Here is a 288,358-nt window from a genome sequence, read left to right as displayed (position 1 = left end):
TTTTATTGTACTTTTACTATGAACCATCTAAAATTCTGTTAAGATTAACAATGCGTAAAACTGAATAAATATGATTAGTATTTTTTTTCAGTACTTAGGGATTGAACACAGGGGCTTTCATGTTATAAGCATTCATTCTATCTCTCCAGTACATCCCCAAACCCTGAATGATGTTTACTTAATTGACTGAAAAATCGCATGTTAGTTCCTTGAATGTTAAATATAAAATTACCAGATGGTCCAGAAATTCCTCTCCTAGCTACATACCCAAGAGAATTGAACACATGATCAAACGAATAAACAAAAAACTACATATAAGTGCCCATAGCTGCATAATTCATAATAGCCCCAAAGTGAGGACAACTTTATGACTATTAGGTCCTGAGCAAATAAACAAAATGTGGCATACATATTCAAAGGAATATTATTCAGCCATAAAAAGAATAAAGTACAATATACAACATGGATAATCTTGGAAGATATCCATGATAGATAGATAGAGGATAGATACAAGAGATTTCCATGTTTATGAAATATCCAGAATAGGCAAGTTCATAGACATGAAGTAGGTTACTGATTTCCCGGGCCTGGGAGAAGAACAACTGGACTGTTAATAGGCTTGGAATTTATTTGTGGAGTGATGGAAATGTTCTGGAATTAGATGTGGTTATGGTACAATATAGAGGACAAAAAAACTACTGAATTGCACATTTTAAATTGGTTTTCTTATCATGAATACAATAAAGATATAATTAATACCAATAAAAATTACATGCTAACTTAAAAAATAAAGCTAAAACCCCACATGTATAGGCATATCAAATAAGCACAAGATCCAATCAAACCAAAGAGCTATCAAGGGCCAAAGGTGGAATAATTCCAGGGGGAAAGCATTTACTTCAATTATACTAGTTGTATATTTGTTTGTAAGCCAAATATAAAATAAATACCCAAAGCTCACATGATATAAATAAATGATTTAATTAATAAATAAATTAGAAGAATAAATCAGTCTCCTATATAGAACGATTCCAAATAACTTATGTAGCAATTCCACCCTCAAGAGGGGAGAATGATTTCTGACTCCTTCAATCTGAGCTGTGCATAGGAATTTCCTTCCAAGGAGTACAGTGTGGAGAGGGGGAGAACAACTTCATACTGGGAAAATATGACACATTTTACCCCAGCTAGAGGGTCAGGGTCAGCATCAGCAGCCATGTCATGTTATAGCACGTGTCACTGATTTGATCTGATGAAAGTGGCACTTCACCTGTCATCTTCATCCCTAAAGCTGAGAATCCCAGTCTCACCATGACAAAAATATCAGGCCAATTTCACCAGAGGGACATAGCTCAGGAAACCTGACCAGTGCTCATTAGAGATATCAAGGTCATCAAATACAAAGAAAGTGTGAGAAACCGTCTCAGCCAAGAGGACTCTAAGGAGACATGAAACTCAATACAATGAGGTATTCTGGAGGGATCCTAGAATGTAAAAAACTAAAAAGGTTAAAAACTGAGTAAATATGAACAAACTACGGACTTTAGTTAATAATAATGTGTTAATATTGGTTCATTAATTGCTACAATATACACCAGCTAGCACAAGGTAAGAGAGAATAGGTTACAGGGTTATCTCTTTGTGCTATCTCCTCAATAGATTGTACCAATTTGAAACAGTCCTACAAAACAAAATCTATTTTAAAATGTTTCATGGAACATTTAGAAAATATATTAGTTTTATTTAAATATAGTGATATATAATTGTAGAACAATCAATATAAGATTATATGGATGGAACTGTAAATAATGATTTATTATTTTTAGAAATAGAAAAAAATATCCATTCAGTTCTGAATTTCTTTCAGCCTGACCCCCAGGACTTTAGCTATAGTTTCTTAGAGTTAGAAACACAGGTATTTTTCGCTTTCAGTATCGTGGGGAGATGTATCTATAGGACTGATCTATGCAGCCCAGAGCAATGGTCACAGTTCATTTAAAACCTCCAACATTCTTACATTGGGAACAGCCATACACCGAGCCACACATACTTCTAAACCAGGCTGTTAGCCTGACTAATATAGGAGGCATGTTTGTTTTGTCCAGTGATGTAGTTCTTCTGTGTCCTTCAGGGCTAGCTGCATATGATGCCTGGCACTGTCAGTTAAATGAATTCATGAACTAAACAATAGAGGAGAAAGCACATCTATGACTCATGATTCATTATAGCTTTTGAAAGCTACAAAGCCAACTTATGTAAACCATCACCTTGTTCTCCATCAAGGGAAAACAGGAAAAAAAAACAAAACAGTAGAACAGAGGAAATAAACATGGATGTCTCTCTCTTCCATCAGTGAATAGATCCCCTTGTATTCCTGGTAAACTGCAGATCTTCTTTGAAGGAGGCCATGTTAATTTTAAATTGGGTAAGCAAGGACCTTGGCAAGCAAGACTTAGCTTGTTTCTGTGGCCCACTGTGGAGCAGCTGGTGAGAGACCTATCGATTCATTCATATCCCAGACAGGTACTTAATATGTTAAAGAGGAAATCACAGTGAAAGATGAAGATAAGATTTTTAAAAATAGTAAAATATTTATCTTGCTGACTGCAATATGATCTTTAAATATTGAAACTGAACCTTGTTTGTTTTTTCTATTTCTGGAATGTTTTTCTTGAACACTCCATTGTGTTTAATTCCCACTTAGTTTGGTATTTCGAAGGAAAATGATTGTCCTTGTTACTTTCAGTATGCACATTTTCTTAACTCACTTAAATGCATGAAACTTGTCTTTTCCATTCCTAAGTGTTAATTTTTAAGGTCTTATTTAAAATGTCCCAAATAATATGCTTAAAATTCCTCTTATATCAATTTTAAATACTATTTATTCCCTGAAATGAAAGATAAAGATTTAAATTCCTGTAGTATTTGGATTTAAGTTATAGGTAAGCATAACACTTAAAGGATATAACTGGACATAAAATCTCTCTGATGGCTTTATTGCTGTTTGGCTGGTTATAGAAGTCACATACCTTTTAGTGTGTGACTTCTAGATCCCTTTGATGCCTAGATCTCTTCGATTCTGCTATTGCGCCTCTCCTCCAAATGCTGTAAGTGTTGGTTGCTAGTGGCTCATAGCCTGCTCAGGAGGTTACTCCCACCTTCATACCCTAGGTGGCTTCCAAGCAAGGACTGACATAGCTTCAGACCAAGTACCAACTGTATGGAAAAATCAATGTGGCAATGGATGCATCATTACCATGATCTCACTAGTTCTACTGCATCAACACACAATCCAGTTATTGCTGCATCACAGAAGAATGGAAAAGACTCTTTAAGTAGCAACTGAGCTGCCAGTTTGGAGATAATGCCACACTTCTGGTATATATCTTGAAGTCATGTCTATGACATGGTTTTGATAAGTAGTAGACACGGGAGCAGAACTGAGAGGCAGGCAAGAGTGATCTCATTCACTATCATTTCCAATGTTCATTAAAGCAATCTATGTTTCTGTCTTAGCAACTTTAGGCTCTGGATTTCACAAATCAGGCAATTCTGCCAGTGGAACAGCCCTCTAAACTTAAAGTTATGACTGCCAAAGTCACTCAAGGATTTTTATGCCAGCAGGACAGTAGTCAAATAATGGAGTCACCATAAAGGACAGACTACTGACCCTGATTGTTTTGAAGAAGTACATAATAAGGAGTAAGCAGGAATACATTTGACTCTCAGGTGAACCCCTAAGACATCAGCAAGTGCTCTGATGGTCCTCTCGACTGTGAAGAAGGGAACTGACTTTGACCTAATAAGTATGCAAACCAGGGGATCTCACTCTGTGGAAACATGTCAGGTTATAGGCAGGACACCACCTACAACAGCACTATCAGAGGAAGAAGAAGATCTACTATGAATGACGGATGAGGGAGGTTATGGGTAGCTGTTAGGATCTTGGAATCAACTGCAGGAGTGGGACATGTAGTTCCAACTAATGTGTTTTTGTGACCACTCAGGATTTTGGAGAAACTCTGCTGGAGAGAATTTAAGATGAGAGACGAGTGGTCCTAATAGCACAAAGTATAAATGGTAGAAGATATTGCTGGTGTCCCACCCAGATCTCCTTCTCAGGCTGGTGCACTTATCCTCCATCTCTCAGGAGTGTCAGCTCCCAGTAGTTCATAGACATAAATGTCTTCTCTAGAGAAATGCCCTCAGCCATAGGAGGCACCTTGCCTGGAAGTTGCTCACAGCCAACAACTGACTTCCTGGGTCTATAAACCATAGTCCCCTCACATCAAGGTAAGTCTTCCTCAGTTGCTTTTCATGATCTAAATCTCCCCATTGAAGGAGGCTAAAGCTAAGCATTTCTATTTGGCTTCTTCCTCTTTCCTAAACTGCTTCCCTCTTTCCAGTTCTTTCTAAGACCTCACCCTCTCTGAAGTATTTGCACAAGAATCCCATGTTAGACTCTGCTTCTAGTAAATTCGAAACAAAACACTCTATAAAGTATTAAATAATGCATAAAATATTCATAAATTATCTATAATCCTACTGTATAATGTCTACCACAGATGATAGTACATGGTCTAACAGATGTTCCTTTGTTTGGTGAAACATTTATATAAAATAGAATCACATATATGTATCTGTACAGATGTGTACACATAGGTATGTAGTGTGTTTGTGTGTACATGTATAGACATACTATATGGAACATATATTTTCATCCAATAATGTGAACTATATCTATCTATCTATCTATCTATCTAAAGTCTCCGTATAAATACACAATTATTTAGCAAATTCCCTGTAGTTCTAATAACTATATTAGTGCTATGATAAAATTATTTACATACACATCTTTATACAATTATTTTTCTAAAATAAATTTTTAGAAGTTTAACTATTTGGTAAAGTGCACATAACTTATAGCTTTTATTTCCTTCTAGAAAGTTGCCTTTGTTTTATACACACACACACATACACACATGTTATATGTGTATAATATATATATATGTATACATACATACACATACACAGAAATGTATATATATATGTATATATAAACATTTATATGAATATGTAATTACATATAAATTATACATATGTATGTATCTCTCATATATTTTTACTTCTCAGTGATAAATTGTCTTTAAAAGAAAAGCCAGTCTCCCCATAGCTTTGCTTACTCCTAGTCAGTGACTGTCAATCTAAAAATATTATAACTGACTCAAAGCAAATGTTCTTAAATGGCCAACTGTACTGAATACTTAGATTACTAATTTAATATTTTAATTAGACTCAAAATGTGAAGAGAAAAATCAACAAAATGACTCTATGTGCCTACATAATCAATAGGCTTAACGACTTCATTGAATTTTTAAAAACTTAAGAGGTGAATTTAGTTATTACCCATTGCAACAATGAACAAACCATCAGTAAGAAAGACTAACATGCTCGAATCTATTTACATAGCTAGTCAGACAACTGGTTTTTCTGATTCCTAAGGCTTGACTTCTCTACAGACCCCACAATCTCCAGGTTATCTTAGACTTCAGATTATTACAGTATAAAAATTGTGTCAATGCAGGAAAGGAGTTGGTGAATGCTGATGTACGAGGTGTTAGTGGAAAATATCCCTCTGTCTTCCACACAGGACCTTCTAAACATTTCCCCATTTTACCTGTAACTCCTTTCTCTAAAGGTGACCAGGGCTATGGTAGATGATCAGTGTTAAGGGGAAAAAAAGCCAGATCTAAGTAGATCAGGCCAAAGAATATCACTCCTATTGTAATACTAGACAAGCATGGAAGGGCAAAGAGATTTTCTCTCCATTCCTTCCTTCACTCCTGCCCTCTCTCCCTCTTTCCTTCCTTCTCCTCCACCTCCATGGAGACTTAAAGGGGTTTCAGGCTGAAGGAAAACAGGAGAGGTGGAGTTGGCTGGGCTGCTGTCTCACTGGGGTGAGCAGCAGGAGAGTATTGCACAGTGCCTTGGTGTTTCCAGAAAGAAAACTGAAAGTCCAAACCTATGGCCTGCACAGAGCATGAAAGAAATCCAGATGAGGGAGTTGAACATAGGTAACTAGATTGTGTGTTAGGACTTGTCTGATACCCAACTTTTAAATAAATATCTAATGCAATGGAAATATCTTGATACTAATTTTAGTCAAAGTGAAGCAATCTTATCTGATTTTGTCAAGTATATTGATGCAAGTGACATAAGGAGCAATGGAAGACTTAAGTTTTGTTTATGCCTTAACTTGGCAAAAATATGAATTTTCTTGAAAATTGAGTTTATGACTCAAATGCTCACTTACAGATTTTCTTTTTGCAACAGTTTCATCAGTGTGACAATTACTGTACTGTAATAGATGCTATTAGGAAAAATCAAGGACCCCAAATCTCGTAACAGTGATTGGGATAGAAATGTATTGAACAAGCACCAGTTAAAGGTATAACTGTATCCACAATGCAATCTTCAAAGAAAACTAGGAAAATTCATAATCTTTCACTCCACTGCACATATAAAATTTGATTCTGTTTATAGATGAGGCAGAACTAGAGAGGAAGATGTGCTATTTATGAAATCCTAACAAGGAGAAGAATAATGCCTAAACGTTTTGTTCTAAGAAGTTTATGGATAAGTGTTATCATGTGATATTCTTAGATTGTCATGAGAACAAAATGACAAGTTGTTTATCCAATTCATCTAATAATTTATGAGGAAGGGTATTTATTTCCAAGTGCTTTTACAGGTGTGAATTCACTGTAGCATTTGTATGTGAGAAATGTACATTTTTTCTTAAATGGAATTCAATTTAAGTCAAAATTCCTACTGATTAGGACAAAATATACCATTTCTCATCATCTTGGAGGAGAACGGAAACAGTTGAGGTGAGTGGGAGATAGTTTCTACCTTTGAGTGCTAAAATAATCCAAGGGAAAGACTACCTGCTCTGGAAATACGGAAAAGTCTTGGTCCTCAATTCACTGTGCCTGGTATGAGGCATTAGTTACAGTTATTGTCACCTCTTTCATATGGGGCAAAATGAAGCAAACAAATTGCTGTTGGTATTTAAAGGATTGAATATCCAGATGCGGAAAATAAGATTCATAAACATAAGAATATATATGTAAGCATGAGAGTAATTAAATCAGATAATCCAAAATATAAAAGGATGAAGGAATATAATAGTCAGCAACCATCTAAGTGAGAAGGTGAGATAGAGTTGGGCCAGTCAGGCCTGTGGCATGGATCAAATGCCAAAGTAAGTTTTGAAACAGAATAATATGCCATGTTATTTGTTCCCCTAAGGTAAATAAGAGGTATATGATTCCAATAAAGCAGAGGCTTTTCCTATTCAAATGGACTCCTGGCTTCCTTCCTTCAGGAGTTTTGATCTTGAGCCTCAAGCCAGAAAGCAGAATTTTCCAGGAGTCCGGAAGCAAATGACTTCTTGTTCCCAGTCTAATCTCCTTGCAGGATGCAGATGCTCACTGGAGTGAGGAGAAGCTGATAGTAAGGGTTCAGTTTGTCTATTTCTCTCATGCTCCTTATATCAGAGAAAACATTCTGCATTTGGTTTTTGGGATTGGCTAACTTCACTTAGCATTATCTTTTCTAACTCTATCCATTTACCTGCAATTGCCATGATTTCTGTCTCTTTTATTTCTGAGTAATATTTCATTGTGTATATGTGCCATATTTTTTTAATCCATTTATCTATTTCAGGGCATCTAGGTTGGTTCCACAGTTTAGCTATTGTGAATTATGCTGCTATAAACATTGATGTGGCTGTGTCCCTGTAGTATGCTGTTTTTAAGTCTTGAGTACAAACTGAGGAGAGGGATAGCTGGGTCAAAGGGTGGTTTTATTCCCAGTTTTCCAAGAAATTTCCATACTACTTTCCATATTGGCTACACCAATTTGTAGTCCCACCAGAAGACAAACTCTAGATAGGGCAGAGGGGTGGGAGGGAAATGGAGGGGGCATGGGGTTATAAATGATGGTGGAATGTGATGGACATTATTATCTAAAGTACATGTATGAAGACATGAATTGGTGTGAATATACTTTGTATATAACCAGAGATATGAAAAATTGTTCTCTATATGTGTAATAAGAATTGTAATGCATTCGCTGTCATATATAAATAAAAAATTAATTAAAAAAAGAGTTGAGAAGGCCCAGGAACAGATGCAGTGAATTTCTGAAGACCCCAAAGATGTTGGGGTTTTGAATTATTCTTCAGAGAGTGAAGACCTGTGCTTTGCTTTCCCACTGAGTGCTGGATGTGACTGTGCAGCAGTAGGGTGATATGAGGTAGCTGTGTGCCCCTGGGAGGTATCTGTGAGGACTGGTGAAGACAGCTGGTGCAGAAGATGCCTCTCATCTTGTCCTTCTTTCCACTGCCAGTTTCCGACTTAGTGGGTATGAGAAACCTGTATGTCCTCTCTCTCTTGCCTGGCAGCCTCTACTATGGGGCAGAGAACATCATTGCTGACAAAGTAGCAAAGATAAGACCTGTCCACGTCCCATTTCATCATAATTTTACATCTTTTTTCCCAGTAATTTCTGTCCCTTTCAGAGAAACCAAGAAGTGTGAAACTCAGAGTAGAGTCCTGTACCTTCAACAGTTCAATTGTCATAGCCAAACCAGATAGAATATGTATATGTGTGTTTGGGGGGGATGAGTGTGTGCATGTGTGTATACATATCTTAAAGGGGGTTATTTATAAAACTTCTCAGAACTATCAAATGAAAGTCCACTTTAAATGGCACCTTTGGTATTATTCATAAAAGATTTCTGAAATCCAGAAAATTTTAGACACCATTGGAGATAGTGCACTAGACGGTCTTCTTTCCGTTTTCTTCAACCACTGCCTCTATTTGTAAGTGGGAAATTGTAAAGAGGCAGAAGTCAGGCAATAACCAGTTTATCCACGATTTTAAGACTCAAAGGGGAATCACTAAAACTTAAGCTATCTTTTCATTCAGGCAGCAAAATTTCAGAATAAAATAGAAAATCGAAACTCTATTTGAAGAAATTAGCTTTGAGGATTGAAAGTAAAAGTGGAGTAGCTATTTCTTGGAGTCAAAGGTATATCTTATGATTAGTACACTGTGACTGTGGCCAGGGTACCATGAGGACTTGATCTAATGTCCACAGCCCTAGGGGTGATGTCTTAGTTGGCTTCTCATCACTGTGACCAAAATATCTGTTGAGAACAACTTAGAGGAGGCTCACGGTTTCAGAGGCTCAGTCCATGGCTGACTGGCTCCGTTGTTTTGGGCCTATGGTAAGGCAGCACATCATGGTGGGAAGGTATGGTGGAGAAAAGATACTCCTTTTATGGTGGCCCAGAAGCAGAAAGAGAAGGAAAGGGGGTCAAGAGGAAGGTGAACCCTTCCTGGGTATGTCCTCAGTGACCACTACCTCCAGCCATGAAGCCCTGCCTACAGTTACCACCCAGTAAGTACACTCAAATTAGGATAGACTTATGAGGTTATAACTCTCATAAGCCACTCATTTTCACCTCTGAATATTTCTGCATTAACACCAGAGCTTTTGTGTGTGTGTGTTGGGGGAGTGTTTCATTCCAAACCACAATAGGTAAGAATGGTTTGGTACTTCAACTTCTGTGGTGTATTTTATTTGTTGTTTTGAGATATACATGACAGTAGAGTGTATTTTGGTATATCAGACATAAATGGAGTACAATCCATTCCAATTGGGATCTCATTCTTGTGGCTATACATAATGTGGCCTTACACTGGTAGTGTGGTAGTGTATTTATATATGAGCAAAGGTAAGTTATGTCTGATTCATTCTACTGTTTTTCCTATTCCCATTCAACTTCTGCTTTTTACATGTTAACCTCGTCAGCCTTCAGCTGACAGGAGAAAACCCAGACTGGATGAAATAAGCAGAGTGAACTTTGACCTTTAGCTTTTTTCTAATCTTCTTTAATCTGGTTGGATATGGTTCTATCTCCTTAGTACTGTATATTAGCAGATCTAGAATTACCAGGATGACCTTGAGAAGCCATTGCTGGCACAGAGACCCAGGTCGTTCAAATGTGAGGCCACAATTGAGTTCAAATAGTAGCTCATCCCTTCATTGAATTCTAAAATTCAAACTCAGAGTGACAAATAACTTCTCAAGTGAAAATTTTATCAGGTATCAATATTTATTTTTAAATAATAAGAAATAAAAAGATATGGTATATTATTGGGAGAGGATAGGCAGGAACACTGTGCTATGAAACTAAAGCTATCCTAAAAAATAAAATATATGAAATAACTTTTTAAATCTTTAAAACAAAGAAAGCTATGAAATAGATGTAGGAGGTTTGCTAATGCTAATCTTGCCAGAGGGTGTGCCAGCTGTGTGGCTCAAGGGAAGCCAGGTTTGTGCTTATGAACCCAGTCCAGCGGCTTATCTCTGTCCTCGTCATTTGCCAATTTTGCCAACCAGCTCAGATTAGTTCTATGTGCTGCTGAGATTTAGCTTCTCTGGAAATCAACTGATGATAGCCTGCCTGTGCCTTCTAACTTCTAGAAACAGGGCTATTTGAAGAAATTAGCTTTGAGGATTGAAAGTAAAAGTGGACTAGCTATTTCTTGGAGTCAAAGATATATCTTATGATTAGTATGCTGTGACTGTGGCCAGGGTACCTCGGAGGACTTGATCTAATGTCCACAGCCCTAGGGATGATGTCTTAGTTGACTTTTCATCACTGTGACCAAAATATCTGACAAGAACAACTTAGAGGAGGAAAAGTTTCTTTGGGCTTTTCTTTGGGCTTTGTTTACCATCTAAAATTCTATTAATGGGCCACTAGTTAAATTCCCTTTCCCTGTCTGAATCAGCTCCCTCTCTTTTGCTGAACTCAGATGACTTGCTTACTCTCAAGTCAAGGGGTCATATGACCTCACCTGGACCAAGTTAATAGCTGTACTCACTACTAAGTTCTTAGGTACTCCAAAAGAGATTATTTCTGTCACCAACGATCATGGGTATGAGATGGGACAATTAACACTACTATTGAAGTAAGAAGTTCTGCCTGTGTTTAGGAAATCTCTGTTAGTCACTTTTGGTATATACTTTGTATATTCAAGTCTGTGGCTACACCTGAATGTCAGGATATTTTAAGATGGAAATCTGACTTATGTGTTTTGTTTCGCTTTTTCCTTTGCCATATTAGATGGATGGAAAAACTGTTCCTCTTTACCTTAAGCTTAAGCTAAAACTTTAAGCTCTTCTCCCTTTTAGGGAACTCAGGTATTTTCGGTTGCTGGAGGATAGACTTTCAAGATGTTTTATTCATATGGCTGTTGTTGGTTGGAAGACTTTTCGGAGCAGCCCTGTTTAACTACTGTTTTCTGCTTGATAGAACAAGATGATTAGTTAATCCTACCACTACAATAGTTGTTTTATTTGTGAAGAGTGAACCTTTCAAGCAATAGAGTCTTTGTAATTTTTGAACATTGGAAAGATTCTTGTATTTCACTGAGTTTAGAAAGACTGATTTTATATCTGATTTGGCTCCTTTTTTGGGTGCATATTAGTTATATAGAATGGTGGGTTTCAGTGTGGCAAATCGTACAGGCATGCAACATGGTTTGATCAGATTCACTCCCCATTTCCTCCCCTTCATCCCTTTTATCTACACTAATGGTCTCTGTTGTTTTGGATCTTGATGCTTCTTGTTTTGAAACCATGATTCTCAATAAAGTAAGACTCGGAAGTGGGGCTTTTTTGGCAGTTATTAGGGTTCTGACCTCATCAGATTCATTTGCTGGATTAATCTATTAAAATATTAATGTATTGTTGGGTGGTAATGATAGGCAGGTGGGCATGGTTGTAGGAATAAGATTACTTGGGTATGGCCTTGGGGACTGCCTGTCCCTGGCTCTTTCCTTGTCTCTATCAGTGCTTGTTATGGTTTGGATGTGAGGTGTCCCCAAGAGTTCATATGTGACACAAAGCAGGAAGGTTCAGAGGAGATATGACTGGGGCGTGGCTATGGGGTATATATTTTGTATCTGGAGAGTAGAGTCTCTCGATGCTTCCTGTTCACCATGATGTGAGCTGCTTCCCTCCACTACACTCTCCCACCATGTTGTTCGGCCTCACCTCGAGCTCTGAGGAATGGAGCTGCCCTTCTGTGGACTCAGAACTCTGAAACGTGAGTCCTCAAATAAAATCTTCCTCTTCTGCAATTGTTCTGGATGGGTTCTTTGGTCATAGCTTTGAAAAAGCTGATTAAAACAGTGATCTTTGGCTGCTATGAGCAGAGCAGCTTTCCTCCCCCATCATGTTCTGCCTCACATCAGGCCCAGTGCAATGGAGTCAGCCAACCATGAACTGAAATCTCCGAAACCATGAGCCCAGAATACATGTTTTCTCCTCTAAGTTGTTCTCATCAGATATTTTGGCTTCAGTGATAAAATATTGACCAACATGTTCTCTCTCTTACATTCATAATGTCTCTTTTAATCCCCTTCCTCTGGCTCCCAAATATGAGAGAAAACAACCATCACCCGTCTTTTTCAGTCTGGCTTAACATTTCACTTAACATGTTTTCCAGTTCCATCAGTTTCTCCTGAAAATGACATAATTTCAATCTTTTTTATAGGTGAATAAAACTCCATTGTGTACACACATCACATTGTCTTAATCCATTCATCTGTTGACAGACACCTAGGCTAATTCCATAGCTTGACTATTGTGAGTTGTGCTATAATACACATGGGTATACATGTATTCCTAAAGTATAATAACTTTGTTCTGAATCTACACCAGGGATTGGAATAGTTGGATTGTATGGTTGTGCTAATTTTAGTGTTTTGAGGAAACTCCGTATTGATGTTCATAGTGGCTGTGCTAATTTACATTCCTTAGAGTTGCTGTTTTTATGCATTTTCACCAACATTTATTGTTTTGTGTGTGTGAGTGTGTTTGTGCCAATTGCCATTGTTACTGGACTGAAACAGAAACTCAGTGAAGTTTTGATGTGCATTTCCCTGATGACTAAATACATTGAACATTTTTTCACAGTATTGGCCATTTGTACTTATTCTTTTGAGGAGTATCTGTTCATTTCATTTTACTGTCTACTGTTTGGGTCATTTGTTTTATTGATATTTTTTCAGTTCTTTTTATATTCTGGACATTAATACTCTGTGAAAAGAATAGATGGCAAAGATCTTCTCCCATTCTGTAGGCTGGCTCTTCAAATTGTTAATTCTTTCCTTTGTTACGCAGAAGCATTTTAATTTGATGTCATCCCATTTGTTGGTTGTTTTTATTTCCTAATCTATAGGAATTGTCAAGAATCAAATGACTGTATCTGAGTCGGTTTGTTTGTCTTCTATTTCGTTTTTCTGTGTCTGGTTGTATGTCAGCACCCTGCTGTTTTCCTTACTGCTTTTCTGTAGTATGATTTGAAGTTGATATTGTGATGCCTCCAGCAGTGCTCTTTTGCTCAGGACTGATTTGGATATTCTGGGTCTTTGGTTCTTCCACATGAATTTTTGGCTCTTTTTCGTAGTTCTATAATGAATATCATTGGTATTTTGTTGGGGATTGCAATGAATTTGCAGATTGCTTCTTGGTAATATGGCCATTTTAATAACACTAGTTCTGTCTACCTGTGAACACGGGAGGTCTTTTCATCTTCTAGTGTCTTCTTCCATTTCTTTTATCAGTGCTCTATAATTTGTTGTATAGTGGTTCCTCACATTCTTAATTAGAGTTACTCCCATATTTATTTTTTAAAGCTCTTATGAATAGAATTGTTTTCAGGATTTTTTTGGCAGATTAATTATTGGTGTTTAAAACAATGTTGATAGTTTTATATTCATTTTTTTCCCTGCTACATTGTTAAATTTGTTTATCACTTCTAGAAATCTTCTGGCCCCAAACTTTTAGGGGCTTCAAAATATAGGATCATAGCATCTTCAAATAAGAAAAACTTGACTTCTTCTTTTCAAATTTATTTTCATTTTATTCTTTTCCCTTGATTAATTGTTCTAAAATCTCAAGTACTATATTGAATAAGAGTGATGAGAATGGACATTCTTGCCTTGTTCCCGATTTTAGAGGAAATGTTCCCATTTTTCCCTATTCGCTATCAGGCTGCCTTTGGGTTTATTATACATAGTCTTTATAATGTTAAAGTAATTTCCTTCTATTCTTAGTTTCTTCAGGATTTCATCATGAAGTGGTGTTGATTCTTGTCAAAGGCTTTATCTGCCTCAATTAAAATGATCATGTGATTTTTTGTCCTTGTGTTTATTTATGTGGTATAATATATTTATTGATTTGTATATGTTGGGCAGTCCTTGCATTTTTGGAATGAAACCAACTTAATCATGGTGCATAATCTTTTTGATGATATATTGTTAATTTGGTTTGCAAGAATTTTGTCAAGAAATTTTGCTTCTATGTTCATCAAGAATATTGGTCCATAACTTTTTTTTCCCTTAATGTGTCCTTATATTACTTTGGTGTCAGGATGATACTGGCTTTGTAGAATGCATTTGATAGCATTCTGTCCATTTATGTTTCATGGAATAATTTGAGAAGGTTTAGGGTTAGTTCTTTAAGGATCTGGTAAAATTCAGCTATGAATCTATCTGAATTTTCTTTGTAAAAAGTATTTTTTTAAAAAAACTATTTATTTAATATGTTATACATGACAGCAGAATGCATTCTACAAAGCCAGTATCATCCTGACACCAAAGTAATAGAACACAATTATTCATGTCTCTGGATGTACAAAATGTAGTCACACCATTTGTGTCTTCATTCATGTACCTAGAGTAATGATGTCCATCTCATTCCACTTTCCTCCCCTTTGCCCTAACTAAAGTTCCTTCATTCCTCCCATGAACACCTTCCTCCATTATGGATCAGCATCCACATATCAGAGAAAACATTCCACCTTTGGATTTTGGGGATTGGCTTACTTACTTAGCATGATATTCTCCAACTCCATCTATTTACCTGCAAATGCCATGATTTTATTCCTTTTTAAAGCTAGTAATATTCCATTGTGTATCTATACAAGAGTTTCTTTATCCATTTATCTGTTGAAGGACATATAGGTTGGTTTCACAATGTAGCTAATGTGAATTGTTCTGCTATTAACATTGATATGGCTGCATCACTGTAGTATGCTCTTTTTAAGACCTTTGGGTATAAACTGAGGAGTGGGATTGCTGGATCAAATGGTGGTTCCATTTCAAGTTTTCCAAGGAATCTCCATACTGCTTTTCATATTGGTTGTACCAATTTGCAGTCCCACTAGCAATGTATGAGTGTGCATTTTCTCCCACACTTAATGTTGTTGGTATTCTTAATAGCTGCCATTCTGACTGGAGTGAGATGAAATCTTAAAGTAGTTTAGATTTGCATTTCTCTAATTGCTAGAGATGTTGAAAATTTTTTTCATATATTTGTTGATTGATTGTATATCATCTTCTGAGAAGTGTCTGTTCAGTTCCTTGGCTCATTTATTGGTTGGGGTATTTGATTTTTGGTGTTAAGATTTTTGAATTCTTTATATATCCTAGAGAATAGTGCTCTATCTGATGTGTGTTGGTAAAAATTTGCTCTGTAGGCTCTCTATTCACTTCACTGATTGTTTCTTTTGCTGAGAAGAACCTTTCCAGGTTGAATCCATCCCATTTGTCTTGTTAAGGAAGTTGGGGCCTAATTTGACATGATGAAGACTTGGACCTACTTTTTTTCTATTAGGTGCAGATTCTCTGGTCTACTTCCTAGGTCCTTTATCCACTTTGAGTAGAGTTTTGTGTGTGATGAGAAATAGGATCTTAATTTCATTTTGCTGCATATGGACTTCCATTGTTCCCAGCACCATTTATTGAAAAGGCTATCTTTTCTCCAATATATGTTTTTGGTGCTTTTGTTTAGTATGAAATAACTGTATTATGTGAGTTTGTCTCTGTGTCCTCTATTCTATACCATTGATCTACAAGTTTATTTTGATGCCAATACCATGCTATTTTTGTTACTATTGCCCTGTAGTATAGTTTAAGATCTGGTATAATGATGCCATCTGCTTCATTCTTCTTGCTAAGGATTGATTTTACCCCTTTCATGTTCAAAACACCAGAAAAACTGGGGATAATAGAAAAATATCTCAACATTATAAAAGCTATCTATGCTAGGCTCAAGGCCAACACCATTCTAAATGGCAAAAAATTGAAAGCATTCCCTTTAAAAACTGGAACAAGACAGGGATGCCCTCTTTCACCACTTCTATTTAACATAGTTCTTGAAACTCTAGCCAGAACAATTAGATAAATGAAATTAAAGAGATACAGGTAGGAAAAGAAGAACTCAAAATTACTGTTTGCCAATGACATGATTCTATACCTAGAGGTTCCAAAGATTCAACCAAAAAACTTCTAGAACTAATAGATTAATTCAGTGAAATATCAGGATTATTGTGACAAATCTTCTAAAAGGAAAACTACCCCATTTACAGTAGCCTCAAAAAAAAAAAAACCACTTGGGGTTCAACTTAATTAAAGAGGTGAAAGACCTCTACAATAAAAACTACAGAACACTAAAGAAAGAAATCAAAGAAGACCTTAGAATATGAAAAGATCTCCCTTGTTGTTGGATAGGCAGAATTAATATTGTCAAAATGACCATACTACCAAAAGCACTATATAGATTTAATGCAATTCCAATCAAAATCTCAATGACATTCCTCATAGAAATAGAAAAAGCAATCATGAAATTTATCTGGAAAAATAAGATATCTTTTAGTATTGCTTCAATGTCATTGCTTGATATTGATCTGGTTAGGTTTTTAATATCCTCTTCATTCAATTTTGTTAGTTTCTATGTGTCTAAAATTGTGTCCATCACTTCTAGATTTTCCAGTTTATTATGTTTCCAAAATAGTCCCTAATGATTCTTTGTATTTCAGTGGTGTCTGCTGTCATATTCCCATTTTCATTTCTAATTTTATTAATATTTGCCTTTTCTCTCTCTTTTGTTTAGTTTGGCTAAGGATTTATCAATTTTGTTTATCTTTTAAAGAAACCTCTCTGTTTCATTGATCCTGTGTATTGTTTCTTAGTCTATTTTATTAAATTCAGTTTTGATATTTATGATTTCTTTTCTTCTATTAGTTTTAGAATAGGTTTGTTTTTGTTTTTCTAGAAACTTGAGATGCAATTTAGGTTATTTATTTGAAATTGTTCTGATTTTTTTCATGTACACACTCATGCTTGTTTCCCTCTTGGAATTGTCTTCACTGTATCCCACAGATTCTGGTATTTTGTGTTTCTATTTTTGTTAGACGCCAATAATTTTTTAATTCCCCCTGATTTATTCAATGAAGCACTAATTCAAAAGCGTATTGTCCATTTTCCATATACTTGTATGACTTTTTTTGGTACTTCTTGCTTTTGAATTTTAATATTACATTATGATCTGAAAATATGCAAGGGATTATTTCATTTTTATTTGCCAAGACTTGGTTTATGGTCAAATATAAGATCAGTTACAAGTAACTGAAAAGAAAATGTATTTAGCTATTGTTGGATGAAATATTCTGTAGGTGTCTTTTTAAGTTAATTTTATCTAAAATATAGTTTACATCTATTGTGTCTTTGGTGATTTTCTGTCTGGATGACCTGTTGATGACAATGATATTTTAAAGTCCCCCACTATTATTGTGTTATGGCCTATCTGTCCATTTTTTGTCAAATAATGTTTGTTTTATGAAATTGGGTACACTGATGTTCAGGGCATATATATCTATGATTATTATATCTTCTTATTGGATTGCTTCTAATAGATTGTATTTAATGACAGTTTTTGTCTCTTTTGACTAATTTTGGCTTGAAATCTTTTCTGTTGGATATGAGGATAGCTATTTCTGCTTGCTTTAGGATACCATCTGTGGAATATCATTTTCCAATCTGAAACTTTCGTCTGTGAATGACTTTACTTGTGAGGTGTGTTTCCTGGAGAAAACATATAGTTGGGTCTTGCCTTTTAATCTAATATTTCAATCTATGTCTTTTAATTAGAGAATGAAAACCTTTGAAATTTGGAGTCTCTACAAGTGTTAGATATTCAAATACTGCATGTGAGTGAATTCTTCTGTCATTCACTTTCATGAACAGTTGTTCTCACACTGTTTAAATTTCAAACTTTAGAGGCTCTTGGATGTGCTGCCTACTTCTGCTGCACCATCTGGATTCTCTGATTTAGGGTTTTTGTTTTTGTTTTTTTGTTTTTTTTTTTTTGATACTGGGGATTGAACTCAGGGCCACTTGACCACTGAGCCACATCCCCAGCACTATTTTGAATTTTATTTATTCAGGGTCTCACTGAATTGCTTAGCACCTCATTTTTGCTGAGGCTGGCTTTGAACTCGTTATCCTTCTGCCTCAGCCTCCCAAGCCACTGGGATTACAGGCATGTGCCACCATGTCTGGCCCTGATTTAGTTCCTGATTGCTAATAAATGGTTGTGTGATTATTTTCATTTAAATGAAGTAGATGCTTTGTTTTAATTCACCTCTAATAGTTAGAAATTACTATAGTTAATTAAAAACCAGATAATTATAAATTATAAAAAAACAGCTTAGTGCATGTAAAATAATTATTTATCCTCAAATGCCCCCAAATGATTACAACTATTTTCTAAATGGTCAAATGTTTAAACCTTTTAAGTTAAAATAAAATTCAGGAAAAAAATTTTGTTAAAGAGGATATAAAAATATTTATTTTTTATGATAACAAAATAGTGTGATGATAAAATAAATAAACTTATAGAATATCAATAAGTATTAATAGGAAAATTTGATAAGGTAGCTGAATATAAGATAAATATATAAAAAGTAGTAGATGTTCTCGGAAATAATTCTATCTGGAAATAAAATATGAAAATATTCCAAATGGTTAGAAAACTGGTAAGGTACTAAGGAATGAATTAGAAACTAGCATCAGAAATTCATGGGAAATTTAATAAGAAGCTTATTGAAAACAACAAGTTCTTATTGAAAGACATAAATGGACACTCAAGCAATTAGAATGTTATAACAAATTATTAGATAATTATATTCCATAAAGAAAATTATAAATTTTTCCTAAATAATATGAATTCCAACAAAATATAGAAAAGATTTTGGATATTTCATACATAATCTCATGAAAGAAAAAACCCACATAAAGAGTAATAAAATGAAAATAAATGTATTAAAGATATTGCCTTACTAGACCAATTATTACAGAAGTATAAGGGTATCTCATTTAAATAGATAAAATGATTATTGGAACAAAATAGGAAAAGTAAATTTTATGTATATCTATAAATTTTGAATAATAGCAAAGTTGGCATTTTTCTTTATTGGAAAAAAAGATAGTTTATTTAATAATGGTTATATAACCTCTAAATAAAAGGTTAAATAACCTTCCAGATATTTAATATCTGGAAGAAAATGAAGTGGGAGCCCTATCATGTACCATATGCAAAAATAAATTTTATCTGAACTAAAAACTTAAATATTTAAAAGTTTTGAAATAAATAAATAATAATCTTAGAAGAAAACATAGGAAGTTCAACTAGATATGGGAGAGAATTTTTAAATAGAATTCCAAGTTTTTCATCAGTTTAATACAGAAACTATAGTAGATAGAAATACTCAAATCTATATGAATTTATTACTGTATGGAAAAATACGAAAAATCATAGAAAGATGAATGATTATGTGTTTGCATCTGAGATATATAACCATTTATAAAAAATACCCAAAACATATAAGATTCAAAATTACAAAGAAGCAATACAATTATGAACAAGGATGTAAACAGAAAATTTCTAGAAATGTATAAACATCTGGTAAAATCCTTACCTGACAATAGAATGCATTTAAAAATAGGAAGATGGAGGGTGTGTAGGAAAATTTAAAAAACAATGTTAAGAGAAAATACTAAACAAAAATTTTTCTCAAAATGTTTGATGTAAACTTGTGTGCATAAAAATTTTAAGGTATGTAATTTATGTATAAATCCAAAGGGAAATAAGATTGAGTTGGATCTTTACATACTTTTTAATGATGATGGTGTTTAGTATGTCCTCCCCCTAAATGTGGTATATTGTGATTTGAGCAAATAGCAAAAGCAGAAAGGTCCCTATCAACTTTCCCTACCATTCTGGCCTGAAATAGTTCATAAAACTGAGGAAAGATTTTCTGACCTTTCCCTGAAGCAAGTCCTAAGACACTCATGTGGGAGGCACCCTCCCTATACCAGTCTTTCTGTCAAATTTATACATTCATATACACACATAGAGTAGCAGAGGAATCCCTTGCCTCTGAAAATGAAGAGACACAGAAAAGATTTTGAACAAACAGATCTTGTAAGTTCTCCCCTGTTTACCACTATTAGATCATACCTGTTCTCTTCCTATCAAGTTTTTTCTTCACTCTCCACTTTTGATCAAACCTGCTATGACATACCCTCAGGTTCATTTCTTTGGGTCTCCATTTCCTTATGAAATCTCCTGTGTCACATAACATCTGTTAAATAAATTTGCATGCTTTTCTCATTTTTTTTGTTATTATAGGGAACTCAGTGATGAACCTAGAATGGGTAAGGAAGATATTTTTATTCCCTTAAGATATCTGAATACATATGTATATTCAAATACATATGAATGAAAGAAAATCAGTACATAGAAATGTGTATATTATAATTCAATTTTATTAAAACTTCTGTGACCATTTATATGTGAATATATAAATGTGATGGGAGAATGATTTGAAAGGACACACAGGCTAGTCTGTGTGTGTGTGTATGTGTGTGTGTGTGTGTGTGTGTGTGTTGAGAATTGTGGCAGTCAGAATCTCTACTTATCTCTTCTTTTATGGTGTTGTTTTTATGTGTTATGTGAATGTATTATTCTGGATATTTGAACACAATGAATACTGAAAATAGTATGTTTATTTTCCACTTTTGTGTGTTCTGTCAAAACAGTAAATATATATTAAGAAATTGAATTATAAATCAGTGCTTAACATTAAGGTTGGTCATAGTTACAATTACCTCAAAAATCCCTGTATCAGTCATAATCTGTATAACACATGATTTTTGACACACAAACTTTAGGATTATATTAAAGCGTTCAAAGGATAACTAAGGAGGAGAAAAAGAAAAATCTCTTTCCAGGTATCTGAGTGTGTCACCATTCTGCTCTAACATAACTATCAAAACCCTGGGGGTGAAGAGGGATGAAGGCAGAATTCTGAAGGGTTCCTTCTTGCCTGTGGAGTTTATTCCATTCACGTTTAATATTAAGTTTTCAAACGATAATGCAGTAAATTATTATGAGATAAAATAGTAAAGTTTGCATTTTTAGTATAATTTACTCTCTCAAGTTACCTCCAAATTCTGTGATCTTAATGACTTTAATTATCTTTATTTAGCGAGAGCTTCAATCTAGCTGACAATCAAATTCAATCTGCTTACATATTGTGGAATGAACATCCCTGATTTGCACAAAGAACACCATTTCAGAGGCTTTAAGTAATTCAAGGACATGTGATAATAAAGAGGACGGGAGAATTTGAATTTTTACCTTCTCAGGTAAAAAAAAAATGTCTTTTTACCTAAGCCAAGGCTGTTTAGCTCTCTACCTGAACCAACCTGCAATAGAAAGTCCAAAGAAACACAGCAGAGCAACCCACAGTTCCCCTCACCAAGAGCAGAAGAGGCAGAGAATGTGGAGGGCTTACCTTTGTGTTTCTGGGTGAGTGGACTGGGGGCAGGGTGTTCTTGTCGGATAAGTCTATGGCAGAGATGACAGGAAATGGACTTGGCTTAGGGAAATCTAATTGGCTTGGAGGTGAGAACTGTGGGTGACTTAAAAATTGCTGTGGCCTCCAACTAGTAATTTGTATCTCGTCCCACCTTTAGTTCTTGTCCACAGGGTGAAAAAAGGACCTGGAGCACAGGAGAAGGAGGAAGAAGAAAGGAAGAGCTGGTGGGAGTTCAGACAAGCTTGGTTTCCTTTCTGTCCTCACCCACCTTCTCCCACTCTTCCTGTCTGTGTTCAGCCACTGCCCAGGTGGAGGCTGCCAAGGAGAGCTGGGTTTCAAGGAGGCTTTGTACTAGAGGCTCTGGATGAAGCACAAGCTCCGGGTACCTCTTGGAGACTCTGGGACTTGAGTGTCCTGGGATGCAGTTGTTCCCTCCTTCAGTTATGGGGACTGAATTGTGGAAGTGGTTCCTTACAGGTTAAGTGAAAGGAGGGATAACCGAATGACCACGATCTTCTTTGTTTTTGTGTGTCACAGGATATGGATATTTGTGACTACAATTCCTTGATTTTCAAAACACCAACTGGGTGCCCAGCAATTCAATTCCATTCCAACACGGACTTCCCAGAGCCAGACTCAGATACTCATTCCCATGAGAATGACATTATTTCAAATGCCATCTCAAGTAACAAATCCCCAGGTTACCTGCATTTCTGCTGACTTGGCTACAAATTTCAGGGTTCCCACAGCCTTAGGTTTGAAATTCACTAGAACAATTTTCAAAACTCAGCTTTTCTTGCTGTTACTATTTTTTTTTCCATAAAGGATGTGACTCAGGAGCAGCCAAAGGGAAGAGACGTGCAGGACAAGTGATGGGGAGACAGGGAATGTCTAGGTCCTCTCGTTGTGCCACCCTTTTCTTAGCACCTCGATGTTGTCACCAACCAGGAAGCTCTCTGAATGCCACCCTTCAGTGTTTTTTTTTTTTTTTAATGGAGGTTTCATTACATAGTTTTAATGGATTAAGCCAATGGCTATTGGTGATTGAACTCAGCCTCTAGGCCCTTTCCCCTCCTGGGAGGTCAGGGGATAGGGCAAAAGTCAAGACACTGAGCGGTGGCTATCTAATTGCGTGATATAATGACAGTCACAGAATACTTCTAGAATATTGTTGTGGTTTTCCCAGGTGTGCTTTCCTATGATATATGGTGGGAGCACTAGCAAAAAGAGAACTGGGACTTCTTTGTGCTTACAGAAACAGTTTTATGAAATCATTTGTACTTGCATAAAGATAGGTGTTTGTTGTTAACTGTGTGTGTGGCAAAAATCTGATCTTCCTCTAGATAGCTAAGGGGTGGTGGAGTGGCAAATCTCCATCCAAGCTTAAGAGTTTGCAAGATCAACTTGATTTAGGTCAGTTCACAGTCGGGGTACTTTAATTCCAATTCCTTTAATTCTATTTTGGGCCAATGACTATTTTACCTTTGGTGAGCCCCTGGAGCTCCTGACCATATCTCTTCTTGTTAAGAGGTAGCCCTCTCCAAGTGAGTGCTAATGGAAAAGGGAAAGCAAGGCAGCCATACTACTTTTCATTGCCCCTCCCCACCCTATCAAAGGCTCTATGAGTATACCAGATCATATTAATGAATTGAGGTTAACTAAAAACAGTTACAACGTTAAACAGAAAAAAAAATACATATTACATGACTGTGGACACTCTAAGAAAAAAAACTCCATAAACAATGTCTTTCACTATGGGGTTCTTGCATGGACACATCAAAATATGTTGATATCCTGCTCTATCCCCTGTCACTCAACCTGACAGCTTGCATAGTTTCAGACTACCCTGCCACACCCCTTTTATTCATGAACATTGATTAGGTCCTATTGTTTTTCATCAATCCTAACCACATTTCCAGAATAAATTGAAACCGTAATCCTTAGCTTTGTGTTTTCCAGTATGGAATATAGGCTCATTCTATTTAAATAAAATAAATCCATTTAGGAAACATCATCTATTTCTATCCAATGCTCAGGCCATTTGACAGGTTAATCAAATCACAATCTCTGAGGGTGGGATCCTGATATTACAAAATGTTTTTTTGACTGACGCATAATATTTGTGATATTCATGAGGTACAATGTGATGTTTTGATTCATGTGTACATTGAGTAGTGGTCAACTCAGGGTAAACTCAGTATATCCATCTTCTTAAACTTTTATCATTTCTTTATGGTGAGTACTTTCAAATTCCTGTCTTCTAACTATTTTGGGATACATAATGCATTATTGTTAATTATATTCACACTCACAGAAGTTAAGGGTAGAATAATGATTACCATTTCATGTTTTGAATGCAGGTATTCTACATCAGAATAGAAAAACTGGAATACAATTAAGAAACTCTGGCTGATAGAGGAGAGAAATAGTCCATTCCAAAATTATTGGGAATCTATTTTTTAGAGCACCTGATTTTAGAAGTGCCCAAGGTGACTCTAAAACTCAGCCAGAATTAATAACCACTGCTGTAGAAAAGCCATCTGAAAAATGGCAGCAGGGGCTGGCTTGCTCTCTATAAGAACAAGGCCCATATAACAGTGCAAACTAAATGCATACTATGAAAAGGAAATATTTTCCTAATTGTGAAATAATTTGAACAATTGTCTCTGCCCATTATGGATGGAATATCATACCTATTTGTGAAGAGAGATTCTGGTTTGTGTTTGTTAATTGGATTTATGATTTTAGACTCTTCCTTGGTAGATTTTGGAACATAAGGAAAAAGCCAAGTTCAGAATTACCTGCCCTGAATCTATTCCCAGCTACACATGAAGCTTGTTGTTGTTTAAAAAAAAAAAAAAAGGTTTTCAGTGCTTTTTGGAGGCTGTTTAATATCTGCCTTTGAATTAAGTTTTACATTCACATACTTTACAGGGTTAAATTGTTTTTAAAATAATTATTTATTAAGAAATCAGCACTTTTTTACCTATCTGATTTCATTTCCTCACAATAAAACATCTTTATAGTTTCTGCTTCATGCCCTGGATGCTGCTATGTACATTTCAGCTGCTTTTGTTCTCTTTCCATTTCACCCCTGAGCCCTGGGGACTTCACATTTCTGTCATGTGTGTATGGTGATGGATTCATTGAATTGAGTGATTTGGTGTCGATTTTTTTTTTATCATGGTTTTTATTTGTTATGGTGCATTTGTTTTCTTGCAAGTATTCTTATGCAAACATTTGCTCTTCCTTTTATTTTCCCCTAGTTCCTTTGCTTAGAACTTGTGCTGTTTCCTTTAAAAATTTATTAAGGTAAAATTCACAGAACATAAAATTAACCACTTTAACGTTCACAATTCAATGGCATTTAGTACATTCATGATGCTGTGGGACCATTACTTTTATCTCATTCCTAAACATCTTTATTACCCCAGGAGGAAACCCTTTTCTCACTAGGCAAACTCATTACTTTTGGGTAGGACTGCATACTGATGGTGATAGCTATCCGTTGCTGTGTAACAAATGACTTGGAAACATAGTCGCTTAAACTAATAGTCATTTCTTATCCCAGTTTCCAAGGGCCAGCCATCTAGACGCAGCTGGGACTTCAGCTGAGTTTCTCACAAGGCTGTGGGGGGGTCCATTTTCTTGTGGGCTGTTGGACTGAAGGCCTCACTTCCTTGCTGGTTTGGGCCAGAACTTGGCCTCTGTTCCTTGCCACATGGACCTTTACACAGGTCTTCTAGTCAGCTTTTGTTGCCACTTTGACTAAAAGACCTGACAGTAGCAGCAATTTTAGAGGAGGAAAAGTTTATGTTGGGGGCTCATGATTTCAGAGGTTTCATCCATAGACAGGTGGCTTCTTTCTTCAAGGGTCCAGGTGAGGCTGAACATCATGGTGGAAGGATATGGTGGAGATAAGTGGCTTACACGATGATCAGAAAACAGAGACAGACTCCATTTGTGAGATACAAATGATATAACTCAAAGATACTCACCCAGAGATCCACCTCCTCCAGCCACACCCTACCCACCTTCAATTACCAGTTAATCCCCATCAGGGGATTAATTCACTGATGGGGTTAAAGCTATCATGACTCAATCAGTGCACCTCTAAGGTTTCTTGCATTGTCTTACACAATGCAAGGGGGGCACCTCACATTCCAGACCATAACAACAGGGAAGCTAACTCCATCAGAGCAAGCCAATGAAAAAAATAGTAGAGAGTGGAGGCAATGGGGGAGAAAGAGAGAGAGAGAAAGAGAGAGAGAACGAGAGAGCAAGAAAACAAATTCAGTCTTTTTGTAACCAGTCTTTGAAGTGATATCCTACCCTCCCCCTTTTTTTCCTATTTGTTAGAAACAACTACTAGGTCCAGCCCACACACAAGCAAGAAGATTACCCAAGGGCACAAGTTACCAATGTGCCAAGAGGCGGGGTCCATTTTAGACGATGCCCATCGTGCCTCTGCATGGCCAGCACTCATTATTTTATGTTTGGATAGGGTGACATTTTCAGAATCTGCTATCCAAATTTCAAGTAACCACTGACAACTAGAAGGTTTCTTTCTTTCTTTCTTTTTTTTTTTTTGCTTTTCCCATTACATATTTCAAGGAATTTATAATAATTTAGGAGATAGAAAGACTTACACAAGCAAACCTCATGAAGACTAAAGCAGAACAAAATAAAGCTTTGAATATATGTGCTTATTTAGAAAGAAAGTCAGGTGGAATTGAATAATTATTATAATCCTATGCCCAAATGTATGTCTCCATAAATCCATATTCTGCTTGCTAGATATGAAACAAAATAATATTGATTAGTAAAAGGGGGAAAGATCAATATTGGCTGCAGCTATTAAGGAAGAAGCAAACCTTAAAAAGATCTTACTTACGGGAGAATTAACACTGGTGAAATTTAAAACCATGTTGTTTGAACAATAGAAATCTGGTGATATTTAACACAAAGAAGAGAATATCTTGTGCACCTGTTTCAAGAAAAAGGACTCTCATGTTATTATGTTTACCTGGAGGCAGATGTGGACTCTCAGGTGGAAAGAGTTCCTAGAAACTAGCTTTTGTATCCAGAATCCCACCATTGTCCCCTATTTCCTCCCAACTAACAGTGCAGCATTGAATAATTTACTTACCATCTTTGAGTCTCAATTTTCTGGTCTATAAATTGGATAATCATATGTATATATGCAGGCAGATAGATAGAATAATAAGCTCATAGTAGAATTTCAAAGATAGATTATATTTGCTTGTATTTAACTAGTGCTAAGGGATGGAAACATTGTAGTGTATTATAGGTTTGACTTAACACGGAAAAATTATCACAATTCTGAGCAGGAATTAGAAAACTATGACTGGGAGAATTTCCCCCATTGCTTATTTTTATAGGGACAATGAGAAAAACATAGTTTTTTATAACCCTGAATAGTCACTAAGGCAGCAAGAGCAACAGAAGTATAAATGGACATTGTATATAGCATACCAAGTTGGAAGTGTTTGCTCTCTGGCCTTTTACCAAAAACAAACAAACAAACAAACAAAAACATTTGTGACCTTTGGAAATATTTCTCAAAATGGGATGTCCTCCTTGGAGAATGAGTAGGTTTCCTATAAAGAGGGTTTAAGAAGAGAGTAGAATGGTAGTAATGAGAAATAAATGATAATGCTGTAGAAGGAGCTTGTTATCATTTGGATATGAGGTGTGGCCCCAAGTCTCCCTGATGTAGGAATGTTGATGCAGGAATGTTCATCAGTAAAATGTTTAGATTATGAGAGCTGTAACCTAATTGGTCCATTCTAGTTTGAATGTAATAACTGAGTGATAACTTAGGCAGGTGGGATGTGACTGGAAGAGGTGGGTCACTGGGAGCAAGTCCTGAACAGGTTCATCTTCCTGGTCCCTTCCCCTCTTTGTTTACTTCCTGGCAGCCATAAAGTCAGCACCTTTATTCTGATACACCTTCCACCATGATGTTCTTTCTCACCTTGGGTTCAGAGCCACAAAGTTGGCCTACCAAGGTCTAAATCTCTGAAATTGTGAGCCAAAATACATTTCTTCTCTGCTAACTTGTTCTGTTGGTGTATTGTTTGTCACAGTGATGAAAAACTGACTAACATGGAAATCCAACTCTAGAGGACAACTGAAGAAATAACTTCCAAAGTCTTGGGGATTAATATCCAGAATACAATGAGAAGTCAAAAAACAAAACACCAAAAATCCAAGTCAATAATTAGGCAAAAGAACTAAACTGACATTTTTTTTTAAAAAAAGAAGAAATACAAATGACCAACAAACATACAAAATAACATTCATATCCCTAGTAATCAGGGAAATGAGAATCAAAACTACACTGAGATTTCATCTCACTCCAATCAGAATAGCAATCATTCTTCAAGAATATAAATAATAATATGTACTGGTTAGGATGTGGGGAAAAATATATGCTCATACATTGGTGGAACTGCAAATTAGTATAACCACTCTGGAAAGCAGTATGAAAATTTCCTCAAAAGATTGGGAATGGAACCACCATGTGACCCAATATCCCACTGCTCAGTATTTATCCAGAAGAACTAAAATCAGCATACTACAATGATATATACACATCAATATTTATAGCAGCACAATTCACAATAGCCAAGTTATGAAACCAGTTCAAGTGCCCATCAACAGATGAATAAATAAAGAAAATGTGATATATATACACAATGGAGTTTTACTCAGCCATAAAGAGGAATGGAATTATGGCATTTGCTGATAAGTGAAATAAGCCAGACTTAACTTTCTAAAAGTCATATGTTTTCTTTCATATGAAGAAGGTAAAGCAAAATAAGGAAAAAAGGAGGAAAGGGGAATCCCATGAAAACAGAAGTAAGATTAGAGGAATGGAGGAAGGGGATTGAAGGGCAGGAAGGAGGGACAGAAAAAAGGGAAGAATTGGGGAATAAAGATGACAAAATAATTATGCTATGTACATATATGAATTTACCACAGTGGACTCTATCTTTGTATATTTTATAAAGCACCCAATTAAAAAAACTGTAAATAAATATGAGAAAAACCAGTCAGGTAGAAGAAGGGGAACAGGGGGAGGGGATGGGGGAGGGAAGGAGGAAATACTGGGAACTGAAATGGAGCAAATCATATTCCATGCATATATTATTATGTCAAAATGAACCCCAATAGTGTGTATAACTATGATGTACTCACAAAACCATTTAAAAACTGATCGGAAAAAATATGTGAAGTTTATTATAAAATTATCCACATACAGAATCTTATAATTCAACATAAAATATATTAAAATAATTTATGACTAATATGAATACCAGCGGTCCAAACTTCTTCCTCCTTCCTCCAAATAACAAAATAAAACCCAGATGTCTCATCTTACATGTTCTTTCTGCCTAAAACTATTAGAAGGAACAGGATCTCTTCCCCATTATCTTTTCTGAGTGCCTAAAACATAATAGGTATTTTTAATGTTTGTTTTTGTTCTCTAACTCTATGTACACAGGGAAATGAATTGGAATGAAATCCAACATTCTTCCTCTGCTTTTTCTGGCCAAAGAGCAAGGAATGGTTTTCAGGTCTCTAGTATATTTAATATTTTTTAAAGAAAATATTTTCCTGGAGCAACCTGAGTCTATTATGTGTGGTAAGATTCCACACTCCTTCCATCTTTTTCTACTTCTCCAATAATTTGACTCTTTCAATTTCTTTGTTACTTAGACAAAATCTGTGTCTTTCTGCCTTTACTTAAGTCATCAAGATGTAGCATAGTTGGGGACAATTGTTAATTCTTTTTTAAAAAGATGGCTTTTCCAGCATCATCATGTGTACTATAGTGAAAATGGCCACAAAACAAAATGTGTACATAGCAGTGGTATTTCCTTTTTCATTTTCTACATTGACAAGATGTGGATTTGGCTAAAGAGTAGAGAAAATCTTGGTTAGGATTAGGTCATGAAGTGAGGTTGCGATGGAGCTGAGTTTTTTTGTTTGTTTGTTTGTTTTGGAAGGGTTGGTAGAGGAGGTACGGAAAGTAGAAGGCTGATGCCTTAGGAGGAGCAGGTCTCTAGTAGTGGATTCAAACTTGGATGTCCTTCAGGATCTCCATAGTCTAGGAGGTTACATGTGATCCTAAATCAATTAAACTCACTTTCCCAAAAACTTGAGTCTTTTTTTTTTCTTATTGATGTATACTAACTATACTGAATAGTGGGTGTCATTTTGGCATATTTTATATGTATATAACATAATGGGATTAATTTCTCTCCATAATATCTCCTCTAGCTTCTCCTACTCCCCCTAAAAGAGCCTGAATCTTGAGACCACAGAGATGCTGATTCCAAAAAGAGCCTTGGGAGAGTCTACCCTTTAGCACCAGGTATGGTTCTGAGTGGCAAAGACAACTAAGCATGGGGAAAGCCTTGATCCACAGAGCAAGTAAATGCAGAAAATGAAGGACATGGAAGCAGGTTGAGCTTACCAAAGCAAGAAGGGATGCTGTATAGGTAAATCCTGAAATAAGTGTTGGCCACAATTGCTCAATTTTGTTATTAATTCCCATTTCAGCCTAAGTCTAGGCTAGGACATATCTTATTATTCATTTATTCCAAATAACAATATTTTACCTTGCAATCTTCCTAGGGTGTGTGTGTGTGTGTGTGTGTGTGTGTGTGTGTGTGTGTTGCCTCTAAGGGACAGCGATGCTCCCTTGTGATTAAGTACAGTGTCTTCTATGTGTCTCTGCTTGGAAGAAGATAATATTTTCACTTCAAAAATAAAATGTAAATAAAGAAATTATGAGTCAGTATATCCTAAGATATTAAAATGTGTGTGAATTAATTGTGACTGAAGATTTATGAGAGGTAGGATCTGAGATAAGATAAAGGTGGGTCCCAACAATTGTGGGAATGAGATGGAGGTTTGGAACTGTGAATCCTTCCCATTTCACTAGCCTTACTTCCAATCCTGCATGTTATATAGTCTTCCAGTTCAGTTGGTGGATCTGCCATTTTGTATCAACTATCCCAAGAGGTCTTTTTCAATATACTCTATCTCACATGGACTTCCTTTCTTGTTGCCAAGACCACCTTGATCCATTAATACAAAAACCTGGTATTACCTCTAGTGATCCATCTCAGGCTGCTCAGTTTGAGATAATTGCATTTTTTTCATAATTCCCACCTTGTATAAATATTTATTATTGCACTTACTATGTGGTATTATAATTTCTTATTTACATGCTTACCTCTTTTCACTCTTCTGTGGCTTATTCTTATTCATACAGAGGGGGGGAAATGGTTATAAACAATCAGAGGCTAACAAAAGTCCCTATTCTGAACAAAACTAGTTTCAGGTAAACTAGTATATGACTACATAGCTGACTCAAGTCATCTACAAAGCCAGACACAATAGGCCACGTGTGTGATTGCATCAGTAAGAAATATCCAGAATAAGTGAACACATAGAAACACAAAAGAGATTCCATTGCCAAGAGCTGAAGAAGAGGGAAATAGTGAGTGAGTGATTACCTAATAAGTGAGGAGTTTCCATTTGGGGAGAACAAAGGTTCTGGAACTAGAAATAGGTGATGACTACACAACGTTGTAATGGACCTTAGTGTCACTGAATCCTACACTTGGAAGAAGTTACTTAGTACATTTTGGGTTGCATATTTTTTACTACAGTTAAAAAGCATTTAAAGATTACTATTGACCACTATCACAGCAAAGCAGTAAGGTCTGTTCCCATATGCTCTTGTGTGTTCTTGAAACTTCTCACTAGAGTATCCGGACTTCCCCTGCTCACTTGAATTCTGAGTCCTTCGCCCTCTAGGATGCTCTAGAGTGATTTTATATCCTATAGACTAACCAGTATAATTTTCTACTCTATGAAAATTCCCATCAAGGGGGAAAAGATGATTTGTTTTTCAGAAAAAGTAAGACTAAATACTATCATAATAGGTAACTTATTAAGCACCCCTGGAGATTTTTATAACTATTTTAATTTATAAAGTAATAATAATGTGCAAAAAATAGACATATGAATAAATGTAAAAACTAAAATTTAAAAAAAAAACTAAAAGTTTTATTGTGACTGAAGATTTATGAGAGGTAGGATCTGAGATAAGATAAAGGTGGGTACCAACAATTGTGGGAATGAGATGGAGGTTTGGAACTGTGAATCCTTCCCATTTCACTAGCCTTACTTCCATTAACTTCCATAAAACTCCATTAACCAAACCAGGGTTTTGTTACTCCTTTCCTGTGGGCACACACAGCATTCCCTGGCTTCTTGCAGTTAGTGAAGCAACTGAGAAATCTTCTAACCAACAGGATATTCGTGGAAGTCATGTAACCCACGTCTAAGACCAGCTGCAAGATCTCTGTGTGGTCATCTTACCCCTTTCCCTTCTGCAATGATTTGAAGGCAATGTGTTTAGATGGGACATCTATCATTTGTTATGTCCATAATTCTTTCTATACTTGTATTTCTGGGTCACAGGATATAAGCATTTATAATACACAGCCTTTCTTTGAATGCTAAACTTGCCCGTCTAGATATTATCAATGGTTTTAATTTTACCAGTTTGATAGGTAAACGTCTCCTGGTTTCACTCTGTTTTTCTTTTGCTATTAACAGAGTCAAGCACCTTTTCATATGATTAGTGACTACACAGATTTTATAAGTTGCTTGCTCAGATTTTTGACAAATTTTTCTATTGATTTTTGAATTCTCTTATTGGTTGAGAGCAGTTTTTGACTGTTAACCCTTGCACTGCAAATGTTTTCTTCCAGTCTGTTGTTTGGTTTTGACTTTGCTTTCAACATATGTTCCCACACAGGGATTTCACATTTTATCTCTTCACTTTCATCTCTCTTAAATTGAATGCTTTCCAATTTTTATATCTTAAAATTTGAAGTGTTCTTCTTCTCAGCAGTATTTTCAAGGTCCAAGACACTTTTAAGGTGCAAAAATCACTTAAATTCGAAATCATTGAGGTGACTGATTGATTGCAGTGTAGAGGAGGGAACCCAGGGTGCTCTACCACTGAGCCCCGTCCTCAGCCCTTTTTATTTGTCTGAGATGATAGTTAGAGGGCTGGGGTGAACAGATAGACACTTGTTAACATATTGTGAGTTACTGCTTTTTGGTGAGAAAGTTGAACGAAAGGGGGTGTGTTTTGTTGAATGCCTACTATGTGCTAGGCGTTGTACTAAGGCTTTGCCTGGTTTTTCTTGTTTTAAAGTTTTTAATCCTCCTGACAATTCTGTAAATTTGTTTTTATTGTAACTATTTCAAGAAGAGCCAAGTTAATATCTTGCCTGTGGTCACATAGCCAATAGAGTGCATCTGTGTTGAGTTCATGTCTCCTTTGCTTCTCAGCGTTGCTTTAAGTACTGTACTAAGGTTCTGTACAGCCTCTGAAAGATGCCGATATGGATAAGTACATAGAACAAATAAAACTTGTACTTTGCCCTTTCACACTTCTCTTTTATCTTGCGGTGTGTGTGAGGGGGAACCTATATGACTCAAGCATTATTCCCTTTCCATTATACTATGATGTGTTCTTTTGAGCTTTAAGAAAAAAAAAAGTAGAACATTAAAAAATTTTAGCTGTTTATAATAAGCAATTTTCTTTTACAAAACTGAATTAATCATCAATATTATCAGGAAAACTGCTCCTGATGTTCATGGGCTGGATTCAGGCACCTTTGGAGATATTGATCCATTGGGTAATGGCTCTGCCCCATTTATCTCCAGGGCTTATTTGCTAGGGACTTACCTTGTTGAATCCCTCCCTGTTTGAACAGTCACTTCCTCTGTCTCGGCTGGCTGGCTTTGATGTCTAGTACTGTCTGGTATTATTTTTAAGATGAGAGTGTGGGAAGGAAAGAGGAAATGAGCTGTGTTTTGCACCAACTTCTGATCCAGGAGAACGTTTCTACTTCTGAATTTTCAGATCTGCTCTACCAGAAGTTTAAATTTCTTTGCATTCTAATCCCAGTTTGAGCCTTGTCTGATAACCTTTTCTTGGGCAAATATTCATAATAGCCAAAATAAAAAAAAATTTTTAATCAAAGACTAAAAAAATAGGATCTGGAAAAACCCTAACCAAAGAAACTTGACGGCAGCGACTTTTTAATTTTTATTTTTTAATTTAGTAAATCAGGTGGAGAGTTGGGAATCTAGATTTCTGACTTTTATTCCTGCTGAATGGACTTGAGCAAGTCATTTAAATGCACGGGACAATGATTTCTCTACACACAAAGTAGAGGAATTCAAGCAGACTTTACCGAGACCCCTTCTAGTTGTTTGCTCTAATTCTGGAACACAGAGCAATCCTAAATGGAATGGGCCATTGCCAGAGTTGGTCTCATCTGCCCTTCCTTTCATTTTCCTTTCTGTGCTCTAAAAATTCCACAAGCAGCTACATATTCTTCTCTGCCAATGAACATTTTATTCTCTGATTCTGTGGGTATTTTTTTTCACAGTTTTCCCAAATATTATTTCTTGCTCTGAAACCTTTCATTGTTACGGACTCCTAAAACTTTTCTCTGTGGTATGAGAATAATGTTATACATTATTAAATAATATTAATATGGTATAATCCATGCTAATCAGTTAATGGACTACTTCTTGCATGCTAACAAGGAACATATTTATCCCACAGAAGTGACACAAACAGATAAAATTATGGGCATTTAGTTGGGGCCACTGAGAAAGTTCTAGGTGGGTCAGGTCTTCTTCATAATCTCTAAAAAAAAAAAACCCAGCCATTTGGTCTGTTTTGTTGAACAGAACACAAATGTTTTAAATATCATATTCTAATTCCCTTGAGGAGACTAAATGACCTTGGCATTCTTTTCCTGCTTTTAAAACCTGACAAATAGACATAGACTTCATATGAGGACTGTGTTGACTATTAATTCAGAGATGCCTAAAAGCCAGTCAATGTTAAGCTGATTCCTAGACCCCTTGAGGGAGTTGGACCTAAGGGACATGACAAAAATCACTGAGATCCTTCTCTTAAATTTAAGGATCTATTGTGGACATACTTTCTGTACAGAGATACGAAAAATTGTGCTCTACATGTGTAATAAGGGTTGTAATGCATTCCACTGTTGTCGTGGACTTAAAAAAATAATAAAATCAATAAAAAAAATTTAAGGACCTAGCACTCTACTTGTCACTTTTGGAGACACGTTCTGTTCCTAAACAAAATTCTGAGTGCTGTGTAGTCAAAGCTTGGGTGTTTTATTTGTGTGTGTGTTCCATGGTGCCTAGCCTAGGCTGCAGATGTGAAATTTTTAAATGAATATTGTTGACCTGTCATGTTCTATGGAAATGTGATCTTCTAACTTTGTTACCTCCTGTTTCTGGCATACAACAACCTTTGAAAATATTGTAGAACCCTTAATTTTGCAGAAAGACTAAAACAAAGACACCTAAGGAGCTTATCTTCCATCACAAGTAGAGTGCGTGGCAGAGCTTGATTAGAACCAACTTCTGACAAGTGGCTAAAACAGAGCACGAGCAGGCTGATCCCTTCTGTGATGACTCTGCTAGCTCTTGGGCTCCCAATGGCAAGTTTTGAGTAAAGGGAGAGAGAAGAATGCCTGAGAATGGCAGTAGTTTTGTAGAAGACTTGGAACCCAACAAATGCTAATTATCCTGAAAGCTAGTGCAGTTGAAGAGAAAAATAGAAGTGTGTGCTTAGATATGCCACCCAGTGCCTTTGTCTGCTTAGCCAGGGGATCCTCATAATGTGTCATCATCTTGGATTTTGAATTTGAAGATTAAAATTGTGTCCCAGAACTGCCACTTACTAGCTGAGTGTTCTTTGGCAAGGATTGCAGTAAAGGTTCCAAAGCTTTTCAAGTTACCTACCAGGCCCTGCATTATGAAGCTCTGGGCTACTTCTGCCTTGGCCTGGTGGGCCACATTTCGGTTTCCTCACTGAACCAAGCATGCTCTACTTCAGGGCCTTTGTACCAGCTCCTTCAGAGCTGCTTTGGTAATTCCTAGCTTTCCTTAGGTCTGTGCCTCCTCATCCGAGAAGCTTTTCCTGGTAGCTGAATAGTTCTTCATCTGATTGCAGATTCTAGTTCTGAAAAATTATATTACAATGCAAGAACTTAATGGAACATAATATGGAACATAAAATGAATAGATTGTCAATGTTCTTAGCACAAAAAAATTGAATAAATAAGTTGGTACAGGGATAGATATATTCATTAGCTTGATTTAATTTTTCTAAAATATATACATAGATCAAAACATTCAATTGTTCCCCCATAGGTAATTAAATTATTATTTGTCAATTAATATATATATATAACCATATATATATATATATATATATATATATATATATATATATATATATAGGGTTAAAAAGGTATATAAGGAATAGACTTCTGGATTATTTACTGTTTTAATCCTAGAATAGAAAAATATGTTAAATGAGAAAATAAACTCACTTAATTTCCTTATTTCTGTCTTATTTTATATAAAGCAAAGTAATAATTCTACTGCCTTTTTAAGAGTTAATATATGTGAAAGGACTTAAAAAATTTTGGTGCTTTTAATAACTTCAAGTGACCTACGAGAAATATAAGAAAGGCTTTACATTTATGTATTAGTTAACTCTTTTTCTAAATTGGATTGACCTTTTGCAAAATTATTCACTGATTTATTTCTTCACATTTTAGAGAATATGGTCATGATCTATAGTATAACCAGTAATGATGATCAGATTATCTACTTATGGAAATATGAAATATATATATATATATATATATATATATATATATATATATAAACATTTATATGTAGAGATAAATAGATAGAATTAGATAAATCTGTCTGGAGAAGGACAATGCCCTGTTCATTGATTCTATTTTGCAATTTCCTTAGTTTTTAATAGGATTAAGTCAGATTAATAAATCTGGTTATCTTTGAGAACATGGAAAATTTTCCAGATTCACAGTAATTAGTGAGTCAGGAGGAAGAAAGCCCATTGGATAGAGTATAAACTTGACTTCAGGACCAACAACTGTGATTTGTTGATGTAGCTTCCACATGAACATCTCTAGTGGCTGTTGAATATCAGCAACTGGCAGGGCAGAAAGAAGTTAGTAAAGGGTAGGCATTTGGGTTTCTTCTGATGAAGGCTATAGGGTTAAATGTGGAAGCTGGTCATTCCCCAGGGCAAGATCAATATGAAAACAGCAACTTCAAGTGACAAAGCAGTGTTGAGTGCTTAGTATATGTTGGACTTCATACTTTGTGTTTTTCATGCAATATTTCATGTAATTCTCATGAAGCTGATATTCTTCCTATATTCAGTTGAGGGGATCAAGGTTTAATGAGATGAATTCATTTTCAAAAGCTCACAGAGCTTTAGTGAGGATAGGAGCAATTATTCATACCCAGGTCTGTCTAACTTGGAAGCCAAAGCTTTTAGTCACTCTATGAAATTACATAGTGTATAATTTATGAAATAAAAATATAAACCCATATTTTAGTAAGGAAGGCTGTGCCCTTATAATGTATCACATGAGAAGCCCATGAGGCCCTGACAGAACTCCAGCTTTTCAGTTACTTGTTTGTTTCAGAATAGAGTCCAATATGAGACCCCAGGGTTTCATGCTTTCTGTTTATATGTCCACCGTCATAACATGACTTTAGGGAAATACTGCCCAACTTTTTTAAAGTGCTGGTACAATTGCAGCTGACACAGGCCTTTGTGTGGAGTTCACTTTTAACTCTGAAAGTATTGGAATATGTGTCATGCGAATTTTTGTATTAAGTATAATGTGCATATTACAACTAAACTGAAATAATTTGTGGCATGAAAGCAAAGAATGATAAAACTGGTTGTGACTTATCTATAATTGTGCTCCTTTCTGTCTGCCTTGTGTCCTTTCTTTTATTTCATTCCAAGCAGATCTAACACAGAACAAACAGCCATGCTAAACCATACTAAATAATTCAATACAGCACTTGGCGGATGTTTGTGAGATATGTATATTAAAGATGATGGTAATCTTAGTAGGGAGGAGAAAGACCAAAGGAATATTCAGGAAATGGGTTTAGACATACACTTATTTTCTTTGCTTTTTTTCTTTTAAAGGCTTAGTTTCTTTCAAGCTTTTATAAGTGTATTATGGGGGAGCTGGCAGATGATCCTTCTTTATTCATTTTCTCTATCAAATAACCGGGGAATAGATAGCACACCAATGGGTTTAGCAGTAGAGGAACTGGTGTGAGTAGACAGTGATACTAGGGTTCAAAATAAACACACACACAGGTGGACACACACACACACACACACACACACACGTGCACACACGTAGTGGATTTAAGAATGATTCTAGAAATCCAGACAGGTCATCAGCAACAGACAAGCCCTTGCACCTGGTAAGGATTTACTGTCATCTCCAGGTCTTGGCAGCAGGGACTGGCAAGTTAAAGCAATTGTGAGTCACTAGGTAGATCATCATTATGGCAATGGAGACCCAGAAAGAAGCAATAAGAACTGTGGCTTTCAGAACCAGGGTAAAAGGGCGGAGTGAAGCCAAGCTGGTGCTAAATTCCCAGAGAAATTCAAGTATCTCCTTTCCTCTACCAGGGCTAGTGCAAGAGATTAGGAATGAGACCACTCCTGTAGGCAGGGTCAAATAGATCAGGCACAAAGCATAGACTTTTACTCTGTGGTTTGCATTTTGCTGTATCTTCAGTGACCACAACATACACATGATGTTGAATTAGATGAAGAATGTGATTCATTAATCACAAAGCTATTGATTAACAGGTGACAGAGCAATTCGGTGAGCACCTGAAAGATGTTTTTTTAACTAACTCATAAATGCCTTTATCAATGAAGTTCCCAATATGAGATGGATGATATATTCAATTGGGAATAATTCAAAAGAGTTTCATAAAGTTATATATACAGGTGTAGGCAGGGCTGAGGAAAACCAGCCACAGATGGTGAAGTACCCTGTGGCTACTGACAGAGGGGACCTAGTGCCATCCCCAGGCTACATGGATGGGAACTGAGAACACAAAGCCATCCACATGGTCTATATACCTGACTTTGCTATTTTAGACAGCTCTTTACTATGAAGATGCAATTTCAAATAATTTTATTGTTTGTTTTAAATGCTATCTAAAACAAAACCATAGTAAGTAACTTGCCACCATTTGACTATATCATCATCTCACAACACTGGATGGCTCAACCAAGCTTATCAAGCAATTGTTTATTCTTAAACTTGGAAACCCCTATCTTTGTGTGTTCTACAATCCTAAACTATTTTATCAAAAGCTTTGCCCACTTCTAAGAAAGCTCAGACATTGAAAATTCCGTCTTGAAATACAACCTTCCAACATCACATACACCCTGACTTTGTTCTCCTGATGCAAGATGCTGCTAAGACTCAGTAATGTAGTGATCAGCCCACCTGCGATAAGCAAGACATCCAGCTTTGCCTCATTAACACATCATTATTATTCTGGTAATATTTTCCAGAGCCAGCATTTGACAGAACAGTTACTAGAAACTGGGACAAATGCTATAGGTAGAAAATGGCCACCCAACAGGAACTGTGCTCTTCACAGAGGAATGAAGCACTTATTGGCCAGGTAAGGAGTAGGCCCAGAAATAAACTACCCCATAACGCAGCTCCTATCCTCTGGGTATCTTCCTGGGGTCTCCTCTTATCCACATCCACCTGGAAACCAAAGGGTGTAGAGTTCTGGATGTAGCCACTAGAGACAAGAAAAGGGAAAATATCTAGCACGTCGTGACAGAAGGAAAGATCAATACACCCAAAATGGTCCAGACTGTGTCCTTAAAAATTTAGATCTCCAAAAATTGATCTAGACAAACTGGACTTTCTAGAAATATATTGAAGTAGCACTTTAGAAACTGGCTTTAAGATTGAAGATTAAGTTGAAAATCACATGTAGTAAAAATTACACTGGAAAATCCCTAAATTGCCCATAAATATAGAGTACAAGGTACTTGGTAAATATCCCTGTACACTAATATGTATGTATAACTGGATAATATACAGAACATGCAATTCCATAGAAGGACCATAATCAGCAAGCAAATAATTTGAGGGTTTTTGCAACACTTTCACCATTTTGTGGAAATTCCAAATTGCTGGCTCTGGCATTATCGTCATTTTCTACATTAGATTTTAGCAATTTTCCCAATTTTGGTCAGTGTTTCTCAAAGGCCTTCCAGTAATTCTTATATTAAAAGAATTTTGACCATGAAATGAGTTCCAACTGAAAGAAAAGTTTTCATGAAAGGACAAAGAACAACTGCACCTCTTTTGTACAGTTTCATTAACTGAATGTTTTGCTGCATTTGTTTTTTTATTCTCTCAATGTGCATACACACCCACACCACACATACATAAACACATAGAGTTTTGCTGGACCATTTGGGAATAGATGTATATAGTTCATTATTTTGTATTCCTTAATATTTCAGTGTATGTTTCCCAAGGGTATTTGCATATAAAACCCACAAATTCAGGAAATATCAGATTCAGGAAATTTAATATTGCTTCACCAATCTTACATAATGTATAGTGCATATTTCTGTTTCATCAACTATCCCAATGATATCTTTCACAATAATTTTTCTGTGATACAGAATCTAGCCCAGGATCACATTTTGTACTTAGTTACCCTGTTGCATCATTCTCACTTAATTTGGAGTATTTCCTTAGATTTTTTTTTTGTCTTTCCTGACCTTGAGATTTTTAAAGATTATAGGTGACATGTTATTGACTGTGCTTTAATCTAGTTCGCCTGTTTCGTTGTCATTTGATTCAGATGCAGGATTTACTGGCTGGATTTCTAAATAGGTGATTTTGTGTCCCTCTTAGGCTACCATCCCTGAAGGCACATTACGTGTGCAAACCCTTTGTTCACAATGTTAACTTTGATCATTTGGTTAAAGCATCATTTGATTTTTTTCATTACACAGTAAATTATAATTATCCTTATGAATTATAACTTATAAAATTATAAGTTATGAGAACATATTTTCAGATTGTGTTAATAATCTGCTTTTCATCAACACCCCCTCCCATTAATTCCTGAAGTTCCTCCTGGAGGAATTGCTGCCCAATTTTCACCTTACTCTGTATAAAACCTTTCAATGTTTGATAATCCCTGGAGTGTGGGTTTGGGAATTCATTGAAAGTCTTAGATTTATTTTAATTTTGGGCCAAGCTGATTGAATTCATGTAAATTAAATGTGGGTGTGCTGAAACTCTATTACAATAACCATAAAAGAAAAGTCCTGTGAGTGGAAACTATAATCAGTCACATTCAATATAGACAAAATGACTTAACCAATAAATCTGGCATTCAGTGCATGGTTTACAGAAAAATGATTCTGATGAATACAATTTCAATAAAGTAAACATAAAAAGTAAGCATTTAACTGTACTGAATAGAAAATTCAATAATAAATTAAAAGGGCCTAATGATATTTGCTCTGCAATGTGCTTGCTTGGCAAAAATGTTTTTACTGGTGTTATGATTCAGGATAAAATCTTTGCATTCACAAAGATGGAATCCAGATGTCCAGGCATAAAAAAACAGGGTAAAAGTTTCAGGGTGTAGCAGCATAGCTGGGTGCTTTGGCACATGGATGTTGGAACCTGGACTCCAGGGTTTAAACTTCACATCTTCCCCTTAATAGATGGACCCACAGGCAAGTTATTTGATATTTTCCTCAGTTTCTCTATCTGTAAAACGAGTGACTGATAACGTGTGACCTTACGTGATTGTTATGGGGACGGAGGGATTTAAGCCATGTAAAATGTTAAGCACAGTGCTGGTTAATTTCAGAAGGAGTTGCCTTCTTCATCATCTTCCCTTCATTCTGTGTTTTTCTGAGATAGGGAGAGGGTTTTTTCAACATTGGGAAACTCATCTAACCTGAGACTAATAGAGAACATAAGAAAATAACCCAGGGTGCTGCTTATCATTCTTTGATAGTTTAATAGTGTTGGGTCAATTTGTAAACTGAGTAAAGTGGCACTATGAATTTTTCTTTGTGAAGGTCACCAACAGAGTCATTTTTAAAATGCCTGGAATATACCTCTCAGTTGAAGTTTCATTCTGGAAATCCTCATTTCCACATCATGGCTACAGTTAGAGCTGTCAGGTTGTCAGCTGTCATGCCTATGGCATGCTGTAAGTTTAAACAAAGTTATCTCAATGAATTCCAGCACCAATATATGAGGGAGATATGATTATTAGCCTCATTTTAAAAGAAATAAGGCTTTGAGATACTACAAGATTTGGTTAAGCTCATAGATCTAAGAAGGGAAAGAACCAGAATTTGAACCCTGATATCAAGAGCCATGTGTGGATCCACTACACCGTACTGCTGTCTGGAAATCCATCCCCTGGAGTGAGGGATTGTGGCCATTGCGGTTTGCATTCGCTTTCCTGAGACGCGAGGCTCCTTGGATTCTGTAGAACAGTAAATGGAATCTCTTTACAGCTTTATTAGTCAGAGTCCTGGAAAGAAAGGAAGAATACATATACGAATTATTTAAGTAAATATAATAAAGAGTCTCTTTACCAAGACATGCATGGAGCTAAGGGTTTCATAGAGCTTAGTAAAGCCTTCCGAGACTAGCAATGGCTGGAAACTTCTCCTACCACGGGGCCAACCCAGACAAGAGGAGGAGCTGCTTCTGGAATCTAAATGTCCGGGCATCAAAAAGCTGGAGAGAGTTGTAGCTTTGTGACAGGGGCTGCCTGATATGTCCACTACATCTAGCCCCTGCTAATGTGCCACTCAGCTGGGAGAGAATATAGGTAATAGTACCCCCACCTCTTTCTCTTCTGGTTATATGATTTCCTATCAGTACCTCTTCCTAGTCAGTAGGTGAGGGGACTGAGGTGACAATGTTGGTGGATGTCATTCTCCCTGGGGACAGGTTAAGGTTATGTGGGCAGAAAATAAATGAAGCTGTGAGCAGGGAATGGAGACTTTCCGTCACAGAAAGCATACCTGAGACATTATTTTAAATCATGATCACTAAGTACAATATCAGTGGAGAAAATCGAGAGTTCAGAAGAAAAAAAAAAAAACAAGACACAAATACACATAAATGACAAATGGAGTACTTTTCTGAGTCTAAAAGGGAAAAAATGACTTTACAATAAAAAAGGAAGGACATCTTCAAGCAGTGCTATTGTGTAGGCAGAAGGAACATAGAATGTTCAAATGTGATCAGCACTCTTCTCCAAGTTGCTGATAAATTAAATCTGTCTTTTGAAGGGTGACTAAGTTGCAATTTAGAGTCTGGAAAATCTTGTAAGTTTGTCACTTTGCTTTCAAATTGGCTTAGCATCGTGGTGCCAGTGGAGTGGTTTGAGCTTAACTCTGGTTTCTGAATGTTCCCAGTCTCTGGGCCCTTGCAATGTGTCTTTGAGTACCCTGCTTATTGTATCTCTAGGGTGGGTTCCCCACTGGGAAAGCACATCTTTATCTGCTCCTGTCCTGTCCTGTCCTATCTCCTCTTAATTGTAAGGAACTTTGCTCCATGAGCACTCAGCAGGATTTGGTTCTGTAAAGAAAATTGGAAATAAATTTTAACAGATCTTTAAAAATCTTACTCTTTGGAAGATCATTCCTATTCCTTCATTTTGGTGTGGTGTCTTCTACCCTTTATTTCAGCTTCAGATTTTCAGACTTCCAAAGTCTACTGCTGTTTGAGACTTTTTACACTCTTGTCAATTGATACATAGTGAATGCAGGCGCCTTGGTGCCCTGACAGATCACTGGGCTAGGAGGCCTTGCTCAGAGAAACCTCACAACGAATAGTAATCAGCTGAAACTAAAATCTGTTTGTTATTTGCAAAACTTGGTCTTTGCCCATCTCCAACTGGGTGGTGTGATTGAGGCAGTATATGAATCCTTTCCAGCAATTCTTTCAACTAATATCACATTGCCACCTGGGAAGGAATCCTCAGTGCCAATCTAGAACAATGCAAATTTGTGAGTTTAAATATTAAAGTTTAAAAAAAAAGCAACAAAAGACTCAGCTAAGCAGAGTTGAAGGAGGAAAAAGGAAGTCCTGGGATTTTCTTTCTATTTTGATGCTAAAATTCCCCCATTTTCAATTCCTCTTATTTTAATTTTTCCAATGATTGAAGCACTTTATTTAGGGCACAGAAATATAAATCGATATTGAATTACTTAACTAGGAAATGCAAATCAATAGTAACTTCCTTATGCAGGAACTTTTGGTCTGAACTCTTTTCAATATGCTATTTGTTCTAAAAATATGGCTTGAATAAGTGATAGCTTATAGTGACCCTATTTACATATCAAAGCACTGTACAATAATCTTATCTTAGGGCACAACAAACTAGCACTTTTGTGCATTTTATATCTATGATAAAGGAACAATGAAAAAATAAATCAAAATAGCTGTTCAAAGGGCGATTTCTAGTATAATGTAATATATAATACATGCTTAATCCATATGTTCTATATTTTCTATTAACAAATTGAGAATTCATGCACACATTAATCACTTAGAAGAATTTTAAGTGGACTTCGAATGAAAAAAAAAGTTAAAATCATTTTGTGCTTCATCTTGTTTGCATTTTGGGATTCTGATAATTTTCTGTGACACTAAAACAAAAATGCTGAACCAGGAAAATGAAATTGTTGAGTATCTGCTGTTACTTTTAGAGGAAACACTTTATACTGGAACACGAACCTTTGTTTTTTGACGCTGAGTCTCCCACTCATTACATGGAATAAATCACTTATGGCATGGTTGTTTTGTCTTTCCAAATTCATCTTGGCAAAGATCCTCTCCTGCACTGTGTGCCAGGGTTGCTCCCATATTTTTATAAGGCTCTCCTCTTCTAACAAGACTTGACTTGGACCAACTAAGGTCCTTCCCTAGAATTTGGGTTGTCCCAGAGGGAGCTTCTCTGTGTTGGTTAAAGTATCATGATGTGTGACTCATGGAGCTTTAGTGGCTAGTTCCCTGATCTGAAGAACACTTCTGAGGAAAGCCAACATGCAGAGAAAAAGACAGAAGCCATCCTGGTGAGGTTCATGTCTCTGGTTCCAGTTGTTACCGATGCTTCTCTGCTTCCCTGCTCTTCCCACAACCGGGTCATTCAACAAATGCTTGGCTTTCCTTTATTGAAGTTAGGATTTATCTCACTCAGTTTTGATTGGACCACCAACCCCTCAGTTTCACAGTCATAATCCCGTATGTGATTTTATGTTACATTTTTAAAAGATGATTCTCAAAATGGTGTAAGGTTAGTGCCCCTGTAAAACCAAGACCCACTTTGGATCCTAATTATTGCAAACTAACTTCTCTGGTTTCCAGTTGAAATGTTGATAAAATATAGGAAACCAATTCTGAAGGTCACTAAAATTCTATGACTCTTCCTGTAAAAAGTATGAGTCCCCTTTCATATTTCATTCCTTTCAACAACCCATTGAGAAATGGATCCTTTTGTTCCAACTTACACTGGGGCCATAATGAGGTGCCTCTGATTACTAACAGGAAGAATTTCGAGGAGGAAGTGACTAGGAGAACTGGAAACTTGAGGGGATTTTAGGTGAAATTCTACCTGTCATTATCCGTCTGGAGCAGACAAAGGGTCTTAATATTGAAGGGGCAATTACAGAAATGAAAATTCTAGGTGTTATACGTGGGGGACTTTTTTCATTAAAATATCATACCTCCTCCCTGGTGCTTAGATGATTCTTGGAAGTTTTGTGGTCTGGTGTTTGATGCTTTCTTTAGCATTCCCCTCCCCCCATTTTATTCATCTTGACACATTAAAAATGCTCCACATTACAGGTGCATGAAATACACTATAATCGTTTATTATTAGGAAAGCACTTCTTGTCAAGAAACAAACATTTTCACCACTGTTTTTTGCTGCTGCCATCCAGCTGTCAGAAGCCTTATCATATGGTTCTGGTTCCTTCTTTTTTTCTTAGTTCTCTTACTATATAATGCACCTCTGCATTTTTGTTTGTAAAGTCTTTTACCATTTTTCCATTAAGCTGATTATGGCTTCATACATTTTTAAAGACGAGCTTAGAGTCACAGGGTGGTAGCTAGCCAAAGGTTTTCTTTAACTGCAAGGAATTAATAATATAGTTGATATATAGGATTTTAAAAAGTAGTTTTAATTAGATATGATTTTTTTCTTTGTTTTCATTACCCATGTTCACTAATAAAATTATAAGACCAGAATTATATTCAGAAATACAGTTAAGTAGGGCCACTCTATAATATTATGTATACATGTATGCATATATATATATATCCATGTACATATATATTATATATACATATAGATAATATGGAAAATATTGCATATATATGGATATAATATTGGATAATTGGATAGTTGGATATTGGATAATATTAAGAGGCAGTGGAGAAAAATATCTGCATAACCCTTGAAATCATAACTTAAACTTATAAGGGCTGGAGTAGAGACAATGGATAATGTTTGGTATTATGGAGCCAAAAAGATCCACAAGGACAGCATAGTCAGTCATGGAGACCCAACTAGTAACCTACATGGTGTTTTGTGGGGGAAGAAAGGGCATGACCCAAATATCTGGCAGTGATGATGATAAAATAGAGAACTTAGGCAGTATATTCAAGTAGACATTTGATATAGGGTGCAATTGATGGAGCATCAGGAATAAGATCTTTGATTTCCAGGAAGGGTATAGTTAGGAAGGGTGGTGTGCTAGTAATCTCAACTAGCTCAGGATTGAATGAACATAAACCACTCCAGGTCAATTTTAATCCTCCTTCCAAATTATTTCTTATCCAGATGTCAGACCTATACATTTAATTATAGTATTTCTCTGTGCAAACATTTTTAATAAGTCCCATTTTCCTCAGGATAAAAGTCCAAATTCTATATCATGATCCACCAGCCCCACTGCCCAGGCTCCCATCTTATTCTCTATATTCCAACTAAAGCTGTTATAATTCCAAATAAATTAACTCTATTTTATGCCACTATCATTTTGCACATGCTATTACTTCTGGCTATAATATTTTCACCTTGGAAAAAATCTTCCTTGTCCTTCAAACCCTAACTCAAGTAGAACTTTTATGAAACCTACCGTATTCTCTCTCCCAGTAGAGTTGGTCCTTCCTGTCCTTGTACATTCTCATTTTATAGTAGTGCTGTTTCTTGTTAAAATTTCATTTTACATGACTGTCTCTTGTATTTGTACTAGAAATATCATCTCATTGTGGACACATTCCATGCATTATTCATTAACTCTTATGTTTCCCATTATGTCTGGCCAACATTGTGCCCTCAATGCTTATAGAATGAATAGCATGACAGATTTTTGGTTCATCTTGGGCATAGGGTGAAGGTTTGATCTAAAATAAATCAAAGTAGGCCTGGTTATATAAAATAGAGGAGAAAATAATACTATACCAACATCAACAAGGATCTCTGCTGAGCTCTGAAGTATGGGCCTTCATACTCAAGAGCTCCATACTCTGTCTAGCTTTCTTCAAGATAGAAGATTTCTTTTTCAGTACAGAGGTGACGTAAACCTATTCATGTATCTGGAATTAAATAGTAGCAAAGTCAGAGGATTGAAAGTTGAAGACAGAGGATGGAAGGTTGAAGACTGGCCAACCTTCAGAAATGTGAGCTTCCCTTTCCTTGAAGAAGGAATAGAGCGCTTGGGCTTTGAGTCATAGGGATCTTGGTTCACAGGCATTTATTCAGTGTCAGGTGTTGAATTTCAGTTTTCTGAGTCTACATTTCCTCCAGTTTTAGAATAGGTATCATACTAATCAGCGAGAGTTTGTGAGAATTCACCAAAATCATATAATGCAAATGCAAAAACATGGGCTCCAGAAATGCTCTCTCTGTTCTTTCCTTATGTGCCAGACCCCAACCACTTGCTCTTTTCTGAACTCTTGGAATTGTTTGAGAAGAAAAATCAGGCCATAATGAAAATGTGCACCAAAAGTTGTCACAAAGCAAAATCTTAAGTGGTAGAGCATCAGTACTAAAAAAATTATATCATTTAGACAAAGTCTAATGTTGAATGTATTTGAAATGTTGTCCATAAATATCCAGTGGTCTCTTTGCTGTTGTGTTTTATTTAAAAGCGTGTGACTAATAACTTCAATAATATAGACAAAGTTATATAGAGATAATGAAAATCTAGAAATAATTCATCAGCAAATTGTTTTATCTTCTACCTGGAGTTCTTAAATATGGCAGAATGGACTTTTAATCAAGCAGTCTGGAGAAAATTGCAGCAACAGGAGCTGAAAATCATTGTCCTTCTATGAAATTAAAGATGTTTTATTCAAAAGTCTTCCTATTTTTTTCTTTGCTATTCTTGTAACTTCACCCTGTGTTTCAGACAGGGTTTAAAATGTACATTAATATCTAAATAAGCTGTGGATGTGGTTCAAAGATATGGTGAGGCATTTTTGTCAGGTTTGGTGGTGGAGACAGAAGTTTGCATGGCAGGAGTAGAGTAGGAGAATGGATGTGAAGTGATAGAAGCCAGGAAACTGACGGGTGCCTATGACGATAGACTAAAGTCCATGAGGGTTCCTTAGTGTCTTTATGCATCAATGGCAGAGGTATTCTGCGGAGAATCCAGTGCCTTCATTAAAGAACTAAAGCACAAGAGCCCTCAAAGATGAATGAAGATCTGACAGGAATCAGTAGTAGGATACTGTAAGGCAAATGCTCCCCCAGGGTGGTGAGCCAGCAGCAACCAACCATCTGCAGGATGCTTTATTGCCTGCTTTGGTCTGATGCAAAAAGAATGGATGATAATTCAAGTTACCAAGAACTATGCAGGGAAGGAATTTTGAGAAGTGTAGTTAACAGTTGAGATAAACTGACATACTCTGAATCCACCATGTTCAAAAATGATTGTATAAAAGTTCTACTCTGTACTTTCTTAGCCTGACTTTCTCTCACTTTTTTTCTTGGGATAACCTCAGATATCCCAGCTCTCATTATTAAAATTGAGTTCTATTTGCTACTCAATGGACAAATGAATCGAATTCAATGCATCCATTTTCCAGGGCAATGTTTAACTTTATCTGTTTCTTAATGGATTCCCAGAATAAATAATCACTCTCAACCCACACTGTCCAGCAGCACCTTGTTTAAAATGAATTCTGGTTTAATGGGTTTTCCATATTTCTCTGAAATGAGACCCTTGCTTTCCCCTCATTTTTCTTTTAGCTAAATCTTTCATTTTGCAGATGTAGGCAGATCTGTATTATACTAAAAACCGGAAATGGATTAGTGATGTATCCTGGATAACAGAAAGTGAAATTATTGCTTAAAATGAGAGCAATTTTTTCCTGGTTCAGCTTTAATGAAGAATATGAAAAGCCATGCCATTAGCAATAATTTATTCATCTGTATATTTTATAGATTTAATAAGTTTTGCTTTAAACGTTGGCTTCTACCTGGAGCTTATGAGAAACTCTGTCAACTTTTCAAATAAGGGCTGAAAGCTTAAACATACCACACTGTTTTTTCCCCTTCTCCCTTCTTGTACATGATAGAAGCAGGAATTGAACACATAGAATTGAAGCACTTGAACAGCTGTGATCATGAAGAGTTGAGACGAGGGACTAAGGAAAAGGTAGACCCCAAGCCTGTAAATCAGCATGATGCAACATCAGCAGGTCAGGTTATTACCTGTGAACTCTCGACACTGCTGCTTCCTAAAGAAGTTTAGAGCTTTCTACAAAGCAGATCACCAAAACTTATGGGTATTGGCAGCCATTGCTGGCAGGATGAGACAGTTCTCTGTAGCCTTAGTAGAGACGGCTTACGAGGAGGGGGTAAGACAAGGAGTACCAAGAAGCTCTGGGTAAGGAGTTAGAGGAACAGTTCAGAGGAAGCACCTGTGAGACTCTGGCTCTTGGAGATAGAAAGTAAGGGTGAGCCAGTCACTTGTAGAAGACAGAGTAGCAGCAGCTGTGGCTATCATGGTCCCTGAAAGACTCCAGGTTCATCTATGCACAATATCTCATAGCTCTCCTGATCACTTCACCATCACCACAACATTCTGGGTAGGTGGCCTGAACTTGGTTTATACTAGTAGTCTCCAAGTTCATCTCTTTACCTTTACTCTCCCTTTGGTAGTCATTTTATCCAGACCAACTTCATAAAGACTATCTAGGTGGCATTATGGGCTCAACACCTCATAGTGACATAGAGATGATATGGGTGAGATGTCAGCAATTTCACTGTAATATTGTTAGTGGGACTTATTTACAAAATGTTATCGTGGATACTCCCACTTATAAAATTAATAATAGAATTTCTTCTGAGGTTTATCTACCCACACATATTTGTGGAGCACATACTAGTTGCCAAATACTAAGGAAAGACAAGGAAGAGAAACTCCTTGATTTCATGGAGTTTATATTCTAGTAATCCTGTCATCTGTCAGTCCTTTCTCTCATTCCCCAAGACAGTGAATCCCAATCCTTTTAATTTTTACAACTCTTTTTGAGTCTCCCCATCTTTGTCTTATATCCTAGCCACAGCAGGGTCTTAGATGACTTTGTACCACACTGAACAAAGAAAATAGAGCACATAGCTCAATATCTTCCCACTTTTGTAGAGAGTACAATGCAGCCTCAATTTCTTTTTTCCTGACTCTGAGGGCCAGGCAGTCATTTTGGAACTTCCCCAAGGTTTGGAAGGTCATGGAGCTATGAACATGCCTAAGTCAGCTTTGGGCGTTTGGCAGCAAATTTAAAAGTATCCAGTATTTTGCTTTATCCCAACATTTAATTTGCTGATATACTCCAAATATTAAGTATGCCCTGAAAGTATCCACTACATTTTGCTAACTCATTTCACTAACTTTTTAAAAGACTGCATTTATGCTTGGGGTGCAGGATTCACTTCTAAACAAGTCTTTTAGTAGTTATTAGGTTGTCAGGTAATAATAGCTAGAAAGTCCTGGGGATTATGATAATGGTTTAATTTAAAAAGAGAATGTATTAGTCCATTTTTTGCTCCTACAACAGAATATCTGAGACCAGGTAGTTTAGAAAGAACAGAGAATTATTTGGCTCATAGCTCTGGAGGCTGGGAATTTTAAGAGAATGGCACCAGTATGTGGTCTTCAAATACTGAGGGCCTTCACACTGTGTCATCCCATGCCAGGAGGTGGAAGGGCAAGAGGGGCCAAGAGTAAGATTTAAGCAAAAGCCAGAACAGGAGGAAGGGTCCCAGACTCATCCTTTTCTTAGGAGATCCATTCCTGTGATAGCACACTGCTAATTCATTCCTTAGAGAAGAGCCCTTAGGAATTTCTTAAACATCCCGCCTCTCAACACTCTCGCACTGGGGAACACAAAACAACACATGCATTTTGGGGAATGCATTTAAATCATAGCAGGCAGACGTCTGCAAAAACTTCCCTATAAGTTTCCGAGTCCCAGAGGTAAGGAGCTCATTAGAAAACAGACCCCTTAGTTAATAGCTATCCTGGTATAGTTATGGAGTAAAAGCATGATAATAGATAGCAGTTGGTGTGAATTCCAGCTCTTATATTTAGCAGCCATATATTTTTAAAATTTATTTGGTGTCTGTAAAATCAAGTTTCGTCACCTATAAAATGAAGATAAAAATATATTCCTCTCAAGGTTATCATAAGGAGTAATGAAATAAATGTTCATGTCTCACCAACATTATGTTTAAGCCCCAACCTCAATGTTATAGTATTTAGAGATGGAGTCTTTGGGAGGTATTTAGGTCATGAGAGTGGAACTCTCATGAATGTGGTTAGAGATTTTACAAGAAGAGACACCAGAAAGTTGCACTTTCTCTTGGCCATGTGAGGACACAGCAAAAAGAAAGTTGTCTCTTAATATATATTGGACCTTCTGGAACTTTCTTCATGGACTCTAGATTCATGACATATAAATATTTGTTGTTTAATAAGATATCCAGTCTATGGCACTTTGTTATAGCAGCCTGAACTTATGAATACAAGTAGTTGAGATTACTAAACGTACCCAGCACCTTCTGCCAAGTGGCAACTGATTCAAGATTAAACACCAGTTTCCTAAAGATGATTTCTTGTCCTCTCACACCCTCACCTCCCTACCACACTAGTTTTGTTTATAACTGTTTATAACAGTCGATGCCTGAAAGTTCCCAGAGGAGCCAACCAATGACAGATGTTCCCAAACAGCTAATCCTCTTAGAGACAGTGGTTGAGTTATGTTGTGATTTTGTTGAGGGGTGGATCTTGCCTACTCGACAAAAGTTTGAGTAATAGAAACCTAATGAGCATTTCTCATCAAAAGGCCATCTCTACCCTAAAACAAAATGTGTTTGTGAAAAGTCAATTATCTTTATGCTTTCCTGGCCAAATTTTGGGGATGATCAGTTAATAGCAGGAATAATAATTAGAATACCGAGAGCAATGTTCCATTTGTTTATCATAGAAATCCCACAACTGAATTCATGAAATATAGCAGAAGCAGAAACACTGAGGAGAAACTTGTGCCTTCATATTAATTTAGATATATCACATGCTTTTGATTAATGTAGGAGTCCTTGTTCTTCTAGAAGAATTTGTTAATTCAAATGGTGGGATCTGATCTATCTTCCTTAGTGAAGAGAGATAGGGTCATTTGCAATAGATACAGTAGAAACCTGCACCCCACATTTGTTTTAATCTCTGGTGATATAATGTGCTACAATAGAAAAAAGACCCTGACTTGATTTGCTAGAATTGGCTTGATATTTACCAAGCTAATGCTGATTTAGTACAGAGTAGGATGGATGTAAAAAATGGAAAATATTCTCTGGGAAAGTTAAAAAAGAGCAAAAAAGAAAACTGAGTTTGGGTAGATGGCCCTTAACTACTATTAATGACTCTCTCAATCGAGATACCATTGATAATTATCTGCACTGTGTAAGTATAGGAGATGGGAGAGGTCCTCTTTCTTATCCCTGTTTCAGACTTTACTACATCAAGCAAGAATTCATGTTCTTTTGGTCTTAGAGAGGTTTGGTATTAAATGATAATGACAACAATAATCTTTAAATTCATTTTTTTTCTTTTTCTGGGGTTTATCTATTCAGTGACAAGATGAGAATAAAGAATGAAGTAGCTGGAGTTGCACAATCATTCAGATTTAGAAATACATTATGAGTGATTTCTATTTGCCAGGCAAGAGATAGGATGATATGAAGAGAAACATTAGTCTTCCTTTTGTTCTTTGGATTCTCATAGTTTGATAGGAGAAAACAGAATATTTCTCATAAAAAATCAGTGGACTTACGCTTTCTTAGGTTGTCTGAAAGCCCCGTCTGAGGTAGGAGTCTTGTACAGGTAGTTTACTGATGAAGCATTTTGGGGAGAAGTCTGCAAGATAGTGAGGGAAGGAGAGTAGAGCAGGAGAAGAAGCTAAGCAGAGTCATGGGTTCAGCTAACAGTGAGGGCTCATCTCCTAGGGACCTGCAGAGTGTGGACGCCACCACAGACCTCTCTCCTGGAGTCAAGAGGCTGGGCCCTGGACTCACCTAGTCACTTAGACAGGGCTCCCCTCTCAAGCATCCCCGGACTCCTATTGGCTAAAGGAAGATCAAGCTCACAACAGCTAGGAGACAAGTTCACTGGCTCAGTAAAGGGGACCAGGCTGAGGCAGCAGCTATTACCAGATAGAAAAATGATGACATTTTACATCCAGGTTTCAGAGTCTCATTGGGTGGACTGATATTAAATAAGCAACTACAATACAACACAACAAGCATAGCAGTAATTGTTTTTGCAGGTGGAATGGGGAGAGAGTGATTGCCCAGTTATACCTTCATTGGCTCTTTATCTCATTGCACAAAATCCTAAAGTTTTTAAAACTAGCTTTGATGGTAAGGAGTATGAACATGTAAATTGTTTCAGAGAAGTGTTTAGTGAGGTAGATTTACAAGGCCAGGCTCTGTGAATGAGACACTGGTGAACAGGAAGTTACTGAGTGTACTGTTTATTCCATGACACACACACAGACACTCTCTCTCATTTATATATGTAATATATGCCATGTATTTATGTCTTTACCTCCCTATCTACTCTATATTTGCCTCCATATCTTTATGTAAGTGAGGCTTTAAGAAAAGAGTAAGATCAGCGTAGTGGCACACACCTGTAATCCCAGTGTCTCTGGAGGCTGAGGCAGGAGGATTGTGAGTTCAAAACTAGTCTCAGCAAAAAGCAAGGCGCTAAGCAACTCAGTGAGACACTGTCTCTAAATAAAATACAAAATAGGGCTGGGGATATGACTCAGTGTTCAAGTGCCCCTGAGTTCAATCCCTGGTACCAAAAAAAAAAAAAAAAATAGAGAGAGAGAGAAAGAGAGAGAGAGAGCAATTATATTTTAGGGAAATAGTCCACTGGTAAACAAATAAACAATTCTTTCTGGGATAACACTCATGGTGATAGTTTCTTCTTTGGAACTAGGAAGGAACTATAAACATGACTCAAGTGCTACAAGTATGAGTCAAGATTTTTTGAGAGAGAGATATATTTTTCAATGAGGGAGTTGGTCTGTCAAGTTCAATGATTGAGGTGTGTTTTCATAAAGCACTTTTCAAAAGGTATTCCTTAACATCAAATGATATTTTCATTGAATGCTACATTGTTTGATTTGACATATCTTGGAAGTAATGTTGGCTGTTGACTCAGAGACACTCCAGAGAAAACAGGAATAACCCCAAACTGGGAACCTGTCTAATTGGCACCAGGTTTCCATTTCTTGTCATGTCCAGAGTTTAATTCTGTTGGTAATAAATTAAAGTCATGTTTTAAGGCACTTATCTGATTCATTTCCCATTCAGATATCCACGTTTTAAGAATCCAATAAAATTAAGCAAGATTTTCTTCTATGTGTAGCACAGTATCAGTTTCTATGGTTTCCTTATTAATTTTAAATCCCAGAATTAGCACTTGGCTGAAAGGCTGAGAAAATGACTGACCATATATCTAATTCTATTCATTATTTATTACTTGAGATTTTCATATTTCATGTCTTTTTTAATGGTCTTCTCCATGTCTTTTCATAATGTTCTTTTAATTTATAATCTGAAAAATGTATGTTTCTTTTAAAAACAAGAGATAGGAAACTTTTGGTAACCTCCATAATTACTTTCCACGTTTTCTTATTCTTTCTTTTCCTATGAACATTTATAAAAACTTGTCTGTATATGTGACAATCCATTTAAACACAATTACATTGTCGTGAGTTTTGTATTCATTCCTCCATTTTTTTATGACTTGGGTGATAGATAAACCACAGAGAGAGGAAAATTCCTTATGAAGAGAAATATAAGAGAGAAAAAAGAAAAGCACACGCATGCATACACTCTCTCTTACTCTCTCGTGGTAAATGATTCTATGACAAAACAGCCTTGTTTAAACAATATCTGGAGCTCACCATCAATGGGACTTTGTTCCACATTTACAGAGGCTTATGGAGCAAAGCTGAATTATAAAGTATTGGGCAATTTGTGTCTTTTTGTTGTTGTTGTTATTTTTACACATTCTTTCCCATGACAAGAGAATGCACGAGGTCCTATTCAAATATGGAAATGACAGACAGGCTCAGGAAAATACATTTTTATTTGTATAACTTGTTCTTTTATTTGCATAACCTGTCCTTTTTATTTGCTTGTTTCCCCTGGGAGTAAGTAAATAGTTTAAATTTGGGAAGATATGCCTTTCAAAGCTGTTCATATGTAGGAAAAGTAGAAAGCTTGAAGTAAGCCTTTGGATAATTTATGAGGGAGGCTAGAAAGACTCTCTGATAAAGCAAGTCTCAGTCAAATTATCTAATAAAGGAAAACCTGATCGACCTCCTTTGGTATCTGCTTCTTTCTCTTTCACAACAGTGATCCAAGCTCGTGGCCTTGAGAGCACAAATTCTCCCTTTGCTGTTCCAATTAAAGGAAGTCAGAATAGGCCTCAAATGCTCCCTTTTCTCCTTTTGATCTCCACATTCTGGTTTGGAAGAAGAGAAAGCAAGCACCAGGTGCTTTCATTTCTCTTGGTTAGCAGTAGCACCCTCCACTGGTTTTCCAGTGTGGGTTGAGTCTTTTAGGGATTCACAGCAGCTTTTAAAACTCTTTCTGGTAGCAGCACTCTGGGTTTCCTTTAGCACATTCTTCTCTTTCATTGTCACTCCTTGTGGTTTGGGTGAGGCTGACCACTACCCTCCCCAGGTCCCCACCCACCCAGCCCCTTGAGGGGGGGTCACGTGACCCAGGCTGACAACCCAAACATCAGGATGGGCACAGGATCTAAAGTCAGGCCAAACTGTGAATGTGCCTATCTGCTTAACCAGACCACTCAATTCATACTTTCTTAGGGGGATAAAAAGTGTTTTTCTTTTCTCCTGGTTTTAATCCATAAGTAGTTGTAAGCTGAAGAACAAATGAAAAAAAAAATATTCACTCTCATTCTAGCCTATGAAACCCAGCATGTTAGGACCTATGCTCACTGCATTTGGTATATCATTCAACTATTATCCCTACTATAACTCAGACACAGGTACCTCTGCTGTGGCTATTTTACACAAGAGAAGCTGAGACACAGACATACCAAGCACCTTTGTGAAGATCGAAAGCTAATAAGTAAATAGTGTGCTGACTTGTCTAATTAGTTTTCTAATCTGAAACTTCTGCTCTTAACCATTTCATAGTGCCTGCAGGTGTTCTCCCAAGGAGAGGGAAAGCCCACATTTGACAATTTTGCAAAGATTAAAGTAAAATGTGTGTTTAGAAGGGAGGAATGAAGGAAAAGTGGGGGGAAATAGGCAATAGAGAATCACAAGACAGAGCAGCCCTCTGCAAATGGAGACCAGTGTGTGAACATATTTAACAGCAGTGGGACAGAGATGGGTAAGGCTCAACTGTGTTGAATCCTAACTAAGTACCTGCCATGCTAAATCCACAACTCGAGGCTGTCTGGAGGTATCTCATCACCGTCAGTGTGAGGGTCATGTTAGGGTGTATCCTGAAGTTTGCTAAAACTAAAGTAATGAGCCTGGCTTAGTAACCTGTTGTTAAACGAGTTCATTCATTCACTCATCTCTGGTTTTTATGATGCAACAATAAACTTTAAATGATTTTAGTTTAAAAATAAATAAATAAATTTGAGTAGAGTAGATATGGTGATTGGGTCTACATTGTAACTTACAGTTGAGCCAAGCAAAGTACCTCTAACATTTAGTCCTATTAATTTTATTTATTTACTTACAGGCAAGTTTAATTCTAGAGTCGTTTTAGATGTCTTTCCTAGCTGGGTAACATAACAGTTTTATAAATAGCAGTTTTCCCCTCTTGTGATGGCAGGAAGCCATCTGAATTTGCAGTGTCTCTGCTACAGGCTACATTTAAAGAATTTTATGCTGAGCACCATGATATCACTGGGGAAGATAAAAGGAACCAGATGTACATGGGTTCCAATTCAACTTACCTTCTTACTAGGTATATGATCTTGTGCTAATTATTTAGTATCTGTAAGTTTTTTAAAAGTATAACATGGGGTGGATATTTGTAAAGTTTAAATGGATTTGTAAATATGAAGTGCACCATGTTAGCACTTACTTGCTCAACAAATGTGCTTTCTTCCCTTTTGTAGATTTTCTGTTTTATTTTTCTCATTTGTCAAATTGAGATAATAGTAGTTACTTGCAAAACTGATCATTCGGTGAAAGATGTGTTAAAAATGGCTGGTATATCGTTAGATGTCCAATAGATGTTTAAGTCTGCTGCCTTTCCACTTAGATTCTTAGAACTATCAATGACTTCATATTTTCACCAGAAAAAGTGTTTAATAATCTAAGAAAAACATTCTACATATTTGAATAATTACATTTTTGACTCAGGGTCAATTGTATCTCCCTACTCACCTGGGAGACACAATAGAAACTTGAAGACTAAATAGGAGGTAGAACACAAAGACATGTAATGTGTAAAGAAATTAATCAAAACTTTAAGATAATCCATACATATACATTCAATGGTTTGATAACTATTATCCTAATACTTAAAAAAGTAAAAGGAATACTTAGGAATCATAGACAATACAAAGAAAAACTCAGTTACCTTATTTGTACTGTGGGAGAAAGTGATTTGGTAATAATATTTTACCCATTTTTCACATTTTTTGTAATATTTGGTCCAAGCTTTGTGGTTGACAGTTTAGTCAGACATAGGCCCTCTTTCTGCTGAAAAGTAGTTTTCTATTCTAAGTTCATTCTATTTTCATTTACACTGCACTGCTGAATAATATAGAGTGCGCTTGAATTTTTTCTAAAATTTAATACTAGCAAAGGAACGTCTCTTTTGAATAATACCCAATTAAAATTCACTGTGGCAGATGCAAGTTGTGGACCTGGTCAAAAGGCAAAAACTCCCAACCCACCCAATGATTGTTTTAGCAGAGAATTTCCAGGCGTTACTTCAAATGATCTCAGCCACGCGTTGCAGGCACTCGGGAGGCTCAGTTCTGTGCCCACGCCTCATCTCCTTGACTGCTGCCGAATGTGGCTTTATTTTCCATTTGTTGGGCTGGAACATCCCCTCAGATTAGAGAAAAGGCAGTCCTTTGCAGTTTGTAAGCACAGTTCTGTTAGGAATGAGTAATAATGGCATAGATTCTGATTTTTTACAGTCAATTTCGTTTCAACTTCAAAGAACCAATTCTTCATTACATTTTTAAGCACAGGCAGAATGGTTCTTGGTAAAAGTTGGAACATGAGCAAGTATTAGCAAGGATAATTGAAATCTACACATTTAAATCTAATTCTATTTGACTTATTTCCAAATGGGTGTGAAAGCCCCTACCATATGCAAAAATAGTATGCTCAATGCCTCTGTTGAATTAAGTGTGTCAATATCTATTATTTAGATTGGTCCACCTACATTTACTATAATCTCAATTTTATGCAGCTATGCAATTCAATCAATCAGTCATGGATAAGTTGGGTTTCCTTTTTGTCTTTTTATTGTTACCCATGAAGTTTTAGAGTCATCTTACATTCTTGAAATACATTTGTCAAATAAAAGCTACTTCATTGAAGGAAATCTCCTGTAAAGATTCCAAGACAACATTTTAAAAAGTGTAAAAGAATGTTTCCAGTTTATCCAGACTCTTTCTTTTTTTTTTTTTATCAGGATAACTAAGATTGACCCAAGTGGTGCCCAGCTGCTAATATTTCTTTTAATTGTCTCCGTCCTCTGGTATTCACATCCTCATATATTCTTCTCATTGAGTGTAGGATTGCCTAGTGACTTGCTTTTAAAACCCTGGAATGGGGAAAGGGGATAGGATTCTTGTCCTGTGACCAGATTGCATAAAACTATGACTGCCATCTTGCTCACGGGTCTTCTCAGTTTGAATGCCGTTGAAGCCAGCTGCCATGTTTACAGACAGCTGGGAAAATAAGCCCTCAGTCCAGTCACACTTAGACTGGATTTCACAAACATGTCTATGGGATCAGAAGCAGAGTTGTCCCAGTCAAGCTTTCAGATGCGATCACAGCCTATTCAACATAGACATTTTAGTCTCTGAAAGATCCTCAAGCAAACAACCCAGCTAAACTGTGTCTGAATTTATAGCCTAAAGAAACCATAATATAGTAAATGTGTGCTGTTTTAAGCTTATCAGTTTGTTGTAATTTGCAGCAATAAATAAATAGCACTATTAGATAATTCCTAAAACTTTGAGTTTTCATCCGGATTCACTACTAATAAACTATTTTTACTGTCTCTTTATTTGCTCTTTTGGGAACATCAATAAATAGTAAAATGGTCACAAGACTAAAGAAGCATAAGGTTGTTCCTGGAGTCTCTGATGTCTTTTGTCTCAGGCCAACCATTGGAGAAGTTTGGTTATCTAATGATACACGATAGATGGCACAGTGGGAAAGATTATGCTGCCTATTTTATATTTAACTCTTTTCACCCTTAGTTCATATATATATATATATATATATATATATATATATATATATATATATATATATAATACTAAGAGTAAAAAGAGCTAACCTCTGCTGAGATCTGTGTTGTATTGTGTATTTTATGTCATCCTGACCTTTAATGATCAGAATAAATCTTAATTTATGTTCCCAGAATCTCTGACACAAAGATTTAAGGAAGAATTTTTGGATAAAGGGAATATTTTGAAAGTTATAATAAAGAGTATGTAATCAATAAATAGTATATTATCAAAGTGATATTAGCAAGAGTAAGAAATCCTGGATTCACCTTTTCCCCATAGACACATGGACAAGTCAATAAAATGTGGACAAATTCCCCTTGGGAGAGATCCAGAAAGTAATTGAGACGGTCTCATATCCCAATAAGCATGAAATCAGCCACATGAAGGAAAAAATATTTCAAACTATATATCTGATGACAGGCTAATTTCTGTAATACATAAGGAACTTCTACACCTTTCTAGCAAAAATTAAACTAAAACTGAAAAAAAATCCCTAATAATCCAATTAAAGTTGGACTTAAAAACTTAAATAGACATTTCTCCAAAGATGAGATATGAATGGCCAACAGGTATAAGAAAGATGCTCATAAATTAAAATCAAAACCACAATGAGAGATATCACCTCACAGGTGTTAGGTTGACTTGTATCAACAAAACAAAATAAGACAACTGGTGTTGGGAAGAATATGGAGAAATTGATCCCTGTGCACTGTTGATGGAAATGCAAAATTGTGCAGCCTCTATGGAAAACAGTATGGATGCTTCTCAAAATATTAAAATAGAACTACCATATGATCCAGTAATTCTACTTTTGAGATTTATCCAAGAGAAAATAAATCAAAATCTTGAAGAAATGTTAACACTCTGATGTTCATTGCAGTTCTATTCATAGAAGCCAAGATGCACATACAACCTAAATGTCCATCAACAGATAAATGGATAAAACAATATGGTTTATACATACACTGTAATATTATTCCACCTTTATAAAAGGAAATTTTGCAACATGCAACAACTTGGATGAACCTGGGAGACATATGCTAAGAGAGTCACAGGAGGACAAATACATGATTCTACTATGTGAGGTATTAAAATAGCCAAATTCAGAAGCAAAGAGTAGAGTTGTTGCCAGGGAGCTGGAGGTGAGAAGGGGAGAATGGAAAGTTAATCTACAAATGAAATAAGGTTTAATTTATTTAAAAAAATGAATAAATTCTAGAGCTCTGATTTTCAACATGGTGCCTAGAGTTAAGCAAATGTATTACACACTTAAAATTTGTAAAAAAGGAAGAGATCATACTAAATTCCCTTAATACAAATTTTTTTAAAATAGTATACTATCACTGTGTGTGGTATTTGTTTGTCTGTTTCTGTGTATATCATTTGACATAATGTCATCCTAAAGACATGTTGAAAAAAAAATAGTATACTATCAAGTGAATTACTCCTAATAGTAAATGGAACTTAATGTTGCTGGGTTGAGTGGGAGACTTTTCAGAATATACACATCACTTCTCTTGCCCCAGAGACTAGGTGGTTCAGTGATGATCTATGCATTCCTAAGGTGAGCATTGAGTAAGGGTGTTGGTGGAAAGTAAAGGGTATTCATTATCACTAAACTTCCAGAGGTGAACATAGGGGGTTCCCTGGCCAGATGAAATCTTCAGGGAACCAAAAGTGCTGGCAATTGGAAGTTGGAGGAAGCTTGTGCTGATGTGGTCAAGTGCTGAACAGTTATAGGCAGAATATCAATGGTATCACCAGATCTGCTACATCTTACTTCCTACTGTTATTCCATTTTGCAAGACAGGAAAGTAGGGAAAAAGGGGTTGAACCCTTGTCTCTGAATTTGTCTGGAGCAGAGCTTAGACAAACTTAAAATTCAGTGAGATTGTGAAATAATACATACCCTATACGATGGTTATAGGAATTAACTATACATTAAATGTACCTAGAGAGAGTAGTGGGCTCTCAATCAATGTCAAGTATTTTGTTTTTGTCTTGCTCTAGTATTCCCAGAGTTTTCCAACAGGAGATCAAAAAAGGTGGTACATAAAAGGTCCAGGCTTGGGGACCTTGTAATCTTAACAATGATAGGAGGTACTGAAATAAGTCTACCCATTTCTTTGTGCTGTGTTAAAAGGAAAAATGTAGAAAAAATATTCTTCTTTCTCTTTAAATATTTTAATGATATAAGAAAATAGAAATCTTACTGAAAAAATTCTCAAGATTATGGAAAAATAAAATGACAAATTCTCTTACATTACTTTTACCACTTTTGCAAATTCCCTTCTAATCGCTTTCACATGCACATATTTTTATCTGATTGTCCCCGAATTCTATATACATTACTGTATGCAACATTTTAATGTTAAGCTTGAATAATGTCAGAAAGAGACTGTTTCTATAGATGGGCAGAAAATCCACTGTTACCAAATTTTAATTTTTTTTTCTGACAGATGAAAATGGAACCTCGCTGTAATTACTCTTGCTACAGTAGAAAGATTGAATACTTTCACATTCTTTTAAGGGCCATTTGTATATTCTGTCTTTAATAATATGTGTTTTTCTTTGAAGTAGACAGAATTCTAAGATGAGAACTCAGTCCAACTGACAATTTGATTTCAGCCTTTGAAACTCTGGGCAGAGAACCCAGCAGAGACTCCTGATCTACAGAACTATGAGAAAATAAATATGTTTTAAACTACTGAGTTGTGGCAATTTGTTATGCAGCAATAGAAAATAGTGCATCCCTGTTTCCTACCTGACTTTCACATTTATTCTAAACATTGTCATAGATTGTACCAGCACTTGCATCTGTTCTAATCAACCATTTCCTTACAGTTGGACACTCAGTATTATACATGCTGCAGTGATCAACATATTCAGGCATATAGTGTTACCTATTGTATTTAGCCTTTATTATTTTGTTTTCATTTTTAAAAGGTGATATATTTCATATTCCAAACTCCAAATGTACAAAATTAGAAAGAAAAATGATAAAGAGTGGGTGGTTTTCTTTCACTTTTAAACCATGACTACACAATTTTCTACCCCCCAAACAATCCCAGATTTAAATTATTTTGAATCCTTCTAGAGACTTTTTATGCCTAAATAATGGTATATCATGCCCACTGTTCTGCTCATTCTTATGTTAAGCAGTTTTTAGATTGCTCTTTATTTATATCTGAGGGATGTCGCTTCTATGACTAAACAATGTTCCATCCTATAAATGAACTATAATTATTTAACCATTGCTATTTAACTATACTGCTATTAAACTATAAATATACCACAAATTATTCTTTCCATAAAGGTACTATAATTTATTGATTGTTAAGCATTTAGGATATTTTAGAATTTTGTTCCTTGTCATGATGGACTAGATAATATGGACAAAATTCCCATAAGCCAACCAAAATTACTGGATAGATAAATTATAAAAAAGATGCCTGCATTTCTTTTTTGAGAAGTGTCTATTCAGCTCATTCCCCATTTTTTTTTAACTGGATTGCTTATTCTTTTTGTTGTTGAGTGTTTTGAGTGCCTTCTGTAAAATGAACATTAATCAATATCCTTAGCCTTCATGCAAATGCAAATAAAAACTACAAGACATTCTCTCATTCCAGTTCAAATGGCTATTATCTCAAAAGCAAAAATTAACAAATGCTGATGAGGATGTGGAGAAAAAGAAACTCTTGGTGGGAATGTAAATTAATACAGTCACTACGGAGTACAGTCTGGAAGTTCTTCAAAAGCCTAAAAATAGATTTACCATCTGATACAATTATCCCACTTCTGGGTGTAAACACAGGGGACAAAACCAGTATACCAAAGAGATACCTGTATACCCATGTTTATTGCAACACTATTCATAATACCTAAAATATGGGATCACCATAGCTGCCCGTGAATGGATAAAGAAAATGTCGTGTGTATACACAATGGGATATGATTTAGACATAAAGAAAAATTAAATCTTATCATTTGCAGCAAAATTTCATTTTTTAAGTGAAATAAACCAGACACAGAAAGAAAACTTGCATGCTCTCTCTTACATGTGGAAATTAAATATATATATCTGAAAGTAGAATAGTGATTAATAGAGGTTGGAAATTTGGATAATGGAGACTTTGTGCCTCTATTGAAGTGTCACACTGAACCCCACTGGCATGTACAATTAATGTACACTAAAAAATAAAATAAAATAAAAAATAGGATGCCTGCCTAAAGATGTCATGAGGCCAAAAACAGTGAGAATTTACCTGTTCAGGAGATTTATCTGGATGGAAATCCAGAACTCAAAGTCCAGCATTTGAGGCTGCTTGGATCTGGACAATGAGATGATTAGAGGACTAGGTAAGAGCAGTCATGGACTCTTCCAAGCAGGAATGCTGGTGATGCCCCATGCTGACTTTGGGCTGGTGTTTCACTGAATCCTAAGGGTGACAGTAAATCCTAGCCACACATCCTTTTAATTCCTGTACTTGAATTGAGATGACCCAAGATTGCCAGTGTCTGCTCTTGGAGGCAAATGCAAATCTTCTCTGGGGCAGAAAACAGCAAACTAGACTTCACGTTATTTTTAGAAACAATTTTGCAAATACCAAGTCCCAACCACAAAAACCAACCAAGCAAAACAACAGGTAAATGAAGACACATGACAACCAGGAAAAAAAAAAATTAATGGAAACAATAGAAAACAGACACAAATCCACAGGGGTCCCCAAATGCAGAAACCAAGTTAAAAATAAGCATTTTTACAGTGCCCAAGGCAGTAATAAGGAGAGAATAAAATTTCAGTCAATCGGAAACTACGTTATTTTCCATCTTTTGCTCTTAGGAACAGGGCAGCTCTGAGTATACTTACGCAAATGTATTTGTAGAAGGGATATGGTGATGTGGAAATTCTGTCAAAAATATCTGCAACTGTAATTTTGGTAGGTACCAAAAAATAAATTGTTCTCTCTGGAGGTGTTACTGCCTTACATTCTCACCAGCAATGTAGGAAAGTGCATATTTCTCCACCCCTTGACAACTCATGTGCCAACAAATTTTGAGTTTTTCTTATATTGCCTTTGAGTATTCTGATTTTGGTTATTGTGGGCTCTGCCATGCCCAATTTTTGAGATTCAATTTTTCACACTTATTTTTTCCTCACTTATGTTTTTTATATCATGTCTAGGAAGAACTTTGCCACTCTGACATTATGGATGAAAAATCGTTACTATGGTTACTTGTACTTTTATGAATTTGTTTTTTAAATTATGTCATTGAACCAACTATACTTTTCTTTCAGTTGGCCATCTAGTTATTCTGATACCATTTATAAAATTAGCCTTCTTTTTTTCACTGACTCCAAAATACCACCTTCATCATATGTTTAATTTCCAAGTACATTTAGGACTATTCACATTATTTTTCTCTGCCATTGACTTGTCTATTTTTGTATCTGTAATGAATCCTGTAAATTACATTTATACAGTATTCTAACATCTGCTAAGTCTTGTCCCATCTCAATATTCTTCTCTCTTGGAGATGCCCTGAATATATTTATTTATTCTTTTGCATTGACTTTAAAATCAGCTATTTTTAAAAAATAAATCTGTGAGTATCTTTAGAGGAATTAAACTTAGCATAGATTGATTTGCGGATTGGGGTTGTGTGGCTCAGCGGGAGAGCACTCGCCTAGCACCTTCGAGGCCCTGGGTTTGATCCTCAGCAGCATGTAACAATAAACAAATAAAACAAAAAGGTATTGTGTCCAACTACAACTAAAAAATAAATATATATATAAAAAAAACCCAGATTGATTTGGAAAGACATGGCATGTTTATGATGTTGTTTCTTCCCATCCACGCTCTTGTCCAAGTCATCTCTCAGGCACATTTTACGTTTTTCTTTATCTGGATAGTTAATACAAGTTTTTTTATTTTAAAAATACATTTTTCTTAAATATGCTTTTTTTCAAATACGAATGGGGTTTTGTTCCCTTATGCCTATAAACTAGGTTTTTTGGGGGGTTGGCGGGGGCAGAGTGGGTACCAGGGATTGAACTCAAGGGCACTTGATTACTGAGCCACATCCTCAGCCCTATTTTGTATTTTATTTAGAGACAGAGCCTCACTGAGTTGCTAAGCACCTCACTAAATTGCTGAGGCTGGCTTTGCATTTCTGATCCTCCTGCCTTTGCCTCCTGAGCTACTGGGATTACAGGTGAGTGCCAGTGTGCCCGGCCTATAAACAGACTAGTTTTTGTTTCTACCTTTGAAGGCTATGAATTTGTGGATATTAAATGTGTACCCAGAGTTCGTGCTAAATTTGCTTATTTTTGTAACAATCTATTCTCTTTAACTTTAAAATACACAGTAAAACTCTAAATATTTCTTCTAAGTTTTATACTTTTAAATTTCTTTGTTTGCTTAATTACAATGTATTATGCCTCCAAAATTAAAATAAGATAGCAGGGCTGGTTGTTACTTATTTATCTTGAATCAATGAAAAAAATAGGACTAACAGTGAAAGTAAAACATATCTTATTATTTTGGTAAGAGGAAAGGTACTCCTTGTATTAATTTACATTGACTTGATGACTAGCAAGTTGGAAATTCTGCTTCATTTTTTCTTTTGGATGTCCAATATCAGGTTTTGAGTTGATCACAGTGCTCGGCTCATGGAACATTACAATCTACAGGTTATGAGAGTCTTTTCTTTTATTCAAAGCAAAAAGCCTTTAACAAATATATATATATATATATATATATATATATATATATATATATATATATTTTCTTTTTAAGCAAAAGCCTTTTCCACTATATATATTCCCCTTTACCACTCTACTCCATGTCTTTCTCTCCTCTTCCCATTATAAGTTACCATCACCATGTATTAATGTGGTTGCTTTGTTTTGGTTATATATGCTATTGCAAAATTTGTTTTCTGTGCAGGTATTGTTAATTTACATAAGTGGTTTGAGGCCTTTTTTTGCTAAGCATTATGTTTCTATAACCTTTTATATTTTTATATGAAGATTGGATTTGTAACTTCAAGTGTCATAATACATTTCCTGAGATATATACATTATATTTTATCAGTTCGTGATCTCACTAATGGATACCCAAGTTGCCTCTGACTCTCTGCCAAATTATTTTACTTGCTACTACTTAGATTGTGTGAAAAATTGGGGGATTATTCATTAAAGATCTTGGGTTTTATACATACATGGCCAGATGACTCTTTAAAATGGTACTTACTGTCAGTATGCATGTCTATCAACAAAACATGAAAACTTTAAAATTCCCATAATCCCTACCATTACTTACATAAAAGCCTTCCTATGAGCTGATTGATTTAATTTTAATATCTTCTGTGTAAAGCTTATTTATCATTTTTTTAAGTCTTCATTTTTAAATTACATATATTTTTTAAAAATATTTTATTTAGTTGTAGATGGACACAATACCATTATTTTACTTATTTATATTTATGTGGGGATGACTATGGAACCCAGTGACTCACACATGTTAGGCAAGTGCTCTACCACTGAGCCTTAGCCCCAGCCCCTACATACATTCTTTATAAAAAGAATATCACACCAGTTTTGTGTTATTGCCAAGAAGGTTTCTCAATATTCTATTTACATTTGAAAGATAAGTGAGGTTCCTTCAAGCATTACAATTTGATGATTTAAAATGTTTTTGAAGATTATATCAGAAGTCTCTGACTTTTTTGTAATAGGGATTTACTTTTACTTTTCCCGCAAACTTCCTGTCTGAATATGAGAGAGGAGTAGCTAAGAATTCTACGAATTAAAAAAGCATACATCTAGGTGTTATGGACTGAAACTTTATGTTCCCTTGAAATTCATAGATTGGGATCCTAACTCCCCATAATGGTATTATGGATTGGGCCTTTAGTAGGTAGTTCAGACATGCGGGTGGAGCCCTTGTGAATGTGATTAGTGCCCTCATAAAAGAGACCCCAGAGAGATCCCTTGCCTCTGAGCCAAGTTAGTAGTCTGCAACCTGAAGAGGGTCCTCCCCAAACCCAACCATGCTAGCTCCCCGATTTGGATTTCCAGCCTCCAGATTGTGAGAAGTAAGTTCCTGTTCTTTATAAGCCACCCTGTTTGTGTGCTTTGTTATAGTTGCCTGAAGAGACTGAGCCACCTGGGTAGAGATGAAGAGGAGGTAGAAAGTCAACACAGGCACTGCAAACATTTCAAAAACATTTGCTTACACATTCACTAGGAAGGTATTATGTGCTGGGTACCATAATAAACGTTGGTGATACAGAGATGAGTAAGACCAAGACACCTCTCTTGAAAACACATGGCTAGTGGGGGACAGTCATGTAAAAACAAATGACTGGCAAGAGTTCCTACAAAAACGTTAGCAAAACACAGGGATAGAGGCTTCTTCCATGTTATGCTTCAGACTTTCCAGTGTCCAATTCATGTGTTTGTTATATTGATGGCATATTTTCAGAGTCATATTAGGAGAGAAAGAAAAATTGAAATTAAGCCATTGACTGTTGGGTTCAGTCAACAAAGTATTTACTGAATGACTCATTTTGTCACGGTGCCAGAAGTTAGAGATTTAAAAAAAAAAAAAAAGTGAGCAAGTGTTAAACATTGGACTAACAGCTCACTCCGATCATATCACACAGTGATCCAGAAGATTCAGCATGTTCCTAAATAATCTAAGGTTGGTCACAATGCATATGAGTATACAGCAGTCATCATTTAGGTTGTGTTGTGGTGTTTGCATCATGCTAATTTCATCTATTTTGTCTGAGAAAGAACAGAGATGCACTAAAAAGAGGAAACATTGCATATAAGGCAGGTGGTTCTGCTTGCATAGACAGTGACCTGGATCTCTTCAGGCACTCCCCAGGAAGAGATGCAATGAAGAAGGTCACATATGCTCAGTAATCTTCCACTACTCTCCCAGGCAGAGGGACTCTTCCATGCAGATGAGGCTATATATTCAGATTTAATGGTGTGTTACAGCAAAACAGAGGTTGGTTATGAAAAATCTCCGAAGAATCTTAAAAGATAAGAGGTGATAAAGATTTTTAAATTAGATAGAGTCATTTTATTCTGTAGGTATTGATGGGGTTCTTGGAAAGCCAGTGATTCTAGGGAAGAGCAATTTTGTACTATTTTGTCTTTACATATACATCAGAAAATATATTAGATGTTGAGGTTTCCTCCCATCATCCATTCTACTCTCCCATCATTATGCATCAGTCAAAGTTTTAGGTGGGACTGACTGTCCCTAAATCAGTTGGAATAATCTCATCCACTTTACCATAGTGATTAGTTCATTGGCAGCCAGAGAAGGCTGCATGGAGAAGGACAGTTGAACTTGACTTTGAAGAGTAAGTTTTGGTAAGTGGGGAGCAAATCACAAGAAAAACTGAAGAGAAAAAGAACATACAAGATTTGTTCAGGAACTGTGAGCAAATCCTTTAACTAGGGCAAAATGTTATACTGTTTTTATCTCCCAGAGCTGTCCAGGCGATTAAACTCAATTCTTACATTCAGCAAACAATTATTGAACAGTGCATAGTACTGTACTAAGTAGCAGACAGACTTCAAAGGAAGTTGCTTTCAGGTTGAAAAACCCCACTGCAAAAATAAACCCATTGATTTTAGAACTAAAGGAGCCTACAAAATAATCTTTTAACACAATCCATTCATTTCCAAGTACAGAAACTGAGGCCCAGATAGCTTAAGTGAATGAAAGCAACAGTGCATGCAGGAAAGAACATGAGTTGTAAGAGTCATTTAAACTCATACATTATAACCCAACTCCTGCAAAGTGGCAGTAATAGCACAGGAAGATGTAGCTGGGATTCAGAGAGATGGCATAAGCAAAGAATTGGGCACATAATATGTACTCAGTAAGTTCCCCTTTCATGTTACTTTATTTATTAATAGTGACAGTAATTTTGTGGCAAAGTTAGAAATAAGAATGTACTGTTTTGACCACCCCTCCCAAGAGAGCTTTCTCCTGCACAGTACAGAGGCCCATTATTGGAAATCTCACAAAAACTAACATCAAGGCATCCAACTTTCTCCAAAAAGGAGCAGGTACCATTGCAAACTCTTATCTTGTTGTCTTGTACTATGCTCCTCTGTTCTTTAGATCTGTAGATACCCCCCCCCAACCCCAAACTCCACTCCTGCAGACTTTTTTTCTTTTGCCCTTCTTTCCTTCTATACAAATCCTCTTATTCATTCAGCCATTTAAACAGTGAGTCTGAAAGGGTTAGTCAGTCTTCAAACATGTGTTGAGCACTGCTCTGTAGCAGACACTTGACAAGGGTTTATGATCACAGCTCTGAAGAGTCCAGCCACCAAGGAATGCAGCTCAGACACAGTCAAGTTGGAGAACAGACAAGCTCATTCACTAAATGCAAGAGATAATGTGGAGGTGTGGGCATGGTGTCTTAGGAACAGGGAATGAGGGAAGATTGGGGTCCCCCTGAAGGCAGGTCTATCATATTCTACTCCAGCTACTCATCTATCATTCAGTCTTCTACCTCTGCTATGTATAGAGATGTCCTGCACTTAGATCCCTTAAATGGATATGTTGATTATTATCTTCATAAAGATACCAGGATGAAAGTAGAACTAAGATGTATCCAATTAGGGAAACCAGGGCAATGTAACCAAGCAGAATTATCCAGGAGGTACCTCAGGATTATCTAAAAAAAAGCAATGGCTCATGCCCGGGAGCAAAGGATAAGTAATTCCTTCACCAACAAATTTCACTAAAGCCCTACCACAGTGTTTCTAGATCTTGCTTGCACATCGGAATTATCCAAAGAATATTTGAAAAATACAGATTCTAAGGCCACATATTCAATCTCCTGAAGCAAGGTCTTTTGGCATGCATTGCAGGCATATCAGTTGGTTCTGATGATTAACTAGTAAGTCTTGGGAAATATCGGCTTACGTTGTGCCAAAATTTATAGGACCCTGAGAACACAGAAATGGAATGTAATAGAGCCAATCCTCTGCTTGTTTGCTTGCCTTACACAAGACTTCTCTGTCCAGTTGGGGGGCGGGGGAGTGATAGGCAAGAAGAGATACACAACAGATAAGGTCTTAGAGAGAGGTATAAAGTGTAATTGCAACACAGAGATGGGAAGAAATGACTCACTCTCTGGAAAGATCAACTCACTCTGGGGCAGGGAAAACTTCTTAGAGGACTCTTCTTTCAAAATGAGCCAAAAAGGACTGGGGGGAGTCTCCCAAATGAAGGAAGTGAGCAAGAACATTCCAAGCACAGGGCTCAGCCTTCAGCTCCCACTGGACTCAAGTCTAAGAGATGCCAGAGTGAAAAGAATTAGGGCATTCTCACTTTGGAAGCGTTCTTGGGTGTGTGAAATGGAGACTGTCTGATGTTGATCAATCTTGTCACTGATTTATACCTGCTTCATTTACCATTTTTATTTCACTTAACCAGACATTTACTGGGCTTCTTTGTACCTAGGAGACACTCCCAAACAGACTTTGCAACTGAAATAACACAAGAGGAACAATAATTTCTTGGAATTTGAAGCTCAATAAAAGCTTCCTGAGAAAGGAGATAGTGAAGTTAATTTGAAGAATCTGAAAGTGTTTTTGGAAAAGGAGGAACAGCAGAGAAGAGTTGTGTCACTTTGCAAGTGTAAGGCATGGAGGTCACAACAAATTCCTCATATTCAGTTTGGTGAGAGCACAGGATTAGAGGAGAGATGTGACCATGGATCAAGCTGGTGATAAAGATATGTCTAAGCTGTTGAAAGAATTCTTATAATCTGCCGCAGTGTATACTTCATCTTCTAACTGACACTGAGGAAACTTGGTTATTTTATGCGGTGCATTAATAGTTTCTGATTTATTTTTCTAAACCCTCATTTGGAGTATACACATATTTTTTTTTCCTCCGATAATAAGCATCCTCTCAACAGGGATCCTATCTTGACTCTTCATCTAGTTTTCACCCGCAGTGTGTAGCAGAGTTAAGGGACACATATTTGAGAAGACAATAGTTAATGGATTTATTAACTGATTGAGAGGTACAAACCTTCACTTGGGTTAATGTTGTAATATGATGTCTTAATTCATTTCCTGTGGCTAATAAAGCAAGAGCACACACTGGTTAAGTTATATAGAAGTGTATTTTGGCTCACAGATCTGGTCTGAGTTGGAGGGGCTGCATCTGGAGATGGCTTTCTTGTTGCGAGTCCTTTGATAGTGAAGAACTCACATGGCAAACGATGGGAGTATAAGAGAGGCCTGGCCCAACTGGCTTTTACAGAACAGATCGACTTTCAAGATGATTTACTAATTTATTAATCAAATAAAAAATCCAACTGTGAGGGCAGAACCTTAATCACCTCTTATAGGTCCCATGTCTTAATATACTATAATGGGGATTAAATTTCAATCTGAGTTTTGGGAGAGAAAGATGGTATTCAAGTTACAACATATGGATATATGGTGACTGATAATTAGACATCTCAAACAATCCTAAACCATGCTTCTCAATATTAACACATACCCAATTCAACTGGGGAACTTGTTAAAATGGAGATTTTAAATTTTTTTAGAGTAAGGCCCGAGAATCTCCATTTCTAACAAGCTGTCGGATGCTGCTGGTCTTGCAAGTGGTGTGGATTTCAAATTTTAAGAGGTAGGAATTTTAAAACTGGGTAACCTTATTTGGGCAAGTTCTGACACTGGGCTTGTTTATGAACTGTGAAACTTCCTACAGGGATTTTAGGAATGGAGTGGCTTCACTACGTGAGACTCCTCCCTAAGATTTCACAGACTCTTTTGGGACTAGTTTTGAAGGCAATAGTTTGTCTTTGATGCTCTGTGGGTAGACATTAATATTATTTGTCTTTTAGGGAATTTCTGAGGTTGCTGCCAGTTTCTTCCTTGAGCTGCCAAGTATTGAGTTCCACCGGAAAATCTATTAGTAACAGTGGAGTAGATAATGGAACAGTAAATTGAGTCAGAGGACTCTAAAAACAGCACTCTATCAGCGTGTAATTTGTTCAAGCCTATGTACAATGATGTCTTTTCTCGGGAATTTTCAAGTTTGAAATTTGATTGTGGGACAGTTTATCATTTTTATTGGTTTGCTTTAATATGTCATCATCCTATAATGGAAATTTAGATGTTCCCTGGGTCTCAGGAGCCCATAGGAGGAAAGACAGTTCTATGGGTTAGGCTGAAGTCCATGGCCTGATGCTCTCATTACTTTCAACAGGAGCTGGGTCTTCATTTCGAGATTCTGTGGCTCTCAGAGAAGCTTTAGATCACATTTTCTATCATCCTCCATGTGAATGTAGGTTGTTGTTTACACTTCTTCCATCATTCAGCAAAGGGCTCACAGTGGATTCTCCATCCTTATACAACTCCCCACAATATGGCTGCTCTCCTTGGTGTTCACTGCATGTATGAGTGAGGCCATCCACCTCTTGGACTGAAACTGCCACCTTTTTTTTTTTTTGGTACTAGTGATTGAACTCAGGGGCACTTGGCCATTGAGCCACATCCCTAGCCCTATTTCTTACTTTATTTAAAGACAGGGTCTCAATGATTTGCATAGTGCCTTGCCATTGCTGAGGCTGGCTTTGAACTCACAATCCTCCTGTCTCCGCCTCCTGAGCCACAAGGAGAAATTGCCACCATTTAGGGAGCCTCAACCAGGAGACAGTCTAGTGCAACAGAAAAGGGAACAGTCTCAGGAGGCAGAGTATCTTAGCTATGTGATTTTTGTCAACTCATTAGCCACTCTATACCTAGTATTTCTTACCTCTAAAATGAGAATCACCAGAGTTCTATAATTTCAAAATTGCTGAAAGAATAAGGTAATCCATGTAAGCCCCTAAGGCTTCATCTGGCACACAGAAAGTGCTCAATAAAGGTTCACCATGACTCAGTGCTTTTCTGTTTATCACCATGGGCATTTCATCTGTGTTTCACCACAGCACAGCTGAGGTCAGTAAATACAGATTAACGTGATATGGCTGATGCTCCAAGATAAGAAGGGTGGATCAAATTCAGGGGGAAGTACAACTGCTATTTAATAAGGTACTCTCAGTCACAAGAGCCTTGTGTGTGTGTGTGTGTGTGTGTCCTTGGGTCCCCATTGGGGGCCTCTTACCTCCCTAGAGGCCTTTCTATGTCAGAAGGCTCAGAGATGAGGACGGCCAACCTGGGTTCATCTCCAGGTATGGGATCAGTTCCTCCTCAGGGTGATTGACACAGGAATCTCCACTCCCTTCAAAGAAGAGCTACTCTGCCTTGCCCTGGAACGAAGGCTATGGTCCTTTCTCTTTTCCAATCTTGCTGCACAGGACAAACTCTTCATCCGTTCATACACAATCTCTTTTCAGGTCCATGTAAGAGATAAACTCTCAAAATCATAAAAAGTTTTCTGATGTTTTTCTCTTGCCCCAGGACTTCTGCAATGAAATTTCTAGAACACGTTTCTTATTTCACTTCTTGCTGAAGCTACTCGTTGCCCTCTGGCACTTGGGAGTCCAAATTCACAGTAGCCCAAGAGGCTCTTCAGGAGTCCATCCCCTTCTCCTTGAGATGGACTCTCCTTCCTGGTTTCCTGGGAAAATGCCCACTCTAACTCTGTGACCCACCTCCAATTGGATTTCCTCCAATTGGATTTTTCTCTGAAACCTGACTGGCACCAAGGGAGCCAAGCTCCCTCCTCCAGGCCCCATAGCACTGCACATTACTCCAGCAGCCCCGTAGCTTGTCATGACTGGCTTCCAGTTCTGCCTCCTCCATGAAAAGGAATCTGTGAGAAAAAGATGTTTTATCTTATTACCTATCGTGCCCAGTTTCTTAAAAGTGTCTGGTGATAGGAGTGGCCAGTGAATGAACTAATATTTATTTTGCATGGTATGGAGTATGTATTCAGTGACTCTGACCCTTACAATAGATTTGTGAGATAAGTACTATATGTATTACTGGAGTCTCTATATAGGAGAACAGGAAGTTCAGAGAGTCGGGTAAACTCATCCATAGTCACTTTGTCAGCTAAGGGAGGGAAGGGAACTAAATTCAGACTTAGTTCTTTGGAATTTAATGCCAACACCCGCTATTCTTACTTTTTCTTGCTTCCTTTGGACAGAAACTAAAGGGTAAGGACTCAAGGAAGACAAGACATGGGGTTAAGGAAGACAAAGGGAAGATAAATCCCAGGTAAAGCTGTTTGGGTATGATATGCCCCAAACATGTTGCTGACAGATTTCTAGACTTCAGGGAAGGTGTTCTTTGATTACAACAATGAAGTTGGGGATGAAGGTGGGAAGGGAGAAACTCCATGATAAATTGTCATGCTTAGCCCGATGACATTAAAACTCTAGCCCCGGTGCGAGGTTCGGCAGTGGGAGCTCCATTTCTCCGCACGGAGGATCGCATAGCCTGATTGCTCCGCGGCGGGTTGTCTGCGGCACGCGCTGGGGATCGGCAGGGAGCCGGAGCGGGAGAACAGCGAGGAGAGGGAGAACAGCGATACGGATTCGGGGGGCCCCTGCCAGTGATACATCGGCAGCGCTTGGTGCGGAGTTCCGGCTTGAGACAGAGGAGAGAAGCGGCGGTTCCAGTCACCGGTCTGACCACGGAGGACGGCGGCCGCCATCTTGGAGAGATGATGTAATCATCCCATTGTTCTGCTGATCTCAGCTCATTCAGCTACGGAACAGGTGAATTCAGGCTGGTATTTGCCTTCGTCTAGCAGACAGATTTCTTGCTCAGGATCGGGACTAGGGATCCTGTGGAGAATACTCTTGAAGGCTCGTGCCTGGCAAGGCGTGCGCCGGGCACTGAGCAGCGGGACTTGGGTTCCCGGGACTTGGGTTCCCGGGGCTAACCGGGCCCAGGTCTGAGGAATCTGCGGAGACTGCCTGTGAAGGCGAGCTCCGAGTGGAGCGTGCGCTGAGCTTGGGGCGACTGGGTTCTGACTCCCGAGACAGTTTTGGCCTGGGGCTGGGGAACCCCGGGGGTCGCTCGCTGGGGCCAGCTCCCAGCGGAGAGAGTGTATCCGGATCGGAAAGGCGGGGTTCTTGCTACCTAAGCTGCTTTGGCCCAAGGCTAGGGAACCGGCGGTGACTGCTTCTCGGCCAGGGTCCTGCTGGGTGCTGTGGGGGCAGAGTGGAGCTTCCACCTGCGCCCAGAGCAGGCCAAGTGACCCGCCGGCGTGGTACCATGAAACCCCAAATGCAGCTGGTGCTGAAGAGAGAAGCCGCCCACGCTTAGAATAGGACCAGCGACCCACTGGCAAGACAGGCCAGGTAGCTTGCCAACGTGGTGGACACGTAACACTGAGGCAGTCGCGTCACACTGGTTGGAGTGGGGGTGGAGCAGGGTCGCCGCTCGGGTCCGGAGGGGGCTCAGCGACCCGTTGGAGAGGTAGTCAGGTACCCCCATTGGGAGTGGGGGCTGTGCAGAACTGCGACCCACCGGCCTAGAGGTCTGCCAGCGTGGTAGACACGTCACACCAATTGGAGTGGGGGCACAGCAGAGCCGCCACCCACATCCAGATCAGGACCAACGACCCCAGGGTGTGGTAGTGACGTTACCACAATTGGAGTGGGGTCAGAGCAGAACAGCCACCAGTGCCTGCAGTGGGGGCAGACCTGCGACCAATTAGCGTGGTAGACAGACCACCCTAATTAGGGGAGGAGCACAGCCACTACCCGCCCTGCAAGGGAGACTTCCCAACTATACAAGAGCAATATAAATAAATAGGAGGTAAATTTCAAAAACACAACAGTTGCACCAAGCAGGAAGAAACGTGAGCAGTATGAAAAGACAAGGAAAGAAAGGTCCACAAGCAATGCAGGTCAACTCAACTTTAGAAGAGGTAATAGCTGCAACAGACGGAATGTCAGATAAAGAGTACAGGATATATATGCTTCAGATGATCTGGAGTCTCAAGGAAGACATGAGACAGCAAAATCAGACAATGAAAGATCACATTGACAAACAAATCCAGGAAGTAAAAGATCAATTTCACAGGAAGATAGAGGTAATAAAAAACAAACAAATTGAAATCCTGGAAATGCAGGAATCATTAAACCAACTTAAAAACTCAATTGAGAATACTAACAGCAGATTAGATCACTTAGAAGAGAGAACATCAGACAATGAAGACAAAGTATTTCAACTGGAAAAGAACATAGACAGCTCAGAAAGTCTGCTAAGAAACCATGAGCAGAACATCCAAGAATTATGGGACAATATCAAAAGACCAAATTTAAGAGTCATTGGGATACAGGAAGGCACAGAGCTCCAAACTAAAGGAATAAACAGACTATTCAGTGAGATTATACAAGAAAACTTCCCAGACTTGAAGAATGAGACAGAATCACAAATCCTAGAAGCCTACAGGACGCCGAATGTGCAAAATCATAAGAGATCCACACCTAGACACATTATAATGAAGATGTCCAACATACAGAATAAGGAGAGAATTTTAAAAGCTGCAAGAGAAAGAAAGCAGATTACATTTAGGGGCAAACCAATCAGGATAACAGCTGATCTCTCAACACAGACCCTGAAAGCTAGAAGATCCTGGAATAACATATTTCAAACACTGAAAGAAAATGGATTCCAACCAAGAATCGTGTATCCGGCGAAATTAAGCTTCAGGATAGAAGATGAAATTAAAACCTTCCATGATAAACAAAAGTTAAAAGAATTCGCAGCTAGAAAACCATCTCTTCAAAAAATCCTTGGCAAAACATTACAGGAAGAGGAAATGGAAAATAACACTGAAAACCAACAATGGGAGATAGGACAGTAAAGGGGGAAAAATAGTCAAAGAGGATAACAAATCAGGTTTAGAAACATCAATAAACAAATATGGCTAGAAGAACAAATCATATCTCAATAATAACCCTAAATGTTAATGGCTTAAATTCACCAATTAAGAGACACAGGCTAGTAGAATGGATCACAAAAGAAGACCCAACAATATGCTGCCTACAGGAGACGCATCTGATAGAAAAAGATATTCATAGACTGAAGGTGAAAGGTTGGGAAAAATCATACCACTCATATGGAATGCGGAAACAAGCAGGAGTGTCCATACTCATATCTAATAAAATAGATTTCAAACCAAAGTTAATCAAAAGGGATAAAGAAGGACACTTCATACTGCTCAAGGGAACCATACACCAACAAGACATAACAATCATAAATATATATGCCCCAAATAATGGTGCGGCTGTGTTTATCAAGCAAACTCTCCTCAAGTTCAAGAGTCTAATAGACCACCATACAATAATCATGGGAGACTTCAACACACCTCTCTCACCACTGGACAGATCTTACAAACAAAAGTTAAATAAAGAAACTATAGAACTCAATAACACAATTAACAACCTAGACTTAATTGACATATATAGACTATACCACCCCAAATCAAGTAGTTACACTTTTTTCTCAGCAGCACATGGAACCTTCTCAAAAATAGACCATATATTATGTCACAGGGCAACTCTTAGACAATATAAAGGGGTAGAGATAATACCATGCATCTTATCTGATCATAATGGAATAAAACTGAAAATCAACGATAAAAGAATGAAGGAAAAATCAAGCATCACTTGGAGAATGAACAATAGGTTGCTGAATGATCAATGGGTTTTAGAAGACATCAAGGAGGAAATTAAAAAATTCCTAGAGTTAAATGAAAACACAGACACAACATATCGGAATCTATGGGACACATTGAAAGCAGTTCTAAGAGGAAAATTCATTGCTTGGAGTTCATTCCTCAAAAAAAGAAAAAAACAACAAATAAATGATCTCATACTTCATCTCAAAATCCTAGAAAAAGAAGAGCAAAACAACAGCAAAAGAAGTAGAAGGCAAGAAATAATTAAAATCAGAGCTGAAATAAATGAAATTGAAACAAAAGAAACAATTGAAAAAATTGACAGGACTAAAAGTTGGTTCTTTGAAAAAATAAATAAAATTGACAGACCCTTAGCCATGCTAACGAAGAGAAGAAGAGAGAGAACTCAAATTACTAACATACGGGATGAAAAAGGTAATATCACAACAGACACTTTAGAAATACAGAAGATAATCAGAAATTATTTTGAATCCTTATACTCCAATAAAATAGAAGATAGTGAAGGCATAGATAAATTCCTTAAGTCTTATGACCTGCCCAGATTGAGTCAGGAGGATATAGACAACCTAAACAGACCAATAACAATAGAGGAAATAGAAGAAACCATCAAAAGATTACCAACTAAGAAAAGCCCAGGACCGGATGGGTATACAGCAGAGTTTTACAAAACCTTTAAAGAGGAACTAACACCAATACTTTTCAAGCTATTTCAGGAAATAGAAAAAGAGGGAGAACTTCCAAATTCATTCTACGAGGCCAACATCACCCTGATTCCGAAACCAGACAAAGACACTTCAAAGAAAGAAAACTACAGACCAATATCTCTAATGAACCTTGACGCAAAAATCCTCAATAAAATTCTGGCGAATCGGATTCAAATACATATCAAAAAAATTATACATCATGATCAAGTAGGATTCATCCCTGGGATGCAAGGCTGGTTCAATATACGGAAATCAATAAATGTTATTCACCACATCAATAGACTTAAAAATAAGAACCATATGATCATCTCGATAGATGCAGAAAAAGCATTCGACAAAGTACAGCATCCCTTTATGTTCAAAACTCTAGAAAAATTAGGGATAACTGGAACATACCTCAACATTGTAAAAGCAATCTACGATAAGCCACAGGCCAGCATCATTCTGAATGGAGAAAAATTGAAGGCATTCCCTCTAAGATCTGGTACAAGACAGGGATGCCCTCTCTCACCACTTCTGTTCAACATAGTCCTCGAAACACTGGCCAGAGCAATTAGACAGACAAAAGAAATTAAAGGCATAAAAATAGGAAAAGAAGAACTTAAATTATCACTATTTGCAGATGATATGATCCTATACCTAGCAGACCCAAAAGGGTCTACAAAGAAGCTATTAGAGCTAATAAATGAATTCAGCAAAGTGGCAGGATATAAGATCAACACGCATAAATCAAAGGCATTCCTGTATATCAGCGACAAATCCTCTGAAACGGAAATGAGGACAACTACTCCATTCACAATATCCCCCCAAAAAATAAAATACTTGGGAATCAACCTAACAAGAGAGGTGAAAGATTTATATAATGAAAATTATAGAACCCTAAAGAAAGATATAGAAGAAGACCTTAGAAGATGGAAAAATATACCCTGCTCATGGATAGGTAGAACTAACATCATCAAAATGGCGATATTACCAAAAGTTCTCTATAAGTTCAATGCAATGCCAATCAAAATCCCAATGGAATTTCTTGTAGAAATAGATAAAAGAATCATGAAATTCATATGGAATAATAAAAGACCCAGAATAGCAAAAACAATGCTAAGCAGGAAGAGTGAATCAGGCGGTATAGTGATACCAGACTTCAAACTATACTACAGAGCAATAGTAACAAAAACAGCATGGTACTGGTACCAAAACAGGCGGGTGGACCAATGGTACAGAATAGAGGACACAGAAACCAATCCACAAAACTACAACTATCTTATATTTGATAAAGGGGCTAAAAGCATGCAATGGAGGAAGGATAGCATCTTCAACAAATGGTGCTGGGAAAACTGGAAATCCATTTGCATCAAAATGAATCTGAACCCCTATCTCTCGCCATGCACAAAAGTTAACTCAAAATGGATTAAGGAGCTTGATATTAAATCAGAAACATGGCATCTGATAGAAGAAAAAGTTGGTTATGATCTACATACTGTGGGATCGGGCCCCAAATTCCTCAATAGGACACCCATAGCGCAAGAGTTAACAACTAGAATCAACAAATGGGACTTACTCAAACTAAAAAGTTTTTTCTCAGCAAAAGAAACAATAAGAGAGATAAACAGGGAGCCTACATCCTGGGAACAAATCTTTAATCCACACACTTCAGATAGAGCCCTAATAACCAGAATATACAAAGAACTCAAAAAATTAGACAATAAGATAACAAATAACCCAATCAATAAATGGGCCAACGACCTGAACAGACAGTTCTCAGAGGAGGACATACAATCAATCAATAAGTACATGAAAAATGCTCACCATCACTAGCAGTTAGAGAAATGCAAATCAAAACTACCCTAAGATACCACCTCACTCCAGTAAGATTGGCAGCCATTAGGAAGTCAAACAACAATAAGTGCTGGAGAGGATGCGGGGAAAAGGGCACTCTTGTTCATTGCTGGTGGGACTGCAAATTGGTGCAGCCAATTTGGAAAGCAGTATGGAGATTTCTTGGAAAGCTGGGAATGGAACCACCATTTGACCCAGCTATTCCCCTTCTCGGTCTATTCCCTAAAGACCTAATAAGAGCATGTTACAGAGACACTGCTACAACGATGTTCATAGCAGCACAATTCACTATAGCAAGATTATGGAATCAGCCTAGATGCCCTTCAATAGATGAATGGATAAAAAAAATGTGGCATTTATACACAATGGAGTATTACTCTGCATTAAGGAACGACAAAATCATAGAATTTGGAGGGAAATGGATGGCATTAGAGCAGATTATGCTAAGTGAAGCTAGTCAATCGTTAAAAAACAAATACCAAATGACCCCTTTGATATAAGGGGAGTAAACAAGGACAGGGTAAGGATGAAGAGCTTGAGAAGAAGATTTACATTAAACAGGGATGAGAAAAGGGGAGGGGAGGGGAGGGGGGATAGTAGAGAATAGGACAGACAGCAGAATACATCAGACACTAGAAAGGCAATATGTCAATCAATGGAAGGGTAACTGATGTGAAACAGCAATCTGTATACGGGGTAAAGTTGGGAGTTCATAACCCACTTGAATCAAACAGTGAAAGATGATGTATTAAGAACTGTGTAATGTTTTGAACGACCAACAATAAAAAAAAAATTAAAAAAAAAAAAAAAGACAAATAAAACTCTAGCCCCAAGTAGACTTCTGAGAGCACCCTTCTTTTTCAGGCGCCCTCTGGGTTGCTCCAAGTGATGGTGAATACATTTATAAAAGTCCTAAACTGTTGTTAAGAGTCGCTTTTTAAAGCTGAAAACAAAAAAAACAAACAAACATGAATTCCTAACAGAGCCGAGAATAAGCCCTGGAGAGAGTGAGGGCAGTGGAAATAGTCACTGGAATGGAGGAGAAGATCACAATGTACCTTGTTTTAAGCCCCATGAGTGCTGTCACCTCACCCACTTGCAAGTCCTGTGGGCAGTCTGAGCTCGGCTGGGGGGAGACAGGGGAGACGACCTCAGAGCTATTTCAGACTGCAGGCCAATATCCACGGAGACCTTGAGTTATGTCATCGAAACTGTCTGGATTTTGGTCCCTTCATGCCAAATGCGGTTTCCAGAAAAAGGATCCGCTGCGTATTTGGAAGCCCATCAACTGCAAGTCGTCTCGTCACTTTACTGCATGATATCTTTTCATTTGTGAAGGGCATATTATTTTGCTTAATTATGGGCTTTGAGGAGATGGCATAGAACAGTGGAAAGAGCATTGTGCTGGAGTCAGAGAGTCCTGAGTCTGAATCATGGCTCTGCCATCCAACAGCTCTGGGGCACTGGTCTGGTGGCCTCTGTGTCCTTGTCCATGAACTTAGAATAACCTTATAATCATTAACTATGTTGTAGGGAAGTTGTTAGGATTAGGTGGTCAATGCATGTCAAGAATTTCGTATTATTTTATGACTTAGATATTTAATGATTAGTAGCCATTACTAACAAACTATCTTTTAACAGTAACATTCGGCAAGTAAGATCTCACTTGTACTCTGAGTGTGTGTCCTAGCAGGTATAGTTTCCTTTTGATTTCAAGATATTGATTACACTAAATTTTCATTTTCCTTAGCGGTTTAGATATATGAATGCTAACTCAGGCTGATTTTTCAGCACCATAATAATTTATTATTTTTAAATACTTATTGTTCATTTTGGAATCATCTATGCCACAATGAACTTTACTTTTCTTAAGGAAGAATGCATCCAGAAAAAAGAAAACCAGAAGCTTTTACCTCTATCATTTGGTCACCAACTACCTAAGTATTACCTTCCTCATCTGGGGTATGGGGGAAAATATTTGATCTATATATTTTACAAGGTCTTTGTTTCATTCTCCCTGAAACAAAAATCAGGTAAGAGTTTTGTAAATTAAAAAGGAGTTTTTAAATTAAAAAAAGAAATGTAAATATAAGATCTGATGACTTGTCCCAGCCACTCTGTGGTAGACAGGAAATCCTTTGTGCTGTGTCCACCTGCCTGATGCTATTAACTGGCTGGTGTCATCTGCCTAGGAGTCACCTTGAGGTGACTTACAGCCTCTTTCCACCACCGGATGGAAGGAGATTGGGCAACTTTATTGAGCAATTAGCTCTTCTGACTCATATTTCTGCAGTACCCATTTTGACCCATGTGCTACTCAGGATGAGCAAGGAATTTCCTCTCTGGGGATGTTTAAGGAATGTTTTATCTTTTTAAAATCTTCTAGTACTGTCTATATTAGTATTCACAGAACAAGTATTGACTGCTACTAGTTTCAGATCTGCTGAGATATACTCTGGGAAGGGTTCAGAATCCACTTCTTTAATGAGATTCTATTCATGGATTCCCATCCCTCCCTACAGACCTAGTTGGGATGGAGAAGTCCAGTTAACACACAATGTGAGTGGCCACAAGTGGCCAAGAGATAGATACCTTTTAGCTGTGTGTCAGCATCTTTTTTTCCTTTGCTTTCTGTCTCTGGTTTCTCCTTCAGCTTCCCTTTTTCCCCCTTTCTTTCCTTTTACTGCTTTTTCTCAGAACATGAACAGTTGTGGCCATTTAGTCCAAGTCTGATATTCTCACCCCTTTCTGTGCATTACAATTACCTGGGGAGCTTAATAGATACATGGTGGGAGAGACCCTAGGGTGGCCTGATGGAGTCATTATCTTCAAGGTTGGAGGGAGTGGACCAGATGTTTTAAAAAAGCTTCAGAATGATTCTAATATGCATCCAGGTTGAAGATACTCAGAAAACAAAAAGAACAAAACTACCCTAAAAATAAAATAAGGTTTCTGGCTCAAAGAGTTGCAATCCTGTGGTTTTGCTCTACTTGCTTATTTCCTATCCATCAAATAACAAGTGTTTTTTGAGAACCACAGAAAGAAAAAAAGTTGTTCATACCCATACACATCATCTTGGTGTGTCTCAAAGATAAGGCAAATGACCATGAAACACTCTGAGGTCATACTGGTTGAGAGCCTTCTCTGAGCCATGTGCTGTGTCAAACACTGACCCCACATTATCTCATTTAATCCTCTTAGCAACTCTCAACAAATGGAGAAACAGAGGCACCAAATGATTGCTCAGCCATGGTGTATGACCCGCCCACTATAAGAAGTAAAGCTGAGAGATTTGAATAGTGGAAATTAGATTGCTTTATTTATTATATATATTTATTATATATAATATATATATTATTAATTATATAATATATAATAAATAAATATATATTTATTATATATTATATATATACATTACACATATTATATATATATATATATATTTGTATATTAGAGATTGAACCCATGATACTCTATAATGGAGCTACATCCCCATCCCTTTTTATTTTTTATCTTGAAATAGGCTCTTGCTAACTGACCTCCAACTTGTGATCCTCCTGCCTCCTGCTCTTGCAAGTTGCTGAGATGGCAGGCATGTGCCACTGTGCCCTTGATCATATCCATTTTAATCATTATACTATAGACTTTCTACAGTATCAGATAACACAAAATAACAAACAGTTACCAAAACAGTGTTTTTCAATCTTGGCTGTGTGATAGAATCATTGAGAGAGACTTTAAAAAACTTCTTTGCTCAGCATATAGCCTGGAACATTTTCATTCTGTGCCTCAAGAATGAGACCCAGGCATTTGAAAATGCCCTGGTAACTCTAATATACAGTGAAGTACTGGATTAGGAGGAATGAAGACAATACAGATGAGAGCCATTAGGAAATCTTAAGAGGCAAAAGCTTACCTGAACTTGGCCTGTTTAAGCAGAATAAAGCCCTCCCCAGTGGAACTCTGATAACCTTACACGATAAAGGGGAACTAGCCCTGACGATGGAATGAAGTTATTAATTGGGTAAACTTAAAATGGAGAATTTGTTTGGATTTCCCAGGCAAGACCCAATAGAATCACAATGGTCTTCAAGAGTGGAAGAAGGTGAGAGAATCAGATGGCAGCCTGAGGGGCACTTGGTCCAATATTTCAGGCTCTGAAGATGATGAATGGTCTCAAGGAATGCAGTCAGCCAAGGAGAAGATTGAGACACACACTCTCTCCCCAGCATCCGGAATGAGCCTAGCCTTGCCAACATCTTGATTGTACCCAGTGAGACCCATTTAGGGCTTCTTATCTCCAGAACTGTAAGAAAATTAATTTGCATTGTTAAAGCCACTGCTCAGGATAATTGGACTTGACAGAAAATTAATACAGTATCTTAAGAAAAATATAGAATTTCCAGAAATATATGGTAAGAATAGAAAATACCAGTTAGCTACAGATTCAATTTTCTGTTGGAGCATAACATATAATAATTTGGAGAAGTACACGAGGACCTGGCTGGCTAAGCCAAAAAATATGGTTATAATAAATAATAGAGGCAAATATGCTAAAGTTTAAGAAAAATAAGCCAAAGTGTATTGTGATTATCTATATGGCACACATTTTCCATATCTGCTACACACAAGGTCTGTACAGGTAGACAAATTGTATTTGTAGTTGTTCCAGGATTCAAACTTGAGCCTTCCGGACTCCAGAACCAGTGACCCATCACAGTTTCCATACTGTGTTTTATCTCTTTGCTAAGATCCTTTGAAAGTTTAGTGGTTTTTCTGAGATTTCTTGAGTGCAAGGCAAGAAAGTGTGATGTCTTTGAGGACCTTAAGATGTAGAGAAAAAAGGATTCTCCAAAAGCCTCTTAGAGAAATAAGTTGCTGCTAATTCCTGGAATGTTTAAAGATTGATCTGATCTTTGTGTGTGAGAAGGGCTAAAGCAGGTAAAGCTGGAAGCAGGCAGATCAGTCAGGAAGTTAGAGGAACAAGTTCCTGGGGCAGAGCCTAACAGAGGCTCTGCCTGACAGTCACCATGGGAATGCAGAGGAGAAAATAAATCCAGGAAACCTTCAGAAGAAAGTCAACCCAAAGAAATTACTTGACTTAAGAATGACAAAGGAAGGCAGAGTCGGGAGGACTGGAGATTTTCAAGTCTGGCAGGATCAAAGTGGGATTGATGGTGCTCCAGACAGAATCTGAGATGCCACAAAAGATATCAAGTTGGAAGGGTGGGATGGGGTAGGATGATGTGGTATACTAAAGAATTTGACAGTGGGCAAAACAGAGTTGTGCAAGACCTCGACCCTAGGGTAGGAAGAAAATGCAGAGAACATTAATATAACTTTTCAACATCCACTTTTGGTTCTTGATTGACCTCTCTGGATTCCCCAGTGACTTTGGGCCAGTGTCATGGAATCAAATATCAGGGCTTTTAAAGACAGAACTGAGTTCAAATTCTGTCTCTATTTCGTACTTGCTATGGAATGCTGGGCATGTAACGTATTCTTTAAGGGTGGTAGCCCTTTATCTTAAAATGGGAATATTGATGCCTTATTTGTAAAGCTACTAAGAAGACGAACATACAAAAGGTAAGATCTTGGCAGAGGAGAGACGCTCCATGAACACAATTTTCTGCTGTCCTTTAAGATTAGTTGCAGTTGAAATGGTTCTTTCTGAGAGAGTTTTTCCTTTTATCCAGATTTATCAAAAGGAAGTCAAAGTGATTGATGTGGCTTCGCTGAGCATTCAAGGAACCGTCTGACGTTGGGGGATATGCTGACTCATTTTCCCAAATGCCAGTGGCTGTTCCAGTTTGGTCTCAAGGAAAGTTTGTCACAATTGAAAAATTCACCGTCTCTTCTCTGTGTGGGGAAGGGAGACATCTAGACAGTACTGCTCTCTGAGTACAGGAGCACTGAGGGGCTCTGAGCAGCACCCTGCAATAGGCACACTGTAAGCTTATGTGACTTTTCCAGGGAAACCAAGCAAGTCTGGAGGCCAGAGTAAAAGCCAGGCCGATGGACACCTCCTTAGATCTTGAACCGTCCTCTTCTGATTCGCCTCTCTTCCATTTTGTGGTGATATGGTTTCAGCTCTGAACCATATAACTGGCATAAGTAACAAGAAGAATGCCCCGATAATCATTTGTCCTAAAAATGATTTGCATAAGATGTCTAGACACTACACCCGGGTGAATTCACCCCTTGGGAAGGAATACGTGTAAACATTTGTTTACTATGTAAAATACTAAGATAGAAATGGATAGGGACCTCCATTGGTACCATAGCTTGGCTATTGTGAATTGAGCTGCTACAAACATTGATGTGGCTGTGTCATTGTAATATAAGTTCTTTGGGTAGAAGCCGAGGAGTGGGATAATTGGTTCAAATGGTGATTCCATTCCAAGTTTTCTAAGGAAACTCCATATTGCTTCCATAGCACTTATACCAATTTGCAGTCCACCAGCAATGTGTGAGTGAACATTTTTCCCCACATCCTCATCAACATTCATTGTTATTTGTATTCTTTTTTTAAAATTTTTTTTAGTTATAGGTGGACACAATATTTTTATTTTATTTTCATGTGGTACTGAGGATTGAACCCTGTGCCTCATGCATGCAAGGCAAGCTCTTCACCTCTGAGCCACCATCCCAGGCCCTGTTATTTGTATTCTTGATTGCCATTCTGACTGGAGTGAGATGGAATCTCAGTGAAGTTTTAATCTGCATTTCTCTAATTGCTACAAATGTGAAACATTTTTTCATAAATTTTTTGACCATTCATATTTCTTTTCCTGTTAAATGCCTGTATAATTTCTTTGCCCATTTATTGATTATTGGGTTATTTGGTTTTGTTGTGTTAAGTTTTTTTTTTTTTAGTTATTTGTATATTCCGGAGCTTAATGTTCTGTTTGAGGTGCAGTAGGTAAGATTTCTCCCATTCTATAAGCTCTCTGTCACATTCTTGATTGTTTACTTTGCTGTGAAGTAGCATCTTAGTTTGATGCCATCCTATTTATTGATTCACAATTTTACTTCTTTTGCTTAGAAGTCTTCTTTTAATGAGGAAGTCCTTTCCTGAGCCAACATGAAGGAGAGATGTGGTATATAAACACGATGGAATCTTACTCAGCCTTAAAGAAGAATGAAATTATGGCATTCACCAGTAAATAGATGGAACTGGAGAATATCATTTTGAGTGAAATAAGTCAGTCCCAAAAAAACAAAGACTAAATGTTCTCTCTGATATGTGGATGCTAACCCACAACAAGGGAGGGGAAATATAGAAGTTCATTGGGGAATGAAGGGAAGGGAGAGGAGAAGGAAATAAGAAAGGAAGTAGAATGAACTGGACATAACTTTCCTTTTCTCATGTATGAATACATGACCAGTGTAACTCCACATCATGTACAACCACAAGAAAATGGTATGCAAATGGGAATGGGTTGCACTCCATGTATGTCAAAATGCACCATACACTCATGTATATCTAAAACCAGTAAATTTTTTAAAATAGCATTTAAATGGTTTAACCAGAGAATCATCTCAGATTTTCCACTTAGGCATTCCTTTTATTATATGAAAGACTTGTTACATCAAAAATAAATCTTTTAATTTTAGAAATGATTATTAAAATTAATATTTAGCAATGTGTGTTTCAAATAAAGATAAAACGATTGTTATGAAAAAAATAAATGGATAGGGAATGAAGTTTCTGGGATCATATTCCATTCATTATGAACAGAGAGAGGCAGAGCCCTTAAATGACCACGTGACGCACTCAAAGTTACACTATCTAGAAGAGCCAAGATTTCAAACCTGCTATGTCAAATTCCAAAGTCATTTTCCCTTTGCCCAGTTTCTATTAGCCAATAAACACAGGGCTGCTTTTAAGAAAGACTTGCTTATTTCTAGATCGAACCTGCTCTTATTTTTCTTTCTTTTTATTCTCAGACTTTACCAGACTTTATTTTTTCTAGAAAATTTATGACATTCCTTATTCTCTACATGTGGCTTGGTCAACAGTTTATTTACAAATTATTGGGAAATAATATAACGTCAACTATGCCCAAGTGCAAGTCTGCTTCTTTTATATTTTGTTTTATAACCAGTCTCAACTTCAGGGTTTGGGTTTTACAGAGATTTATTCTGGAGGCTTTAGCAAAGTTTGCTTCTTTTGCCATCTCCTCTTTGGTAAACAAATCCTTTCCTTGCCAAGAGTGCTTCATGGCAGAGTACATCTTGTCACCATCCCAGGTGACATATTCTCCTGACTGGAGAGGAAAATCTGATCCAGAACCCACAAAGAGCAGACGAAGTTTTCCATGAAAAACCATGACCATCGCTGGCTAGCGAATTTCTCATTTCCCAGAAATGTGACTTTTTCTTTCTGATTCTTGATGCCATTCAGGGGGTGATGTTTGACTTCTCAAGCTTAAATCTAAAGGTAGAATCAGAATTTCTCCTTGGTTAGATGTGACATACTTGGTATAGTTGGGGCTATGAGATAAAGCACAGTTTGTTCCTAGTCTGGGCAGTAGGTAGGAGTAGAGATCCCAACAGAAAGATGGTTCACATCAGGGGAAGTAGCTGCTAAAGCTGTTAAGATTTAATAAAGTGATGATGATAAAATAAATGAGTATCGGAGGTCAGGGGGAGTGAGATAATTGGATCATTGGGATTTAATGAGACGATACCTGTAATGGTCTTAAGTACAGGGCTGTGCTCTTTGCAATTTCTCAACAAATGGCTTTTGCTGTAAGCAGCAAGGTCACGGTAGAAGCAGCAGCAAATCAGAGCAAGATGAATTGGGGATCTCCTGGGTTTTGGCTTTGTGAAACTTTGCTTTCTAGGAACATGAATAGATCCACTGTCTGGAAAGAGGAAGTTCTTTAATAAATAATAGTGATTATCATTATTATCGTTAGAATTAAAGAGGACAGGGAAACCGACTATTACAAAGTCAGATGACAAAGTGCATCAATAGTTGCATCCATCCCAATAAAAGAATTGTTCTCATCTGCACTAAAAGAAACACAAAGTTAAACAAGAGTCTTAGTAAGACCAACGAGTACTGAGCTCTACCAGAAGCTGAGTAATTTAATTTCTCACATCCTTGTTTAGACGCTTAAAGAGAAGGGAAGATTATATTTCCTTAGACGTCCCAATAAGAATTCCAGTGCCTTACCCTCTGATTAGCATGGAAGTGTGCTAGAAAGTACTAGGAAAACTCATTTTGAACAAGTAATCTTAGGATCAGGTAAATTTGAAGTACACTGGGCTACAACCATCCATAAAGCCCCCTTACCATCTGCTCTAAAATTTCGAGAAAGTAGGTGGTACTAATAGTTAGGAAACAATTTTTTCCCACTCCCAGTTACAGAATGAGAGTATTAAAATTCTGGAATTGTGTTCCACTGGTTCTGTGTCAGTGTGTATATGTGTGTGCGGAGGGGAGATCATTATAGTGATAAGATATTTTCAAAGTGGTTGATTCCCAAGTCACCGCTCTCCAGGATGGCTAAGGTATAGTTGGACCAGAGCAGGAGCTATGACCAGGTGACCTTGTATTGTCTCTTAGAAACCTATGATTCCTTGAGAATGACGCTTATTTTGTACATCATCTGCTGTTTATCTCCACTTGTCTGAAGTCGGTGAGTCATGAAAAGCCAAAATTGCAATAGAAATGTCAAATTGGAAGATGGCTTTGTTTTAGTTAGAAGAATTTTTGTGGAACTATGACTTAAGCTTTTGTGTCTCAAAAGATGAGGTGGATTTCCCTCGGAAAAGACTCAAGAAACCCCAAGGAAATGAAAGATTTTTTTTGTACTCAATACTTGGAAAAAGACAGAAGTCTCAATCCATTAGTCATAACCAAATATCCTTGATAATGTTCCACTTTTTTTTTATGACTCTTCTGGAAAGACTAATGGTTCTTTAATCTGACCCATCCTTTCCACATGAGACTCCCTCCACCCCCATCCAAGCTGAGTTGTCTACTTATCTCAAGATGGTTCTGGTATTCAACCAACTGCTTTAATTGTCTCTAGCCCAATTTCGCTCCAATTCATTCAATACTTTTGTGCCAAAATAGTTCTTCCAGTATCCTCTTGGAAAATAATAATACCATTCTTAAAATTCCAATGACTGCCATTGTGCTAATAGAAAATATAAAATTAGGGCTGGGGTTGTGGCTCCATGGTAGAGCACTTGCCTAGCATGTGTGATGCACTGGGTTTGATTCTCAGCACCTCACATAAATATATGAATGAAACAAAGGCCCATCAACATCTAAAAAATTTTAAAAAAGAAAATATAAATTAAAGATTCTGAATCTCAAGTGGACAGTCAGCTCCTGAAACCCAAATATCTTCATTTGGCATTCAAGGCCCTCTTACTTACTTCACATATTAGTCAGGATTCATGTTTATGAATCATAGAAACTGACATAGGAAATTCAGTGATTCACAAAACTAAATAACAAGAAGAAAACAAGAGAATAGAATCAGGGGCTCGAACATCAAAATTCTTTGTTCATCTCTTCTCCTAGTTCTTCTATTGGTTCTCTTTCCCTGGGGCCTCTGGAGGCTTTAGGTTTACACCTATATGGCTTTAATCAAAGAGAAAAATAGTCCTTTTTAAGTAATTCCAAATGTTCAGATCCTAAGAAAGATCTTTGACTGAATGCCTTCTTGTGTGGATGAGGAGAGTTTGGGGGGTTATCAGACCCAATTGTAACCACATGGTGGAGTTGGGGTAGGGTGTGTGAAGCAGCTCCTTAAAAGAAAGAGGTATTGTAGATAAAAATGAAGGGTTCTGAGTAGATAAAGCAATTACAGTGTCTTAGTAATCAACTTCTATTAGTGTACTTTATGCTATTCACAATTTATATACAAACCACAGGGGTCTCACCAATGTTTCCTCAACGTTTATATATATCCATTTTAATCTTTGAGGATTTTACAATACAATTCCCTGTGTCTAAAATTTGCCACCTATTTCTCTCTGCCTATAGTCTCCTATAAGACCGATCTGAAGTTTCTGCTTCTTGATCTGTCCTGGGGTTCAGAGATATCATTTCATCAAGGTACCATGTTTATTGGACTCAACTGATACTAGGCACATACTATATAATATCAGCAATTACTCTTTCATGTTTGTACTTTGTTTTCCCAAAGAGAGTAAATCATCTTCAGGAAGATATACATGAAATTTAGTTATAGTCATAATTGCTGCTGGCAAAGCATTGTGGGTAAATTCCTCTTTTATAACTTATTAGATGTAGGAAGAGAAATTTGGAAAACTACAGTAAGAAAGCCATAAAGAATTAGATCATAACTAGATTTGACACTACCAATCATAATTACCCTGATTCAATGGATAGTAGCCACTGAAAATTCTGATCAAGAGAACAGAGTTCATCCCTCAGATTGTATTTAGGCAGGTTTCAGGAAGCAGCTTCAATAGGACTAAGTATGTTAGAAAGGACCTAATCTAGGGCCAGAGGACCCACTGGAAAGAAAGGGCTTACAGTTCTCTTTTCTTTGTGTTTTTCCTTTTTCTCACACTCATCTCTATACCAAAGCACAAACACCTTGTGCTTGTCAAGGATGGCTTCACAAATAGCAAAGAAAAACAACCAAATACTTGATGCTCTTGAGGGCAATGCTGGTTTACAACTGTGTCCCTTGCTTAAAAATGGTCATTAAGTGCATGGTTTTGAGTCCTCTAAATTTGTTACTTGAAATATTTTTTTTTCAAATAGTAAAATCAATTAAGATTTTTAACATATAAATAAAAATTGAAGCTAATGTGTTGAATAAGACATTTAAAATATATAGAACAGAAAACAGTGATTATATAAACAAAGGCTTCATGGAATGTTTTTGCTGACACATTTAGGAAAAGTCTTTTTCCAAATTAGCTCTTTTTTAATGTGTTTATGAGTTCACTATAGTTATGCGTCACGGTAGGGTTTGTTTTGATATATTCACACCTGCATGGAGTGTAATTTGCTCCATTTCAATCCCCAGTATTTCCACTTCCCTCCCTTGCTTCCTCTCCCTGTCCCCTTTCTTCTATTTGACTGGGCTTCCTTCTATTTATTTATTTTTAATTGGTGCTTTATAGATATACAAAAATGTGGAATTCACTGTGATATAGTCAGATGTGCACATGGTATAATTTAATCAATTTAATTTCACAGTTACTCTCTTTCCCCATCCCTCGTCTCCCCTTCAGTGTCATTCCTCTGCTCCACCAATCTCCCTTCTATTTTCATGGAATTTCCACAGTTTAAAAATTATTTTATTCTGACTTCCGCACATGAGAGAAAATACTCAACCTTTGACTTTTTGAGTCTGGCTTATTTTACTTAGTGTGATGTTCTCCAGTTCTATATGATTTCCAGCAAAAGACATCATTTGATTCTTTTTTATGGTTGAGTCAAACTCCATTGTGTATATATCCATTTCCTTTGTCCATTTGTTGACAAGCACCTGAGTTCCTTCCATACCTTGGCTATTGTGATGTGCCTGTATCGCTACAGTATGCTGCTTTTTTAGTTCTTTTGGATAAATACTGAGGAGAGGGATAGCTGCATCATATGGTGATTCTGTTCCTAGTCTTTTGAGGAATCTCCTTACTGCTTTCTAGGGTGGTTGTACTAATTTGCAGTCCCACCAACAATGTATAAGCATGCTTCCCCATCCACATCTTTGGCAGCATTTATTATTATTTGCATTCTTGATGGTTGTTAACTGGAGTAAGATAAAACCTCAGTGTAGTTTTGATTTGCTTTTTCCTGATTCCTAAGGATGTTGAATTATGTTGAATATTTTGCATTTATTTTTTGGCCATTTGTATTTCTTCTTTTGTGAAGTGTCTGTTTAGTTCTTTTGCCCATTTATTGATTTGGTTGTTGGGGTTTTGGTGTGAAACTTGTGAGTTCATTATATATTCTGAATATTAATCTGTTGAAGAAGCAGCTGGCAAATATAGCCTACTATTCTGTAGGCTTCCTCCTTATGTTTTTTAATTGTTTCCTTTGCTTTGAAGAAGCTTTTTAATTTTATGTCATCATGATTATTGATTCTTGGTTTTATTTTTGTGCTTTAGGAATCTTGATAAGGAAATTGGTGCCTGTACCAACATGTTGGTTGACTGTATGTTTTCAACTAGCAGTTGCAAAGTTTATGATCTAATTCTTAGATCTTTGATCTACTTTGAGTTGAAAGTAGTGCAGGGTTAGAAGTAGAGATCGAGTTTCCCTCTTCTACATACAGATATTCAGTTTTTCCAGCAGCATTTGTTAACAAGACTATCTTTTCTCCAACATGTTTCTGGAACCTTTGTTGAGTAACCGTTGACTATATGTATGTGGGTTTGTCTGTGTGTCTTATAGCCAATTCAATTTGTCTTCATATCTGTTTTGATGGAATTCTGTACTGTTTGTTATTATAGCTCTGTAGTATAATTTGATATCAGGTACTGTGATGCCCCCAGTGTCACTTTTCTTCCTCAGTATTGCTTTGGCTATACTGGATCTTTTATTCTTCCACAGGAATTTAGGATTCCTTTCTCTAGTTCTGTGAAGAATGTCCACTCTCACCACTCCTATTCAATATAGTTCCTGAAACTCTAGCAATGAGGCAAGGTAAGGAAATTAAAGAAACACAGATAGGAAAAGAAGAAGTCAAACTATTTTTGTTTGCTGGTGACATAATCCTCCATGTAGAAAATTCCCCTCTCCATCACAAAACAAAGCAAAACAAAACTTCCACCAGAAGACTTGTAGAGCTAATAAACAAATTCAGCAAAGTAGCAGCCTATGAGATCAATATGAAAAATTGATAGATTTCCTGTATGACAATAATGAATCTGCTGAAAAAGAAATCAGGAAAACTATTCCATTCACAATAACCTGAAAGTAAAATAACTTTAGAATAAATCTAACCAATAAGGTGAAAAATTCTATAATGAAAATTATAAAACACTGAAGAAAGAAATTGAAGATGACCTTAAAAGATGGAAAGACCTCTCATGTTCTTGGATACGCAGAATTAACAAGATCCAAATGTCCAAAAGTGATGTACAGATTCAATGCAATCCTCATTAAAATTATATCTTAACATTTTAGTCCATAATACTAACCCATCGAAATTACAACTTCTAAATGCTTCTGGATGGACACAAAATGACAGCGAATACAGACTCATGGTGACAGTTTTAACTCCAATTTAATTTAATCTTTTACATCACTTTTTAATGCAAGATTAACTGAAAACTTTGGCTTTCACTTTGGTATGCACAGAACTGGAGGAAGCTGAATTAAGTTCAAATTCATGACCTTTAAAAACCTGAGATCACAAAACAAATAATTGGCCCCAAATCTAAGAAGAGACAGTGACTCCAAGGAAAGAAAACACACAAGTGCATGCTCACCTGGACTACTGGCATCTGGAACACTAGGAAGAATTCAGCTGGATGATCAGTCAGTGGAGGATCAGCGTAGGCTAGTGGCAGAGTGAAGATCTCTGGAGGTTATGGAAATTGAGGGAGCCTACCCCTTTATGGAGGTTCTTTCTCCATGAACTCCACTGAGTGGCCAACAGAATAGTGCTCAGAAAGAACCATAGAACATTAAAGACAGAAGAGCAATGGCCCTGTTGACAGGTCAAGAAACCTCACTGGAGAAACAGAAGGGGGCTAATCTATTAGGGAAAGGCCAACCTGCTGGCTTTAGGACATCTGTGACACTCCTTGCAGTTTAGGGAAGGAAGCAGGAGGGAGTAAAAGCCTAGTCTTGGGAAGGGAGGCAGAATTCAGTGCTGAGCCCATAACTGCTGTCAGAAGGAGAATTAAAAAGGCCAGGTATGTACCTAAGACAGCCTTCATCAGAACACCAGCGCTAGACCTCCACCCCCCCTGTGAGGCTAAGAAGCTTCAGGTAGCATCTGCAGCAAAATAGTGCAGAGAGGGATGGTGAACATCAACTATGTGGAAAGAGAAACTCTAGGAGGCACAGCTGAAAGACCTAGGCTCAGATAGACATTGCTGTAGTAACCATCCATGACCCTCAACACCGCTATCTGTAGGAGTTTGAAATCAGTGCTGCACTGAGAGTAACTATCACAACCACAACAAAAATCAAAAAATAGTCCAACTACTAATTGGATTAATACAAAGTTTCTATTAAGGTTCTTATAGAAGGAAAGAGAGGCATGTTCATTGGTTGATCTAAAAAACTTTACTTATTTTTACTAAACTTAACAACCTATGTGGATTTTAACAAATCAAATTATGAAGTACAATAAGAAGTAAGAAAAAATATTATTTCCCCAAGGGACAGAAAAATTTTCAGAAACAATCTCAAGACCGATTGTAAAGTGACAGTAATTAATAGTGGAAGGCATTGGTGAAAGAATAGACTTTAAAAATTAATGGAATAGAATAGAAGGCCCAGAAATGTGGCACACAGATATTATCAGCTAATTCTTGATAAAGAGAAGGCAATTCAATGGAGAAATGCTAGTCTCTTATTAGTCTTCACAAATTATGCTGGAACAATTGGACATCCATATGCAAAACAAAAACAAAAACAAAAAAAACTTCAACATATCACACACTGTACAAAAATTAAAGTAGTTCAGGAAACTAAATTTGTAATATAAACCTGTGAAAAAAGACAATCTGTGTGGCTTTGGATCTGGTGATGAATATTTATATATGACACTGAGAGCACAATTCTTTTTTAAAAATGCTAAACTATATTAACACCTAAAACTTTTGCTTTGTGAAACACACAGTATGCCATAGATTGAGCAACTGTTTGTAAAGCACATACTGATAAAGGGCTTGCACCCAGAATAGGTAAAGTACTCTTAAAATTCAATAGTTAGAAAGTATGCAATATGATTTTTTAAAATGGACAGAAACTTCCCCAAAGAAGATAGACATGCCAATAAATAAGTGAAAAGATGCTCAACATCATTAGAGTTATGGACTCACTTGTATCCTCCCTGATTCATATGCTAATCACTACCCGACACCCCTTGTGTGCACAACCCCTTCTCTGTCCCAGGTATTTGGAGACAAGGCCAATAGGAAGATAATTAGGGCTAAGTGGAGTCCTAAGGTGGTCTCCTTATCTGGAGAGGAAGAGACACTGGAGCACTCTCTGCATCTGCACAGAGGAAGAACCTGGAGGACACAAGGATGAGACAGTCATCTATCTATACATGAGCAAGAGAGGTCACACCAGAAACCAACCCTGACAACACCTTGATCTTGGACTTCTGGCCACCACAACTGTGAGAAATAAATTTCTGTTGTTTAAGCCATCCCAGCCTGTGACATTTTGATATGACAACCTTAGCAGACTAATATAATTAGTCATAAATCATTAGTCAAATGCAAATTAAAACACAGTGAGATACCGCCATACAATACAGAAATGGATGATATATGAAAAATTAAAATTGACAATATGAGGCACTAGTCAAGATGTAAAACTGTAAGAACTCTCCCTCAGGGTTGACGTGGTGGTGCACACCTATAATCCCAGCAACTCTAGAGGTTGAGGCAGGAGAATCACAAATGCAAGGCCAACCTCAACAACTTAGGGAGACCCTATCTCAACATACATGCATACATACATACATAAATAAACAAATAAATAAGAAAGGAAGGAAGAATGAACAAAACTAAAAGGTCTGGGAATGTATCACAATGGCAAAGCATGCCTGGGTTCAGGTCCCAGTACCAACAAACAAACAAACAAACATATAAGCAAACAAAAAACATCTCTTGGAGGGAATGCAAAGTGGTACAGCTATCATGGAAGCATTTGGTAGTTTCTTACAAAGTTATACAAACACTACTAAGACCTAACAGTCCTACTCCTTGGTATTTGCCTAAGTTAATTGAATATACAAACATTTATAGCAACTTTATACATTATTATCCCCAAACAAGACAACTACAGTGTACTTCAAGAGGTGAATGAATAACCAAGAGTTTGGAATATCTTTTTGATGAAGTGCTACTGAGAATTATAAAGCAGCAAACTATTGATTCACACAGGATTATGAATAGATTCTTAAATGCATTTTGTTAAGTTTAAAAAGTCACAAAAAGCAATATATTATGTGAATTGGTTCTCATGAACTTTTGGTAAAGGCAAAATTATAGGGATGGGGAAGAGTTCAGTGGTTAACAAGAGTTGGTAGAAGCAGGGAGGACTGATGATGAAGGAGGCACACAACACTGTCAGATGATAGAACTGGTAGGTATGACACTAGCTGTGGATGCCAGGTACTGTGTTCTTGTCAAATGCTTTAGTTTGCCACCAAAAAAAAAAAAAAAGTTTAAATGTATGTAAATTCAAAACATCCAAGATGTAAGGGAAATCCCAGGATGGAATTTAGTGGTAACAAATAAGTGTAACTGTATTTCATATAATGTCATATAAGTGGATGAGGACAAGAAGACCTAGCCTAAGTAACTTTGGAAACCAGTGTTTTGAGTGGATACTATAGAATTAGAGACAAAGGATCTGTATAATAATACTGCATTCTAATGGGTAAATTTGTTTCTCGTATGGGTAAATCTCAGCAATTCTGAAGATATTTGATATGCATCTATGGTGAAACAAACAAATGTTATATATCATGTCAGGAATGTTTCTCACTCTGAGACAGAAATTCAAATAATCAGGGAGAAGGAGGATAAAAGCTAGAGTGAACTTAGTGAGGTATGTATGTGTGGTTTATACTAAACACACACATATATACAAACACATATCCATGTATGTGTATACATATATAGACACACATGCATATACACATGTAAATTACACAAATATGCACACACTGATGCACACCTATTTGCACACAGACTCACATATGCATATGTATGCATACAAATACACTCATACATGCATGCACACATATACTCACATGTGCATAAACACAGTGTTGCACACATGCTGTTATGGTTTAGATGTGGTGTCCCCCCAAAGCTCACAGTTAATACAAAAAAGTTGAGAGGAGAAATGATTGTATTATAGTCTTAGCCTAATCAGTGAATTAATCCCAGATGGGATTAACTCTACTGGAAGAGTGTGGCTGGAGGAGATGGGAATTTGGGCGTGGCTATGGGGTATACATTTTGTATCTGAAGAGTGAAATCTCTCTCTCTGCTTTCTGATCAACATGTGATCTATTTCCCTTTGCCACACTCTTCCGATATGATGTTCTGCCTTACCTGGAGCCCCGAGGAATGGAGCTGGCCTTCTATGGACTAAGACCTCAAATAAGCTCTTCCTGCCCTAAAATTATTCTGGTCAGATCTTTTAGTCGAAACATCAAAAAAGCTGACTAAAAACACTGCATATTCACACATGTGCACATAGAAATGCATGCATACACACACAGTCATGCATGCAAGTGTATATATGCATGCACATGTGTATTAACATGTATGCACATACACACATACACGTGTATGTACAAACATGTATACACACATGCATATGTATCCATATGTGTGTGTGCTTATATGTAACCTGTATTCACACAGAGATATTTGCGCACATACATCATATTTACACACTTATACATATATGTGTTCATACATATGCATCTGTGAATTAATATAGATGCATATTTTCATAGCTTTTTTCACTAAGAAGGCCTAGAAGGAATGATACTTCAGTAGCAAAGATCTTGGTTTTAAAATACTATTTTCTTTTTTTTTTTTTACTTTCTTTTTTTTTTCCATTTTTTTTATTGATTGTTCAAAACATTACAGAGCTCATGATATATCATCTTTCATACATTTGACTCAATTGGGTTTTGAACTCCCCAAATACATAATGCAGACTCACTTCTGTTACATACTCACATTTTTACATAATGGCATATTAGTGACTGTTGTATTCTGCTACCTTTCCTATCCCCTACCATTTTCTAATGAAGTGAAAAATATCTCATTAGGGGGCTGTAAGAAGAAAAATTATTTCATATTAAAAGTTTTAAAAAGTGAGACATGTCTTTTATGTATTTTATCTCCCTTGAAGAGAAGCTTGAGATCCCAAATGAGTCTATAGTGAGGCCAAATAAGTAAGATTGTGAGTAATTTAGCCTTGTTGCTATGAACTTTCACACATTTCTTAAATCTTGCTAACAGGTATAGTCATTGCAGTTTCTGGAAAGGGAAACTTTAGTGGCCGAACTGGGGCTTCTGCAGGGAACCTGTGAGGAAGCTCCTGGCCTCCTGCTTAAACCTTCGGCATTTAATGGACACACCTTCTCCCCATCAAGGACGGTGACCCTGGAATGCTGGTTCCCAGGTTTGAGCCTCTTGACTACACCTTTGCTTTTTATTTCCCCAGCATGATGCCCTTCTATGAAGGTGGCCATAACTGATCTGATTTCATAAACAGAGTTGATCTGCATCACACCTATATCCTAAGGTCATGGTAAAGTGAGAGGAGACAGAGCAGGAAAGGGCAAGATGTAGTGGACTCTGATCACAGGGGAATCTCCTTCTTGGGAATTGAAACTTAAAGACAGACTCTCACTGTCCTTGTCTTTACAACAAACCCAACCTAAAATAATCCAAGTCTGTCTCCTAGGAATTTGAAACTTCAAAGTGAAGGATATAGAGATATGAAATTAGGAGAAAGAGTGGGAAATTTGGCCTCCAAGGGACCCAGGGTTGTCTTTCATCTGCGCCTTCTAAAGCTTGGATGCCACCTACATTGGTTTCCTGTGGCTGTTGTAGAAATTTCCCATGAACTGGATGGCTTGAAGCATAGTAATTTATGCTCACAGTTGGAGGCCAGAAACCCCCAAATCAAGGGGTCAGCAGGGCTCTGCTCCCTATAGAGGTGCTGAGGGTCAACCCACCTCTGACCCCTTGACTGTGGAAGTCACTTCCAATTCTGTCTCCATCTACATCATCTCTTCCTCTTCTGTCTGTCCACTCTGTTTGTCTCTTATAAAGACAACTGTCATTGGATTCACGGCCCACTTGGATAAAAGAGGATGATCTCTTCATCTCAAAAATGCATATATTAATTCACCTACAAAATCTTTTTTTTTTTTTTTTTGATAAAGTGACATTCACAGGTTCTTGTGATGACATAAATTTAGGGGACCATTATTCAACCCAAACAACAAACCATCCTTCCAATTAATTTCTTCTTTTTCTCAAATTAAGTAGTGCCAGTTTCTATTATTTTCAACTGGAAGAACTTACTAGTTTGGCCCCTCAAAGTTTGTAGTAACAATTATAAGTAGCTTGTACCACCTGTTTACTAAGCCTGACTTCTGAAATTATCCAATTGTAGTGTTAAAAAAAAATTTACTTTGGAGCTTCTTAAAAACACAGGCTTCTGCCCTCATCCCCTGAAATTTTCAGCAGATTGACCTGGGAATCTCCATTTTTAACAACTCCCAAATATTCCTGTGATGAAAGAGAAATAGAGAAATCAAGAGTTCAGGCCCCATTATAAGGTCCCATTCAAATACAAACAAGAGGAAAAGCAGTAAAAAATACTTGGAAAACTTTAATGATGTTTATATAGTAAAACCATAAAATCTCTTAAATAAGGTACATTCAATTTCTCAGAGCTTCTAATATTCAGATCATTTATAATTCACACACTTCCCAACATTAAACAATTGACTAAGTAATACATTTTCGATAAAATGATATTACAGCTTATACAGATAAAATTATATCACAAAAACACTCCACACAGGAAAAAATGGCAACACCTATTAGAAAACCCTACAAACTTTCCATTAAAAATATATATTTTATCTCTTTCATCTTTCATAATAATAAACAGAATATAGTTTTTATTTCTAAATTAAGTCTTATACCATTTCTTTCTAGGACGATAATATGTACAAATCTTATATCTGAATGAATATAAATAGCAATACTGAAATAGTGTTACAGATATATTAGTAACTTTTGCAAATGAAACAAAATAAAACAACAACAATGTGGCTTTCTAATAAAAGCCCATAGCACAGCTGAAATCTCAAAGCTACTTAAGTTAGACATTCCCATATTTAGAAAGGCACAGTGGAGTCTAGTTTTTATTATTATTTCCAGTTAAATTACTGTAAGCAGTAACATGGGAACATACAGTCAGTGGACACTGGGCCAGTCCTAACAGTTGGATCAATTATTTGGGGTTTATTGGGGAAGTTTTCAGGAGACTTTAGTTCTTTCTTTACATCATAGTTGCTTTTAGTGCCCTGTGGCAAAATTAGCCATTAGTGATGAGAAAGAAATCACTGTACCCCTTCAATGCCTGAGAAACAGTCTACTTATCCATCAGATCTGGCCCATTGTGAGTCCGGTTATAAGCAGCTTATTTTTCCTGATTGGACCTGGTTGCCTATCATTTCTAAAAATAGCTTCTGGTATAATCTGTACATGGTGAAGCTGTGAAGGAACCGGATGGACTTCTTCAGGCTGTGTGTGACAGTTTTGGGGAAGTGGTATGTTTTCAAGAGCTTGAGCGCATGCATGAGGCCCTTCATGGTGTCCTGGTCGCCATTTTTTATTCGCCATAAGCTGAGCAGCTTCAGGAGTTGCTCACTTGATTTGCATGTCTTTCTTGTTCTTTCGATGTCTTCTATTCCAACTTTCTTCCCCGGTAAGCTTTCCATCAAGCTGCGAAGCTGCTCAAAGGTGAGGTTTGCGTGCCCAATGTGCCGCTGCACACCATTTTCACAGAGGTCAATATCTGCATAAAGCAAAAGCCCAAAGAGATCTTCACATCATTTATATTCATATAATGCCATTAAAAAAAAAAAACAGACTGAGGCAAAAGGTTCTCGCAGAATTTCATAATTTTTAAACTTTCCTCCCACCCCCTTTTTTTTCAGGTGACTTAAGTGACACTAGTTATTTCTGAGAACTAAGATAAATATTATTTCATGCTATAATAAGATGCTATATATTTTAGGCACCCAATACAACTTTGTGAGAGCCCCTAATTTTGAAATTTAATAGAGAATTAAAGATACATTGCTCTCAGTTTTCTATGATCAGTTTGAGATCATAACAGTTCAGAAAATAAAGAAGGTCAGGTTAGCTGTGTTGTAACATAAATTTCTCTGGTCGATCACTGACATGGGCACTCTTTGAAGAGTGTGAGTCCAAAGAACTGGAGGATATACACATCCAGAGGATATTTCAGCAGAGAGTTGAGCATAAACATGAGGCAGTAACTAATATTCCTATTAATGACATTTGTCATTTATTATCTGTGAGCCTGAAGGCAAGAAAACTCAGTTCATCTTTTGGGAGTTAAAATATACTCATTTATAAAATAGGGTATTTGGTCCCTTCCAATTCTAACAGTTTCTAATTCTCTATTTCCTGTTCTTTCCGCTTCAGGGCTAATTATATGTTCAAAGAACACTTTTGTTTTGCCAAAAACAGAAGAAAAGTTAGCTCTTTGCATAAGCAAAAGCATTCCATTCTCAAATGTGTTAGTCTCCTAAAATCCACTGCTCTGGTTCCAGATGTTTGAGGTTTTCAGGATGGTGTAGGAAAGCTCAGTCATTTGACTATGAGTGAAGAGAGAATGAATTTCTTATTGGCATTGTCTGCTTTAGGAAAACCACCCTCATTTTTCTGACATGTCCTCCCAATGATAGTTGAAGATGAAACTCTTTCCATTGTATATCCTAAGGCTTACAGTTCACACAAGGTTATAGTCCACAGAGATTTCCTCTCTTTGCATTTTCTATCAGATTCTTTGTGTTTTCCATCACATAACAGGTTCTTTCTCTCTCTCTCCTCCTTTATCTCAATTTCTCTCTCTCTCTCTCTCTCTCTCTCTCTCTCTCTCTCTCTCTCTCTCTCTCTCTCTAACACAGCATTCATTTCTAAAGGAGATTCTTTGGAAACCTCTAAAATAACATTAGAGTATGTGGTCTTAACCATTTTTTTTCCCAAGATGCTCAAACACTTTTCACACTATCTTATGAATCCTCTCTATACATGCCATTTAAATGGCGATTTTAATACAGGCCACGTGGTGAGAATGAATGGGAGGGTCCACAGAAGACAGTAGCATCTCTCTGGAGAGAACTGCCAAATACGCAGAGCATAGCTTCTTGGTGGAAATGTGAGATAAGATCCAAAGTGGCTAAAGACCTTCTCCTAGGCATGCAGGGAAGCTAATAGCTAAAGGATCTGCAAGCAGATTCCCTAAGGTCTAGTCCTTTTGGCATATCCAATGCACTTTAAAGAGAAATTGGGAGCAGGGGCAAGAACAAAACCTTACACAACTGCTGTAGGAACAGCATCTACATTGTCACTTGAAAACCTGTTCAGTCCAACTCTGATTCTTTAAAGGAAACATCATGCACAACTATGCAGGCATGTGATCTTGCTCCTGTTTTATGACAACTCAGTATCTTTGATTTCTGACTGAGCTCCCATCTCAGGTGTACACACCTTGGATGATCTTCTTGACCATATCTTGGTCTTTGTTTTGATGCTTCCATAACTTCAGCAGCTGGAAAGTTTGTTCTTGTGAGCTGTGCCGCCGCTTTATCCTCTCAACGCTTTCTGCATTTACTTTGGTTCCTGGCAAATTGTCTACCAGGATGCTGAGCCAATTAGGGGTAAATTTCGTAGGAACAGCAAACCTGAAGAATGCCTCTTCACACAGGGTGACATCTAAAGAAGGTAAGGAAATCAAAAATATTTACTCAAAGATTGGGTTTCTGGAAGTATTTTGAATAAAAACAAACAAACAAAAAGCAGCAAATGGTGTTTTCCAAGATACAATATGCTAGAATGCAAAGTTTGATGCTCTTAGAGATAGAGTCTTACTGAACTTACGTGCTTTCTAATTTTTTTTATGGGCATTTGGGGTGTGGAGAGGTTTAATAAATGTTAAATAAGAATGTAAATAGCTACAAATAAATTGCATATTTTGACAAAATTCTATAATTTAATATAAATATTAACATTCAAAGATTTATTTCCTTCAAGATCAGTGTCAAAACCAATATGATCACTGACTGTAAGAAGCATGAATATATACATATATAAACATGCAGTTTACCTGTGGAAACAAGGCTGGAGATAGATTTCTAAGTATGCATTAAGGGATATGGGTGTGGCTCAGTGGTAAAGCACTTGCCTAGTATGTTCAGGACCCTGAGCTCAATCCCCAGTCTGACACATATAAAATAGCATGCATTAACTGAAAAAAAATAATCAAACCTAAAAAAAGAATGTCATTTAGTAAAGGGTTGTGATGGCCTAAGTATTTGGTTAGGGTCAATATATTACAGGAATTGGGAATTTGTTTTTAGATTCATCAGACCTACATCTGAACCTGACTCTGATATTCACACCTATCATTCACTAAGTTTCTGTAAATCTTAAAGCCTATATAGCAAAGTACTTAGCAAATAGTAAGTGCTCCATTAATGACAAAAATAAAATTAAAATGAACTAAATAAATTAAAGAGATTGCTTAAGTTAGGAGTCACTCTTTTTATTATCTCTTGCCTTATTTCAATTATTAGATGAGAAAGCAGAGAGGTTCGAGAACTTGTCTAAGAAATCAACAACATAGTGAAGAAATGTGGAAACTTGGTTGGAATGGTAAATGCATCAACCCACATTCCTATGCTTCAAATACTTCTATGCATTTCAGAAAGACATTTGGGGAGAGTCAAGCTGGTTCATGCTATTGTTTGATTAATGCACAAAGACAGATCACCCTTGGTTTGACATATCCTCCAGGGAAGGTCTGATTGTAGTCTAGGGTTTGGGTGACAGGGTGAGAGCATACTCCAGTCCGATTAATGTCATCAACAACATGAGGCAGGCTCAAAGAGTTTAGAACCACCAGAGGAATTTGGAACTTCATGCACTAAACTGTCTAAATCCATTGGTGACAAAGCCAAGTATACGTTCTAATTTGTCATCAGCTTATGTCATCTTGCTTCTTGGTTGCCAATTATAATTTGGCTAATAAAACAGTCATTCTAGAACGTGATAAAATGGCCATAAATTCTACAATTTGAACTCTGCTAATTTGACCTCAAGTAACAAACTTGACACCCCCCATGAATAACACTGAATTTGAATGTGAAAAGAAGTGGAGAAAGTCAGGGTTTGGGGTGTTATCTGTGAGAAGATGAGGACTTTTTCAGAGATTTTTGAGTTGTGGCTTTAGCAGATGTTAAGCTGGTTAAGAATCAAGACAGGGAAAATGTGACTAAGAACTTGGCCAGAGTCTGTTGTGTTCCATCCAGAGAGAGATGACATCGAAAATGAGACAAAGGCAGAGTTTGGAATGTCATTACCTATTCCACATTTTTGAGTCGATTCGTTGTTTGCAGAACATACATTGTCATGCGTCGCGTTTCCTTTCTGAGTTAGCAAGAGACCAAATATGCTGCAGTTTGTGTGTTTTCTACAGGGAGCTTTAGAGGACGTCTCATTGGAGAAGAACCCATCTGGACATCTTTTGCAAACCGTATTTCGCTCCGGGGTTCCTAGAAAAAAAAAACACCAAGCGATTTAGCACCTTCTTCTCAAATACTTTCACAGCAGATACTCTCTTAAAACAGTTCTGGAAAGACTTCTCACTTGGTTTTTACTGCTACTGTTATGTATTATGTTGCATAAAACTTTAGGCTTTTTCATTTTTCACTTCATTAGACAGAGAGAACAAAACTTCTACAGTCAGCCCCTTAGGCAGGCTCCCCTTCTCCTAATACAAATGCAAGTTTGTTTTGCTGTTACCTACAAAATGATCCTGAAATGTGAGAGGAAAGGAGAGGAGGGGAGGGTGTTCATTAGTCCTGCCTCTGCTGGATGGCAGGAAGGCGGCTTGTCAACTGCATTCTTCACACAATTATTCCTGGAATATCATCAAGGTAACTGCCATGTGTCTGCTGTAACACCATCCTTCGAAATCAGCACCCACTGAAGGTTGCCTCATTAAATTCCAATCAGTTCCTACTGAAGTTCTTTCTTTCCTGAATCCTAATTGCAAAGCAACTCGTAAGCGTACTAACCTTGAGAAGTAAAAATTTACAACGTTACAATAAACTTCTGAAAGTGGCAGTAAAGTTGGCCGCTGACTCAAAAACGTAAGCCTGCAGCGAATCACAAGAGTAAATGGAAAGTGATATACCATTTGCTTGAACTGTTGAGCGAAGGAGCACATCATTAAGACTTCAGGAAAGGTAACTGCAAGGACATCTGACTTTATTGTGGTGAGGTATTTGATAAATTTGGAGACATGGCTAATCAGAGTATATGAACCAGTCAGCAACCAAAGTAGCTGTGAAAGCTAAGTAACTTCAAACCCTTGACTCTATTATGCATGGATAGATCTGACATTATAGTGTATTTGCATATGAAAATATCTCCATCTAGTGTAAGCTAGTTGAACAATTTAGACGTGGGTATTCAAATGTAGATTTTACAGGCAATTCTGGCTTATGGGAGATAACAAATGCAAAAGAGACAAATGAAAGCTACAGAAAGTTATTAAACTTCATTTATTAAAAATTTCAACCTCTTACTTCATTATATTTTGTTTACCAAATGAAAGAAAAAAAAAAAGAGGAGCCAAATGGATTGGTTCTAGTTTTATCTCTTGTCCCTTTCTAAAAGATTGATGATTCATTGACCTATAAAAATGACCAAGGACTAGCAGAAACGAGAGAGAGAGAGAGAGAGAGAGAGAGAGAGAGAGAGAGAGAGAGAGAGGAGGAAACCACAACAGCCTGAAACCTTCACATATTAAATGCTATTTTCAGCATTGTAGTGACATTATCATTATCTTAAGAACCAACTTACAAAACAAGGAGGTTTTTATTTTTATTTTTTTAATGTACTTTCTTACTATATTTTTTTCTTAAATGGAATCCAATTCTACCCCAAATTCTACAATATCATAAGCAGAGATATTTGAGCAAGAATTTCAGGACATTCATTCATTGCTAATTCACTAGGAATAACTGAATTTGGTATATGGACCCAAGTATCCTTTTGCCAACTCCCACAGGTTCTACACAAAGAAGAATCTTGCTATTCTTTGGATACATATTTAGGTCTTTTGTGCATCTTAATGAGAAGATCATGTGTATGAGATAGTATTTTAGGTAAGTTAGTCTTTTAAGTTCTTTAACCAAAGGACTGAAGAATGGTAGAACTAATGCTTTATGTGTAGAGGGATCTCTAATGATCTTTCTAGACAGGACTTCCCTCTTTATAACTGGTAGAACTTTTTATATATAAAAAGATTTACTCATCTAGTAATGATTCTGCCTTATTAATATATTGGAAATATGAGAATTACAACCTGTAAGGCAAAATATGAAATATTATATGATGAAAAGAGTATGGTTTTACAGTTAATAATTCACCATGCTAACCATAGGTAATCTCATAGGAAATCAGAAGGCCAACTAGAAGATAGAAAGGTGTAAATAAAATGGGAGAAAAGAAAATCTGACTTAAAAGCAGCAGCAACAACAAATGGATGGTTATTAAATACTTTAAAACGTAACAGCACATAATGCTTCTTTGTCCTTGGGCTGGAAACCTTTTATTTTTCATGTGGATTGTTAGGTGGAAGAGATAAGTAAACCCCACTGTGGTGCCACAGAATAAAACATGTACTTTTGTCCTAAGTCTCCTGGTTGCCTATGTATTTCATTCTACATTCAGACTTTCATGCATATGAAGCCTCTTTTGCCATTTCCATTATTTTTCAGAATTTTTCAGTTTCTAAGCTGCATAGACCATGCTTAATTATTTTGCATAAACTACTTACTGCACTGAATGCAATGTATTTGGTTTAGTGGGGTGGGCTTCCCTCACTTCACAATTTGGTTTAGCATTTGAGTCCCAAATATCACTCAGTAAAAAGTAGAAAATGTTACTAGTTCCTCACTCAGATACTCATACTGGAGGCATTTTAGGGTTCTTGATGCAATTTGATTATTTTTTTTAAGTTTCTCTTTTTTTTTTTAAGTTTCACTACTTAGACTGACTAGATTTCAATTTGGGGATATTCCTTTTGAATGCATTTAGACCTAAAGTATTTGTCATCTAACAATTGACTTTATGTATTATTACTCTGTGTGTGGGTGTAGGTGTGTGTGTGTGTGTGTGTGTGTGTGTGTGTGTGTGTGTGTGAGCAAGCGTGTGCAGGGATTGAACCAAGGGGTGCATTATTACTGACTTACACTCCTCAGTTCTTTTTTATTTTTTATTTTGAGACAAGGTTTCACTATGTTTCTGAGGCTCTTGCTAAATTGCTGAGGCTGATCTTGAACTCATGATTCTCCTGCCTCCCAGGTTGCTTGGATTTCACTTTTAAAAATTAAAATGGTTACATATAATTAGCATCCACTAGTCCAGTGGTTCTTGATCAGGGGTGTTTTGCTAATCAGAGGACTTGTGACAATGTCTAGAGACATTTTTGGTTGCCCCCATGGTGGCAAGACTGCTATTGACACCCTGTGGTAGAGGCCAGGGTTGCTACTGAATACCCTACAGTACACAGGACCGCTGCCCACAAGGAAGAATCCCCCAGCCCCAATGTCAATAGTGCTGAAGTTGAGAAACACTATTTCAGTAATCTATGCAGATTACTCCTTCTTCCAGCTGAGTAAGTGAATACTCTTGATTTTTCCAAACCATGAGGAAGTTCTTATCTACATGGAAGATTTGCGCATGAATAGAAAAAAGAATTTGAGGCTGCAGATTTAACAGAGTTTGCTCACACTGGCCCTAACCTATGCTGCAGGAAATGCAGAAAGGGAAAGCATTTTGTTCATGGTTAAGGCTTCCACTGGGCTTGACATCTGTTTTGTCTAACATAAAGAATAAGCTGTTTAAGGAGGCTGCTAGAGTGTTTATCCTTCCAGATACTCCACTAGGGTGCTAGAGAAAGAACTAGCTTCATTTTTAATAATGAAATGCATTTCCCCTAACCATTTCATTTTTTACATAATTAATTATAACTGCTCATTGTTAGCACTCCAGAGCCTCATTAATATCAGCATAATTACTCTCTTGGTATCAATTAACATTTCTGATGTTTGTCAAAAAGCACTTCAATCTTAAGATGTCCATGCTGAAGTGAAGGTATATAGCCACTATCATTGGTGCGACTTAGAGCATGTTCCTTTAAAAAAGGGCAATCCATCATGCATCTCATTAGGGAGCAATTTGCTGCATTTGAGATCCCTCACTAAATTACCCTGCAGAGGCAAAGTATTCCTCAGAGAAAGGGCCTTGGAAGCAATCCAGATACATAGTATATACCCAGCATGTTCCATTACCTTTGCAATTTGCCATCCTGTAGCTATCATCAGGACTAAGGTGTCCCTTAAATATTTCACTACTATCTAGCTTGGCACAATCCTGTTTTTCTGCATGTTGGAAGCAGATACGTACCAGCTTGCACCACTCCAAATCCAGGGGGACAGCTCCTGTGCTTCAAGCAGAACTCTACCTCGAGGTAGCGCCCTTCCTCACACTCGCACACACGGTTGTGGGTGCGATTGCACTCCTGTTTGACATACTGCAGCTCCTTGCACACTGAGCTGCAGTACAGACATTCGTCACTGGTGTGCCAGCTGTCTGTGTAGTAGTGGTCAGGGCAAGGGGTGCACACAGTCTTCCGCCTCGCAGTACAGTGTTGCTTTAGGTAGGTGCCAGGAGGACATTTGTCACACATGAGCTGGCGAGAGGTTTCTGGATCATAATGAAGGTACTTTGGAGGAAAAGTTTCCTGGGTGGTCCATTTAATAGAGATGTCCAGGAACTAGAAGGAGAAAGAGACATAGTGGCAATTTAGCATGGAAATAAGGTTGTTCTATGCAAAGGCAGCATTAGACTCAAAAAGTCCCTTAGTACTTAAGCTTAAGGCCCTTCTTGTCTCTTGAGATGGCCACAAAGTAAGTTTAGAAGCCATAATTTTTGCTTTCAGTGGCTGAAACTCAAAGACCATGAATGTGGATAGCAATAAATATAGTAAGTAAATCCAGGCTCATAGATGACTGAAACAGAAAGTTTATCAGAATACAACTTACACTTTGATAACTTGCTATATAACCATGTGACTTGAAAAAACCTGGGATTCAGGATTTTCTCTAGATTAGTGAGTGGATGAACTGGTGGCTCCCAGAATAGCTGAAATCAAATCACCTAGACTCCTTACTAAAAATGTAGGCTCCTGGGATTCATAGCCTTAAGCCCTTAGCCTTCATCAGTGTGGAGCTGGGCCAGGGGAGCAAAAAAAGAAAGAAAAGAAAAACTCCCCACAACTCCTAGAGTGATTCTAATGCACAGAGAACATATTAATAATTATTCTTTAATTTATTGACTGGACAATTAGTTATTGAGTCCTCAATATGTTCCAAACTCTGTTTCTGACTACCTAGAATACAATCCTGACTAAAATAGGCAAGAAGTTCTACCCTTGAGACATTTACTATCCAATTGGAGTATTAAGAAAATACACTGTAGATAAATAATTTATTAATAGAAGTATTGTAACAAAAAGAAAAAATCAGGTAAACTGGGAGGATAAGGTGAGAAGATCTTAATTTCTAAGTGGGGTGGTCACAATAGTCATATTTAAGACTAGATGATATCTCTTTGTTTTCCTATTATAAGACTTTATGATGAGCAACAAAGTCAAGAGTCAGTGTTGTGTGAAGATACACGATCACACCCACAGTCCTCATTCATTCCATGATGATCCATTAGGAGTCAAGCACCAGGAATATGCTGGTGAGTCCGACATGACTACTGTCTCCATAAGCTCACCATCCACTGGAATTTTGAGGTTGACATTTTCTCCAAAGGTCATTTGGGTCAACACTTGTGACTCTCATGGGTGAGTGATATCTACAAAATAAAATCACTCCCTCTCCTTATTTGGGGAAACTTCCAAGGAGCAGGCAAGGTTTCAGAAGTTGCCACACACATAATGGCAGGAAGGAGTCTTCATCAGGAAAAAGCGTTTCACCAGCTTCGCGTGGGCATCTATCTTTGTTATTCTACATCTTCAATGCTTCAAGGGAACACTGGAGAAATTCTTCACACTAATTTCAGGAAACACACACTGAGAAGAAGCAGTATTGTTTGTGGGGGGGGGAGTGGCTTGTTTGGTTTCTCTTGTTTGTTTTTGGTGCAGGAATCAACACTGACTATTTTCAGACTCTTGGGAGGTGGCAAACCAAACACAATAATTTTTTCCAAACTCACTTCTTTGCAGAGCTCAGGAAATGTCACAGAAACCCCCCCCCCGCCTGAACTGGAAAAAGCATGCCAAGCTAAAGAAACAGCAATCAGTTTTGAATTAGAGGTAGTACAGGTAAAGAGTGTCTTTTTTCATAAACATTTAGGTATATTTTAATGTAAGTAATTTCATTCATTTCATACTGGAACATGGCAGGTGTCTGGGCTGCTTGGACCTAGTATGAGCTGACAAACCAGAAGAAAAGAACAAAACATCTCACTCAGGGCCACAGATCTTCTAGCAAGGAGCAATTTTCAAAGAGTGATTTGATGTAAGGGAGTCCCAGCTAACAACAACAACAACGAAGCAGAATATATATAGTGAGAACACCGGGCTGCTTCAGCAGTCTTTGCAAGACAGCCTCTTGACCTGGGAGTTTCTGGGGACAGCTTGTTCTTGAATTTCCCTGGGGGCTTTTTATTATCTTGAAGGAAAAAAAAAAGCAAGATTAAATGACAGACTTTCTTGTTGGTCATTTGAATATGTTACAGGCATCTTTTAAGGCCCTATGCGTGGATTTAGTTCAAATAGTTCTAAAATACTCAATGCAATCAAATGAGGTTTTCCTTACACAACTTGTAAATACATATGAAAGCAGTAAGAAAAAAAAAATTCTCTTGCTGTTTACTTTAAATTTCCTGGAAAGCCACTTTTGGAGTTCTGTCTGCTTTCATGAGGCGTGACTCAGAGATCCAGAGAGACCCTTTATCTCAAGGGCTGCAGTTAAGTGAGCCACATCCTGGTGTATTGCAACCCCGAGATTTTCCCCAGCCTGACTTCTCATTGTTGCGCTGTTCCCATTACAACATGGCCTGTGTTTCCATCTGATCATCAGTATTGACTCTCCCTTACTTAAAAGTGATGGGGATGGGATGAGAAATCCCAAACAATGATGCTTATGTTCCCAATCTGGAAGTCCAAAATCTGAAATGCTCCAAAATTCCAATCTTTCTAAGCATCATATTGGTGCTCAAAAAAACTTCAGATTTGAAATTTTAAATTAGGTGTTCTCATTGGGTAAAGTCTATGCAAATATTCCCCCCCCCCAAAAAAAAAAAAAACTAAAATCTAAAACTTGTTTCTAGCTTCTCAGATTAGGGTAACTCAACCTTTGTGACTAAGAATGCTAATAAAATGTATATTTTTCTAAGTAATTGGACATGACATTGTTGGTTTCCTGAAACCATGCTTTGGAAATTAGTAGCCATTTTTTTCGCATACAGGGAAGTTGGGATGAGAGAAATGCTCAGAGAAGAATAAATAAAGAAGCTTGACTTAAGGATTAGAGAGTAAGCAGCAAAGGCATTTCTCCAAGGCAACCATATGGACACATCATCTACATTTTTAAAAATCAGAAAGTCTTGAGGAATTACAGGCTTGTTTTCAGGGAGTTCAATAGGATCTCTGTGTTTTATTTGAAAAATTTCCACTTTGGTAAAAAGACAGAACTCTATGTGGCCAGAATTGGATATTTAGGTCTCAATCTTCGGTTAGCCCCAATTCCCACACAGAATTTCTGGAACTGGTTACTGGACAGAGAGGATGGGCAAGATTAATAGAGCTCTTTGTCTCAGTCCTTTCTGTCACTTTCTTCTGAGTTTTCTGAAAACTCAAGGAAAATGAAGATATAGAACAGACCACCATATCACTGGCTAGAGCTCCTTTTGCCAGCTGATATTTAAAACCTAAAAAGAGTTTTAAAATGAATTTTTATGCAATGCAGTCTCCAAATAACCACTGATGAACAACCACAACAGCATATACAAGGGTGTCTACAAAAGCATAAAGTGCTCTCTGTAGAAGAGCCCCTTCTTTCTTGTGTTTTACCCTTGATTTATAAAGAATAAGGTAGAAATTTTCTGTTGTTGTTGTTTTTTTTTTAATCCTCCTCTCTTACCCTGTCTATTCATTCTTTAGTGGAAACCATTCATTCTTGAAGAAAATCTGAAAGTCCTCTGATCTTCTACTTTATATATATATCAATGGACCTTTATTTTATGTATCTATCTATCCATATAATTATTTATTTATGTGGTGCTGAGACTAGTCCCAGGACTTCTTCCCCAAGCTTCCACATCTCTTCTTAAAGACAGTTTTGGCTGCCTCTCTGATAGCCTCATGCTCCCCCGTCGTCTTCCATTTTTAATGTTGGGAACTGAAGAACTTTCTATTTCAAGCCTATCTGTCTTCCCTCATCCATCAAATGTTAGCAGATGACTGTAGAGAGTGAAGATTGTGGCTGGGCTGAATCAGTTGTTCTCTAAAATCTTTGCTCGTTCTATCATGTTCTTTTCTTTGGTTTGGCAATTTAATTAGCCAATGAACTTGGGAGCAAATGCCTTAGTCTCATCCCCTTCATTCTTCTTCCTCCACTCTATTTACAAAACTCCTCTGTACAGCTGAAGTAGTTTTGCCACTATTCACTTTTCAGATTCACTCCTGCCTTCCCTGGTAAAACCACCTGATGTCCCAGCAGGCTGATCGGTATGCCTGCTCTCTAGCATGCATCTTGTGCTTGATCTTCCTGGAGGAGTCTCATGCTTAATAAAAGCCACTTGTACATTTGTTGCTGATCTAGTGGGTGCTAGTTATAACTGTAATAAAGTAATTCAATTAAATATGTAAAGTATCAAACATTGATGAAAAAATAATTATATTTCTATGAAAAGTAAATTGAATGTTTTGGGATGAGTTGAATACTACTGCCCCCTCTCACAAACAATCAAACAAAAACCCTGCAAAAATAATAATAAAACCAACCCACCATAGAATTTAAAGTAAACAACATAATTCTAGAAAAAAACAATAAGGAAAGCATCAACAAGTATTATATGCAATCAATTAGTTTTATGAGTATCTTCAAGTTTAAAAACTGAATAGATGGGCCATACTCACAGAGAAGGGTTTTGTAGGTAATACAGCATAAGACTCTAGTTAGCAAACAGAGACTCCAATAAAAGAGTTGGTCATATCTCAAAATACAGATGAATATTTATTTAAATGTTTTAAATCAAAATAAAATATTTCAGATATATGTGTATAATCTTTATTATTAAATGCTCTGACCTTACAATTGATTGTCCAACTATTGGTCCCAAATGCATATAAATTTATGACAATAGTAATATTTAGTAAGCAGAGCAGTATAGTAATGGTATGTATAAGCAGAAAAAAACTAAGTAAATAGTTTATTCATTAATTCATTAATATGAAGGTGAAATTCCATTTTGTGTATTCCATTCAAATATACATGTATTAAATCTTCTCTGTTCAAGGCAATGGGCTAATAAGCAGCACATATAATTTTTTGGTTAGAACTCACTTTAGAATTCTTTTTACCATTATTATCACTAAGTCTCCACCAGCTACAAACACAAGTCTTAGGAAGGTTAATTAACATGTCCTAGGTCATAGTAATCACTGTCAGCCAAATTCAAACCTACAGTATATGCCTCATAAAACTATTTTGGTGGAGAGTCAAATTCCAACATTTAACTAATGCTCTTTCGCTTATACTGTTGCCTTTACACATAGTGCAGTAGTAAACCTCCAAGTGCTTAGTGCTCATTCAAACTCAAGGGCAGAGACTTAGGAGACCACTAGCATTAGAAGAACAACCAAAGCCTTTCTAAAGTCCAATTGAATGGATAATGACATTTCTCTCTTTGTACTAAAACTAGGTCTTGTTCAAAGCTTCTGAGCTGGAAATTTCGCAGATGAAAAGTGATTTGATTAGAGCACTAAACTGCTTTATGCATCTGAATGACAAAAGGATACACTTCCTCTAGCAAGCTTATTTTTGCATTACGAAATGCAGCCCATCCCATAGCCAGGGCTTGCTCTCTGGTATGCAGAACCATGAATGACCCAGTGGGTTTCCATTTATGGAAGATTCATTAAAAGGAGCCCACACAAAGCCTGAAATAACCATTTGGTTTGGGAGTTCCTTTTGTGATCCCTCGTCATGATCTTTGCCGCAGAGAACTATTTGAGGACTATCCAGAGTTAGCTAAACTTTTGGTCAGTTTGGAAACCATGCCATTTTCTAGTTCATCTTAGCAATGAAAGAAAACATCCAGAATATATATCATGCTGAATTTCCTAAATATTTCTTGTAATATAAATTATAGTGATTATTAGAAACAAACTATTTTCCTATAAGGATCAGTTTATTTAATTTTTAAAAATAGTTGTACAGTGCAGGTTCTCTTCTCTGCCCTCCCTCCATTCCTTAAGTAAATAGTTTATTCATTAATTCAGCAAATATTTATTGAAACAATGGCTGTGCCCTGGAAATACAGTTAAGAAGAACATTTATATAAAAGCCCAGGCTGGTGTAAAATATTCGTAAACTTCTCACTGGCAAAGCAACTAGAGGCAAAAGAGAGGAGAATAAAGACTAAGAAAAGACTCAGCAGAGAAAGAAGTCAGGAATTACGAGTGAAGAGCACTGTAATGGAGAAGGAGAGGAAGGGATAGATCTGGTAAGTCAGCTGATTACTTTAAAAGGGGGTGGTGCTAGAATAAGCAGTTGAAGAACAGGCCTTTGAATTCCAAGAATTAGGCATTAGATGTTGCCATTGATTACTATCAGCAGGAGAAGCAGAAAGTTATGGAGATAATGGATTTAGTTGGGAACAATTTCCATCTTTGAGACTCAAGTGATAATACTTAGCAAATGAATGGATGTATGCAATGAGAATTTGGGGGCAGAACTACAATGGAAGACACATCTTTTAGGATTAAAAGCACATAAATCTCTTTAGGAGCAGAAAAAGTGGATAGCACCACCCAAGGAAATAGCATACAAGCAAAAAGGACAAAATCATTAACCTTTGGGACTTAGCAAACATTTGAGAGATTGGATGAAAAAGAGCAGGTAAAAATGTAGGAACATCATGGAGAATTTCAAGAAGGACACTAAATGAGTAATGAATAATGGCTTTTGAAAAGTGTGAATTAGTAAAAGCATTTTCAGCTGGGAAACTGGCATTTGCAATTCTACCACTAGTTTAGTAATCCCAGGTCACTCACTAGCTCACTGATGAGAATGATCCTTGTGTTACTCAGCCCCAGACAATTGGCATATTTCAAACCAGTAAGGAGACAAATGAAATTGATGATAAGGAAGGAAGTTCCAAACAAGCAGGAGACATTATTACATTTGCTAATTACCCAGGAGGTGGGAAATGGGAGAGACTTCTGGAAAGACACGGAGCCATCTCTGGAGACATTTTGAGATTTCTTGATCAGTAGGAAGTTACACACCTAAAATGTGTTGTAAATTGATTATCCTGTTCTTAATTATCTCCGGAAAAAGCACAGCTGACTTGGTAGAATTACTTTCAGTGTCTTCCCAATTGGTGTCATTTTCTTAGTCCTAGTCAAATGATTCTGGGCAGTTCCATGGCTTCGCTTAGAGGATAGGATGGGATAGGATAGGACAGGATGGGATGGGATGGGATGGGATGGGATGGGATGGGATGGGATGGGATAGGATAGGATAGGATAGGATAGGATAGGATAGGATAGGATGGGATGGGATAGGATAGGATAGGATAGCATTTGTCTCCCTATTCCTTAAATGCTTAGCATGAGGTTGCATACATAGAAAGTATTCAGTATAAACAGATTAAATTTATTTAACTCAACAGCTATATTAAAAACCTACTATGTGTAATTAGGATCATTGGGGATCATACAGATGCAGATAAATATCTGAGATGTAAAGGACAAATTTGCAAGGGCAAGAGCAAAGTCTGCAATTTCCTCATGTAAAATGATACGCATGACAGAATTAGCCTAAAGGAAGCTATTTTTTAAAGCATCTTTCATTTTTCATGGCATTTTGCATGGACTGTTCCATTTCTATGTGGCTGCAATATTAAAGGTGGTTGTGGAAGAAAGGCAGTTCATTTGAGAGGTTTATCTAGCGCTGCCAGCTCCCCACCTGAAGGTCTACTACTGCTTAATAACATTCACAATAGCCAGCTGTTTGGCTGAGGATTGTGTCTCTAGGTAAAAAAAAAAAGTAAGAGCAAGTGAATTAAATCTGTTCATCTCTACAGGACTTATTTGCTGCCAACAGCTTTCCTAGGCAAACGGGGAAAAGAAACACAAATAATTATGATTTATTAGTTGAATCACTGGGCCCTATTCTACACTGTTTTGCTTCCCATGGGGATGGAGAACTGTCTCCAGGTAAAATTCAACTTTGAGTGTAATTTCTGTTCCCCTCAGAAGTTTCCTGCAGTTGTCTGCAGGCTTTAAAATTAATTAGCAGTAACTTGTTTGGGGTGGGAATCAATCAGAATTGTCAGAATGGATTTGCTTATGACGCTTTTGCTGCTTCAGAGGATTTTTATAGACAATTAACATTTGATAGATTAACAAAGGCAAAAAAAAAAAAAACCCTCAGAAGAAAGAACTTGTAATACAGGTAAACATGATGTAAATAAACAGAAATCTCACATAATTTGATTCCCTGGATCTTAACATTTCTTTTCTTTGGCTTCTGTTTATTACTAGATTTGAGACATGACATCAGAACTGGACACCATGGTGTCCTGTGCCTTGATCTCCTTCAGGTCCTTTCACAAGCACAAGGCAGCAACACTTCCTCAAGATTCCCCATCCAGTTTCTATCCCTTGGGGCTCACCACTGGCAATACATTTTAGTATGCTGGTACCTCTGAATGTGTTTTGAAATTCCATTTTATTTCTTTAGTGCTTCTCTCTTTTAAAAAAAAATATTTATTTTATTTTATTTTATTTTTTTAGTACTAGATAGACACAATGCCTCTATTTCGTTATGTGGTGCTGAGATTGAACCCAGTGCCTTACACGTGCAACCCAGGCGCTCTACCACTGAGCCACAACGCCAGCCCCAAGTGAATCTCTTTAAAGATAACTTTAGTCCACCACACCTTTTGATTGCTAATGAAACCTGTTAAAGTCCAATCAACATATGGCTAAGGGTGGGAGAGAGTAAGGAAAGCCATGGTGGCAATGACATGGAATAGAAACCAGGAGTAAAAATGGAATCAAGCCACTTATGAATTAAACATGTGACTATTTCCTGCGTGTCTGCCATGTGGGAAATATCCAATTGTCGTCCTGGATAATTTGGTGAACGACAGTGAGTCTACTATGATCTTGTTAGACAGCAGACTCTGGACTAAGCCCAGTCTTCACATCCTGTTATCTTCCATCCCTCCACCTATCTCTACGAGGAGGATGTGGCTAGCCCCACTTCATAGAGGAAGAAACTGAGTCTCAGAGAAGTTAGGTGAGTCAAAGGTCACAGAAGTAGCACATAGTCAAGCTGGGATTCAAATCAACTGACTTTTCTCTGTGGGGATCTTCAGTCTTATGAAAGAGACAGACAGGTACATGATCCACTGTAACACAGTATATAATTCAGAGTGATCTATCATTTATCTGTCTTCTTTTATCCTGTCTTTATCAATCTGTCTATCCGTCCATCCTTCCTGTTGAACAATAATTCTTTCTTCTCCTGTTCTGTAGAGCAGTAGTTCACTCATCCCGTCTGCAGGTGGTCCTGTGGGGCTGGGCAAGCAGCTCTCAGTAGTGTGCTCCCATGAGTTGGCTCTTCCTCCTTTTCTACCTTACATATCATATGCTCACTCTTGCTTCTCCAGGGTTGCACTTTCTCATAAGCTACTAAAGCTTTTTGCCTCATGCCATGTTACCTAGGGAGTCTGGGTGAAGACTCATATCCTGTAAGGAAACCAAGACATTTAGCTGCCAAAGAAAAAAAAAGTATGATGGCTCCCTAGAGCTGAAGGAATTGAAAAAGAGATGAAAACATACTGGAATCACGTTGTCTGAGGAGTTGGCCCTCATGAACTCCATGCAGAGAACTACAAGTTGAAGGTACCCAGAGACATGGCTCTGATTTATGAGTAATTTGCACTGGTCTTAGCTACTAGAATTAGCATACTCTATGACGAAGTAGGAAAGAACATGTCATCTCAGTAACCTTAGGGGAAAATTGCCTAACTTCTCTATTTCCTTATCTGCAAAACAGAGATACTAATCTCTGCACCAAGGATTTTTATAAAAAATAAGTGAAAAATTACCTGTGATATCCAAATCCGATGTCTATTATCAACATGGTTGGTATCTTTCTATTTTGTGGTCTCCTTCTTATGGCTGGCCTTACATGGTAGAAGTTGTAGATGAAGATGAGTCAACTTTTACAAAGAAATGCTCAGAAACCATGAAGAAATAAAAATATGATTTCTGTTTGGTCACCCTCACATAATAGGTATTTGATTTGGTCTCCTACTAAGTACCTGTTGGGCTTCCTCATTTGCAGCCCAGATTAGGCTGTGTGTAATTTCAGTTGCCTAAAATTTTGAAATTTTAGCAATAGAAGAAAGAAGAGTTTCTTTTTCACGAATTTTCTAGTACTGGTTTTGATGAGGAAGGAATTTTTAACTGGTAGTTTAGAATTATGGATTTAGGTCATTTGTGATTTTTAAGTTGTCTTTGTAATGAATGCCCCTCAATGAGCAGACAGAGCTGGGGTTTTGCTTGAATCAGTCATATCTGGTTGGGTTTTATGTTGTGCTAATAAACAACATTGAAGTATCTGTGGCTTAAAAACAACAACAAAGGTTTATTTCTCACTCATGATACTGTCTCTGCTGATGGCGCTAAGCAAAGTCCCCTGTCCAGGACCTAGGGCAACCAATATCTGAAAAATTGCCAGTTTGCTTTGGAAAAAGAAAAGGACAACAAAACAAAACAACAAAACAAAAAACCCAACCCTTGGAGGGCATAGATGGGCAATTAAGTGTTCTAATTTGGAAATGACATAGCTTTTTAAGTTGCAAGTCATTGGCCAGAACTATTCATATCCTCCCTCACTGCATCTTCACAGGGAGAAGACTGGGAATTACAATCCTGCCAAGTTTCTGGAAGGAAGAAGAATTGAGAACAATTGGCAGAAAATAATATCACACCATCCCCTCCAAAACATCACTCAATACTTTCTAGTTCACATTTATTCAGCCCAGCCTACTTGATTTTTTTTCTTTCTTTTTACTGGACAGTAAAAGAGGAGGCAAGGAACAGAGTGTGGGTAGCAGAGGTCCTCTGTCTATCAGTCTGGTGTATTATTCAAATGTAGTTTTTAATGGTCTTGCCAAGCTACCTATTATCATGCTTATTATGCCTGAAGGTTTGACATTTATTCCAAAGAGCAGTGTGCAATTGTCAAGTACTTCTTTGTGAATACAAATTCAAAGAAAATTCTGCTCAATGAGTCTAAGGAGACTGCTAGTGACCATAATTATACCTCTTCAGTAAGTCCTGAAGGAATGTCTTGGACCTGACTTTTCACTAAATGAAATATGAAAAAAAAAATACCCATATTAACAAATTCTATGCACACCTGCTAAAGACAGGAAGAGCTTGTTTCACAATGAGAAAATAGTTTTTTTGGCTTAAAAGAACAATTTGTGATCCTAAAATATGTAAGTCATGCTACCTAAAAGTAGGTAATATTTCAAAAGCTGATTCCTCTTGTGATCTCATTGACCTCCACAGAATTTCCTATACATGAACTAATGGGGCAGAAGAAATTTTGACAAAGTAGATTATTTTTAAAACATTTCTATAGAGTAATGTTTTTACACAAAAAATGGTATTTATTTGCATGATTGTGGCAGGAAATAGTAATAAGCAATCTTTTATTTTTCAATTCAGATGTAAAATATTTAAATCTAAAGTATACCTTTCATATATGACCTGTTACATCACCTCTATGTTGGAAGACGCAGAGAAGTGGAGTCACTGATTGCCCCTCAAAGTCTAAGACAGGACTAAGAAATTCAAGTCTTTGTCTCTCCTCTGCTCTTGCTGTTGCAGAGTATTGTCACAATGCTTACAACTGAACTCCTAAGTTACACTTTGTTGTTTCTGGTGGTGGTGATGCAAAGTGATGGTGAGAGGAATCATAATGAATAGGGTCCTGAATGCATATTTTTAAGGAAAAAAAGTACAGTTTTTTAAATAAGAAAGTAATAAAAAGTTTTTGCTTCTCATCAATAAAACACATGGCCAAGAGCAAGACCAAGCACATGAATAAGACCAAGAACAAGGCCAAGGCCAAGGTCAAGAATAAAACCAGGATAAGATAAGTCCAAAACATTTCTGGGCAGATGGATGCATTAATTAAATGGTAGTAATCACTTTACAATGTTTAGCAAACCCTTTATATTATATACCTTAAATATATACAGTTTTTATAAAAATACAAATTTAAAACAAGATGATTCAAGGGGATTAAGAGTATTTTTAATGGTAAGGCTATAAAATTCTAAGGAATTGCATTTTTTGAAAAACTTATAAGAAAGTGATAAATCAAGGCCATGAATAACTCATCACTATTTTAGAAGGACTTCATTTGTCTAGCATCTTATATCCATTTATGATATGGCTAGTTCAGGTGCTTCCGAGAAATTGGAGTTAAAAACCTACCCAAGCACCTGGGAAATTATGTCACCTTGTAGCTGGAAGAAACCATTTTGGTATGTCTGTAAAGTGTTCTGGCTGTGAAACATTAATTTAGAGAGGCCAGGTAAGTGTGAGAGTGGGTACCACACTGCTTCTCACCTATCATGTTGCAACACTATTCTTATCCCTTACAACTGTCTAAAAAAAATTCTTTTTTTAGACTTTCTATGCTAGTTACCCCAAAATATTCTGTGGTACTGAGTTCCAAAAACTAATTACATGTCACATAAAAATACTGTCCTTGTATCTATTTCAAGTTGGCCATACCTCACTCATTCTTCTTGCATAGATAGTTTACAGATGTTGCTAGGATTTCCGATTCACTAGTTCCTGCTATTGTGGGTTGCTAAGTTTTATTTTGATTTTTGTTTTCTTTTCTAAACATGGCTGCTAGTGCTGTTCTTATTGGCATTTTGTTTACCAGACTATCGATATCAGAAATGTGGTCTGGGAACAGCTCTACCCTCTCCTTTTTTTTTTGCCATGAAAAGTCATTTTTCTCTATGACTCTCTAGGACAGTGACCCAATTTTTTTTTTTATTTCCAGTTCAAATTTCTCCTATGGCCTAAAATTTCTTGATTCTAAATACTTAGTTGGAAGCTCTATTGTATTATTTTACAAACATAGAACATTTCTCAAATCCAAAATGGATACTTAATGGCCAACATTAATACCATGAACCCCATAAACACCAAAGATGGCACACAATCCAACCAGATGGGAAAGTAAGAAAGCTAGTCCAGTTGAGCTTATGTTGCACTTTTGAGGATCAATATATGAATGTGGCTTATTTTTGTTGCTTGCTTAAGTACGAGCTTTCACATAGCATTGACATGCACCTTTTCTTTTTTTTTCTTTCTTTTTTAGTAGTGCTGAAGATCAAATCCAGTGCCTCATGCATGCTATCTAAAAGCTCTACCACTGAGTTGCATCCAAGCTCCTGATATAAATCTTCATAATAGAAATGCACAAAAGAATATTTAAAGGACTGGGGTTGTGGCTCAGCAGTAGAGCACTTGCCTCGCACGTGTGAGGCACTGGGTTTCATCCTCAGCAACACGAAAAAATAAATAAACAAAATGAAGGTATTTTGAAAGAAAAATATTTGAAATATTGGTCAGTGAGAAAGAGTTTTTTATTAGTATGAGATCAAAGCCAATATTAGATTGTTGTTTACTGGGAATAAGCTAAATTCTGTTGGAACATTCATGGAAACTGACAGTGGATTAACCAATACTTTAGAAAATCTCACCATAGCTCCTTTGTGTCAGGCACTATGGAGACCATGGGGCTGTGATGAGTAAGATAAAAATCTTTGCATGTAAAGCGCTCATATTTGGTTGACCTCAGAGAAGTTCTGGGAATATGAACATGAAGGGCGTCCCTAAGGGCACTATGCATGCTGCTGGTGTCCTGAACAATCCCATGTCCCACATGCATACAAATGTCCTATTGACAACTGACATACATGATCTAAGTGAAAAACCTACTTGTCATTATCTGAGCCTAGATCGGAGCTCTCCATTTTATCTATACACAGAGTAGTTTTTACATAATTATTCTACGTATGGTACTTTCCAGGAATTTGTCTACACAAAATTTGAGAGATGATGGAACTTTGTGATGTTTAAAACTCTAACAAGATTTGTCCACCATTTTAGAAAAAAATCGCAGCACCAAAGCCAACCCTGGTCACACTGTTGAGCCACAGTATGACACACAAGCCCAGCCTCCGCTTCATTGCATTGTGTCTGGTGGCAATTCCACATAAAGATGACAGCAGATCATGACTTCTTTAAGCCTTCTAGAGAAGCTTATTTTATTATAAATTACTTTTCTTTCATTACTCTTTTATAGTATAGTTATGCCAGGATATTGATTTTATAACAATTATATGTGGAAGCCAAATATATGTAGTCTGAATTTCATTTCAGGAGACAGGGAGGTTGTTACAAAAGATTTATTATACAAGCGCAGGGAAGGAGTCTGATATAATTGAGAACTACTGCCCTGCAGGGTAAAGCAGACAAACACACTGATAATTTTGTCATCTTTGCTCCATCACAGTGACCTCTGGGGCAGCCAGGCGTCATCAGGCAAGACCTTGAAAAATGCATACATCAATTTTTGTAAGATTACTCTTTCTCCTCAGTCTACTCCTCAGTTCTTTTTAATTTTGCTAGTTATTCATTTGTGATTACTAAAAGAGAGAGTGCAGGCTAAAGAGAATGCGATTGGTTAATAAGATGCTCAAGAAAAGAATGCTTTTCACAGAAAACTCTCCTGCAAAGGGAGCACAGTCAGGGAGCTGAGGGTTCTTGAGAGAAAAACCCAGGAGGTGAGTTAGTGGATAGAAGAGCAAGAACCTTAGAGTGTGTTCACTGTCCTTTTGGTGAACGTTGCCAGAGTTCTCCCTCTAGAACAAACTGGATAAAACATTTGATACAGAATGTTTTCTTTCTCCACCAATGATATCTGACAGCTGAGATTTTAGCCTAAAAAGTCAAATGAACGACCAGATTGAAATTAGGAACTGCCTTGAAGGTTGCTAGGTGACCCAGGCCAGGAAGGTTGCAGTAGAGGGGGATCAGCACTGTTTGGAGTGGAGTATGTCAGATTCTCCTAGAAACTGCATAGTATTCATTTTCTTATTAAAAAAAAAAAAAGTGGCTAGGCAAATACACATACTCAGCCACTGGAGGAAGGGAAGAGAAACCAAAATAAACACAAACAGAAAGTCAAAAGCCCCAAAGGGCTTTATTCTAAAGGAAGATGGTCAGACCATCTTTATCCTTTAGGATAAAGGAAGATGGCCTGAAGAAGAATCATCTCTACACCTCCCACCCCTTCATCCCAACTTCTAGTGTCCTTGGATTAATTCTGAGCTTAGCTTTAAATGCAGTGGGTGGTTCTGGCAGTACATGGTAGGAAGTTCCAGCCACCAGTTAAAACACAGGCCTAGACCAGTGTGTTCCTAGGACACCAAGTAATTCATGGGCAACCATAAAAGAAATACCATCGTGTTATTACTATCCCATCCTACAGAGCAAGTCTCTCCTAACTACACTCAAGCATTCAAGGAAAGCCCAGGATGATGCCCCTCCTTCCTTTCACTGCTTGCCAAATGAAATGTCCTCTGCTCTCACGAAAAGAATCTAGAATTCTGCTTTGACATACAATTTTGCCTCTTTTACATGCTGGGTTCAGGATGCCCTGACTTCATCTCCAACAATGAAAATGTCCTACCCCTCCTTCCAGGTGATTCTCCCTCCTCTGAGTACCACCTGCATTATTTTCCTTTTTGTTCTACATATTCACTTGGTTCTAGATCATCTTATAGTTAGCTGTGAACATAAAGTTAGAAGTTACTGTTAATATGGAGCAGGAACTCTGTGTGTTTTTTTGAATGCATGCATATCATTGTAACCCCTTTACATCTGCCTTCTCCACTAGGTGCTGAGCTGTAGGGGGGCAGCAGGGTGTCCATCCTGTTTTTCAATCTGTCCTGACCTCCTGGTGGCATGTTGCTACAAGACCAAGTAGCTGTATTGCTTCTGATTCCTAGAATTGCCTCTCGGTGTTTACTTACAAAAGGGGATTCAGACTCTGTATGTGTAAATACAGAGTGTCCATTTCTAATTATTTATAAATTAAGTCAATCTCAGACACTAAAGAAAGGTAAAGTGAAATCCTTCCTATTTGAAGTATTTGCTGTGTTCAAAACACAAATTTTGTCTTCAGATAATGTTGTAACACCTAAAATTGTGTTTTACCTGCTTACATCTCTATCTTCCTATATAGACTAATACAAATATTTCTGCTTGCTATTAAGAACATGTAGTACCGGGGCTGGGGATGTGGCTCAAGCGGTAGCGCGCTCGCCTGGCATGCGTGCGGCCCGGGTTGGATCCTCAGCACCACATACCAACAAAGATGTTGTGTCCGCCGAGAACTAAAAAAATAAATATTAAAAATTCTCTCTCTCTCCCCTCTCTCCTCTCTCACTCTCTCTTTAAAAAAAAAAACAAAACATGTAGTACCATTTAGAAGAAATTTCCAAAAGTTATTAACAATCTGTTTATTGTTAATAAATTCTATGACAGAATAAAAAGGGTTAGAGATAATAAAAATGCTCCCTCATTTACAGAAGGGTTATATATTCTATCCAGAACCTGGAGTGATTAGTTGTGTATCCATACAATGGAACACTATACAGTGATGAAAATGGACAAACTACTGTACTTCCAACACTTATGATGAACTTCACTACAGAACTTTGAGTGAAAGGAGCCAAATGCAAAAATCACACAAAGTTTTTTTAAATATAAAGTTCAATAATAAGCACAATATATATATGTTGTTCAAATCAGAATATTGATTCTTGTGGCCACAAACATAGCAGTAACAGGGATGGGGACAGAAAACTTTTCAGGTAGTATTGGTAATGTAGTTCTAGATCTGTGTCACAACTGCTCAATTTGAAAATTTCATTAGCACTTAACAACTTGTGCAATTTTTTGTTACATATTTATAAAGGTTCATTTTTTACAAAGTTCTCCAGGATATTTGTATTAGCATACATATATAATTTATATACATATATATTATATATAGTATATATTATATGTATAGATGATGTATATAATTGACATACATTAATTCCTGTCCCACTTTTCTTGAATGACTTTGTTATATGTACTTATTTGGGCCTGTCTAGCACAGGAACTAAGTGGAATACTACCTAGACTTCCATTCACACTTTGTGGGTAGGAGGCTGAAGTTTAAACATTTACTCTAACACATCCAAAACACAAATGTGCCTTATACATGAATTTTCCTACCCTTGCATGAATGTCTGATTAGTAAATTAATATATTCAGCACTCTTACTGACATAAAGGAAATAGCTGTTTGGTCATAAAATAACCTACATACAGATCTTAACAATGATCCATCAAAAACCCAAACTAAAATAAATTACAGAGAATCCTTTATTTTCCAAACAGCATTTAACATCGTTCTTAACCTTATGTGGCAGTGCTGAATCTCAATTACTTAAATGTATTCTTGCATACACTTAACATTTCACCAATATTTTCCACATTATATTAAAGTTAAGAACTAGAATAATCTTTTTTTTAACAATAAAGGTATTAAAATATTAAATGTCACAGTGAATGGTGTGTGTGTGTGTGTGTGTGTGTGTGTGTGTGGAGAGAGAGAGAGAGAGAGAGAGAGAGAGAGAGAGAGAGAGAGAGAGAGAGAAAAGTGAGCCTAATGCTGTATTGTGTTATATTCATGGCATCCAAATTGTGTTCTATATAAAAGTTTTTAAAACTGTTGGTAGAGCGCTTGCCTCACATGTACAAGGTCCTGGGTTCAATCCCCAGCACTACAACAAACAAACAAACAAAAAATACTCTCAGGGGCCACAGCATTGCTAAATGATAAAAAGACCAAGACACTTAAGCAAAAATATAATGAACAACATGAGAGCAGAGATGAAGAAAGTAAATCAAATGGATCTCTAGTCTCCTTTCCCCATTAAGGAACTTTGCAGGGTGAAGAGGAGCCCCAGGGGAAGCAGGAGAAAGAGTTCCAACCTGACCCAGATCCCTCCTGGGAGAGAAAGTTAAGCTGGGTCCCCATCCGTGGGCTGGGAGGTCCGCAGACCAGGTGGCAGGTAGCCGCCCCAGGCGTCCAGGCCGGCGCCCGCTCCCCCTGGCCCAGGCACTCACCACGAGCGCGCAGCACAGCCACTTGTTCATTGTGGTCCCCGGGAAACCTCAGGCGCTGGGAGGCGGCGGCGGCGGCGGCTGGGCCAGCAGCGCTAGGTGCTTCTCCGCAGCCACTGCGTTGGTGACGTTTTATATAACGTTCCAGCAACAGGAAGTATCTCTGGCTTTGATCAGTCATTTCTTTGTCCTGGACCAAACTTTGCACCTTCCCTTTTTAGGAACCTTGGGCGGGAGCGGGCGGTGGGGAGTGGGGGGGTGGGGTGCGGGGCCGCGGAAAGCTCCAGGGTTAACGCTTTCAGAGCCGGGAGGCAAAGAATCCCCTGAGAGGTGGGGCAGGGGTGGGGGAGGGCGGGGATGTCTGGTCTCTGCAAAGAGGGGAAGGGGGGCGGGGGAGAAAAGCCACCGGGCTGCGGAACAAGGCGGCAGCTGTCTCCGCGGCTGGCCCTGAGGTTTCCCAGCCTCTTCCCGCCAGCGGCCGGCCTCCTGGCAGCCGGGACCAGCGGTGGGAGGGTTGGGCACACGCTGGGTAGCCGCTGTGCCGGTGGCTCCTCCACCCAGAGCGTCCAACTAAGCCAAGATCCGGACACAGCTGGAGTGTCCCAGACTTTGTCCCCTCTGGGAGAGCTGTGAGTTTCCCCTTTGCCCGGTTGTCTGACCCCTTTTCTGCCAGGTTCAGAGAGCTGGGATCACAAGGCCTCTCATATTTATGCGTTCCTGGGAGCACTGTTTGGGAAGTTTGCAACAATTAATCTTCAAGGTTGCATAGAACCTAAGAAGAAGGAACTTCCCTAAGTGATGTCCAAGTCTAAAGCCCGTGCTTTCCACCGTCCATTTCTTGTTGTCTGGGCTATTCAGAGCCAGAAAGAATCAGAAGAATGAATTTTACTGCCTAATGCAGGGACAACCTTGCAACCTACTATTTGCATCATCCTTAAAGTGCTATTGGTACCTTAGTATACCATACATTGAACCTCCAGATCAATTCTTCGGGGTCATTCCACTGCCCCAGACTTTAAATAGAAGTTTGGTGCTTTGCATAAAGGGATCTTGTCTTCCTCATCAATCTCACCAGCTGCTTGCCTAGAACCAATCACTTCTTTTGTCTGGAAGTTAGACTTGATCACCACCACCACCACCACCACTACTACTACTACTACTAGTAATAGTAATAATAATAATTCTACCTCCTCTTCCTCTTCTTCTCTTCCTCTCCCTCACCTTCCTCCTTCTCCTTCTCCTCCTCCTTTTTCATTTTTTATGGTACTGGGGATGAAACCCAGGGGTGCTTTACCACTGAGCTACATATCCAGCACCCCCACACACACACCTCTTTTGAGACAGGGTCTCACTAAATTATCCAGGCTGGCCTTAAACTGGTGATCCTCCTACCTCAGCCTCCCTAATAACTAGGATTTACAGGTGTACACTAGCACACACACAGCCTGACTTGATCATTTTCCAACTGAATTTCCATGCCAGGATCCTGTGTGCAGTTTAGGGATCACAGCTTTCAGGTTGTGACACAAACTCTGTTTATTCATGACTGGAAAAGTTCCTGCAGAACTGACTTCCCCATTAGGGCCAAGGGTTTGGTGATATGTCACTTGAGAAAGGCACATTCTACTTTTCACCCGAGTTTAGGGAAAGGAAGGTGAGAAATCAGGAAAGAGGTCTGCTGGAGGGCAAGTTTGTCAACCAGGATCAGAAGGCCCACCCCTTCAAATGGACACCATTCCACCACCAGCTCATCCACAGACTAAGCAGAAAATTCTTAGAAAAAAAATTAATTTCACAAAAAAATGAATTTCCACTCTGATTTCTGGGAGAGAGGGAGTCACATTCAACTTTGTCTCTGTGAAGGTGGCACATACCATCATGCTAGTTTGTTAAGTGAATTATTGATAATGTAGGTCAATGAATTATTAAGTGGAGGACTCCCTAGGAGCCCCTTATATTTTGAACTTCCGTTTTGACAGTTACAACCTAACATACTACACTTAGACTTACATGAAACTCAGGTGCTAATCATAAAGGCCTACATCAATGGCAGTGCTATGGTTTCTGCTTGAGCAATATTTGTCTAGGATATTATTTGAAGTCACTTCTTTTTCTCGAAGCAATAACAGGATACCAATATGTGAGATTTAGGCCTTGGAGAAAACTGATCAAAGATTAAGTCTTTTTCTTAAACCTGGAAAACGTTCATGCCTCTCTAAGCCTCGGTTTCCTTCTTCATAGAGTTAAAAAATCAAAACCCATTCCCAAACAAAACAAACAAACAAACAAACAAAAAACTGGTATTTCAGAAGAAGCAAATAGAAACATTTTCAAAAGTATTACAAGATCATAATCACTGTCATGAGCATTAAGTAAAACAATGCATTGAAACTAACTTAGCACAGTGCCCGTAGGAAATATTTACTGAATTCTAGCTGTGATTATTCTAGGGAAATAACTAATACTGGTCTTTAGATTCAGAAACATAGTTTTGAGCTCTAGCCCCATGTCTTCCTCAGCAATTGCCTAACTTAGTTGTTTCCTTTTGATTGCTCTATCTGGGTAAAGACAGTAATAATCACATCTACCCCTATTATTAAGGGATTTATGAGGATTACATTAGATAAAACATGTAAAACACTAAAAATAGTGTCTAGCACCTAGTGTTAGTTATTATTTTTAGCATTTTTATCATATGAGGTTCTTGAGATACTTACAAGAGCACAAGATGAATCAAAGCCCCTGAGAACAGCAACCCTGTATTTTCCTATGGTATTCACTGAGGATTTTAGCTCAGCTTTAGCTCTTTTCAACTTCAATAAATAATGGAGTGATGTTGGTGGCTTGTAGGGGCCCTGGGAGGACTGATAATTAGCTGAAATCTTGAGACAGATTGGTATACCATTTATCTAGAATCACAAAATAGACTGAGTATTGACTAAGTATCTCAGAACCTGACTATAGGCTGTTCATTAATCACTCCCTGGAAGGAAACTGACAGAGACCATGAGTTATTGGTGATTTAATTTATTATACTCCTGGACCAATCTGGCCAATCCCCCGGGATATTCCCAAGTGATCCACTATTGTGGGTAGCAGGCTCCCAACACTGAAGCTAGAGTTCATCTCAAGATGTAATTGGAAAGACCCTGTGATTCCTGACTGCACCCAATGAGGGGTATTTGAATAGTAACTTGGCAGACTACATTCTTCTTCCTGTGACAGAGAGATCCCTTGTAGGCATAGGCCTTCATGACATTAAGCAGGGTCCCATAAATTTAACTTTTTTTTTTTTATGGGCACCAAGAATGTGTGGGACTAGCTTTCTAGAAGATACCCCTTATCTTCTCTTCCCTAAACTTCTCTGAATCAAGTTCTTCACTTAAAACATTCTCATTGCAGGTATTTCTGATTGTCCTTGACCACACACTGTCATCTCCCCCAGTCCCCTACTCCACCCACTCCCAGCTCTAAGATAAATGGTACCTGAATACTGGGAGCTCCCATGGGGAATGCAGTCCATCTCTTCTGCACAGCAGTTCAGCACCTAGTACAGAAGGTCATTCCTTATCATCAGCATCATGGGAAGGGCTGTAGCTCAGACAGCAATTGATTTAGATGATTTGGGAGACAAGGCTTGCTCTGAGGTGACAAGGACTCTGAGGTTGACTGATCAAGTGTCTAAAACATCTTGTGCTTCTGCTTCTTCACCTGAAAAAAAGAAAAAGAAAAGAAATACTCATTCTGAGGTTATGCATACAAAAGGATATCAACTTGAAGAGCAAAACTAAATTCCTTGTTATTTCACTGTTATCAAAAGAAGCTTTATTCTGATCCCCTAGAAGGAACAGAGGGAAAGAAAGTATTGTGCAAATAAGTCCATGATCTGATTTTATTAATGTTTGCCAGTTTCTTCATTGACAAATTTAACTGAATTAACCCTCTAAACATTAATATTCTGACTGTAATGGTATTGTAGACTATGTTCAGGGTTGCATGTGCACTTGTTTTATAAAAATCATAACTAAAAAGGCAAGGCTGTCCAGCAAAGGCATTTTTTCTGGTGAAGGGAGTCACCAGTTGCTTAAGGATCTGATTGAAAATGTGGAGCCACTGTCAGCAGGCACTAGTTAGGGCTCCCTACCTTCTCAAAGGTAAATACTATGTGACGCATTCAGTAAAGTGACACTTTCTTTCAAAATTAGCCTTTATCAGACAATCCCATAATTTTATGGTTTAGATGTAAGGTGTCCCCCAAAAGCTCATTTGTGAAATGAATTGGGTTATGAGAGGTTTAACCCAATCAGTGAATTATTCCCCCATGGGCTTAATTGAGTGGTAACTGAAGGTGGAGAGGGTGTGGCTGGAGGAGGTGGGTCATTGGGAGTCTCTCTCTGCTTTCTGATCATCCTCATGTAGGCCACTGCCCTCCATTTCCGCCATAATGTTCTGCCTCACCTCCACCCCAGGGAATGGAGCCGACCTTCTATGGACTGAGACCTCTGAAACCATGAGCCCTCCAAATAAACCTTTCTTCCTCTAAAGTTGTTCTTGTCAGGTCTTTTAGTCACAGTAGCAAAAAAGCTAACTAAAACACATGGAAAGAAAAGAAGTTGCCAAAGGAAACCCTGACCCTGTGGATTGAACATCTAACCTCTGAAAAATGAGTGTGTTAATCATTAGTGAGATGCAGAGAAGGAATGGAGCAGCTAGATCTTTTGGTTAGTAGGCCCCAAGATGGGAGGAAGCAAGCTATGATTTTAAAGAATTAGAAGAGGGCTGGTGTGTCTGGTGCATGGAGAGCAAGGGGCTGAATGGGATGGGAAAGGCTGGGGAGCTGAGTGTTCAGGATGCGAAGTGTAATGGAATCCAGTCTTTCTCCAAAAAACCATATAAAGCCCTAGAGTCTCCTTGTTCTTTATTAGTTTAATTTATTTTTGTTATTTAGGGTGAAAAACTTGGTAACGTTAGACATTGAAACTCTTCTGGTCAAATCATACCTGTGAGTGCAAAATGATCAGTAATTCTGGTATATTTTATTCATTTATTTTTAAGCATGGGAGGGTATCTTAGTCAGTTTGGGTTGCTATAACAAAACACCTCAAACTAGGTGGCTTAATAACAACAGAAATGTATTTCTCAGGTTCTAGAAGCTGGAAGTCAGAGACAGGCAGCAACCCTGGTTGGAGTCTGATGAAAGCCTCATTCTGGGATGTACAATTCTGATGTCTATTTGTGTGCTCACATGACAGAAAGAGGGTTATTCAGCTCTCTGTGTCTCTTTTGTGAGGGCACTAATTCCATTGATGAGGGCTCCATCCTCATAACCTAGTAACCTCCAAAGACCCCTCTTCCTAATGCCATCATATTGAGGTTTAGGAATTTAACATGAATTTTTGTGAGGATATAACATTCAATCCATTGCAATGTGATGTGACCATTATAACTGATGTGGGGTGTAATTTTCTGAACCTCACCCTGCTGACCTCTGAAGGTCATAGATCCAAACATACAGGAGGAAGCCAAGTTTATGATACCTCTGGACATAGAAGTTGGAAATAAGGAATAAAAATTTCAGTAAACCATTACAGAGGGTCTGTTTCCATCAGCTAGAGGAAGAGGCATAATCCCTTGATGATAAAAATCACTACAGTCACTTCAACTGGAGTTTCTTGAAATTCAGATAACCATCTGGTACCTAGACAGTCCCAAGAAGTTGGTGCTTTAATTAAATAAAGGTGCATATCCCAAATAAGCAATTGCCCAAAGGCCTCTGAACAAACAAATGTTTATATCCACAGAATGATAAGAACACTGGAGGCTTACTCAGGTTCTTCCTCAAAAATTCCAGATGGAATTTAGTCATCTCTAGTATTAATTCAAAAATATCCCCCAATATTCATACAATTAACCAGCACCTAACATGGTGAAGATATTATGGATGGGAATTCCTAGAAGTATTCTCTTAATAGTCAGTCAGTGCTTCTATTTGGCAAAGTTCCCCCCATTAACTAAAACAAAGCTTTAGAAACAGAGATTTTGTAGCCTTCAGAGAAATGAGCCTACAAGAAGGAATCACCTTCTAAACAAAGATATTGACTGCAAAAGTTGAGCCTAAAGGAATTTAGATGAAAATATTCTAAAGGAATATCTTTATGCTAAAGAGAGGAGCAAAACCATTTAATGCACCGTGAAGGGAAACTTCACTTCAGATGAAGGAGTGAAAATAATCACGTAAGCCTAGAAGTGAACTCTAGGTTCAGTCTAGGTAGCACTCTTGGGCAAGGTCAGTGAGGTGAGGTCCAACACAGAAGTCAGTGTGGTGTGAGTGGCTGAAAAGGGCTACTTCAGCTGGCTTCTTAGGAACTAGCTCCCTTAATAAGGAAGCATTTTTTAATTGGTTCTTCTTAGATACATATGATAGTAAAGTGTATTTTGATGTATTATACATACATGGATTGTAACTTATTTTAATTAGGATCCCAGTCTTGTGGTTGTACACGATGGGTAGTTACACTGGTTGTGTATTCCTAAATGAACATAGGAATGTCATGTCCGACTCCTTCTACTGTCATCCCTCTTCCTATCGCTCCTCCCCTCCCTTCCTTTCCTTTTGACCAGACGGTGGAGATGAGGGGAGAGCAGGTGAGATTGCCTACGTGAGAAATGTCAGGAGGCAACGGGAGAAAGAGGGAGAGTTGAACCATAGTGTTCAGAGAGCTGGTCAGGGCCAGTCTGTGGAGAGTCTTCAGGGCCGGGGCAAGAATTTGTCACCACAGTCTACAGAGTCTGAAGCCATTGGGATGCCTTGAATGTGAATAATGTGATTTGACTCATGTACCAAAGGATACTTCTGGGAGATGAAAACGTGGCCAGAGTGAAGCAGGAGACCACTGAGTTATCGCCAGGACAATCTTCATTGCACCTTCAGGTTCTGAGAGGCCAAAGAGGAGTCAGCTCCAGCACAGTTTGGTTAAGTCACTCTGTGCCTCTGAGAGTCTCTAGCTTCAGAGTTTTCTAGCTACAAAATGGACATTCTAGTTACCTAATGTGGCTATGCATGCCTCCTAAGGATTTCAGGAGAATCAGATAAAGTATGTGAAGGACTTCATAAGTTATGAAGAGCTTTGTAAATTGCCATCACTACTCTCGTTAAAGATATGTTAGCATTCAACATGAACAGAAAGGTACAAGACAATTGAATAGTAGAAAAGGCAGGCAATGTGCTATGTATTTCAGGTGAAAACACTAGAAATATTTTAATACAACAAAATCTATCTAAGGAGACAGACAAATCTTACCCTAATTTGACTATTATGCAACGTATGCATGTATTGAAACATTACATGGTACCCCACAAATAGGTACAATTTTTGTATGTCAAATTTAAAAAATACCACATAAAACAATAAGTAGAGATACAATAAGAAACATTTCTTCTAAGTGCAAATATAAACTTTTATATTTTTTGAAGTTTCTATATATTTTTTTCTAAATATTTGGTATTTAATGTTGTATAAATAATGATAACAGTTTTGAGTGATTACAGTTTATAAAATCCTACACTCATTAGTTTGCATTCCTTCTTTACTAAAAAGAGGACTCATGTTTAGAGAGGTTAAGTAACATGCATAATGTCCACAGTTAGTGGAACGATTTGAACCTAGGTGGTCTAATTTCAGCATTTATCTCTTCACTAGCTCTTCTGCTGGTCTAAATTTGAGAGTTTTTAAAAGCTAGATGTCAGTCTGATCACACAGAGCTACAGGTATTTGGTGTATCTTCAGAGCAGTGGGGAATTACAAGAAGATAAAGGTTAGCTTCTCTTCTTAGACCAAAATCTGCCACAGATGCACATACCTATCAGTAAGCAGTCCCCAAGTAGTGACACAGTGTGAACTACAATCTTGATAAAGTCTCAGCTTTCCTTGGTTCTGGGTGTTCTGGACTTAATTTGCATAAAAAGTCAGGCTGAATCAAGGGTAAAACTGACCAGTGGCAGAATGAACTCCAGTGCTCCCATCAAACAAATATCTCTAGAACTAGAGGTAGAGTACAGACAGTTGAAGAATCAAACCTAGGACATCAAGCCTGAAAACAAAGGGTGAAGACCCGGCATTTCTACAAGTCATAGAGGTTGTTACAATGATTTAAACTAATGTTTCTCCACTTCTTTGGTACTGCTATTATTTTTCTACAAGATAAATTTTTAATTTAATTTAATGAGATAAATGCAAAGGAATGCATTTTTATCAGGTTAGGATTAGCAGGCCACCAAACCCTAGTAGAAGGTCAGACATTTCCCCCCCCCCCCCCCCCCCCCGTAGTGGGCACTCAACCCCTGAACCACATCCCCAGCCCTATTTTGTATTTTATTTAGAGACAAAGCTTAGTGCTTTGCTTTGACTGAGGCTGTCTTTGAACTCACAATCCTCCTCTCTCAGCCTCTGGAGCCACTGGGATTACAGGTGTGCACCATTTTAGGCCTGGCTCAGACTTTTTAAAAATACCTTTCCAACCTCTAAGAACCAATTTTTGCCCATTTGTAGACAACATTGCCCTCAGTCATTGAGAATGCATGTTTTAAGCCAACCCAGCACCTTGAATACCCATAATTTCACCAATGAGAGCAAAATTACCACCATTATGCTAAGTAACAAAGCTTTAGTTGTTACAGGGTTGAAACACTGGCATGTAGACCTTATGATAAAATGACTTTGGGAATCCTGGTTAAGTCAACTGTCTACTTTTAGGGAAGAGCTCAACCTAACTAAGGTGTCCACAAGATCACAGTGCCCATGTTAAAGTATGAGTTATAGTATGTTTAAAATGAGTTATAGACATAATAATAGGAATCATGAGCAAGTGAGTAGGTTGAGATTTGTGTGTAGGGAATAGCCCAGACTCGATTCTGGGAAGGAGAGACAGAATGGGGCTTGGCTCTGCAGGAGTATAAACAATATATCAAGACAAGCAGCCCAACTTCTGTAGCTACTGCTCCTCCTTGGGCACATGAAATGGCCTTTGAAGGTTCATTTTGCTGTAAGCAAAATGAACGGTTGAGAGTTAGGAATATGAAATCAGTAGACCTTGAAAAGAGTCAAGGTCACCTTTGGCTTCTGGTGGGAAGGACACTATCTATGCTTTGGTTTCTTCTCTGAAAAGACATGCCAGTTCTGCTAGAAGGAGTTCCAGTAAAGGCAAAGTTACACTTGAACTTCTAAACCAGACCAGGTGGGAGTGTTTTGCACTGTGGAACCGAAGACCAGGTCTACAGAGGATGTCTTAGCAGTCCGTATGTGGCAGGAATGTTTTTTTTTTTTTTTTTTTTTTTTGGCAGGAGAAAACCTCATGGCTGGAACTTTGGGTCTTTTGCCCAGAAAAATGGTACATAGGCTCCCACAGATGTCTCATTCAATTTCAGAAGGTTCATGGCCTATGGCTTCAGTGGGGGAAATGATTTGGGATATGATGAAACATTTGCTGCTCATTTTTAAAAAGTGATGTTTGTACCTTGGTTAATAATAATATTGTTGTATCATCACTTGTCATATTTCAATATTTATCCTCTGGAGTTCTTGTCCAGGATACTGATCCTGAATTCTCAATGTTACATAAAGGAAGGTTGTTTTCTTCTCTCCAGTGCATCCTTGTACCGAGCACTTCTATAAATGGGCTCGCCCTTTGAAATTGTGTACTCTCAGGACAGCTCAGATCTTTGGCGGCTGAGTCTGCTTGGCAGGTGTGGGACGTGTAATTGAGTCATTCCAGAATCTCAAAGAGATATTTGTTAGAGGGAGCAGCAAACAGTGACTGATTCAGGAGCTCCCTGGGTTCCAAACAACCTGGTACTTACCACAGTTTACATTTGAAGGAAGCTCTACCCCTTCTTTAGTGGCTGTTAGATATAAGGGAGATGAAAGGGAGAGAAAAGCAGAAGTGCCAACAGCAGGCACAGTGGGAAGTGCAAAGAGGGGACTTTTGGTGGCCTTTTCTTTTCTTTTTCTTTTTTTTAACCGACAGAAGATAAGGCTTGGATAGCAGAGGAAGAAGATCTGGCAGTTTATTAGCAAGTATGGTCAAGTTATTTGAGGTCTTTATAGACTAAAAACAATAGGATGGGGTGGTTAAGAGCTCAAGTTCAAGCTAAATTGCTTGCGTTTGGATTCTTGCTCTCTTGCACATTAGTTGTGTCCTTTCATTTCTCTGTGCCTCAGTTTCACCATCCAGACACTGGAGATGCTAGCAACAGTCTAATAATAATATCCATGTTTAATTGTTTTTTTTTTTTTTCTGTGCAGTACTGGAAATTGAATCCAGGGCCTGGTACATACATTGCTAGCAGTGAACTATATCTCCAGCTCTTTTTATTTTTTTTTGAAACAGGGTCTCACTAACTTGCTAGGATTGGCCTTGAGCTTGCCATCCTCCTGCCACAGCCTGTAATCCCAAGCAGCTGGGATCACAGGCATGTACCACCATGCCTGGTTTAGGATTTTTCTGAGTATTTGATGAGAAAATATATGCAAGCTTCTTAAAACAATGTCTGGCAAGCCGTAGCTCTCCACAAACATTAGCCCCTATCTGCAATCAAATTCATTGCTAAATTACTTTAGAGTGATTGAACTTTGTGCTGTGTCAACGTGGCCGTCAAGGTCACTGCACAGGAAGATTTTATAATTTTACAGAATGTTCATGCTACAGTTAGTACTTATTTGATAGTATGAGGTAGATGTCCAAAGCACAAAATCTCCCAATGACCCTGGCAGTCAAGTGAGCTAGAACATAAGTATCTCAAGTACCAGAGATATTCCATGCCAGACACTGTGGGACATACTGATATTGATGTGCATAAGCACATGGATGTGTCTTCCTTCTCGCCTATCTGATCTCTTAATCTGAGCTTGTCCTATCCTGTTACATGCTTTTCAAAAAGTTTGAGAAATGTAGTGGTGAAGAGGGTTAGAAGGCATAATGATAGAAATTTTGTTTAAAGTTTTAGGAGTTTAGGGGTCAGGATGGAATGCATTGAAGTTGGATGAAGATTGTATCTGCAAATTCTTCTTGAAAAAGGAGTTTTGAGAAACTAGAAGGGCTTTGACAAACAGATATGAGAAGGAGAAACAAGGTTTCTTCCAGACAGGAGAAGCAAGGATACTGAAGGCCCTGTAGTAGACAGAAGAGGTGGGTATTGTTAGTGGTGATAGAAGAACAAAATGCTGCAGATTCTGTGGTTCCAACAGAGAGAAGATGTGCAAAGCTGAGACAGGACCTAGTCACTAGAGCTAAAGCTGCAGAGAGAGAAGGGGTTAAGGGAACATGTGGGTAAATCTGAATGCTAAATACTGAATTGTTCTCTGGGAGGCAGAGGCTCAAAATGTTTTCAAGCACAGTCAGACCTAAGCTTAAAGCACCATTTATAAATGACTATTCTTTTTAAAGTATTTTTTTCATACTTCATTTTGTCCTGCTAGCAATGCTGTATATTGCATAGGGAGCCGGAATGTGCCTCATTTACCTACTTATGCCCATTGCTCTTAAAGCAAGAAGAGGAAGAAAGTGTCCTGTTCATGTCCTAGAAAGAATGAGGATGAAGGAGAACAGACCATATGGATGGCTTGTGGAGAAGAGCTTATTCCATCCTGCTGTGCCATTTGTTTGGAAACAAACTTTGCTTGTCTTTGAGACTGTGTCAAAAGTTTAAATAAGAAGCAATGTCCTTATTCATAAACTATATCTATGTTGACATCATATATTTAAATATATACTATCAATTTATAATTTAAGCCACAAGGCAAAATCTAACATTTGCACAGTCCTTTCAAATTTACACAAAATTATTTGGTCATTTAATCATTTGATCTTCCCAGTAAACTGACAGGTAGGTTAAAAACAAGATTAATATTTCTGGTATAGAAATGAGAAAATAAAGATTGATGGAGGATCAGTCCCAAGTGATATGTTTAAAAAGAAAGGGAACCAAGAATAAAGCAAAGCTTGGACTCCAGATTCTTTCAAAACTTCCATGGTCCATCATACTTTGATAGCTGGTTCTGTTTAAATCCATTGCAACTATTATCCATCATGTGCAAGTAAGCTATCAATGATTTATAGGCTAAAGGGTATTTTGATTGTGATTAGGATCTTTATTTGCTTGTGACTGATGGATTTGAAGCCCGTGGATGGGTGCCAAGATGGAAAACTACAAGTTGTTTGATTCAGGAGCTAGCCCTCTGCATGGTACAGAAAGTGGTGAGCACGGAGGGACTCTGCCATGCTACTTGGCTGTGAGACCTGTTGCACTTTGTTGATTTCCTGGCTGCCTCCTGCATTTCCTGGCTGCCTCCTGCTCCTCTCCTCTTCTTTTTTTTCACTCCCAGGACAGAGGCACAGGGGAAGTCTGACCCTGGAGCCCTATCTTTTCTGATGGGTTACCCATCTGCGTCAAAGTGGTGTTGGCTTTGGCACCCGGGTAGCTGGACCTGAAACCATCCTTGAGCAGTCATTATTTCTTTCTAATAGTTTTTGGACCTTTGAAGCCAGGAGGTTTTTATTGCTTAGAGAGACCTCAAGATTTCAATGGGAATTTTGTTTGGGATATTTTTTAATACTCTACTCAGTTCCTAAGAAATGAAAAGTCACTTTTGGAGAAGTGCTTTGCAAGTTGGCACGTCAGCTAGTGGTCCTACAGTAGACTCTCCAAGGATTATTAGTCTAAATAAGGCCAGGAAACCTGTCATCGCCCACGTTTTGCATTACCTAAAAGCCCACATGGTCTCTGGCACAGCAGTGGTGAATATCAATTCTGACACCCATACAAAAATGCAGAAGATCATTTGCAATGTCTTTAGAACCTTGTAAGGTAACATTTGACTGTGGTCTGCTAGGGAGCATACCAAAGTCCCACTGAGAGGAGTCACTATCTGTGGTGATGTGACAAGGAAGCCCAGGATGAGTGCTGACTTTAGCATTCCATCAGAGGTTCGTGGGTATTCCAGGGAACAAATTAACTTCTCCTCTGAAGCTCTGGCCAATCAATGCTCAAATGAAGTTTTGGTGAGTGAACAGATGGAAGCCTCATACTTTGGTCACAAAGGCTATAATGAAAATATCCCTTTTACCTGCAAGATCTTTTATCCAATAAATTAGATTTCAAACATTTTTATTGAGGCATAATTGGTACACAAAGAATTGCAAATATCTGATGTGCAGTTTGAGGAGTTTGGCCATATACACACCTGTGATACTGTCCCTTGGTAAAAGGTAATAGATATACAACATCTCCCAAGGGACCTGTGTCTCTTTAATATTGTTCTTGTAGTATGAATAATGGATATGTGATTTACCCTCTTAACAAATTCTGTTTTTAATTTTAAGTACTATGCTGTATAGATCTCTAGAACTTATTCATCTAGTCTGAAACTTTATACCAGTTGAACAGCTCCATACTTCCCTACCTTTCAGTCCTCAGAAAGCACTCCTGTATTCTCTGCTTAGGTGAGTTTGACTATTATAGATGCCTCATATAAGTGAAATAAGCAGTATTTATTCTTCTGTAACTAGCTCACCCAAATTCATTCTTTCACCCAGTCAACAAATATTACAAGAACCTTCTAACTGCCAAGTATTGGCTATAAATATGTCAGGGTTCATATGCTCACGGGATTAATTATCTAGTGAGGAGATGGATTAGTTACAAGTGGAAACAGAAGGTACAAAAGAGAACACAGAGTGCTATTGGGATTCATGAAGGGGGAGGAAGCCCAGGCCTGACAGCACAGAGCCCAGGGTCCAAAAAACAAGCTGGAAAGTCACTGCCGTTCAGTGAGGAGTCACTGAATAAAATGATGAAGTTAATTAAAACAACCATCTATAGCATGTTATTAAGTTCAGGGTCTTTTGTACACATTGCCTATTTTCTAATTAGGAAACAAAGATTCAAACACTTGTTCAAGTCCCCAGAACAAAGGACAGCCAGAGCTGGAGTCAGGATATATCTGCCACTAAAGCTACTTCATACCCTGTGAATACAAGTTGGTTCTTGATCAATATGTCTATTCTTTATGACTACCCACTTCTACCCACACCTAATTCCAAATGAACTTATTCATCGGCTCCAGGAATTATCTCTTGACACATCTGGTCTACCTTTATATTTCACTTTACCACTTGTCATCATTTAACATCCGATATACTGTATTTCCACAACTTTAAGGGTACTTTTATTCACATTTTTACATCTCTTAGAGTTAGGATGCATGAAAACAACAGCAGCATGGCAGAATTCATTATGCCCTCTCCATCCTTTGTACACAAAAATAGCAATGCATCTTTGGAACACTGGCTTTTGTGATTCCTGAAATACATACCATTTTACTTATACTCTATTGTTTATTTTCTCTCTTTCCCTAGTAGAATGTAAGTTCTGAGAGGGCATGGATTTTTTTCTGCCCTTTTCATTTTTGTATCCACCATCACTTGGAAAGTTGTTGACCAAATGAAGGACAAATAGATACTGAGCACCTATTATGTGTTGCAAGCTGAATGAATTGCTGGATATAGAGTGAGGAATATCACAGACATGGTTCCTGCCCTCCTGGAGGGGATGCAAATAAAACAGACCTGCAAATAAATTAATGCATGAACAAATACAAGATTTTGTGGGCAGCTGGGAGGACTGAAAATATTGAAAGTGCTATGGAGCAAATAAATGGGGCTGGAGTGTTTTCCAAATTTAGATTGGCAAGTCAGGGAGGACCTCTCTAAGGAAATGCGTCCCAAGCTGATACTAGAAGGGAGAAGGCAGTGAATCCTAGAATCTGACTACCAACCCCCTTTGCACATATAATAGCCAAAAATCATTATCCTAGTCCAAACCACACTCTTTGCAGCTGTATACAGCACTTGTATCTGCATGGACTGATCCTTTCTGGTAGAACAGTAGGCCTGATGGTCATTCTGACTTTTCCCTATTTTACAGGGGGAGGAAGTTACTCCAGTCCTCAGTATCATTAGAGAATCTCTAAGGCATCATTGAGCTTTAACATTTAAATGCAATAATAAGGCTGGACATGGTGGCACATGACTATAATCTCAGTGGCTTGGGAGGCTGAGGAAGGGGAATCATGATTTCAAAGGCAGCCTCAGCAACAGTGAGGCACTAAGCCTCTCAGTGAGACCCTGTTACTAAATAAAATATAAAATAGGACTTGGGATGTAGCTCAGTAGTTGAGGGCACATGAGTTCAATCTCCAGTACCTAAATAAATAAATGCAATAATAATTAGTCCATTTTAACAGTTATTGAAGAGCTACAATGTGCTAAACTGCTAAATTTTCTTCAGGGCACAGAAGAAATTAAGATGAAAGAAAAGTAGGATACAATCCATTTATTTGAATGTTTATGATATTGAGAAGAACACTGATAATTTGATGACTTCAATATAATGCAGCCTAGAATCCTCCTTGCCTCTAAATCTTCAAACACAATCAGTGTCTCTCTTAGTGTGAACAGGGTGAGTCCCATCACCCTCTCCCTCTTAGTAAAGACACTCAAATATACCTGGCATCAATAGGTAGAACAAAGGGTGACATCAGCTAGATGGAATTGCATTAGATTTTAGAGCAAATGGATGAGATACTAGTCTGAAAACTTATTTGCAGGAAAATAATTATTTATAATGCAGAGTACCATGTGAATTGAAAGTGGGGGTTATATTGTTCTATCTGGGTAGGTGTCAGAGGCAGGGAGTAGTGTGGAGTAGATAAAATAGTTTATTGAAAGAGACTTTATAGGGCATTGATATCTTGAATACATTTTGAAAAAAGGGACGGATTAGGTAGGAATAATATATGGGATACTTTCCACTACAAATGTCAAACCACCCAACTAAAAGTGGATCCAATAAGTGAAATTGTAATTCCACCTAATATGAAGGAGAGAAGCATGGGAATTTCATGCTCAAATGGCATTTCAGTGGCTCACAATGTCATTGAGGACAGGCTCATTCTTTCGGCTGTCACGCTTAGAATGTTAGGTTCTGTTCTTAAGCTTTTCCCTTGTGGTGGCATGATGACTACCAAATGTTTTGACATAGTGCTTTTATACAACTCTATTAAAATAAAGTCCAAGAAGAGGCAACTTTTCCCAAAATTCTCTTTACCAAAGTGAAAAACAATACTCTTGCCCCATTTCCCCCATATCTCATCCCAGTCTCAGCTGATTTTTCTTGAGGTTCCAGTGGTGGTGGCTGGGCCACATGCCCAGGCTCTACATGCAGGGAAGGCTGGGAATGTACACTTGGCATTTCTGTCTCTGCATTAGATGGAAGACTCTGTTTACTTTATTTTATTTTTTATTGATTTTTTTTTAAAAAAAATGACAGCAGAATGCATTACAATTCTTATTATACTTATACAGCATATTTTTCATATCGCTGGTTGTATATAAAGTATGTTGACACCAATTCCTGTCTTCATATATGTACTTTGGATAATGATGTCTATCACATTCCCACCATCCTTGCTAATCCGCTGCCTCCTCCTTTTCCCTCCCACCCCTCTGCCATATCTAGAATTCATCTATTTCTCCCATGCTCCCCCTCACTACCCCACTATGAGTCAGCCTCCTTATATCAGAGAAAACATTCGGCAATTGTTTTTTGGGGATTGGCTAACTTCACTTAGCATTATCTTCTCCAATTCCATCCATTTACCTGAAAATGCTATGATTTTATTCTCTTTTATTGCTGAGTAAAATTCCATTGTATATATATATATGTCACATTTTTTTTTTATCCATTCATCCACTGAAGGGCACCTAGGTTGGCTCCATAGTTTAGCTATTGTGAATTGTACTGCTATAAACATTGATGTGGCTGTGTCCCTGTAGTATGCGGGTTTTAAATCTTTTGGCTCTAGACTCAGGACAGGGATAGCTGGGTCAAATGGTGGTTCCATTCCCAGTTTTCCAAGAAATCTCCATACTGCTTTCCATATTGGCTGCACCAATTTGTGGTTCCACCAGAAATGTATGAGTGTACATTTTCCCCCACATCCTCACCAACACTTATTGTTTGTCTTCATAATAGCTGCTCTTGGATAGGCATGATTAATATTATCAAAATGACCATACTACCAAAAGCACTATATGGATTTAATGCAATTCCGATCAAAATCCCAATGGCATTCCTCATAGAAAAAGAAAAAAACAATCATGAAATTTGTCTGGAAAAATAAGAGACCCAGAATAGCTAAATCAATCCTTAGCAGGAAGAGTGAAGCACTATACCAGACCTTTTTGTTACTATACTATAGAGCAATAGTAACAAAAACAGGATGTATTGGCACCCAAACAGACTGGTGGACCAATGGTACAGAGACATAGAGATTAACCCACAAAATTACAATTATCTTATATTAGACAAAGGTGCCCAAAACATGCATTGGAGAAAAGATAGCATCTTCAACAAATGGTGCTGGGAAAACTGGAAATCCATATGCAACAAAATTAGATTAAACCTCTTCTCTCACCATGCACAAAACTCAACTCAAAGTGGATCAAGGACCTAGGAATTAAACCAGAGACTCTGCATCTACTAGAAGAAAAAGCAGGCCTTAATCTTCATCATGTGAGATTAGGCCCCAATTTCCTTAATAAGACTCCTATAGTGCAAGAATTAAAACCAAGAATCAATAAATGGGATGGAATCAAACTAAAAAGTTTCTTCTCAGCAAAAGAAACTATCTGTGAGGTGAACAGAGAGCCCACATCCTGGGAGCAAATTTTTACTCCTCACACATCAGATAGAGCACTAATCCCCAGGGTATATGAAGAACTCAAAAAGCTAAGTGCCCAAAATCAAATAACCCAATCAACAAATGGGCCAAGGACCTGAACAGACACTTCTCAGAAGAGAATATACAATCAATCAACAAATATATGAAAAAATGCTCATCATTTCTAGCAATTAGAGAAATGCAAATCAAAACTACTCTAAGAATCTGTTTACTAGAAAGAAGTGTTACAGTGAAAGGGAAGAAGGGGGAGATGGAGTGACTGCTGTGTAGGCCTCTGACTTACTCTTTCAATACAGGAAAAGAAGGGAGTGAGAGTTTCTCCTGGGTCTCATGCTCAAAGTCTGGCATGGTTTTACTCTCTGCACAGTAAGCATTCAATTGATATTTGTTGATTGTTAAATCATTATCATAAGACAGAAAATCAACAGCAGGTCAGGCAAGTAGGTGGTCAAATCAGCTATTCTTTTCAGCCCCATGACCAGATGAAAAAGAATTTTAATTTTGTCACTTGAATGAGTGGGCTATTGATATTTCTAGTGGGTGGTTCAATTGAAATACTAATTCAACATCAGAGGGCTAGTGGTGGTATCATTTTAAAATTGTGTCTAATCTGGCAATAGTCATATAATCTAAAAGCAAATTGAGAAAAAAACAGAGTTAAATGGAAAAAGATCAGATCTTAGGAAATGAAAGTTTACTGAAGAGACCGTGCGTGGGATTTTATTGAAAACAACAGAATGTAAGATGATCCCTGGGATGTGGAAAAAAATTGGTGGGTCCTAATAAAGTACTTACTGTTTGTTGATTACACGTGGAAATGTACAGCAGGAAGGCTGAAGAGGACACCAAATTAGTCCATTTAAAAAAATCAACCATGTACACAAGCGGACATTAACATTTTTCTAAGAGAAAAACTTCTTTTTGCCTTTTCCACAACTACAAACAAAATAAAAAGCTCAATAGTTGTTTTCAGACTATAACAACAACAACAAAAAGAAAATCACCCAGACTAAACAAAGAAATGGGTCATTTCATTGAAGGGGTGAATTATTTTACATAATTTGTATGAAGTAACGAAGGGAGATTTCAAAATTAGTAGGAACTTGTCACAGCATACTGATCCTTTGAAATGATTTTCTCCATGTCTTTCTGAGCCTTGTCACATCCTTTGGCAGAATTGGGGGAGCTTTCCTGGAGAATGGGAATTATTATGAGCATGGGGTTATTTATTTCCTGCTATTCTCTTTTGAATGAGATTGCTCTTTATTTTATCTTATTTCATTTATAACTAACACTTATTTAACTTCCAGTATTTTCAGTGGTTTCTTCATCTGGAGTTTTATTTTTCGTCTCCACTCCATTCTGGCTTTCTTCTCCTGAATGCAAAGGCAAATCATAACACAGGACAAGGAACCACAAAGGGCCAGAGGAGGTTGATTCATCTCTAAGTGTCTCCAAATCATAGTGTCTGTTATGATGTGTCAAGCCAGGTGCCATGTTTCTACTGTAAATTTTTTTCCATCTAAACTAAATTCATATTTTTGGAGACTTTCTCTGCCTTTATTGATCAACTTTCTAATGCTACATGTAGTCCCTAGATTCCTTCAAGTTTTTGAGGGTAGTGATGTACTTTCAATATCCAATAAGATCTCATAAAGCAGTTCTTCCCCAGGCGTTCATTCTGGAGTTCCAGAGGGTCTACTGGGGTTGGCATGCCAAATCAGAATCTCCCAGATGGGGAGAGGGATAGCTTGGGTCAAATGGTGGTTCCATTCCCAGTTTTCCAAGAAATCTCCCAAACACTAGAAGTACTTATTGGAAGTATTTTGATGATGAACCAGTCTGGTTCAGAACAATTGGTCTACTTGCCATCAAAAGAGAAGAAAGAAAAAAGAAATGGAAGAAAACTAATGTTTCTTGCATCTGACTAACATGATAAGTTGCCAGTGTGGTAATGTTGAAAATTGCCATAGTGTATTAGTTAAGAGATCAGCTCCCTGGATTCAAATTTCTGCTCTGTTGTAGCTTCTCCAGGCCTCAGTTTACTCACCTATACAATGAGTATAATAATAAAACCTGCAGTAGTTTTGGGATTAAATTATGTATTACATATAAGATTAAATTATTATAAAATACTTGATGATAAACAAGCACACACACAAAATGGCTCAAATAATGTCAGTTGTTGTTATCCCTGACTCTGGAGAGGTTCAGAATGTATGTTAAATAGTGTATTTGATTAAAAGCACATAAAATCACGAATGATTATAAACAAAGACATTTGGTTTTGTAGATAGAAAGCTTAAAAACCTAAGATCTATGTGGAATTTTGTTTTAGGTGCTTCTTATTACACATGTTGGGCCCATATTTTAATTTAAGTAATTATGTTAGCATCAAAAATGCCACAATCCCGGGTCTGGGAATGTGGATCAAGTGGTAGTGTACTCTCCTAGCATGCTTGAGGCACTGGGTTCTATCCTCAGCACCACATAAAAAAATAAAAAATAAATAAAAATATATTTTCTCCACCTAAAACTAAAAAATAAATATTAAAAAAAGCCACAGCCCCCTTTAATGGCATTAGCAAGATATCATCAGATGACATCTAGAAGTTCCTGGTTTGGGTAATTAAGGATGGTGTTATTTCTTATAGGCTAGAAATATCAGGGGCTGGATTATCCAATAATAATTAAGAATCTATTTATTGCAATAAGAAGATATAAAAAATGACAGGTTTTAAGCTGAAAATGAAATTATTAAATGTAGGCATTTCCAAACAAAACATTTAATTAGTCATGGAAAAGTTACATATTTGTTTTAGCTCTGTATGTTTATTTTGTGCTTTAGAGTAGCTTTTACTTTTAATTCTTAATTATAAGTGAGAGAGGGACACAATAATATTTTCAGGGCTTGGTGCTCCCTGATGGTTTTCGGTCTGGTCTTGAGTCTGACTCAGTTTTAGGGATTGTGAACTCAATGTGAGTGAGAAATTTAGACCATGTCCCTTGCAGTGATGCCATTTTGGAGGTGGAGTTAATAATAATAATAATACAAAAAAAACCCCACTATAACCAAACTTGTTCTTATTCCAAAATTTTGGCATAGAGATATTTCTAGTAGGTGGTTCAACTGAAATACTAATTCAACATCAGAGGGCTAGTGGTGGTATCGTTTTAAAATTGTATCTAATTTGGCATTAGTTAAATAATCTAAAAGCAAATTGGAAAGAAAACTGAGTTAAATGGGGAAAGATCAGATCTTAGGAAATGAAAGTTTACTGAGGAGACCATGCGTGGGGTTTTAATGAAAACAACAGAATGTAAGATGATCCCTGGGATGTGGGAAAAAATTGGTGGGTCCTAATAAAGTACTTACTGTTTGTTGATTACACATGGAAATGTACAGCAGGAAGGCAGAAGTGGACACCAAATTAGTCCATTTAAAAAAAATCAACCATGTACACAAGCGGACATTAACATTTTTCTAAAAGAAAAACCTTATTTTGTGCTTTAGAGTAATTTTTACTTTTAATTCTTAATTATAAGTGAGAGAGGGACACAATAATATTTTCAGGGGCATTAACATTACAAACTATGTACACAAGCGGACACTAACATTTACTAAAAGAAAATGTTAAAAATATAAATACAAATATAAAATATAAATACAAATATATATATATGTGCAAAATATAAATACTCTTCCAGAAATTCTAATTTACTCTAGAATGGCTTTGTTACCTTGGATGTGATAGACTGTGAATTCCACAGGCTACCCGACTAGGTGTCTCCATAGTCTCTGTCTTCAGCATCAATACTGTGAGTTTTCCAGAGCTTCAGAATTACAGGGCTTTTGTGAGAGGCTGAATAGTGCCTCCCCCCAAGGATTTTCATATTCTACTTCCCAAAACTTATGCATATATCAACGTACAGGATTAAAGGAACTTTGCAAGTCTGATTAGAGTGAGGCTCTTGAGATGGAGCAATTATCTGGGCTTTGCCCATAGGCTAAATCTAATCATACCCAAATTTATAAGAAGGAGGCAAGAAGGCCAATCAGTATAAGGAATGAAGGCAATGGAAGCAGAGACTGGAGTGATGCAGCCATAAGCCAAGGAATGCCTACATTCTCCAAAAGTTGGGAAAAGCAAGGGGTGGATTCTCCACTGGAGAATCTGAAAGATGCTTTGATTATTTTGCTGCTAGTATCTGCCAAGTGCTGATTGCATTAAGCGTATGACCCATGCTATACCTTTCTGAATGTTTCTATCAGAACCCTGGGTATTAAAATCTGGAATAGAGAGATACCCAGGAGAAAGAATATTGGAACTGATGATTCTGATGGAGGTATACCCAATCCCTAGAGCTTCACTGTCTCCATTCCTTTCAGAGTGGAGATGCTTTTAAATTTTTTAACTACCCAGGAGCCTTGTAATAAGTTCCTTCATTTATGCAAGCTGGCTAGACTGGGTTTCTGTGACTATTATATTTACTTCAGTGCATTGCCTAAGTGTTAGTTGATAGTGTCCTCTGATCACTTCAAAGACTCGTGACAGTGTGAGAGCGCTTTAGATCAACACCTTCTTTTTAGAAAGGGCACATTGCTCCACAGAACTAGTCCATTGGTTATTAACCAATGGAAATTGTCATTCCCAACGAGTCCACATCCTCATCTCAGTACTTGGAACGTATTTTTCTCTATGTGGGAAGAAGAATGTGAGGTAGAGTCTGAATTGGTAATCCTCTGATGGCTGAGCTGCTAAAATTTGTCATGGAAAGGATAGTTTTTCTATGAATATGAATTTTATAATAATTTTAATGAATATTATCTATCATTAGCATGGATAATTATCAGCGATAGTTATGAAGGGGTGCTGGCAGATATGTAGTACCTTAGGTAAGTAGCCACCACCCTGATCAAAGAGTAGCACTACTTCCAATGAAGAAAAAGGCTATATTAAAGATCTGAGGCACTGCCTACATATACACAGGACTGTGGGGCTTAATCCACCAATTCCAAACACAGGGCCTCAACAACGCTAGGCCTGAACACCCTTAAAGCGTCTCTCTGTCTCCTTCTTACAGAATATGATAGTAGGAAGATTCAGTAGGCTGATAGAATGACTGAAGTTAAATCTGCTCTCCACTATTTAACATCCTTGATGAACACAGTTGACTTCCCTAAGGTTCAGGATCCTTATCTTAAAAATAGGATCAATAGTGAGGGTGACATGGCGCTGAACTAAAACCCTGGTGTATGTTGTGAGGCCACAATATATTCTAAGCTCACCCAGAAAGGCATGTGAAGTGCTTTCCATAGAAACCTGTTGAGTAGGTTGAGAGGTGAGGTCAGGGGCTTAAGTATTTACTCACTTATTGAAAGTTCACTGAATACCATCTGAGTGCCATGCACAGCAAGAATGGTGGAGAGTGTGGCAGACAGGGCTCCTGACTTCATGGAGTTGATCAACAGTTCTGAGGACGCTCTCATTCCAAAACTGAACAAAGCACTCAGAAAAGTTTCACATTCCTGCAGGAGAATGAAGCTAGTCTGACCAAAACTGTTTAGATAAGGACAGGAGGGGAAAAAAGAGTCATTGTTGATCAAGAACACAAGACCTGCTGGGTTACCATGGACATAACGTGGTTGATGTTGGTCATACCTAAATGTGTGATTCCTGCCTGGTCAGAGCAACATTACTGATCCTTCTGTCTGGGTTCCCTGGCACCATGTGTCCCTGATGTACCCAACACAGGGGCCCTCCTTTTAGGGAACACATGCCAAGTTCATCCATGTGAACTCACACCCTGCCTGCTCCTTTCTATGGAATTGCTCCAAAATAAAACCATACATTTACCATCTTGATCTTCCATCCATCCTATTCTGAGCACTCAGGTATAGTAGATCCATCTGAGCCACAGCCTTAGGATGGCTTTCAGAAGAAGCTGAGAAGGAACAAACCCAAGAGCTGTTCACTTCACTCTCTTTCTGGAAATGAATGGTGTTTGGTGAAGCTTAGTGACAGTCCTCATTAGGTCTCTAGCAAAGGGCCTGAGCTCTGTGGTGTGAGGCCTTATCCCACTGGGGTGGGAAGGCAGAAGCCCCTCCTGCAGTCCTGCCTTCTCCCACATGAGAAGGAGTGTTGGTGGAGCTGTGCTTTGAAGATCAGTGAGATGCCCTTTCATATTAAATCTAGCAGCCAACAGTATAGACCAGCAAAGGTGCCCTAGCCCTGAATGTCACCTAGCAACATGTTCTGGGGCTTCCACATTTTCTTTTGGCACTTTAGAGAAAGAAAGAGAAGAGTCTAAGTTAGTTGATGACCTTCCCCTCCTTCTCTATGCCCAGGAAAACTCTGAAACACACATTTAGTTTCGCTGTGTTCTTGGTGTGACTTTAAACAGGATTGTTGCTTAAGAGTCACCCTGATTTGGTGTGAATCCTGAACTTGCAGTTTATAAAAATATGTGCTCTTGAAGTTTTCTAATCCTCGATATTCTTACCTATAAATGGTAATATTAATATCTTTGTAGGTGGCATTCACAGAGTTAAATGGGATAATGTATGTCAAGCATTTAGCAGGGTCTGGAGTATAGCAGTCCTTCAATATATGTCCGTGACTTTTTATTTTTGCTTCAAAAGTAGGTGACAAAGCACCTGCTTCTACTTCTGTATCTCTGGGAGATCATTAGAACGAATTATAACTCTTTGCACAGTACGATGCCCTTTCACACACATCCTACTTTTTCTGTTCTCATAATTTCTAAGTGCTATCATTATGTCCTTTTTATAGATAAGGAAACTGAGACTTAAAGGGAAGATTCAATTTGATCAATGAGAACAAAGACAATACTTGCCACAGGTGAGACTTAACCCTCATGTCATTGAATTCAGACCATATTCTCTTTATAGTCTGTGATTTTTCTTTGAGATTTACAAGGATCCTGACTTGGTAGTAGCCAAAGATCAAGCCACATTAGCACTCTCTCTATCTGCTAGTCTTCCTGATTTTACTGCTATTAAAACATTAATCCTAGGCATATTGTGACTTCACTGGGGAAGAGGGAGCTGGTTTAGTATTAGGTTTGATGTGGACTCTTTGTTCTGTAGAACTGGGGAAATAATCTTTAATCTTGCTAAGGTCTCAAACATGTGATCCAAAGGAGAAAGAAAAGTGTGCCTGCTATTTTTTTCACCCCAAAGCACACCGCTAACCTTTGGATAGTGATCCACATGAACTATGTCCCTCTATGCAAGGTCACCATGGCATGTCTGGGTTTCTCCACTGAAGGTCGTAGCTTACTTCAAGGCATGACTCTTCTTCTGGGATCTGTTAACCATGCCATATCCTCATATGGGGTGGGGACCTAGGAGTGGTTACAGTCTGAGGGTACTAACCACTATTGTAAGCGATGCCTTATGAAATCTTTCTCAACTTAGCCTACTTTCCTCATGAGATCATGATTGACAAAACTGTTAAATGAAGCTCTAGTAAGACCTATCCTAGGTAGACCATGGATGTTAATATCAGTTTCTTTCTCCATCTCCAAACTAAAATCTTTAGTTGCATAGTGTCCTTTCATGATTGTTTTCTCTTTCAAGGGTACTCTGTGCGGTCATTTTAATTTTGTTTTCCCTATATAAAAAAATCAGTGTGGTCTGGTTATGTCAACATTGTAATTTTTAATAAACCCAATCTCAAGAAACACCCTAGCTGAACTTCAGAGGTAGCAGAATATAATGGAACAATGCCGTCAGACCACCCAGCTTAAAAATCTCAGTTCTGCCACTTACTATTTGATTCCAATTTGTTTAACCTCTTTGTACTCTAATTTCATCTATTACAAATAGAGTTTGCCTAGTGGGTTATTGTAATAATTAAATGAGTTAATATATGCCCATATAACATTTCTGCAAATGGATATTTCTGTGTGCAGTAACTCAGGAACCCACATGCAAATAAACAGAACTTTGAAACACTCAGTTTTTGAAAGATACACAGTTTTAAAATGACATGAACACTTGAGAAACTGTTAATATGGTGAAGGTTGTGTAAATTGCTTCACAGAACAGGGGACACATTCAACAAGCTTCTCTGAAATGTTTTCATATGCATTTGTCCTCATCTCATCTCCTGGTGAATTCTACTGGAGAAATCTAACACTCTAGGGAAGCTCTCAGTCCTGTTTTCAGTAGGTAAACACCAGAGTGTTATCTCCAGATTAAAATAAAAATTCTTTGAAGGACAGCATCAGGAGCTCTTGACAACTCTGTCCATGGTATCACCTTAAACAGACTTCCAATGTTTATCATGTTAGACTCAATTCCTACTTCACAGCCTCCCACCCCCATTCCCAGCTCACCCCATTATTAGTTCAAGTACTGGTCAAATAATGTGTCTGTTTACTGCTAATACCATTTATGTGTCTCCCTCCTATCTTTCCCCATCTTGTAAAGTAGTGCCTGGTGTGATTTCAGACTTTCAATGTATTTATTGGTAGTCATATTTTTCTTAATATTCATTATTTTAGTTGTAGTTGGACACAATACCTTTATTTTATTTATTTTTACTTGGTGCTGAGGTTTGAATCCAGGGCCTTGCACGTGCTAGGCAAGCATTCTATTGATGAGCCACAACCCCATCCTTCATATTTTTCTTGAGTAGAAAAAGTTACACTGGATTTATAACCAAATTTCTGATTCTGAAATCATTTATTTGTTTATCTTCGTTTCTACCAGCCTAGGTCACTGGAAAAAAACAGAGACTTCTAGTAATGGACTTTGAGGGCATCTCTGTAACTTCTTTTGATTTTACTTCACCTGTAACTTTGAGAGATTCAAATGAAGAGCTGCTTCCATGTTTTACTTTTTCCTTTGCCCTCTGGGGTTGAGAGTATCTGCTTTTACTATTCCATAAGGAGAATGTGAGAATAAGCCATGTGATTTCCAAATTTTTATAGCTAATCTGGGCCTTCCCCCATATTCTAGATATAATATCTACTTGAAAATGTCTAACAGATATCACAAACTTGGCATATCCAAGGTAGAATTCTTATTTTCTCTGTGTACCTTCATTTCCTAATAATGCTTTTAAAAAGACAGAAAACAAAATAAACCCAGGTTCTCTTCTTGTCTGTGTTCTGTTTTTGTTCACTGACCTAAGGGTCAGTGAAGAGTAACTTGAGCTGCTCTCACTAAAATATATGGCACTGTCCTTGACTTTTCTCTTTCCCCACAGTCTACAGTCAATGCATCAGCAAAACTGTGAGCCCTGCGTTCATAATTCATCTACTTTCCAGAATCATCATTATTGTTCCCCAACTTCAGACCACTGATGCCTTTCTCCTTCGATACAGCTTGAGTTTCCTAACTGTTCTTCCGCTTCTGCTCTGTTATCTGTATTAATTATGTATTGGTGCAAAACAAATCCCCACAGTACTGATAGTGCAAAACTACACACATTTGTCTCTTAATGGCTTGAGAGTCTGAACACAGTTTATCTGGGTCCTCTGCATCAGGGTTTTCCCAGAAGATTGAAGTCCATGTGTGACCCACAGCTAAGGTCCCATTGGAAAGGATGACTACAGGAAGATTCACTTTCTAAGCTTACACAACTGTAGACAAGATTTAGATCCCCAAGACAGCTGGACTGAGGGCTTCCTTCCTTATTGGCAGCTGGCCAGAGGCTACCCTCACTTCTTTGCCACATGGACTTCTCTAAGAAGGTTCTTGTTTCATCCAAGTGTGTGGGTCAAGAAGGCAAAAGGGTGAGTCAGCTAGCAAGACAGAAGTTACCAGCTCATACATAACCTCACCACGGAAGCAACGTGCATCACCTTCGTGGCATTTCACTGGTCAAAAGCAAGTCGTGGACCTTGCTGCCAGTCAGGTGGAGAGGATCCCAGGAGAGTGTGAGCCTGCAGGCCAGGAGGCAGGAATCACAGGACGCCATGTGAAAAAGTGCTGGCTTGTCTTCCAGCGGCTTTTTGTTTGATTGGTTGCTTGTTTTTGTTGTTGTTGTTTGTCTTGCAGAGATTGGAGAGATCCTCTAAAGCAAGAGGCAGGCCATGCCATTTTTCTGTTTCAAATCTTCCATCTGTTTCTTCTTTAACTCGTAACAGACTCCACTTTCCTTACTATTCCCATCTCACCTTACACAGTTCTCCCTGTACTCACTCTAGACCAGATGTCCTGAGGCCTGTCTGTCATTCATTTCAGGCTTTATTTCAACGTCACTTTCAGAGTGGATCCTGCTATCTAAAACAACTTCTCTCATTGCTCTGTCCCTCCTTACCCTTCTCTATTTTTTTAATTTAATTTAATTTTATTTTTTGTGGTGCTGGGGATTGAATCCAGGGCCTTGTGCATGTGAGGCAAACACTCCACCAACGGAGCTATATCCCCAGCCCACAACCCTTCTCTATTTTTATACTTAGTACTTTAAAAAAAAAAAGTTTAAGTTGTAGATGGACATAATATTTTTTATTTATTTATATTCATGTGGGCTGAGGCTTGAACCCAATGCCTCTTATGTACTAGGCAAGTGCTCTACTACTGAACTACTGCCCCAGCCCCTTAGTACTATTTTTAAACACACAAAATATCGTTTACCTTATTTGATTGTCTACTCCTCACTACAAGGAGGAAATCTCCTTGAAGCAAAGGCTATTTTGTTCAGGTAATGTTCAGTGTTCTAAATAAAGGGGAAGTTTTTTTTTTTTTTTTTTTTTTTTACAACAAATGCAAGCACGAAGCCAATAAAAAAAGAGGAGAGTGCAGATCTTTTTCTAATAACTCTCCCGCAATCATCCAAAGTACTGTTCTGACCATTAGGGAGAGTGTATCATCCTTTAATTGAGAAGAGAATTTGTTCAAGGACTTTTAGTTCCTTTCACCGCTGTCCTATCAAGTAACTTTCTAGTCATAACTCAATTTTGTGATTGCAGTTTTAGGGACAACTGTGAATTAAGGTTTAGTGAGCATGAAGGTTTTGATCACTATTCTCAGAGTATTTTCCTTCAAAATTAATGAAGTGGCATTTTGTCATTAAGATAGACTCAGAACCTGCTTAACTTTGTGTAAACTTATAGAAATAAAATTATAGAATAAAAAGCCAAGGACTTTTGAGTCTGCACTGTGATCTTTCCTCCAAGAGAGAGCAGCTATGATGAAACACATTTAGCAAAGTTATCTGACTTTATCCACCACTATTATCTGGTATTCCAAAGAGGCATATACATTTTAAGAACGATTAGATTCAAGCTCTTAGTTTTTTAGATGCAGTAATTGCAGGTCTTCAAAATTAACCTAAATGAGCTTAAGGCTTATTTATGGTTTGTTGCTGAAAGACAAGGGAGACATTTCTGTGGCATTGACCAAAGTTTACTTTTAATGGACAGATTTTCATTTGGTGAGTTGCAGAAATTTTTTTTTAGCTACCTAATAAAGCCTAAACTGGCCAACTTCCATGCCCTTCAGGGTTCCAGAAATACAAACAGGAAGTTAACATTTCCATAGCAATAATGATTCTGTAATAAAAGCTGAGGAGAAACAATAAAACAGAAGGTCAGGATAAAAGCAATTTACTTTTTATGAACATCTTAACATCACATCAGAATAGATTTTAAAGATTAAAATGGAGTCAGAGTACAATTAGAAAAGTACTTGTAATCAAATGACTTTTATTTTTCATTTTTAGATAAGCCTTTGCTCTGGTCTTATAGTAAGGTGCAAACTTCTGTAGCATTTCTAAACTCCTCAACTTGAAAATTCTGCTGTGTCATGCATATTTTTTTTCTGAGTTAATTTGTCTATTTCTGGTCAAAATGTTCTTCCCAAAGAAAATACATGTGGTTTGTTGGGTTAGTCCTTCCATTATTGTGAGACACCAGGTACGTAGTGAATGTTGACAATTCAGTGATTTGAAGCAAGTGAAATGAATTCTTCAGAAACTGCAGTAAAACATGAGCTGATAGAAGGTTCTTTAGGTAAGAATTTGACTCATGGTTAATAAAGTCTCCTGGATTTCTCAGTGGCTTAGACTGTTCTTTTGTCTGATTATGGACAATGGAGGCAATTTCCTAAGAGAGTAGTAAGATAGTTTGACATTGCAAGAAGAAGGAAGACCTGAACGCCAAGTAGATAGAAAAGGGATATTCCAACCCCCAGGGGAAGGAAGAATGACCAGAAGATGGAGAACGAGTACCAAGGATAGAAAGGGAAAATGTTTCATTTAGTAAACTGTAAATTTCTTACTGTAACCTCAGACTGACCAAGCTCCCAGGTCCTTCTGTCTTTATCAGGTGGTGGGTTTATAGCTAACAACTGGGACGTGATTGAACAAAATTGGACTCTCTCATTGTTAGAGAACCCATCTTTTTTTGTTTTTTTGGTGCTCAGGATTGAACTCAGAATCTTGTGCATGTGAGACAAGCACTCTACCAACTGAGTTATATCAAGAACCCATCTTTTAGCAATTATTTTTTGTTGTTTCAAGAGCATGTACCCAAAGATGAGGTACTGGAGAAAGAAATTGACCAAATTATATTATGTGCACATACAAATAAGTAACAATGAAGCCCACTATTATATATAATTATAATGCACCAATAAAAAAGAGAATTCATATCCAGCTTCTTTAAAGGATTTTAAATGTCTTTATAACAATTTCTAAGACTTTGCTCCTTAAAAACTGTGTTGCTTATCACATAGAATCCAAGAAATTTCTTGTTTAATGTAATTTTTTAATCCTTTTTTATTTTCTCACTTCAGCTACTGTTATTGAAATACAATTTTGATATGGAAAATAACAGTAAATAAATAACATTTAGTTGCAACTGTGTACTTTGCAGTTTATAGATGACACATAAGAAGGACCGTTTTCTAGATCTATATCTTAACCCATACCTGAAAGAACCCTCACTTGGTCAGGTTGGCAAAGTGTGTTCTGATGTGTCATAGTACCGAGTGGGTTGAACCACAGTCTCTTCCTTTATGTGAATGCAAGTCTGACAGCCAGAGAAGTAGTGAAGTAACTTTCCATTGACTACAATTAGGATAAATTTATATATTCACATTTAAAATAGACAAATTACTTTTCCTAACATAGCCCTCAGGTTGTTAACACTAGAAAATGCTATGCCAATCTGAAAGTCCTATAGTTTTAGTTACTAAAAACCTTCAGGAAACTGTGTGAGAAATCCTGCAAATGGAATGCTGCCCTCTTATGGTTTTACAACTCCTTCTAGGGACAAACAAAGTCTTTCAGTCTTTAGTTATGTCATTAATGGGGAAGATTTAAGAACTGAAGACACCTAATAAAATTTAATCCACAACTTGGTTTTACAAATTATAAAATACAGTTGCAAAAAGGTGAGTTCATATAAGTAGATAGCACATTGCTAAAGGTAGAGGGAAATCCCTGGCTTCTCATTCTATACTTGAATACGATCTCAGCTTCTGCCTTCGGGATTCACATAGTTCAAGGGAAATCATAGAACACCTTTTTTATCCACAAGAGATGAAATAAGATAACTACATCAATATAGTATCAAGCCCCTCAAATGTTGGAGGGTATCTTCATTATCTCAAGTCCCAGAGGGTCTCAGATAACAAACTCAAATTTGAAATATTTCAAATTTCAAACTCAATAGAACTCCAATTTGTATTATTGTCTCCTAAATATTTTTACTTATAAGAAGATATAAGTTTAATGAATATAAATATCATCTAAATATATTGTCTTCAGTTTATGTTATTCTTACAAAGTTAAGCTTGATTCAAGAATTCATTTTAGGGCAAATTATATTCACAATCTAAAGCCCTGTATATTGATCTGGCCATGGATTCTACTTTAGAGGAAAAACCATAATCACAATTCAAAAAAGCCTGTTCCTCTGTAAAGAAATATTCTATACCTGCTACATTTTATCATCTCAATCATCAGGATAAAACAATCACAATTTGAATTTTAAAAATAGATTTTGAAGCTGTGACTCACAAACACAAATGCCTACAGAGTCTTGTCAGATGGAGTAAAAATATAAATTTAGTACCTTATGAGACCATAGGGAGTGGTGAGGCCTGGCTAAACTTTTGTATGTATTTCATCTAAAAGTCACAAATTTAATTAAAACGAGCAATGAATCAAACACTGACAAAAAAAAATCTACATTGGTGATTTAAACAAATAAGGAAATAAACATGATTAAAAATTATCTGCAGAATTAATGAGCCCCAAACTGTGGCTGTGGAATCTCTTGTATTATTGCAATTTGAATTTCAGTTATTTTGCTATCCTATTTCTGTGTAATTTCTCGATTTTTATTTCTTTAAAAAGTTATTCAATTATTACAGTTTATTCAATTATTCTGTTTGTAATCCTGTTAGGAAAAAATTTCCATTTTTTTCACCAATGGTTATCCTTAATTAAAGAAAATAAATATTTCAACTCAGATTTTCAATAAAGCATATGGTTTATTTTCCAAACTCAAGTAAAAATGAAATGCTGTATAAAATTATATTTTTTCCTTAGTCATTCCATTTCTTTGGGGAATATTTGCCTGAACTCTTTTAATTGGTTTCCATATTGAAATAAAGTCACTTTATATATCCAAAGATTAGTGTTTTGTTTAACCTGATAAGGGTAGGGAAAACAAATTTTGTTTAGGAATTGACTCTGAAATGATAAGAGCTGTTTGCTTTCTCCTAGGTGGTGGGACAGACAATTAAGGTTTGCTGCCACCACTTCATGTCAATACTTTATATTGAGTTGGGAGGGGACTACCTAGGATTATGTTATTCTACAAAGTTAAATCAGATTCAAGGATTCATTTTAATGACTTCCTGGATGTCCTACTAATGAGTAAAAGGGGACATGTCTGCTGAAGAAAGATATTTCTTCCTGGTCACATCTGTTCTCCATGAGACCTCACCATAGCATCACCTGTTGCTTTGTTAGCCATCCAGCTCTGCCAGGAAAAAGCTGAGGGTCCAGCACTGCAGCCCATGATGTTTTATGTGCCATCACTGATGATCATTGCCTGAAGGAGGGTGCAGACAGGGAGGAGTTACACTGTCAGTGTGAGGTGTTAACGCAGAGATCACAGAACCCCCTCCTGGATGAACATTTATGAACCTCATAGTCATCCTCCTAAAAGTCTATGCTGGATAATTGTTATGGGTTAAATTGTGCCTTTTCACAGTCCTAACCCTTGGAACCTGTGAAAGCGACCTTATTTGGAATTACAGTCTTTGAAGATGTAATGAAATTGGTTTATAATGAAATTTGTTTGGGGTTAGAGTCCACATAACCCAGTGTGGATTAAAAATCAGTGTTCCTGTAAAAAAGGGAAATTAGGATGCAGAGACCCAGAGGGCAAGCACAATATGATGACAGAGGCAGGGATTGGAGGGATGTATCTGTCAGCCAAGGAATGCCAGGATTGCCAGAGACCACCAGAATCTAGGGAGAAGAAACAACTCTCTTTTAGGCTTCAAAGAAAGTTTGGCCTTGATTTTGGACTTCTAGCTCCTGAAATGCTGAAATAATAAATATTAATTGGGTGGGGGGATTGTACCAGGAATTTTTTGAACCTGGGGCATTTAACAACTAAGCCATGTTTTTAAATTTTGAGACAGGGTCTCTCTAAGTTGCTCAAGCCTCACTACATTGCTGAGGCTGAAATTTCTGTTGTGTTAAGCCACCAAGTTTATGGAACATTTTACAAAAACTCTATGAAATGAATATAGTAGTCAACTGGTAATTAAAAGAATTCAACTCTTTAAAAAAAAAACAGGTTGCATACTATTCAGTTGCCTACAATTCAGCAAAGTTTCTCCATGATTCTGCAATGATCACTGACTTTAATTTTTGCAAGGGAGTCTAAGGAATCTTAGAATTTTTTCTAGTTCCTAAACATTCAGGAATATGAAGGAGAACACAACTTCTGAGACTGGTGTAAATTTTGCTTAGAATAACTATTATAAAAAGGAGATGATTTTTAGCAGGGATTTATAAGCATGTACTCTTCTTTCCATATATATTATAAAATACATACTGAGTCACAAGGGTGGATTTAAAAAATTGTATTCGTTCATTTTAGATATGCATGAGAGTAGAGTGTATTTTGACATATTATACATATATGGAGTATAGCTATTCTAATGAATACCCCATTCTTGTAGTTATACATGATGTGAATTTTAACCATAAGAAAGTTATGTACAATTCATTTATTTTCTTTTCTATTCCCTCCCTCACTCACTACCAATCATTCCCCTTTGTCTAATCCAATGGACTACTGTTCTTCCCCTTCCCACCCTCCCTTTTTGTGTGTTGCATCCACATATCAGAGAGAATATGTAGCCTTTGTTTTTTTGAGACTAGCTTATTTCACTTAGCATTATAGTCTCCAGTTCCATCCATTTACCAGAAAATGCTATAATTTCATTCTTTTGTATGGCATTGTGTATAACTTTGTGTATATATACTGCATTTTCTTATTCATTCATCTGTTGAAGAACACCTAGTTTGGTTCCATAGCTTGGCTATTGTGAATTGAGCTGCTAAAAAACATTGATGTGACTGTGTTACTGTAGAATGCTGATATGAGTCCTTTGGGTATATGCTGAGAAGTGAGATAACTAGGTCAAATAGTGGTTCCATTCCACGCTTTCTGAAGAATCTCCATAATGCTTTTCAAAGTGGGTGCACCCATTTGCAGTCTCACCATTAATGTCCAAGTGTACCTTTTTCCCACACCCTCACCAACATTTGTTGTTAGGTATATTCTTGATAATTGCCATTCTGACTGGAGTGAGATGAAATCTCAGTGTAGTTTTAATTTGCATTTTTGTAATTGCTAGATATGTTGAACTTGTTTCCATATTACTTATTGACCATTCATATATCTTCTGTGAAGTGCCTGTTCAGTTCCTTTGCTCATTTATTGACTGGGTTATCTGCTTTTTGGTTGGTGAGTTTTTTGATTTCTTTTTATATCCTGGAGATTAGTGCTGAGTATGAAATGCAGGTGGCAGATTCTCTCCCATTCTGTAGGCTTTCTGTTCACATTCTTTGTTTTTAACTTTTAAAAAAAAATTGTTCTAATTGGTTTTACATGACAGTAGAATGCATTTTTAAAATTTTTACATTTTTAATTTATTTGTTCTAATCAGTTAAACATGACAGCAGAACGCTCTTGAATTAATTGTACACAAATGGAGCACAATTTTTCATTTCACTGGTTGTACATGAAGTAGGATCTCATCATTCGTGCAATCATACCTAGGGTAATGATGTCTATCTCATTCCACCATTTTTCCTATCCCCATGTCCCCTCTTTTACCCTCCTTCCCCTAATTATTAGCCTAATCCAATGTGTCTCCACTCATCCCACATCCCTCTCCATTATGGATTAGCATCCACTTATCAGAGAAAACATTTGGCCTTTGTTTTTTGGGGATTGGCTTACTTTGTTTAACATGATATTCTCTAACTCCATCCATTTACCTACAAATGCCATAATTTTAATTTTATTCTCTTTTATTGCTGAGTAATATTCCATTGTGTGTGTGTATATATATATAAAGTTTCTTTATCAATTCATCTATTAAAGGGCATCTAGGTTGGTTCCACAGTTTGGCTATTATGAATTGTGCTGCTATAAACATTGATGTGGCTGCAGCACTACAATCAATGAGGTGAAGAGAAAGTCTAAAGTATGGGAGCAAATTTTTACCACACACACATCAAATAAAGCACAAATCTCCAGGATATATAATGAACTCAAGAAACTTAACACCAAAAAATATCAACCCAATCAATACACGGGTTAAAGAACTGAAAAGACACTTCTCAGAAAAAGATATATAATTGATCAACAGATATATGAAAAAAAAATGTTCAATATCTCTAATAATTAGAGAAATGAAAATTTAAACTACTCTAAGATTTCATCTCTCTCCAGTCATAATGGCAGTTATCAAGAATACATGCAACAATAAGTGTTGGTGAAGATGTGGGGAAAAGACCCACTCATAGATTGCTGGTAGGACTGCAAATTGATAAAACCACTGTGGAAAGCAGTATGGAGATTCCTTAAAAAACTTGGAATGGCACCACCATTTGACCCAGCTATCCCACTCCTTGGTCTATAGCTAAAGGTTTTAAAAACAGCATACTACAGGGATGTAGCCACATCAATGTTTATAGCAGCACAATTCTGTTTATGTTTTTGATTGCTTCCTTTGGGAAAAAGCTTTTTATTTCAATATCATCCCATTTATTATTCTTGATTTTTTTCTTACACTTCAGGAGTCTTGTTGAGGAATTCAGTTCCTAAGCCAACATGATGGATAGTTGGGCATACATTTTATTCTGTTAGGTGCATAGTTTCTGGTCTAATGCCTGGGTCCTTGATCCACTCTGAGGTGAGTATTGTGTGGGGTGAGAGATAAGGGTTACATTTCATTCTACTACACTTGGATTTTCAGTTTTCCCTGCACTCTTTGTTAAAGAGGCTACCTTTTATCCAATGTGTGTTTATGGCACCTTTTTCTAGTATGAGATAACTGTATATATGTTGGGTTGTTTCTATGTCTAGAAAGGCAGATTGATCACATGCTAAAATCTCCTTCTCCTTTTCCTGATCCCTAGATATGCCATGTATTTCTAGAAAAACAGAGTCAGGGGGATCATTTCAGTTGTCTAGAAATTATTAATAAACTCTGCAAAAGTGAAACCCAGAGCCAAAAGCAAAGCCTCAAACATTCTCCAGATGGAAGTAGATTTATGGTTATTCTAAGCTGGGATCAGTGACATAAGATTGTCATGTAATAGCTCTGAAGTACAAGTCAGATGTTTGGTTAGAGTCTCACAGATGGGGAAACCTGAAGTTTTCACATCCTCTTTATACCTAATTATGCCAAGAAGTGATGAGCAGACAACCTCTCTACTACCATTTTTGAGCTGCAATGCAATAAACAAACACAGAACTTGTAGGAAGCCTTCCAGAGAGATTTTGCAATGTCATGAGAAGCTCACAGGTCAGGAATCACCAACACCAGAGTCAATCCAATTTAGTCAGGAGTATCAATATCAACTCCAAAACCAAACCAATATAAAAGCAGCAGAGTTCTTCTAATAAACAAATCATAGCTTTAACCAAAGTTAAATGAGAGAGATGTACAGAGATATTACATTTGTTAAAAAAAAATAAGTGATTAGACTGGAAATTCACAACTTGCTCCTGGAAATTTAAGACTGCAGTTGAATAACAAAATTAACATAAAAGAATAGTCCATTCATTAATTAGCTGGGAATTGAGCTGAGACATTTTCAATACTCAGCAAAAGAGATCAATGTGATTGAAAATGTAAGAGAAATGTTAATATGCCAAAGTTACAAATAAGCTAATTAGAATGCTTGGAGAATACAAAGAGAATGGATGGAAGGAAATATTCAAATAAACACTAGAAAAATATTCCTAGGACTAAGCAAAGATGGATTATAAAATTGAAAATAATGACTGGGTCCTTAAGAGATGGATGATAAAAGACTCAGACCTAAGTCAAACATTGGAAATAACATGAATGCCCACACACAGATGTGGTGCATCTACATAGAACGGAATCTTATTCCACCATAAAAAGAAATGAAGTTCTGATGCATGCTACGATGTGGATAAACCTTGAAAACTTTTAAAGTGAAAGATGTCAGAAACAAGAAGACCACACACATTATATGATTCCATTTATATGAAATATTTAAATTCCTAGAGACAGAAAGAATTCTTGGCTTCCACATGCTGAAGGGTAGTGGTAGGAATGGGGACTGATTGTTGAGTGGGTATGGGTTTTCTGTGGTTTGAAAGTGTCCTTACAAATTCATATGCTGGGGTTGTAATCTCCAGGGCAACAATGTTGGGAGGTGGGGCCTGAAAAGAGATAATTAGGTCACGAGGGCTCTGCCCTCTTGAATGGATTAGTGCTGTTGTGAACATGGGTTAATTATCGTGGAAAAGGTTTATTGAGTTTCGCCACCTCTTACTCTTCTGCTCTCATGCTTTTTCACTATTCTTCCTTCTGTGATGGGATCATGCACTCAGAGTCTCTCATCAGATGTTATATACAGACTTTATATTGGACTTCCCAACTTGCAACTGTGAGGAAAATTCTTTTTCTTTATAAATTATCTCATCTGTGGTATTCTCTTATAGCACCACTGAATAGACTTAAACAGGGCTCTCCTTAAGATAATGAAAATGTTTCAGAATTAGAGTAGGGTGTGGTTGCACAGTATAGTGAATACACTAATTACCACTTTAAAGTAGTAAATTTTATGTTGTGTCAGGTTAAATGTTCAACATCTCTAGCAATTAGAGAAATGCAAATCAAAACTACTTTATTATTTCATCTCACTCCAGTCAGAAGGGCAGCTATTAAGATATAAACAACAATAAGTGTTGGCGAGGATGTCATACATTGCTGGTGGGACTGCAAATTGGTGCAGCCAATATGAAAATCAGGATGGAGATTCCTTGGAGAACTATGAATGGAATTTCCATTTGACCCAGCTATCCCACTACTCGGTCTTATATCCAAAGGATTTAAAAACAGCATACTACAGGGATACAGACACATCCATGTTTATAGCAGCACAATTCACAATAGCTAAACAGTGGAACCAACCTAGATGTCCTTCAGTAGATGAATGGATAAAGAAAATGTGATATATATATATATATATATATATATATATATATATATATATATATATATATATATATATACACACACACACAATAGATATTATTCAGCATTTAAAGAGAATAAAATCATGGCATTTGCAGGTAAATGGATGGAGTTGGAGAATATAATGCTAAGTGAAGTTAGTCAACCCCCCCCAAAATCAAATGCCAAATGTTTTCTTTGATATAAGGATGCTGATTCATAATGTGATTTGGAAGAGCATGGGAGGAATAGATGAACTCTAGATAGGGCAAAGAGAAGGGAGGGTAAGGGAGGGGGCATGGGGATAGGAAAGACGGTGGAATGAGATAGACATCATTACCCTAAGTACATGTATGAAGACGCTAATGGTGTGACTCTACTTTGTGTGCAACCAGAGATATGAAAAAATGTGCCCCAAATGTGTAATATGAATTGTAATGCATTCTGCTGTCATATATAACAAATTAAAATTTAAAAGCTATATTTCACCAAAGTTTTTAAAAATCTTAGATACATTGTTATCATAAACATAACAAGGAAAGGAACAAGTAAAAACTAGTTAAGAATAAATAGTGCTCTGGTTTCAGCAGCAACAGGTGGAGCTTGGAAGTGATCACTCTTTGCAATGAACAAAAGCAGAACAAACATGCCATCAACAGTTTTCTTGAACTTTCCAGAGAACTAGGATCTCATGGTCAGCCACCCCAAAGTCTGGAGAGAGAAAAATTCAGACAGTTACCTCTGGAATCTGTTTACGTGGAGCCATAGAATGTTGGAATGATAATTTTGATAAAATGGTAGGGGCTGACATTGAACTAGCACAAGAGTGAGAAACTGCAAGGACCTAAGCCTCAGGGGTTTTCCTACAGTTTTGTGAGTTTTTCTTCCAGGCAAATCACTGTAGCCTCACAGTGAGGATCTGAGAAATAGCCCCTTATGGTTCCGGCAGAGGGAAGAGTGCCATTGAGAAATATGTCTCAGCTTTCTCCATGATAGAGGCATGCTCTTCATGCAAAAAGCGGTCTTTACCAGAGAATAAGTCTGAAACCCTCCCAACTCAGAATAGGGAATTTGTTCCCCCTCCAGAAGGATCCCCCTCCCAGCCTTCTTGTCTTATACAGAATCAAAGGGGTTAGGGCTTGAAGGAAATAGGCTAAGAATGAAGCAGCCAGAGAAGGGAGTTGGGGCCAGAAGGAAAAAGCAATAACACTGAAGAAACTCTTGTAATTACCATAAGACACACACTCACAGACCAACATGAAACTAACTGGAAGGTTATTCCAGTTAAACATTCCTCCTCCTCCACATCTTACCATCACCTTAAGTATCAGAGTAGATTTCAGCCAAAAAGCACCGAGAGACACATACTGTCTCTGAGAAAGAGCACATAAGAAATCCCCAAGTCAACAGGAGATTCAGCCACAAGAATACTATAGGAATCTGAAGTCTGTAGTACCTATAACCAAAGTAATTATTAGCCCATTAGGTCCCAAGCTTTCAGTTCTGTGATTATTTCAATGAAATCGACACAGGTGAATTAAAATAGGTTGGAAATCAAAATCTAGACTTTATATATTCTTTGTATATGTATTATACATTTATATATATATGTGTGTGTGTGTGTGTGTATATATATATATATATATATATATATATATTCTTCAAATACTCTGACCATTTACCCATTACTTTTCTCAAAAAAGTAGAACCCTAAAATCATAATTATTTGAAAGTGATCATAAGTGGTATATTTGTTGCTCAATTTAATTTTTTAATAGAAATCTTATATATAGGACAATTAAACAAGGAATTAAAGAAAATCCAACTCTTTCATAATTTGAATATGAGATGCCCCCTAAAACCTCCTATGTTAATACAAGAATGTTCTGAGATGAAATGATTGGAATGTGAAAGCTGTAACCTAATCAATCTCATCCTAGGTTGAATGGACTAACCAAGTGGTAACTGTAGACAAATGGGGTCATGGCAGGAGAAGGTGGATCACTGGGGTAGTGCCTTGGGAGGATTCATTTTCCCTGCAGTCCCTTCCCCTTTCTCTCTCTGTTTCTAAGCCACCATGGATGGAGCAGTGCTCCTCCACCACATCCTTCCACCATGGTGTTCTGCCTCATCTTGGGCCCCAAGCATTGGAGTCAGCCCACTATGGACCGAACCTCTGAAACTGTGAGCCAAAATAAACTTTTCCATCTATAAGTTGTTCTTGTGAGCTAATTTAGTCAGAGCAATGAAAACCTAACACAAACTTCTTTTCAGATAAACATAAATCCTCACATTGAAGGCCTATTTGGTTCACTTCTTATTATCCAACATGTCTCTCTTTCAATGAAAAATTAAAAGGCATTCCAAAAAGGATACAAAAAAAAAACTTTCTGAAGAGGCATAGCAAGGATCAGAACTAGACTCAGATATGAATTGTCAGACAGAGCTTAAAATGATTATAATTAATATGTTAAAGGTGTTAAAGAAAAAAAAGTAATAGTGTGCATGAACAAGGAGTAAAGTGAACAGAGAGAGAGTCAGAAAGAATCAAGTGGGAATATCAGATATCAAAACCCAAGTAATGAAGTGGGGAAAGGAGAAGGAACCTTCTCTGAATATCTAGTTAGGTACTTATAGATTCAAATGGTGTAAGTATAAATATATAATGATGTCATTTATGTATATTTTGAGAATGGCTACTATAACTTGGAAAATGATTTTTTTAAGAACCACTGGCTTCTCTGAATTGATCCTAATACTGATAAAAGAAAGATGGATCTTAATTTCCCATTCTTCATCATAAATGGAAGGAAGAATTAGCATGCAGCAATATATAAAAATACAAATTATTTTTCTCCACAAAAGCTTCAAACATCATGTTAGGAGATAGAGGTTCAAAGAGAAACGTTTTGTTCCTGGAACACAATTTTTCATTTAGACACAATCTCCATTTTGAAGAGAAAACAAATGGGTGCAATATGACCCCACTCGCCTTATGCCTACTCATGTACTACAAGTGCCATATGAAACCATGAAAGGAACCACATCAAAGCAGATTAGACCACTGAGGACTTCAAGGAAATCATGTCAGCCACACATGATTGATCTGTGGATCTTTGTCAGCAAAAGCAAGCTGAGTGGCCCAGAGCTAATGGGAAAAATCATCAAGTAAGAAATCTTCTTTTGAAAGGACATGAATGAGCAGGAATCTAAAAAGCATGGAAATACCATCAATTCCATATGCTTGGTACTCTTTCTTTTAGGGAATTAAAACACCACAATGCTGTTGAGCATGCTTGTTTTATTCCCACACACTGGGATTTTTATTTTCTTATTTAAGTATAAGGAAAAAATTATATGTTTTTGTTTTTTACATTTTATTCATCATATAACAAACATGGTAATTTTTAGCTTGCTTAATATTTCTGGAACTTCACAGATATTATTTGTAATCCAGAAGTCAGTGTTGTGCAGACACCACAACTATACACTTGCCTCTAATGACAACCCAGCTGCGCCACTTACTGGCCATGTGACTTTCTTCAAATATTTACCTCTCTGTGTCTTTATTACCTCAACTGTGAAATGGAGAACTATGGTACTTATGAATTTGCTGTGAAGAGTGCATGAGATCCAATAAATAATTCTCATATCTTTCCTGGTACAAAATAATGCTAATAAAGAGCAGCTATTTAAATCTTCACATTAGTGCCATGAAGTGGGTCTTCTTCCTGTGCACAAGATCCTTGAGACCTAGCAAAAGAAAGTGATGCAAGAATTTACAAATGGTGGATGGAAATGATAGAAACGGAATGCAGACCAGTGGAGTCTGCCCCACTTGTCCTTGGCACACAAACTACTGAAATAGAAATACATTATTTTGCAAAACTTTTTTACACTTTTGTTTTTGATCTTCTGTTTGCACATAAACTTTGGGAAGACAGAAAAACTATGTATTCTCCTCAGGTTTTACTAAGTAGTTTAGTTTATTGCCCTGCCTATATGTGGCAAATATCACTAAAAGGAAGGGCATTGGCATTTGTAAAGCACTTAATAACCATTTGTTAAGAACTGTAGCCAGGTACTAAGACAAATTGTATGTAATCCTTACAAAAAAAATACTAAGAGGCTTGTGATATAATTCCTGATTTACAGATGTTGCCTAGAGGACAAATTCTTCTTTCCTTGGACTTCTCTTGTATTCTCTTTTTGGAAGGCATACAGTAATTGATAGCAGGATTTTAAAGCCAAAAACTTGGCAGGAAACTTATTCTGCTTACTGGAGAGTGTGATTTTTGAGTCATTAAACTCTTCTGAGTCTCATCTATAAAATATAAATAGGAAATACAACCCACATAAATGAATAAGATATTAAGTGAGGCCATACATTTAAAGCCCTATACTGGAATTGCAATAAGCATACTATAAATGTTAGCTGTTATTATTATTATCACTATTAATATGAATTTGGACAGTAAGCTGAAATGAAAGACCTTTGTTAAATTTTAGCGAGACTGTCAGTGTGCCCTTTAACATGAGAAGTCATCCTGTCTACAGTATAGAAGTTTTGGGGGTCACTTGTACAGGTAATTGAATCAGTTTGAATAGCTCTCCTGGTCAACCTCTGCCCAGAATAATCATTGTTTCAGTAAAACAGTTGGTAGAACATGGTAGACAATATTTTAAAAATATTACTTCCTGACAGGAGTGTGGCTGCAAGTTTATAGGAATAACCAGCTTGTGATGTGTAGATAGAAATCTGTGTGCAACAAAAAAATCCTTCTTAAGTCAGTGGAACTGACCTCAAAAAAGGACAGCAAAGCCAATTGAGATTTTATCATCATTTGATGGTTATACTTTAGAAGTTCAAAATCCTTTGGGGAAGAAAACCCCATGCATAATATTTATTTCATCCAACTTTTAAAAATGTGACAAACTACATTTTATCCAGAAAAATATCAGTAAATTAGAAAGTATCATAACCAAATAGTATTTGTCAAATACAATTAAATGCTAGACTATTCAGATCAAACATTATACTATAAACAGTGCACATAACATTGCATTTTTTGTGAGTAAAATGTTTACTTTGGTCATCCTCAAACCTCTTTAGATTCTGAGATTGTCCCAGTATTACCAAGATGAACTTTAATTGTTATGGTAACAGAAAGTTAAGCACAAAGTAAAAAAATATTTCCTCACCAAAGGGGAAGTTTTGAGACAGTGTGACCCACGTTGGAATTTTGTGGGTTCCCTTTGTAGGGAACTCCACAGGCTGAAGGATTGCATGCCCGCAAGTTTGCAAAACAGGTGGTGACGTAGAAAGACCAGTCCCAGAATGGTTTAAACAATAGAAATATATTTTCTCACTGTTCTGGAGGCTAGAAGTCCAAGATCAAGGTGTTGTTAGATTTTTTTTTCCTTGAGTCCTTTTCCTTTTGCTTACGGATACCATTATTTCCCTGTGTTTTCACATGACTTCTCTCTTTATGTATATGTGTTTGTTTGTGTGTGTGTGTGTGTTTTAATCCCTCTTACAAGGAAACCACCCTAATAAACTTATTTAACTTCAAATGCCTCTTGAAAGACCCTGTCTCCAAATAGTAACTTTCTGAAATATAGGATTTAGAATTTACAAATATAAATTTTGGGGAAAATGTAATGTTATGTGCACATATAACTCAGCACGTAATAGTGATTTTTATAGCGGAATCATTTAAGGTCTTGGTTAAAGATTCAAATTCCTCAGCACCACTTTGAATATTGATTCATTAAGTCAATGGAATTATATTTTTGACAAATACCTAAAAATTGTTCTTTTACAAGTGTCACATGCTGTTATCTTAAGCTGGCTCAAACAAAATATACCATTTGACAAAACTACTGAGCAGTTCAAGAATAAGTTTTTAGGGGTACTTGACTCAGGACCAAAATAATACTAGGACTACTTGGTTTCTCTTTTTACATTGTTCCCATTGGCTTTCTCAGTGTTGCTTCCACTTCTCAATCCCCTTGTGTTAGGAAGATAACTTGCCCCAGCTCTTGTGTTTTCAGAGGCTCACAGTTGGTGGTGTCATGGGTAGATCAGGTTAACATTTCCACCTGTCTGTGAATTTGCAAGGTGGGTTGTAAGTGGTAAAGATAGATCTTAGTTGACAAAATAGTTAAAGTTTAAAAATAGATGAGTGTCTGTGCTTTTGGATGTAAAAATACCAATTACTGATACACAGATAGCCAAAGTATAGAATTAACAATTATACAAAGTCTGACAATTATTTTAGTAATAGATTAATAATATGGATAGTATTTCCTTAATGTTTACTGTGTGTTAGTCACTCTTCTGATGTATTTTTAATACTCACATTAGGTGCTATTAATATCATCATTATATAGAGAGGGAAACAATGTCTCCCATGGCTAGATCCCCAGACCAAAGTACCAGAGATAGTAAGAGCCAGTAAGGAGAAAGAACTGTGATTCAAGTCTGTGGAGTTTCTACTTAAAATGCCACATCATGTGGCCGCACTGACATGCTAGATATCAGGGTTAGCTGTCTTTAGCAGGGCTGAACCCACTCAAATTTAGTAGTTTCTATAGGACAGTGATGTTCGGAATGAAATGAAAATGCTATTATTATTTTTTTTAAAGAGAGAGAGAGAAAAAAATTTTTTAAATATATATTTTTTTGTTTTGTTTTCGGCAGACACAACATCTTTGTTGGTATGTGGTGCTGAGGATCGAACCAGGCGAGCGTGCTACCGCTTGAGCCACATCCCCAGCCCTCAAAAATGCTATTATTTTTAAAAATATTTATTCTTAAGTTTTAGGGAGACACAATATCTTCATTTTACACTTATGTGGTGCTGAGGATCGAACCCAGTGCATCATGCATGCTAGGCCAGCACTCTACCAGTGAGCCACAATACCAGCTCCGAAAATACTATTATTTATTGCAATTATTTACATGTACTAGAACGATTCACTTGTCTTAGATTTGAAAGTTGTCTTCCAAACTTAGTGTAGCATAGTCCATTATATCTCCCAGCAGTGTCAAGCAGAGTTTTACAAGTTAGCTGTTTATTAAAGGAAAACAAAAGAATCAAATAATGTGCCTTTCTCGTCCCCTTAAACTATGAGTTCTTTCTGATGAGTAGGTCGCTTGACAACCTTAACATAAACAAACGCAAAAGCATCACATAAACACTGCCCAGCTAGCAGTGTGGTGTGCTTATTCACCAAGGCACATTTCTTTCACTATTGGACTGCAGCAAAGGTGTAGGTCTTCCCCTGGAATTTGAGCAGGGTGCCTTGCTGAGAAAATGCATATAAATGCCTGAGCCAGTTTAGTGGTCTTTACCAAAAATAGCTTGGCCTTTTGACTCACCCAGGCTGCCAGTAAACTCTGTTGTTTTTTCCCCCTCTCCACGGATCTGCTAAATCTAGTAACATCAGGTCAATGCATTCTGAATTGGACACAACATGGAATTTATTTTAGTTTGAAAATCTTTGTTATCACTTTGTATGTTGTGCCAGAGAACACTGGGGAAGGAGGGGTCTGGAGAATGAGTTAGCCCAGCCTCATAGATTTATAGATAAGGAAACAGAAACCCAGAAAGCTTAAGTGACTCCCATAAGGTCATACTGCTGGTTAGTGGTACACCCAAAATAACTCTGGGCTCCTGGTGCATGAAATGCTCTGTTTTCTACCAGAGTCTCAGCAGGAGGCTTTATGGGTGGGATACACCATACCCCTCAGAAGTCATTTGGGAAGGGAATGCAAAGAATGGCTTCTAGCTGATATGGTATTTATGAAATTTTCATATTGTTATACTGCAATAGCAAGAAGAAATATTTGAGATTCAAATGACACAAAACCAAGGAAAGCCAATAAATATTTTAATGCTCATATTTGGCTATGGGTAGTCTTTCTTTTATCTTCTTCTTTGCTTTCTTAAAATTTTGGTAATAGCCCTTAACATGAGATCTGCCCCAAAATAAGTTTTTTTTTTTTTAAATATATTCTTTATTTTTATGTGGTGCTGAGGATCAAACCCAGTGCTTCACATGTGCGAGACAAGGGCTCTACTACTGAGCTATAACCCCAGTCCTAAGTTATTAACTATGGACACAATGTCGTACAGCAAACCTCTAAAACTTATTTGACTTGTATAATTGAAACTTTATACTTGTTGAACACAACTCCCCAGTTCCCCAACCCCCAATCCCCTGGTAACCAACTTTCTATTCTCAGCTTCTATGACTTTTATATGCCTCATATAAATGAGATCATGCAGCAATTGTCACTCTGTGTCTGGCTGGTTTCACTTACAATAATGTCTTCAGAGTTCATGCATATTTTCACATGTGGCAGGGTTTCCTCTTCTCTACGTTTAAATGATAGCACATTGTGTATATATACACTGGATCTGAGATTCCTTGATAATATGATAGTTCTATTTTCTCATTTTTTGAGGAATCACTACGCTGTTTTCCATGGTAACTGCATTACTTTACATTCCCACTAACAGTGTGCAAGGATTCCAATTTCTCCACATCCTCCCTGGTAGCACTTGTTATTATTATTTTTTTAATGGCCATTCTAATGGACGTGATGTAATATCTTACTGTGGTTTTAATCGGCGTTTTCCTAATGACTAATGATATTGAGCATCTTTTCATTTACTTTTGGACATTTTTACATCTTATTCAGAGAAATGTCTCTCCAGGTCCTTCGTCCATCTTTTTAAAAATTACTTATTTATTTTAATTTGTTATACATGGTGGCAGAATGCAATTCATTTCATATTTCACATTTAGAGCACAATTTTTCAAGTCACCGTTTGTACACAAAGTATTTTCACACCAGTTGTGTCTTCATACATGTATTTAGGGAAATGATGTTTGTCCATCTTTTAATCAGTTCTTTGCTCTTTTGTTTGTTTTGTTATTGAGTTGAGGAGTTTCTCACATATTTTTGATATGAACCCTTTATCAAATATATGGTTTTCAGACAATTGCTCATATTTCATAGACTATCTTTTCACTCTGTTGACTGTTTCCTTTGTTGTGCAGGTTTCTAACTTGATGCACTCCCATTTGCTTATTTTTGCTTTCTTTGCCTGTGTTTTCAAATATAAGAAGTCAATACCGAGATCAATGTCATTGAGATCCCTCCGACACACTGTATTTTCTTCTAGGAGTTTTAGTTACAGGTCCTTACATCTTCCACCCATTTTGAGTCGTGTTTTGGTGAATGATATAAAAGTGTGTTCTAGGCACCCTTGTCAAAAATCTGTTGACTGGGTTCTCATTCCCCAACATCGGTGGGATATTGATTCCAGGATTGATACCAGATCTGAGGATGTTCAAGTCCCTTATATAATGGTATAGTATTGGGATGTAAACAACCTATGGACTCCCATATACATCAGATCATCTCTAGATTACACAAAACACCTAATACAATGTAATTTCTATGTAAATAACTATAGTACCATATTGTTAGGGAATAATAGCAGGAAAAAAGTCTATACATTGGTATAGATGCAATTGAAAATATTTAAAAAATATATTTTCAGTCTAAAGTTGGTTGAATCCATGGACCTGTAACCTGTGCATTCAGAGGGCTGACTGCATAGGTGTGAGTTTCTTTCCGGGTTTTTTATTCTATCTAATTGGTTTATATGCCTATCTTTATGCCAGTGATATATTATTTCAATTATGATAGCTTTGTATTATGAATCAGAAAATATAACGCCCCTGGCTTTGTTGTTCTTTGTTAAGTTTTTTCTGGACATTTGTGGTTTTTTGTCATCTCATATGGCATTTTTCCCATTTCTACTAAAAAAAAAAATATCATTTGTATTTGAGAGGGATTGTACTGAATTTGCAAATTACTTGGGGCAATGTGGACATTTTCATAATACTAAGACTTTCCATTGATGAATATGGATACATTTTCTTTTATTTGTGTCTGCTTCAATTTCTTTCACCAATGTTTTATTGTTTTCAAATACTTAATACAAACCTTCAAAAAAACAACTAGGAATAAAAGGAAATGACCTTATTGTAATAAAGGCTGTATATGTGCAGCCCACTACTGACATCATGTTCAGTGATAAAAAACTGAATGCTTTTTCTTCAAGATCAGGGACAAAACAAGGTTACTCACACTCACCACTCCTATTCAACACAATGCTGGAAGATCTAGACAGAAAAATTAAGAAAGAAAAGACATCCAAATTGAAAAGAAGATATGTTTTATCTCCCTATTTGTAGATGATGTTATCTGATACATAGAATACTTAAAAAGAGTCTGTAAAACACTGTAAGAATCATAAATTCAGTAAAGTTTGCAAAATACAAAACCCACTAGAAAAAAAATAGCTGCATTGCTATACCCTAACAATGGGCTATCTGCAAAAGAAATTAAGAATCTGATTTACCTAGTACCCCAAAGAATAAATAATTGGAAATATATTATTTATTATACATAAAACAGGTAGATTTTTAAATAGAGCCTTGGGAAGATGTGAATTCATATCTGCGGGTTTCCTTGAGATTTTCATGACAGCTAAGTCTTTACTGTGGCTTGTTCAGGCCTTCACCTCCACAGGTAGTCCAAGTCTAAGACTTTATGCAAGGAAACCAGGCCAACAGGTGCCCTTCACCAAGCAATAAAAGCTCTGTGTCTGTACTAATACTTAAACAGCTGAGCAAAAAATTTGATTTTTATGTGCATCTTTTCTATCTCTTCTTTGCCATCTGTTTAGGGGTTCATGGTAGTTGAGAGTTTTGTTTTTGTTTTTATTTCAGTTTGTTTATTTAACTGAGGAGACTAATAATTTGTTTTCACTCAATGCGATAGATCTGTCTATTATGTGAAAATGGAATTTGCAATTGAAAATGAAATTTGGTCACACAGAAAAAGGCAAATATGCTTTTGCTGAGTGAATATTAAATGTCTCTTTAAACAGATATCTTGAATATAATGAAAACCTGTGAACCGCTATTTCAACTTTTTAAAAGTAAATCAGAGGTACAATTTGTTGCACGTGACAATTTTATAGATGAGGAAACTGAGCTTCAGAAAATAAAGAACCTCAGTAACGTTTCACAACTAGGACATGATAAACCAGAATTTGGACCTGGACCTAAGGCTTACCAAGGGTCTCCCTGTATCTGTTTTACTGGATAATGGGATTCCATTGACTTGACTGTCATACATTTGACTGTAGGAATAGAAAATAAATGTCTAGTGTCTTCATGTTCATTATTTCATTTGTTCTTTTTAAAGACTTAGCAGGAAATGCGAGCAGCTGTCATTGTCTTCAATTTAAGAAAACACATCTGAGATTCAGATGAGTTATTTGACTTCCCCAAACTGCCTACTCAGAAGTGGCTGATGTAGGATTCAAATCATAGACTTTAAAATGTCTAAATAAAAGTGCATAATGAAAAGAATTTGATATGTAGGGCTAAGAGACCAGATTCAAGGGCCAGCTATTCATTCCACTTACTTGAAGTATATCTTCGATAAATTATTTAAGTGAATGAATAAATTCTGTGATTAGGTTTTTTTGCTAGGTAGCAAAATATCATGTCAAATCATCATAAAGATAGCATTCCTGCTACTGGATTATCTATTAAATGAAACAATAAATCTAAAATGAATTTGAAGACTAATTTATAAATGCTACAAGTAAAAAAATTAATATAATATATATAACTAAATTAAATTAAGTTTTAGAATTATTAGGTTTTTTTGATGTGAAAGTGTTAGTTCTCATTTGCTAACAGAGACTATTAACTACTAATTCTAGATCCTCACAAAAAAAATACTCAATTAAGCATTTTGGCCATTTGCTATTTCTGATTTGATGAGAAACATGAATATTATAAACACTCAGCCTCTTTACTTACAGGATATTATTGTAACCTGTAATTATAGAAATGCATCTTAAGCTAATTTCTAGATTCTAAAAATTACACTTTATTTTCTAGTCTTTTTCTTCCATCCCTTCCAAGAACATACATATTATTCGAGGGAGAAAAACTATGTATGAGTAGAATTGATATTTTTGAAAGAATGAGGCAGATTTTTAAAGGACTTTCTACATTTGATATATGCAATAATGCCCATTTACCAGCCAAAGTACTCCCGAGGAAAGCAAAACAATACCTGTCTAAAGGAAATTTCTTCTTCAGCATGAATCATTATAAAAAATCTAAGTGCTTATGGATTTCCAGTTTTCCCAGCATCATTTGTCAAAGAGGCTATCTTTTCTCCAATGTATGTTTTTGGCAACTTTGTCAAATATAACTGTAATTATGTGGGTTAGTCTCTGTGTCCTCTATTCTGTACCATTGGTCTACCAATCTATTTTGGTGCCAATACCATGATGTTTTTGTTACTATTGCTCTGTAGTATAGTTTAAGGTCTGGTATAGTGATGTTACCTGCTTCACTCTTCTTGGGAAGGATTGCTTTAGTGATTCTGGGTCTCTTAATTTTCCAGATGAATTTCATGCTGCCTTTTATATTTCAATGGGGAATGTCATTGGGATTTTGATTGGAATTGCATTAAATCTGTATAGTGCTTTTGGTAGTATGGTCATTTTGAAAATATTAATTTTGCCTATCAAAAAAAGGTAGATCTTTCCATCTTCTAAGGTCTTCTTTAATTTATTTCTTTAGTGTTCTATAGTTTTCACCATTCGACTCAGCTACTTAGTCTATACCCAAAGGACTTAAAAACAGCATACTACAGGGACAGAGCCCCATCAATGTTTATAGCAGCACAGTTCATAATAGCTAAACTATGGAACCAAACTGTATGCCTTTCTGTAGATGAATGGATAAAGAAAATGTGTTATATATACACAATGGAATATTATTCGGCATTAAAAGAGAATAAAAATCATGGCATTTTCAGGTAAATAGATGGATCTGGAGACTATAATGCTACATGAAATTCACCAATCCCAAAAAACTAAATGTTGAATGATGTCTCTGATTTAAAGATGCTGATCTATAATATGCTATGGGGGTGGGGGGATGAGAGGATTAAATGAACTGTAGATAGGGCAAAGGGGAAAGGGGAGGGAGAGAAAGGGAGAGGATATAGGGGTATGAAAGATGGTGGGATGTGATAGTCATCATTACCCTAAGTACATGTATGAAAACACAAAGGATGTGACTGTACTTTGTGTACAACCAGAGATATGAGAAATTGTGTCTATATGTGTAATATGTATTGCAATGCATTCGGTTAAATTAAAATAAAAAATGAAACATAAAGATACTAAGATGACTGAGAAAAACAAATATTCTAATTCCTTCCATCAGTTTTTCCTACATTGAAGTTTACCATTAATTTTACAAAACAAGATGGTTATATTTGGAACAGTTTGAAGCAATTAGAAAATAAAACCAGGGAACATATTAGATCTTAATTACTTTCAGCTGCACTTTGCAATAAACCGCATGGAAATGGTCTTTCCTTTTACCGTGGATGGCCTCTTTTGCCAAAATGACTTAGGAGTGAGGGAGGGTATTTTAGTCAGCTTTCATGCTGCTGTAACTAATAGATCTGACCAGAACAATTTTAGGGGAGTAAAAGTTTAATTGAGGGCTCACAGTTTCAGAGGTCCCAATCTATAGACAGCAAACTCCATTCCTCCGAGCTCAAGATAAGGCAGAACATCACGGCATAAGAGTGTGACAGAGGGACACAGCTCACATGATGATTAGGAAGCAAAGAGAGGTCTCCACTTGCCAGACACAAATATATTCCCCAAAGCCGTGCCCCAATTCCCACCTCCTCCAGCCACACCCTACCACTTCAGTCACTACTCAGTTAATCCCTATAAGGGAATTAATTCACTGATTAGGTTAAGACCCTCAAAACCTAATTATTTCTCTTCTGAACCTCTTTACATTGCTTCACACATGAGTTTTTGGGGACACCTCACATCCAAACCATAACATTTCACCCCTGGCCCCCAAAAGCTCACACTCATCTGACAATGCCCATTATATATTTAGCCCATTCCCAAGACTCCACATAGTCTCAAAAGTTCTGAGACTGCTCAAAGTCCAAGTCCAAAGTCTTCTTTGAGGCTCAAGGCAATTTTTGCATTGCAAGCTTCTGTAAAATTAAAAGCAATTTACAAATATCCAGTATATAAAGATACTGAGTAAACATTTTCATTTACAAAAATTAGGCACATAGAAAGAAGAAATAGTGTCAAAGCAAGACTGAAATCCTGCTGGGCAAACAGGTCCTGTAGTTCTGTATCTGGCATTCGGAGCATGTGGCATGTCTTCTCCAAAGGGCTTATGTAGCTCTGCTCCTGTGGCTTTGTTGGTTGTAGCCCCTGTGGTCCTTCTGTTGGGCTGATCTCTGCTCAATTCCTGCAGCTTTCTAAGGACAACATCCCAAGTTACTGACATTTCTTAATCACAGAGACCTCTACTGCAGTTTTGGCTTCCTCCTCATAGCTCCACACCTTGCCTTCTTAGGTGGTGCCTGCAGGGACTCTGACCCTGATGCACTTGGCCTGGCCTCCCAGGTCTTCCTTTGAAATCTTGATGGAAGCCTCCAGGACCCCCTAACTCCAGAATCCTGCTTTCTTGCAGAATCAGCACCACATGGTTGATGCCAAAGTCTGCTCCGATCTGAGCAGTAGCCAAGCCTCCAAGGACCCTGGCTGCAGCAGGGTCTGAGTGTCTGGGTGGCTGAATCCTTTGAAAAAAAACTTCCTAGGTCCAGTGTGCAAGAAGGATTCCCCACTGGTTTCTTCTCAGGAGAATTTTCACCTTTACTCCCTTGAGCTTTAGATGGGTGTGGTCTTGCCAGCTCTTGAGATGTCCCCCAAGCCATCTGTCTGTCTGTCTCTGGACAAGTCTTTAGCATTGCTTTAGCGGTGGTAAGGTCTTTAACAACTGCAACTTCCTTAGCCCCAGTTTTACTCTCTCTTTTCAAGTCCAAGTTTTTCAAGTCTTTCTGCTTTGGGTTCTACTCCTGAATATCACAATAAACTTGGCTAAAAGTCCCCAGCAACATTCATGCCAGTTCCTGAATGCTATGCTTCCTAGACAGGTTTTTTTTTTCCACCAGATTAAGAAATCTATTGCTTTTAATATCAGCCTCACAGAAAGTCTCAGGACACAAGCAACACACAGACAACTTCTCAGCCGAACAAGCCATGAATGGCCTCTACTCCAAATTCTGAAAAAAATCCTTTTCTGAACCCTCTTGAGCCCTCTCTCCACTGACCAAGGTGCTATTGGCATTCAGTTGTTCTGAGTTCCCATTAGATCAGCCATCATTATCTGCTTACAACAATCTGAAACATTTCCAACTTGCACTGCCACAAATATCAAAATTCCTCCAACCAATTCCAAAAGCTCAAAAAAACTTTGAACCACATAGTCAGTTTAGTCACAGCAATCACCCTACTTTTCAGTACCAATTTCTGTTTTAGTAAGGTTTTTCACACCGTGACTAAAGGACCCAACCAGAACAATTGTAGAGGAAGAAAAGTGTATTTGCCCATAATTTCATAAGTCTCAATTCATAGACAGCAGACTTCATTCCTTGGGATTCAAGGTGAGGCTGAACATCATGGGGAAAGAGTGTGGCAGAAACAAGCAGCTCACATGATGATCAGCAAGCAGAGAAGGTAATTTCGCTCACCAGTTTAAAATATAAACTATATATACCAAATATATATCCCAAAGTCAAGCCCCCAGCGTCTCACCTCTTCTCCTTATCACTCAGTTAATCCAATCAGGGCATTAATTCACTGATTGGTTTAAGGCTCTCACAACCCATTTCTTCTCTAAACTTTCTTGCATTATCTCATGAATGAGTTTTTTGGGGACACCTCACATTCAAACCATAACAGAGGGTCTGCCATGGGAACAGACACTCAGGAAGTACCAGTGACATAGGAGGCTCTTTAATCCTCATGATGTCCCTATGAATTAAATTTTAGTGATCTCATTTTCAGATGAGGAAAAAAAAATATTCAAGGTATTAAGCTAAGTAACATAACAGAGTGATGCTCAGACCCAGCTCTGATTCTGAAACCTCTTCTCCATTTACTGCATTGTAAAAAATCTCAATGTAGCCTGGGCTTTTGCCATCGCACTCTTTCTCTTTCATTGGTCATGCCTCATAACTTGTGAACATTTGGGTGTCTCCTGCCTTCCTGGAAATTCTTAAGTGTTAATGGACCAAATTTCATGGCATGTAAAGTTATATGCAGCATCTAAAGCACAAAAAATATCATTGGTATGTGCAACTTCTCATTCAGAAAGAGAGCTGTTAAAGAAATCTTTTAGGTGGCAATAAAATAAAAGTGTTGGAGTAAGAAAGTGAAAACAACTTATTCTCTTTCATATAATAAAATCAACTCCTCTTAAACTCTACCAAGGTAGCAAAATTATGAGATAGCACTGACACATTCAGTAGACTGGCAATCAAAACCTGGGTTTCAGGTAGAATTTACCAAATATAAATCAGGTGATCTTGGATAAGTAAATTAACCTCAACATTTTTGTCTATAAAATAAAAATTTTCTTCTTGTCACCTTAGGAGGTTGACTTAAAGATGGAAGGAGAAAGTGTAGAAAATGTGTTTGTATCCCTATGACACAGGATGAATTCAGAAGAAATAAGGTAAATTTGCTACTCATGACAGTCCGCTTAGAGGAAGTAATGTCAATTATTTTCAGTGTAGATTAATTTAAACTCTAAGTATTATCTACTAACTGACATCTACTCTAAACTCCTCTTCAACTGACTCTTTTATCTAAAATCAAAGAAATGTAGGTGTTTGGGGACTTGTGTGGTGGAGCCTTAAAATCATCTCCTTGACCAAATAAACGGTGTAACCAACCCTGGGAGCACAGTGCTGGGAAAGCTCATGAATAGAAGTTCTTCAAAGGCCAAGTGAGTTTTATAATCTTGTGGATGGAACCTTGGGCTAAAAATTTAAGGACTTAGATATATTTGATTTAATTATGTTTTCCCAAATAATGGTCCACCCCTAATATAACCAGTATTTATTACTGTGTTAGGATTTATTGGATGCTCCCCATTTTCTAGGCACTGTGCTAAGGACTTCGTATACATCATCATTTAATTTTCATAAAAACTTCAGACACAAAGTGATGTTACCAACTAAGGCATAATTTGCCCAAGGTTGCATAGTAAAATGGACATGAGATATATCCAAGACTATCAAAGAGGTTGATTTTTGCCATTCATTTATTTATTCATTGTGATTGATTAAAATGCTTTTTATTAAACAGATGGATGTTTGAGTGGCATTTGGATCTACGAGGAGGGACAACATCACCTCAGGAAGAAGGTAGCTAGAGAACAGAAAACAGCTGGGGATGGAGTCCAGGAGTTTCCTAAAACTTGAGGTCCGATAAAGAGCAGGAGCCAGCAAGAGAGATGGAGGGAGAGTGTTCCCCAAGAAGGAAGAAAGAAGCACATAAAAGTTGTCTGAAAAGCCTACAGAATGAAAGTATGTAACAGGAGGGAGTGGTTGGATCTGTTAATCCTATTGACATATTGAGTAAAGTAAGGACAGGAAATTGACCATGGACTTTGGAAAGATGTTGCTGGGCGTAGTGGCACATGCCTATAATCCCAGCAGCTCAGAAAGCTGAGGCAGGAAGATCAAGAGTTCAAAGCCAACCTTAATAATTTAGTGAGGCCCAAAGCAATTTATGGAGACCCCGTCTCAAAATAAAATATAAAAAGGGCTGTGATGTGGCTCAGTGGTTAAGTACCCATGGGTTCAATCACTGATACAATATATATATATGTGATATATGATATATATGTGTGTGTGTGTGTGTGTGTGTCTAAAATATTGGTGACACTGAGAAAACTTAGTTCAGTTAATCAGGAATTCAATTACAGTGGGGCTAGGAAATAATAGAATTTGAGGTTCCTTAAGTAATAAACACAGAGAGTTCTTCAAAGAGTTTTGTTAACCTAGCAGATATTGAAATAAATGGAAGGGGTTAGGAGTCTTTTTTAAAAAAATGGGTGGTATTAAGGCATATTGTTCAAACTACAATGATTCTTGGGAAGAAAATTATGTTGCAGAAAAGAAAAGGAATAGTGCTCATCTCCCGAGCACCTGGGGACAGGATGCCTTTGTCTGAGAGCAAAATACATGTTCCATTCTAAGGGCAGAGTGCAAGGTGCAGAAGACAGGAAGAGTCAGCATCAGAGATGAGAAGAGGAGGTTATTTTTTTCTGGTTGTATTTATTATTATTATTATTTTGCAGGTGGGGGGCGGTGGCTATCCTGTAATGATTTCAACTAGGGTGAAAGGGAGGAAAGATCTCAAAGGAGTTAAATGCTAAAGAATGTGGACATAAGATTTGGAGATATGATAGGATTATTAAGTATTGCAGAGTGCCTATTTGAGACTTGTGGTCTGAGTTTGAAGTGAGGTGCCCCTCGGGGATGCCTTGAAGTGAGGTGCCCATCAGTGCTTTCCCTGGAGTGTCACCCTCCCAGGCATAGGCAGAGAGCAAGCGCATAGTGGAGTTTAACCAAGCTTGGGTGTCACCGCCCAACAATAGCAGTGAGAGAGAACGGAAAAGCTTTTAAAAGAGAGTTTCCATTTCTGAATGTGAAATCTAAGCAGGAAAAGGAGCACAGTGGAAATGTGAGAGGGTGATGATGATTTAAAAAAAGAGAAAGAAAAGTGATAGAGGAAAGAAATGGAGATCTGGATCAGGTTAAGCAAATTATTTGCTATGGTATAAAAAGAGTGAAGAAACTGAAATGATAGGAAATTTCCAAAATGACCCATTGGTAGGGAGAAAAAAATATTCATAAGACTTGATAGTTGAGACAGAGCAGAGCAAAGAAATCAAGGAACTGAGAGGACATGATGATAGACATATGAAAATGCTAGCACCATTAAAGATGTGCAGGAGATGTGAAGTCAGTCTGTAGAGGGAGGGAGGGATGGGACCACGCTACTTCATGGAATTTGCATAGGAGAAAAAGTTAGAGGCGTTGCAGTCTGAGCACCATTGTGATGGCTAGGAGAACCTCACTCCTTCTTCAAACAGGAGGATAAGAGCTTCCATGTGGATGGGCTTCAGGGATACAGGTATGCTACAGGAGACTCTGTCCTCATCAAGTCAGAATACATAGGAAGTGTGAGATGGTGAAGATGAGCATTTTAATCACTGAATTTGAAAGTCTAGTGTCATAGTGGAAAAATTTAGGAAGGAGATGAGGAGAAGTTTGACACAAGAAAGAAATGGATAGCAGTACAGCAAAGAGTGTTTAAAATCAAATGCTAAGTCTGGGCTACTGATCAAGCAAGCAGTGTCCTGAAGGTAGGGTACATCTTCTCTGGACACTAAATCCCAACAGTGCCCTTGTAAAGTTTAGGGGGAGAGGGAAAGTGCCTGGGATGGCTTAGATATTGACAAAGAAAGCCCGGCAGTAGCTAAACGTTTACATGAAGAGGCAGGCTGTAGTGATCCAAATCAATGGACCAAGAGCCATATTGTCACACAGCAGGAGCAGAGCAATAACCACAGCAAACTAATAAAGCCTGTGCTCAATAAATACCTGATAACTGAACAAGCACTACGTGATTAATAGGCTCTCCAGGGCTCATGGATTCATTGAATGCCTCCAATTTCAGATCAGGTTCTTCATTCCATTTCCACCTCACACTGGACAAAATAGTAAAACAAACAAACAACAAAAGTGTGAAAGTAAAAAAGCTATTATTTAACATTGTATCTTACATATCTATGGACAACTTTGAAGAAAGGAGGTAGAGAAAACTACTTTCAGCTTTTAAAAGTAGAAACTCAGCATAACCCATGATTGACAGTTCATTACACCAGCTTCATTTGGACAAAGGCCAGAATCAAAACCTGATTCAATTTATCAATCTCTTACATTCCAAAATATTTCTCCTACTCAAAAGCATGGATTTGCTTCTTTTTTTGTATGTCTCAGGGGTTTATAATATAATTGGGCTTATATTTATGGGTGGCTTAGGAAAAAAATCTATCCAGTTACTGTAGTTCTACTTCCTGAACATCCATACTCAATTATATATTTGACATAGCTTTATGTGAGCATGTGAATACTTTTAGCGTATATATTCCTATAATTTTAGTACTATGTGTTAAATATATATTACTATTTCAATGAATAAATTTCATTTAAAATAAGTCATAATAATTTAATATAAAATATTTTAATGTTATTATTAATAAAACATCATGAATGTGCTAGCATACCATCCTGAAAATTTTATATAACACTAATACCTTAATTTAAACAGCATTCACTAATAAAATATATAAAACACATTTGAATTAGTAAAAGATGGGATTCTTCTTATTAGGAGGAACTTTTAAATTTTAAATCCTATGACTAAATAAATCATTCCTCCATTAAGATATTAAACAATATTTGCTCTCAAAAGAAGTTGAACAGCCATGGGTTGGGGTCTGGGCCCCATCTGTTAAAATGCATTTCACCAATTACTTAATGGATTGGAATAAATAGGATAATGTAGGCCAATTTTCTGGAATGATTGCATTTCATTTATGATACTTGAATGTTCTGCTCCAATGACTAAATGGCTTCAAGTCTTTGCAAGCTTTTATCTGGTCAATTACTTTGCTTTACAAAGGAGTCTAATTAAGAGGGTGTGTGTGGGCTAGCTAGAAAACAAGAGAACTCCATAGTACTTGGGGAAAGCTTTCTGGGAGGAGATGGCCAGCAGTTCCCTGGCTAGGTAGGAACTTGAAGTTGGAAGTAGATGCATGGTTTAGATTAGGGGGAGAGAGAAAATTAGGGAACCAGAAATTTTATTGATGTTGAAAAAAAATTTAATTGGAATTAGGAGAGTTGCAATAGGAAGTTGTGGTTGAAGAGAGAATTCAAGGAATTGATGATTTATGCTACTCACCTGGAGTCCCACCCTCATGAGACATAATTCTTCGGACATAATTCTTCAGAATTATATCTCATGAGAGTGGGAATCCAGGTGATGAATAAATCATGGAAGAGAGTTGGGCACATTATTTCAAAGCCCTGGGCTTTTGAACTCAGCTAAATCTGGCTTTATTCCTTACTCTGTCATTTACTGAGTCACCTTGGACAAGTTAAGATAGGAAAGTTCTTTACATAATTGTATTTGGTTTAGTTTTCTCTTCATTAACTTAGTTCCAACAGAATCTGTGCTTTGTAGAGAGTACTTGTTCTTGCTGAATATCGTAACTAGTTCTATGAATGAAAATGTGTGAGTAAATGTTTAGGAAAAACTGTGTAAGTGACTACAAAAAGAAAAATTATTGTGATAGTGACATCAGAGAGGTCTACATTTTCACCTGATGTTTTTCAATACGTTCTGTAAATGTTTTAGGTCAGATAACTTATAGAATGTGCTTGATAAGAAAAGGGGTATTTCAATTAAACTTGAAAAATTAATGTTAGGAATCATGAAAATGGAAAGGGTCTTCAGAAAAAAAAAGTATATATATTTTTACCCAGTTCACTGGTTTATAGATTCCTCTGAAATATTTGATTTGGCCCCCAAATGACATGATGATTATTTAGAAAAGGTAAAAAAAACAAAAACGGAAGGGTATCTTTTTGATACAGATTTGAAAGGTAAGTAATTTCTTGTGTAATCTCCCCCAAATGATTTCAGCATGAACAGAATGAGTCTGTGGTTGGCATCCCTGGGAATGGGATAAATTAATTTCATGTGCTCTTTATAGGAACATGTGGTTTATAGGTGGATGTAAGAAACCATATGGAATCATGAAAGCCTCACACACCCCAGACTGGGATCTGACCCTGCGTGTGTGACCTGGGCTGTGCCACTTAGCCCTATCCTTATGTCTAACATAGGATAATAATGCTCAGCAACTTGTGCAGATTCTCTTACTTTTCACTTATTAGCACCCATATAAAACTGTGATATTGACCTTGCACACTGATAAAGTATATAATGAGGTCAGAGGAAACTAGCTTGGGGCTCCAAATGGCATTAAATTGTCCAGTCTTCTTGAAGAGATCAAAATGTCAGGACAATTATAACTTAAGGACCACATAATGTATCATGCAGACTTTTCAGTGAGATTGGACATATTAAAAACTCTAGTCTACTGGACATACCAGGACAATTCCCAAACTGACCATAACCCATCCATAAAAAATAGCATTCTTTTGAGGAAGCTCTAGACTCAAGCAATGCCTGATAAAGTAATTACACAAAAAGGATAGCTACTGCTATTTTCAGGAAGTCTAAGTGTGGGGAACTGCTTCGGTCCCTAAGGAAGCAATTTCCTCCAGATGATGGATTAGTATCTCAGTACTGATGCCATCATTTTTTCTAGCTATCAAATTATCAGATCAATGGAAACAAATAACACCAACAATAATTCCAAGTATCCTCAGTTGTCATTTTGTGTGTCATGTACTTATGTAGTTTCACTTTCAATCTTTTCCCTTTCCCTAAACTGCTGAGAGCCACTCTGGAGAGACTCTCATGATTGAGTAACAATGTTTCTAAGGCTGTTGTTTCTTTTCTTCTCCTTGTACCACCCTATGCAATTCATTCCCACTCTGTCTAGCTAGGTCTCTCTCTTCATCTCCACACTATTGTTCCCAATTCTTGCTTAAATATATGCATCCAAATTTCCAACCCATCATTCAAGCCCTTCATTCTGAAAGTGAGCTCATAATATCAAATGCTTCATCATATCAGTTTTCACAAACCTGTTTTATTTTTTTTAGCGTTTTTGATATTTGTTGTTTTTAGATATACATGACAGTAAAGTGTATTTTGACATATTATACATACATGGAGTACAACACATTTCAATTAGGATCTAATTCTTGTGCTTGTACATTATGTGGAATTAGACTGGTTGTGTATTCATATATGAGCAAAGAAAAGATATGTCAGATTCATTCTATGGTCTTTTCTATTCCCATCCCCCTTCTGATCCCTCTGTTCCTCCTTGTCTAATCCAATGAACTTCTATTGTTTCCTCCCTCCTTTGTTGTGAGTTAGCATCCACATATCAGAGAGAACATTTGTCCTTTGGTTTTGGGGGGGATAGCTTATTTTACTTAGTATGATATTCTTCAGTTCCATCCATTTATCAGAAAAAGCCATAATTTCAGTCTTCTTTATGGCTGAGTAATATTCCATTATGTACATATACCACATTTTCTTTATAAATTCAACTGTTGAAGGACAACTAGGTTGGCTCCATAGTTTGGCTAATGTGAATTGAGCTGCCACAAACAATGATGTGGCTGTGTCACTGTAGAATGCTGATTTCAAGTTCTTTGGGTATACACCAAGGAGTGGGATAACTGGGTCAAAAGCATTCATGAAATTCCTTTAAAAAAAGAGGTTCAGAATAGACAAACAATCCTTAGCAAGAAAAGTGATGTAGGAGGCATCACAATACCAGACCTTAAATTGTACTGCAGAGCTATAGTAACAAAATTGGCATGGTGTTGGTACAAAAAAAAAAAAAAAAAAAACAGACAGGAAGACCAATAGAATAGAACAGAAGACACAGAGACATAACCACATCAATCTCATACTAGAAAAAGGTGCTATAAAAATATATTGGAGAAAAGATAGCCTCTTCAACAAATGGCACAGGGAAAACTGGGAATTCATATGTAGTAGAATGAAATTTATCCCCGATATCTCACCCTGCACAATTCTCAACTCAAAGTGGATCAAGAACCTAGGCCTTAGACCAGAGACCCTGCTCCTAACAGAAGAAAAAGTATGTCCAACTCTCCATCATGTCAGCTTAGGAACTAACTTCCTCAACAAGACCGCTAAAGTACAAGAAATAAAATAATGAACCAATAAATGAGGTGGCATCAAACTAAACAGCTTCTTCACAGCAAAGGAAACTATGAGAATGTGAACAGAGAGCCTACAGAATGGGAGAAAATCTTTACCACCTGCACTTGAGATAGAGAATTAATGTACAGGATACAAAGAACTAAAAAAAAAAAAACTTAGCACCAATAAAAAAAAAAAGAAAGAAAAAGAAAGAAACAAATAACCCAATAAATAAATGGGCAAAAGAACTAAAAAGACACTTCTCCAAAGAAGAAATACAAAAAAATCAACAAATATGAAAAAAAAGTTCAACATCTCTAGCAACTAGAGAAACACAAATTAAGACTACACTGAGATTCCATCTCCAGTCAGAATGGCAATTATCAAGAATACAAGTAACAATGAATGTTGGTAAGGATGTGGGGGAAAAGGTACACGCACACATTGCTGATGGGGCTGCAAATTGTTGTTACCAGGTTGGAAAGTAGGGTAGAGAATCCTTAGAAAGCTTGGAATGGAACCACCATTTCAACTCACCTGTGCTTCTAACTGGCATGTGGCACCACTGAGTTGGTTACCCAATTGCTCACCTGGAAGTAATCCTGGGTTCCTTTATCTCTCTCCTACAATTTTCCTTTCAAACTCAAACCCTGTTCATTGACTTGTCCACCAAAACAGCTTTCAAGTGATCATTTCCTGTATATTTCTGCTGTTTGAAATTTGTCTATCACCCTCTTTCACTGCTTTTGCTGATAATAGTGCTATTTATTGGTCTTTTAAACTTACTACTGTTTCCAGCACATTTCACACTGCCTACACACATATCTTTATTGCTTTAACATGCAGATATAATCATATTATTTCTGTGCTTAAAATCCAAAATCCTTCAATGACATCTGCTAAAGGATAAAATCCAAAATATTTTTCACCACGTAGAACTATCCTTGGGATCAAAACTCTAAGTGCCAAGCTAATTTTGCTCAATTCCTTTCCTTGACTTACATTAAATCAAATATTTCTTCTGTGTGCTATCAAATCTCAGCCCCTACCCCTCATGTTGGTTAAGTTCTTGTTACCACGACCAGTGCTGCATATATTTGACTACCTTCACTCAGAGGTGTTCTGAGTATGCCTCAGCTTGTTCTCATGCCACATATTTTTTCTTCCCTGGGGCCTCTCTGTCACTAAAGCATGGGGTTCTCTGTGGAAACCTCTCACTGTGTGAATGAGTAGACTGAATGTGTGGGGCATCCATGTGCAGCTCCGAGACATGCTATAAATCTCCATGATGGATCAAGGAGAAATGAGCATCTGCTACTTGTACCACTGGCCAAACAGACAATTTATATTTATGTTCTTCCTCTTTTCCTTTTTCATTCCCTCTTTCCATCATTCTTGATCCATGTGATAAATTCCCAAATAAATTATCTTCAAGTAAGCCTTAACAGAAGTTCTATTTTCAAAGAAAGGTGAAAGATTGTAGTTACTAGGAATACCCCTGTGATGGGATTTTAGAACTGAACCACTGGTAGATCAGAAAAGAATAAAATCCAGTTGGGTGCAATTGTGATCATCTGTTATCCCAGTGACTCTGGAGGCTAAGGCAGGAGGATCATAGTTCAAGGCCAGCCTCAGCAATTTAGCGAGGTCCTAAGCAACCCTGTCTCAAAATAAAAAACAAAACGGACACTTTCCACTTTACTTACGGAAATAAACTTTGGCATGCAGTAGCAGTTATTAAGGCTTCCACAAGGATGGGTTGTATGGAAGGGCAAATCATTTGATTGGCATGGGGTTCTATTATACATAAGGATTCTTTTCCATATCATACTACTGTGTTGAATACTTCTGTATATCTGGATCTTGTGAACATTAAGCAGTCAGAAATATAAATCACCCAGTGAGAGACATGTATGCCAGAGTCAGAGGGTAGAAAATGAACTGTATAAATATTCAGAGTACTGGGCTGGGGTTGGGGCTCAGCGGTAGAATGCTTGCCTAGCATGTGCAAGGCACTGAGTTCAATCCTCAGCACCACATAAAAATAAATAAATAAAATAAAGGTATTGTGTCCAAGGACAACTAAAATTTTTTTTAAAAAAATTAGAGTATTTCCATAGTAATAAAAATGTGGACATTGATACATTACATTGACAATACTTTTTAAAGGTATGCTGCCATAACAGACTTATCCAGGGGTATTCCTGAATAAGAATGGTGGGGAAAATTCTCTCCAGTGGACAGATCCATGAAGAAAATTGTGGTAAGGGTGTGTATGGATTCATGACTATAGGAAAACTAGCTTATCTAGTTGATTAGGAATTGGGAAGATTAGAAGAAGGGAAAATGGAAGTCAGCTTATTTTTTTTTGTTGCTGTAACTAAAAGGATCCAACCGGAACAATTGTAGAGGAGGAAAAGTTTATTTGGGTGCTCACAGTTTCATAGATCTCAATCCATAGACAGCAGGCTCTATTCCTTGGGGCTCCAGGTGAGGCAGGGCATGATGGTGGAAGAGTGTGGCAGAGGCAACAAGCTCACATGATGATCAGCAAGCAGAGAGAGACCTCACTTGCCAAATACAAATATATACCCCAAAGCCATGCCCCCAGTGACCACTCCCTCCAGCCACACCCTCCCTGCCTTCAGTCACCACTCAGTTAATCCCATCAGAAATTGATTTTTTTTTTGATTAGGTTAAGGCTATAACCCAATAATTTCTCCTCAAAACCTTTTTGCATTGTCTCACACCTGAGTTTTTGGGGGACACCTCATATCCAAATCATAACATCTGCCTAAGATACTATGAATGGATGTATGATAGTGGGCACAATCCACAAAGAGAGCCGGACACAGAGAAGAGATGCTCAATAATAACTGGAGGGAAGGGCTTCTTACAGATGTAATCTAGCTTCATTTTCTGACAGCCCAATATTGGCATGATGAGCCCATGATTAAAATGGCCGTGGTGGCAGAGAAAGTATATGTGCATAAACTTAATAGCATGGGATGTCTCTGTCCAAGGCTGATCTAGGTACCACTGTGTCTAAATACCCAATCTGTCAGCTTCCAAGACCAAAGCTGAGAGCCAGTCAGTGATGGTTGGTTGATTATATAAAACCTCTTCTACCCTGGAGAAAAAAAGTATTTGCCTTGCTACAATAGTTATATAGAAAGCTATGGGTTTTACCTTTCTACCTTCAGTGCTGCAATCGGCACAATTTGAAGGCTTTATAGAATGCCTTAAAAGTGATGATTATAGGATCTACTTGGATAATTATATATCCCATCATTAAGAAGTCACAGGCTCAATAGAATAAAAGACTTATTAAAAACTCAGGTAATGTTCCAGTTCAGGTATATGGCCTGCAGGATTTCAGCAGCATTTTCAGAACAGTATATATTTACTAAACTCATGGCCAAAGATGGTGCAAGTTCTTCAACTTGAATACATGAATCTAGGAACCAAGGGGTTCGTGTATAATTGGGCACTCTTATCATCACTTTCTGGAGCTCACTTGCAAAATTTATGCTTAATCCCTGTTGAATTTGAGGTCCTATTTTCCAGAGAAATTTTCCACTTTGAAACTAGGACTACCATATATTCACTCTGGGTTATTTGTGCTAGCAGACCAATAACCAACAAAATGATGACTGATATAGGTAACTAATCATGACTTGCATTAGGAACTGGGGCTGCTACTATATAAAGAAAGTAAGTTAGGGTATGTTTGAAAGCCAGGGAGTTTACTACCACATATTTTTCTCATTCGCTACACAGTGAAAATAATCATTAAGCAAATGGAGCAACGTGGCCTGACATGGGCATGGTCCAAAGCACTTAGGATTAAATATCTAGGCCATCTCATTAGGCAAGCAATGAGACAACTAGTTAATAATCTAGATAATCCACAGTATTGACTAATTGTAAGGAAAACATGGAGAGGATTGTGTATCAGTTTGCATGGGCTGCTATAACAAAAGACCATAGACAAGGAAACTTAAAATAGAGAAATTTACACAGTTTTGGAGAATAGGAAGTCCAAGATCAAGTTGTTGGATGGCAGATTTATTCTCTGGTAAGAATCTGCTTCCTGGCTTTTAGATGACCATTTCACACTGCCTGCTCACATGGTCTTTTCTTGGTGCATGAGTGAAGGGAGTGATTATTTCTAGTGTCTCTTTTTAGGAGAAAACTAATCCTATTAGAACTTGGTCTTACCCTTATTACCTTATTCAAATTTAATTTCTTAAAATTATATTGAAGGATATAATTTTAACATGTGAGCTTTAGGGGAACAAACATAGTAATATATAGGGTAGCAATGAGAGAATGAATTTAAATTATTTTGTCTCCAGATTAACTACAGCAACAGGGATTGGGGTTAGTTTCGCTGGCCAACTTTATTAACTAGCCTCTACTTTGAAGGGGATTTTGTGTTTGTCTGGACAGCCTAAGAAGCACACATTTGATGACATTCTCTGACTCTTGTGTACAGCTTTAAATCCTCTAGGATCAGTCGTGAGACCCATTTCATAAGCCTCCAATAATGACCCTCAGGCTGGAGCAACAGTTGACTGTATCAGTGGCCAAGTTAATAATGCCACCTTGTAGGAGCTTATCTTCCTTTCCTGTTTCATTTCCCCCTGTCGATCACCTCTGCTTTCTGGGGTCACTTTTAAATAAAATATCTTCACTCAAGAATTTGTTTCAGAAATTCTTTGGAGGAAACCCTTACTAAGACATTATTTTAACATTTCTAAACTAATTATGACAGTTGGGCCCAATTAAAATACGTGCAATGAATGTTGGTCTCTGAAAATGGAGTGCTCTTTGGGATCCATAGCTCCATCTGAATCTTTTTCCAGGGATTTTCTTCTGTCCCAAGCATCTCCATCAGATTTATTACCTATAAAATTCCTGCTCAATTTTTCAGCTCCCCTGTATAAAGCTCCTATATTGTATAAAACAATGTAATTTGGTCACCAAACAGTTTGATTTCTGGAAATTCTGGGAAAGTACATTTCTCAATCACATTTGCATGCGGCTAGGGTGACACAACTAAGTTTTAGCCAGGAAAATGTGGGCAGAGGTGACATAAAAATTTGTACAACTCAAGTGATAAACTCACTATGCTAAGTTGGAAGTGAGAGACTTACAGATGGCAAAATTATAAGCTGAATGTAGCTGGCTCCTGGTTCACCACTTGGAAGAGAATTACTAGGAATATCAGCAAACCACCTTTCACTTCACTTGAGTGAAAAACTTCTTTGTGTTATGCCACTGAGACATCAGGTTTTATTTCTGCTTCAATATGGACTAGTATCCATAACTAATGTATCTCAGAGAGGGGGGCATTTCTCTATACTCTGACTGAAATCTGGATATACTAATAGTAAATCAATAAATGTTTAATTCTAATCATTTTACTCCCATCTCTTTCACTGTAACCTCCTTGGACTCTCTGATGCTGGTACTACATAATGTATTTACTGATTTGATGGATAGTTGGGAAAGGGCACAAATATTTACTCTGTGTGATTCCAGGAAACAAGCATTTAGAAACAATTGAAATATGCAAATGCTTTGGCAGGCAATGACTTATTTGGTTCATCTGCAATTTAAAGACCAACTGTCCCACATGGTTAACTTACTGGTGAAGTAGCAATTAAGTCCAGGTAAGTCAAAGGACTTTCCCAAAGCATGTTAGTAACAGCAGTCCAAGTGAAATTAAATCTAAATCTTCTATCTCCTATACCAGTACTTTATTACATCAAAATTAAAGAGACTGTGAGCCAGCACATCAAATATGTACGAGATCTCAATTCAAACCCTGACACTAGTTATGTCTTTGAGTTAATTAATATGGACCAGGCAATCAAGTAGGCTATTCATTTATAAAAATAGGATAAGATATTTTCTCCACAGATTTTCATGAACTATGAGATAATTTATATTAATGCTGAATTTAATACAAGTTTATAATTATTATTACACGTACTATGATTTTAATAATCAAAAAGAGAATTTTATGTCCAATCCTATTATATACATTTTACAGTGTGGCATTAAGTTAGATTCAGCTTCATTACAGGTTAAAAAATTTTTAAGGAGCTATACTGGAAGTATGAATCCTATGGAAATATTCAATTAAAGACCCAAACAATTGAATTTGAAGTTAACTGTGTAGTACCATACTTTTTTTAATAAAACTGAAAACTTTGAAGACAATTTAATGCAATTCCAATTATTTGCAAAGAGTGAGTAGAAGAGGATGGGAAAGGAGCAAATTTAGGAGCACAGAAGGCTGTGAAAGCTGGAAAGTCCCAACACACTACTCACCTCCTTAGATTCCTAGTTCCCATAGTAACGTGGAGTAGTGTTTTTCATTCATGATTCCCCTGAAAATGAGTAATGTATTAAATGTAACGCTATAGGGCCAGAGAGGTCCTGCTTGATGAAATCATTAACAAAATGTTAGCTTTTTTTTGCCATTGGGATAAAGCTTGTGCTGAATTTGGGGTCCATAATAAATCAGATATTTTTTTCCAAATGAATTTCATAACTGCCTCTTCTAGTTCTCTGAAGAATGTCATTGGAATTTTGATGGGAATTGCATTGAATCTGTATAGTGCTTTTGGTCATATGGGTATTTTGACCCAGAATAACCGAAACAATCCTTAGTGAGAAAAGTGGAGGAGGCATCATAGTACTGAATCTCAAATTATACTGTTGAGATATTATAACAAAAGAAGCATGTTACTGGCATCAAAACAGGCATAAATACCAATAGAATAGAGCAGAAGTCACAGGTAAACCCACATAAATACAGTTATCTCATACTAGACAAATGTGCCACAAACACATGTTGGAGAAAAGATAGTCTTTTTAACAAATGGTGCTGAGAAAACTAGGAATCCATATGTAGAAGAATGAAATTTAACCACTATCTCTCACCCTGCACAAGAGTCAACCCAAAGTGAATCAAGGACCTAGGAATTGGACAGAAACCCTGTACCTCCTAGAAGAAAACTCCAACATGTTGGCTTAGGAACTGAATTCCTTAACAGGAATCCTAAAGCACAAGAAGTAAAATAAAAAATCAATAATCAGGATGGAATAAAATTAAAACACTTCTACACAACAAAGGAAACAAGCATGAAGAGAGAGCCTACCAAATGAGGAAAAAAATCTTTGCTACCTGCTCCTCATGTAGGGTCATTAATATCTGGAATATACAAAGAACTCAAAAAAACTTAGCATCAAAGAACAAACAAACAAACAAATAAACGAATAACCCAATCAATAAATGGGCAAAATAATTAAACAGACATTTTACAGAAGAAGAAATATGAATGGTCAAAAAGTATGTAAAAAATGTTCAACATCTCTAGCAATTAGAGAAATGCAAATTAAAACTACACTGAGATTCCATCTCACTTCAGTCATAATGGCAATTATCAAGAATATAAATAACAATAAATGCTGGTGAGGATGAGGGGGAAAGGTACACTCATGTTTTGTTGGTGGGACTGCAAATTAGTACAATCAGTCTAAAAAGCACTACAAAGATTCCTCAAAAAATTAGGAATGGAGCCACCATATGACCCAGCTATCCCACTCCTCAGTATATATATACAAAAGATTTTAAATTAACATACTACAATGATGCAGCTACATCAATGTTTACAGCAGTACAATTCACAATAGTTAAGCTATGGAACAAACCTAGGTGCCTGTCAACAGATAAATGGATAAAGAGAATGCAATATACACAAATATGTATTACTTATTATTATTATTTCTGTATTTATTATGTATAAATGTAATATATGTGTATATGTATATGTATTAGTCAGCCATAAAGAAGAATAACATTATGGCATTTGCTAGTAACTGGAGACTATCATTGCTAAGTGAAATAAGCCAGTCCCCCCCAAAAAAGTCAAAGGTTGAATGTTTTCTCTGATATGTGGAAGCTAATCCAAAATAAGGGGAGGGATTAAAACTAAGTTTGTTTAAGGAATAAACAAAGGGTATTGAAGGTAAGGAGGTAGGAGGGTAAAGAAAGAACAGTGGAATAAATCTGACCTAATTTTCTTATGTACAAATATGAATATACCACAGTGAATGTTACCATCATGTTTATCCATAGACATTAATTAAAACAAAAGCTATAAGTAAATAGTGGAAAGATCAGTAGAGGAAAAGGAATGGGGAAGGAGGAGGGGAAGAAAAGGGGAAGTACTGGGGACTGAGTTAGAATATATTATATTCCAGGTTTTTATAATTTTGTCAAAATGAACCTTAATGCTATGTATAACTGAAAAGAAAAAAAAGAGGAATAAATAAATAAATAAACCAGAGATTTGTATTTGGTCAGGAAGATACTCCTAGAGGACAGCCACAGCCCTAGATGATAGCCAGCAGAATGATCACTCTGGGTGCCTGGGTCCCTAGAGCTGCTTGGGAACCTGGTGAGTGTTCTTGAGACTCAGTAACATTGAGTGTGTGTTTGTGATAAACAAGATTCTGACACACCTAGATAACAAATCTTGGCTATGCATTTTAATATCTTAATTATCTTGTAAAATTAGTTAAAACTTACAACCTTCACTCCCACCACCATGTGAGATATTGGTAATGGTCCTCCCCCTGACAATGAAGTATTACGTTGATTTAGAATACATGAATGTGTGTGTAATCTAGCTCAATGCTGACACATACAGGGTATTCGATAAAAATTCCTCTCTCATTCCCTCCTATTCCTTCTTTTTCCCTCTCTCCTTACCCTCCCTCCCTCATTTCATCCCTCCTTCCTTCCTTCAATTAGAAAATCAATTTAGAAAATTTATTGGGTACTAACCTGGAATTCTTAAACACAAGCCCACACACCATTGTAATTTCCTCCTCAGTGGCTTTCATACTCTGTCATATGCCTCCACCTACATTCACCCATGAAATTCACCTTTGAGGTTTATTTCCATAAAATCAAACTAGCAGAGACAGGTGAGGGAGTGATGAAGTAACCATTGACCCTTACCCTTCCATACAAATCACCTTCCCTCAGGGGTGGATTTTGTGGGAAGTTAGAATAGGGCCTATAGAAGTGACAGATTCATCTGGACTGGCTTTCATTTCCTGTTTCCTTCCTTTGGGAGTCTAGGCAAATCACGTTTGGTCTGCTCACCTGTAGATTGATAATTTAAACTCACTTGAAAAAGACAGTGCTTTGGCTCCTGATAGTTATGAAGCCATTTAACAAGTCAGTCAGAAATGAAGCAATTAAAGCTCAGCTCTTAATTTTTAGAGCAGTTGTAGGTTTACAGAAAAATAAATAGAAAATACAGACCTTCCACACACCCTCTGCTCCGCCCCCACAGGCATACCCTCTCGCACTACCAATATCCCCTACCAGAGGGGTACATTTGATATATTTGATGAACCCTCATTCACACATCATTATCACCCAAAATCCAGTAGTAACATTAGTAGATGTTGTACACAATTTTCAGTTTTGACTAATGTAAAATGACATATATTCATCATTATAATATCATACTGGGGATAAAAATTCTGTTTTCTACTTACTCAACCCTCGCTCTCTCCTAACTCCTGACAATCACTGATCTTTTTACTGTCTCCATAGTTTTGCCTTTGAGAGAACATCATATAGTTGGAAATCAGATCATGATAGCTTTTTCAGACTGTCTTCTTTTACTGAATAATACATATTCACTTTTGTGTGTGTGTGTGTGAATATCCATATTTTTCTAGTACTATTGTTGAAAAGACTTGTCTTTTCTCCATTGTATCATCCTTGAAATTTTGTCCAAGATCAGTAAGCATATTTTTGTGTATCATTTTCCATGCTTTCTACTTTGATCCATTGATGTATTTGTCTATTCTTTCACCAGTACCACATTATGGTGATCAGTGTAACTTTTTAGTAAATCTTGAAGCTTGGCAATGTCCTTTGACTTTGATTTTTAGTGTCACATAAGTCATTATAGGTCTTTTAGTTTTCCTTATATGCTTTTTTATAGATATAGCTACAAACTAGCTTTTTTTTTAATAGATATAGCTACAAACTAGCTTTCTGGAGTCTTCATTAGGATTTAATAGAATCTATTGCTAGATTAGGAAGCACTGACTGGTTAATATTGAGTCTTCCTATCCATGAATATGGAATATCTCTCCATTTATTTTGTTATATCTTGACTTATCTCACAAGAGTTTAGTAATCTTATTTTCTGATATATATATATATATATATATCAGAAAGATCAGTAGATGGAAGAAACCATGAGGAGGGAGAAGGGAGAGGAAATAGGAAGTACTGAGGACTTAATTAGAGCAAACTATATTCCATGTTTTAATAATTTTCTCAAAATGTCCTAATGTTAGGTATAACTGAAAAGAACCAATAAAAGAACAAAATGCTCTGATATATTTCAAAATAGGCACATTGTCTCTTATAAAGTCAGCATATTGTGAAATATCTGAAAACTTTCTCCCCTCCCGCTACTAGAAGCAAACAAGGATTTTCCCCCAATATTCACAAGGACGTAAAACTCCTAAAAGTGTGGGTACCCTTCTATGAATGAGTTCCACTAGAGTTTTTGACCTTCAGACTTGGCTGCACTACATCCATCAATATGTCAATTACTACTAAATGAGTTCCTGGAAAAGTTTCTCTGGTTCTCTCATTTCCCTGTCTGTTTCTCCATTTTCAGAGACAATGATCTGCCCTGTAACCTCACTTACCTTAGGTATCTAAATTAAGTGGCTTTCAGTTTGCTCAGCTTTTAACTTGTTAGGATTAAGTGGCAACCTCTAGGCTTCTTCCATGCTGAATTAGTTGCTAACAAACAGCTTTTTATGTTGTCTAAGTTACAGTTAAAAATAGAAACAAACCTTGAACATCCCAAAGTGTGATCTAATCCTCACAAACACCTGGGGATATAGATATAGTGTCATTCCACCTTTCACAGATCAGGAAACTAAGACCTTCTACAGTTGAGGAAACTTAGACATCAAAAGGTTAAGTAACATGTTCACAGGTATATTGATAGAGATCGGTAGAGTCAGTATCCAAACCCAGGGAATGTGACTCCAGAGACTTTGGTCTTAACCATTATGTTTTACTGCTGAGTTTGGACAAGAAAATATAGTGCATTCTTTTGTAGAATTTTTCTTGTTTATTTTATTTCCAGTAAAGTCTTATTCTGGTTTTCAGAGAGTAAAAGTTTCCAAATATTTCACAATATGCTGGCTTCATAAAAAGTAAACATTTCTGTCATTTTATAGTTATATTTCCTCTGCAGGGTTTATTTTTAATCTATATATATCCCACATAGGAAATAACTTCTATGTGAGACATGAGAACCCCAGGGGTATGCACAGGGCAATACACTGAAATACGAGACCATCTATTCTATTTTACTTCATTCTTTAAAAAATGCTCTATTGTTAATATATCAATAAACAAGTAATTTTTTATTATTTTAGCTCTTCAAAGTAATTTGCAAATTAATATCATACATGTTTGGAGATGAATCTTTGAAATGTTTTCACTGATAAAGATGAATATTCAAACAAATTTGGAGACCAAAGTTTTATGATCTTAGAATTTGGGTAACTATCTTTAATGCATTGCTTTCTTATAATGAATCAATTTACATTTTCACTGGTGCTTTGAATTGCCTTCTAAAGATTTGCTAGATTTTATTAAAGTTAACAATCCTCCCAAAGGATATACCATAATACAAAATCTTTAGATTGTCTAGTTTAGTGCTATGATTTGAATATATATCCCAAATGTTGAAGTGTTGGAAACTTTATTCCTCAATGCAGCATGTTAGGAGGTGTGGCCTAGTTGGAAGTGTTCTGTTGGGGAGGGGGTGGGGGGAGTTGGGTCGAGTCCTCATAAATGGATTAATGCCTTTCCTATGTGAGTGAGACCTAAGAGCCTGTAGAACTGGTTTAGTTTGGAGAGAGTGTGCTGGTATAAAGTAAGGGTGCTTTGTGCTCTTTTTCTTCCCATATCCCTACCTCCCTTCTGCTTTCAACTGAGTTGAAGCAGCACCAGGTCCTCAGCAGATGTGGCAACTCAATTTTGGACTGCCAAGTCTCCACAACCATGAGTTGAATGAGTCTCTTTTCCTCATAAATTACTCAGTCTCAACAGAAAATAGAGTCAGACTCATGGAATAAAATAAATAATGAATTATTCATGATATTGTTAGAAGGAAGGGACAAAGGATGGGCAAGGGAATGGTAAAAGAAATATTTTTTCTTGGGTTCATTGCTCAGTCCCCTCTAACAGAAGGCCAATTAACAAGAGAACATCAAACAAATTTTTTAAAATAAGTTTTAGTCAAAACTTGGGAAACTTGAGAAATGAAGACCCCCCCCCCCAAAGAGGTAAACTTGTATATTTTATGTTAGTCCCCTGGAAGTGAACAGCCCTGGAGAAATATGACTGGAGGACGGAAGGGTATGGTCTAACAGCAATAACCTAGAGGGAGGCATCTTAGCAAAGCCCTTTTGTTCCGATTTTTCTCTTTGTCCCTGGGTCTGCAGAGAAAGAGCTTCAGGAAGAACTCCAAAACAAGGGTTTTATGACCTGTCCAGGGAAAGAGGGTAGCAGGAGGGTCAGAGTGACCTTCCTGCTTCTGCTCTTTTCTCAGATACTAAAGCCCTGTATTTTGGAATGGCATGTCCTGAGCCCTGAAGGAAGGAAATAGGGGAGGAAAAAAAAAAGAAAGAGAAGAAGAAGGAAAGAAAAAGAGGAAGGAAAGAAGAAACAGAAGAGGCAGGAAAAGAAGGAAATGGGGGAAGAAAGAAGAAAGAAGGGAGGGAGGGAAAGCTGATGTCCTTTTACACAGTGTTTAATCTTTAAGGAATCTTAAAAAGAAGACTTTGCACATAGGGTCTTGACTTTTTTCCCAGAGCAAAGCAATTTTCTTGATAAGAAGCATAGGCTCCCCTTGGTTCTAGCATATTGGGATTTTGTTGTGAAGTGAACACATTTGGGATGGCAGGGAGTTGACAGAAGCAATTGCTTCCTGCTGAGATCTGGCACATAGGAGACGTTCAATACATACCTGTTTGGTTAATAAAAACACGTCTCATGCTTATTGTGTGCTGTGTTATAGGTTACAATTTTGTTATTGTTGTTATTCTTGTTAGGAGATTAGAGATTAAACCCAGAGGCACTTTGCCACTGAACTACATCCCCAGCCACCCACCCCCTCTTTTTAAAATTTTGAGACTGTGTCTTACTAAGTTGCTTAGGGCCTACTAACTTGCTGAGGTTGACCTTAAAGTTGTGATCCTCTAGTCTATGGATATTTTTTTAAAAAACTGCAAAAAACCACTATTGAGCCTCACAAAACTCCTATGAGACAGATTTTGTTAGAAATCTCATTTTACAGAAGAGCAAACAGGCCAGAGAGATTAAGAAACTTTCCCAATATTACACAGCTGGTAGCAGATGGACGATTCCAACATAATCTACTCTAGATCCCTTGCTCTAACCATCAGGCTATTACACAGAAACTCTCCAAGGTCTTACTCTTTCAAATGTTTCAAACTTCTTTTCACTTTTATAGATACTTTCTATTTTCATTTTAACAGAGAGACATAGAATCAGAAAAGTGGGGGTGAGGATAGGGTGGGGTCATGTTGTGTGAGAATTCTTTAAATACTATGAAAAGATCAGTTAAGACCACAATAGCAAGAATTTAATGAGGAATACCATCATGTTAACCCCCACCTTGTGTTGGCTTGCCAGATACATATATATGTGTTTATATATGTATATATATGTTTATGTGTGTATATATATACATACACACACACACATAAAGGCAGAGAGAGAAAAAGAGAAAGAGAAATGATCAATATTTAATGCTTTCAGAATCTTCTCAGGTAGTCAATATTTTCCCACTTCCTATCAAGAAAGAATTTTTGATGTAAAGGGTTTACACACAGTCACAGAACTAAGGCATGAATTTGAGTCATCTGATACCCTGTCCTTTGCTCTTCAAAAGAATTTGTCCAACAGATACCTTTTTGCTATGGATAATTTAGGTAGATAACTGTTTTCAAAACTATATTTATAACAAGTCTTCGCCTTTGTTGACGGCCAGACTCCCAAGTAGTTTCTGCACCCAATATTCCTTATTGGTAGTGTTTGAAGCATTTGGTATTGAGGAGGCTTCTGAGGCTGAAACTCAGCTCTGTGAACCTGAACCCAGTGATCCACTAGTCCTGTCTCCCATGCCATCAGGGAATTCCTCCTCTTACTGAGATGTGCTTTGGAAATTGCAGTTTATGTGTTACTTTTTCCAGATAAAGTTATCTCTTTGGAGCACCTGCATCAGTATGCATGCCACTATGACTTTTCACAAATAACTGTACGTATCTCATAGCATTTTCCTTATTCTTGAAGACAAGGACATCATATATCTTGTGTCCTTCTGTAGGACATACATTCTGGTCCATAGCAGGACTCAGTAAATACTTACTGAGCAATGAGTGATTAAAAATAACCTCAAAGGTGTTCTAGCTGCCTGAGGAGGTTGAGGACCATCTCAGGAGGAGAGCAAAACTGAGCTCAGAGTTGTGAGCGTCTATTCTGGCCGCATCTGATCCCCAAAATGCAAATGGCTCAGCTTGTGATCACTGGACTGTTCAAAGCCATTAGTATTCCAGGAGGGGACAAAAGATTTCTAAAGTTGCTCACATAGCTGACCTTCTGTACTTTGTTTGGAATTAAGCTCTGCCTGTATTTCCTGCAAACTTCCTCTGTTCCCTACAGACATGAAAAGAAATTGCTTCCACTGAGCCATCTTGCTGGGAGACCTTGACTGAAAGTGTCCTGAAGAAGAAATTATTCTTCACCCCTGGGGTCACTTGGTAGCTAAAACAGACTTCTCCTTTTTCTTTTAATCTGTTCTACTTCACTGACTCCTTTCTTGTGTGTTCTTAAAGGTATTGCCTTATTTACTTTGATGGTTTCTCGACTAATTGAATTCAGCAGTGAGTTCTTTCTTCCTTGACTCTTTTGGATGTTTCTACTACCCCAAGGGGAAGAGTCCCCCTCAGACAGCTTGGCTTTGAGATACTTGCTTATTGAAACTACTTTAAAAGTTATTGTTTTTTATGGGGCAGTTAAAAGTTTGCACATTGGTCTCAAATACACAGAATAGGATAATATCAGCCTTGCCTTGCAACAGCAGTATTCTTAATTTGGGGTTAAGGGAGTACTTTCTGAAAACAATAAAGTAGTAGGTAAGTCTCATGGCTCAATTTTTAGGACTACTTATATTGTAATCAAAAGGTTCTAATATGTTTCTTTTAAGCCTAAGGAACTACCTGTGTTCGAAAAGAAGAAATACAAACTATAAAACTTAAACCATGTTGACAGATTCCTGGTAAGAAGGAACTCAGTGTCTTAAGACCAAATCCTTCCTTTTGAGATGAAGGTGATATGTTTCTGACCCCAGAGTTATCGCAAATACTTTCTAATTCATTAACATTTATGTCCATGTGCACACGCACACACAAACGCACACACTTTGCATATCCCACAGAAAAGGGACTGTCCCATGCTAGTTTAGTATTTGCCATTATCCTTCTTTCATCCTATCTTCATTGGCTCAAATCTTGTCTCAAATCCTTAAATCCTCCTTCTTTCACCCTATTTTCAATGGATGAAATACTCTCATAATCATTTTTGCCAAGATAAATAATTTTTTTGAAAAGCTGTAAAATTCTAAGAGGAGAGTCTATCTTCCGTTCTGTGCACTTATCCATTTCCAACAAGTCCCCAGAGCTCAGGATTTTCCCAGCTTCTATGTTTAGTATGCTGTGTAGTGAATCATTGTGTCCACCTGTAAGTATCATAAACAGATGGTATAAATATGCTTGCATAATGTGACTCAAAACACATCTCCAGTTTTAGACTGAGTTCAAACAATATTCACAGTTCCAAGAAACCTGTGGCTTCCAACTTCAGGGTCAGTGGGAGGAGAATACCGGAAAACTGAAAGCCTGTGTTCCCTGTAGCCTGTCAGTGTGGCCATCCTCAAGAGCCCAGGAGAAGGTGGAGTCGGGGGGAGTGACAGGAAAACCTGTTTTCCATGTGCACTTGAAGTCAGTCATTTTAAAGATGACTCCAAATTTGTCTTTGAATGCCACGGGAGTGGTGGCTTCATGCATGCACTTACTTCCCTCTTCCTGGAATGTTTCTTCCCTCTCTCTACCTCCTCCCATTTTTCCCTGATTTTCTATCCTCATCCACTGGGTCTCAGCCTCTCAGTCCTTTCCTGTACAAGGTCTTCCCAGCCCACAGACCAGGGGAGAGTCCACCGTTTGATGTGTCCATGACACATTACTACATTTCCCCATCCTTACTCTAGCCAAATTCCACTGTGACTGTGCCTTATACTGTATGTACTCTATGGTCATCTCACTCCAGTGTGAACCCGCTAGGGCAAGAACTGTACCGTCTCTGTGGACACAGTGCTTGGGGCTATAAGCTTTGTTCCTTTTTTAGCCCAATAAATAATAATTTATAAAATTACATACAAGAGGAAGTGAGGGGAAAGGGAAAAATAATACAAGTGGGAGAAATGAATTACAGTAGAGGGGGTAGAGAGAGAAGAGAGGAGGGGAGGGGAGGGGAGGGGGGATAGTAGAGGATAGGAAAGGCAGCAGAATACAACAGACACTAGTATGGCAATATGTTAATCAATGGAAGTGTAACTGATGTGACTCTGCAATCTGTATACGGGGTAAAAATGGTAAAAATGGGAGTTCATAACCCACTTGAATCAAACGGTGAAATATGATATATCAAGAACTATGAAATGTTTTGAACAACCAACAATAAAAAAATAAATAAAAAATAAAAAAATAAATAAATAAACTCACACACACAAAAAAGCTAAACAGCACAGTTAAAATCTCAGAGAGGGGTCTTCTGGTTTGGCAAAGAATAATGAGGATTGACATTTGGAGAAAAAAAAATAAAAGTAAAAGGACATATCATTGATTCTGGGAGGCTTCATTTTTCCTTAGTACCTCTCTCTCACAAGTTCCAGATCACACATTCTCTTCTCTTCAAAGTTCCCCTCCTGGCCCTCCAACTTCCCTGGGACAGGGAGTAACTTTCACCTCCATGATTCCAGGGCTCAATCAGAGCCTGGCTTTACCTGAGCTTCTCTTTTTATCCCGTCTTACTGGGCCACTAGCTACTAGTCATGAACTGGATCTGTAGTTCCTTGCTGTATTCTGCTTTTTCTGGGACCTGGCATGTTGCTTAGCACACAGAGAGAAAGCTCTTGCGTTTGCTAAAATGATGGAAATGGTGGTGAGAAAAATAGAACACCTAATCATTTAACCAACATTCAATAAATATTTATTGAAAGCCCAACTGTTTACAAGGCACTGCTTTCAGTGCTTAGAATACATCAATAAAATATTCCCCCTGCAAGTAAATATTGTGGAAGTTTTAACTTTTCCAAGAAATAGAGAAATGGTTTCCAGATTTGTTTTGTAACTGTGGTTACCTAGGAAATGAACACAGATACCTGGTGCAAGTTGCTAAATTCTAGGCGTTGAACACTAAGGGCATGATTAAGAGTCAAGCTTAAAGTACCTCTTCTGATGTTGATGGACCTAGTGCCCTGAGGATGTGTACTTGATAAGGAAAACACAGGTAGTGACTAAGTGTGCAGTTTCTATGATCACCTCGAGTCACCATGGGCACAAGTACCAGTGTGAAGACAGTGATTTCTTGTGCTTCCTCATTAAAGCATTCTCAAATGTCCTAAAAACTGAAAGCTAGGCAGTCTTGAGTCAGCTCTTAAAATTGTAGTAAAAGAAATTCTATTTTCTAAAAGGTGCCTAGTCCTGATTAAGAAAATCAGCCCCTCTTTATTATACTTAACTTTACCTAAAACCAGATTTTGTGCATGTTTGTTTTAAGCTAGAGTCATTAAAATATACATGAACTTCATGCTGTGCAATCTCTTTTTTTTTTTTAATGATGCTACTACTTCAGTGGGAAAGTAACTAAGCAGCAAGGATTTGTTCTGACTTTGTGGATGATATTGGGTTTGTAGTAATTAATGTCAAAGTCACTGGCAGACTTTGTTTGTAAGCAAAAATTTAAGGAGCAAAACTAAAATGTTAATTGAGAAAACAAATAAACTTCTGAGGGAGAATTCTGTGCTATTTTCCTAACTTTGGAAGCTTCCTTATTTGAATCCACAATATTAGACCTATTTGTATTATTTTGTAGAAAGGCAGATAGTGACTTTTTATTCTTCTGGCCTATGAAGAAGTCATGTATCAAATTATTTTCAGGTTTATACTAACACAATTTAACATTTCTTAAAGGGCTGTGAAGCACTGTAGACTTCATAAGCAGATCCTCTCATTCAACATAGAACTTTATACCCTGCAGATGAACTATTGCAACAATTGTATGCAAGACAGGAGCTCTTTAATGCAGCTAGAGGTAGAGAAAGAATGCTCTGTGATAGGAGCTTGTTGGAATCACTTCTGCTAGAACTGGTAGAGGCTGAAGGCTTTCCTTAAGAGGGAAACAGAATGGGCAGTGTTTCTGCATAAGTCTGCACCTTGGGTGAAAGCCTTAGGGATCCTCTGAACTTGTTGAGCAACACCATCTTTTGTTTCCAGAAAGACCAGTCCCCAGCAACATTGTTAAACAGAACAATGTCCATTTTTGGTCCACCATCTTTTCCCAGCTCCATCAATAATAAGAAGGAACATGAATAGCACTCAGTAGAGGTTTGGCTGGAATCAAATTCTGAAATCAAATTTTGAGCCTGGCTCTGTCATATATCAACAGTATGATGAAGGGGAGTCAATTACAAATGCATCCATGACACACAATTCATAGGTTTTCTGTGAAAATTAGATAGGCTAGTGTACATCAGCAGCTTGACCAACTGAGAAATAATCTCTATACTTGTTAGGTAATATCATTGCCCATAAAGCTATTAGTGGGGCAGAAATTGGAAAGACCATTTTATGGTTGGCATCCCTTCCTCTAGCAATCATCTTACTAAAATGCCAACATTCCTCTCGATTTTCTCCCAGCAACAACCAAATATATTATCTTGATATTTTAGAGGAAAAATAAAAACTATAACTGTCAAAGACTGTGATAGCACTGTCATAGGTGAATCAAATCTGCTACATGAATTATGAAACAATTCTGGATTCTGTTTGTTCTCTGACAGCTTGAACACTGGCCATTTCTATTAAGGAGAACAAATATGAAATGGAGACTGGGCACCTTTTCCTGGAAAGTCAGCCTCTCTCATAGTCAAGTATGTGTGTCTCTTAAAACCTGTTCAGTTTCTTGTGAAATCTGGTGAAATGAAACAACAAAAGTCAAAAAATATATGTGAAATGTTAGCATTTTGTAAAGTCTATTTTGATGCTCAGCAGAAGAAATTGCACAAAGTGGAGAAGATATAAAAGAAGAATTAATCCTTCATGCTGTGTTGGCATTGGGAAAGGCCAATCATTTGTTTCACATCCCATACCAAAATCCCAGGAAATTCTGTTGATACTTCCTTCAAACTGGATCCAGAGAGTGACCAAGTGACATTTCTTACCATCTTTCCTCTACCCACCTTGTAAGAATGGCAATTACATTTCATCTGGATTGTTGTAGTGGCCTCCTGTGTCCTCCCAGCTCTGGCTACCTCCCCAGTGTGTTCTTAACTCAGCATGCAGAACAATCCTTTTAAAATATGTTGCACCACATCTTTCTTCTGTTAAAATCCCTCAATGGCTGCCAAGGTAAATGCTAAGACCTCAGAGTGCTTTCCTCATTTCTCCTACCACTTCCTATCCATCTTCTCCTGGCTCACATAGGGCTCCTTCTTCTTCCTCTTACTCAGTAGGCACCTCCTACCTGAGGTCTTCATATAGGTCATTTACTCTGCTGGAAGAGGCTACAGTGGCCAGTGAGTTATACCAGATACATGTGTGAGCTGTATTTCCACTTGCTTCAAGACTTTGCTTAAAGATCTCCTTGTACTTAAGCTTAGCCTGATGTCCCTATTCACATTGCAAACTGGCTAGCCACTCTCTGCTTCCTCATCTTGCTTACCCTGCTCGTTTTTTTTTCTGTTATTCTTATCACCATGTAATACTCTATATAACTTATTTATTATGTTTATGATTTCTTGACCATTTGATACCCATTCTCCCATGTGATTTTCAAGAATACAAGGATTTATATCCATTTGTTTTACTTATGCATCCCATTTGCCAAGTGAAAAAATGAATGATATCCCTGATCCAGATGCTTTTGAGGGTGGAAATTTCAAGAGAAACCTTAAAGAAAAGCACAGGGTCCAGCCCAGAGCAATTTTTAAATGGGAAAAAAGGGAGGAAAGCACTAGAGAAAGAGAAATGATACGAGAAATTTAACAGAACTAAATTTACTTTCAAAGTTTCTAAGCACATTAACACATTCACTGTCTATCTTTTTTTCTCCCTCTGTACACTTTAAGAAAGTTGGAAAATATCCTGACTTTAAATTTTTATATTTAAAAAGTAGATAACATTTGGTGAAACAGAGCAACAATATTGTTTTCTGGAAATGGTTATCGTGATCATTAAATCCTTCCACAAAATGCAACATTGCATTCCACATTTATTTTTCAATCAACTTATTTTATGTCAACATATTCTGTAAGAGCTACAATTTCATGCATGTTTTTGAGGGGATACACTATATCATTTGAAATTGGAGGAATGGATTTATAACAGGCAGAAGCAGGATTATTGTTGCTATTTTTGTTTTAGCAGGGTGCCTAACATTCTTGCCTCCTAGGAGCTTTTGTACACAATGAGGCTTTGCAGATCACACCTTGTAGGGATGTATATTGATTCCGAAGGTTTCATTGGTCAAGATGGTTATTTGACAATACTTTAAAGTTGATAGATAAAGAGCATATAGTCAGTTTAATTGTTAAATTTGCTTCATTTTTTTTAGTTTTTTCAATCCTCCATTCCAAGAAACTGTTTTAACCTTTGTGTTTCTATGCATGTTCTTGGGTAAGCAATGGCAGTATGCTCTTGATAAAACACAAAGTCGATGGGAACCCAGAAGTTATTTCTTACCCATCCATAGAATATTCTTTAGGGACTTTAATTTTGCCTTTTATATAAAAAGGCTTCAATAATTGGGACAAATAGAAATGGAATAAAATAAGGAATTTTTTTTTTCATACCAGGGATTGAACCCAGGGATGTTAACCACTCAGCAACAACTCCAGCTCCTTTTTCAATTTTTTATTTTGAGACAGGTTCTCACCGAGTTGCTTAAGATCTCACTAAGTTGCTGAGGCTAATCTTGAACTTGCAGTCCTCCTACCTCGGCCTGTCAAGTCACTGGGTGGGACTACAGGCATGTATCACCAATTTTTAGATTCGAAAAATTTATAAATTTCTTTCAGGGTATCCCTGGTAACTGGGCAGTTGATGTAAGCAGTTTACTCTCTAATAGGGCTTAAGTTGCATAACACCCCTGATAGGAATGGCTTAAGCCATTATTGAGATTCTGGACACTCAATTTCAAGGCCCAACCCTCATGGTAGAACCTCTTACCCCAACATACAGACACATGCACACACACATTGTGACAGCATCCAGCTGCCTGGCTTTGAAGGAAGTGGGCAGAGTGTTGTTCACTAAATGGTCAAATGACATTACAACACTCCTCTTCTTGCTGGGCTCTGAAGAGAAGGTGTCAAATTGAAGACCGGACACATTTTTTTTTTCAGTTTGTACACAAATATGGATGCCTCAGAAAAAGTCCTCTAACCTACAAGAAAATAATAATATGGATTTTCTTGCACCCAAGTTTTCAGAATAAAATTTATACCTACTATAATGCTTCAAAAGAGAAACTGAATGCAGATATCGGATTTGTCAATTTAGAGTTTTTATGTGACTCTTATTTAAACCACAAGAGATCTGGGAAAGATAATATACATGGAATTCCCTCTGTTAGGTTAGGGTGAGCTGTGAATTTGCATGAGTATCAAAACTAACAAAAAGATCCCACTTTCTGTAACATTTTTGTACAACTGCAGCAACACAAATTTGTTTCTACATAGTGCCATGTTTCAAGCCTTGGTCTCTAGCTCCAATCTGCAGAGTCCATTCCTTCCAGAATGTTGAAATTGACTGCAAAGTCATGCATTTGATCTTTGCTTTCCAAAGCTAAATGGAGAGAAAGCGATACTGAAGTATCTGGCAATTCAATCCACTGAGTGGAAAATCTGAAATGTTCCACTCTTCAACATTTGCTTTCCGACTTAACCACGGAGATTATTTTTTAAAGGTTTAGCTGCTATTGCTTCTATTACATAATGTGTGGTACTACACTCTGCTAAGAATAAATAAACACAGAGGATCACCAGCATCTCAAACCTGGATTCTGTACTCTGTGGGTGTGTGGGGAACACTCTCTGTGGTTAATTCCTCTGGGCCACCCACCCCTTGGTCTTAGGTCAGGAACTCCTTACCTGAAACAGTTCCTGGTGTTCCTAGTCTAAAGCAGGGCAAGCTTTAGGAAAAGAATTTAACTTCCATAAAATCATCAGTATAGACAGGGGGCACAAAGCAACTAACTATGAGTGTTGACCACATCACAGTACAGGATTTAATACTTCTTTTTGGAAACCTCCAGATAACAATAAGAGGGAAAACATAATGTGAATGTCTTCAGATGTTTGCTGAAAATTTATTACAAACCATAATTCTTAGATTCCCAATCTGTATACAATAAGTATGTCCCCAGCTCAACCTTGACAGATGGGCAATGTTGGACAACATCAAGATTCTATCCTGGCTTACTTGAAAGCCAAGGTGACTGACATCATGGTTTGCAATCACCCCTCCTCTCTACATTCTCCCCTTCTTTTCTCTCTGGATCATGGCAATATCATTTTTGCCTGTATCATATCATGTCAACAGAACACACTTGAATTCCTATGACCAAAGCTGTCCAACCCTATTTAGACCTTACATCATTTAATCTTCCTTTAGGCCTTTATGGAGTTGACTTGTTCCTGCTTCTTCTCCTCCTTTGACTTTGACAATATCTGGTTCAAAATCTCATTCTTTTCATTTTAATCAAAGTTTTATTTGTTGACACTTGAATGACTCCCATGAACTAATGTAATAGATACATCATCATCTGTCCATTTCTGAATCATTTCTGCGGTTACTTGGCATTGACATACAGTCTTTGATTTGGGGAAAGATATATAGAAAAATATAGCCAAAATATGGCTGCTAAATTTGGCTTACCTCAGTGCAAATGCTGGCTCTGCCACTTGGTGGGTGGCTATTCAGAATGGGGTCCTCAGAGAACAGACTGAAATGTAGATTAGGGTACAGGGTGTCTATTAACTCCCGAGATCAACATCACTCGGGGTCAGGGAAGGCAGAAGATTTGGACAAAAAGAGAAATTGGCTGTGTACAATCCCAACAACCTCATGGGGATGTCTGAAGTTGAGATAGGACTTCTGAGTTCCCCGAAGCTGGGGGAAAGAGACTGTGCCTTTATAACCTTGCATCCATCCATCTTTGTCTATTGGTTTTCCTAGAAAGGTGGGATGACTTTGGGTAATATGTTTTCTTCCCTGAATGGGTTTGGGAGCTGAGGGCTGTCACATCACAGCTCTGCCAACCATTAAGGGAACACATCCTGCTCCTAAGGGAATCCAGGAAGAACTTCACAGCCTCTATTACCGTAGCTCAATGTCCTTGGAAAAATTAGTTTTTCTGTGCCTCACTTTCATAGTTATAAAATAGGAATGATGATAATTGATACCACATGAGTCTGTTGCAGTTGCTCAAAACAATAACTGGCATAGAGTAAGTGCCAAGAAAAAGATCACTTTTTGTTTTATTTCTTAGCCACTCAAAACAGCTCCAAAAATAAGCTTGTAGTGTGGAGCTAAATTCAACAGATTGGCAAACTATATTACCTTGGAGTCCTCATCTCACGTTTAGTTGATAAGTTCTATCCTTTCTTCCTTGTCCCCTTCTTCTTCTCCTCCTCCTCTTTCTCCTCCTTCCTTTCTTCCTCCCCTTCCTCCTCCTTCCCTCCTTCCTCCTCCTCATCATCCTTCTCCTCCTTTCCTTCTTCTTCGTCATGATCTTCTTTTACTTATTTATATATTTTTTTTGGTACGGAGGATTGAACCCAGAAACACTTTACTATGGGGCTACATCCTTAGCCTTTTTTATATCCTATTTTAAGACAGAGTCTTGCGAAGTTGCTGAAGCTGGCCTCCAACTTGCAATCCTCCTGCCTCAGCCTTCTGAGTCACTCGAGTTACAGGCATGCACCACCATGCCCAGCTGAATCTTTCTTTTCATGGCCTCTGAAGTGTTCTGTCAATACTTCCATGGTGAAGATCTTATTCTAATTAAGTACCCAATATCTTTCCATTCCCTTCCTTCCCCTCACCCCCTGCTCCCTTCCCTCTATCGTCCTTTCTGCCATTTACCCATAGTTGTTTTTTTTTAAAATTAATTTCTTATGAATGTACATGATGGTGAGATTCACTATAACATGTTCATATATGTACAAAGGAATTCATTACATTATCAGATTCATTGCACTATCTTTCCTTTTCCCATACTTCACCCTTCCCCTCATTCCCCTTTTTTCTATGCCACTGAACTATTCTTCTCACCCCCTACTTTATTGTGGTTTAGCTTCTACATATCAGAGAAAATGTTTGACCTTTAGTTTCTTGGGATTGACTTATTTCACTTAACATGATACCAACAAAGGTCATAAAACTAATCTTCAGAGTGGAGCAATATTCCATTGTGTATATATGCCACAGTTTCTTTATCCATTCATCTGTTGAAGGACACCTAGGTTGATTTCATTATTTAGCTGTTGTGAATTGTGCTACTATAAACATTGATGTGGTTGCATCACTGTAGTATGCTGATATTAAGTCCTTTGGAGGATGTGTTTCAAGGAGTGAGATAACTGGGTCAAATGGTTTTTTCATTCCTAGTTTCTTAAGGAATCTCCATACTGCTTTCTAGAGTGTTTGCACCAATTTGTAGTCCCATCAACCAACATTGTATGAGTGTACCCTTTTCCCCACATCCGCACCAACATTTATTATTATTGTACAAATTCAAACCTGATCATCATTTCCCTATTTAAAATTTCATTGTAATTAGACAAAGTTCTTATTTCTTTTTTTAACTTCTTTTTTTATTGTTGGTTGTTCAAAACATTACATAGTTCTTGATATATCATATTTCACAGTTTGATTCAAGTGGGTTATGAACTCCCATTTTTACCCTGTATACAGATTGCAGCATCACATCAGTTACACTTCCATTGATTTACACATTGCCATCCTAATGTCTGTTTTATTCTGCTGCCTTTCCTATCCTCTGCTATCCCCCCTCCCCTCCCCTCCCCTCCTCTCCCCTCTTCTCTCTCTACCCGATCCACTGTAATTCATTTCTCCCACTTGTATTATTTTCCCTTTCCCCTCACTTCCTCTTGTATGTAATTTTGTATAACCCTGAGGGTCTCCTTCCATTTCTATGCAATTTCCCTTCTCTCTCCCTCATTCCCTTAAATGCAACTAATTTATTAGGAATAGCTAATTTTATTTAGCTCTGTTTACCAGGCTCTTGCTCTGTCCTAGTACTTTAACCAAGTGTTTTGTGAGTTCAATTTTTCTACATAACTAAAACATCCTCTCTTCTATAAATAAATATTTTGCTGACTCATTTGAAAGCACCAATACACTCAGACTATTGTTTCTTTGCTTAGGTTCAAGTTACTCTCTCTCTCTCCCCTCTATGTTACCTGGCTCCTCTGTCAGAGATTGAGGCTAAGCGTTAGACCACGTAGCATATAGTATCAGAACATGGTACAGTGAGCTCTAGAACCGAACAGTCTGTTTAAATTCTGTGTTGGCCATTGTCAGTGAAGAAGCTTTGGACTAATTGCATCCTTAATTTTTTATCTTACCTTAAAGGGTCTGTCAGGAGTAAATGAGGGAATACATATAAAATACACAAAGCATATGCTCCATGCATAGTAGGTAGGAGTACCATTGGGTTTCTCTTCCTCTACTTAGTGTCAGCTCTTCAGGAGAAGGAGCCTTGTCTTATACATCTTTGCTTCTTGACAAGTAGGAGAATATCTGACATGTTAAAAGAATAACTGCTAGGTCTATGGCTCAAGAAAGGGCTGCTAAATATCATATGTCTTATTGAAATTGTACAGGAATGTAAGGGACAGCTTTTGAAAAAAGTGAAATGTCAAGCACATAAGGTACTAAAACTCAAGGAATTATTACCACTCGTCTAAAATGAGAATGCCTGATAATCGAAGCGAAAGCTGTTTCAAAGTTAACTAATATATTGTCATGTCATCTCAGACACGTAAGCATTATTCTTCCCTGACAAAAATAAAAATTGCAATAGTTAGTTATTGGTAATGTGATGTTCATTGGTTCATTCATTCATTCTTTCATTCATCCATTCATCAATTGTTTGCTGAACATTTATTAAGTGTAACCATGCAAAGCAATTCAGAAATGAATAAGTACAAGTGTGTCTCCTGCCCCCACGAAGCCCACAGCCTAACCAGGGAGGAAAACTGTAACAGCAGTGAGCAGTGTGGTTAGGTCTTTCCTGGATAAAGTACAAGATGCTTTAATAACATGTAGCTGTGGCTCTGACTAGTTGAAGGGAGGCCACGGAAGGAGAGTGTAACAACACAATGGTTCAGCACATGGTGTTCCCAGAGGTCTCTGCAGTCTGTATTAAGCCTTTATACTTTATGGAAGCATACTGTGTTGGTTTAAGCAGATAACATAACAATAAGGTAGTCACATCACCAGATTTCCATTTCACAAAGAGCACTCTGACTTCCCTGTAGATATTGGATCAAAAGACTGAACTGAAGCCAGGAAGTTCATCAGGAAGGCCACTCACCAATTAGGACAATTAGATCTTCAATCTCTGAATCTGGATCTCTGTTCACCATTTCCTTGTCTTTCAAGGCATGGTTATTATGGTATTATGATCACAGGAGTCAGTACCATAGGTATTATGATAGTAAGGACTATGAAAGTATGCAAGAAAAAGAAGCTTCAGGGTAAAAGAACCTATAGAAGTCTTCTTATCTATAGTTCTTTCTTTGAATGGAAGAATTTTGCCTCAAAAGGATGAGTATATCATCTAAATTTCACCCACTGAGTCCAATTCATGTGCTTTGGATTACATATGCCCCAAGGAGAAGATAAACAGGATTCATGATCCATAATTCTAAGTAACTTTTAATCTAGGTAAAGAAAACAAATAACTCTCTAGAGTGACTTAAAGCAACAGGTAAAGAATGAATATAAGGCTCATTGTGTTTCTACTACTCTGACTAATCATTCCCCACACCCTTTGTTATTGATTAGAAATTTTATGGTTCCTTTGGGTCTAAACAGACTTATGTAAATCCTTAGCCAGTAGTAGGGATTGACCAGTAAGATCACTGTTCTTATGTCTGAAGAATTCTTAAGTTTCCTCCTCAGTTATATGTACGTTTTGTAGGAACAGGGAAAGGGTAGGAATATATCCATGTTCATGTTCCTTTGTGGGACCAAATATCACTTAGATGATTGGCTTGGAATCACTTATCTACTTCTTTGCCATAGTGTAGACAATGTAAAATGACAGATTTGAAAGAGTAAAGCTACATGGTTGACTACTATGGCAATATCTTAATTGTAAGGTTAGGTTTCTATATTTTATACGAAAGACAAGTACTAGTCTAGCTTTCACTGATAATTCTGAGTATATTATGTGGAAAAGTACTCTTGATTAGCAATCATGTAATGTATAGAAATATTTCCAAATTTGATGACTCTGGGAGGGATGGAAGCTATCAGAGTATCACACCCTGTTTGGCTCTAATCATCTTAAATGGAAACCGTATCTAGGTTCAATGTATTCTTTGGACAGAAAAATGTAGGGTAGTACCAGTGCTACATTGCATTCCAGATCAGATTAAAGGTCTCTGGAGTTGTGGTTATACACACCCTGTTATAAAAACCCACTTCTCTACCAAGGGTACATGGAACTTCCATCAAAGCTCCATTTCCAGAATATGTGTATAGACCAAATGATTCATCACATGGCAATAGATGGTTATCAGTCACAAGAGTCAGGAAGGTCCTCATGCATTAATTTGTTGAGTACACACTAAGTGCCAGCTATTAGAATAGGTATGTGGTTACCAGTATAAAGAAAATATCAACCTTCTGGCCAAGGAAATGCCAATTAATGGATGAAAGACGTAAGCAAAATACTGGCGATACAGGAAGATAATTAAGGCATGAAAAATTATAGGTAATGAGATAAAGCAAGTAAGAAGTGGTTGATGTTGTAAAGATGACTCTGGGGATGATAGAGTCTGAGCTAAGCCTTAAAAGACAAGAAAAAGTTAATTACCAAACAAGATAATGTCATGAAAAGAGAATTTTATATCTGACCTAAGTTCTTTGGTTGAATGGTGATGCTGACAACTGGCATGTGTCATGCACTGAAGGAGCACAGCAGGCAGGTGACAGGCAAGACCATTTCCAAAGTGACTCTTTTTCACTCTTATCTTACTGAAAATATTTCTTTCTTTTCTTTATTTCTTTCTTTTTTTTTTTTTTTTTGGTACTGGGGATTGGTACTCAGATTGACACTCGACTACTGAGCCACATCCCCAGCCATATTTTGTATTTTATTTAGAGACAGGGTCTCACTGAGTTGTTTAGTGCCTCACTTTTTGCTGAGGCTGGCTTTGAACTTTCGATGCTCCTACCTCAGCCTCCCAAGCTGCTGGGATTACAGACATGCACCACTGCACCTGGAGCAAATATTTATCTTGATTACCCAGAATTTCTTGATAACATTAGAAGCTAGTTAAGAAGGAATATCTATAAATGTCTGTTGTTTTAGTTGACCTGGACTTGCAATGAAAATTAATCATTCATAGAGGATAAATGTAACTTTTAAAACCCATATGTATCATCACATCTTAGAGAGTAAGACACTGACTTGGAAATTATTACTTTAATAATAGTATCTAATTTACTTTAGTTACTATTTAATTTAGCATTTAATGTGTAGTAAACATTGGGTTCAGCTCTTCATAAGCATCATTTCATGTAATCTTCACAATAAACCCATAAGGTAAGTTCCATTATTCCTCTCATCCTACACTAGGAGAAATTGAGTCTTGGAAATTTCAGTTGCCCAATGTGAAGAGTATCGCCATGATTCAATAAGAGTTCTTCCCATGCTGTGGAAAGAGTAGAAGGTTGGAAAGCCATGAATTTGGTTAGCCTAGTCCTACTTTTACTATGTCTTGGTCAGGCCGTAGTCACATCACCCTTCTTTACCTGTAAAGTAAAAGTTGAGGAATGGATTGTTATGGCAGGAGTAACTGGAGAAGTTGAAGTTGAAGACGTTTGTGGCCCTTTCTATGGTTTTTGACCATGCAAAGTGGATTGTTCATTCCACTAGTGACTCTGGGCACAAAGGGATATGGTCACTGATCCATAGAGTGTACTGAAAGGACAGACACATCATAGAAAGGAAGACAGACAATCACCCCATTGATGTGGCCACTGGTTTGACCCATGAATTCATGGAAGGCCCTCTCCCAGTGCTCTTGGCCATGTGTATTACTCAAATTAAGGAATTGCTTGGATTATTGCCATTTCCTTTACAAGAAAAGGGATGAGAGTGGTTTCTCTGGAGAAGGAAAACTATTCTTCCATAAACAAAGGTCTGCTCTGACACTACGTGTTTTAAAACAATTCAGAAAGGGGCTTTTTTATGTTGTGTTCTCTTGAATTTTGTCACTTCTTTTTTTACCCTATCCTTATGCTCCAAAATATGGTATGATTAAAGTCATTCCAGGTACAGATTTGAAAAGGAAAACCCACAGAATGGTGCTTTCAACCTACAGATGGGAGTGAGGTTTTGAAGATATCAGCAGTTTCTAACTTTGGTCTTTTAGATTGGTTTTTGAACTTCTTGGTCATTTTGGCCTTTGGAAAGTTACTGGGGCTTTTTAGTAGTTTATTTTCTTTGGAGATTAATAAAAAAGCAAAAGTGGCCATTTTGTTCAATTAAAACTGTGTGAAATTAGCTCTATTTATGGGGTTAGAAGAAAATATATAAACTTTGAAGTCAAAACAATGGCTCTGCTACTTTTCAACTATGTGATTCTATCTAATATTCCTGAACCTTCATATTTTTTTGTCTGTAAAATCAGAATTAAAATCATTAATTCATAAGCTAGTCATTAAGTTTAAATGTAATCATATATGCAAAGTACTTACATGTTAAGTTCTTAGTACAGTGCCTGATTGAAGTTTAACAGAAGGAAACTACATTCTTCAAAAATAGCAAAGACTAATATATTGAGTTGACATAAATAATATTCATAGCAGAGTCTTCCCTGTGTGTTGAGAAAGACCATCTAATAAGATACTTTTCCTATCTTGCATATTTACTTGTTTTTTGGAGCAAATAAAAGTAACAACAGCAACAGATGTTGTGTCCATAAGCAAACGGAATGGAAAACAATTATTGCAATATGTTTATGTGCTTGGAAGTTTCCATCAAAATTTGTAACACTGATGTTTTGAATTCCTCTAAAAGGAAATCTGAGCTCAAAATGGCTTTATATGTGCATCAGCCATTTTTTTTGAACCTTCAGTAATATCTGTTATCTATGGTTGGTTGTGATTATTTGTGAAAAGCAGACATAGGGAGAAGATATATATGAAACTGCACCAGATTAATAAGATAGTGCCTGAGGTATGGACAACATATTAATATACCTCATAAAAATGGCTAACCTAGCTGAGCTCAGATATCAAACATATATATATGTATATATATGAGCATGCTAATTTTCAGTCACTGAAAAACTCTGGATGGATGCCAATATATTCTGGGAAAAGGAAATAGTATTATACAGATCCCTTCTCAGAGATCTTTGATGTCCAAAGAGAAACACTTCCTGAAATGATGATTATTCTCTTCTTTGCCTCATCTTTGAGGATTGCCCCAACTTGTTCATTTTGCATCCAAAGACCACCACAAAGTTCAGAGAGAATAGGAGGGGCCTTCCTTTTAAATTTTCGGTAAACCATTTGCATTTTCCAAAAGTTAGTTGACAATTACATGGTTTGGGGACTTCCAGTTATAATTGTATTGCAAAAATAATAAGAGAGGAAACAAGCAGAAGTTATGTTAACAGGTCCCTGGTGGCTATCACAGACCTGTGGTTCAGTCTTTGAAGTCGGTTTCAATAGATTTTCATGTGAAATAAGTGGAGTAAAGTGCTCCTATTTCAGGTTTCAGAAGTGATATTGTTTAATGTACTGATATAGTTTCTTATAAATTTGTTTTAGCAAGCTATTTTTTTCCCTCTGAATGACTAGTATTTGGAAATCAGAACTTTTCTATTAGGCGAAACAAAACAGGAGGCTAAGATTACATTTCTGTTTTTATTTTTATTTTGTGTAATAAAATTAATTTAAGCACATGGTTTTTAAAAATAAACACTGACAGCTAAAGGGATTTAAAGTAACAATATCCTTTTTCTAGCATCTCTTCTCAAAGATAGCCCTTTCAACATCAAATTTTCTGTATATCCCAAAACAAAGCAAAAATAAATAAATATAAATTTTTGTAATGATCCACCTATATGTATATTGTTTGTTTTACACAAATACATACTAACATACTGCATAGTACTTTGATTTTTCAAATAATAATATCTTGGAGGCTTTTCAATATTATTACATATGAATATTCTACATTCTTTTCGACATCTGCATAACATTCTGCTATTTGGGTGGACAATAATGTATCTAAACATCGATCTCTGTTCATTTTTATATATAATTAATAAGTCAAAATGTACATTCTTTTCGACATCTGCATACCATTCTGCCATTTGGGTGGACAATAATGTATCTAAACAGCAATCTCTGTTCATATTTATATGTAATTAAAAAGTCAAAATGTAACTACATTGTAAATTTTGAGAGCTATATTAAATTGGAAGAATATGAGAGTGCTTATTTTAGGCAAGTTTTATGTTGTCTCTGTATCCTCCTGTACTTTGGTTGACTTATCAATGTCCATAGAATGAGAAAATTAAGAATAGTAATCTGGGAGACAACAAAGGTGTTCCCAACAGGGAATGGAAGGTTACTCAAATTAAAATCATTTAAGGAAAAGTTTTTATTTACAAAGGGCCTAATAAAAATGCAGGTAGACTCATACTGTAACAACGGAGCAAAGAGATAATGGATGGTCTTTTACCATCCAAAAGCTAAACTGGAGATAAGAAGGTCATGTGGAGAAGCTCACCTTGTGGGGAGTGGTGGCTGGAGGTTGCAACCCAGACCTGCTGAGGCTCCTCAGTGCCACAGGGCTTCCCATTGGCTAAAACCAAGCAGAAGCCAGAGGACACACTCTTTGCTGGTGTTCACATTGGTAAACTTCACAAAGCCAAAATCAGGATTGAAGGGGTATAAAGAATAAATCTGAAGGGGCAAAAAGTTCAAATGATACCATTCACATGAGATGATTCCTAACATCGCCCTGACATCAAGTTTGATCCATCCCAAAGTAGCACAGGAACCAATCTTTATATATGCCTGGGAGCAAAGGCAATTTATTTTAGTAAAAGATTGTATTGTTCTTTGTCTAATTATCCTACTTGATAAGCTGTCTGAGGAGGAAGACTGTGTCTAACTCATTCATCAGTCAGTGGAACCCTGAAGGATGCCCGACACACAGGATGTATTCAATCCAAAATTATAGAATGCATGCATGTATAAATAAGTTCATGTCAGAACAAACGTTTCTTATTTCTGAATTGGTATTTTGAATTGCTACCTAAGCCCATTTTTTTTAATCATTAATGGATTATTCAGTGTTGGTGGTATGACACAATCAAGAAAAATTTCCCTCTGGAACAAAGTTAACTCCAGTGCCTCCTGATATCTCAGGCCTTAACTGAAGTTGTACTTGGCCTTGATCTTCTAGCCAGATGCTGCTATCGGGCAAATCCCGGCATGTGGATTTTACACATATAGAGAACATGAGTAATCAAGACATTCCAGGTAAACAAAATGCATTCTAGCTTGTGAATGTTCTATTCCTGCTTTCTCCCCAAGTTTTCTGAATCCTAAGATGATAATTTCAAGCATCTGTACATTCTGTGGTTTTGTTGGTGGAGACTTCTCTTCTTTTGTCATATAAACTTAGGTTTGTAAGTTTTGTTTTGGACCTGGCTGACATTCATTCCAAGAAAGCAATGATCCCATTTAATTGCATTTTTTTTCATGAAAGACTGTATTAAATAAAAAATTCTGTTATGTAGCTGCCTGGTGTACATGGACTCTGTCTTTTTCATCATGCTATTCACAAATAGATTTGACACATAATAGAGGTTCAAAAAATAGAAGGTGAATTTACGCAGGAGTTCAACATTCTTCTGCCCTTTTCTAGGCTGCACCCTTGACTTTGGAAATGCAGCAAGAACATTGAATCTTACTTTGTTGCTGTTGAAAGGAGAGCATGAAAATGGAAATCAACATGGTAAGATAGAATAAACCTGAGCTTTGATATGAGACTGACCTGGACTCAAATCACAGCTTTGCCATTTCTAACCTGATAACCTTGAGCATTATTCAACTTCTCTGAGGTTTCTGGGCAAATGTAATAGGATTATATACACAGTAAATTCTCTGACACTTGATAAAATATTAGCTTCATTTTCTGTATTATTTTTTTTCCTTAAGTATTTAAAAAAAAACTGTGCTCTGGTTAGAGTCAAAGATGGGCTAGTAGATTTAAATGGCGTATTTAAAGAACTTATTGTAATTTTTTTAAAAAAAAAGGCAGGACTTAATGGGAATCATCACTCTTTCTTAAGTTTTTGTACCTATGAGATATAGAAGTTAAATCTTACTAGTACATAGAGTTACTCTCTCTAAAAAAATAAATCCTAAACAAAACACAAGAATTTAAGTATATTTGCTTCCTTTTTTCCTATTGAAGTTAGCATTTGAACTTCTTTTAGGAATGCATTGATCCAGCACATGTTGGTGTCTATGTGGTAATGTAACACCAGGGGAACTTCATTCATTGTGAAATATTGTCTTTTAGAACAATAATCAATCTTTTATTCATGAGCTGATCTGTCATCAATATTTACTTAATCCTTTAACCTTTACCTTGATTCCAGAGGGATTGTAGAACCAGTTTTCCAAACGCATCAGATTCTGCATGGTCTCACCACCCTGCAGTGTCTCTTTCTTCCTTGATTCATTCATATTGCTCTTCTTTGAGCTCTTTGCCATTTTTACATGACCTACCTGCTGCTGTTATACACAGAAGGATGATATCAATGATTAAATACATGGTAGTAACCATCTTACCAATAGCATTAGGTGACATCACCCAATTCTGTCCCCACAGGACCAAGGTCCACTCCAGAGCCTGTGCACCCCTACTCACACCGGGCAGCCCCATCTCTGACCATGCTTTCTCTTAGGCCTTCTCTTCAGCCATGCAAAACTTCTTTGGCAGTGCACTAAGACCTTTTAATTCTGGAACATGTTCTTCCCTCTGCTTTTGTATCCCATGTTCCTGCTCCCAGCCCATCCACATCTCTAGGGTCAATTCACTTTGCTCACCCTGCAGTGTTGAACTGGAAAGAGCTGCTCCTCCAGAGCCCTTCCTGGCTCTGTGTTCACTCAGCCTGCCAGGTCATTGCAGCATATTGCCCTTCATCTGGGTCATTCTTCCCTTAATTTGATATTAACACTCTGATTTAGCTCTCTGGCCCACTCCACCAGCCTGTAAGACACTGAAGAGGATAGGGACCACATGTGTCTGATTTCTTGTTGCTTACTAGTGTCTGCATAGTGCAAGACCCATATAGATACTAAATAAATAACTATGAATGAAAATTTGGAGCTAAAGACAAAGGATATTTAGTACAAAGTGATATTAGTTTCCTCTTGCTGTTAAAACAAGCCACGTAATCATTTAAAAATACAGATATATCAGCTTATGGTTTGGGAGGACAGAAGCCCCCAAATGAGCTATAATCAAGGAGCTGGTGATCCAATGTTCACTCTGGAGGCTCTGGAGGGGATTCATTTCCTGATTCCTTCTCATGCTGCCATCTCTCTGCCTATTTCTCCAACTTTTAAAGACTCTGGATTACACTGGGTCCATTCAGGTAACCCGTGATAATTTTCCTTTTGAAAGTAAAATGACTTAACTGGTTAAATTGCTACTTTCATTCTATCTGTACCCTTAAGTTCCCTGTGCTACATAACCTGACATAGTCACAGATTCTGGACATGAGGGCATGGGCATTTCGGGATCCTATAAATCTGCTTATCTCAAGATGTTACTCTTCACTTACTTTGACATCTATAAAGTAAGATGTGGGGTTAGTGTCCCTCTAAAGAATCTTCCAGCTCTAGCCAAAGTCATGCAGATGGCATTAAATTATTAAAATAGGCATATTCTCCTTTGTCTTCTCTGATCAGTCAGATTTGTCTATAACAATTCCAAGTCCTGTTATCACATGCTGGGAAAAGGAAAGCAGTGGCCAATCACCACAGGAACATCATTTCTTACATTTGATTCTGAAGTTATTTATCGTCTTGTGTTTGGTTTTGATGACCTAGTAGGATCAGATATTCTTGAGAGCAAGAAGAATTTTCTCAATTCCTTCTTATCACATTGGCACAGCAAATGCCAGATAGAAAATCAAACCATGAGAAGAAAAATTCAGGATATGATAAAAGGGATTCTAAAGGGAAGTGGGAAAGTTCACACCTCCTGATTCTGGGGCACTTTGGGATAAGAGGAAAACAAAAGGGAGTAAAACAGGTATTCTGGACTTTTTTTTTCTCTGTTAAAATCCATAATGAAAATATCATATAGATATGAGATATATTAGTCAGGTGTCTAACAGGAAGATATGCATCAGAGTCTTTGAGAAAAGAAAGTTTCATGAGAGGACCATTTACAGAGGAGTGTGGGTAGAGGAGTGTGGGTAGGATAAAGGAACCAGCAGGAGATGGTGAAGCTCCAACAGCTATCAACAGAAGACAAGGACCGGGAGCTGTAGCTATTGAGAAGGAAAAGAGACCCTGTCAAAACCCAGGTCTCATGGGGTGAGCCTGGTGGGAAGACCTTGATTTACATCTTACCCTGACCCCCATCTCCAACCAAATGGGCAAATCCAAACCCAGAAGCTGTGGGGCAATGAGACTGTGATAGGACCTAATGAGGACAGTACCCAGTGAAAAAGAGCAGGGCAAATAGAGAATAATTAGTGGTGCAGAGATAGTCATTCATGCGCCCAGAAGAAGCCAGGGTGAAAACATCATGTCTTGTTGACACAAGGCCAAAAAAGAATACAAATCCTTGTCCAAGGGTCTACTTCTGGGAACCTACTTTCTGGCCAGAAACAGGGATCTCACTTAACCTTTTTCCAAAGTATTTTAAATTTAGGAAATGAGTCAGAGACCAAGAATACAATCTAACAGAACAGCTAAATGTTAATTAATTCAAAATTTTATTTTTCTAAATTGCACTTAGAGTGAGTTCAAACTCTTACCTTGACCCTAACTACAATACAACCCCAGACAACTATTTAATTATTTGTACCACACTGTCTGCACTCAGAAAGCTGGGATAAAAATACTTACTCCATAATATTGTTAGGATTAAGTTATTTTATATACCTCACGTCTAACAAATATTAAAGACTGAAAACTGAATAGATGTTAGTATTATGAGGCTTAAATAAGAAATACATTCTTCTTGTATTCACCAGAACTTTAGTAAGCATACACTTTATGGAAAGACCTAGAACATATAGTTTCTGTACTTGAGGAAACCCTGAAGTTGTGAAAGTAACAGACTAATTAATATAGAGTAGCCCATCATAAGATAAAGGGAATCACAGAGGTTTGCAGAGTCAGCCATGTTAATTTATTGGGGTTGTCACAAATTTAGACTGGCCTGATACAGTTTGGGATATGAACTAGGTAAGTGTGATAAAAAGGCATTTGTTAAATGGTGCCTCCATTTGTGATTAATCCACATCTGAGCCCTATTGATGATTGAGTATGCTTCCAATTTTGTTTCTTTAAGATTTTTATCCCTTTTTTCTAGCTATTTTAAGCAAGTAGTTCTGTTTTTGAGAATTTGCACTGAGCTAACACTTTAAAGACACAGTTCTGGAGATGGTGCTATCAATTTCTGGCTTTAAAACACTGGAGGATCTTCTGTAAGCTTTGATTTTGTATCTGCAAAATGATTTTTGTGCATGCATCTCCTTTATGCTACCCTTAGAGAATATCATGAGGACCAAATATGCTCAATGGATATTCCAGCAAGAGTTTTAAAAACATGGGCTTTGTGCACATAGAAAGAAAAAAGTTATCACCCCATATGCTCTAGAAATAGCAAACCATGGTGATTAAAAGCCCAGGCTTTAGGTATCAGATATACATGGGTTTGAATCCTAGCTCCACAACTTTCTAGCTAAGCAAACTGAGCTAATTGGTTGTTCTTTCCAGACTTCAATTTCTTCATCTATGTAATGGAAATATTTACATATTCTATCCCCTAAAGAGTGTTTTGAGGAGTAGTTAAGATTCTCTATATAAAATGCTTAGCATGTTACCAAAACCCATAGTTCAATAGGCTCTTTTCATCAACCATTCCTTTTCCTGCAGATTGGGTTGGATTGTATCATAGATTCAAGTCCTGCACTTCTGCCTCTAAAAAATAAAGCAAAGAGTTTCAACAGAAGAGAGAAGCCACATACATGCTTGTATTTGTCTCCCTGGCTCAGTCAGGTATGTGAGAAAGTTTTGAAATGTGAGAGTTCAGACAGGCAATATGGAAAGACAAAACACCATCCTAAATTGTGCCCACAACATATGCAGAAAGCAGATAAAGCTTATCGCTTATAATTTAAAAAAATAATTTAAAAGAGAGGATTTATTAAACTAGATATGAATCTAGAATTTATGATGAATTCTGTTTCTCATCCAACCACTTTTATGTGTTTAATAATTCACACCTCTAAAGTATGTGACTATGTAAATCTCCTTTTATCCCCCAAGTCTTTCCTTTCAGAAGATACAAAAATATGGCAAGAACCGTGGATACTCAGAAACAATAGCAAGAAGCCAGAGAATCTGCCTAAAAATTGAAGGTGAGTCAAATAGGAAAAGTGTTTGTAACCAAGAGCAACCAGACAACGTCTATTGTGACACTACCAAAGTCACCTGTATTCAAAGCTGTAGAATTTTGTCAATGACGCAGATGAAAAAAAAATTCCTCTCTGTCAGTGAACTGCCAAGTTACTATAACATTATTTCTCTGGGTGTGACTTTCGATATAGATAAAAATTTTGCTTTCCTTTTAAAGATAACACTACCAATAGTACATTCCAGACTCATGTTTGTTATTTTCTTATCTGATTTATTGAAATTTATTATTTTTCATAGTCAACCTATAGGCTTTGTATATGCATGTTGTATGTATGTGTGTATGTATGCACACCCATACACATACATGCTCACACATGTACACACACACACACACACACACACACACACACAGACATTAAATGGAAACACTAGGCCACAACAGCCAGAGAAATCTTTGTGCAGTGTTGAATCCAAGAAATGAGGATAACTTACTGGAGTCCTTACAGTTAAAAGTATGGTTAACTTCATTTTTTTTCTGCTTCTTTTTATCTTCCCAGTATATTGTACTGCCTTTCAACTCATGGGAAAAAATAAGAATTGAAAACACACACACACACACACACACACACAAAAAAAAAAAAAAAAAAAAAAAAAAACCCTGTTTAAACCTCTACAAAGCAGACAAACATGAATACCTGAACTTACAGGGCATTTATTTACTATTTCAGATGTTGAAAACTATAAAACTAGGGAGGTGCATGGCCTAATTTGTTAAGAATAATTCAAACTTGCACCTGTCTTCCTGTTGTAATAGTAAATAGCATGCCCATTCGCCATTGAATGTGCTGGTTTAGAGGATAATGTATATGGTCACCATAATTAAAGCACAAGTAAGCACACATTTCACATTGAAAGGTCATGGTCTGTATTTTAATTAAAAATAATACAAAAAAATATTTCAGAACTTCTCAAAAGGTCGTCTACAATAATTATTACCAGAGTTTAGGCTTAAAAACAGGAGTTGAGTGATACTATCTACTATGGAGATCCCGTGTGATCTTGCATATAAGCAAGATCACACGGGATCTCCATAGTAGAGCTGATCCTTGCCAGAAAAAGCCAAGCATGCTCATAGAGCTTTGTAAAGATGTCTTCAGTAAGAATTATGGTTCTGTTTTCTTGGGGGTTTTTGTTGTTTGTTTGTTTTAAATTTTTGTTTTTAATAAGCTAAATGAAAGTGCATGAAAGAGTAGTGAAGCAACGTTATGATTGAGGACACTCTACTGGTAATTTGAACGTCAAGTTCAATCTTCACAACTGGTGCCTGGAGGTTCTTTGTTCTACTTCTTTGGGCCTCGCCATTTCTATCATGTATAAAATAAAAGGAACAAAGTAGACCATCTGTGCTTCTTTCCAGCTTCAGTTTTAGACTCCCACAGACTTGCTAAGGAATTTCCACAATTTTATTCATTCCTGGAAAAATGTATCACATGCCACCCACAAATTAGTCCAGAGTTCTCGATGATACAATTATTTCCTCAGAAATTTCAGAAAGTAAGGGAAATAAGTGGCATGAAGAATGACTCCTCCTGGAATTTGTGCTTGGCTTTCGTGCAATCCAGAAACATAAGTTTGGAACGAAGAGCATCGTCTCTCCATCCCAGTGTCCTGGCTGGGGCAGACATCACTCACATGTCTTATGTTTTATTTTATTGGCTCAGTGGAAACTAAGACTCTGCCTACAGCTGTGCGGACTGGATGAAATGTGGCATGGCCTATCAACTCTGCTTAATCTCCAATTGGTTCAGAGCACGGTCTAGGAGCTCATGCTGTCAATAGAGAAAACTAAAACAATGGCATTAGATATGCTATAATCCTGTTTGATGGCATGAATAGGCCGAGATTCTCTTCTCCAGCCTCAAATGCTGTTTTCATGAGAAGTCCAAAGGTCGGTTAGTTTGGGGCTGCTTGTATAGAGAAAAACTGGTATCTGATGAAGGTTGATTATGTTATTCATTCTGCACACACAGCAAATGGGTTATGTATTTCTGGAGAGTATTTTTAATTAGTGCTTGTATTGTGCATTAAACTTGGGCATGTAAAATAGTTAACAGATGTGATATTTTATACCTTAAAATTTGAAACTTTTTTTTTTCTTTCATTTGATGAATTCTAACCCATAGCTCTCTGTTTACATGTTTGCTATTTTGGTTCTGTGTAATTCTAGAAATAACTAGTTTCAGACAGTTATGGTTTAGTGAACATGGGGAATTGCTTTAGCTAAAATTATTGTTGCTTGTTTCTGAAACTCCTACAGAATAAATCTACAGTCTTTGGAGAAGCAGAAGTTATTTCCAATGACACATACTATTTGCTGAAGATTTACGGTAGGTTGACTCATGCATCTTTGCATTGTACTTAGATTAAAATACTATAGCTTTGGTCAAGAGGTAGATGTGTCAGTAGCCTCACTGTGGCTTCACAGTTTGTTTTGATAGGACAGAGAAAGTTTGCCTAATTATAGGAGGCTCATTATTGGTTCTGAAGAAGGAAAGAAGTCATCTGAACATTGATTTCTTCTGGAAATGAATCATGCAGTTGTATAAGGTTTAGCCTCACTGTCTGTCTCCATCTGTGATCTTTTTTTCCTTCTCTTTTACTTAATGTGAAGTTTGTCATTTCAAATAATGTCTGATGTCTGGCTCTAGGCTATTTGTAGATTTATCCTACCCAATGTGTGTCACTCATCTTTGTTTAGAATCTGCAAACTTCATCCTAGCAACCTCTATTTTTTTTCCCCTCTGTGCTTTTGTTCCATTGTTGGCTCCGTATGGATTATAATGGGCTCTTGCAGTAAGACTATGATTAATGGTGGGTATCATAACTCCATAGATGTACAGTAAATTGGAAATTCTTGACGTGAATTTATCATCTAGATAAATATTGGCTGCATCCTATTTCAACAGTTGCTTGCCCATATTTTATTGTGGCCAAGCCACCCTTTTAACACTGCCTTTTAAAGAAACAATACAAAGTTCAGATGTTTCAACCCATATAGCCAATTTCTAAGTTGAAGCTATAGATGTCAGAATTCTTCCAAATATGAAAAAAAAAGAGACCTTGGATTTCCAAGTGATTATAATTTTTATCTTAGCCTGTTATTATTTTTATGTGATGTTTGCTTTGGTTATCTGCTTGTAAGCAAATAAACAAAAAAAATGGATCTGGCTTGTTATTGTTTATTTAGGAATCAAGTTAGTTTTGTTTTTTATTTCTGTTATTTAAAACTGACCCTGAGTTATAGCCTCCCTCCCTATGAGCTAGTTAATGGTCCCAACACACATTGGACAATAGAATTTTCTACTTCACCTTCAAATTTTTTTAAATATATTTTTATATTTAATTAATATATAGTAATTCCACATATTTATAGTGTAGAGTGTGATATTTCAATATAGTTATACAAGATATAATTATCAGATGAAGGTAATTGGCATATCTATCACCTAGGACATGTATCATTTCTTTGTGTTGGGAACATACCATTGGTTTTAATATGAAGTAACCAACATGAACATTCATGTCAAGAACTCAGGGAAGAATGTGATGATAACTTTGGGATAGCATACCTTTGGAAAACCCCTGAATGTTGATTGGCTTTCCTAAGTAATTAAATATTCCTCTCTTGATCTCTATCCAAGAATGCATTTATATATTTTGAATATAGACTGATACATGTTAATGGGTGGTATTCAAAAGAGGTAATTACCACAAAAGAACAGCCACTTTCAAATAAAATTAGTATTTGTATCAGAGGAAAAGGTAAACAGTTTGGGTACAATGGAGACGTGGTGAAAATGGTTTACCGCTTTGGCTCTCTTGCCACATGGGGAGTGGATCAGGCAGCCAGAAAATCATGGATTCCTTTCAGCTGTGGAAGTTCAGGGCACAAGTCCAAGCCAAAAGCGTGGCCATGGCCAGCTGTCTGAGCCTCTGTGTGTACTCAGTAACCAGGAGTATGTTACAACATATGCTGTGTCAAATCCAGCCATTAGCCTTTCAGACTAAGTCAGGAGAGTCTCTCCTGTGTTTGGTATACCAGAAAGGAAGCTTCAATTGGCTTATAATAGTCATGTACTAAAAGGCAGAGAGAATGGAGGGAATTTAGACTTTTCTCTTTTAGGCTATTCATGGAAAACTATCCATTTTTGTCTCTTTTAGAAAGGGAAGGTACAGGGAGATTAGATAGCTCAAATTACCTATGTGCATGTACAAATGTGGCATAATGAATTCCACTATTATATATAATTATAGTGCACCATTAATTTTTTCTAAAAAAAGAACTAATCTATATATGTAATGTGTAAATGCAGTCTTCTCAAGCCTCTTTTTCATAAGTTGAAATGATGAAATTTCCTCTCATAAAAAATGTTTATGTGCATTTCAATAAGTGTATACAATATGTAATCATCAGGTCACAATAATCGGCCAAGCTATCGCCTTAGACATTTTTCATTTCTTCATGCTGGGAACATTCCAGATCCTCTCTACTAGCTATTCTGGTTAAAATTTAAAATGTTGGTTAATTGGATGTTCGTGAGAATGTGGATCAATAAAAATTCTCACATAGTATTAGGGGGCAATAAATTGATTCAACCACTTATTTTAGCATTATCTAGTCAAGATACAGCTGTGCATAATTTTATGGCCTATCAATTTAAAAAGCATACACCTCCAAAGAAATGTGTACATGGGTGAAACAGGATGTAAATTATAATGATCATAGCAAAAGTATTTGTAATAGATTCAAACTGAAAATAAAGAGATACTTTATAGCGTTGTAAAAGTGCTACTTAATGACTAGTCTCTGAGAGTATTATTTAAATACTCATTTAAATGATAAAATTTCTATGCTAGGTTTGAATTACAGCTCTTAGGAGTCTAAGCTTGCAGTTATCTTGAGAAATTCCTGCCTGTGATGAAGGCCAATTCCCAATATCACCTGCCTTTGTTCTACATCTGTGAATTGCTTATCACAAGAATCCCTGCCCAGGGCCCCTGGTTGCATGGTCCAAGAATTCAAACCCACAAATGTTGTAATGGTTAATAAATGATGTCAAATTTTCTATAAGAGTCCCATGTAACCTCAGCTCTGGGACCAGAACTTCAGAGCACTAGGTCATCTGGGTCCACTGAGTTCTCAAAAATTGTTTTATGTGCAAATATATGATATTTTAAGCACAAATTCAGTTCATTTTCTGTACTAAAATTCTCCAGTCTTCTGCATTTTGTTCTAAGGAAGAACTGAAAACTAACAGGATAAAATAAATGGCTTTGAGTGTTCAATGTCAAGGGTGTCATGGCAATTACTGTGAAAAAAAAATAATTAAGAATAGCACAGCCCTCAGCAATAATGCAAATAAATGGAAAGTTTGAATTGCCTTCTTTTATTAAAAAAGAAAAATACCAAGAAAAATGCTTGTCTCATGGATGTTTGAAAAATCTAATTTTCAAGACAAATCCTAGTTTGAACAAATTTAATCTAAATTTAATCTATCTCTATATACATACCCTTGCATATGACTATAAAATAAAAGCAATTCTACATGATACTTTTCAAACTTTGGGCAATCAATCACCAACAAAAGAAATTATTTGTTAACATACTTATTTACTAAGACAGAAGAATAGCAAAATAGTATTTCTAAAGTTTAGTTCCTTTTCAAAAGTAGTTTTTCGTAGAGAGAGATTCACAAGCTCAAAGACTAAATTTTATTCATTGTATATTTCCAAGGAGTAGGAAAGTTTGTAGCACACAGTAGGTGATCATGAGTTCCTGGTGACCATATGGATTTTTCTTGTCCTACTTATTATAGGAGACTGTATTATTGGTTCTGAAGAGGAAGCAAAATATCTTGGCATTGATTTCACTGGGAAATGAACCATACTGTAGCTTTCATCATACTTCCTATTTCCCTCAACGATCAGAAAACTCAATTATTCACAAATTCAACTTCCTTCTCTTTGAGAGGAATGTAGCATTGCTGTGGTCAGTGCTAGAAGAGCAGATTCAGTATTTCTAAAACCCAGCCTCTAAAACTGACTGCCTCTGCACACCATGAAGAGGTGATGGGCAGATCCTAGCTACTTAGAAATGAACTTATGGATTTTATTTTTTATTACAGACCCTTCATGGCCATAAATAAACAAAAGGGGTTTTTGTTTGTTTGTTTGTTTGTTTTTTAACTTAACAGCTCTTACTCCTCCATTTTGGAAACTGATTTCAGCCAATAGCCCTGAGAGACACATGTGTTTTATTTAAACACATAGCTTTGGAAAAAGTAAGAATTAACTTATATATTGAAAGCAAAGAGTGTTTGCTTTTGCTCTAGTTCATCCTTAGTCCAAGTATTTATTACTTTAGTTCTTACTGCTGCTGGGAGGCTTTTTAGAATATTTTAGATATATGAAAAATCAGCTTAACAGAATAGGGAAGCATTAAATTGTTAGAATCTCAAGTGCATAACATGCACATTGCTCAACATATTGAAGTTTTATGGCAAATGATAAAGGTGAAGATTCTAAATCCAGCTGCTGAACATGAAGATAGATGCTCAGGATTAGCATAGGTACAGGCTTTGAGGCTTGAATCCCAGCTCGCAGCTCAGTTACTTTGTGATATTATACAGATTACTTACACATTTTGTGTCTCAGTTTTCTTATATAAAAAATGTGAAAGACAATAATTGAATTGGGGTATACTAAGCAGTGAAAGAGAGAGCTGAGGTACTCAGCAAAATAAGCAACTTTTCTGGGGTAACTTTTTCTGCCCCTGAACACCTGGGCATAGAAAATACATCAGGATGGAAAAACTGTTATAGTTATTCTCTTCCACAATATTACTCAAAACAATGCAAATTTCTTGTTCTGAAACAAGATTCCATTGGCTTTGTGATTGAAGAACATTTTAGTCTATATGGTCCGAGCGATATCTCCTACTGTTAGCTAGGACTTGCAATGCACATGTGTTTTTTTGTTGTTGTTGTTTGTTTTTAAAAAGAAGGTCAGCATGGGAGAAATAGATGAATTCTAGATAGGGCAGAGGAGTGGGAGGGAAAAGGAGGGGGCAGAGGATTAGCAAGGATGGTGGAATGTGATCCAAAGTACATGTATAAAGACACAAATTGGCGTCAACATACTTTATATACTACTAGAGATATGAAAAGTCGTGCTATATAAGTGTAATAAGAATTGTAATGCACTCTGCTGTCATTTATTTTTCTTAATCAATAATAAATACATAAATAAATAAAAAGGAGTTCAGAAGCTGGATAAATTATAGAGAATGGTAGCAATAACAAGTCTTTGAATACACTGCTTTTGTTCAAGGAACCAAGGATCATATTAATGCTACTAGTCAAAGTCACTGGGTAAGAGCTACTTTCTATCTGCTAGACAAATGTTTTAGATAAAAAATAACTCATTCCAGACAGGTACAGTGGCACACACCTGTAATTCCAGCTTAAGGTAGGAGGACAGCAAATTCAAGGCCAGCCTCTGCCACTTAGTGAGATCATGTCTTAAAAGACAGTGGTAGCACATTCCTGTGTTTGATTTCCAATATTAAAAAAAGAAGAAAAAGAACTTTCTGATACTTGAGGTATTATCTTATTTAATTTTTAAAGCTATCATAGCTATCATTACTTTAATTTCTAAGATCTGAATATGTGGTTAAATACATATTATATGCACAAATACCCAAATTTGTTATGTCCTTTAAAGTCCACTAGTTTTCATTTCTTCACAGAATGAATGAGATTCACAGATGAAAACAATAACTGTGGGACAAATTATAGACTCTACATGGTAAAGCAAAGGAGTGTTCTCTTCCAAGTTTAGATGTTTTTATGTCATCCCAACTTAAGAGAGAGGAAAAAGAAGTAATAGTATATTCTAGTTGGAAGATATATTGCTAATGGTAACATATATCATATATTACTATAAGGAAAAAGAGGGCATTTTATTTTAGAAGGTATTAGGCAAAATTAATAGAAGTCCCACAAGAAAGAAAGCTTAAATCTTTGCAAAATAAAAACAAAACAAAATTGTAGCTCAAGAAAGACAGAGGTTGAGGGTACCTGGGAATTAAGAAAAGAAGGGAAGAGGCAGAATTCTAGAGGGACATCTGGAGAAGGAAAGGTCTGGGGAGAGATGGGGGAGATACTGGCTAGAGCACTCTGAAGTAAAGGAGTGCCTCCTGTTCCATTTCAAGTGCTTTGAGGTATTCTGAAATGATCACCCTCTGCCATCCCGGGCACTTCAGTGAAAGGGAAAAACACAATATAGAACTACCTTGTGTTGATGATGCTTCTGTGAGCGAAGGCAGGGTAGAGAAACAAAATGAGCTGCAGAAAGACAGAAGGGGCTGAAAGAGATAAGTAGCAACAAGAAATTATGATGAGCAGGACCTGAGAAAAGGAGAATCTTCTGGAATGTTCAGCAACAGGGCAAGAAGCTACCAGGGTTTATAAGACAGAGGCTCAAGACAACTTCATTTAACTGTGAGAGAGCATTATGACACACAAAGCAGGAAAGCTTGAGCAGCCTGAGGTGGCTGACATCTGGGCTCCATATTTTCTGACATATGTGGTGTGAAAAGCCAGGGTGGAGGCCATGTGCAATGTGCTTAACAGGTGCTTTGCAGTCTGCAGACAGGGTTTGAATTCTGACTTCATTACCTGCTCTGAAACCTTAAGGAAGTTGCTAAACCCTTTAAAGGTACAGATAACTCAGGATTCTCAGGATTGTGGGCAATAAAAAGTGAAATAAAGGCCTTTGTATAATGTCTTACACACAAGTTGAACTTAAAATGGTTTTACATGATTTTCTGTCTCTCCTCATCACCAAAGATCTGTTGCCAGTTGATCATGTGCTGAAACCCCTGAAACCATGAGCCACAATAAGTCTTTCCTCATTTGAGTTGTTTTTCTCAGACACTTTGTACCAGCAATGAAAATCTAACTAACAAAGTTCTAGAATTAACATGTTTTTATAAGATTGTTTTTGCAACAAAAAGCTTCTTTTTAAACAACAGTTGTCCCTGGATGTTAATTGATTATGACACTTCCTTGTAAGCTTTTGGATTCTTTGTAATACAAAGTAATTATATGAATAAAAGACTTCAGTATCTATGCATGTAATGAGGTACACATTTTAAAATCATTTATAGGAATGTAGAAAATGAAGGATATTTTCTTGATGAGTAAATTTTAATATTCTTAGAAGTATTTTATGCCTTGAAAATTATATGTGATATAAATGACCAAAAATTTTGATGTGAATTCGCTAAAATGTAAACAGACCATTAAAAAAGAAACATCATTTATTAGGCACATACTTCCCAGCAGAGCTGAAATAAATATTTATCTACAGTAGGACTGAAAATATTTTCCCAGGAATGAGTTGTATTCTGTGTTTTATCAATTCAACAAATGCTTGGTATTCTCTCTTCACTCTTCTGTGTTGTGTCAAATGCAGAAGGTCAACTGCACTATGTTGAGTGTGTGGAAATGCTACTATTTGCAGCTCTCAGAGGCAAGGGGTTAGAGTGTGGGCATTAGCAATCACCCTGAAGAACAATTATTTTTGACCTCTGTACAGGAAGGGAAAGAGGTACTGAAGAGGTACTGATAACCTTCAGTAACTTAAAACCTGTATCTACCTCTTTCTCCGGTGAACCTTAATTTGACCTACCTCAACCAGGAGAAAAGGCTCTGGTCACCATATTTGCAAAATGGAAAGCTGAGATGTCGAACTAGAAAATTATCATCCCGGAAGTAAAATGTGTGATAGAATGGAAAGTTTGTCTCAGGCCTCTAAAATGTCAAGTCACAACTACTATTTAACATAGTACTATGAAACATATCCAATTTAATCATCTTTTTTTATTGTTGTTCTGGAGCTTATAAAGCAATTCGAGAGTGATCATGCATTTGAGGTGAGTACAGAGAGTTAAACTGCCTTGTCAAAAAGAAATAAAAGAGTGCTATAAAGGATCAATTTCCTTTTGTACTGCCAAGACCACCAAAGAATCTCCCAGTGATAGAATCTGAACTTGTTTCCTCTACACAGAGTTGACAAATTACCAAATCCTATTGATTCTTTTTAAAGCATTTTGGCCATTTTTTTCTTCTTTCTATTTTTTCAGATCTCATGTACTCTGATGGCTTTAGTTAAATTGGATATGGATCATTTTCTATATTTTCTTTGAGCCACAAGATAACTCCACTTGAATATTCCGAAGAAGGTTGTGCTCAACGTATCCAAAATTTAATTTATTACCTTTTTATCTCTTGTCTTAGTAAATGGTACCAAGCAGAGTTGTTCAAAGCAGAAACTTGGGGATCACCCTGACTGCTCCCTCTCCCTTACCCTCCTTTTCCAAAGGATATTTAAGTCTTTTCACTTTCATTTTTGTTACTATCCCTTGAATACGTTTATCTTTTTCTCCATTGTCACTGATAATGTTCAAGACACTTCTAGAGCAAGGCACTGCCGGTTGCCTGCTCAATATCCATTCTTGCTTCCAAAGCTGTTACCTCATTCAAATAGGTAAAAATCTTAATCATTTAGTCTTCCATGCTACTAGCATAAGACATAATTCTGGTACATGAGATGTAAGTAAAATTTGACCCCAGAGGTTTCTGGAAAGTTCTTTAGAAAGTTGATTAACTGAACTGTCTTGTTTCCTCCACCCTTGTTCCCCAACCTTGACCTTCATCTTGCCTGGACATAGGTACAATGTCAAAATTAAAACTGCCTTTTTGTGACTATAAAGAGAAACCAAATGCCAAGAATAGGGAAGCCAGAGAGAAGTCTTAGTCCTATGGTCCTACTTCATCATGATTCTCTGTTTTCATATTTCTTATTATCTGAAGGGAAAAAAAGGAAAAGAAAACAAAGAAGCAAAAGCAAACAAACAAACAAACAACAAAAAAAACTCTTCCATTGCATGAAGACAATGGAGTTCTGCTCTGGCCACATCTCTCATCACTATCGTCTGAGAGTTACATTCTTTCTTAAAATTCTGCATGGTCCTTTATTATCCTTAGGAGATTGTCCAAACACCTGCCTAGCCTGCATGGTGCCCTTCATGACCCATCCTTACCTGCAGCTTGAGCCTCTTCTATCTCATTGAGTTTCAAACTACAGCCTCAATGAATTCCTTTCTGTTCTCCATGCACTTACGTATGTGGAGTGTCTTCCTTTTATTCCTCCCCATTCTACTTGTCTGACTTCAAAAATTTTCATAAAATCCTGCTCAGGGAACTTTTCCTGACCCATCAAACCTAGATAGTTTGGGTTTCTCTCCTGCAGGTCACTTTGATAACTACACAAACTTGATGTTTATTTAGAATATTCTTCACACTAATGACAATCACTTCTATACTTCTCTATCTTCTCAACAAGATAAAGATAAATCTGTTATGGAGAGAGCTCTCTTATTCACTGTAATAACTCCATAACTTATCACTCTATCTGATAAATAATTTTATAGAGCTGCTGAATGAGTAGATGAATGAATGCCTTATCGTTACACATACCAATCATTCAAGCTCAAACTCTCATCACTATGTGTCCATATAATTATCCATTCTAATTCATCCAGTATTATTCAAGACACTACTAACAATTAATCACCAAACAACAATAACGAAAATCAATGACTTTCCTCCAACTCCATTAGGACTAGAAAAGGATATTGATCCCTAGTAAGTAAAAATGATCAGAGATGCATGTACTCTTTAATGTAATTAATTTTGTAATTAACTTTATAATTAGGTATATTTAAATCACAAAATTTAGTTATGTGTTTGTGTTAATATTTTTCTTTTATCTTATTTTAAATCTATTCCTTTGATTGCAAATGCTTCAAACATATTTAATAACTACTTCGAATTAGGGCCAATAGAACTGGAACAATATTAAGATCACTGACTTCCTGAATCTAGAAGTAATTCTTTCCAAAATAGAGGTAAAACTGAATTTATCTAATTGACTCCTTCCACACCTACTAACACTACTGAAAAATTATAAAAGAATTATGATCATTCCAAGAGTGTTGGAATGTAATTTTCATGATAGGTTCTTTTGTCATAATTTTATGGTAATGTAATTTATATGTCTTACAATTAACCAATTGTAACTGAAGAGATGGATTTTTTTAGTACATTTATGTAATTGTGTTATTATCATTGGATCCAGTTTTATAACAAAGCCATGACCTTCCAAAGTTCTCTTGTGTCTGTTTATAATCACTTCTTGCTTCCAGCCTCAGACCTGGAGAACCACACATCTGCTTTCCAGGTTTAAATACTTTCCTTAAATACTTTCATGCAAAGGAATCACATAGTGTCCAATCATTTGTGTCTTTTTAAAACTTTTCTTAGTATAATTTGGAGAGGAGATGTCATCCGTGGTGTTGCATTTACTAGTAACTGATTTCTCTAATTGTTAAATAACATTCCAGTGTATGAAAATAACACTTTTAATATACTCATTGCTTCATAAATGTCTGCATTTTTCCAATTTTTGATTATTACGAATAACGTTATTATAAACATTTATGTACAAGTATTGTGGACATACATTTTTCTTTCTCTTTATAGATATCTAACAGTTGAATTGCTGGATTATATGTATTTTAAGTTTATATTTAACTTTTCTGAGAAGTTGCCAAACTGTATCCCAAAGTGACTAAATCATTTTACATTCCTACTAACAGTAAATGATTGTTCCACTTTACCACATCCTCATCAACACTCGGTATTGTTCATTTGTCAATTAACCATTCCTGTGAAATTTATTTCTGTATTATGAGTTGGCTATGTTAATCACTAGTATGTTTTCATGCCATACTTCTTACTGAGTCTCTCAAGTGGCAAAAAAAAAAAAAAAAAAAAAAGTGGCTGGATACTCTGGCCATCCCTGTGCTGATCAAACTGTTCACACCAGTTGAGATGAGAGTAGTCATGCAGCTGACTTCATGTATGAAGGCTTTACAATTTCACTGTTCTGACACAAATCTATGGCATCTTTTCAAGAATAAATTCAATATAAACCTGACTGCTTGGGTCAATGTATAGAACCCTGAAATAGTTAAATTTGATAATGTTGTATAATTTCATGGATATTTGTGGAAAGGATTCTCTGAACTTTTCATATAACCACCACTGGAACTTTCTCTCCATAAAAGATTTTTAAGGGGAAGATTATGCTCTTGAACCTCATCTCAGCAGACTTTCCCATAGGAGTTGCTTTAAATTAAATTATAAAGTAATTTTTGGACCAGCTGGGTCCATATGGCAGATTGAATCTACATGTTTATTCTCTGCTCCCAATAGATTGTCACCAAAATAGCAGTAATAGAATTAAAAAAAAACTGCAACAGAAAGAAAAGAAGGGAAGAAAAGAACATAAAAGTGGCACTTTGATTATTTGCAAGCTAACAAAAATTTGGAGACGTGATTACTGTTACTGTCTAACAGATCAGAAAAAAGTAAACAAAATATCTCTGACTAGAAATAACAGAGAGGTTTAAGTTGATAATGCACCAAGTATTTAGGGTTAGCCTTGTGTCCTGAATGATGGCAAAATAAGACTGAACAGGAAGATTGGGAAAGTCTTTAAAATGAGCAATTTCTGCTCCAGATTTCAATGACCATTTTATGCAGCTAGAAGGCTACACCTGATATCCCTGAGTACATAGCTGAGGTTTTGTCCTGCGGGAAGGTTGAGTGAGAAAGATTCTAGACTCAGGATAGCAGCTACAGTTGAGGTGATGGTGAGCCACAGAGGACTGAGAAAACAAAAACCATGAGACACTTAAACCCCTTCCTGAGTCCAAATACTAGTTGTGAGATGAATGTATCATCTTGGATAAAAGATTTAACCCATCAAGAAAAAATGCACAGATAATGAGGATGAGGAGCTCTCCACAAATTAGGTAACTCATTAATTTTTTACTCTAGAGTACAATAGATACAGTCCTTAGTCAATTACCCACATTTGTATATACAGATCTTCCAAATAACATCTCAGTGGCTCCTCACTACAAATGGATTAGTGTAAAATTTCCAGATATTTTAATAACAATATTAATAAGAAACATGTAAGTCAAAAAGAAGTAAGGAGAGTCACAACTAAATAGAAACAATATAAGAAACCAAAGTTTCCCTATAAACTGTAACTGATAGCTAAATTGTTGAAAAGAAATACTCTACAAGGAAGAAAGATTTAGCAAGACAAACTAAGTGTTCAATAAATATTTTGGGTGAATTGAGTATAACTTTAAAAAATTGTGTATTTAATAGCTATTGTGAATCAGGGCCAATAGAACTGGAACTTTTCACAAATATCCAATACTTTAAATGGTTTAATGGAAAAAGAAATATTCAACAAAAGAATCAAAAGGTATGAATGGAGAAATATTGCCGAAATTAAATCAGTCTAAATGATCCAATATATCCATAATAAAAGGTCCTGAGAGATAGAGATGGAGACATGGTAGAGGTAAGAGAATTATCTAGAAGTAGCACAAAGAAATTGTAATACTGATAGACAGTTCTACATTTAAAAGTCTACAGATAATCTGATACAGTGAATTAAAAAATGTCCCCATTAAGGCTCTGTTACTGAAATTTTAGAACATATGGTATAAAGAGAAACTCTTTAAAAACTTCCACAAAGAGGAATAACATATTCCACACAAACCCAGAATTTGTATGACATCAGATTTTTTAATAGCCAAACTAGAAGAGAAAGGAAAATTCAGCAATATTTTACACCTTATGGTGAAAATTACTTTCATTCTGAGATTCTATACCCAGCCAAAATGTAACATAATATGAAGGTAGAATTATTATATTTCAGAAATGCAATGTTTCAAAGCTTAATCTAGAGTTTGCGTTCAGAAAAACAGTAGAGGATATAATACACTACAATGAGTGATGAAACCAAGAAAAAAAAAAGATGTGGGTATCAGGTGATGCATGCCTGTAATCCCAGCGGCTAGGGAGGCTGAGGCAGGAAGATTGCAAGTTCAAAGCTAGTGACAGCAACTTAGTGAAACCCTAAGTAACTTGGCAAAACCCTATGTCAAAATAAAAAATAAAAAGCCTGAGGATTTGGCTCAGTGGTTAATCACCCCTGGGTTCAATCCCTGGTACAAAAAAAAAATGTGGGTATCAGAAAAGGGGCATATATCATTGTCTTTAGACAATGGGGAAGAGAAATCACAGCATAACAACTCTGTAACAGGCTTTCCTGCCTGTGGAGCACTAAGCTTAAAATGTTCAGGAGAGATATTTCTAAGAGCAGTAGAAACTAATTGAACATTTTACACTTCCATAAAACTGAAAAATCTCAAAAGAATTTGTAGTTAAGGTGGAATTGGTACATACAAAGCTATTCCAAGGAAACCAACTCAGTTATTTAATGTAGGGAAAACAAAATTAGTACAAGAAACAAAATGTAATTATAATGCACTATGTAACTCAACTGTGAGTAATTAATTATTATAGAGCTATCATGAAATAAACATTGCATATGGTATTAAAATTATGTCATTAAGTTACAAATATAGAAAGAAAGGAAATGGACATGGAGTGGGGGGAGGTGGCTAGGGATGAAAAATAAATCTCTACTTTCATGTTAAGAAGTTGATGAGTTTCTAATTGAAAAAAATCATTATCAATTTATTATTTAAAATGCAGAGGTGATAAAGAAGCAATAATATTACTAAAATAATTTATTTAAAGGGGTAAGAATCAGCAGTGAAAAGGAAAGACCAGGAGGCTTCTGCTTTTATCTCATAAGCCTATAAAAAACATCTGACTTTTCTAAACCATGCTTTAATAGGAAATTTGACATGTAAAAAACTAATAATAATTGCATGTGTATTTGCATGCTGTTTCTAAACATGTGTCATTTTAGAAACCATTCTACAAATTTCCATTTTTTACAAATTGCATCAAATTGAGTTAACCCACAAGAGATAACTTGAATCCAATAGGGTACGTATGTGAATGGACAGAGCCAAAACCATATCCAAAGCCGAGTTATATCAATTTGTCAGCAAATTCCTTCTGGAGATGAGATTGTCATCATGTCACTGTCCTGTTTTAACTGGTAAAACACTTCTGCCTTAGGATACGCTCATATCCTGTGTTTTTTTTTTTTTTTTCTCCAGATATCATCTGAGCTGGATGCTTGATAATTAAAATGCACAAGAACAGATGTTTCTAGGTCCCTGTCAGACACTGAGCAAATGTTTTGATGTGTCATTTCTTCCAGTAACTGTTCATGAATATCACAAAGCTGGTATATTAGTTTCCTAGGGCTGCCATAGCAAATTACCAAAAACTTGGTGGCTTAGAACAACAGCGATTTCTCAGTTTGGAAGTCCAAAAGCATGAAGTCAAGGTGTCAGAAGGGCTGAGATCACTCTAAAGGCCCATGGGGAGAATCTTTGCCTTTTATTCTGGTGTTTGCAAGGCTCTTCCTTGGCTTGTGGTTGCTTAACTATAATGTCTGCCTCTGTCTTCATGTGTCTTCTCTTTCTGTCCCTGTCTCATTCCTTCAGGTGTCTCTTGTAAGGGCACTTGCCACTGAGTTTAGGGCCCACCCAGATAATCCATAATAATCCCAAGAACCTTCCCTTAATTATATCTGCAAAAACCTTTTTTCCAATAAGGTTACATTCACAGGTTCAGGGTGTAGGATGTGGGCATGTTTTGTGAGGGGACACCATTCAACCTAATAGCAATGGATAGAAGAATAATAGGGGGAAAATATCATTTGCTATTCACTTTTGTGATGTGTCATCTGGGAAGCACAAAGCTAAGCCTGGAATTTCAGTGCCCTGGAAGATGGAAGATGAAATTAGCCAGAAAATGTGGAATTATGGAGACAATTTTATAAACTGACCACTGATTCTTCTCTTTTTAGATTTGCATTTATTCATCCCGCCTTTGAATTTAATGCCAGCTATAAATTTGTTTGGTGTGATGCCTATTTCAAAACTAGGTTTTAAAGAAAAACCAGCGCTGAGTTGAAATTCTCAATGGCTTCATTTTTTTCTTTTTTGAATAACTGAAAGTCAATATTTTAAGTGATGATAGAAATCTCTCTGGGTAGCATTAGGTGTTTGTAGCCGAAGAATATACATTTAACATAATTTGACAACTTTCTTTCATTAATTCAATCATATCTTCTATCCTAAAGTTTGTGTCATCTCATATTTATTGGGATATCAAGAAACCTGAAAAAACTTCTATAATACTGTATCAGGCTCACAATTTTCAAGCATGTACCCTATTCTCTTAAATGACTCACAGTTGGAATACAATAAATACTGTATTATTTTTTTTCTTCACCAACATGAAACCATGTTAAATCATTAGCACAGTGCCTGTCACATGGCAAGCATTCAACAGAGGCTGTTGTTATTATGATTCATTTTATTATAGACAGGACCATTCAATAGTGATTTTCCCAGTAGTCATTTCTTTCTTCTAGTAACAGTGGTTCACTTTATGCTTTGAATATACCCCTTGTTGCTCTAAAACTGACATTTTTTTCTTCTTCCCAACCTTCTCCTCCCTGACCCTTTCCTCCCTAGTCCTCTTCTCTCTGATCTTCTCCTCCCTATTTGCATCTCCCTAATCTCAAGAAACAGGATTCCTGTGTTTAAAAAAACAAACAAACAAACAAAAAAAACCTTCTCCTCATGATGGGAAGAATCACAGACTCTGGGACAGGAGTTCCCCATGTTTCTCCTTTTCTAGCAAAGCAATGAAACTTCTTTTGCCTTTTTCTCAAAGCCTTGCCTTTATTATTAGATTGGCATTGGGGACAAGGACCAAGCTTTCAGTAACAGTCTCATCTTTCCAAAATTATGCCACTGGATTGTTTACTTCATTTATAAGGATCTACTTACAAATTATTGACTCCTAAATCCCATAGTTTGTCTCAGCCTTTATCTTGTGTTGTTGTGGGGCAGGTCGCTCAGAAAACACTGAGTCCCGGTTTTGTCCAAATTGAAGAGTCTTTATTTAGCAGGCCAGCCAGTGACTGCTCCCCGCAGGACCCATAACTGTCTCTCTGCAAGGACCAGCCCCAAGCCTGAGCATTTTAGGATATTTAAAGGCAAAAAAACACATGGGGGCTGACATAGCTGCAAGCAAGCAGTTATTGAAGCTGAATAGGGCAGTTAGCAAGACAATGCAATGGGTACATTGGTATTTCCCACGGGACTTTTCAGGTTGGCATAGCAGCAAGCAAGCAGAAGGGAAGTGGGTCAAAATGACACTAATTCAGTGCAGGTTAGAGAATGGTTACTAACGTCAAGACAATCAATCTCTGACAAGGTACATCGCCCAAGAAAAATGAAAACCAAAAAGAACAATTTTACATTGTGTAAAATTTACATTGTGCTATTTTGTTTGCCAAGTATGCTATGTTAGGTAACTATTAATAGGTACAGAAGCAGGGCTTTCCCATGGGAGAAGCATTTCTTACATGATATGGAGTCTCAGGGTAAAAAGGAGTCTGTTTGGTCATTGCCCATATAGCCTGGTCCATAACAGTGTATCCATGCATCTGTTGGTACCAGGACATGTCCATTGGCTTCCATTACATTTTGCCATCTCTCTGATTTATTTTCTAGTCCTTCCTTCTTCTTCTGGTGACTAAATACAAGCTCTCTCAATATGTAATAGAATCAAGACCTCCTTCCCAAACTCCCTGCTTTCATAACCTCCACCACTTATTTCCCTGACCCTTAAACTCAATCAGCCTCATTATTTTTACCTCAAAACTGATTCTTTACTAGCTTGACTTCATGGAAGTAACACTTGTCCAATCGTCTAGGTCAAAGCTTCAAAGTAATTTTGAAGATCACTTTTCTTTGTAAATCTTGGCTTAAAAGAGAGCAGCCCTTTCTCTTCCATTAAAGTCCTCTTCTTTTAATATCCACCTATTTATAAGCTCCTGCTTTTATTCAGTGAGAAATAAATGGAACTAAAGTTTCCAAACCAGGATTAAAAAAAGCCTGGAGACAAGTGAGTAGAATATGACTGGGAAAAGGGAGTAGAATATGACTATAACATGAGATATTTTTAAACATTGACCTTTACCTGTTACTCTTAAGATTCAATGAATTACCAAGCCACATGCATTTGTCTTCCTCGAGAGTAAAAAGGAATTGGACATGCAGATTGAGCTGCAAAGATGTCCATCACAGTATTATTTATGTTAATAATATAAAAATATTTAAGTTCCCAGAAATAGAGCATTGACTGATTAAATATTGCTTTATATATAAAATATGCGATGAATACTCCATGGCAATTTAAATTTTGATGTAATAATCTATTGAAAAACACAGAAATATACTTATAGACTTTGCTGAGTTAAAAAAAAGAATAGAGGTTTCAAAGAGAAGAAATGGGACATATCACGGAAAAATTCTAAGCACTACTATTTTCTTCAGATTTTTACCAGTGGATTTCTGGATGTAAATGTAATGATTATACTTTCATGGCATTCCAAGGGATGCTTCAAGATTAAAAAAGAAGCAGAAGTGGAGTGGATTTAGAGCAATCTAAACAATTTAAAGAGCATCAATTTTTAAAAATCATAGAATTCAAAAAGAACATTAGATAGAAAGTCCACCTCACTTTGTATGCCTTATGGCACTTGAAGTTGAGTGTCTTGCTCTGTGTCATGTATCTGGTCATAACACATGAAATCTGAGGTTTCTAACATCATGGTATTAGTTCTCACTATTTTCCTATCACTGTTAACCTCACAAATACATCCACTCTGGACATTTTAAGCATATATAAAATTAGTGCATTCTCAAGGGCTGAGAATATTCATCCTATGGAAACCAAATAGTTTTCTGCCCCACCTAAGAGCAGGAATTTGGGGAAAGAATTTGCATTTGATTTTGGGAGGGTGGCTTTTTTTTTAAATAAATATGACTGTTTGCAAGTTGCTTAATTTTCCTAAATCTCAGATACTTTGCTGCAAAATAGGAGAATTATTATCTGAACCATAGACATGCTCTGAGGTCTAAATGTAGTAAATATGAATTGAGAGCAGCACTCTGCCTGTACATAGTGACTGTTGAATTGCTGCCAACTCCTTTCCCTCTCTGCTTGTATTGCTAATGAAGAGATCAGTTCAGACATACCATGAGCCTACCATCACGTGTTGTGTCCTCCACCCAAAATTGATATGTTGAAGTCTTTACCCTCAGTATCTCAGAAAAAAAATGTATATTGAGTAAGCCATTGGGTTTGTGATCCTTTTAATGACAGCTCTGGGGAAGTTGAATACCCATATTTCTTGGATTGACCATTATTTGTAACAATATCTCTCCATCTTTTCCAAATTCAAGGAAAGCAGGTTGAGAATCCCTTTCACCCAACTCTGAGTTAATGTGTCTTTGAGAACAAAGAAGGCAAGGAACCTCTCATAAATGATTCTGGTTCTAATTTTCCAATATCTTACCAAGCCACAGTTAGTCATACAGGATGTGGGTTGTTGGAATAGGTAGGTGAACAGACAGGCAGGCAGGCCAGTAGGTAGGTAGGTCTGTCAGTCGATTGATTGATCTCAAAGTTCATATCTATGTCTATATCAGATCTATATAATCTGTGTCTAAATCTAGTCTGCCTTTTAAGAAACATAATATTGTAAGCTATTTCCTCCACTTGAAAAATTTGCTACAAACACCACTTTAAGAAAACAGTCACATCATAATTTGCCAACCATTAGTGTATCTTTTCAAATAAAACTTTATCTACATTTCAGAATATTTCCTTGAGTTAGTTGCCAGAGGGCAATTTCTAAGGGCCACCGTTACAGTTTTAATGTTCTTTACTTTTTGCCAAATTGTTCTGCAGAAAAGATGGTCATTCTTTCCTTGGGGATTTAATCCCAAGATCACTTTTTGTGAGCAAGAGAAGAACATGGGGAACATTGGAAGCCTCTGTGGTCAGCTGCCACATCAGCTGATGGATGTCACCTCAGGAAAAGTTCAAAGTCTTACAGGGTTTTGCATCATATCTGCAAAAACATCTGGTTCACAACTCAGCATTTAAATTCAGTGCAACCTAAAAATTGTCAGACCCAGTACTGAGCAGAGGCACCCCTATCCCCTTTAGTCTCAGGATGTTTCTCCTGGCCTGCACACTTAAGTGTTTAGTTAAGAGATAGTTTTCAATAAACTGTTGTCACTTGAGAATAAACAGTCTGGACCATGTACGGTTTATTTGGGATACTGAAAAAATAAACAAAATTCAGGGTCAGCCTCCTTCTTGTCTTCGTAGCACTTTCTGGAATGTGTGCCCCCAACCCTTCCCTTTCTTCCCTGTAGCAGAAGTTTGATTTAACATAAAGCTATTTATTTGGCATTTCAGGAAAATCCTTTTCTGAAGAACTTCAGCAATGAATGGCTTTGGAGTCCTGCTTCAAAACAACCAGTTCATCCTCCTGCTCTTCTTTCTCTTGCAAATTCAGAGTCTGGGCCTGGATATTGATAGTCGCCCCACCACAGAAGTCTGCGCTACACACACAATTTCACCAGGACCCAAAGGTGAGGAAAGAAACCCCCAAATCTCAAGTAGTAAAGACCATCTCTTCCCTCATCCCCACTCTATGTTCTCAATGACTTTCCTTTATCCCCTTTATCAACCTATATTTTGGGAAATCACTAGTAGGTACTTTTTTGAAGTCTTCCCTGATGTTAGGTAAGAGAAGGTTGGGAGGAGATATAAGCCCTGGGGTAGGAATCTGATTGAATTTACCAGGGGACAGAGGAAATCTCCTCCATCATACCCACAGGAAGATGTGCATCCAAGTCATTGTTCTTCGGAAACACTTTCTTTAAGAGCATCTAGCTTTATTCTTGGGCTGGTTTTCTTCCTCTCCTTTCTCATACTGATTCTGCTAAAGCTATTTAGGCAAAAGTTCAGTGAAAGAAAACTTAAATCTTAAACATATTTTACATTAATTAATTGGCTCCTAGGTTCCAATGAAGAGGATGAATTTTAGGAGGGTGAGGGGGGGTGAAAGATTGGAGGGAGTGTATAAATGAACAATTCTTTATTTGAAAGTAGAATCTTTGAGGTCAAGTGCCTTTCGCTGAAGAATGATTGAATATTGCAATTTTTTTCCAAGCAGAGCCAAGGTCCAAATATGCTCCAAGCAACTGGTTAAAAAAAAATTTAAAAATAAAAAATAAATCTGCTTTCCTGGCTTCAGCTCTTACCCTTTTGTTCTGAAAGTGGTCACTGCACTGCAGATTGGTGCTCTCTTATTAGTAATTCATGCTATGCTTCTTCAGGCTATAGGGCAGAAGAATTGCAGCTGCTTAAAATTTTAAGTAGAAAAAAGGGTCTTTCCAAAAACTATTTTTTAAAATGGCCTGATGTTTGTCAGTTATTTAAATGTGTATTGCTTAAAGTGCATTTTTTAATCAGTGAATTAATTTCCTCCAAAGATTGCAATCCAAGTTTTAACCTTTGATACCATAAAATAAATGCAAGAAGGAACAATGAGACCTTGGGGCTTCCAAATAATTTCTTGAGTGAATAAATGAATAATGTGAGGGCAAATGTTCAGAAAAGAAAGTTTTGATTAGAAATAAAGTATTTACTTAAAACCATTACTGGATTTTCCAAAGAGTGTAGGAAACTTTGTGTTATTACTGTGGTGTCATGGACAGAGCTGAAATTAATGTTTTCCTTGATTGTGTCAGTGGGAGGGTCTGTTTAAGAAGAGCACCAGTAAATCATTTTCCATGCACAGAAACTGTAACTTTCCAACTGAAAGAAGAATAAGGCATTATTAAAATAATTTCCAAAATATAATATGTCAATGTAACAATTTCATTCATTGCAATTTAACTGGCATATGTTGAATACTTAATAAGTGTCAGGCACTATTTTAGGCACAAGATGTACACAGGATAATATGTCTAAGTGCCATAAATAATGAAGAGGTAAATAATTTATGGGGGCACAGAGGTCAGAGCAGATTTTCTAAGACGATAGTGACTCAGATGGGTCTTGGGTAAGAATTGCTTACGCAGATCAGAATACCCAAGGAATGGGTAAAGCTTAACAGAAGGAAGGGGGATAGTAGGGGATAGGAAAGGTAGCAGAATACAACAATTACTAATAGGGCATTATGTAAAATTGTGGATGTGTACCGACGTGATTCTGCAATCTGCATTTGGGGTAAAATTGGGAGTTCATAACCCACTTCAATCTAATGTATGAAATGTGATATGTCAAGAGCTTTGTAATGTTGTGAACAACCAATAAAAAAAAAAGAAAAAGAAAAAAAAAGCTTAACAGAAACTAGAAAATGTGCTGAATGCACATGGCTGAAGAATCCCCTTAATCCTTGCTCTTTTTTTTTTTTTTTTTTGACCAGGGATTGAATCCTGGGATGCATAGCCACTGTAACACACATCCCTAGCCCTTATTATGTCTTATTTTGAGACCAGGTCTCACTAAATTCCTTAGGACTTTGCCAAGTTGCTGAGACTGCCTTTGAACTTGTAATCGTCCTGCCTCAGCCTCCTGAACGGCTCGGATTATAAGCATTTACCACCATGCCCTGCTTAATCCTTGCTTTTAAAAAAATAAAAATTATGGATAAAAACCTTAAATCTTTCCAAGAAAAAAAGGCAAGGAGTATACTTTAGAAATTCTTTGAAAGCATCTTATTTTATTTTATTGTTTTAATCAGGATGTAATTAATATTTGCTGAATGTCAGCAGGCTGTCTACCATGTATCCTTTTATTGTTATTTCTTCACCTACCACAAAACTCTTTCCCGTTACAGATGTAGTTACAGTTTCAAGGGATGGAAACTTCCTTAACTCTCTTTCTGAGTCTGTGTAGAATTATGAAATGATTACAACCAGAGTATGGCAGGATGAAAATGTGACACATCTAAGGAAGAGGGACACTGGAAGAGGGACTCAGATGCCATTTCTTCTCTTCCCTGGAGCCTAGGGACTTTGCATCAAAAGCATTCTAAGTTCCTTCTTAGTAAATAGATGCCATGATTCTGGAATGTACTGTACAGCCCTGGAGTTCTTGGTTAGATGCTGAGGGTTTAAAGCTAAGATAAGAAACCTTCCTAGGAGTTAGGTCTACAGGGTAAGTTTGGGATTAGATTGCAGATTCTTAGGATCAACACTTGTTTCTTTCTCTACAAATTGCCTACAAATGTACATGGAACTATCTAAGCATATTTATTACTGCTTTTCCCCTACAATAGGTGCTATGTTAGATATCATGTGCACACCAAAAAATAAGACATGGCAACTTCTCTCAAATATAAAATACCATCTCTACTTCATTCCTTTATGAATACTGTAACAGCCCCTCCCAACCCCAAACAAGGCAGACTTGTATCTTTAACTCCACAGAATGAAAAACCAAAATGCTCAATGGCTAGATAAACACTTCAAAGGGCTGGGTTATCACTTTTGTTAATATATTTTTCCTAAGACTAAGTGGTCTGTATTTTTGACTAACCAGTTCATTACCTTATTTACTGGCACTACAGCGCTGAGCTCAGAAGCTCTAGATAGTATGGGAAACAGACAATAAAAGGAACTGACTTTAATCTCATATAGGAAATATGCAAGTTATTTTTGAGTTTCAGATGGAAAACAACCAGTAATACTATTCAGTTATAGAAAAGTTGCCCAATATAAAGACATTATTTTAGAGTACAAGTTTCTAAGTATCGCTTAGTGGAAAGAAAGGCACTATATATTCAGTCTGCTTGATCTTCAGCTTATTATTATATCTACTTTTGCTTCAGTTTCTTTATTTGAAAAATGAAACTTCATTGTAGACTTGTCCTGAAAATATTGGAATAGCCAAAGTTATACAGACATCAAAAACAGATATGTAACAATTTTCCCGAAGTTTGTTAAGTAACAATTCAGGAAATAAGCATCATTACAATTATCAAAACTTATTTGTTGAAGTCACCATTATTTTTCTTTCTGTGCCTTAATTTGTTGTTTTATGCTGCTTTAGTAGAAAAAAGCTGTTTTTTTCTACCCTTGGTGGTTTCTTTTAGAAACTTATGTGAAATTCTGACCCCTAGTGGTTGTACTTGAAAACAATAATGACAAGAAATTTAGAAAATAACTTTTGAATTAGTAAGACATATTTGGAAGATGCTTTAAAATGTTCAAGGAAATTCCAAAATTTTCACAATTTTCCTATGTGGTGGTAATTCCGTAAACATAATGTAAGGAAACAATCTCAATGACTGCCCAGAGTCTTTCAGTAGATGTGAACAGGGAACTTAAATTTGACCTCTGGCCTCTGACTATAAGACTATTGTCATTACATGACATCCACTAGTTTACACTAGCTATATATTGGGTTTAAAACAGACCTGCTGGGTCAGTAGTGCACATCTGTAATCCCAGTAACTGGGGAGACTGAGGATGGAGGACTGCAAGTTTGAAGTCAGCTTCTGCACCTTAGGGAGATCCCTTTCAAAATAAAAAGGGCTGTGGATATAGTTCAGTATAGAGTGTCCTTGGTTCAGTCCCAACACTCTTTCTCTCCTACACACACACACACACACACACACACACACACACACAACACACACACACACACGCTCACACACATGCTCACACAATAATCTGCTGGCCATATTTTTGGTAATAGCAAGTGACTAAGACAATGGAGTTCATGTAACCCCATAGCCCAACAGTTGCATTAGACACTAAAACATGCTGAAAGTTGATGGCATATTTCCTTTCTGAAAATCATCCAGGTCTTCATTAGTTGGTTTGGAAATCAATGCTCTGTTACCTTATTGCCTATCTTGGCTTCTGCTAGCTTCTTGGTTTCCTTTCAATGGCATTTTTGTCTTTAGGATCTACAAGGTCTTTTCTTATCTGGCTTCTCCCAACTTCTCCCACATCATTTCAAACTGCTCCTCTGCCTGTAGCTTCCTCTGGACATTCTGGTCTTGTTTTTCATTACTGACTCAGAGCCGTGGTCTCTGCCTGGTCCTATCTTCCCAAGGATGGTTCTTTCTCATTGAGATCTTAGCTCAGTTGCCCTACGCACAGCAAGCCCATGCCTGGCTTCACCTGTCCTCTTCCTAAGACATCTTACTGTTTTCACAGGCTCACTATTAAATGAGAACCTCTTGTGCATTTTATATGTGTCTAGTCAGGCCTAGAATGCAAGCTTCATGAAGGCCAAGACCCCACCCATTTACTAAATTTGTTACCCTAGCTCCTGCACATAGTGGGTACTCATTAACATTTTTGATTAAATAAATAAATGAATTCAAATTTTTCAATACCCCTTAACATTTTAGCAACAATGAAAACTGTTAATACAACTTCATAATATTCAGTTTGTTCATAAAAAATGTTGTAGATGATTCTAAAACGGGCTTTTTTTCCTGTTGGGGGGCATTGTCATTGTGTCCTTGCCAGTGGCCACTGATCCTCTGCTAAGTGCAACAGTGCCACTGCTTCCTTGGTGCTCCTGTCTCAGCCCAGCCCATGTTGACCTGCTGCCACCTCATTCAACTAGAAGAATTTTGGGTCACTTTCTAGAACATGGAAACTCCTGAGAGTAGCCATCACTACTCTTCCATTCATGTGGCCTGCGATGAATCACAGGGCAGAAAAAGACTGTCTCCCCCTTCAGCAAGACTCTAATGACAATGTCAACCAGTGTGTTAGTATGACTGTCAAGAGCTGCCATTTGCAAGTGGCAGTGCAAGTGCTTTACAACCATATTTCAATTTAAGTATCTCAACAGACTTTGAGGGGGAAAAACAAAACATTCTAATTCCCGTTAGACAGATGAAGAAACTGAGGCTCAGAATTATTAAGTCACTAGCCCAAAGCTGCAGAGATGGAAGGGGCAGGGTAGAATCAATTCAGTTACAGTTGGACTCTGTGTGCCGATCAGATTTCTAAACCTTCTAATCAGTGGGAGGGGCTTTTAGGCAGGTTTTTACTTAGAGATTCCATTGATCCTCATGGAACTCACGTTTGGAGAGGCCAGGGCATACGTCTGAGTGCCAGACTATGCAAGGTGTGCACGATTGCCTCTATTTGGTAAGTGAGGCAACACCATGAGGGAAATCCTGCAGAGCTCATACCTATTTTCTGGGATAATTTCTTTTTTAGTGAATCCTTTAACTACAAGAAAATGAACTTCTATTTAGCCATCACTCACTATTTTACTAGATTTGGCTCCATATCCCAGCAATGACACAAGTTAGGTTACAAATCCTCAAATACTTCTCAGCCTCCATCACAGAGGCTTTCTTGAGATCCCCAATCAGAGACATGCCCAGGGATATCTGGATCTCAAACATTCAAACCAGTAGTCTTACTACTTGCAAGGTAACTCTCAGAGATAATTTGGTTGAACCCCAGTTGTTTTTGCTTTTCTGAATTCAGAGTCCCAGAGAAGTTAAATAACTTGCTCCAAATTACACAGCTACTAATTGGTGGCAAAGCTAAAACTAGAATTTAGACTGCAGATTCCTGGAGTTGTCCCATTCCACTCTATTACATATTTGTACTCATCTTTTATCATTCTCATTAAGCATGGAATAATCCTTCAGTGTTATAAATTAACATTAGAAAAAGAGTTCAGTGTTTAAACATGGCACAGAATTGCTTTAACTCCGTCACCTTGATAAAAGTTAAGCTGCATATTCCTTTTTGGTGACTTTATCAGACAGGTTAAGCAAGTAGGCAATTTCCCCAAAACTTTTTTTTATTAATTATATCAATTTTTTAGATTCTTTTATTATTCATTTTAATATATATTTTATGCATAAGGACAGACCAATATCTTAGGTGGTTTGCTGTTTTAAATTCTATATTTCAGTGTGTGGATGGATGTCTGGAGCCTTTTTTTCCCTCTTCTTCCTTTGAATTAGATGCCAAGAAATTTCAAGGTCAGGAGAGAAAGAACAAAATTTCAATCTATCAAAATATGGATAAATACGAGTCAGGTACTGACTAGTAATGATAAAAAAATTGTTTGCTTCATGTTAATAAGAACACATCCTTTAACAATGCCATTTATCTCCCTAACTCCTTTATGTAATACTTTGGCTATATATCAGTCACTAATAGAGACCATGATGATAACCACTTGCATGTTGGTTAAAATCATGGGCTTTGAATTTGATCTCTGCTACTGACCTAGCTATGACCTAAGCTTCAGATTTCTCATCTTCAAAAGGGAGATACAAATATTACCCATCTCAAATGCTTATTTTAAACATGCTAAAATATGGCTAGCGTATAACTTAGCTATCATTATTTCTTGCATTAGCTTCCACTGATGTTGTTAATCACCGTAAGTTTTTTCCTCTCATCCCCTCCCACCCCCCATCCCCCGCCTCGTCCTCTCCAGTTCCTAAGGAAAAGCTAATAAACTGTAACACTATCTCCCAATAGAAACCCACCAGGGACAGGCCACCACCTTCTGCCTCTCACTGTAATTCCCTATTTTCAGTCCCACTTCAAATTCAGCCTCCAATCTTCAATAGCTCATGAACTTGAGGTCACCCTTTCTCTCCACTAATATTGCCTTGTTTCTGCAGTTCTCCATCTGGTCCTGGTGTTCCTTGTTAGTAACATGAGAATGATAACAGTATAAACACCCCTGGGGTTAAAACAGGGATGCAGTGGGTTTTAAGACATGCTAAACTTAAGCTTGAGTTTTCTCATCAATGGCATGGAATGATAACAAGGCCATTCCTCCATAGGGCTGAGGTGAGCAAGAGTGAGTTAAGACACGTGAAGCTCTTGGCATAGAACAGACTCAGTATCCAACACTCCGTCAATGTAACCAAACTGGAGGTTAGCAGGACCCAAAGGAGAAAGAGACTAAGCTTCCTCAGGTCTTGTACTTTTTCTTTCTTTAAGAAATGTTTTCCTTCAGTTACTATCTGTTCCGCCAGCAGGGTGTTCTGTTGGCTCCGGTGGTTGATGACATGGGTAAGCCAGGCACAACTGTTCTCTTTCTTACTCTTCATGTTTGTGTTTACGAAATTTGACTCCATTGGAATGATTTTATTAGGCCTCCCCACATCGTCTCATGATATTCTATCCCTTCTCCAGTTTGTCAGTTTTCTGCATCACATATTTTATTTGTGTACCCTATAATTTTAGAAAATTCTTTATTATGTTTTATAGGTCTCACTGCTCTTTTAGAAAAGAATTGTAAATATGTACAGTAAAAACCTGACATGCAGAGACTCAAGTAAGGTAGCATCTAAATAACTTAATACTTTTCATATTATTTATGGTGATTGTACTTGATTTGACACTGGGAGCATCATTTTAGGTCTCTTGTGACCACTAGTCTATACTTGCATCTGTTAAACAAATACATGCACATAACTCTTGAGAATTTATTATTTTGTCTCGGCTCTCCTGACTTAGATAGGAATTACTTTCCTTATTGAAGAGAAAAAAGCTTCTCTTAGATTTGATTTGACTGCATAGCTGTGAGGTAGGATTCTGAAGAGAAATCCAGTGCCCACTCTACCTCCCTAACCATGAAGGCAGGAACCTAGTCCACTTGGCTGTTGATGGGAGCCGAGCTCAGTTAAACAGATAGTCTTCTCTCAGGAAACCAGCCATATCTTAATAAAGCAGGTTAGATATAATAAAGAAACCAAATTCTTTAAGGAGGTGGCTCTTATTGTTCTCTCTATTCAAGATCTTCTAGAGTCTGAGGGTCATTTATTAGCTGCTATGAGCCAGTGTATATGTAAGACACTATACTATTGGTTCTCGTCAAAAATATTTTCAATAGTGTTCTTCAGTCGGGCCTGAGATAAACCAGTATCTAGAAAAATGATTTTGCTGTTCAGAGCCAAAAGCTGCAACAAAGTCACCTCTCTCTCAACAGAACACATGCTGGGTGACCAAATGACAGGACGACCAAATAGAGGAGGCCCATATGTCTAATGGGAAGTGGGGAGATGGAATAGGCAGCCGGTAGGGTAAATAGGTAATGTGCTCCCAAGAAAAAGGAAGGTCCCCATGGAAAACAGGTGATTTTGACACACCACAAGGAAGACCTCTGTAACTGTTTACCAGTGTCACCCTAGTGCCATGCTTATCACTGAGGAGCAAGACAGAACAATCCATCAATGATTGAGGGGCAACCTTGGTGTATGATCCTATTCACAGAGCAATGTGCTGCCAGGAAGTTCATACAGAGTACAGTACAAGGGAGGTGACCCACTTTCCTGGTTGGAGTGCACTTAAGAGGATGTTTGTTTCTCAAATTTAAATGAGCTTAAAATTTGAGTAACCTGTATAGGGAAGGTTTTCTTGTCTCCCCATGATCAGGGGAGGCAACACCATGTGAGTATCATTTGAACAATGTTTTGTGCTGTCATCTCTTCCTGATTCTCTGACATTTTAATTCTGAGAAGATGAATGTGTAAACAGCAACATGTCCAGCACTGACTGCTGTCAAAGGAGCTCTGCCTTTGCCTACAAGTCTTTATTAACAGGAACTGAACCTCCCAAAATGCTTCATATCTCAACTCATTCTCCTGTACCCCTTCTTGTTTTACTTTTAAGAATATAAAAATATGGGTGGGGATTAAGAAGCTATTAAGAGGCTAAGCATAGACAATTCAAAGTCAATTCTCCTGATTCCCGAGTCTCACTTTGTTAGAAACCAACACACTGCAATTTCCCATTAGCAACTTACTCATTTCCAAGACCTCCTTTGGTTCCTCATTCCCCATAAAACTGTTAGGCATTGATAATGTCTTGCCCAAGATGGTGCTGAAATCCTTAAGACCCAATGTAGAGCTCCATAACCAGTAGAAACACAATCAATATTTGTTCAATGAGTGAACGAGTGAGTGAATTGTGAAGCTTTAAACAACACTCTAGATCAAAGTGTTCTTCTATTATCACAAAAAAAGCTCACACTCTAATTAAGTAAGTTGACATTAATATGAACAGTTAAATAAGAATGCATTATTTAAATAATACTCCAAGGCAGCAATTATAATGCAGTAACAGGAACCAGATGGTGAATTATCAAGGAAATAATTCTATCAATAAATTCATAGAAATTAGAAATTAACTTGAGATAAGACTCATGGGTAAAATTTATAAAGGGAGAGAAGAGCCATAGTTCTTGTTACATTATTTATGATGTATTTTTAAATTGCAAGAAAATTTCATGCTAATGGTAACACGTAACATGTACAAAGATGTACAAAATAGAGACATGTAAAGAAAAGCTATTGGTCTTTCTTCATGGTCACCTTTTTATTTCTGGACCCACTTCTACCATGTAACCATTATCAATGCCTTGATATTAATATTATTCTCTATATTTATTTATTTTTATTATAAATAGTATCATACTAGATATATTACCAAGAAACATTCTATATGAAACATAATGTGGAGCTCACTCCTTATCCAGAAAACCTTCTCTAACTCATTACTTTTACTATCATCGAAGATTGTGTCATATCTTAAATACAAACTTAGCCATAGGAATGTAATATAAATCATTATATTTTAGTCAATTTTATGATAATAAATTTTAGATTGTTTATGGGTTCTATTTCTGCCACTGTATATTTTTATTGTTACTGTTATTCTCATAAAATAAGTTCTCTAAGGTAAATTAGGGTATATGTGTTTTTAATTTTAATCATATTGACAGATTATTTTTCATAAGTGTAGCAATTTAAATTGTCAAGAGCAATGAATTGAGTAAATTCAACCCTCTATAGTACCTTTGGATATGATTAGTGAAATATGATACAGATATTTACCTATGTATTAGTATACATATGTATAACTAATAAAGAACCTGGACACTTTTCATCTCTTATTTATTGTTTAAATATTTGGTCCATCTTTTTAATTTATTTATTGTCATTTTGCAAAGCAATTTGCAAATGTTCTTTGTAAATTAAGACTAATATTCATTTTAATGTCTTAGTGTTCAATTTTTTTCTTGTCTATCATTTATTTGATAATAAACTTAGTACATTTATGTGGTGTCTTTCACCGTATCAAAACTTTAATCTCATATGGTCACAGATGTCCATCATTTACAACATTTGGTTTCTTCTCTAAGTGGATAAATTTCAAATAGAAAGAACAAGCATGTGCCACTCTGTGGAAACAGGACCTCAAGGGCATTTTGATGAACGATGAACAGACAGGTTGGACAGGAACACAAGGTTATGCGGGTCAATGCCAGAAAATAACCTGAGGAATTTCCCTGAGAAAATAACCTGAGGAATTTCCCTGGATGCCAAACTGACAGTCTGCATACTAGACTAATTAGTTTGGATTGGGCCTAGGAACATAGAAGTACTGTTAAAACATTGTGAATGGCACAATAGCACGATGAAAACCTGATTTTTTGAAGATTAATTTGCAAGATGGTTTGGGAAACTGAAGTCCAAATCCAAGGAAACAAGTATTGCAACCCTATTTATTGAACAGAAAATATTGTAGGCACTTCAGATAAGTCAATAAAACAAACATTCTGGAGACCATTAAGGAATCACCTATAGGGACAAAGTTTGGGGCAAAAGCACAGGCAGAGGCAAAGTAATGCAAGTGAGTATGGGAGGAAAAAGAAAGAATGGACATGAGAAAAATTGGGAATCCAGATGGACTTGAGGAAGGGGGAATGATCAAAGCTGAGTTGGTTATTGAGCCTGGGAAATTCAGAACTAATCGGGAGACAAAGGTAAAATTGAAGAGAAAGCAGAAATATGGGGTGTAGGGCAGCCGTGGAAACAGTAGAAGCAGTGGTTTGTGTATTCATCTGGGCTGCTTCACTAGATTATGGGCCATCACCACAGACCCCTAGAAGACTGAAGTCACTTTATTAACCAATCACTATTGAGAATGACACTTTAATCAATCACAAATTCATTTGACTGTACTGTCATTAAGTTCTCATTTATCCACCTTGTCTTTAGAGAAGCTGTTCCTTTTATATTGAGGACACTTATTGAGAAAGCACCAACACCCCAGACTGTGCCAACAGCTAGGGATGCAAAGAAGGCAATGTGTCACCCCAGACCCTCTAGGACTCTACGTGGTATGGAGCTGTGAAGAGCAAAATCGGTGCCCTTCAGGGAGAGAGATAAATTCTGACTCTTGACAAGGGAGGTGGAAGCAGGAACATCTGTACCTTGAAGACTCTTCATAGACAGAGGAGGTGACCCATGACCTGTATCTGTAAGGTACATGGAGATCAACAGAAAATAAAAATCCACATGAGCTTTCACTTGTGAGAACATTTCATCACCAACCCACTATAATATAGTGACAAATTTGTATGATTGCTTATTTGCTTTGCACATACCTTGAAATGTAAGGTTATTCGGGTGGAGCCCAGTGTGAGAAATCCCATTTACATAATCCTGACCAAAAAAGAAAAAAAAAAGCAAGGAGAGAGGTTTGGGATGTGAGCAGGTAGAGTTAGGCATTCCTTCCTTTATGCACCATAACAGTGACTCTTTCATGCCTATCTTCTCCTGAGGTTTTTACCTCACCTGGGAAGGGACACCATTCTCCTGATTATTGCTTAGAGCTTGTATTAGTAAGGAAACTTGTGTTTGCAAACACAAGAACCCATCACAAACCTAACCTACCCTGGTTTATCAAACAAACGAACAGGAGACAAGTGCAATTTAGAGACTCAGTACAAAAAGGAATTCAAGATGCATTAGATGCAGACGCTTGAGCAATATATTCTGGACTCAGTTTACTCATTTGGTTTTAATTTATTCTATAATGACTTTGTTGTAAAGCAGATTCTGTCTTCATGGTGTCAAGATAGATTCAAACTCTTCAATGATAGTCTATCTCCTCTGTAATCCCTCCAGACAAATCAAGTTTTGTTTTGTGTAAGTTCTAACTGAAAACCTCAAATTGAGACTTAATAGGTTCTAATTGGGTCACATGTCAATTTACTGAACAAATCACCAGGAGTAAAGCCCAAACCAAATGGTCTAAGAATGAGTGAGTGTTAATTTGCTACAGAAAATTGTGGAGCTGTTACCAGAATGCCAGAGATAGGTACCAGGAAGAATACCCACTATACACACAGCATCTATGAGTAGTGGGGCACACCCCATGCAAAGGGCTCTTTTAGGAATTTTACCTCCATAATCTCATTTAGTCGTCAAGTAACTCTGTGAGAAAAGGTCATTATCCCCATTTTCCAGGATAGAAAACTGAAGCAGGGAAGTTAATTATTTAGTACAAGATTTAATTTAAGTTTAAATAATTTATTAAATAAGTTACTTATTAAAATGATTAAAATTCAATTATTTATTAAACTCAATTATTTATTGAAGTATAGGTATAAATTATTTAGTATACAATTAAAGAGCTATTATATGACAAATTCAGAATTTAAGCCTAAGTTTGTACACATATATATGTGTATAATACACACATATGCATCTATGTATGTGTGTATAGCTAAAATTCATATATTCATGCATGAATACTTATATGTGTGTATACATATGTATACATATATTTGTGTATGTATATATATATATATATATATATATATATATTTATATTTATATAGAGACAGAAATGAGCTCTCAGAAAGAAATGCAGAAATTCATAGGAGTAAGCCTAAGAATAATTCCATAATTCCATTTGTTGTTCTGGAAGAACTAACCAATAGATACTTATTCTGTATATTTATATCTGTATAATATAAATATTTATACATGTCTGTATATTTATACATATATACATAAAAACATACATACTTATAAACAGATATTTGTATAAATTCCAGTTTCATCTATTGCATCAGGCTTCCAAAGGGAATTTGAATAGAAATATGGTTCCTGAGAATGAAGACCTTTGCCAAATTAAATCTTTGTAAAGAATATCTTTCTTATAAGATGCTCTCTGAGATATCTTTTCTACTTAAAGACACATTTTCCTATAAACTAAGATTCCACTGGTCCCTTTGTAGCTATATTCCTACAATATTTTTGGAACACTTTAAATGTGTTAGGGAATGTGTTCATTGTTCTACAAGAATGATCTTATTTTATGTACATTCATCATAACTGTGTGACAGAATGTTAGAGGAAAACATCAGAAATATATCCTGGAGGATCCATGTCCCACTTCCAAGTAAATATTTCTTCTGTATTCCTGAGAAGCATAATGTTTATTGTTCTTCAGCAAGAACCATCCTAGTGACCAAGTCTTTAGCATGTGGGCCGTAGGGACACATTTAACTGCCAGATTACAGCAACAGGTAATCAATATAATGAGGAGACTTGCACTGGGGATAGGTAAGTTTTCTGCCTATGGGCTTCATCACAGATCAGCCCACTTTCCCAGAAACCACCTTTTGTGAATGACCAATGGGAATTTTTCTTCCAAATACTTGTTTAAGGTAGTTTCTTGATCTATCAGTTAGTTCTACCAAAAGAGCAAATGAATGGTTTGTCATGATTTATTTTCAAAGAATTTAGGCTTAGTCTGTGAATTTCTGCAACACTTTCTAAGAGTTTGTTTCTCCTTCTTTACTAGATTAAATATGTCATAGCATATTTAATCATATTGGACTCAAGACAAACAAGATTATAGAATTCTATGAAGGCGATTTTAGCAAATACTTGTAGACCATTAGAAAATAAGATCTATATAATGGTGATAGGGTTATGTAGGAGACTGTTCCCATCATCTAGGGACACATGCTAAAGTAGTTAAGAAAGATATGTCATTGATTTTACTAGAGTAAAACTAAATAAAATATGGGCAAATAAAAAATCAGAAAGAAGGATGAACCAATGACAGTGTGGTCGCTAAACTCAGTGATGGGTGTGTTTGTTTTTTCATCTTTGAACGTGTGAAAATTTTCATAGTTGTGATTTAAGTTTGGAATATGCCTCCTAAAGCTCATAGTGTTGGGCAATGCAGCCATGCTCAGAGATGAGAAGACAGAATTGTGAGGGCTCTAACCTTATCCATGGATGAATCCACTTAATGGATTAAGTATTTGAATAAGTTTACTAGGAAGTGGTAAAAATGATTGGCAGTTGGGGTATGGCTGGAGGAAGTAGGTCACTGGGGATGTGACCTTGGGGAATATATCTGTCTCTGTCTCCTTCCTTTGCTTTTGAACTGCCAACAACTGGGCAGCTTCCCTCTGCCACACCATTCCTCCATTATGATTCTGCAATGGAGGAGGCTGAGCATGAACTGAAACCAAAAATAAATTTCTCCTCCTATAAATTGTTCTGGTCAGGTATTTTGGTCACAATGAAAAAGAATACTGATAAACACAATAGGAAAGAGTAAGACTAAATAAAATATGCACAAATAAAAAACGTTAGCAATGGTTATAGAATAAGGATTGAGGTAGTGAATACCAAGGAACAATCACTTTGTGCTTCTCTTCCAATTATTAGAGAAAAATAGAGGGGTTTACCCAATGAGCTGTGTGAGCACTTTCTTTCCACTATCTCCTTCAATTCACAACAATCCTACAAGGTAGGAATGATTTTTCTCCATTTTATGGAGGAAGAAACTGATACTCAGAAAACTGAAATGACTTGCTCTAGGCTTTTAGCAATGCTACAGTCCCTTTACCTTGGAGAGAGCTGTGTGGAAGTGACTGGGTTAAAATAACTCAAGACAGGTCAGGGGTAAGTGCAGGTACCCTGGGGTATGATAAGCTGGATGAATGGGGGAAAAGTGAGCAATAGCAAATCTCAAGGAGGCCCAAATATTTCAGCAAAACCATTAGAGAAGGAAAACTACTGATCCATTGTATGACCCTATTAGTGTATTTGATGTATATCAGAGAGGTCTGGGGAATAATCAATAGGATTGTTGAAATTTCCGAACATGAGGATGCAGTTGGCACCTGTGGAACGAAGATACATGTAGGGGTGAAAGTACATGTTTTAGGCAGGAGTACTTGCCTCATTAATAAAGAACACCTGGTAACTATCCTACTTGGTTTTAATGCTGATCAAGAGAAAGATTGCTAACAACTTCGTCCATCTTTAAAATGATATTGGCAATGAGAAAGGCGTAGCTTCCTTTGAATTTTCTTTAACATTTCCAAAATGAATGCCCTAATTTTTTAATAATCACTTCTTTTGAGTACAGGGTACCGACCTAGCTTCAGCTATTTAGTTTCAAAGTAGAATTCAATTTTAAAAGATTACTTGAGAGAAAGGAAAGAAAAGAGTACCTAAGAAAATGTGGTCAACTGTGTACTCTGCTGGAATTCTGCTGGAGAGATTATCATACCAAGCTAATGGCCTAGAGGGGCCCAAACAAATCACTTTTATAAAACTGAAATTCATTTATTTCAGTTTATAGCTTTTCATCTAATTTTCAAACATAAGTGGCTATTTTAAAATGAAAGCTAAATAGCACTACTAATCCAGTGAAATATTGCCAGAAGGATAAAAGTGGACAACTGTGAACCAAGTGGGGGTCCTTCCCAAAGCTTACTTTTATGTCTCCCTTCTGTTCTCATTAAAGCAAGTCCCAAAGATCAAATGAACCGGGCCCCAAGCTGAAGGCAAGGACACAAGTTGTTTACTTCATCTCTGCCAGCCTCCTGCTCGCCACCAGGCTGGATACAGTCACATAGGTTACAAAAACAGCAGTGTGATTTTCACCCTCCCAGAGCCACCAGGGAGCAGCAGATGACTGTCACTCACCAGCTGCCTCCAGTTAGACACTTCCTTGGAAATGAATGGGAAAACTCACAGGAAGGAGAAGTGGGAATGGAAGTGATAATAATGCTAATATTCACATCCATGACTTTACAGTTGACATTACAATTCAACCTCTGGTGAACAGGACATACCTCCTAGTCCCATTGAACAGAACAATATAAGAACCAGAAATTGAAAAAAAAAAAAATAAGAACCAGAAATTGTAAGATAGGAATTTCCTCCGAATCATACAGCTTGTTCAGAGAACGGGCTTTGATGACAAATGGTCTGGTTTGAATCCTGACTTTACCGTTTTTAAGCTGTATGACCCTCTATAATGACATTACCTCCCCTTGTCCCCATTTCCTCAACTATAAAACAGAGTTCAAAATAATATCCATCTCAAAGATTGCAGAAATCAAATGATGGAATGCATGTCAAGAACCAAGAACACTCTTGGCACATAGTACTCAATAATTCTATTACTACATTTGTAAAATGTTTTATGGTTCCCTCAAAGTACATACAACTCTACAGGCATTAAGAACCAGAATCAGGCATTGTGCTAAATTCTGGGTGTGCTAGAATAAATCACGTATGATCTCAGCCATTCCTAAGGTCACAGAAGGAGGTAAGGGATGGACAGAGATGAACTGACATATTGAGTGTAAGATAACGTTTTAAACAAATGCTATTAGAGGAATAATTTAGCTTTAAATTTCTACAGAGTGACAAAGAGGTCTTCCTAGAGTCTAATACCTTTATAATTTGACACTTCTTAAAAAAAAAAAAAGAAAGAAAAAAAGAAAAACTGCTTTGGAGAAAATTTCTCTCATTGTACAAATGAGTAAAACAAGGCCCAGAAAAACTAAGGACTCCCCAAGGTCCCTCAGCTAGTGAGTGGCAAAGTTAGTTCTCAATTATACTAACCTACCAGAAGGATACATTTTCTGTGGTTTAAGTCATTGAGATAGTGAGTTAAGGCTTTTTCTTTGATTTTTTACCCCCATTATCTTTCTTGTTTAAAAGATAATATAAACTGTTGGTTTTTTTCTGAATATCACCTTTTCTCCCTGAAAACAAGAATTCAACAAAGTGCCAAATTCTCTAAAATTCACCATCTGTTAAGAGTCACAGAAGCCCAGGCTGAAAGTAATACCACATAGTGACAGGGATCTGGAGGGGTAGAAGAGTGTATGGTGCTGAATCCTCCCTCAACCAACTAACTAGCTCTGTGACAATAAGCACGCACCGTCACCCACAGAGTCTCATTTTTTTCTACTTATAAAATGCAATAATAGTAGTTGCAGTCTTCTATGATGATTCCATGTCAAGTCCTTAACTGAGCGCTTAGCACATGTTAAAATTGCTCGATAAACATTTACTGTTAACTTTAGCTAGAAAAATGCAACCTGGTCCAAACTGTATCCCTCTGGTCTAACCACATAAATCCTCTGTGCATCTTTTCCCTTCCTCAGAAATTTATAGATCCCCTTGGGCAGTACCCCAAATCTCACAACTAGAAATCCATCTTACCCATACACTTTTCATGATTTTATTTAATGATTTCATACATGCATGGAATCTAACAATTTAATTTGACCAGTATTACTGCCCAGAATTCTTCCTCCCACCCCATTTTCCTCTCAGGAAAAAGAAATGGAGAAACTCTCTCAGTATATATTTTTTACCTGGACAAATCAAAGAACATCCCAACTTTCCTCCCAACTCCAAGAATTTCATTAATACCATTAGAACTTTGTTTTTCCATCTTTCTTCTGGTGATGGACAGAGACCTTCATTTCCTGAGATTACTGCAGTGATAATGTAGGTATCTGGTGTTAGCACAATGTTTGTTTGCTCTTTATTTTCAAAGCAACACTCATCCGCTTGCCTTGTTGATCTTAAAACTGGGCGAAGCAGAAAGGGCAGATACTAGGCCTACCCCAAGGAAGAGGAAATTTCATCAACAAAGGAAGGAATGGCAAAGGCCATCACTGCATAAGCACTGATTGTGTCCCAGGTCTTCTATGTATTTTATTTTACTTGAATTTCTTAAGAGTCCACTATAATAAGCATTATTAATTCAGTTTTCAGGAGAGGGAAGTGAGACTTGAAGAACATGTGTTCACATTCCTCCAGATAGGGTGAGTGGGGGAGCTGAGATTCAAGTCCAGACCAGTCTTACTCCAAAATCAGTAAACTCAATCATTGACTTCTCAAAGATTTGCTCATGTTATGATTTAGATATGTGGTATCCCCAAAAAGCTCTTGTGTGAGACAATGAAAGAAGGTTCACAGGAGAAATGATAGGCTTATAAGAGCCTTAACCTAATCAGATATTACCAGTTAATCAGTGATGCAATCAGTGATTATAATCAGTGAATTGTTCTCCCCATAGGATTAACTGGGTGAGAGCTGAAAGCGGGTAGGGTGTGGCTGGAGGAGGTTGGTCGTTGCTGGCCTGCCTTTGGGTTTATATTTAGTGGTGGTGAGGAGAGCTCTTTCTTTCTGCTTCCTGGTGCATGTTCCCAGTTGCTTTTCTCTGTCACACACTTCTGCCATTCTGCCTCATCTCAGGCCCCAAGGAATGGAGTTGGCCATCAGATCTCTTGGTGGCAGCAACATTAGTGAATTCACAACATTAGTGAATAACGAACATGATGTTAAAATCTGGGACTCCTAATTCATAGTCCAGGGTACCTTCCATGAAACCACTCGCTCAGCCCTTCCGGGTTGTTCAGGGTGCTAGAGCCATACTCTCCTATGACTCAGACAGCTGCCACTCACACGCGACTCTTGAAGCTGTTCCGCATTCCACATCTCCTGTTCTTAGCTTCCTGGTTCATGCTTACAATTTGGGGATTCTTTAAACATAAAGTAGGATACAGAGAAAAATAAAAGAGAAGATGTACTGGAAGTTTCTTCTTTTGACCTGGGTTTCCAGCCTGCCTGGACTCAACACGTCATCACATCTGAGCTGCAAGGCAAGCTCTGTACTGCAGGGCGGAATCTAACCATGCTCACCCTCCCCTGGGAAGAATGCACTTTGGTGTCTATTTGAGCTGCTTCACTCTCTCTATTTTTCTGTTTTTAAAGGGGATGATGGTGAAAAAGGAGATCCAGGAGAAGAGGGAAAGGATGGCAAAGTGGGGCGCAGGGGGCCAAAAGGTAGGTAAACCCATAGGAAATTGACACTACCATCTGAAAGTGCTTATGTTTCTCCCTCCTGGTCCTGGCCCTGGCCTTCATCCTGGAAATTTAGCAGTTTCATTATCTTCTCTGCCCCCATGACACATGGAATATATGTCAGACATGAATTAACTCACCACCCAAGGGCTCCTATGAGCCTGCCTGTCAACAAGACGAAGACATATTTCTGCAGCTGCGTTCTTAGGGTTGGCCAGAGTGGACACTCTGGGAGCCCCAAAGGAGTAGCTCTCTCCAAGAATATCTAAGAAAGGAGGAATTTAAGAAACAGAGCTGTGTTCAAGGCTGAATCTCTCTTCAGAAGCTGAGGCTAAGAAACTTTCTGCCGTTGGCCTAGAGCTTCAGGGAAAAGACACAAAGAAATAGAAAGAGCTGCCTGATCCGTGGATATGTTTCCTTTCCCCAAGATCTCTATTGCTTTACATCCTCTTTGCTTCTAAAAATGAATAACACAATGGGCAAAGAGAATAGTATGAGATGATCAGAAGCAAAGAAGATGAGAATAACATAAAACTATAAGGAAATGTTTCCCCTTAAAATGTCCAGAGTAAACCTCCTTAAAACACAGCCTCTGGATTGTGAGGCTTCTGAACTTTTGAATTAATCCCTGCCAACTGCTACAAGATAGTTGCCCTTATTTGAAAATTTTGAGCAGTTGAAAGGCAAGAAAGGATACATAAGTCCTTGAGGCCTTATTTTGAGAAACGGCCATCTTCTTCTAGAAATATGTATGTCAATTTAAAAAAATCTTACAAAATAAAGCTTTATTACTTGTAAATATTTTTACATTATCGTATTTTAAAAGACATCAATCATGCTTTAGAATAGTGCTGTAATCCCTGATTATACATTTGGAATAAAAACTCAGCAAGACCATCTCTGATGTTGCTTTGATCACCAGATTTTAGGATTGCACCTTCCTCCTCTGTTTTAAAGTTGCTAAGATGGGCAAACCTTGCTTTAAAAGAGAGAGAAAATAGAATCCCAAAGTAAAGCCGAAGTGGATGTAGCGGAACAGATTCAAAAGGGAGGATAAGAATCCTTCTACTGAGCCCTTATCTAACATTAAAATTAAACATCGTATGCTTTAGTCATTAGAAATACTGTACCAGCAGGTATTTTAATATCATCATGTTCAGGATTGTCATAGTAATCTATATTTCATTTTCATAATAACGTATACATAAAGTATAATTGTTAAAATAGATAATATAGCACAAGATACAAATCAGGTATCACAGGACGAAGAATATACTTTTTAGTATTTCTTTTTGGCAAATTTCATGTTAGTCACATTCTTAAAGGGAAGAAAAAAACTTTATGGTATTAAAAATGGCATTCTTTGTTTTTCAGGAATTAAAGGAGAACTGGGTGATATAGGAGCCCAGGGCAATATTGGCAAGTCTGGGCCTATTGGCAAGAAGGGTAAGTTGCATTTTTTTCTGTAGTAGCAACTTAAAGTAAATTGGACATATCCTTAAAATATTTTTAAGATTTTGAATGATGAAAATGATCCCTTTTCTCTCTTTTAAAAGATAAATTTTGTCTTCCTATCTTGGTTCTTACACAAGCAATATATCTCGCAGCTCAAAGAAAGAAAGTCCTTGAGCAAAATTTAACAATATTTCAGGGACAGAGTCAAGCCTAAAGTTCTACTAGTGTCTGTATTAAACTTTCCTTCAGATCCACTCATTGGCTACTAATTCTTGGTACAATTAAAATGACATGATGATTATTCATAAAACATAAATCAGTACAGAAGAAAATAAATTTTTTTCATAATTTGAATTAAGTAAACTAATGATTCTATACCTGTGATCTATTACCAGGATAGAAACTTGAGGTATATGTGTGCATCCCCATTTGATTTCAGACATATTTTGATCTTGAACATAGTCACTATCTCAATATTAGAAAACAGAGATAGTCTCCTCTTTATTCTCTAAGCAATTCTTCCCTATCCTCTTCTCCCCAAGCCCCACAATAGTAACAGGTTCTAATTGCTTCTGATATTCAATAATTCAATCTTACAGGCATTTTTCCACTTGGTTTGTGGATACAGAGCTAAAGGAAAATCAAAATTGTATAGAAAATGACTCAGAGACTATTCAAAAAGATAGAAATTTATCAACAAAAATCATAACACTGAACGGCATGGTTACTACAGGGGCCATATGGGAGAGTAAGGCAAGACTGTTAAGAGGAGGAAGTGATTTAGGTCTTGAGGGAATGGGGAGAAGACATTTAAGAAAGATGCAAGAAAACCTGTACAAAGTCATAGATTAGGGAAGCTCAGTGGCTTGGGGTATTACTGTTTCTGCCACCTTGATGTACCCTCCATCTTTTCATAAGTGCTTGAGCCTCTGCATAATTGAACAAGTGCCATTCTGTGGCCTGCAGTGTCTTCCTGCAGATAGGGTGATAGTTGGGAGTCTGGGCTGAGGCCCCTCTCTTCTATTCTGTAATTCACTCCGTACTTCTTCTCTCTCCACTCTTTTATAACTAACTCCCTTGAGGAATTTCCTTAGGTCACATTTGAAGGCAGGGATGCAGAGCAGTGTACTGAAAAGAAACTGATACGGTAATTATTGATTCAGGGATTTGTACTGCACATTCACCTCTAATTGAATTCCTTGTGGTTGGAGAAGAGCTACACACCCTCCTCAGGGTTCACAGGTCCTGCTACAGACTGTTTGTGGCTAGTGAAACTTTGGCTTTAGAGTCCCTCATTTGCATGGTTTCCAAGACCCCTTAGCAAGCCTCTCATTTGCATGGTTCACATAACCCTATGTCTTAGTGAGACATTTGGCCTCAACTGGTTAAAACAGTGCTTCTCCACATTTCTTAAATAATTGCTCCTCCAACAAGCCTTTTATAATGTATTTTTCCTAATTGCCTCTTCTGGTGAAATTTTAATGTTATTCATGGACTGTATATTCATTTATTTATATTGTATATGTTTATGTTTTATATATTTTAACAACTAGAATTTTTCACTCCCAAGAACTGATATTTGGAGGTGATGTTACTAATCAAGAAAGCATGACTTAAGGCTGTTCTCCCCTGCTCCAATTTCCCTCCGTCACCTAGTATCAGGTGTTCAGGAGTGGATACAAGTATTTGGGGCATTAGCTAAGAGGAACTAGAGAGGGTAAAACATTAAGTTTGAACTTCATAAGGTACATTGTACATATTTTGATGTACAATCAAGTTATTGCTAGCAAGTCCAATGTAGGAATAGCCTCCAAATATAGTACTACCACTTATTGTGCTGGTCTATCCAAAATCATGTTACAAAGCACTGAGCAATATGTCAGATCATTATCTCAATATGTCCTGGAGAATCTGGCACAAGAAATGTGTAGTTTGTGGAAAATAAATAATGTTTGAAAAATACAGGGCCAGAGAAAGTCTGTGGAAAGTTTGTCTAAATCCAAAGTTTTGGTATCAATGAAAAAGACTTTGCAAGGGGATATTTTCAATTTGTGCAGTATTCTTACTTTTAATATGTCAATAATAAGTTGTAAAGGTGAAAGAAAATGTTTCAGGCTTCTTCTATAGGCCAGGAGAGATGGGCCTGCATTAGGTTGCTCTTTCTGCTAATTGTAATTAGCTAGGTCAAAAAAAAATCACACACGTATTTGGAGGCATGAGATGGTTATGAATAGGACTTCAGGAGACATGGTGTGGAGCAGAAGGGAATCACTGGATAAAGTATTTCTAGTAGAGGAACACAGGACATGTTCTTGGGTGGTACACGGATCACCTGGAATTAGCATATCTACACCTAAGAGGGGGTAGCTAGAGAGGGATATATTGGATTTCAAGACTTCTAGAAGTTAGCCATGGTAGAAGAGACTAAGACCCATCTGAAGATACCGTGTACTTCCCTGAGGAGAGCAGAGGTGGAGAACAGTGGCAATCCACTGACATGAACAAGCCCAGAAGTAAAGGGCTTCAGTGAGTCATTCTTAGACACTGCACTTCTCAAGATGTAGATGTGTCAGGTTTATGAAGTCTCTAACAAGCAGAGCTAGTTAAAGATCTTGGTCCAAGTTTCAATCATCTCCTAGAACAAGACCAAGAGACTTGGGGGAAAGTGGTAGACAACAGAGACAAGAAAAGGCAAAGAGTCTCCACCCTTTGTGATGGGGGAATCTCATTGTGGATGAACTCCCAGAATTGTTGAGTTATTAAGAGTCTGGAAATGATAGGGGTAACTACACCTATCTCCCACAGGCCTGCTTCTCCTTGGAGGCTCGGGTATGAAGCACTATGCATACCTCTGTCACTGTCCTCAATGCCATGTCTATTAGCTCCTATGTTTCCCCCTGATGCTCTGGGGATAAATGAATGACAGAGTCACTGGGTACGTTTGCCTAAATAAATATAAGCTCTACTTAGGGAACCCTACTTTTATCCTAAAACCTGTTATATAGCAGAAAGTTTACAAATTGTTTGATACAATAAGAATTTTTAAAAAGAACAATAAAGCACTTTATATCCCACAATGCGGCTTTCTATCCTACTCCTTATTCCTATAAATTCTATTTTTCCCTTAGCATCCATTTCCACTATTGGCCACTAAGATTTCCTTCTCCTCCAAAGATATGTCATCAAAATTTACGAGCATGTCCTCGAATTTTCAAAAGAAATAGAGATGCGGTGTTCTGGGCCACCTGGATTAATTTCATGTTTAATCTCTACTTTGATATTTATCACCCTCATTTTGATGATGGCCCTTCTAAGTTTTTCATTGACTTGGATTAATCTTAACTTTTTAGGCTGACCTTAATGTTGTCACTTGCATGGATAAGGTGGCTTTCTGGATGTCAATATTTCATTTGAGAAATAACAAATAAGAATGATTTAGTATAGGTACATTCAATCTCATAGCAAAATAAATGTTTTTACTTGAGGTCAATAATCCTTTTACACTGAAAGCATTGTGGTTTTTTGTTTGTCTGAATGTGACCTCTAAGTCTTCAAACTTAAGACAGTATTACAGACATGTTCTCACTCATGGGTCAAAACAAGTTTTGTGGATGACCTTAAACTGTAATGAATTTTGGAGAAATAGATGCACTAATCCCAGATGCTCTGTGCACCAGCTAAGATCATGTCCTGCATTCCTCTACCATAACTCAGGTACAGGGCAGAAGCTAACATCTGTTTAGCATCCTCTGTGAGTCAGATCAATATTCATCCCGTTAGGAGATAGCATTACCTAATTTATTCTCCTGATGATCTTATCATTTTAGATACTTTCATTTCAATCTTTAAAAAAGAAAGAAATTAAATAACCTGCCCACATTTAGCTATTAGAAAGCAGAGCCAGGATTTAAACCCTAAATTGTGGGGTTTCTATGGTCTCACTTCACCCCACTGCTATGGTGTTCCCATTTGTTATGGGAGGAAAGGAATTAATATCAAAATACTAGAAAGCAGTTAGAGTGTTGACCTCTTCTCAGAACAAAAGCCACATGCCAATTTAAGAAGTTGCTTCCTGCATTTTTAAGATTCAGCTGAAGGCGACGGCTTCAATCTAGCTTTCTCTACCGTGAACCCCAGACAGGCGTCTTTTGCTCTCCTGTTGAGATTTTACCAGGATTTTCATTTATTTCACTGTTCATACATGATATCATCCATCTTTTCTCCTTTATCTTTTACATACGTTTCATTTTTTTAATCTCATCATTTTTCCAAAGCAAATACAGTATTCCTCCATTCCCTAGAGGAAATGTTCCAAGACCTCCAGTGGAAGCCTGAAACTGCAGATAGTATCAAACCCTGAATATACTATGGTTTTCTCTTATAAATACATACCTATCATGAAGTTTAATTTATAAATTAGGCAAACTAAGTGATTAACCACAATAACTTAAAATACCAATATACTGCAAGGGTTATGCAAATGTTGTCTTCTTTTTTTTACCCCCTTTACTCTCTCAAATTATCTTGTGTAGTATCCCCCCTTCTCCCAGTGATGTGAGATGATACCATGCCTATATAATGAGATTAAGTAATGTGAAAGACATTGGCATTGTGAGATAGCATTAGGCTACTACATAAGTATTACTTGAAAACTAACACTACACTATCATGATAGTTCATCTGAAAATGGAGATGGCTACTAAGTGGCTAATGGGTAGGTAGCATATAATGTGGATACTATGGACAAAGCAATGATTCACATTTCAGGGAGGATGGAGCAGGATGATTTGAGATTTCATCACATTCTTCAGAATGACATGCAATTTGAAAGTTAAAAATTGTTTATTTCTGAAAATTTCCCCTTAATATTTTTGGACTGCAGCTAACCACAGATAACTGAAACCGTGTAAAGCAAAACTGCAAAAAAAAAAAAAAAAGAAAAAGAAAAAAAAAGAAAGAAAGAAAGTAAAAAGAGTGGGGAACCACTGCTCTGTATTTATATTTCTTGTATGCCTATTGTGGGACTTACCCAGAACTAGAATCATAACATAACTGGAAACAATCTTTAATACATGTTGAATTACAAGGGATTTGCATGCAAATAAACAAATTTTAAAAAAATAAAAATATTAAACTCATATTCATGATGCTTTAAGTTCATATAATTATTGGTGGTGAGAAGGACTGCTATTACTTTTCATTTTTCTTGTTTTATTTTGTTTTTTAAATTTTTTATTTTTAAAAAGTTTTTATACCTTTATTTCATTCATTTATTTTTATGTAGTGCTGAGGATCAAACCCAGGGCCCCGCGCATGCTAGGCGAGCACTCTACCGCTAAGCCACAATCCCAGCCCCTTGTTTTATTTTTAATTGATATATAATGATTGTACAAACTTATGGGGTAAAATATGATATTTGGATACATGTATATGTTGTGTAATGATAAAATGACATTAATTAGCATATCCATTATCTTAAACATTTATTGTTTCTATGTGATAAAACATTTCAAAATCTTGTCTTCTAGCTATTTTAAAGTAGACAATACATCATTATTGACTATAGTTACCCTACTGTGCAATAGAATCCCCAAATTTATTTCTCCTCTCTAGCTATAACTTTGTACCCATTGACCAACCTCTCTCAACTTCTCCCCACTACACTGACATAACAATTACTCTTTTTCCTACTTCTACGAGGCTACGTTTTTTGAATTCCACACGTGAGTGAAATCATGTAGTATTTGTCTTTCTATATCTGGTTTATTTCACTTTGAGAACATTTTTCAAATACTCTACTTTATTAAGTCATTGGTCAAACCATTTGGGAAACACCATGAATTGCAGAGTCAGAAATGGTTGGGTTTGAGTACCAGCACTTCTATTTAATTGCTGGATGTCCTTGAGCAAGTTATTTGCTTTCTGACCCTCAGTTGCTTCAGCTGTAGAATACATACAATCATAGTATCTCGTTCACAGGATTTAATATGATAACATTTGTAAAGAATACAGAACAGTACTTGGCAACTGATTGGCCTTTAGTAAATACATATTCCCTTGCCTCCTTTAATATATTCTGGAAAATCTGTTCTTTTCCAATTTGCACATAAGGAAATAAGGAATTCACAGGAAACAGAAAAACTGTAAAGAGACCAATCTTCCTCGGTAAGGTCCTCAACATATTTCCATTCTCATTCCCCAGCTGTACCCCCTGCTATATGCTGTCCAAGCCCTCACTTCTATCTTCTGATGCTGAAACTTTTCAAAACCAGGTTCAAAGGCTAAACACTCCTTCATGCTTCCAGGTGACACACTCTCTCCTCTGGCTCCCTCTCTTTGTCCAGTGATATCTCTCTCACAGCATTTTTCACCCTCGAGTGTCATTGACTTTACCACTGTCTAAATTTCAAGTTCTGGGACTTTCTCTTCCACCTTAAACTGAATTCTGGGAAAGCATTTGTCAGACAGTGATGTGGAGAAGAGCTAACGGGCGTCCTCAGTGCCCATGATAAAGGGCACCCTACAGGGTTTAGAGTGGCTTTGTTCTTTCCCTGTGGCTGATGAACGATGAAGTTGGAACATCCTTGCTGACTCTTTCCTCCTTCGATTTGTTCTGTTGGGTCATATACCCAATTCCTGGCTGCACCGAACTCCAATGGGGTTAAGCCCCATATTCCTCCTAGCCTGGGTGACCTTCAGCCTGTATTTATCCCTCATATGTTTTTTTTTTTTTTCCTATTCTTATCCCAGATAACCATTGAAACTGTAAAATCTGTTTTATTTCTCTCAGGGTCTTCTCTTTTGATCCTCAAGAACATCCACCAAACATTTATCTCTTGTAAATGAAAAGCTTTTCCTTTCAACTATTGTGTCTGATGTGGGTTTTAAGAGCTAATTTTAAAGTTTAAAAAAAAAATCAACATTTTTTTTCTCTTTGTCTTAAAATTCCTAATTCTTTAAGAATCATTCTTTGGATGTCTCTGGTTAAATAAGAATATGGTCACATACAAAGGAGAATACAGAGGATTATCAGTAAAATATATTTGACATAACTTTATGGTATAGATATTTACATCTATCACATCTCTCCTGAAAATTGTAAAACCTTCAAGTCAGAGGTTTAATCTTGCCTCCCTGTATATCCTCACCAGGTCTTTGTCTTGCAGAGAGTAAATAATAAATATTTGTTGAATTAAATTGAAAAAGCACAACACATGTTTTTCAAAATCCAAGAGCAAAGCCACAGAATGACTTGGGGCTTAATAAATACACTGACACTGCAACGTGGTAACCAACTGATGCAGATTTGCAAAGCAATTGTATTTCTAAAATTAAAAACACACTGAGAATTCTATTAGCCTTGTTCGGAAAGCCACTTTAAAAAAAAATGCTAGTAGGACAGATACCACAGATTCAAATGTTTCTTACACATCCTGCTGGGATACCACATTCCATCTAAAGAAATTATGACTCATTTGATTAGCTGTGCCTGTACAACCAATGCAGAAGGAAATTATCTAAAACCAGGGGTTATTAGTTCGAGATATTGCCCATGCAATTTGAAAAACTATTTCTTCTGATTTTAAATGTGTAGGATTTTTTCTTCTTGAAATAATTTACCTTTTGCCAGATGCCATGATACATGTCTATAAGCCCAAGGACTAGGGAGGCTGAGGCAGGCAGGGGGATCATGGGTTCAAAGCCAGCCTCAGCAACTTAGCAAGGCCCTCAGCAACTTAAAGAGGCCCTGCCTCAAACTAAAAAAATAAAAAGGGCTAGGGATATAGTTCAGTGGTTAAGCATCCCTGGGTTCAATCCACAGTTCAAACTAAATAAAGAGTTTACCTTTTTGTTTCATTGTGCATTTCTGTCTCTGCTGCTGTTTTATACAGGTGACAAAGGGGAAAAGGGTTTGCTTGGGATACCTGGAGAAAAAGGCAAGGCAGGTATGGTATACTCATTTTTCTCCGTGGTTTCTAGCATTGTTCCTAATATGTTTATCTCAAAAATACGTATGTTTTTAAAGAAAAACAAAATTACTTTCAGCTTGCTTAACCTGACTTTTCTCAGGCTAGAGGAAAGGGAAGAAGGGAACTTTCCTCTCTATCCACCGGTGACTTTCCAAGCCCTAGGGAAGGAGATGAGGGCACATTCCATGCCTGTCATGCTTATTGTGAAAAGCAAACCTAGCAAGTCAGGAAGCAGCCCTCAATCTCTGGGACCCAGGGGAGAATCAGCAGAACCTGCATCAACATACCATGCCTTACACTCCACCAACATCTCAACCAAACGCTGGCCTGATCCAGAAAGGGCCTGTGATTCCAGAATGTCCTCTCTGGCCAGGGAGTTCCCCTAGTATTCAGTTTCACTTCCAGAGAAAGAAAAAATAAATATTTGTTGAATTAGATTCAACAAGGTAGATTGTTCTGGGGAATTTCAGTGGCTTCTATTCACAGGGCTGTGGTGAAGACTAAGTAATTCAAAGTACTGTTTTCATACCTTATATCTAACAGAGAATATGGAATAATTAAGCCACAGATTTTGTTGTTGTTGTTGTTCCTTTGGTTAATAAAATTGTTTTTACTTTTTACATGACCAAGGAAAAAAGGAAGACAAATGTTTACATGAAACAGACATTATTAAACAGAAAAAGGGACTCAATTTGAGTTTTATCTTATTTTCCATATAATTGCTTCTCTAGATGAAAGTGAAAAGGTAGGTGAGGAAAGGAGAATGGCAAACTAAAATCATAGTTAACCAACAAACTGGACAGCTGGTTTTCAAAAACATGCAAACATGAAACATGCAAGCTATACTTTAAATGAATAATCAGAATTAACATTTGATCAAATCATGAAAAATGTCTCCTCTCTTTGGAGTGCTGTGTGAGTGAATAATGCAGTAACACAAGATCCTGGCTGCAAATGTGTTTTAAGGAAGCTGTAAAAATTGTATTCTGAGATTGAACAGAGAAGTTCTGTGTTCAACAAAAAATGCCAAATGGTTCACCACGCTTGTTTGGTGGTGTGTCAGATTTATTCTTCTTTTCAAAAATTTACTTTAGAATTTTTTAAATCATTTCAAACACTTTAAAAGATGTTGTCTGGATTCCTAAAAATGATATAAATTGGAAACCTTGTTTTAAACAAAAAGTTAAATGGATAGCCTTCACAGAGAGCTATTATCAGACTAGAAAAAGAGAGTAAATATTAGGAAAGGAACAAATGCCCTTTCTAATTGGTTTGCATTTACTTCCACATGATTGCACAGTTTTTGTCATTTAAGGTACTGTCTGTGATTGTGGAAGATACCGGAAAGTCGTTGGACAACTTGACATTAGTGTTGCCCGGCTTAAGACATCTATGAAGTTCGTCAAGAATGGTGAACAAGTTCTCTTTTGCTTTGGACTATATATCTATGGATTTTGTCTCTTTCAACACATTTCCCAGCAAAAAAATACCTTAGGTTGGACAAAGACTTACTGGGATAGTGTCACCAGTCTACAGGCCTACTGAAATGCTAAATATCCACTGAGATTCTAGGACATAGATTCATGCATGTGTATATTGCCTCTTGGTTAAAAAAAAAATAATAGGTACTTTCCTAAGAGGGCAATGGAGAAAAGAGTAGAGCTTGGTAACTTGTGCCTTGGGGATTAAAAAGGGACAGCAAGAATCTCAGTAAAAGAGATGAGAAGAACAAGACCCATTTCCTTAAGCAGTTGAGATAATGTGTGAGTGCTAGCATTATTTCATGGAATGTTTATGATTGTTATGACAGATACCATGATTAAAGTAAAGCTCAGAGAAAGTATCTTGCCCACAGATAAACTAATAAACATGATTTGAAAACAGGTTATCCTGAGTCCTTTTACCCCACAGTGAAATTCAGTACAAATCATATGTTTCTCTAAGTTTTGTAACTTCCCATATTGGTCATTTTTGTTATCCTTTGTCTACTTCTCCATAACAGTTAGCAGTGAGGTCTTTAAAGTAGAAAGTGCTCATATATGCTCTTCAGAGAAAGTGTTATTGAGGGAACTGTAGTAGTTACTATTATAACTGATTTCATTTTTTTTGTACTCTTATCTATTGTAATTCACATACATATGTTATAGATTATAGGAAGCACACAGCTGCCATCTTGTGTTCATAGTTACCTGGTAATACTAGAGGCATAGAGAATACTTGATATTAAATAATCACCTTAATTATAGCTCTAGTTGTAACCCTACTGAAGAATCTGTATCTAATATGACAGACTGTCATGGATAAACCAGATCTCAAAGGTACAACACAGAACAGTAGTTTCTAAGATTTTAGTGGTCATACAGTCTTTGTAAATTAAAGTTATGAATGCCAAATGTATATGTAGATACCCCTGAAGCCCAAAGTATTCCATTATATGAGCTAAAGATGATTCTTAGTCTCTCACTGTATTGGAAATTCAGTCAGTAACTTGGTATCCCTCTTGTACCTGGATAACATGGACAATCTCAGTGTACAAGTTCACAGCCTCAGAACTTTGCCCAAAGTTGACAAGGTTCTGTATTATTCTTCTATCCAGTCATTAAGCATTTATCATTCCCGGGAATGGTCGATGCACTGAGGTTGAAGAGCGTCAAAGACATGGGCCTTCTCCTCAAGACATTCACAGTGGAGTAGAAGTAACACGTGGGCAAACAATTAGAGCAGAATATGCTGAGACCTGTAAAGATCTGTAAAGTGGGAGAGCACTGGAGTACAGGGAAGAACACTAGAATCCCGTGTCTGTGCAGGGGCATCAGAAAGACTGCTTAAGTGATGAATAGGAGTTTGTCAGGTAGAAGAGCAGTAAGACTTTCCAGGCATGGAAATAGAAGACAGAGGAGGACATGATCATGGGCAAAGATGGCTAAAACATAAGTGGGGCTGGGAAGATAGTATGGAATGATCTGGGTGGCAGTTCCCATAGCAAATCCTTATCAATGGAACTCCCTGCTGGACAGCTCTATGGAAGGTTGAGGAGGTAAGGAAGGAAGGACAGATGGTAGATGTTCATTCTCCACTTAATGATTAGAGAAAAAAAACAGCGGTGCTCTCATGATAGGACCTTGCAAAATAATTCTCAAGTGCTAAACAAATGAATTACATCTGTCTGTATTGTAGTCTTTTGGAGATGCATAATGATACTCTCTTTTTCCTCCCTATATAGTCATTGCAGGAATTAGGGAAACTGAAGAGAAATTCTACTACATCGTGCAGGAGGAGAAGAACTACAGGGAATCCCTCACCCACTGCAGGATCCGGGGAGGCATGCTAGCCATGCCCAAGGATGAAGCCATCAACACCCTTATTGCTGACTATGTTGCCAAGAGTGGCTTCTTCCGGGTGTTCATTGGGGTGAATGACCTTGAGAAAGAGGGGCAGTATGTGTTCACGGACAACACCCCACTGCAGAACTATAGCAACTGGAAGGAGGGGGAGCCCAGCGACCCCTATGGTCATGAGGACTGTGTGGAAATGCTGAGTTCGGGCAGATGGAATGATACGGAGTGTCATCTCACCATGTACTTTGTCTGTGAGTTTGTCAAGAAGAAAAAGTAATTTCCCTCATCCTACACAATTGAAATTTCCCTTCATTTTCCACTGCAGTTGGTTTTATCCATTCTTGTCTCTCATCTGTGACATACTTAACATGTTTGTATGTAATAGATCCTTGACACAAGAGCTCACCAGATGACATGGGTCCTGAGAGAGCTTGAATCACTAGTTGAGCAGAAGGTGTTTGTCTATGGCCACATGAAGAGTTCACTTGGAATTTGCTCTGTCACCTCCCCTTAGAGCTCTATCCACTGTAGGTAATTGACCAGTTGGTCAGAGATGATTAGGTTGGTTGGTGATGAATAAGCTAACCTGCCCTTGCTCAAAGCCAGACACACAGGAAAGACTTCTGTGACTAATGCCAAGGTATTACCTGCCTTTCAATCCAAATATTTGACCAGTCACCCACTATGGCCCTGGTCAAACTTGAAAGTTCCCCTTGTTTACCCGGACATAGAAATGCTTAACCTCAAACCGCTCTATGAGGAACTTCTAGCTTAGTGACCTGTTGCAGATCACATGGGATCATAGAGACTCCTTTTGTGCTTCTGATCTGTATCCTTCACTGAAAAATACTAGACTGGAGCCTTGGACCTGTTCTAGAGACCTACACTTTCATCTCACGCCCCTAGATATTACCTTTTTTATTTAAGTAAGAGGAAACTCTGGAAATTGAAAAGAAAAAAAAAGAGAGAGAGAAGGGTTGTTTTCAAACAACGTGTTCCTGATTGCTGCCTCCCGTTAACTACGTCTTCACTTTTCTTCATTATGAGATTATTCACATAGACTTTCCTCCCCTTAAGTATGGAGAATGAGAGAGGGGTTGTGAAGTCTTGAGGAAATTCTAGATACTACAACATGCTACCATCACTGTGTCTCCAGGTGTCTTTCCCCTTGCCTCTAACATGTCACTCTACCATGTGACATGTAACATTTCATGGGGAAACCTTTCACTCTCTATCTACTTACATTGTGGAAAAATCCATACCAGAGGTCCCCTTCCTACGGCTTGGTCTGTGTCTGGCATGGAATCTGGAATGTGTGTAGAGTTCACATTGATGGAGCTGGTAAAATTTGCCTTGAACTACAGACTAAATCTTAGAGCAGATTTCACTTGACATTTAAAAGTAAACAGTTCAATGAAACTCTAGATTATCCTCTTATAAACTGATGCTCCAGTTATGGTTTGTGACATATGATTAGACTGTTTAAAATGCTGGCAAAAGGGTTAATGAAATGAGAAAAACAGATCAACAACATATGTTCTCCTTAAACCATCTGTCCACGATTTTTTCTCATCACTGGGTATGAGTTGGGATTTAATGAGGTTAGTTCTGTGGGGTCAGCAAGGACCACAAACTCAGATCCTAGAGGGGCCAGACTGATGACATACATAAACCAGGTGGAACAGGTGAGGACCTTGATACATGAACACAATTGCTTTTCTAGAGGAGCCATATGCTCCTCAGCCACTGTTAATGTTGCCATGGAGCAATCCGTGTTGCTACAAGACCTGGCATTTGAAAAGAAGTCAGAAAGCTGTAACTTTATATCTTCATATTTTTAAATGTTGACAACTAATCAATTTTTAACCTAGATTTTTAAGTCATACAAAAAAAAAGTCTACTAGCCAAAATTGTGATCTTTCCATTTTTCACTTCTGGGGCAAAGTTCTGAAGGTTCTAATCATATAAATGTCATTAAGATGTGATGACATGAAAGTCAAGGTCTCCCATTAACATCTTATTCAATTCACCTTAATAATAGAAATTTGTCAGGTTATGGAATTCATTATTTATTCTCTTTTGAGAATGTGGCATAGGCTATTTTGAAGGATAGGCAGCTTAATAAAAATCATAAAGCAGGACAACAATGCTCATGCCCATATCCTTTGGTAGAATGCCAGCCAAGATGGTTAGGAACAGGAACACCTAGAAATATGTGGAGGGAAAGAAAGGGATAAGAGAAGAGGGGGAAACAGACGGCATACCCAGCCTAGAAACAGCGCCCATGGGGATCCATATTCTGATTTGTTCTAAGTCCCCCAAAATAAGAATGTTTATTATGCATACTGCAAATGCTATCATATCTGTTATGAATATTATAATACTAACAGAAGTTCTCTCTATGACTCATCTTTGTTATGGATGTTTCCAAGAGATGACAACCTTCAAAAAGTTAAGATTCATCCAGAATCCTTGCCTGGAAGATACTTAGAAGGCAACACACATTTAATTGGAATTACTATGAAAACCTACATTTGCAAAGAACTTTTGCTTTATAAAACGCCTTTGCATGTCATTGCTCATTTGATCCTGATGAAGTCTGTGAACTCTGAAGCATAGGCATTTTATACCATTTTCCCAATGAGAATACTAAGGCCCAAGGAAGCAAGGAATTTTAACAAAATAAATTCTTTGGAGGAAAAAAAAAAGGGCAGGCCTCCAGTATGATGGTTGAAACTGCCAATCCATGGTTTTTGTTATCCTGCCTATGCCTGTTGATTTAATGTTGAATGGGAAGTTCATCCATAGTGCCCTGTGATAGTAGGGGCTCAAATAATCCATCTCTATTATTTTTCCAAGTGAAAGACAAAGGTTAATTAACAGAGATGCAGGGGATTCAGAAACTTGCCTTAAAGACTCAGTGTTCACTGGTTTCTTTTAAATGCATGGTTGCCAATATTTGACAATAGTGTTGTGAAGGTGACTTAGTACAAGCTCAGTACAATTTTGCAGATATCAACAGATAGAAGGAGATCATATTATATATGTGGGGAAAAAATCAAGATTTTTCTAAAATAAAATTGATTGAATAATCATTTCTTCATACAATAATTCACTAGAAATGTCCCATAAATAGTATTTTAAAACAATTTTGTTCTCAACAAGCGAATTTATATTAGGCTTTTCAGGGTTACATCTGGGTATCTCCCAAGGACTACATAAAGTTTCAAGGAGAGAATTTTTTTTAAAAAAATTTACAATCCTGCCTTTTCAAAGCAACACATTCTTCAACCAGGCTGGAAGAAATATCCTATATCTTGTTATTGCGCAAACACAGTGGAAAGGTGAATACTCCAGGCGGAAAGAGATATAACAAACATTGATTGTATTTTGTACAGCTCATCCATAAAAACTGTTGGCATTAAAAAAAATGTGTTTTATTCTTCTAAAATCTGTATTATCTAAATATGAGTAGCTCTGATTTTTGTTAACCAACTGATTTTCAGCTCTGTAGATTGCATAATTTTGAAGCAACAAGATATTTGTGGAAGAGAAAGGGTAAACTAAACAAAGTCATTCACGGCATCATCAACAGATTGAAATTGAATTTTTGCAGGTGCTATCCCTGATAAGAAAATGATGGTGTCATTCCATGAGGGGAACAAGAGTCTGAAAGCATCATTTAGAAATTCAAAAGCTAGATCTGGAGTCATGACTATCTGAGTACCAGAGCTGACTGTGCACTTACCAACCACATTAGGGACTATTAGTGCTCTAAAACTTGTTTTCCTAATTTACATTGTTCCTACCCAGAAAGTACTGTGGTAATTAAGGAGGTGATGTAACAAAGAATTCAATAGAGAAACAGCTAAACATGTTATATGTATGCAGTAAAACTTAGACATTACTACAAGCTACATGTGCTATAAGTTTTTTTAAAGAAACAAACTGCATCTTTTAATATATAAAAAAAATTACCTAAGTCTGTATGTATCACATGCATGTTACTAATAAATTGTATAAACTATACACACAGCATATGTGTATACATACTAGATATTATGTGAATATACATAGCAAAGTAACCTTTTTATACTTATTTATAGATGAATTTATTCTGGTACATAAATTTGCCAGAAGTAACTATGCTTATTAGACTTAGATCTGAGATTCATAACTGGATATGATTGATCTTAAAATCATCTGTACTTGTTCTAGGATGAAGCTTTTTTGAACCTATATCTGTCACATATATTAACTTTTTTAAAGTTCAAAGTGAAATCATCGACTTGTATTGCCTTGAGTTTGTAAGACCTTCATAATATAACTAATTCTTTTAAAATTTGAGGGGAAAACCTATTAAGTCTTTTTAAATGGGGATTGAAGGAAAGTTGCCCTTTTCCATATAGAATATGAATCTTTTTAAAGAGACTTAATTTTACTGTTTCCTAATAGTCATGCAATCTATATTTGAGAATTTTCAATAATTTCAATAAGCCTATTAGAAACATATTCCTTATAGAAACCTAAAATACATTTCTTTCTGATTCCCCTGTTGTCCTTGTTTTATCTTTTATTATTTCTATCTGAGAGGCTCGCACAGAGATAAGCTGAGGCATCCATAGCAGATTCTTATGGAAAAGATGAATAGAATTAAGAATTTCCCCCACTATGTCCTTGGCCAATAATATGAATACTGATGAATATCCAGTACTTCATGATCCTAATAACTGACACAGTATATTCCACATTGACTGAATTTAAGTTTTGTTGCTGAGACATAAGAGACACAGATGTAGGCTATGAATAGCATTCAAAGTCAAGTGGAGCATCCCAATCATAAGTAATCTTTATATTAGGAAACAGTACATGATAGACAGAGCTCAATCACCTGGGAGGGAGGGAGGTAGTTGGTAAGGCATATTGAGAGGATGTAGGGCAGATGTCCAGTGCCAGTCA

The 288,358-nt window shown here is 37.1% G+C and overlaps 2 protein-coding genes across 5 annotated transcripts; one reads left to right on the top strand and one right to left on the bottom strand.

The window, feature by feature from the left end:
• Positions 1-101,703: 101,703 nt before the first annotated feature.
• On the bottom strand, positions 101,704-128,954 carry Tnfrsf11b (TNF receptor superfamily member 11b). Its single transcript, XM_005316211.4, has 5 exons — positions 128,768-128,954; positions 110,633-111,002; positions 106,516-106,707; positions 104,645-104,869; positions 101,704-102,920 (listed from the first exon to the last, which is right to left on the bottom strand). The coding sequence occupies exons 1-5, from the start codon at positions 128,795-128,797 to the stop codon at positions 102,532-102,534; spliced, it is 1,206 nt and encodes a 401-aa protein (XP_005316268.2). The 5' UTR covers positions 128,798-128,954; the 3' UTR covers positions 101,704-102,531.
• A 117-nt stretch (positions 128,955-129,071) lies between these two features.
• On the top strand, positions 129,072-286,865 carry Colec10 (collectin subfamily member 10). 4 transcript variants are annotated; one of them, XM_078016754.1, is made up of 13 exons: positions 129,072-129,393; positions 183,900-183,982; positions 184,618-184,838; positions 224,858-224,947; positions 229,120-229,242; positions 229,513-229,604; positions 231,920-231,989; positions 251,091-251,266; positions 270,547-270,618; positions 272,011-272,082; positions 279,984-280,037; positions 281,377-281,472; positions 283,285-286,865. In XM_078016754.1, exons 8-13 carry the CDS (start codon positions 251,119-251,121, stop codon positions 283,674-283,676), a joined length of 834 nt encoding a protein of 277 aa, XP_077872880.1. In that variant the 5' UTR covers positions 129,072-129,393; positions 183,900-183,982; positions 184,618-184,838; positions 224,858-224,947; positions 229,120-229,242; positions 229,513-229,604; positions 231,920-231,989; positions 251,091-251,118; the 3' UTR covers positions 283,677-286,865. The 4 variants fall into 4 exon arrangements, with proteins under 4 accessions (XP_077872880.1, XP_077872881.1, XP_077872882.1 ...); XM_078016755.1 differs by lacking the exon at positions 183,900-183,982; XM_078016756.1 differs by lacking the exons at positions 183,900-183,982; positions 184,618-184,838.
• The last annotated feature ends 1,493 nt before the right edge of the window (positions 286,866-288,358 follow it).

The sequence above is a fragment of the Ictidomys tridecemlineatus genome, chromosome 7 (genome assembly GCF_052094955.1).
Source record: "Ictidomys tridecemlineatus isolate mIctTri1 chromosome 7, mIctTri1.hap1, whole genome shotgun sequence".
In the NCBI taxonomy this organism is placed as follows: Eukaryota; Metazoa; Chordata; class Mammalia; order Rodentia; family Sciuridae; genus Ictidomys; species Ictidomys tridecemlineatus.
Note: the sequence above shows the minus strand (reverse complement) of the source record. Positions and strands in the feature narration are given on the sequence as shown.

Excerpts from the sequence above, each read along its gene's own strand:
- Tnfrsf11b (XM_005316211.4), bottom strand. The coding sequence starts at position 128,797 with ATGAACAAGTGGCTGTGCTGCGCGCTCGTG. Across the intron at positions 106,708-110,632 it reads ATTTGGAGTGGTGCAAGCTG|GAACCCCGGAGCGAAATACG; the intron begins GTACGTATCTGC and ends TTTTTTTTCTAG. Across the intron at positions 102,921-104,644 it reads GGTCAAGAAGATCATCCAAG|ATATTGACCTCTGTGAAAAT; the intron begins GTGTGTACACCT and ends TGCTTTATGCAG.
- Colec10 (XM_005316210.4), top strand. The coding sequence starts at position 251,119 with ATGAATGGCTTTGGAGTCCTGCTTCAAAACAACCAGTTCATCCTCCTG. Across the intron at positions 272,083-279,983 it reads TGGGCCTATTGGCAAGAAGG|GTGACAAAGGGGAAAAGGGT; the intron begins GTAAGTTGCATT and ends TGTTTTATACAG. Across the intron at positions 280,038-281,376 it reads TGGAGAAAAAGGCAAGGCAG|GTACTGTCTGTGATTGTGGA; the intron begins GTATGGTATACT and ends TTGTCATTTAAG.